The sequence below is a fragment of the Molothrus aeneus genome, chromosome 1 (genome assembly GCF_037042795.1).
Source record: "Molothrus aeneus isolate 106 chromosome 1, BPBGC_Maene_1.0, whole genome shotgun sequence".
Classification (NCBI taxonomy): Eukaryota; Metazoa; Chordata; class Aves; order Passeriformes; family Icteridae; genus Molothrus; species Molothrus aeneus.
In genome coordinates this window covers 120,048,196-120,336,553 of record NC_089646.1, presented here as the reverse complement: position 1 = coordinate 120,336,553, position 288,358 = coordinate 120,048,196, and the positions used below count along the sequence as shown (strand labels likewise).

Sequence of the window (288,358 nt, the reverse complement as noted above, 5' to 3'; positions counted from 1 at the left end):
GTAAACATGCCCGGACATCAGGATATAAAGAGGTAGAAATCTGCTCTAGCTGCAATAAACTCTTGTAAATAGCTTATCCCTCTGAGTCTTCTTTCCCAGATGCTCTCCTATGAAAACACTGCAGTTTGGCAAACCTGCATTCTTCAGCAAGCCCTTAATTAACAGAGAGTTAGGCATGTCCTTTCCCAAAGCCTGGAATGCAGTATTATTGGCCTGCCACACAAAGTCATCACATAACTTAATGAGCCATTGGCACTTTAATTTTATAACACACTTCCCCAATTAAGCTCTCTAGACCCCAGACTTAAACAGCTGTCCACAGCTGTTGGAAAGTGATTTATCATTGTCAGTCTTTGCAGCCAAAACATTCAAAGGTGCAAGTTTTCAATATCATTCAGCAGATAAACATTTGTCTGCTTTCATTCATTTTAATGCTGTTCCAATAAACCTTTGGCCATCAATTTGTACAATTTTTGTATTTTTTCTATAATATGCAGATCCAGGTTAATTCTGTATTCTCTTCGTGTGTACCCAAGTGTATCAGGGAATACAAAAAGATATAACTTCTAACAGTGTTTTTCTTCTGTTCCTAAATGTGGACTGAAAAGCTCCAAACTTTCAGTATGGTTGGTCATACAAAGGCCCCCACTCTTGAACACGTGTTATGAGCAAACATTTAGACTCTAAACATATGCAAATGAAGTTGTGCCTTTAAGTGCTGACCTTTCCTTTTTGAGCAATCTTCCAGTCATGTGATAGTGTATTATAAAATAGTCTGTAGAGCTTCCTGAAGAAAAAACCTAACAAATGGACTTAAGAATTCTAATCAGCAGGATTCCCAACAGAAACATTCAAAGGGGTGGGAATTCTGGATATTTTATTAGATAAACATTCAGCTCTTCTCATCCATTTCAGTACTGTTGAAATGACATTGTGAACATTAACCTCACTTTTCATATGTATCTTACCTTTTCAACTTTAAACACAGTATATCACTTTCTGCATTCTTGTATACTATACTTTCATATAGTTGGTCACATTGATTTGGTATGCTACACCCTACATGAGGGTGAAGTAGAAGGTATTTTGGTTGGAATAGGAGACAAGTGAAAGAGGCTACTTTATCTGGCTACCAGAGTTTAACACAAATAGGAAAAGGTCCAGTGTTGATTTTAGCAGTTATTGGAGCCATTGATTTTTCCATAATGTGACTTAATCCTCTCAATACAGGTACTGATATATTGATAGTATGGTGAAGAGTTACACCATTGCTGCATTCTAGTTATGTGACTTTCCTTAAATTAATTCTTTATTGCCTTCAAATTCAGAAACAACAGGATAAATATAACTCTGGAAGTGGGCAATACTCACCCTCAGCACTGCCACGACAGTTGAAAGCATTTGTCAATAACGCTTGGGCAGTTTGTGGGGTTAGAGTTAATGGAAAACTTTCTCCGGTTTTGAATGTTGTGTGGCAATAAAAAGCATAGAGGACAGACAACTGGGTAGATTTTAAGATCTGCAGAGAGAAATAAGACTTGTTCCTTGCACGTCTCTAGTATTTGTCAGTCATTCAGTCATTGTGTTGAGCTAGTGGGTGGTCTGGTCTCAGTTACTAGCTAGGCATTTACCAGTGCTGTATTACAGAGGATACCCATAAATGAAAGGTTTTATTCCAACACATTTACAGTAGAAGAGTCTCTCAAATAGTAACTGAAGACATTACTTATACACTTACATTCCTTATACATGGTGTCAACAAATCAGTGTTTGGATGAGAACCAATAGAGTTTTTCCAAAGAAAGACACAATTCATACAGAGTTGGTGACATCAAAAAGAGAGACTTGACACAGTGATGCCTACTAAGAAAATATCATAAACAAAGAAAAATCTGTTTCAGCAATAACTTTCTTTCTTTTTTTTTTTTTTAACCACATAGATTGGCCCAAGCAGAACCAAAATATTCTGATCACACCAGCCTGAAATGTGACAAAGGCATTGCTTGCCTTTGGAGGTGGGACAACCTTGAAAGGTGGGGAGAAATTGTCATATTCCCCATCCACTTTTCAACCAAGAAGACTGGGGAGAGGTGTAGATTTCTTTCTCTCTGATGTCTTTAGGAGAATACTCTGCATTTCAGATTATAAAATTAGTTTCTACAAGGGATTTAAATAATGGATGATGATCTTGCAAGTTTAAGGATGGATCATTTGATCCATCTGTGATTGAAAAGGATCTCTGTTGCTACTCTTTAAATTGAGGGCTAGGGAACATGAACTTTCCCTCCATTTGCATTTGCTTGTACATCCCCTAATTTACAGATGCGTGTCAGGTCTATGGGAATAATGCACAAGTTAAAACTAAATGTGGAGCTCAAATGAACTCAAAAAACATTGGCTGGTAGAAGAACACAGGGCTTATTTTCTTCTCTCCAGAGTGCCTTTCTGATGCCAAAAATTGAGCACACAAAGAAAAACGACCAGTCAGAAGTTTTAAAATAAGCAATCTCAGAAGAAATTTTTTTTGTGTTCAATTACTGCAAGACATAATAAATATAAAAAATAGGAATATTTTAATATTTAGATGGAAAAAATGTGCATAAAAGTCTGTCAACAATTCCTAAGTACAACAATGCAGATTCAACTTTCAGCTCAGGAAATCCCCATCCAGTAAATTTCCAGAAGCTGTAAGAGAGGGAGCAGTATCATGTGAAGCTACTTTCTATACTGATGCCATTCCTAAGTATTCAGCTCTGGACAAATTCCAGAAAGCTAGAGGACCCAGTAGCCACAGCCATTAGTAAATTTAGCATATCTTTGATGTGATCCACACAGACATCATGTTCCCACAGACTATCCAGGAAAACAAAGATACTTATTATTTCAAATGCTCAGCACATATCCATAAGCTTTTTAGTAAGCTTGTTTCCTCATATCTCAAGCACTGCTTTGCACAAGATAATTGCCAAGAAAATCATATCTCAAAACTGCATAACTTTCTACAGAGGGGTAAAACTCATCTGCAGGAAGAAAAAAATTCCTTTCGAGACTGCAAAATATGGCTCTGTACTGTTCTACTTACCTCCAGTGCAGGTTCCTTCAATCTCACCACAATTAATGTCAGAGACACACAGTCTTGTGCACAAAGAAGCAAATAAAACTATACCCAAAAAACACTCTGTGCCTAAACTTTTCTTCCTGGGAGAAAGCTGAAAAGGCAAAGCAAACACAGCATCAGCCAGTCAAGGTACACAGCACCGTTCTGGGAACCACTTTACTGAAATGGCCTCAACAGTGAACTTCATTATGTTCACAGTTGTGTTGCAAATGGAGAAAATGTCCTGGTTTGAGCAAGGTTCATGGTCACACTTCCAGGAAAGGGACTATGCAAGGCAAGACAGGCTGCAGAAGCTGGAGTGAGAAAACCTTATTTCTAAAAGGAAGGAGATTTTTTTGTGGAAGAAGGTTTCAATAGGCAACACTGACAACATTGAATGGCATAAGAATTTTGATCTCATGTGGTAGGAGTATGGTGTTCTACTAAAATAAGCATTGCTTTAAATATATCTCAGGCTAGCCCAAAAACCATCTGAGTGGGAGTCAGACTCTATTGAATTTGGTGCCTTTTTATTATGCTTTACTGCAAAGTTACCATGAAATGCATGGATCTTGGTAGACAAAACTAAAATAAATCTGCTCTATTTTTTCAGTTTTAAAAACAGTCTTTCCAACAAAATTTTCCTCAGCTGGAGAATTAAGATGAATCATAGCAACATTTTATCATACATGCTTCCTTGCATGTAAAATTTAACATAATCCACTGAGAGTAGCAGACTAATATCAAAATTTAATTTTCAGTTCTACTCTGTGTTTTATGAGATGTTATCCTTTTTCTTCTTTAGTTAGCTGGCACCTCTGAATGACATTTTCCCACTGCACTATTTTTAGCTGAAGTAAAATCAATATTAGTTTGAAAAACTGAGAAAGGAAAAAAAGACTTCAGCATTTTTAGTTAGCAGATGTGGGAGAGATAGAGTGAAAGTTTTTTGCCAACATAGTGTTTCTCAAGGATAAACAATGATTCAATAACACATCGATCTAAAGCATATTTTGCTGAGGAATTTACAGTATCTTTATCACACCTATTTAAGTTACATGTGGCTGAGGTGAGACACTGCAACCCAGAAGTATGGGTGACTGCCCTGTACAGGAGGAAGCTTGCTCCTCACTCAGTTTTCTACAGCTTTAATCTGGTCCTGCCAGGACAGAGGGACTGAAAACTCTCAAAAGTGACTGAGTGGACAAATGAGTAATGTAGGAACACAGCTACCACCTTTGTCTTGAGCTAGAGGTCATCTCACAGGTAAATACTCTTGTAGCACAGCCTCATAGTGTATGGGCTCTTACATCCTCTTAAATCTGACACATCATTTGCATCTTGTGTGGCTACCTCAGATTTAATTTCTTGCATTTTCTTTTTCACTTGAGAAGAAGGATATCATATGATTCTATGATTCTGTACTAGAATCCGTTAATTTTTGTTCACTTCCAAATAGTGTGCAAAGTCCCTTATCCTTGCAGACAATGGCCAAAGAGCAAAGCAAAGATTTTTTTTTTTCAGAGAACTCTGTACCTCTTTGAGCTAGGACCTAACTAAAAAACTCCTTCTTCAAACGTTTCCTTTGTCAGCCACTTAGAGGACTTGTTCCCTCTTTTTCCTGGCCTTGTAAGTTTTTCTTCTCTTTGTCACACACAAAATGTCACCCAACTGATATATAGTCATTCTCACTATATCCTTGGGTTTTGACTCAAAATTCAGTAAAACATTAGTTTGCACCCTTGGCTGCACTTTTATGTGGCTGCCTTTTATGTGTAATTTTAGTTGCTATTTTTTAATTGGTTCCTCATTAATTAAAGGATTTTGACTGTTTCTCAAATGACAAATGCAGTGTTTACCTGCTTGAGGAGAAGAGAAAGAATTTCTTGCAGCCTCTGCTCTTTACCCTCATATGATAGAAAAGACTTCTATGCCTACTTCTCTCAGAGAAAGAAAGAAAAAGACAAGAAATTATGTTATTTTTCTTACACTGGCCTGGAAATTACTTTTGTACCTGTAGCCAGGTCTCCTGGGCCCGGGCCCCAACTTTTGCACTGCTCACCTTGCACCATGTCACAGTTACTTCTGTATGATTAATTTTTCAAAAAAAACTTTCTCATCATGATGTAGGAATTCTCTGCATTTTTGCAAAAAAGTATGGAAAGGGTGGCTTCAGCAGTCAGCCACTGCTAGGTAATGCTGTATTCATTTTAATTAAGAATTCATTAACCATCAGTTCTGTTTACCGAATTCTAGTTTGGGATGGCTCAAAATTTCTTACAGACTGATGCAAACAGGGAAAAAAAATAAAAAGACATTTGGAATTCATGTGAATTGGCTAAAATTTAGGAATGATATATCAAATCCATTAGAGATTTAATAAAAGTCTTCTCTGTTGGCCATCAAATCAATTAATAATTAATTATGTTCAATCAAATGAATTATTTAAGCATGTAAAAAATGCAACATGTGAGACTTAGCTTTTCTTGATTTGTGGTGTGTAGAAGCCTCTGAGAAACTTCATGACTGTGAGTATAAAAGTACTGTATTCCTCTGCACAAATACTTGCTTGCGTGAACATTTGTGGCATCTGAGCTTTTCCTTGTAGATTTTGGCTCTTTTTGAACATCCATAAACTGGGATTCCAATAATGCAAACACTTGCATATCTGAGTTAACACTGTGCATATGAATAATCTAATTGAACTCGCATGCACAAAATTATTCACATATGTTTGTAGGATTGTGGCCAAAAGAATATTGATTCCTATGACATATATTTATTCACTTCAAGATGAGCCTGAGCCACAAATTGCTGGCTTAATACTGCATCTTCTCAAAGTATGGGAGTGTTCTGAACAAAATCTTGGTCCCAAAACACTTCTTGTACAATTAACATTTTATATATTTCATTTTATCATTTTATTGTCTATTCTTTTTTTTAATTCATCAGAACATAATGTCTGACTCTAATTAGTAAACAATGCCCAAATTATTTATCTCAACTCCCTATGGTTAAAGAAAACATAAATGTGTATACCCCAGTATAATAAGAAGCTCAATTTAGTAACTTACTACCTTAGTGTAATGACCCTTTTCCTTTGAGAACTGGCTTTTACTCCAACCTAAACTAAGGCAGAGGAAACTCATTTTGACTGTAATGGCTACATGTATAATGAGATTAGGCTGACAAAATCCTGTTCTCTCTTTGCAGCCCAAAGGTATTCAATTCAAAACCTCCCTCTTTGCTTGGAAGGGGAAGGTGCTAACGTTGGACCTGCTGGTCTCTTACCAGTCTCGCAAAACACATTTTCTTTTTTATTCCATCAAACTGACTTCTGTAATGAAAAATACTTTACAAAAAATGTTACCTAATGCTAAATCTCTAGATAAAGTTGTCTCCTTAACCAATAAACTCTGTTAAGCCTTCTAAGAAACCACAAAGAACGTACTGCTTTATGGTATATGAAATTAGGGCCATAATCTTTCATTTCTCGGCATTCATATATACTTAATTGACGTATTAATTTGGTAACTTCTACCCACCCACCCCTAGCATGAATGTAAGAGAAAGAGAAGAGATTTTCAGTTTAAAGTTGGAGAGTGTATATAAAATTTTAAGCTTCTGCAAAGCATTTTAGCAAAGAGAGTTGCAGAGGTGCAGGTATGTAGCACAGCAGCCAGATATTGTGCTGAGACACAGGGTAAAACACTTTTACTCTGTCCCAGTGTAACCTTTCCTCCAACTCAAAGGAGCAATAACTTTCAAGACAAGAAGTGCCCATTTTGGTAATTAATTCTACCTCTTTCACCTAATTATTTTTGGACAGAACCATCCTCATTTCAGTTGCAGCCTCACTTTGTGAGATACATCTTACCCTCAATTAAAACTTCAGTATTGATGAATCAGCCATACTTGAGAGGGATTGTTTCAATTCTTCCACTTCAAAAAATACTAGTCTTTTTGACTCTAGCAGTAGAAATCTCTGTGGGATTAGATAGCTCTCTGTAGGAGAAATCTTTTTCACATCAATATTTCTAAATTGTTGTCAACAATTGCCTGTAAAGGCTTGTGATCCAGAGCAGCATCACATTTCCTCGGGACAACATCATACTCTCACATAGTATCACTGGAAAGGAGTTTTCAATTTTGGGACCAGCTATTTTAGCAGATTTCCATCACACCTCTCTTACTATTTAACCAGGACTTTTTTTTCCAGTGGTTTTACATTTTTTAACGAATGCTCATCAGAAAAACATGTACTCTTTCTGCATGAAAATTACTTTTTTATTTTGGTGGAAAGCAGAGCACCGCTATTATCTTAAAACAATAACTACATATTTTCCAAAGAAATAAAGTACAAAAAATCAAAATACTACTACAAAAGCTTCCCTAATTTCCTTCAGGAAGAAACATGCACAATGGTTGCTGAATCTGTCAGTCTCCATGTGAAACAAATAGGAGTATTTTTCAGCATAGAAATTCTCCAAGCACTAAATCCATCAGATAGAACTTATTATTCACAGGTTCAGATTTAACATGTCGTGAATCTCTTATACATCCTAACATTCTTGATTCTGATCTCCTGTGATCAGTGCTGCTTCTTAACATGGCCTGTGGTGCACCACAGACACCATTACAAACCTGCTGTTAAATCAATCACTGGGTGGCACCCAAGAGCCAGCTAAGAGATGTATTGAATTGCAGACACTCTCTAATACACATATTTTAACAATTTCCTCCGTCTTCAGCGAAATTATGCTAATATTTTAGTTGAGTTTCCTTAAGTCTGGAACTCAAATTAAGTCTGTCTGTTTCGTTTTTATGATAGTGCTTGAAATCACTTGCAGACAAGGGGTTGTTGGACCATGAGATTTATAGTGGCAATGCCACAAAGGTGAAACACATCCTGAGGAAGAGGAAAGCAATCTGTATAGCCAGTGTTTTCACTGCAGTAAACTTTATAGCAGTATTAAGGGAATAGTTACAAATCAGTTTGATGGTGTTGATTTCATTGAGAATAAGTATATTTACACTTGCAAGCTTTCTCTTAATAATTTTTGGTATGTTTTACACAATGGGGTTAGTGAAGGTTGAATCTGAGCATATTTCGGGAGTGACAAAATCTGTTTTTCTTTTTCCCACCCATCCTTCTACTTTACTTCACAAAAATGGTTTTATAACAATTCCTAAGGGGCTGAGTCAAGGTTCAGCTATTTTACTGAGGCTCACTGATGTCTCTGAAGATGCTGCAGAATCTTTTATGTTCAGATGATTTTGGTCATGATGTAGATGTGTGGGAAGTAAAATAAAGTGTATGAGTACCAAAAGCCATCCACTTCCTCTATTGGCTCCTTACCACCAATTAATTACCTGGAAGGCTGGGGTTAGATTATATGATTTCCAAACATAAAGTTTTCTAAACGATGCAGGTTATAATAATTTTTCTTCCCTGCTGGCAATTGAACTGTTCACACCTCATTGTGCCTCTGTAGCATGCAAACTTGTCACCTGCAGAATATCTCTAAATTCAGTCACTTTGGGGCAAGGGGGAACCCTTAACACATAAATATGTAACAGATGTGCAAGTGTACTTGGGGATGATTATATTAGGTAGGGACAATAAAACAGATGACTTCTTCAGATAATATTCCAGTTAAGAGATAATATTTCTTGAAGGACACTTGGGTCTGAAAATCCTTTCCAGAGTAAATGAAGAGCTAGCAGCAGCAAAACCAGAACCAGGGAGTAAAAAAAAGGAAAAGGTAGACTTGTGGTGGGGTTTAATTACTATTTCCAGCAATGGCAAGAGAAGGGTACATAAAGGGGAATTACGCAAGAGCAGCTGCACCCAGTGAGAAGGGGCAGATGGGGAGTACCCATTACCTGAGCAGGGATGCTGGTCAGCAGGCAGAAAAGGGCAGTGGAAAACATCTGTGAAATACCCATTTTGAAGGTATATTGTCTAAAAATGTGTCAGATGGTAAGGGCTGTGTGCCCTGGACTGCAATGAATCTAAGACCATTTTCTCTCTCTTTCTCTCTTTGAATCCATCGAGAGCTGTCCTGCAGCCAAGAATTTTACACTGTAAGTCCCTCAAAAAATTGGCTGTTGTTGTGGTGTCCTTGCACACCATGTTCAAAGTCTGCCCTCAGCACAGTCCCACAGTCCTGAGCAGCACAGATATTACACTCAGCATTTCCCAGTCAGCACCTACCCCCCCTGACTTTCCCCTTGGCTTCTCCTCTGCTTCCTTCACATAAACCCAATTTTTGTCTCTTTCCTTTCCTAACTAAAACAGGCTTCCAATTAATGTTTGCCTTTAGGATGGTGTACCCTCCACAGTGTGGAGCAAGGCAAGGTCACGGACCTCACTTCCTTCCTTAAACTAAGTAAGCACAATTGTATGGGCCACACAAAGATGAATGTCCTTGTTCCTCCTTGCCTTTGTTCATCCATGCAAAAGATGCCTACAATCCAACACTGAAATAGGAAGGCAAAAATGCATCTGAAAGTATGACAAAATCATCTTTGACACTTTATGAGAGCTCTGATTTAAGATATAGCCACCACATGCTTAACTTCTGTCCCCAAATAATGTGTAAGAAAAAGTTAACATGCTTGCTCATGCACGCTGTTTGGAGTATATTAAATAGAACATCAATAGCCTGAGAAATGAGAATTCTCTAGAGACAAAGAGGTTAAGTCTTTTCATATAACAAATTAAGCTCCTATATAATTCTTAAGCTTTTTTATTTCAAGGGGTAGGGAAATGGTCTAGTTTCAGAAATTAAAATACTTTAAGTTAAATCCTTTCAGTGATTTTCTCTATAATGAAAAAATATTGTACTTTTGTGGAGAGCAGTGAATAGTTATGGTAGTTGCCTTTTTCCTCTCATTTTAAAGAACAATAGGTCTATTCAAGAAATGTGGTTTTGTTCTTTTTATTGAGCAATTTAAATATTCTAGTTTCCAGTTTCCTTATTTTAATGTTTGCTCCTTCCTTGGAGTAGAAAAGCAATACAAAACACTTATTCCAGTATCAAAACTTGGGACATTATTTTTCTTCAGATAATCTTTTAAGAGTAGGGCAATCATAATATAATGTCTTTATATTGAAGAGATTTCTTTCTGTTCCATTTCTTACAAAAATATAATTCATAATAATGAGAAGTATAATGTCAGCCTCTGTAAAGTTTCTGTGCCTTTGTGCAATGAGCGCTCAAGGTTGGTTTTAATCAGCAAAACTGGACTGAATCAAGAAAAAATTGTAATCATTAATTCCTAGAAAAAAAAATTAAACCACAGGGATGTGGATGTCAATGTGCATGCTCATCTGAGGAAAAGTAACTTTGCTCTTACCACTGTAGAACTGTGCATCACTGTGTTTGGGTTTATTTCTGACTCATACCCTCCTGGGTGACACCAGAGCTGGTGCAGGTTACGGACTTCAGAAGTGAATTAGAATAGAGAGGGCAAAGCCTGAGTATATGCTTAACTTTGGTGTATAAGTGCCACTTACCAAGGTATGGTAATACCTGATTCACTCATATATTGACTTTCCAGGTATGAGTTAAATACAAATACGTTTTTCTACATCATTAACTTGAAACCTGACTCTAGTCTGAGTTCAAGAGTGCACTGCCAGATCACAGTAGGACTGTATCCCTAACACGAGTATCTCAAAGTACCAGTTTTCTGCAGCTGAAAAACTGGCCTATTTCCCCCAAATTCACACTTGCAATGCAGCAGTGAGTGGTGAATAATCTGTATATGACACAAAGAGATATCCTTTATGTTGTGTTGTTTTAATCAAATTTTAATTAGCCATTGGCCAAAAGTTATAGTAGTTTCTAAGTTCTTTATTTGACATGATAGTTTTGGTAGGATGAAAGAGTCAAATTAACAAAATGCAAGGACTCTTTTCTTGAAAACTTACAAGCACATTTGAACCTGGTTTTAATGTGCTATAGAAATTACTGAAGGCAGTAGGTTTGGTTATTTCTTGGACTAGAGGACTTCACTTTCTTCCTTTGCTTACTGTAAAGGAGCCACATGACTCACAAGCCCTGTGTGGAGTCAGAGCACACTGTGCCTTGAGGAACAGCAGAACAGGAAATCTGTCTGGAGAGGGCTCTTTCCCTTAACACAACAGCTGCTTCTGTTCAATGTGTTTGTTCAACCTTAGGCAGATCTGGTCATTTAAGAGGTTGCATCTTACTATGATAACAGGTCCAATGGCATATTGTCGTGGTTTAACCCCAGCCAGCAGCCAAGCCCCTCAAGCAGCCACTCACCAACTCCCCCGCCAGGAGGACTGGAGAGAGAATGAGAGGAGTAAAAGCTAGAAAGCTTGTGGATTGAGATAGACAGTTTAATAGAGAAGCAAAAGTCATGTATACAAAGGAAAGAAAAACAAGGAAATAATTCACTGCTTCCCAGGGGGCACCCAGGTGTTCAGCCATCTCCAGGAGAGGAGGGCTCCCTCATGTGCAGTTGTTACTTGGGAAGAAAAACCCCATCACTCCAAAAGTACCCCCTTTCTCTTTCTTCCCCCAACTTCATGTACTGAGAATATTGTCTGGAATATCTGGTTGGTTGGTTGGTTGGTTGGTTGGTTGGTTGGTTGGTTGGTTGGTTGGTTGGGGTAACCTCTCCTAGCTGTGTCTCCTCCCAGTTTCCCGTTCATCTGTTACCTTTAACTTTTTTTTCAGCAATAAATGACTAATTTCTTCAATGAAATTACCCATTTCTAACTAATTCATTTCTCATATTTGTCTCACAGATATCCTTCAGTGATGCCAGATTTGCCAGTGACCAAAACAAACTGTATCAGCCTCTGTAGTTCCAGTTATCTTTTCACCACATTTAATTGAATACTCAGACCTTCTTTCCTCTCCACTTCTGTGTTCATTCTGCACTAGATAGAATAATAGTATTGATCTTTTCCTATTTTATGTAGCCAGATGTTTTTCTCTCCCATTTCTGTCTATTAGAAGAGTCTGGCAGGGGCATAAGATTATTTTCTCCCTTAGGAAGCGTAATCCATAAACTCACCCTCCAACTCCATGTCAAGAAGTAATATATGTATATAATGTATATGCAGTCATTCTGCCATCTGCTAGCCTGTACATATCCAGCACTAGGCCACTTATATGGAGAAGTTCCAAGGCTACCACCATATTTTCAGTATCAGACTGGAAATATTTTATATCTTACTAAGCCAAAATAACATACCAAGAGTACCCAGTTAGAAGCCACCAAAGAAAATGTTAGCTCTTTTCTAACTGAGCTGAGTAGGCCACCTGTTTTGCTCTGAATGTCCACTTCCCACCTTAGAGCTGCTCTTACCTCAATGCTCTTGTTTAGGCTGGAAGACTTTTAAACCTCTGCTCTCAGGCATCAAAATTCATTTTTGTTAATTTACATCACCTGCTTGTACCTAGCAAGCTAGGTTTTTACTGGGACTTTAAAAGGAACCACATGCTTCATTTTGTCTGCCATAGGTTAAATAAAATTAAGGGCAATAGTTCAATTCTCTGTGATTTCTGTGGAGATTATCAGATGCTCCTTAAGTTGCAGTTTCTGCTGGACACTTCCTCTCAAGATTATGTCTAACCTTAATGGTTTATTTCTATGGCTGTTCTAATAGGCTTTCAAAATTAGCCAGATAGCCAAAAAGTCACTCACGCTGTCTTTTTGGTTGTTATAATTTTCTTTCCTCTACCCTAGACAATGCATAGTACCATCACAGCTTTTCAGGATACCTTGTGTGATAACCTGATTAATTCATTCCTTTTGAGTGCATAAACTCTTCAATGGGGTTACTCACTTCTATTTAAAATACATGAAAAAGAATATTTACCTTCACTTTCAAAGCCATCATACCCTACTTCCAGCCTACTTATCCATCTCTTTCACCACTAAACTGAGTCCTTCGGCAGTATGCAATTGTAATCTCATCAGTCAGGGACATTTTCAAGCAAATTCTATGCTTTCTTCCAGAAACAGCAAAATTTTGCCTCCATTTCCCTATAAAGATATCTCAAAGTCTTTCCTCAAAGCTCTTCTTTTCTGGGGTGTCTCCCAGAAGTGAGCCATGTAGCCAAACCTCATTTATTGATTTACTGTTGTCTTGCAGTTAGACTGTGAGTACTTTAGGGCACAGAGAAAGATGGGGATTCCTCACATAAAATGCAGTCATAGTCATTGTTCCTAACTGCTTTGATAGTCCAAATAATTATTCAAAATAGCAGCTGCAATAGCAGCAGAGAGTTGCAGCTGTCTAATTTATCTAAAACACTAAAGGATTTTTCAACAAGGCTTTTCTAGTTGTGAAATTCATCATGAGTGACCACATCATGAGTCTCTTACTGTTCTTGTCACATAAGGAAACCAATCAATCAGCTGGATTTTAGAAAGAATGTGCTGATAGTATAGCTTTATTGTCAGGTGATTTGACAGATTATGAACAGTTTCATTTGCATATTTGTATCTTAAATGTTTGATATGTTTATAAATGACTCAACCTTAACTAGATCAGACGTTTTTCATTTTAAACAAAAACATAAATGATTGAAATGGAAATAAGAACTTTTTTCCATGAAGATAAAATTAATACCATATATGATGCCTCAAATATTTCAGGAAAACTCAGAAGAAAAATGTACACTGAAGAATAATATGCTACATATAAAGGCATACTTGTTTTGGATGTTGGCATTCAATTTTTAGTTTTCCATTGCTGGTATAGACATTTACATAATAAGTTTTGCACAAAATCATGAAAAGCTTCTACACTAAAATATCAGATTATTAATTGATACAGAAATTTAAAATTCACTTTGCATCCTTCCTTATGTTATAGATACTCTAATGTTCTTTCCCCATTACTGGAGATTTTAATTTTACATTTAAAGAACAATCTAAGTGGTTTTTCCCCCCAATATTCCTGAAATGTGATATTTCTGATGTTACCATAGTGTTCATATAATCTACTGAGGAAAAAATAAAGTAATGGAAGTAGTTCAAAGTCAGTGTGAACTTCCTGAGAGCTAGCAGTGCTGTCCTTCTCTGACTGCCCACTCATCTGTTTTCTTCTCATTGAAGAGCTCAGGCCTATCCCTGTAAGATCTGACCCCATGGTGGATGCTGCAAGTGAAGGTGGTGCTCAAGTCCCCCACAACTCTTCCAAGCCATGACCCCCTTCACTCATCCCTCCCACAGGACCCACATTGACTCTGCATGTGAGAATGAGTGGAAGCAGTGATTCTCCAATATTCATCTGAGGAAGAAATGAACAAAAATTCCCAGCTGTTTATTTTTTAATAACGATGGAGTAAAAGCCACAAGCTGGTAAGTCTATAAGGTATCACCATGCCTGCAACCTACAACACCTCCAAACCTACTTATTTTTCCAACTTTGAGGAGAAAGAGTTGCTTCCTAAAAATGAATTTGTCTTTGCTTAAAGATAATATGTTACCTGCTGCCTACATCCTCCAGGAACTTATGCAACAAACTTAGGAAATTAACTGTGACTGGTGCTCACACAGACTGAGCAGACAGATCCAGCCTCCTCCTCACAGCTGCATCTGTTGCTGTGGACAAGAGTATTCACAGTCCATTTGGATCTCTCAAATTCACAGGACAACTTATTGTGTGAACTGAATTACTGAATACATACATTATGAATGAAGAGTTTCTTATTATTTAGGCAAAAGACTGCTGCCTGACAGAACTTTGAGCCAGTATATTTTTAAAGTTATATTTTACACCGCTTTTCTTCTCATTTTGGAAACTAAGCAGAGGTTTGAATAGTTACAATGGAAGCAACAATGTGATGAAAAGTATTATCCACTTTAGATCTACTTAAACTTGTCACATTCAGTAAACACAGTGCAGAAAGAACAGATAGGAAATTTAAATGTCTTTGCAGTAAATTTATATTAGTCCAAACTGCTTTTTCAAATGAGGTCGGTAGAGTGCATTTTCTATTTAAGAGAGCCATCCAGACTTAACAGAAGACGTTATGCACATGTTGGATTTTTCAAAGAAGAAAAAACACAGTTGGCAGGCAATTTAAACAAATACTAGGTTGTCAGTTAATCCTTATAACTTCATGGCAGATATTTATTGTAAAGTAGGGTTCACATTGTTTGGACCTGATTTGATATTAATGTTTTTAATATCAAAGTAGTACTGGAACACAGACTGAAGTGTATATGTAGTACTTATCTACCTAAGTATCTGCAGATTTTGGGGTAGGAAATATGCCACTGCTTCCATTCTGCTGTGAACTGTGGGTGGTCAAAAAAAAGGCTTGGTAATTTTAATGCATTTAAAATTAAACTGCGGCTAACAATCAGTAATAAACATGTACAGTCAAGATACTCACCCTCACACTGGAGGAAATTTAGAATAGCTCTACAGGCTTAAGTACGTGGTTCAAACTCACAGCACTAGGGAAAGGGAAGCTAAATGCAGTCCTGGTCTTATCATAAGTAAATGAAGACTCTCTTGCTTACCTTCTCCTTACCACAAAGCATTCCCAAATAATACCTCCTGAGATCTTAAAAATAAAAATTTAAGCTGTCTACTCCTCTGTCATAGCTGACCATACACTGTGGCTGCCCTCTCCTCCATGGCTTCAGAGGGTTGCAGGCAGTGACAGCAATTTCATTAAGCAATGCAAAGTGGAATACTAAAATGGAGAAGCACACAGAGATGATCTGATGTGGTAGAGTACAAGGAGAGTAGCCAAAGTGTTACAGGGAGAAGAAATGCAGGCAATCTGTGTTCTTCCGTTCTGTGAATTTCTAGGCATGCCCTGTGTGAGTGGTGAGAAGTGAGGATGAAGGTACTGCTGGGGCAGAGGGCCGCAGGAGAGAATGGGGAAAAGCAGGGTTATGTCCTGGGGCTGCCTGCAGGAGTTTCCAGCCCCTGAACACCCAAATATCTTACAGTGCAGGAGTTTAAAGGTAAGGAATTTTAGCATGTACAGCTCAGTAGCTCAGCGAGTTCTCCTCAGTTCTCAAGCCTTCCTCTGTGGCTCTCCAGGTCCTCCTTTTGTAGGGGCAGCTGCTAATTGCTGCCACTTCTTTGTCTTCCTACCCTTATATATGAAGAGTTTCTAACCATGTTTAATCCCATCTTGCCTTAGACAGAGGAGTGAAAAGTTATGTGAATTGTGCTTCCACAGGAATTCCCACAGTGAGGGAGTGATCAGTGCTGCATAGCTGTCTTTTCATGCTTTATTAATAGATATTTATATTCCATAAATACCATCTCATGCTCTGCCCCTTTCCTTCAATGCCACCACTTTACTGGGAAACCTAAAGCCCCATTGGTCCTTTAACTCCCTTTTTACTCTGAATCCAAAGTAAATAGCATTGCATTGAGAAAGATTGTTTGAAAGATTAGGTTACTCAATTAGAGGGATTTATTCTACCTTACCAACTTCCTTATAAACATTTTCATTTGAATTTTCAAGGGCAGGAGTCTATTCTCATAATAGGCATGGGCCAGGCTCCACATACCATCTGACATTTCTTCATGTGGTTTTTCTTAATCAAAATTGAAAGCTTCTTTTATCGAGTCACATGTTCACCTTAGCATGGATGTTGGCCACCATGGAAAGCTCAGAAAATCAAGGTCTCTGTCAATACATTTAGACATCAGCTGATTCTCTGCATAAATGGGAAGAGTGGGTGCTGCTATTATCCAGGGAGGCGATAGGTAAGTGTTGCTACTCAGTGACTAAGATACAAGAACAGAGATATGAGCATCACAGAGCCCCTTACTAAATTTCTTCCTGGGAGACAGCCATCATGTCCTGGAAACAGCAGTGTTCAAAGCTCAACAGCTCTGACCCACACAGAACTGTGCAGCCAGAGTTCCCTACACTGGTTAAGACTCCTAATGATGTTAGGAAGAGTTTCTTTATAGATTTCACAGATTCATAGATTTCAAGGACAAGAGGAATCCAACTTCCTATGCAGTGTGGGCTACCAGCCTCCCCTGAAATACTTAACTGGAGCAAGTGGAAGTAACAACCTCTGCTTTCACAGATAGGACTCAGTAAACAATAAAACACAATACCTACAGTAGATGATGCAGGAAACCAGGAGAGCTGAGCTCTATCCCACTCCTCCTGCTGTGACCCTCCTAAATGCCCACCATATCCAGTCCTTTGGCTCTCCCTGCCACAGGACACTGCAGTGCTCCCCCTATTACAGGACCCTTACACACTTGCATATTTTGCTTCAGAAAGAAGATACCAGGGAGACATAGAGCAGTCATTTTCAAATGGTGTGCTTTTCAGCCACATTCAACAGGCTTCCAGTGAAAAACTGGGACCCAAGGAAGAAACAATGTACTCTGATTTAAATTATGGCACTTTCCAGTCACTTGCAATGTAGAGTAGACGGTCATAGTAATGGATATTTTCCCCATTCAAATAAAGATTGTGTATATTCGGATTGCCTTTTATCTTTTTATTTTCCTTATTCCTTTACCAATAACATATTCACTGACATTGATTTTTGCAATGTACATCATGTCAAGCAATGTACATCCTGTCAAGCCACAGATCAATGGAAAGGACTGAGTAGTATTTTACAGAGCAGTGCCAAAATATTCATGAAGGTATCAGTGTGAGTTTCCAGTGTGAAATGTGCTATCTTCTGCCCAGCAGTTTCCACCCTCATAACAGTTAGCTACAGAAGAGGCTTTATGAAAAGTCCAAATATTCTATTACTGTGTAACAAAGGGACTGCATAGTTCCAAGCAAGGAAATAACCACATTTTTCTGTGGTTCTCTAGAAAAAAAATTGCAAGAATCAGCAGGAGGCCTGTGTATTCCAGGGGCCTGCCTAATTCAGAGGTCTGAACATTCATGGATTTGTTACAGTGCATCTGGAAAAGACAGAGAAAGACAGACAGAAAAGACACACAGGAAAAAATGGAAGATAAAATAAAATCCTTTTTCATTGCTAACCAGCCCAATAGTTAAACAAAGCTTGCCTTTGCACCCCCAAAATCCTTTTTGTTTTACAAATCAAGTAAATAACATCATTTGAGTTCACACTTGGTTGGCGGTGTGAACAGTCTTGCTGCTCCAGCATTAACTATTCTGGAGCTGCTACTAAGAGATTTTGATTAGAAAGATTTGTAGTAGATTTCTTAGCCACTGAGAGACCATAATGGCCAACTCTCCATATGTGAGGTTGATGCCTATTTTGGGCTTACTTAGAAACAGAGACCAGACAAAGTTAAAAGGATAAAACGAGATATCTTAAAGAAGGGCCTTCAGGTACATTAAGGGTTTTGTCAGCCCAAAATGGACAATGGTCACGTTTAGACAGACATAACTTTGGTCTATTTGCATACCAGGAGTTAATTCTTCAATTACAGCTTCAGGTAATGAAGTCATATATCCCCAGTTTGCTCCTCCCCCTTTTGATTATATGTTTTGGAGCCTGAGGCAGAGGGTGTCCTTGGTTCTCCGGCCTAGAAGGATTGTTTTGTCTGATCAAAATATGAAGAGAGCTTACTAGCACTCTATATGGAGCTTAGAATTATGCACTAATGCAGTACTGGATCTGAAAAATATTAAAGATAAATTCTTAAGGCATCAAGATGGTTCCACTACTCAGAGTTTCAAGGGAAAGCAGTGAATAACATATCAACACAGCACAGGAAAATAAAGATATATGGTTCTCAAGGGAGCATCCATATGATTAAAGGTAAGCATGTGTATAACATTTGCATAATCAGAAGCTTACAGAGGGAAAACAATTATTTTAAAGTTAAGATAGGCCACCCACTCAAGGTTAAGCCTACCTGTCACAAGGGGAAAAAAATTACTATTTTTGGGATGGCATTTTTCTCCGTGACAGCATGTCTATTTTTGCTTCTCCATCAAAAATACCTTTTAAAAATTGCAGTTGGTTTAGCATTTTATGTTCATGACTTATTTCAAAGAGATTCATTCTTGTACCCCACATCCCTCTCAGAAAGAGAAGACTTTTTCTCTGTTTTTTTACTGAAAGTCCACTTGAGCCCAGCAGTGAGTCTTTAATGGCATTGGTTACAATAGGGCAGAGTGTGTAACACAAGTTTCAGGAAACAATCTATCCCCTAGTACCTTTTCATAATTTACTGGAAATAACAGTTTAGGAGTTTTCTGAGTCTGCATTTAAACATGAACAATAATATCTGGACCTATCCTCTAGGACCTTGTCTAGTCCCTTTGTGAGCCAGTTCAGGGCTTTGGCCTTCCCAATATTCTGTTCCAATGAGTTTCATAATTTAATTATGGTTTAGTTCAAAATATTCCTCCTTTGATTTTTTTGAAATGCAGCGCCTAATAATTGCATTGAGTGCATTGTTATTATAGAAAATAATCATCCTCGGTTTGTTTCTCAATACTATTTGTTAATCTTACAGACCTCTATCAGAGGTCTCCTATCCTCTCCTCTCATAATTTATGGGAATTCAGAAATGACACTTTTCCTGGAGGAAGCTCCTACCCTACTTTTCTTCTCACTTCATGGAAGCTGGTGTGTGTTTCTAACCACCCTTGTTTAGCGCAACAGGGTATACAAAGGGTATTTAAAAAATGGAAAGGTCAAGCTTTGGCATAACTGTGTTTCCTGTTTCTAATTCTTTCTCCACAGTCGTTAATATTATATGGCTTTAAGACCAGTCCTGGACACTAAGCTGGCCAATTCATCTAGCAAATGATGACTCCCAAACTTCTCCCTTGACTGGTCAGATCTAATCTGAACCTTTTGTATGGGAACATTCAGGTTGTCTTGTTGGGTACAGTCTCTGAAATGTTTTTTTTTTTATCAGCCTTGCTATCAAGAATAAGACCAGGATGAAGGATTGAGGCGTTATTACTCTAGGAACCGGGACAGCAATTCAGAATGGGAAGACAGGAAAAAGCTTTTTTCTCAGCTAAAGAGGACATAAGATAGTTACCTAGCTGATCTGCTCTTTTTGAGACCTAAGATGAAACATCCTTTTGAAAACACTGCAAGATATCAGAATGGGCCTCAATGACACATCTGTCCCACTCACTCTGACATGCCGTACTGTTGCCAAGTGCGTGTGCCCAGACACACCATACCCCTCTCCTGCAATGATTACATTCTTGGACTAGCATAGTCAAAGCTGTTGATCTTTGGGACACATTATAAGCCTATTTTATTCCTCAGTCATTAGTGGTTTTCTAGGGAGCTGAGAGCAGTTAAAATAGTAAGAATGAGGAGTATTAGTGGGTTGCCTGCTGTATTTTTTAATGTGGATTTTGGTTACTTCAAATTGTATTTTTGTTATTTTTTTCTGTTCATATGGGTGATATTTAAAAATTTCTAAATCACCTGAAACCTCACTGAGGCAATTCTTTCAGGCTAGAATAGTAAAAATAAACAAATAAACATAATCTAGCCTGCTGCTTCCTCCTTTGTTTGACATCTATGGCTGGAGTCAGCAGGCACCACACCAGGGCCCAGTGGTGCTGACCATCCTGATGCCACCAGAGCCAGCAAGTTGTTTCAGAGCCTGAGCCAGTAGAATTGGCATCAGGTACCATTTGCAATCTCTGCTCTGCCACATCCCTGAGGGGTTCCTAACAGACTCCAAAACTACAGTACTTTAGTAATGCATCATCATGGTGATGAATGTAAAGTCTTTCTTCACTTGAACAATCCCCTATTATCTAAAAGCTCCATGTTAAAAAGAAATATTTGTCTTTAAGGAAAAACATTTTACTGTTCCTCATCTGTTTTTACAAATCCACACTTAGTCTGGCAAAGATATCCACTGTCATTTTAAATGAAAACTGACTGAATGTTACATCAGTTTAAAATTAACTCATACTGCAGTTAGAATTTATTGTAAGGCAGCTGGTTTTTATTCCTATTTTTTGAAGAGAACATATGGATTATGACAGAACCTATTAAATATCTCTGGAGTGTATGTGGGAAGCTGTGTCATTTTACTCTGAGCTCCATCATTGAATTTCTGTCTGAACATCTTAGTCTCCTGTAGGCTCCCATCAAGTTACAAGAAGATAGAAACCAGAAGAGAGTTTTGTAAGCACGCCTGAAAATAAAACTGGGTGAATGGCAGTTTTCTTTCTAAGGCTTTGTCTTACTTGCACAGCTGACATTTGAAATGAGTCCAGGCTGTTCCTCTCCTTGCCACAGTTAAAAAAGATGAAATGTGCTCGCTCACTTGAATGTGTGAACGGGGGATCATCAACTTTTCGCCTCAAATCTGCATTATCTGGTATGATGGATAACCTGTTACACAGCAGTATCTTCTGTGGAGATTAATGGCCTGGTTTACCAACGTTTTTATTAGCTTACTTGCTATTCCTACTTTATGGCAAATATATTCCTGCCACTTTGTTCATTTTATCGTGTTATAGTAGCAATGTTTTCATATTCAGCAAAGCAAGAGAGCATTAAGAGAGAGCACAGCTGTCAGCCCACGCCTGCAACGCCCTCCAGCAGCTTCAGTAAGAGGGTGAGTGAAAAGAGCTTACTCAGTGGAAGCTGGATGGGAGATTTCTAGGCAGGCAATTACCTGGCTGGGAATTTGTGGAGGAAACTGTGGTTAATGCCCCTCCTCTCCTGAAAAGTGCATGGGATCTTTAGCAACCACAATGGTCAAGATTTCGGGGTTTAGTTTAATTATGGGGAGACCCTCCATACCATTAACACAGAGGGGAAAGGAGGGGTAGAGTTCGGTATGTAGAGAGTGTGTGTGTTTTAAATGCCATTTGATAGCCTTTAAAAGCTCTATGCTGGAGCAGCTCAGAGGCTTTCTTGTTTAGAAAACTTATGAAGCAGAAATTCTGTTGAAAGAAACTGCGCTAGAATACATTAAGATCTTTCATTTGTTGGCAGCTGACATGACTCTTACTGGTGTTTACAAAGAAGAAAATGTAATGTTTCATTTTATTGAATTGGCAAATTAGTCTTACTTGTTGCACTGTTGCAAACTTCTCCAGTGTTTCACTCTGCTTTGTTTTAAAGTATGCCTCGTGTTACCACCTGGTAATTAAGGCACTGATTCTATAAACAATGTCCCTGTGAGTTGCCATTGCCTTCCTTGTCTGTACATTTTAAACACAACTTCTGCTGACACTAAAGGCAAATATGCATTATTATGAACTGTATGGATTTTGACTTATAAGAATTTATAGAATCCTTTGTGTATGAGAAAAAAATGCAGAGCTTGATCATTATGTTCAAAACTATTTTCAAAATTGGGATAACAATGTTCAGACATAACAACAGGAGCCCTTTTATGTTTCCAACAATAAATACAATACTTCTGAAGAAAAAAGCATTTCTCCAGCACTGATTTTCAGCAGAAAAAATCACCAATTCATTTTAAGAAAAGAGATTATTAAAGAAATGCAAAGCAGTTAGAAGGAAATTAGATTATTTGAATACACTAAGATTCTCTTAAGGTGAAACATTAGTGAAAAATTTCATCATTCTGACCTATCCACCACCACTTTCAGCACTGATCACACATTTGTGGCTTAAGCTGGAGACATAAATCAGACTACTGCTGACAAACCAAATTAATTTTGTGATCACAGAAAAGCTGCATATCTTTCTGGCACGATTTGAACTTATATACAAAAAGTCAGAGAACCAGCATGTCTGGAAACTTTTGCAAATACAGCAAGCAACATGCTGTTGCAGATCCACAAAGTAGGAATAATTCTTAAATTTGCATGAAGAATAGCTGTAGAAAAAGCTGTAGAAAAAGGATAAAAAAGAGTGGTTGTAGGAATGATAGTCTGGGAAACTGGTGTGCTCAAAAGGCATAAGGCTCCAGTGTATTAAGCAATCCATAGCCAGTGAAATTTATGTGGTGGGATGAAGTCTGTAAATTGTACTATTCACTTTTAAGGTTATGTAGTTCAGAGTACTGTTCATATTGTTTCAATATTTAACTGTGGTAAAAATAACTTTTCTTTGTTTTATCTGCATAGGAAGCTTATTTTCCACAGGGATTCCAAAAGTCAGTTTTATCCTTTAAATATTTCCTACTGTGCATCATTTTTTCTCCAATATAAGTGATTCAGTGGTTTGAATAAAGGCCCAACAGACTGAGTTTCACCATGGATACAGCAGTAGGTGACCCCCTCCATACATGACCAGGAGATGGAAAAGGATCAAACCTTTTATAATTATAAATCATACAGCCTCTCTGCAGAGGCAAGGGAACCACTGCATGAGATAGAAAAGGGTAAAGGAAGTGCTCCAATTTGCATTTTGCAGGACTATAAACACATTTTGTTGTCCACAGTAGAACATCTGCTCTCTCACCACCTTCAGTAACAGACCGATTCCCTCTCAAATCTGTCCTGCTGTAGTGGAAAGACAAGGACTCTTTGTAGTCAAAATAAAAATACATTTTTATTTCACGAGTTATGTTTTTAATAAATCCAAAAGAGCTAAAATACTTTAGTAGAGCACCATCAAGTAATCCAACCACTAAATGCATCTCCACTCCAAGATCACTTGGGCTTATTGCCGTCAGTACACCTTGTTCCTTCTTTCATGATTAGAGCATTCTCCAGTAAGTGAGGGTGAAGGAAACTTCAGAAAAACAAGAGGAAAACCATACCACAGCTCTTTTGAACTGCCTTTGGACCAATGAGAAATAAAGTTTTGAAAATTTCCTTTGTTTCATCCAAGAATATAGTGCAGTCATAGTCTTGTCCATTCTTTACCACTTGTCTTCCATAAGTCTTTTAACTTATGGGAATGTAAAGAGAGAAATAGAAAAAGATCAGATGGGTATCCATTAGAATATTAATGAAGGAGCATTTTATTTCACCAGTAAAAGTAAATTCATTCTCATAAAATCATGGAATGTTTTGGGTTGTCAGGGACCTTAAGAATCATCCAGGTCCAACTCCTTACCATGGGCAGGGACATCCTTCACTAGACCAGTTTGCTCAGAACTTCATTCACCCTAGTCTTGAGCACTACAAAGGGTGGGGCATCCACAGTTTATATCTAATTTATACCTACTGTCTTCCATTTTGAAACCATCCTCCCCTTCTCCTGTCACTATGGCCTTGTAAAAATTCCCTCTCCATCTTTCTTGTAGGCTCCCTTTCAGGCACTAGAAGGCCCCATTTAGGCAACCCCAAAGCCATCTCTTCTCCAGGCTAAACAAATCCAATTCCCACAGATTTTCCTCATATGGGAGGTGCTTCATCCCTCCAAGCATCTTGGTGTCCCTCCTGTGGACTTGCTGAGCAGGTCCATGCCCTTCCTGTGCCAGGGACCCCAGAGCTGGACACAGCACTCCAGGTGGGTCTCATGGGGGCAGAGTAGAGGGGCAGAATCCCTGCCTTGAGCTGCTGGCCACGCTGCATTTGATGAAGCCCAGGACATGGAAATCACATGAGGTTTAATAAGACCAGTTGCAAGCTTCTCAAGCTTGTCCTGCTCCGTTTGGATGGCATCCCATCCTTTAGGTATGTTCTCATTAAATTACTCTCTAAATTGCTTTAACTGACCACCTTAGAGTGCAGTTTTGGAGAAACTGGTGTTAGTGTAGAGACACATTTTAATTTTTTTTATTTGGCAGCTGTGAATGAGAGGAGATGACTTCAAGGTGGACAGATGTGTGACTATCAGTATCTGAGGCTGTTTTTAATTTTCTCCTTAATAAAATGTTTTCTTAGAAAGACCCTGAATGATATTCAGCCTTAGTGTGGCAACAGGAATTGCACAAGTGCCAAAATGAACAACCTGAGCTGCAGATGATAATTTTTCTCTTTGTGGGTCACAAAGCATCTACTATATTTGGGTTTCCCCTCCCCACTGAAGCTTTAGAGCTATAGTTGGATATTCTCTTAATGGTGGTGTGCTTATTAGATGCAGTCTGTCACCCACACCATCTTCCCTACTTGTAGATTATTGTGGATCTCATGAATTTCTCTGAATAGTGGCCGTAAATAGGAAAAACAGATATTTTGCTTGTAGACTGTATTACACAAATTATTCTCTCTTTTAGGCACGATGGAGGTTTAAAAAGGGTATCAATAGGCCTCTTAGGAGTTTTCATCTCAATCCAATGCTAAGCTTAGCTGTTGTACTTGCTAATTCTCAGGGCAAAATCTCATTTGTTCCACAAGACTCTTTTTCTTGTTTGACATGTGTTCTCCAGTGGGAATTCCATCACCCTTTGATTTAATTCTTCCAGATGTTTCATGCATCCTATTAAGAGCCTCTTCAAAGAAAGAATAGTCATTGGTCTAGAAAGCAGTTTCATTTTCATTGTTCCAGGGAAGGCAATAATTTTATGCTAGGAAACAGGAGCAAAAAAGAGTATGGGTAGTTGAACATATATGTGTCTATATGTATATATATAAATCAGTAATGAAGAACTGCCTAAAATCTTGTCAGTTAAACCCAATGGAAATATACTACATTTAAGCAGTAAATACATACATTAAAAAAATACATTCTATCTGAAGGTAACAGTATCCTTGGGAATGGAAGATTTAGGGCTTTTAACTTCTCCCCTTTCCACATAATGATTTGCTTTGTGTTTATAAAGGGGTGTTGTTACAAAGAGGGGTAGTTTATTGCACCTGAAAGCCATAATGCCCTCATGAAAGACTGTAACTAAATAGACATTTGTAGAACAGATTTTACATTTTGGTACTTAAAGCATTGTTACACTTCAAATAAGAAAAGTCAAAAGCATGGCTGAATCTTTGTGCTCACTCAGAACTTAAAGGTTGCTTGTATAGTAATTATTTTGTGAATGTTTCCATACTGGCTATTTGTATTACTTCCTGTTAGCAAATTCACTGCACACATCATTCCACTGCTATCTTAATGCTTTTTCATCATTGCCATAAAACTATTTTTCAGGGATAATTACCTTTATTTTTAAATTCATTAATGACTTTTAAGTTTGAGAGCGAGGGTTAATTAGCTTTGTTTTTCAGCACTTTTGACATAATGTTGTGCCTTTCCTGTTGCTCCAAAAAAAAAAAAAAAAAACCACATCCAAATTCCTCATCCTAAATGTTAAAGAGTACATCTAGCTAACACCCTTTTATAATACACTGGATTATACAAGTTCAAATCACTGGGTTATTAATTAATTCTTTTTCAAGAGCCTCTGCAGTTCCAGCTGCTCTTCTTTTCAGGTATCCTGGAAAGGTACAAATGTCAGCAAATGCCTGGTTTTCCATTATATACATTTCTGGTAGAAATGTATATAATGGAAAACAGTTGGAAAAGTACTTTTTTTGTCTCAAAAAATGGAAAAAAATACTAAACAGGGAAAATATTTGATATCATAGGCTGTGTCACCAAGTCCTGTAGCTTTCCAGTTTCAGCTCTTTATCACCAATAATTTGTCTCCAGATCATATATAGCATAATAATATGCCCTGTATAATAGGACAGATTTTGCTGTCCTGGAGTTTCACCAATAAATCAGGTGAAATTGCACTGATTGCATGAGATTACAATTAGTTTTTGGTTCAGCATTCCTTGTGACCTGACTATTGCAAGAGCAGAAAATGTTTCCCTCACTTACACAGGGTACTGTGAGAGGGACCTGGCCTGTAATGACTGCAGGGAAGATGTGCTGGCCCAGCTGGGCTCAGCCTAAGAATGCTCAGTATCCTATATCAGAAGAATCACCCTCAAACCCAAAATATCTGTGGAAGAACATCAGAGTCACACTTTTTCTTTTCTTTTAAACTTTAGTGCCATAAATGTGTTGAAAATTGAACTTGGTAATTTTTGCTCAAAGTGGGCTAAGATACATTTATCAACATTTCTGTGAGCTTCATGTTATGAATATTAATCTTTCTGAAATTGAATATATGTGCCAGTTACACATTTGTCCCTGTAGCTATACAGCAGAAAGCAACATTTGGATTTAACTAATTTGAGAGTCTTCCCAAAACAGCAGCTTGACACAGCACCTTCAGACAATCACATCTAAGACAATGTTCCCAGGTCCCACAGAAACTGCAGTAGTAACTGACCCTACAAGCATCAGCACTTTTTCACCTTAGTTGCTGAAAGAAGGATCTCCAGTTTCTTTGCCCTTACAATTTCTTTTTGACAAAAGTGGAAATATTTTAGAAAGTCTGTGTGAGTCCACCCTGTGTCAGCAGTAAATCAAGGTTTTGGCTTGACAATTATTGACTTAGGTACAGAAGGAGACGTCTGAAACCTTCCATGTGTGACTGGCAGTTAGGTTGTTATGGATTATTAGGCTCACAAAAACAACTAGATCACAATCTGTAATTACTTGCACGTGGCAATAGGAACTTTTTTGGTTCCTAATACTAGAACATAATGCAATCTAATGGCTACAGGTGGGACTAAAATTACTTTTTAAGTGTGTAATTGTTCCCTGAAGCAAAATAATTCCTTATGGCCTTTGTCACTTGAAGCCTTCCAGCTGAACATCTTTCCTCTTAATTCACAACTTACTGAGTTTGATAATGTTCACTAATTTGGGTGCTGATCTAATCACTACCAATAAGGGTGACACAGGGAAATCAATTCTTTAACAGGAAAGAATGAAAGCCTGTGATCTGGACAGCTCTTGCAAATAGGCTGGGTTAACACTATAGTCCCTCCTGAACGTGAAATTTATGGATGCCACCCATATTCCCATTGCCTCATCTGAAGTCAAGTTTATCCTTAAGTCTTTTAAAATGCATCCTATGTTCCCTGAATATGTGTGTTTGTATGGGTTGTTTATCTCTTCAGGTTAAAAAAGGTGTAAGATACTGCATTAGGGTAAATAATGTCAGTGTCTAGTTCTGATGTTTCTATCTCTTTTCAAAAAGAAGAAGGTTGATAGTGATTAGTGGTGGTGTAGATGTGAGGATCCAAGTATTTTATTGGGGCATAGTCTGTAATTAGTTCTTTTTAGTAACTTAGCTTCACATTCACCCTTCAAGTCTTACCCCTAATGATGCTGTCATTATTTAGCTCCTAGGAAAATAATGTGATACACTTTGGAACGCAACCACCTCTGAATTATTTGAAATACTATTACTCAGAACTTTTCCATGTCCTGAGGGCCAAACCATATTTGGGTTCCATTTTAACAGAATAGAACTTTTCTTAAAGAGGGGTGTGTTAGGCTAAATATTGAGTGAGTGTAACACACACTGGTAGGGTAAGAGGGAATGGTGGAGCACCTAGGAGGAGAATGTTCCTAAGTAGAAACTAAGGAAGTTGTAGCTGTTACATGAATGGCAGGTTTCTTTCTTGAGAAGGAAGATCGGTGGCAGTAGAGCACAGTCATCAACTGCACCATGTGTACTCAAGGCAGTGACACCTGATTGCTCCTTTTTTGTTAGCAGAGGTTTTACTCCATCTTGGAAAGAAGAGGGATGACCCAGTGTGAACTGAGTAGGGGGTAAAATGAGTGAAAGAAGGATTCAGCAGTAATTCTGCATTTCCTTGATTTTGTCAGTTTAAAGTTGACCTCTTAACATTAATGTAGATTTTGTCATTTATTTTTTATGCCTGGAGTATCTACCTTAATACAGGGACAACAGTTCATGCTGAGTGTTTTATGCATAATTTATATCCAATACTAAAACCCTTTGTACTGCTTTAAGGGGTTATAAATTCAGTGCAGCTGAGTGGATATGTTAATGCAAAACTCCTGGCCTACACATTTTACTTGATGTGAATTGCCTATGATTTTCCACCCTAGACATTTTGCCAGCAATACACATAAAAAAAAGATCTACAGTATGTATCAATGAACAATAAAAAAAGCTACCTTCTTGGGAATATTAACATTTCTAATAATAATTATCCAACAAGGTTTGGATCAGATATTCATTGTTCACATTATTTTATTATCCACAAAGAAGTGCTATTTCCAAGACTTGTACACCATCCAAAGTTGTGGTTGTAGAGAAGTGTAACAACATTATATCCAATTTTATTGTGCTCCATTCTTATCAAGTTAATGAAATAGTGAGAGTTCTATTTTTTCTTGTTTGTTTACACTTTGGCTAGCATGAGATAAACCCACTCTCGTGATACTTAAAAGTCCTTCTAAGTGTATTACATTGTGTTCTGTGAAATTAATACTATAAAATACATCCACTTCATCCTTAATGCTCTATTTATTATTGGCCCTTCTATCTCTGCACAGTGACATTAGTGGTTAAGATGCTTCCTAGATGCAGCAAGCATAGCCCATTCCCACCAGAAGTTGAACATGTTGGGAGCTATTCTATTATACTTCTTGGGTTTCGCAGCTTGCAGGACTAAATATTAAATTATGATGTGACATAACAAAATGAGGAGAGAAAAGTAGGGGGAAAAAGCATGTGCAGAGCCAAGACAGAGCAGTGTGTGCTATTTAAAGGAGCTGTATTTGCAAGTTTGGAGTTCTGCTCTGGGTGTTGGCAGACATCAGTGTGCACGGATAGAAAATACCGCGTCTGTCATGGGATCAATGTTAAAAGGAAAACACAATAGGACTGCATGTTTGTTTGGAACTCTCTGGTACTGCAATCCTTTATATGTGTGCAAACATTGTCCCTCCACCACCTAGAGGATTGTTTCTTCTCATGCAATCTCCATTCTTTGCATGTCTACAGTGGAGCCCCTTCATGAAGAACTTTCCAGATGGAGACACAGCCACGCTGTAGAGCTGGTGTGGAAGTAGACAGGCAGATACCAAAGGTAGGCTGTGGTAGGAGCAATAAAAATGAAGGAAATGAAGCTGGGCCACATGCAGCCATTTTAAACTCTCCTTTTGCAGCAGGAGCTGGAGGAGACCTCTTGCTGCTCCTAGCCCTGCTGTGGCTAAACAGAAGAGGGTCAGAATGCTGCTATTAAATGTCTGGGTCCACCAGTTTCCCCTTCTTTCAATAGCTGCTCAATGATGCATAGGATCGTGGCCTCCCTGAGTCCAAGCAAGGATGGCTTTCTCCCTGCCAAAACCCCCGGGGCATCCATTCTGTACCTCAGAGCCAGCTTTCATCTCCTGGAGAGGGAAAAGTAATGAATCCAAGAAAACTGGAAGGGAAATTCAGGAAGCCAGAGCATCATTATTGATGTTATAGCTTCTCATGAAAGGCTGTAAGGGATCTTTAAGGTTTAAAATTAGCTTTCAAAGCTTCGGTTTTACATTCAAATAAAATAAAACAAAACAAAAATCAAATGAAAAAGGGATTTCCTTATGGACACAACTTCTCTCAAAACCACATGGGAACTTTGATCAAATACAGAACCTTGAGAAAGTGTGTTGCATTATGCACAACATTTCCAACAGCCCCCAAACTTCTCTTTGCAGCCTCTCATCCAGGTGTTTAACCAACCCAAACATGTCTTTAATTCATCCAGTCCTGCAGCCTCTCAGACACCCTGTTAAGAGTACAAGCCTTTAAGAAATATATAAATTTACTCTGTAAGGGCTATGGAAACATGTCCAATGTGCCTTGTAGTGATATGTACACAAAAAACTGGCATCCTACGTAGAGTTAAAGCAATACTCCCTTTCCTGTTTGCCAGGGAAATTGTTTGTTTTCCTGAAGGGGAGCACAATTGTTCAGACTATTGTAAACTGAGTCAAAAAAGATTTCAGCAGAGAGTTACATTTCATTGAATTATTTGTGACAGCTTTGATTAATTGCAGATGTGCTAATCAGATTTTTTCAATCTGTTATTAACTACAGTACCTTTTTTTTTCAGGATTTTCCTTCTTTGCTGGCGATAATGTAAACCTGACCTGAAGGCTGGCTTTAGTCCAGCCTTGGCAGCTTTCAGTCACTGCACAGAGGAACAGGTAGCCTCTGGCTCTTTGTTTGTTTTAAAATTTCTGTGATGATTGTGAGCTGGCAAAAAGAAGACAGATCCAGATTTTGTTTTAAACAACTGTTGTAACGGGGAAGTTTTGTAAGATCCCTTAAAGCCAGTGATGAAAACAGGACAGTGCTCCTCTGTCATTACACTCCACCAAACATCAAAGATCAGAACCTGTCCTGTGTATTTAGGAAAAACTCCCCCTGAAAATTAATTAAGACCTAGGGTTTTAAAATGTCACCAATATATATATATTTAAGAGATAAAAGGAAAAAATTACTTTGAGGTTACAATCAACACTTGAGTTAATATAAGTCAATTCTGTTTATTTTACTTACAGGCAGCAAGAAATATCAGATTTCAACACATCACACACCTGCATCTTCAGGGTTTGTTTGTTTTCCATCCCATCTTTGTACTGCTTTTAGCTGCATTCAGTAGTAACAGTCAGTAAAGGCACAATATTTTCTAGGCTAAAATGAATGAAAATCCACACCTGAGTTTCTAGAGTTTAAGTCAACATTAGAGACAGTAGGAGGAATTTGGGATATTGCAAACAGTCCATAGTTGTGCCCTCAGATTGCACAGAAACCACATGAGTTAACACCAAGGCATGATCAGTAAGTGCTGGTGTTTGCCATTGGGCTGCTGCTGCTGCTGCTGCAAGTCACCACCTTTAGGAGTTTTTGTACTCCTACTTCAACATGGAATTAATGAAAAATTCAATTTTTTTTTTCAGGGCACAAAATTGTCAGCAAGAACTAATAGGTTTTTTGTTTCCCTTTCCTCAAATTGCTTATATACAAGTCTTGACCTCCTGAAGTCAGTAAAAGGACTTTGTATTTATGAAGCTTTGGATCTGCTCATTAAGTGCACAAGGCCTTTTGAACGGGAGGGCAGAGCACAAAGGTCCACACATGTGGACATCTCTACAGCAGTGTGTCTGCATGTACAAGCAGGGGGCTCAGAGGAAGAATGAAGAATTGCTCTTGGATTTTGGGGGTTTTTTGATTTTTTTTCCCTCAAGGAGAGGGAACTTTTCATCCTGAAAGTAATTCATCAGTTCAGCCTTTAGAGAAGATTTACATAAAGGAAAGTTGTGATAAAAAATGTTAGGTTTTCAATGCATCTTCTGACTATTTGTAAGTAATTGAGGTCTATTGGGAGGAGACTTTCCTCTATTTATCTTCCCTTTTTAACTTGAGGTTAAGAACCTAATAAATCTCTTCAAGTAGTGCCCCTTCACCCCACAGATATCTTGAGCAGTACCACTGAGTTTCTGTGGCATGCAACTAGAAACTACCACCCATTATGGCTACTTCATAAAATTACCTGCATGCTGTCTTTCTGTTGTTGCTGTTTTCCCTTAAATTGCTTGAAAAATGTAAAAAATAGCTCAAGATAGAAAGAGAAGATGCGGTAAAAATGTGAACTATTCGACTGTAAGGAGCTCCCAAAGTATTGGAAAAAGTTCCCAGAAAAATACAGGAAGCACCCCCCTCCTGAGGCTTTTTTAAATTTCTTTAAGCTGGGGACTTTAGGATGAGTGTCTTCTTAAAAGGGAAAGATTTGTTTTCTTGGCAAGAAGGGCAGGAGAGCAAGTCCTCTAACACCCATGAAGTTCAGGGATCAGCAGGGCAAAGCAGCTCAAAACCTCCCCTGGCTTCTACATGGAAAGCTGCTTGACCTCAGACTCCCCTGACTGTCACTATCAAGGTGTTCTCCAGACATGTTGCCACCAGGTTGTCAATTTTCTGTAATATGCCATTGGAGCTTCCTGGCACTCCTGCTCTAGAATATTCCTTCTTCTCCCTATGTCAGGCTCTTTGCTTTGTGGGGTTGCTAGCAAGCATCTTGGAAGAGGATGCGTGTTCAAGAGCAATCCCTTGCACATCTCCTCCTGTGATGGGTGTTCAGAGATTTCCTTTTCCTCCAACTGTCATGCCTTCTTCAGTCCATGAATGTAAAGGTCAAGAAGAGAATACAATTATACAGAAGTGAACTTCAAAAGCAGAATTATTAGACTGTTTCTTTTTCCATACAAACTTGCCATGGTTTGTATGGAAGATATTTTCATTTCCCAAAATAAAGAACAAAGGAGACAAGAGGAACAGTTGCAGTGAAAACAAACAGATCATTTTCTTACTGACAACCTATTCTGCCTTTCTGTAAAACTGAAACATTTGAGAGACTCGTGTTTTCTGTCTCTCTTTTTCTCCCTCTCTTTGATTCTCCTTGTCTAAGCCTCTTTTTATATTATATCTTCTTTTGCAATTTCATTGCTGGAATTTAGCATTTCTTTTCCAGACAATCTTTCCTGTATCCAATAGCAGGAACATTTTCTGCACTACCACCCGCAACTTTGTCATGATGAAACATCTTCTGTGAGATCAGACCTGCCTCCTGATTGCTAATAGTGGCTGTTTCTACCAAGAAACCTGGGGACTTTCCAGGTGAGATGTGGCAGATTTCAGCATTGTACTTTAGATATTGACTAGTTTAGACCCTGCTGATGCTCAAAATGCAGAGTTGGAGAGGACTATTTATCTAAACAATAAATAATTAAAAGGATTTTAATTGCAGGATTTTATTTTAGTCATTCCCACTTGAAAGTTTTGACCTGCTAGTAGGAAGAATCTGGTCCTTCTTTAATCCTTCTTCTTTTATATTTTACCTATGGCAGAAGAGAAAAATTGACATTTTGAACTTTTCTCACCTACTACACATTTAAATTTCTCATGTTGAAAACTTGGCTTACAGGTCATGTGGAAAGACATGTAAAAAAAAAATAACCTGAGTAATGGAGGATGCTAAAACTACTCATATCTGTACAGAAAGACAGTTGTTCTAGTTGCCTGTAAAATGCTTGATTATCACTTGACTATTAGTCTTCTATTTTTATTCCTAGATCACCTGAATGTTTTAGTACCATCAATGATGGATGATATTTTTCTGCATCTCTTCTGCCGCTGCTATGTGGTGAAGTTCAGCCACTCTGTACAAAGGTTAGACCCAGTTAAAACAGCCTGTTAATTATTTATGTGACAGCAAGAAGACCAATGGGACTTCCACTTGTCCTTCTGGAGCAATAATGAGACCATTACAGTCTATTTAACACCATGAAAAACAATATCCACAGGTGACCTTTCAGAATCATTGCCAAGTTGGATTTATGGCCATCATGTACTCTCTTCAAGGAAGAATATCAAAGAGGGACCTAAAGTTAAATTGGCACTTCAGTTGGTAACAGTGCTCTGAGGTTTGATAATAGTAAATACTCTTCATTTTCCTTAATTTTGTTTAAGGGGGGGAATGGACCTCACAGACAGAATCTGATAGCTGGTGTTGTTTCTTATAAGTTCTGGGAGCCTACTGAATACTTTATGCATGTGCTGTGATATGACATAGCAACAGTGCTGAGATATTTCTGTGTCTGTTTAAATAGTCAAAACATCTGTATGCAGAGAAAAACCTCAGCACTCCATTCCTTCAGCCATACAGTTCCTGAAAACAATGCCAGATATTGAAAGACTGAAACCTTTTTCAGTAGTCCTCAGGACTCTGATGTACAAAATCTGGACATCACCATCACCTCCCAGAGATGAGAATTAACTTAAAAATAAAAAGTACATAAAACTTTGTTTTCAATTAGCAACTAAATCAAATGAAAAATATGGTTTGCCTGTCCTTTATGTTAGCAAATTATACTGAGGTAGATAAAATTTCAATCCTGATCCCTAGGTGGGCTTGAAGAGACACGTACATCTATCAGAATGGTGACTATAGAAAGAAATAAAGACTTAATCTAAATGCTGCCACTGAACAAAACAGCAGTGTGTAGGACACATGCAGCTGTGAAACTGCAGATGGAATAACAAGGAAACAGAAGCTAGCTGCATGTCTTGAAACAGATGTGAAGCAGAAGGGACATGTTCCAAGCAGCTGATTAAAAAAAAAAAAAAAAAAGCTGCATTGAGTGAATTATTGTATTTGATTGCTTATCTAAAAAAAAAAGAAAAAATTGGAGATATACATTTTTGAGAGATAGGCTCAGTCCTTGTCTAAATGCCTGCACAACAGCATGGCTGCATCTTCTTCATGTGACACAAGAGTGTGACCCACAAGTCCCAGTGCCATGGGAACTGACAGGGAAGCCAAGCCTGGCACTCAAGGAAACCTGAATTCAAGCAGAAGACAAAAAGTAACAAGATGTTTATTCATCTTCTGTCATGAGCATCACACTCAGGGTCAAAGAGGTAACACATTCCACCTTCTGTCTCATCTGTCTCTTTTTCACCAAAGGACCAATAGCAATCCTTTCCTCCCCTACTGAAGGGGAACAGGAAGACATTAGTTTTCTTCACTATAAGGATCTGCTTAACTCCTCTGGTCATAAGCCATTTCTTCATGTTGTCTCAAACTTCAGATATGAGCAACACTGACTTTTTTGCAGAGCTGTACCCAAGAAGTCTCCTCCTATGTCAAATAATCCATCTGCCTATGCAGCTGCACAGCCCCAGCTGTCCTTGCTGCTGCTGGCCATTGTGGTCCCAACTGCTGTCCCTAATTCCCTTCTGCATCACCATCTACCTTTGCCTCCAACAGTCCCTTTCAGCCCATCAGAAAGGGCTGCAAAACTCAAGCATGTGTCACTAGTGCCAGAGCCTTAACCAGTTCCATAAATTCCTATTTGTGCTGCCTAATGCTCTAATGTTAATTTACATATTATCTATAAATAATGATGCAAAACTTCCAAAGCTGAAGTGACTGCAGATTCAGCAGAAATATTTGTGACTCTTTTGATATTGAATAGTTCCAAGACCCTCACACCTTCTGGAAAGGAGGTGTTTATTGAACTCCTAGTCAGAAGGTGATTCACAAGGAGCATTCTGAGGGTAGAATTACCAGATTTTGCTTTAGGGCAACAGAATCTGTATTCCTATTTGCCTTTCACATGTCAGAAGCTAGAACAACTGCATATCCTCCTACAACTCATTAGCAGTAAGGAAATTGTAGGATTAAGTGTAGTATAACCTTCTCCTTCCTCCACTTACTTTTAAAATCCTTGAACTTTGTAATCTGGATTTCTTTTCTTTTGTTTTCTTTTCTTTTCCTTTTTTCTTCCTTTCTTTTTTTTTTAATCCCACAGTAAATTAACTGGAGATTATTCACAAGTTAAATATTAAATGCTCTTATATCCAAGTTCACCCAAATCAAGGAACAATGTTGGCTGCTTTCCAATTCAAAGGCCCATAATCTGTATATTTTTTTCCAGTTCACTTTCAGAGCTCTATTTAATTCAGTGTAGTATGGTGCTCGTCTGCAATTCAGTATTTTTAAAACTCAACAGACATTTTGGGAAAAAAAAGCAACTAAAAAATATGAGGTAAAAAAAAAATGCCTATTCTTTTGAAGGTTTTGCATGAGCATTGTATTTGTGGTCTGCTCTTAAAGCCCTCTGAGATCCATCCTCTTTTCCACCCCCTTGCAGAACCTGATACACCATGTCAAAAGCAGAGCCAATATTTGAGGAATAGAGTATCTGTCCAAAGGGTTTCATCTGAGTTTTCACTTTGGGTCTGTAGAGTACCTGCTGACAGGGAGCAGATTCCTCATTTCCTGCTGTTCTATGTACAACTGCATCATAAATGGAGCTCATGGCATTGTTTCTGTTACTAAAATTGGGCCACATCCTCCCATCAAGTGATCGCCTCCTCAGGTGCTCATTTAGCACTTTCATGTTCCACTATGAAAGAACCCAAAGTTCCAGGGAGCAAAGTACCAGACAAGAACAATTGGGAGAGGATGTTTGGGGAGCAAATTATCCACACAGACCATCAGGTTTTGTCTATTCATTTTTACACGTTCAAGAGAAATCATGATCAAAGGCTGCTTGCTCCCTACGCTCAACCCCTAAATTACAGCAGAAAATTTTTTAAGGAGAAATTGATTTTTGAAAGATTCTCCTTGTTTCTTTTAAAGGGACCACCAGAATGTGTAAGTTCTTCAGAGGCCACTCTTCTTCAAGGCAAGTTGCTTCCTTGCTTTTCCAAACTAGTGTTCTCACCAAAATAAAATACTGTATATTTTTGATCTGCCAGAGTTTGCCTCCAGAGCACAGGGAACAGTTCTGTCTGAGCAGCAGCAGTCACCCTTTCTTCCTGACTAGCAGACATATGCTTTTGGTAATTGAATGCAGCTGTTCTCCTCTCTGCCCCTTCTTAAGCTTTTGAAGGAAATCCTATTTAGAGAAATGGCTGTGCCTCCAGCGGGGATCCAGAACACGAGGGAACACCGACTGGAAAGGCAACATTTGCAAAGGGCAGGTACCAGCTGACCTTCTTAAATCTCTGCAGAGTATTCGGGATGAGTGATGTCACAGTATAATTTCAACTACCTGTATTTTAGATTCTAAACAGACAGCTGGCATTTCCTCTAAAGAATTCCACAAGTGAGATAGCCTCCTGGTGTCATGAATGGAGGTGGCAAATTATTTTTGCAGTGAGATAAGAACACAAAACACGACTTCTGTAGGCATCTATAGACACCTCATCTATTACATATTTGCACAGTTGCAGTCATAGAGAGGTCTGGGGAGTAGAAGAGTCCTCAGTGATGAAGCCTTGGGTTTACATGGCCTCTCCCATAGTATCATGAAATTATTGATGCAGATGAGCTACCAAATACAGCCATAAAAAGAAAGGACTGAAATGAACTTTAAAACTTTTGTTTGTTATTTGTAACATCACCAGCAAACACAATTTTATGTTTGTACCTTCACATGTAGGTGAGACACTAATGAGGACTTTAGACTTCCATAAGTAAACACATATTTCAGCATTGCAAATTTTAGAAACAGGCTTTTAGAGCAAAAGATGAATTGTCTATAAATACAAATGGATATACTGTGACAGCTAATAGAAGGCGCAAAGTTAATATCAGAAATTAAGTCTCAGGAGAGGTAATAATAACAATAGCAAGACCTCAATAAAATAATAGCTTTATTTAAATTATGCAATTCCTGAGAGATATGCCAATGGAAGCATGACTGACAAGGGCAGTGGAAGTGCTGTAACTTTTAAAATGGATTTTAAATTAGGCAGATAGTTTTATTGTCTCAGACTACAGACACAGGATCCAGTAGATAACGCTCAAGGCATAAGCCCAGATCAAATCTTGCTGCAGCAGCAGTATAAAAAGGAGAACAGAACAAGCAGTCAAAAGCCTGCTGACCATCCATTGAAGTGAGGGCAGTTGAAAGCCCCTATTTGCTTTTGTTTCAGCCAGGAGTACAGTTCTCAGCATATGGGTGATGCAAAAATAACCCTTGAGGGTTGTGTCAAGCATCCATCCACAGCAATTTAAATAAAGATGGGCTGATGTTCTTCAGATTAACTGCATTATAAGCATGTCTGCAGTACTCTGTGGAGTGAGTGCAGTGTTTCATGAGGCAGGGTTAAAATGTTCTTACTCCTGCAAAATGACATATCAGCCAAACTAGTGGACAACAACACCCAAAGTGCCAACAAAATTCTACTCTGGACATGAGGAAAGCAGGCTTCAGGCTGCTCAGGGAATGAGTAAGTAAAGTCCTCTGTGAAAATGTTTTTGCAGATGCCAGGGTCCATCAATGCTGGTTGCTATTTAAACATCACCTCCTAGGGGCACAGGAGCAGGCAATTGCCAAACTGAGAAGTCAAGCAGGTGAGGCAGAAGGCCAGCTTGGCTGAAGAGGAAGGAATCTTCTCTTGGAAATGAAGTGAAAAAGGAAGGTATATGCCCAGTGGAAGCAAGGTCAGGTGACATAGGAAGAATGCAGAGATGCTGCTCACTGCTGCTGGGAGAAAATTCATGTGGCCAAAGGTCAATTGGAGTTGAAGCCAGCCAGAAATGTGGAGGACAATAAAAAGAGTTTTTTTCAAATATACTGGTGAAAGGCAATGTAGAAATAGCATCTGCCCATGACAAGATGGGGACAGTCTTCTCACAAACAGGGACAGATACAAGGCAGAGGTATTTAATGCATTCCTTTCTATCTGTCTTCAACAAGAATGACTGACCACCAACTGAGGTGGTCTCAGTCCCCTGAGCCTGAGGACCATGACTCTGAGAATGATCAACTCCCAGCCAACCCTGAAATTGTGTGAGATCTGCTGCTTCAGCTGCAAATCTATGGGGCCTGATGAGGTTTATTCAAGAATCCCTCAAGAACTAGCTGATATCATTCTAAAGCCTCTCAATGATATTTGAGCTGTCTTGGGACTCTGGAGAGGTCCCAGCTGACTGGAAGCTGGTTAACATTGTCCCAGTTTTCAAGAAGGGCAAGAAGGAGGAAGAAGGAGCAAGAAGGCAAGGGCACTGGTACAAGTTCCCCAGGGAAGTGGTCCCAGCACCAGCCTGACAGAGCTCAAGCAGAGCTTGGAAAATGCCCTGAGGCAGATGGTGTGACCCTTGGGGTGTCCTGTGTAGGGCCAGGAGTTGGGCTCAGTGATCCTGATGGGATCAATATTCTATGATCCTATGAGTTTTATTATACTGAGATGGGACTGGCTTAGGCACACCTACATTCTCAAAAGGCATTCTCAATAGGCAACATGTGTCCATTGTCATAAAGAAAAATTCTTCCACAGGTAGCTACTGATAGTTTTACTACATTAAAAAATCTGTGACAGTGCTTCAAGTGACTGGCTGAATTTTGCCCTCTGACTCTGGTAGCAAACTCTTCTGAAATTAGCAATCCAGGAAGAATTAGGGCAGCCTCTGAAGTATGAGCAGCTCTTACAGGAACTGTTCTCATGATTTGATGAATATCAGTGAGACAGCACAGCTCTAGGTGAGGATAGATCACAGCTCTTGAACATTTATTTATGAGAAGAGAGGGAGAATCTGTTAATATAACAGCACTTCTTGGCCTCCACTAAAACAAATGTTCTCAAAAGCTGAGAAAAATGCCAAATTGCAGAAGCCAGAATTTCTTGAGGGGAAATAAACATTTTTCCTTTGTCTTTTTTCTTTTACTCCTTAATTTTATTTTTGACAACATTTGAGAATCTTTTGGCTGCAGCAGCAAAACTGTTTGCAGGAAAGAAAAATAAATTACTGATTCCTTCAGTTTACACTCTGGCATAAACTTTTTAAACCTTGACTGTCTTTATTGCATTCTGAATTAAAGCACTTCTGCTGAATGTGGTGATTTATTTATATTTTTGTTGGTTCTGTTGGCATGTTATGTTCATATATTTTTTTAACTACTTAATATAAAATAAACTCACATGCTGATAACTTTGGATCAGTGCAGTATTTTTAAAACCACATGTTTACAATAAAACAGTGAGAGCTTTGAAATCGAAGTTAAACTCAGATGAAACTAGGAAAAATGTTAGAAAAGTTTCTATGCTTGTGATTCTGATTCTGCCTGAGTTGGGCCAAAATTCTTTTCTCACCAAAAATTACTCTACTCTGGACTTTCCCCAGTAAGCCAATGAAGATATTCACATATGCTTCTTTCAAGAAAAGCAGAATTCAGGCTTCTGTCTCCCCTTTTGGTTTAGGTAATGAAAATCCCAAAAGCTGAAGCAATTGAGGCATGTGGATAAAAGACTGACTTATGAGACCCAAGGTTTTCATTCTTTCAGTCAAAACGTGAGTTTTGCTCCCTGTATTCTTGAATTTTTTATGCTCTTTGTATCCTTTTACAAGGGAATTTTGGGGGAAAGTTTAAATAAAAGTCTCTTACTAGCTGCAATAAAAGTATGAAATACATTATATCACATCAACTCTGACCTGGTATGGAACAGCATTTTTCATCCTTACATTTTTGGCAGATTTGTATTGTGTTTTGATGGTGGGGAAAAGACCAATAAATGGCAAAGACAAAAACATCACCCACCAGTAGCCAGACCTTTTCTGGGAAAATATAAATTAAATTAATGTTCTCTGAAGATTTCATCTTGCTTTAATTATAACTTGATAATGTTCTGGCAACTTAGTTTGAGAAAGGTAAGAAAAGTTAGGCATATATCAGCTTCAAAGATGCCCCACACTTTTAAAACTCTGATTTTATAACCAGGAAAAGGCATTTTTGGTGTGCAATTTGTCTCAGTTTTAGTTACTGGTGTCTGGTTCACTGAATTTCAAGCTCTGTGACTGCAAGCTTGGCCTGTGTTTTCTGTTCTGACCACTTGAGGGAATCATTCTGTAGCTGTGGTCTGTAATTTATTTTTTTTTTTTTACACTAAGGAAGTAAGAAAAATTATATTTGTTGCAGAAAGTTTTCCAACTTTACTTCAACATGAAAGACATCACAAGGCACCGGCTCAGAAATAAATTACTCCCTACATACTAAATATCCAGGAAGGGAAAAAAATGTTGATAAATGAGAGTCTTGGGAGTTGCTAAGTGAGGTCCCTGCACACAATTTATGATCATGCACTCTTGGACTTCAGAATGATTAATACAGCTAATTCTCAGCAGAGTAAGAGCTGTTTTAGCCCAGGAGAGAACTGTATGCTATTGTTTATAGAAGCAGATAACATCAAAGTGGCCCACTGCTTGTGTTAAGCAAATAGAGAATTCTGGGTCAGTGCAAATTAATCCTAAAGGAGTAAGAAAAAGTTCTTAATGACTGTTAGATCGGTGTGTTATCACTTTTCATACAACCAAAAATGGTAGAATCGTTAATGAGAATTACAAATGGCCTCGCTGGCCGCAGCGTGCTGGCAGCTGTCTGTGAGCATGGTGACCATCAAGTCCTCTGGCAATCTGTAAATATGACATTTGTTAACAGAGGGAAGAAGATTTAGGCAATTCTCTGAGATATTTATGTGATTTCAAAACGGTCCTTGGCAGCAAATACTCAAAGTGCTTTAGTCTGTAATTAGCAGAGTGGACCAAAAGCCTTAAAACCCTTAACTTCTATTCATACAGTAAGATCCTGTTTGCAGAAATCAATTAATTGAATTTACACATGTAGTAACTGTGGGGAGAAAAGAAAGTCTTGTTGGCTGTGTCTCTTAAGATGTGTTTTCACACAAAGGTAAGTAAAGTACACACTTCATGTTTGTTTAGAAGGAATTGGGACTGACAATATTGCAAAGTCAGCTACAAGCTGCCTTAGAAGCATTGTTTTAAAGCTTAAAATTTAAAGTACAATTTAACAGCTTGACCACAAAAAGGTCTAAAAAATAAACACCTTTTATTTGGTTTTGTGAGATGGTTTGGGTTGGTAATGATTTCTGCACCTCTGAACATATCCCAACACATTATAATTCTGTTCCAGTCCTTCTGACATGATCTATACACCACATTATGGGATGTAGCATGGCTGCTGACAGGTAAGGAGCGGGAATGGGTTGTAAGGGTACACTGGCCTTGTAAGCTGTGGGCTCCTGAGCTCTGCTGGCAGAGCAGAAGGGCAAAAGTCTCCTCAATTCCAGTTGGCATGTTCATGCCTCTTTACAAGTCATCATAAGACAGTATGGATTTTGTAATTCAGAACTCTGTAAGTACAATTACTACAATTTAACCCTCCTGGTATTGTCACCAGAAAAATTGTCTGTTAAATTTGCTTTGAAATAAATTGCCTTGTTTCACACAGGATCATTACATCAAGAAACTATTCACATAGTTATTAGGTCCTCTGATATATTGCCCTCTGGTAGGGTGGTTTTCACTCAGCAAAGTTCACACACACATTTCAGTGCTTTGCAGAATATTTGACCCATAAAGCAGAATGCAGGAACAGCAAAAATAGGCTCCCCCCCTTGACTTAGAGCTTTCCTTTCTACTGCTTCACATCTGGGGTGTATTTTTGCATATGGAGGTATTTTCCAGTGTAAGCCAAGGATGTGAAATACCCCAGTGTGGATACACAGAGGGAAAATGTCCTGCATAGGACACCAGATCTTTTTTTCCCTTACACTGATACCCCTACACGGGAGAGTTCTTTGTTCAGGGGATGCAACAGAGCAGAGCTGTAGCAGTCTGGTTTTATTCTAGTATCAAACTTCCCTGAAGGCCTCTAAGCTCTTTTGTACATATCTGGATGGGGAGGTAACAGAGATCCCTATGTATGCTGTGTGGAATAAATGAACCAACTTTTTAGCAACACACAGAGGAACTCAGATATTTGCCAAAAAACTTTGGTGGGAAAAGTTGCTGACTTGCAAAATGAATAGCCTCCCATAGGAGACTTTATTTAGAAGTGACAAAAATCTACACAAAATGAAAATTCATCTTCTCTTCCTCTTTTTAGCCCTTCTCACTTAGTTTGAGGAAGGTAAACAGCTTTCCCTCTTATCCAGGGTAAATCAGTCATCTAACCGGGAGGTAAAATTGCACAGCCTGTCATCTTTGTCCTAGGGAAAATGACTGTAGGTGTCTCTCATGCTCACTGTCCCATCAATGCTTAATCAAACCATTTGAATTTCATTTTTCTTATCCTCTCACAGGAGTTTGTACATTTTGCCATCAATCCAATTTGATGTTTCTCTCTGAACTCACTCCAATATGTCTATATCTTTTGCTGGTATGTATCTAGAACTAAACATAGTGTAATGAGTGCAGAACAGAGCTACAGTGTAATGGGCACACAGAAAAAACAACCTATTTTGGACTGGGGTAACCACTGTCTAGCAGTCAATTTACAAAGTTTATGTCTGAAAAGGCAAAATGAGCTATTTTTCATTTGCAGATAAACTTCTGAAATCTTCCACCTCCACTCTAATTCCTAGAAAAGAGAGGAACAAAAGGAAAGCAACTGCTTGTGATTCATCTCTGCCTGCCTCTCAGAACACTGTGCACAGACCCCTTAAAATACTCTGCAGACTTTCTTGGTGCCTGGCTTATCCTGTTCACCCTTCCTAGCATCATCTGAGAAATACACTGTGCAACTGGCCAGTCCGACAGCTTTCATGATGCCAAAGTTTATGGCAACTGTAAATCTATTAAGCCACAATTTGCACTTAATAAAATGAAACAGCAAGTAGTTAAATGAAAGCTCAATCTTTAACTGGACAACATTTTTCAGGAAAAGTCATTGAGCCTGCTGTTGCTACTGCTGCCTTCCTCTGAGAAATTCAATCGTGCTGATTGAGGAAAGCTGGAGAGAGCTGGCTATTCCTTCCTTTGGTTTGTAATTGCTCCGTAGAACATTTAATCATCTGGAGATGAAACAAAGCCTGTGCTGTGGAGTCCCGGAAGGGCAGGCATGCTCTTATCAACTCCTTCCTACCCACCAAGCTGAGCTGGGAGCTCATCCTGATGCTCTGAGCAGCCCTGCTGTCGAGGCAAGGAGCTGAGAGCAGATGGGCTCTTCCTGCTGTCACTACGCCAGCCTTCCTGCCTGCCTTGATTTCATTACAGCAAGGTCTGTACAAGCCAATTTTTCAGGAGCGGGGTTTGGAGCACAGAATGAAGGTCTTTCTGCCTGAGGAGGCAGGCAGATACTGAGACACCAGCCAGGACAGGAGCTGCTTAATGCTGTCTGGATGAGAAAAGAGATAAGCCCTGAAAGTTAAATAAGATGAGCAAGGATTTATTGGCTCCTGTAAAATACATTCCTCTGTCAACCTTAAAATGTCTTTCTTCATACTACTGACTCTGAATGTGGTCCATATTGCATTGTTGCTGAGTGACCAAGTGGATGGCCTTGTTTCACAGATGAATAGTCTGGTCAGAAACCATATCCCCAGTTTCATTAACTTGAAGAAAAAAAAAAAGCCTGGCCAGGGAAGGCACTGAGAGTGAGCTCAAAAACCAAAACCCTCATCCATCATCCTAACTGGTTTGGAATATTAGCCTTTATTTGAGATTTGAAATCCATTTCCTCCTGAATATAGGTAATTTGCCTAACAGCTCAGGCACTATACATAACCAGGTAAAGCTTGACACTGCCCTCTGCTCCTAGCTCATATTTTCTGTACTTACACCAAGAGGATGCAGCACTTAAAATAGAGTTACAAGAACTGACTGCTCCTGGGAGGGCATTTCTGGGCACATATCTTCCCCCTTTCCAAAACTTTTGTCAGTAAGGATTCTTATGAGGATTTTTAATTCACAAAAAACACTCAGTGCTGACTAATGCTTGCCAATTAAGTCAGCCCATTGAATCAACAGTTTCCTGTTACCTGTTCCTTCAGTTAGAACAGAGGCTGATACCCCTGCCCTTTCCCAGGCTTCTGTGCAGGGACCTTTCCTGCCTGAAAACAGTGGGGACACCTGTTTTCTGAGCTCGGAAGGCCAGCACCTGAAATCCTAGGAATGGGCCTGCTATTGAGTAAAGGGTGCTTGATAAGGCAGCCACTGTGATAGGCAGCGGAAATTTGATGATGAAAGGAGATGCCTAATAGATTAATCTGGTGTGATTTGCCAAAACACAGGGTTTTCTGGAAGATTATCCACACTCGCAATAGGAAGCCCTTTGTTTGGTAAAAGTCCCCACTTATCATGGTATTCTTTATCTCAACAAGAAACATAATGGTTTACTTGTTTACATGCATGGCAGATATATTCAGAGCTGGGCTTAGGAACTGTGAACTCCTTTTCATTTGAAATGCTTCCAGCAGGCAGGTTATTAGCTGAGGGGGAACAAGCAGTTGGACACACATAAAATTTAAATCTGCCTTGCTTAGATTGGCAAAAATGAATGTTATTTCATCCACTGGGAAAATGTTTTACTTCCTGCTCAGATACTTTTGGAAGAAAATCACAAGCTCATTTGTAGCCATCATATATGTATGTATATATTTTTTTAGAGTTAAGTGGTATGTCTACAGAAACGTATTTGTTACTTTATACCAGTTATTTTCCACTAATATTAATTATTTTATTAGCTTGTCTTTACTTCTTCAATTTTGCTTTGCTTACTATAAAATGTGACTGATGGTTTTACATTATTTATACTGAATGTGTGGCTGGAATCTAGCCCTTGATGTACCTTGGATAGAACTGCTTTGGTTTCTGGAACTGATTTTTAAATACCTTACACATCCGGAACTGCAGAACTACCAAAGCTCTGTGTTCTTGAACTCTGAAAATAAACAAAAACTGCCGTGTTAGAAAACTGCTTTATTAAAGCCTTTTTTAGCACTCTTCTGTCCCCAAAGTCTTTCATAGTGTGCAGTATTAAGCTTGCTGGATACACAATGCTCATGCTGCACAAAGAATGCACATTTTATTAAAGGAGCTGAAGCATGGGAGTCTGAGGGTGTTATTTTCCTGTGCTCCTCTGCAGTAGTGTACTGTGTGTACCACGTAGGATTTAAATTCACTGCAGAGCCAGCCAGTTTCCAAATCATATTAAGTACAAGGTGAGGGGGGGGGTCACTTCAAGGAAGACTAAAAGAAAGAGAAGGCAAGTGCAAGTGCTCACCCTGATGCCACAGGATTAGTTATGTGGACCTACCTCAGCAATCCACTGCAGCCAGCACAAGTGTGAGGAAGGAACAGAAATTGCAAAGATGGGCAAAATGGGTCTGGAAATCTGATAAATCCACCAAAAGAATAGATGTGGAAAGATTTGTCTGTCTAGACCAGTGGACAGCTACAAATGGGAGCTAGAGGCTCATGCAAATGGATACAATGCAATGAAACATTACAATGGAGTAATGTCTGGCATAGACAGAGGATTTTATTTTACTTATAGCACATATTTTATGGTTTATGAAGATGTTGGAAGTCTACTTTCTGTTTTCTTCTTCCATGTTCATAGTTTACATTACTTATTTTACAATGTGTTCAGGCACACATTGTACTTTTTTCCTGTCTGCTCCAAACTTTCCTATAGCTGAAACTGTGCTTAAAGCCGAGTCCGGCAATTCAGCCTCGTCAGTGCACAGCTAAAACTGAGGAGTGTAGGGAAGGCCTTCAGAATTTGTTCGAAGAAAGTGCAAAATCATCACAGTCGTTGCAAAATTTCCTCTTTAGGCTCATGGTGTCAATATGTTGTGCATAAAAAATCCTCAAAAAAACACCCAATTTTCTAATGTCATTTCCCACTGTTAACTTTTGCACTATGTTCATGAAAGTGTCTGAATAAAGTCACATGCTAGAATATAACAGCATCTTCTGTCCTCAATCAATGGGATGCTTTCAGAGGAAAGCTCTCAGCCAAGTGAGTGCAAGACATACTGAACTGTGGCAGTGCAGACAAAAAATAACTTTTAATGTGTTTCTTGGCACTTAGTTCTTTCTTCACATTTATTAAAACAATTGCTTCCAGTACTTTCTATATTTTTTTATTTAATGATTAAAACATTCTAAATCATTCTGGTGATTAAAACATTCTAGTAAAGCTGGAATGATTAAACATTTTGGCCTATTAAAGTAAATACTAAAAAATAAAACACCCCTCGTTACGGTAAATATGGTCAGCCTTATTTTTCACATCCCTCCCTCATCTTAAACTTTTCAGTGGAGGCTTCTAAAAGGTTCCTTGATTTATTTTTTTTTTCAGGGGATGGAGGTATTGTTTTGTTGGTTTTTTTTAATTGGTTGGTTTGTTTGTTTGGTTTGGTTTGTTTAATTGGCTGGTTTGTTTGGGGTTTTTGTTTTGTTTTGTTTTGTTTTAGTAAATGCACCACACTCATTTGTTTTTTATTAAAAGTTTATGGTTACATCACCTGACACTAAAAAGAGAATATTTCCCTTTGTATAGATAGTAAAAATATTTCATCTGACTAGGAGTTCTGCTAAAAAGTACCTTCTGGGTTAGTCAAGTTTCTACACGCACAGTCATAGATAGTCTATGGCTTTGTAACCCAGCCCCAGGGATAAAATTTGCCTGATGATGTTAGAATGTATTCAATTAGAAGATAACTTCTACAAATAACTTCTGTCTTGTTATAGTCATGCTGGCAGGAAAAGTGTCTGTCTACGTCCCAAGTCACCTGCGGGAACATGTGGTTCCTTCAGAAAAGGGAATACAATGCTAAACTGAGGAAGTGCTGCTGCACCATGCTAGAGCACAGTGCACTCCTGAGGAATCTGCAGCAGTGTTACAGGTCAGAGCGGAAGGGAATTTTTGAACAAAACTCCTGGTTGTTCCTACTCACTGTGCTCTGGTTCACAGCACAGAGTGGTCTAGGAGCACATTCCATAGACATGTCTTGGAGGAAACTAAGCCAGATGGGCTCCAGAACTGTACCTAACTCACTGCAATAGCTCACAGTAGCACAGGTCCCAGACCCAGTCACAAGCTAGACCAAAGTAAACCCCCTCTGACATGCCTGGTCCTTGAGATGAACAGATTTGCTCCACTGATCTGCTGATACCAGTCTGTACTACCCACTACTGTACACACAACACGTGTGACCAGCACTAATTTTGCCATGTGGAAGGATGTCTATGTGAATGAAAACCCAGCAATAGATTTCAGAGCAGGTTAAGATCTCCTGGCACAAAGAGAAGCCCTGAGTCCTGAACGGGGTGGTTTGCTGAGAGTCAAGGCTTCAGCTGAAGCAAATGTCTTAGTAGAGGCACAGAAGAAGTCCTGACACTTCCACACAGGGTCGTTTGCTGCACACAGCTACTTCCCTTCAAACCTGTCACTTACCACTATAACAGACTGCACAAATAAAAAAACTCTGATCCAAATCACTGCCCTGTGTTGTGCATGTCCATTACAGGAAAATATCCTAAGGATGCCTGGAAGAAAATTATACATATCACGATAAGGTGGCAGGAGATGGCCCATCCCTGGAGAGTAACACAGGTCCTTCAGTATTTCTGTTTGCCATTAGAGAGGGACAAGACAGACCTTTGCTGCTGAAGCTCAAGGATTACTCTTTTGCTTTGTTGCCCCAGTTAGGTCTAGTAAAAGATACCAGCTCTGCTTGCAAGCCTTGACTCGGTTGTAAACTTAGATCCTCCAAGCTACAACAACAAGAGGACAAACTCCACATAGTGCAAATGTAATTTGCAGGGTCAGCATGAAACTGATCCTGCCTCTTGGATGAAGAGAGAGCTATATATGTTGTGTCACATCCACAGAGCTGCCAGCACCTGCTAAGAATCTTCAACACAAACTGAAGCCAAAGTGAGCTGAGGTCACGCTTCAGGCATGCCAGGATGAATGAAGTCATTGTGTTCAGCCACTCTGGCTAAATGCAGTGGCAATGTATACATATCACACACCCACAGTCCTCTGCCCATCCTGTTCCAGTTGTCCTTGGTGCTGCATGATGGAGGATATGAAGGAAAGGTAGCCTCTTGGCTGTGTGGAGCAGCTACAAAATGATTTCCACAATGTTAGATTAGGTACATTATATACATGGCCAGAATTTAGGCCATCATATTTTCAAGGTTTTCCAGAGGATATTAAATATGGCTTAAATTAATCTTTGAAACAAGTGGGTGAGGAACATAGTATAATATTAATTTAGTTCTACTGACGTCCCTGATGGAAAGACAAATGTTGCAGAAATCTTTACTAAACAGAAGAAAGACTTTGGCATGTCAGCTCTCCATCACTGGATCTGAGGAAACAAAACGTTTATTGTTTCCAAGTCTCTGAGATCTTAAAAAAAAAAAAACAACTTGGATTTTTGGCAGCTGAAAATAAGAGCTTTCAATTCAGACAAAAGAATTATTGTTTCTGGTGCTCATCCAAAAAATTAAATACAAAATAAAAAGTCATATACTTCTGTCTGTACCTTAATGCCAAAGAAGTGTGTGCTCCAGTTTTCTACTCCTCATCTTTATTCATGGATAGATTTGTCTTCTTTTGCTTTGCTCATGTTCACTGAATCACAAGAACACATGATGTCTGACATCTCTTCACTCTGTCTTTTGGCTGCACACATCCAGGAATTGACAGCATAGCTAAAGGTCATTAGATCTACAAAATTAGTATGGTCTTCACTCAGAAATTCACACTCTTTCATGTTAGAGGGACAGCTTCTATTATGCTGTTTGGTGTCTAGCATACGATAGAAGTAGATGCAGCAGTTTCATTTTGGAGCCAGTAGACAGTTCCCATGAGCAGCAGCAAAATGACAACTGTTAGACTCGTGCTACCTGCTTGTCCCTTCCATGTGTTTACTTTCCTATCCCTGGCCTCTGCACCCTGCCCATGGCTCATCACAGTCTGCAAAACTGGATGGAAATATGCTCAGTTCTTCTCTGGAGAGGAGTCACCTTCCCAGTGTCAGCCTTGCAAGGCTCTTCACTTAAATCCAAACCACCTCTGGAGAGAGATCCCTCCATCTCTTCTCCATCCTGCACATCACACAAGGCAGAAGGATCTTGGTTGTCCTCTGCCAGTTCAAACAAAGGCTCGTCAGGAGGAATGAGCATTCCCATTGCCATCCTTTCCTACCACACAAAGGATGATCATTTATAGTAATTTACAATAATACAGCTTTGGAAAATATATTTTGGAGGGAAAAGTGTTGTTTTAAGAACTACACAGAATTTTCAACATTCAACTAAGAAAAGTGCAGTCAAATTTTAGTGGTACAAGATTTAAATCCCTGCATATTTGACAGATTATTTCATATGGATGATAATGATTTGTTGTAAATGTCACCATAGCAGCTACACATAAATATATACAGTTTAGTCTGACTTCAGAATAAAATAAGCTTTATCTTTATTACCTGGTACACCACCAAGAATAGAAGTATCCCCTTAGTGTTGTGGAGATACAAGACCCAAAGTTTGCCCTATTTTTTCTTTCACTTAAATAGTGAGAAAATTGCAATGTAAGCTAGCCAGAAAATGTTGGCAATTGCAGGGTGAAATATGAGAATTACAGAGACAAAAATGAAGGATGTTGTCAATTTCAACAGAAATTTAGACTTGGTAGCCACCCTCCTAGAGATGGTAAAAAAAAGTCATGGAAATGAATTAAGTTTCCAAGGAGTGAGTTAGAAAAGGAGAAAGGAAGAAATGAAAGAAGAAAGCCTTGAGACACCGTGAGAGGAAGAGGAGAGGTGGTAAGTGAAAAGAGTGGAGGAAAGAGGAAGTAGAGTGGCTCCAGAAGCATTAGGAAATCAGAGTTGGGAGCAACTCAGTTGTCTGAAGGAGTGACCACAGAAGATCAGGGATGGAGAAGCAGCAAGAGAAATCCCCTTGAGGAACATGAAAACACTCCAGGAAAGCTGGTGTGGAAAAAGGCATGAGAAAGGGAGACAGGGAATGAAGGGGAGATAGAAAATGAAAGAGTCCATGACGGAACCTCTCAGTCCTCTCTGCCTCTCTGTGTGTGGCCATGCCACCTCTGTCCCTCTGGCCCGGTCTGGGAGATGTGATGGCAAGTTGCATGGCTGCTAAGATAGTGGAGGATTTTAATTTCCTTCTCTCACAAAGAAATTTTGTTGCTTTAGATCCATCTTGAGGGGGAAAGAAACCTTTTCTCATATTGTTGTGGCTGTTTATCTTGTGCTCAGAGCAGGGTCAGAACGAGCTCCTTTTCTACATAGGCTCTCTACACCACGCACCTGAAGGCATTTAAGAGTAGTAGTGTCCAGGCTGGGGGTCAGGTCTCTCCAACTCCCACACAGCCAGCAGAACAAGACAGATTGCTGCAGGCAGCAAGTCAGGACTCCCAGCATAAAATTCTCTTGACTTCCCTCTGGCCTGAATAGAGGACCTGAGGATTCCAGCTTAGAGATCCACTGCCAACTCTCCCAAGTCAGCTCCAGATTTCTTAGACTGAAATCAAAATCTATAGGCAAAAAGTAGTTAAAAGCTTAACCTTGTATGTCTACTAGGACTCCTCTTTTCCCTTTTTACTTTTTTTGAGCCTGTCTAGTCTTAAACTCTCTTCACTTGGATAAAAAATGGTGATACATCTTCTAAATTTGAAAATACTTAAAATACATATGCAAAATAATAGGAAGATAATTTTAGTAACTTAAGTAAAGCTTATGTCAGTACTTTGTGGTGTAAAGTTTAGCATGTTGTCCTTTAAAAAAAACCCTAACATTGTGCACATTGGTGTAAAAATACCATAGATCCTGTTTCAATTAAATGACTTCATTGAAAAAGCCGTAGCATGAAGATTGAATGCTAGTATTTATTGAAAGTGATAAATTATCCAAGGATTATACTTTATAAACATGGGACTCAATGTCTAGGAAACAATGTAATGACTACCTTAGGTACATTCAAGAAACAAGCTGTTCCAGTGAGCAGTTAACAGAGCCTGAGCCCCTGTATGTTTGTGTCTTATATCTTCTGCATGTTCCTCCTGTATTAACCCTGTTCATCTCTCACATCTCCACCTGAGAATCTCTTTTGGCAAGAGAGGGAACAGCCTGAAGCTGTCCCAGAGCCCTGGTGCATGGCCACGAGCGTTTTTGTGCACACAGGCATTGCCAGGCAGAAGCAAAGCTGACTTTGCTGAATGGGGGCCAAGTTACCTGGAAGAACAAATATCCTTTTTCTCTGCTATCCAACCACAAATTTTCAGGGCAGTTATTGGAACTTAATGATGTTTGGGATTTCTCCTCCTTTCTCAAATGTGGTTGAAATTGGCCTGAATTTTTCTGGGGAGATGAAGGGGTAGTAGGAGGGAGAAAGTGAGAGAAAACTGGGCTAAAAATAACAATGTTTGGATTTTTCCAGACCATTTATTCTGAAATATTAGAAAATGAAATATGTAAAGTAATATCTTTCCTTCCCCCCTCCCCCACTAAAAACACACAGTTACAGATACAAATGGATTATTTTTGTTTTGACTAGGAATACACTTTCATATACAATGACATCTGCATTTTCTTCAATTCAAGTACACATACTTTGAGATCTGTATTTTTCAACTTTTGAAAGGATGGACAACACTTTAGGAAGCCATTTGGACAGTAGGGGAAGACCACTGTCCAGTGTGTGGATTATTATGGATATGAGCCCATAGCTGTGTGAGGAGGACATTGATAGAATCACAACTGTTTACATCAGCTGAGGATCCATAATTTATCTGAAACAGTATGTTTCCCAAGACTGCCTAAATGATTTAGATTTAATACTTGGTTACATGGTTATTTTAAGAACTCTGCAATGGCCCATAAGAAAAAGCCTGCTGTCTTCAGCAGTCTTGTCTAATTCATACTCTAGGTTCCCCAACTCTTACTGATATTATGTCTTTACAAACTAAAGGGACTCTTTATAATAGCCTGTGCTATTGTGCTCACACTACTCATCAGTGAAGCTAGTTACAATTTTGGGGAGTTAAAAGCCTTTATTTAAAGTAACCAGGCTCAAAGACTGGTGCATGGGCATAACTGACAGTAGTAGGGCTTGGAATGAAATTCAAGTCCTATATACTATTGCCAAAACCAAGATAGAGTAGGCTCAGGACAGCCCTGGCTGCTTTTGACATTCTGATGCCATAAATAAACATCAATTACTGTTTGTGAGAATATTACCTTCCCTCAAGTTCATAGTTTCACACTAGTTTCAATTTGGCCACTGCCTCTTCATTATAAATCTGTGCTCTCTTTCCCATGCCTGCCTCCATGGCTCTGGTTGAATGTTACAGAGGTTCAACACACCAGATCAGCATGCCATGGATGAGATGCAGATGCATCCAGCAAAGGTTTTGATGTTCTGTATGTTTTAATTTATAGTTTTCATAAGTGTCATTTTAAAGGAAGAGATTTACCCCCATACACTTTTATCTCTGCATTTCCTCTTACCACACCACCTCCTGTATTTCTTTACTTTCTTCTTCTGATTTAGTATCTCTCTATTGCTTTGCTGTCCTCGTGTCCTTACAGAATGCCACCATTTTATGCATTCAGATGTCTATGGTTAAAAAAAAGCAAAAGAAAATGGATCAGTATAAACATTGGCTTTGCAGAGACCTGTAATGGGCAAATGGCTAAGGAAACTCTGCTGCAAAGAGAAAGAAAGCGAAGAAGCCAAAACTTTTAACTTTCACTGCCTTTAATACACATCAGTCTAATGTTCATTTCGTCAGGAAAAATATGGATGACTTAGAAATCTAATTACATCGACCTTCAGGGGTGTTCTTTACTTGCTGTCACTCCAAAGTCAGGAATACAAACTCTCAGAATATGATCTCAGCGCCCATAGTCCCTTGCTCTCACTTCTAAAAGCTAATGACAGTGCATCTGTCCAAGGTCCAGCTCTCAAGATGCCAAACTTTGATTCTCTTTTTCGTTCCCACAGGAATGTTGCTGGATGCATGGATGGGGCTGAGAGTTTTCTTCAGATCAGCTTTTTGTGTATGCACGGCTGCACATTGAAAAAAGTTAAGAATCATATGTATGGAGAATGAACAACTTTATAGGGAAATAATGGTTTTGTCTGTTCTTGATTTCTTACATATTCGATTACTTTCTGAATATATCATATGGATTATTGTATTCCAAATGCACTTTGGTGCAGACATCTACCAACACAATAATCAGTAGTGTTTACATTACAATCAGACTTGACTCATGCCTGTAAATTCATCCCCTGTTTTTGTATTTACACACAGATTTTCTCTCCACTTTTCCCCCCCAACAAACCATATAAAATGCAAGGAATGGTTCATAAAATCTAAACTCAAATCTGCAAAAGTTGCAAAATATCAGGATAAGGCTGCTGCTTAAGGTAGAAAAATAACTGGGATTAGGAGGTGATCACCTGTGGACTGACCCCAGAGGAAGATCTGGAATACTCTTAATGTATTTTTAGCACTAGAAACAGAAAGAAATTTGAATGGTGACCCTCAAGCATCCCTCAGTCTAGATTGTGAATCAGCCAAGATAAAATGGGCTTTTAAGAAATGGCAAAAGAGAGCAAGCATCCACTGACACGACATTTTACATTGTGGGTTAAAATCACTTCAGGCAAAAGTAAGGCTTGAAGGTGCAGCTTTGGGAGCTGCAGCTACCTGTACTACAAATCTCATTCAGCTGTATTTCAACATGTGGAAATGACAACTGCAACTCTTGTTCTCTGTGGACAAGTTTGCTCTTGAAATTCTTTAAAAGACAGGAGATTTCGAACAGCAATTTTTCATTGAATTTGGATGATGAAAAAAAGAAGGATCAGAGACAAGCAACAAGACCAAAATAATTTCAGGCAGAGACACCATTTGAAGCACTGAAATTGCCTTTCCCTAGTCCTGCCACAGTACCTGTGTGGCTGGTGTGGAGAATTGAATTACAAATGGATTGAAAGCTGTGGAAAACACATTGCACTTCCCAGTCTATCTGGAAGGCCAAGTGACTTGACCCACAGTAGAGGAGTGTATGAAAGAGCCTGCACCATTGGAAGCACAGTCTCCTGATTCGATGGAAAGCACTGGGAAGCAAAATCATCAGGCAAAGATCACAGGTGTTCACAGGAACATAAATTCAATGAAAATTACCCAGAGGTTGAATTTAATTGGCAATCACAGCACTGTTTTGTCAGGTCTAATAGTGACTCACCACACTAAAAATCTAAATGCAATGGTACAGCAAAATAATAATAATTAAGAAAAATGTGGTCAGGAAAAGCATCACCAAAACCTCACAAGGAAATATGTCTGGCATAAAGTCCCAAAATAAACACTTTGCCAAATACTTGTTGGCAAGGACAAGTTTCCATTTATGTTTGTAAAATGACCAAAAAAAAATCTAGAAACTGTTATTTTCTGCGTAAACTTTGCCTGTATGAAAGGTACCATGCTTTTTCTTTATTATCCTTTTAAATTGGTGAAGTTTAGATTTTGTTCCACTCTGAAATTATCCTGAAACATACCCTGCACCAGAAGAACTGTGGATTAAGAGTAAGCATAAAGAGTTTAATATCACAAACATCACAAAATGATAATTAATTTATGTAAAATGCCATGATAAATGCACATTGTAAGATCGCAGTGTTGTGGTAAATACATTTCTTTAAAAATTAACACTCATGCAGGAGATTATCTTTTTTCTGTATTCCTTATATGTTCTGACTTCAAATTTCAAAATGCTTTTCGATGTCAATGACAATCTTAATAAACTACAATTAGTTCCACAAGGCACTTTCTGATGCACAAGCCCCTGGCTTGATTGCGGTGAATGGTGGGTATTTCCTGTGTTTAAGTCCACATATGGATTGAGTAAGGCAGTGGCAGAGAGACTACTGTTTTCCTTCACTACATCTTCATTTCTTTTTCAGAGGCTAAGCCTTTTTTGTTTTTCCTGGCTCTGTTGTCAAAACATTGACCAGAGTTTTGGCTCGTGGTATTGGAATACGAGGCCAAAACAATCCTCTGAAAACCAGTGTGGCAAAATGTATTTTAAATCTATACATTCACCATTCAACCATGGGAGTAACCACACCCACTGCCCCACTCTGTGGTTTAAAAACAACAGGGGTTTGCCCCCAGAACGGTTTGATTTATTTGACAAGCTTTTTCAAGCTGGGTATATCAACATTTAAACTGTTCTGAGGCTTGGCTTCCTACATCACATGTACAGCAAGTATTAAAACACACTCTAATCATTTTCTGCCTCTATTAAACTAGACAAGGTGAATGCATTGTGCATTCTGCAAGATTTCTTTGAAAACCTGTCAGTCTCTCCAAAGACAGATAAGCTAAAGTGATTTTCTTTTTTCTCTGAAACTTACAACCGGGACCTTTCAAATATTACCTTATTACGTCCTTTTTGGAAAATACATTGTTATGATTAATATGCAGACCTAATTCCTGTTTCTGACATGCTAAAGTCCAATGCAAAACAGTAAAAGATGACACATTATAGAGAGTTCTTCATAAAATGTAACAGAATGCACAAATATGCTGTGAGAGTACAAAATCTTTTCCAGCATTATTAGAGCAATTCTCTTTCCTCGGGGGTAACAAGGAATACAAACAAAAACTTGGATGTAAAAATGAAATCAGGACAAGACCAATTTTGCACACATGATTGGGAAAATTGAAGTACAGAGATGGTGGGTGGTAGATTTAATCATCTATCCAAACAGAATCTAATATTCTGAGTACTGTGGTGCAATTCCCCTGAACCAGAATTCCGGTATAATTTACTCCCAGCTTTTTTTGTTCTGTTTTTTATGGTGGGTACCACATCACTGAACCGGGCCTCTGTTGGTGTTGCTCACGTGGACGTGATCTACGTAACAGTCACACAGAGAAATATATTCACAGACATGCAACAATAAGCCTAAATTTAGGCTGAAGTGGTGGCTCCACCTTGAACCACCCATAAATGATCCGTGTGACACTTGAACCAAATTTAAATATCCTGCCGGAATTTACTCCCAAGCGACACGGCGGGAAGGAAAGACCGGGCCAGGAAGCGCTTCTCGCCGTTAAATCAAACATAAACTTCACAACCAAACCTGCTCCGTCCGTGCGTGCTGCGGAAAGCTTTACAGGGGCTGGCGGGGGGAATATTTGTGTCTGTGAATGCAGCGACACGTGTTACAGCTCCTCTGCCCGGGAAGCGCCGGCCCTAATTGAAAGAAAAGCAAAAGCAATTAGCCCGGGGGGAGGGCACTGCGCTGGACTGGCCGCTGCTGATGGATGTCCCTCCGCCCCCGAGCCCACCGCGGCCCCAGCACACCCCGGTGCCGGTGCCGGTGCCGGTGCCGGTGCCGGTGCCGGTGCCGGTGCCGGTGCCGGTGCCGGTGCCGGTGCCGGTGCCGGTGCCGGTGCCGCCTGGGGATGCTCGCTCATCCCTGCGCGCACACTCCCGCCCCCAGCGCGCCCGCCCGCTCCTCCTGCAGCGGATTCCCGACGGCCTTCCTCACGAAAACCGTAAAAACCCAGCGCTGGATTTTAGTGGCTTAAAACAGAGACCTAAAGGGAAAAAAAAAAAAAATTAGCAGCGTTTCAACAAACTCCAAAAACCCGAGATGCCGGAGCAAGAGAGAAGAGAAAGGGGGAAGGACGAAAAGCTGAAAGTATCAGCGCGAATAGCAAATAGCTTGGTTTTCACTCCAGACACCGTAACTTGTTTTACGATTAGTGATCTGTTTAAAGATTTGTCCTGGAAGTACTTGATATTGGGTTACAAAAGGTTACGTTAATTGCATTAAGCCATAATGACCCATGAAGCACTGCAAAGGCTTAGAGAAATCACGCTTCTTCTCTAAGGAAATAAAAATAAAATTAAAATAAAATAAAAATAAAATAAAATAAAATCACAGCGGGGCAGTGGGGCGGAAGGCAGTGTCCCAGTGGCGGTGGGCTCCAGCCCCGGCCCCCGGAGCCTCCGGGGTGCCCTCGCCCCCCGCCCGGCCCTGCCCTGGTGTGTCGGTCCTGGGCGCAGCCGCCCGCGTTATGGTCCGGAATTAAATGTGTCTACTAATAATCTATAGTCTCGCTCGCCGGGGCAGAGCAGACAAACAAAATCGTCATTCCAAATGAAAAGAAAACACTATTTCTTAGAAGTGTTTAGGAGGGTGCACAGCAGGGCATATTTTCTTTCTTACTGGCAAGAGTTTGTAACTGGATCCCTTAACATTACTGAGAACATGAAAACATGAAACAAAAGTATTGATCCAAGAATTCGCCGAAGAAAAGTATCCAAATACACACTGGTTTATTTGAAATTTTTTTTGAGGTTACATCAGATGTTTACGGGGGAAGTCCAAGCTTGAGATACAGCCCCTCCGTGCCCCATTCAAACATACGGGGAGGAAAGTGTCATTTGTGTTGTTAAATTTACATTACGTTCACTTTAATTGCATCAGCTGCTAGATAGATCTAGGAATAATGGCATTTAAGAGGAAAATAGCAATCATCTTCAGAAGACTGCAGCATAATGGAGGAACCTAATTAATTTAACTTTGCAGTCTTCCATAATGGCTGCACTTTATCACTTCCACAGATGGAGCTTGAAGGAATTAACAATGCTGTTTATCCCAGCAGACATCTCTGACTGTGGTTAGCCAATGGCAGATTTCCCACTTAAAGATGCATTTCTTCACTTGAGGGAAACCAACCCGAGCCCTGGCAATAGCTGTTGAAACTTGCTATTACTATATGTGTGTGGGATATTGAAAATCTGAGAAAATGCACAATATGTGTCTCTTTATGGTCTCATCAAGTGACGCTGGAAGAAGACAGAGTGTTTCCTTGCTTATCAGAGCCAAGGTTTTTCCAGTACCATTTCGGTTTCTCTTCCCTTACTTTCCCCTTTACTGATTTTTTTTTCTTTGCAACGTACCCTGCATTTTTTTTCCTTTAAAAAACTCAGTACGTGTCTTTTTCTAGACACATAGAATTCAACCCCTCTCCTAGATGATTTGCAATGTTTACAGGCTTTTCATGCCTGGGAAACCTGAGTAGACTTGAGGTAAGCACTCCTCCACACACAAAACACGGTAAAAACCGGATTATTTGAACAAGTTGATTGTTTATTATTTCAGGAAACGATGCATTTTCCACGCTGCCATATTCTAGGGTACACACACTCTCACACCCTCCAGTCACCCCTGGGTGTCCGAGGAGAATCGGAAGGGAGAGATACGCTGTGATCCCAACCTAGGGATGACCCACAGCATTTAAATGCTCTACACCCTTACCCGCATAGCTGGGCTAATAAAAGCTTGGCACCTTTGAGAGGGGTATTGGTTACCCCAGCAGCAGGGACCTGGGGAGTCAGCCACAGCAGTGAACCAGAAGAGCGCATCGTCCACACCACTGTCTCTATCCGCTCCTGTAAAAAGAGAAACGTTTTGAGGGGTCTCAGAGCCAAGGATGGTTCTGCGTTCTATGTGCTCATGTATTCGAGCGAGGCGGATCTTAAACTGTAACTGCATTGCTTTTTTTTTTTTTTTTTTTTTTAAGGTTTATTGGCATCCAGTGTTTATTGTTGCTGTTGATTTGTGGGAGGGAGTGAGGCGGGGCGGAAAAGGGCGGGTTTGCGCACACTTCCAAGCGCCTGGCAAGCAAAACTCCCATCCTTGAACTTAGACCTTACCACTGCCCCAAATGACAATCTCGTACCATTCTTACACCCTGGCAGAGAAAGCGTCTTTTCCATCCCTCGTTTGTAGGCGGCAGCGTCCACTAGAAACCAGCTCACGCACGGAAAAATGCAGGGCTGCTGGTAAAATTCATACAGCTCTCAGTTTTTGTAAAGTAAAGGTGAATGGCAGCCCAGGAGCCACCTGGGCTGCTTGCGCCAAGTTATTTAGGAAGGCAGGCTTGGATCCAAACCTGAATTTGTTAACCTGGCAGGTATCTCCACCAGCAGCCAGTGGAGTGACAATGAGTATCTGAGTCATACTGTCATTTCTCTCCTTGTCAGAATAAGTCCCCTGCTGCTGAGAGCATGGAGGGGAGAAGCGCCTGCCCTCCACCCCAGGCAGGGGTGCTCCCATCCCCGGGCTCCGTCAGGCAGGTACGGCAGGGAGAGCGCCGGGTCTTGAGCCGCTGACGGGCGCCCGGCTAATGAGGAGATGGTGATGCCGCTTCGCGAACCGGTCTGAAATCCTGGGCACTGGCCATCTGAAAATAACCTAGCACATCTATGTGTCTCTACTTACACGGGGAAGAGGGGGAAAAAATTAAAAGGAATATAAAGATGAATGGGCACAGGAAGCAGCGCAGGGGATCTCAGGCTCCGGCTGGTACCTAGCTTAAGTCCGAACGAGGGGCAAAACGTGAGGTGCAACTGCGTGGAAATCAGTTACACCAGAAAAAGGAAAAGAGGACAAACAAACAGCGGCCAAATCTCGGGGGCTGGGGGGAAGATACCAGGCACGGCCACGCGGTGAATCCCGCAGAGGCACGAAGGCACGGCAGCGCCGGCTGCACCTGCTCTGCCCGCGGACCCCGCCGCAGACCCGCCGGGCCCCGAGGGTGCCCGCAGGCTGTCGGGGCTCCTGGGGCGCTGCTGAGCCGAGAGGGAGCGCTCCGAGCGGTCTCCCGGGGCCGGGGCGGGGATGCTGCCGGGTGTCAGTGGTGCGGTGGCTGCGGGTGGTAAAGTTTGGCTTGTGATGGAGGATAACGCCGCTGTGGGACCGTGACGCTCTGCAAATCCCGTCCGTGTTCCAGCCCCTTCTTACTCGGTAGTCACATACTCGCAGTGATACCGATTTCACTGAAAAGAAAGTTGTTGTTTTTTTTTTTAAACCGGCAACGTGTAGCTGTTAAAAAGAACACAGATCCCAGCGGGAAGCTTTCCCGCATGCTGCGGGATCCCGCTGTCCCCTCGGAGGTGCGGGAGGGCCGCGCCGGCCCCTGTCGGCCGCGTGTCCCGCTCAGAGCGGTGGGCGGGAGAGGAGCGGCCGAGGCGGGAGCAGAGCAGGGAGCGGGAGGTGGCCGCTCCTCCCCTCGGCTCGGGGAGAATCGCCGGGGAATCCAGTGGGACTTTCCTGTTTACCCGGCCCCAGTGGCCCCCGCTGGTGCTGCCTCTGGTCCCGGCGGCCCGGGGATGGAAACAGAGGAGCGGGAGCACGGGGAGATTGTGGCGGCTATGGTCAGCCCGGAGATGGGGAGGCTGCAAGGCTGGCTGCTCTGTAGCTGGGACCTGTTCTTGTTCTGCTCAGCCAGGGAGCAGAGCTGCTGTGCGGAGGCAGCAACATCCTCCCCCTTCCTTGCCTGAGCAGTCGGAGGCCAAACCTCCCTGGTGTTCCCGCAGAGCTGATCTGCAGCTGGGTCAGCAGGGCCGGAGCAGAAGTTCTGACGCGCGCCCCGGTATCACATCCCCCCGTTTTCCTCACTCAGGCTCCATCCACAGCGCCAGCCGCTCCTGCCGGGCGGCCGGGCCGGGCCGGGGCAGGGCTGGGCCGGCCCCAGGTGGGGCGCGGAGCGGGGCGGCTGCGAACGCCTCCCCCGGCCCTTCCCGCCGCCGAGAGCGCTCCGGCCGGGGTTTGAAACGGGGGGAGCACGTAAATCTTAAAATCTCCTATGAAAATTAATAAAAACACACGAAATCCTAGACAGTCCATAGCAACTGATTTTTATCTACCGTTTTACGCCCTTCATTATCCACCTAAATATAATCACCCCGTGATTTAATGTAGTTCACGAAGACCACAGGCATTTTTGGCTTCTCTTAGCCTTTTTATTCTAGCGTTGGCAGTGGCCTGACTTCAGTCTTCTCTCAACATTTGACTGTATCTGGCAGTTGGGATAAGACCAAGGAGGAAGAAACAGACTGCATTCGATGTGTTTGTCTCGGTATCACTTCCAACCAACTTGGGGAACCCCTAGCGCTTCAAACCCGGGTTTTCTGTAATTGTCCCCGTGCCTTCGTTTTCTGCCACCGCTATGTCCCGACGGGCAGTTTCTCTGGAAGCTGGAGACCCCGGTCGGGCTTGCTGGAGGCGAGGGTTGGCTTTAATCAGCGTAGTCAGAGAACCAGAATCAGGTGTGGATTTCTTTCAGGGCATGTTTGCATCAATCAGTATTTTCGTTACAATCTTGTCAACAGTTTTAATTCAAAGCGTATGCTAAAGCCGAAGAAACTGAGCCATACAAGGGGAAGAGTTATTTTTAGAAAAATATCGTTAAACAAATTGGCATGGATGAAATATTCTGATGGTGCTAGAGGGTGCTAGAGGTGCTAACATTTTTTTCTTAGCTTTATCAACAACGAGATGGCTCGAGGCTGTGTGGCAGGGCGGTCTGTAACTTTGGCGAGCTTCGACCGTGGCCTGCCAATCCATAGGAGCGCATCCTCTCCTCCTGAACTTTTCCCTGTCTGTCTGTGCCAGGCGCAGACAAAGCCCTGCGCTTGGCCCAGCCCCAGCAGCGGCGGTGCGAGCACCGAGGGGCTGCGAGCGCGGTCACAGCGGCGCCCCGGGGCGTTCCGCACCCCCGCACCCCCTCCCGCGCAGCGCCCCGCACGCAGCTCCGCGGGGCCCGCGGTGTCACCGCAGTGCTGCGGGCACAGAGGGCCGGGAGCTCTCATCGGCCGTCCCGGCTTTGCGCGGGGTTGTACGCGGGTTGTACGCGGGTTGTACGCGGGTTTGCGGGGGCAGCCTATGCCAGGCGCGGCTCTCCAGGGCCGAGTCAGCCACCCCACCGCCCCACTCGGGAGGATAAACTCACCGGATTAAAGGCTAACCCGACGGAGAAGCGCTCCTACCTGCGCTGCATTTTTGGTTTAGCTATTTGCGCGGGGCTGGGGGGGGGCGGCTGCGCGGACGCCCTGCGTGCGTCTGGCCGGCTCTTTTCGCTCCCGCTCTCCGGCATCCCCAGCTCACTTTTCACATCAAATAGGCCATTAACTTTTGATCCTGCCTGTTACATTCCAGGTTTCCCAGTGATGTTTCCTGCACACTGAGCCCCCCCCCCCCCGCCCCCCTTCTCTCCCATTTCGCATTTAAACACGACCCGGTAGATCTGAATTTCTGTCGAAAATGTAATTTTGAACATATGCACTCATTCGTCTCTTCGCGCTTGGCCTCGCACCGAAGTCCCTCTCGGAGGAGGGACCTTACGTTTTAGATGCCCCAGAAGAGCGATGAAGTTTTGGCTTGCTATATTTTTCAGCGACCGAGCCAGAACGAGACCTATTAAAGCACCGACTGATGCCTGCGAAGACAATATCCATAACTGCAAAGTCCTTACGCGACTATTGGCAATGGCTGCGCTCAAGGGCAGCAAACAGCCAAAGGGATCAGTGGGACATTCTCTACTCCCGTTTAGAACCTTATTAAGCGGGAGCACTGACTCAGGCTTCAGCCGAATGGGAATAGGTTTTGCGGTTTTTTCTCCCCCATATGATCTCCTAGTTTCCTCTCGTGGCCGTAAGAAATCACTGGAGTGACCGAGCAGTGTTGGAGGAGCATCCCTTGGGTGCCACAGGAGGTCACCTCAGCGAAACAGGGCTCGGTCCATGGTGGTTGGAAGGGGATGATTTCACGCATGGTTGCAGCCCAGTCCCGGCCCACCATCCGGCTTCCCCCAAACCTCGCTGCGGGGCACCGAGGCGGCAGAGCCGCCGGGTGCCTTCCTGCCGTGTCCTTCGGAGCATCACTCAAGGGCTCCTCGTCCCTCGAGCCTGGGAAGTCCCACCAAGCAGCCAGGGAGGGGAGTGTTCAAAGCACGGGGCTCGGCATCCCCTGCCGGCTCCGCGCGTCCCTGGGCCCGCGGAGGCGGAGCGGGGCGGGCGGCGAGCGCGGCTCGGCTGGGGCAGCTGCGGCCAGGAGGCGCCGCTTCGCCCCGCTCCCGGGCTTGTTCCGAGCACGTTTGCACTGTCGAATTTCATCGTGGGAAAATATTTACTTAAAATTCGCCGTTTCGTTACATTTTTGACAAAAATTTCTCTTTCTAGATTATTTCCAGACGTGTGTTCAGAAGGATTTGAGCGAACTCAGAGATGGTAATTTTAAATTCAAACATTTCTCCCCAGATACCTAAGGATGATACTTTTCCCTAGTAAGCTGTCAGAAATGTGTTGCAACGCCTTCATATAGTTTTACTCATTAAAAGAATACAATTTTTTTATTTTGTCATCATTACAATAAATATTTGCCTTGTTAGTTAATATTTTCTTCAAAGACACCTGAACCTCCTGTTACAAACACCATTTCCCCCAAATATACTACGAATTTTTTTGTTGTGAACCTAGTGAAGATACAGGTAATGACAGATTAGCAGGACTTAACATTGTCAGCAAAAATGATTAAATTACACCCACCAGCCTCTTGGACTGCTGGGAGTTAAATTGAGTCATAATGTTCTAAAGAAAAACAAAGAATGTGAAATACGTACAAGTCTCCCAAGACTCCTTTGATTAAACTTCTGTACCTGATAAACTGCACTTCAAAATTTTCAATAGTGACTGCACTTAACTACTTTATGAACGGTCTTATGTTAAACAATGCACAAGTCCATGTTAGCAGAATATGACATTAAACAAGTGGCTTGTCGCTCTGAATGGTTCAGCCTCCCGTTAATACCGACGTTAGGTACATAGGCTTCTGATTTCAGGCCTTTACTGCTGAAAAACCTCATCTAGAGTTGTGGAGAGAGCAAGGTTAAGGGTGTTCTTTCCCTGCACATGGAGTATTCAGTTTTAAGATTTAATGAGCTAAGGCACAATTAAAATTACCAGACAGTTTAAAATACAGGATTGATAATTTACTCTATAATCTGGTTTTAGCCAGTTATTTCAGGGCGTAAAATTCTGTAAATTCATGTATTCTTAAATAGTTCGGGGAGTGGTTTCACTAAAACATAAGTGTCCACGTTGTTAGATCTTAGCATCCGAGATTAATTTTCAGATACTGAAAAAACAGTGCTCAAAAGTCATTGGAAGTCAGAGGGACTTTTCCCACTGACCCGGAGACTGTGGGAAGTTTCTATCTGCAGCGACACAATTAGCAGATTATGAAACTGGAAGACGATCTTATTTGCCCCTCCACACAATGCTAAATGGCTGCTTTTCCCACCTACCTCCATCTTCATTAACTCTAGACAACCACCCATCAGAAAGATAGCGGCAAAATAATGTATTACTGGGGGGATGGGGTGGGGGATGAGCAGCATAACAGAGGGAAAAGTATTTTAAATTACATTTAAATCATCCAATCACATGGAAGATAAACACTGGTGGCATTGAAAACATAAGCATCACATATGAAAATGGTTTCTTTTGGGGAGTTTTATAAATTATAATCAAGAGTTAGAAGATGAGACAGATTAACATTTGCAAGGACTGTTTGTTATTTGTCTTCTCGTGGGACCTTTAAAAGGAGTAGGTGGAGATCTGTTGCCACATGTGGCTCACCAACACGGCATTATGGGTGCCAGTTTGCACTGGATCCCAACAGCATCTGTCTCAGAAATGTTTCCAGGTTCCATCAGAAGCCATTAGGCACCATTTGAATATTGTCTTTTTTCGTAGTGATAAAAATCTTGCTTTTAATTACATCTACATATAGCTAAGGGCAGCATCTGGCCCTGGAACTGAAAAGCTGAGTTTTATTTGTCCTTCTTTGCATGGATAAGTCAGGTTCATACTCATGGCAGTGCTTTTGTTCGTAACAAAACGCCCGTTGGTGACTGAAGGAATCAAAGTCCGAAAAGACTTTGAGAGAGACAAAAGAACATTTACTAACTAAGGAAGTCCCGTTTTATACTTCCTTTCTAGTATGAAACTTATGTGAAACATATTGCAGAAACTGAATTTAAGCTTGAGATGCTTCTAGAAAGTTAAACCCCGGTGCTGGGTTTTTTTTAAACTCATCAGGGCAAGGTAGCAGCAAACCACAGTAGACCTGATTTATAAAGAAAATGTCATACAGATAGGACACAAAAATGTCCCTGGAAATGAACTCGAATCCTCCAGTCTCTTAAACCACACTGTATTCTTGAATGATGAATTTTGTATTTGGATCCCTTGCTTAGTTTAAAGAAGTGTAAAGACAGCTCCCTACTGGCAAAGTATCTGAGGAGGTTACAGAATGCTGTTTATTCCAGCTAGTGTCTGGAATAAATTATGTTCAAGAAATTGGCTCCTGATACTCCTATTTCAGATGAGAATTTGTACAGAGTGCTAAGTCCTAACACTTCTGGCCAAACCATGGGATTCATTAGGATTTGCCATTCATCATACCTGCCAGAAGCTCTCAGATTTGGAGAGGTGCTTGTTTTGAGGAGTGAAAGAATAACAGAAAAGAAACTGTTTACCTTGGCATTACTGTCAGTTCTCAAAGGCAGCGGGCTTTCAAATTTCAGAGCTATGAGTTGTCAGACCTAATATGCTTTCTTACTATTCCTATTGAAATTCATTAGCTACATAAGGAAGACCCACACCAGTTTTAGCTGACATTATAGGTCGAATAAACCACTTAACATTTCAGAGGTTTCTATTGCAGATAAGGGGATAAATGGCAGCAGGTGACCTGACAGCTCTTGGGGTGGGAGGGAGTTTTCACAATTGGTTTTTAATCCAGTAGCAACAGCAGATGCTTGACAACTCATTAGACTGGGCTCTAGGAAGCAGGATGGCAATCTCACTGCTATTCTAAACATTTTGATCTATAAACCATGTTTACCAATTTCCTATTGTGAAGGGTAATTATGCTGATTTTTTTACTCAGTGCCTAACTATCATATAGGCTTCACTTGAAGCCTTCACTTGTGTTCTTTTCACAATATTAACAGCTCATAACCCTGCAGAAAAGGAAAGCTAACAGAAATACCTCTAAGCCAAACCTAAGACAGTCCACATCACTTACCACCACAATGTCCAGGGCTTCCCGTAGGAAGGAGGTCCACTCTTTTATGAGCAAGTTGAGGGCTCTCATGGTCCTCCTTGGAGCTGTATTGCCAGCATTCTCACATGCCTGTGCAACAATTCTGCTCTTGCTGCAGCGGACATTGACATTTTATTCTGAGGTATCAAACACAAAAATTAGAGCACCTCTGGGGAATTAGATGTGCTTTGGCAGAGACCTTCTTAAATATTTTTGGTACGTGTATAGTTTTTGAATACTCTCCTACTTGCTCAAAATTGCAAAATACTTACGAAATATGATTTTTTTTTTTTACCAGTAAGATTTCTAGGTGAAAAAAAAGTTAGGACATACACTTAGCCCCACACCTGATTTTGAAAAAAACGCTTCATGCCAGAGTGTATAGTAAAACAAAGATCATGAATTTCTGAAGAAACTGCTCTGTGCAAGGTAGAATATGGCTGCACATGTCTATTCCTTAAGTCCAGGACAAAGTATGTTGAAGAGATGAGGTTTTCCATTTTGCTTCTAGAGATTTTTATAGAATCACCTATGCTGTTCTCCATTACATATTGCACTGCAAGAGAGCAAGTGGATCTGCGACTTTACCTTTCTTGAGTCTTTCTCATAATCTGTGAACCGAAATTTTTACAGCCTAGAGATCAAATTCACAGCTCAGGTATGCTACAGCAATTTAATCTGCTTCCCTGAAGTGTAAAAATCCATTATCCCATTGTTGTGTGTCAAGGTGAGTTTTGGCTACTGGATTTAGTGGGAATTAATCTTGGTTTTGTACCTTAAAATTATATCGAACGAGAAATACAATATTGAAGTAATACAGGTACAATGAGAATTAAAAAAAAAAAAAAACATATAAACATCCTGTATTTGTCAATTCAAAATACAGCCTAATGGATTCATTTGACTTCTGAAGAATGTGGACTCCATCTCTGTGAGTATTTTGTATATGGCCCCATGTGTGACATTTTAATTAACTCTCACCCTTTAATTTACAGGACTGGAGAAGAAACATGTGGAGGAGAAAACCCTTAAAATTGTTAAAAAGTTAAAATAGATTCCATATGATTTGTGTCCTTCAGGACAAACATTAGATATTCTAGTGATTTAAATGGCATTACTTGTATACCTACATAAATGCTTGTGGGGACATAATTTCAATTTCTTTAAAGGTAGAGGTACGTTTTTTACTTTCTGAAATTGGCATAAAAGCACACCAAGAGAGCTGGGAAAAGAAAATAGTGGAAGAGTATGTACTGAAGGCAAAGAAGGGGAATGGAAGAACTTGAAGCAATGGCAACGTTTTTGTTTTTTTTCCTTTCTGGTTTAAGGGAGAAGAAAGGGAGGACGAGAAGGCCTGGACTGCAGTGTTCATATTTACAACTATAGGTAAAAAAAGCCCCAGAGCTCTGCTTGCTTCAGTGTCTGGACAGGGAGTCAGACTGAGCAGGGCCTTCACCTGTGTTATACTCGGATGCCCGTGCTATACACCTTCTGCAGGGTCTGAGTTCATGTCCCTGTGATGAGGAAGTGAAGAGGATGTTCTACCCCCGTTCTGCAGTAACTTTATAACTGAAGCATAAGACAGATGGAATCTGACCCATCTTTCTCTCTTCATGGGTAATGAGGAGAGGTGGGTGCGTACAAGCTCGGATTTTAGGGATGATCAGAAGTCCGCGAGATCAGGTGTGCCTAGCACAGCTTCTCCCAGTGCAGCTTCTCCCAGTGCAGCATTCCCAAGCAGACCTTGACGCCTTGACTCATTATGCGCCTTGAAGCGATGGCTTTACCCACGATGGTGAGGAGCGGTGTCAGACAAGCCCCTGGGGCCGGGGGATGCTGCCGGTACCTTTCCGACTGCCGCCGTGCGGGCCCGGCGCTGCCAAGACAGCGGCGGAGCTGCCAGCTGGGCTCGGCTGTGCAACCTGCAGCCGCTCCTTACCTCCCGCAGCGCTGCAGGAAGCCGGCATTCCTCAGGGCCCATCCTTCCCTCGCTAATAACATCTAAATCCTCAGAAATTAAAAAAAAAAAAAAGAAAAAAAAAGAAAAAAAAGGAAAGAAAATAATAATTGTAAAAGCGTGTGTTGGTGGGGCGGGAATGGGGGGCGGCCGGCGGCGCTCTCCCGTGTGACGGCGGGCCGAGAGCGGCGGCAGCGGGCGGCGCGGCCGGGCAGGCGCGGTGCTGCCGCCGGGCGAGGCGGCGGCGGCGGCGGCAGCGGGAGGAGGCGGAGGAGGCGGTCGAGCCGCTCCAGGGAAGTTTTCTCGCCGCCGCCTCTCCGAAACCCCACCCCGCCAAGCGCGGCTCCGCGCTCCTCGAAACTTACCGCCGGGCGCCGCTCCTGGGGAGCCGCCGGGCCCGCGCCGCCGCCCCGGAGGCCCCGCGGAGTAAGTGCGCGCCGGGCCGGGCCGAGCCGAGCCGAGCCGAGCCGTGCCCGCCGCCGGGGGTGCCGGACACGTGGGGCGGGCGGGAGGCGCCGGCTCAGCCCCGGGGGTTGCGCGGGCGCGCAGCGGAGCGGGGCCGGTGGCCGGAGGGAGGGAGGGAAGGAGGGAGGGAGGGGCGAGGCCGCGGAGCCCCGGCGTGGGAGGGGAAGGGGCGGCGGAACGCGGCTCGCCCGGCGCCGCGGGAGCCCCGGTGCCAGCCGGGGCCGCCGGGCGGTGCGGCAGCGCTGGACGCGGGCTGTGTGTCGGAGGGTGACACGACGCGGGTTGGGTGTCGGAGGGTGACACAACGCGGGTTGGGTGTCGGAGGGTGACACGACGCGGGTTGGGTGTCGGAGGGTAACAGGCTGCGGACGCTTCGCCGTGTGTGAGCGTGTCCGCCTTCGCCCCGCTCCCCGGGGCTGCCGGCTGTGGACACGGCAAGTGTCAGGGGAGCGGGGAGCGCGCAGCTCCTCCGACGGACGGACGGGGAAACGAGACCGATGCCCGGGCACCGACGGCGACCCCGCCGAGCGCGACCGCAGCGGGTCCCGGGCACGGCCCCGCCGGGGCGGCCGCCTGCCCGCCGGGAGCCCGCCGGCTGCCTGCCTCCCGCGGGTCGGGGAACGCCGGCATGGTGCCTGGTGATCCCCCCTCTCCGCTCCGCGCATCCCGGCACCTGGGGGGACAGCGCTGAGCAAGGGCAGCAGGGAGGGGGTGCACCCACAGGTGTATCCTGCCTCAGCTCGCTTTCTGGGGTTCTTATTTCTCCCGCCGTCACCTAAGACCTTAAAAGAGATGGATGGATGTGGCTACTTATGAAATGGCTTTGGTCTCTGTTGTTCATCCTGGAGATAAAGCTTATTTCTTTGCAGGAAATACTCTGTTATTTAAGATTATACTCAAATTGGCAGTTTTTCTGTCACAGAATTTTCTTCAATTATGAAAATATAACAGTAGGCTTCCCCCCTCGCTTCTCCCTCCCCTTTTTTCCCCTATTAGATTGGTAGCAGCACAGTGTTTAAATTGCAAAGAGTAGCTCCCATTGACTTTTAGTAGCAAAACACTTAATTGTTACATACGCTCCAGCAAAATGCAGTATGAGCAGCAGCACCAGACAGTTGCTACGTTTGAAGACTCACACTTTCCATAATACTTTAAAATAAAAATATGGTTATAAGAAGAGAAAATGGTCATTCAGTGCTGTCAGAAGTTCTTTAAAAAGAGTGATGTGTGGAAAGTCCCTATGAAACAATTTCCAGATTAGAGCTGTTCATTCTCTGCCAAAAGCTGTGTAAGCATGAACCATAATGAGGGTAGTTGTAGGATCATGGAGTAGGCACGGAGCAGGTAGTCCAGCTGCAGCAGAAAGTAAGAGACAGACGGGCAATATGTATGGAAATGTCCCTAATTGAGGACTGCAGCTCGTGGAGGTAGCTGGCACATCTTCTGAAGGCTAGTCTAGATACGTTCCTCCCAAACCTTTGTTCTAGCTTGTACACAACTTGTTCCACTGTAGATTTAAGTGTGATGTAAAACACAAGAATGCATGTTCTTCAACAACCTTTTAAAATGTATGGATTACTCTTTCTGAATGGTTTACCACTCCCTAAAGTTTTAGAAATTATAACAGCATCAATAAAAGTATTTATAACCCATCTAAATAGAAATGAAGTCACTGGTTCCTTTGGTGACCATAACCAATGGTTACCAATAGCACCAATAACTGGTGTTATTCATTCCAAGCTTGATGTATCATTACTGATTTTCTTCATTAACTACATCTTCCCATGTGAAGTGAATTGCAAATATGGTAGGATGAGAAAGGACAAAGCAAGTCAGTCTTTTCTTTTTTGTTTGTTTGTGGCTCTGTCCTCCTTGTGCTGCAAAACTTGTCACTATGGGCAAGGTGAGGGATGGACTCTGGCAGGAGAATTGTAAAATCTTCAGAGGTCATTTGAACAATTTCTCCTAGTCAGCCAGAAACTGGGGCCCTCTTGCATCCTGTGCATTTTGAGAGTTTTACGTTATTTTCTTTGTTTCTCTCATTCAATTGCTTAATTATAGAATCCAAAAATGTTATTGCTCAAAATAACCTTTTCTTCTAGATTTAGAGAGAGGGAGAGTGATACAAAATTAAGAGTTTAAATTGAGTTAGGAAGCTTGAGATTTTTTTTTCCTTTCTATCATTTTTACTCTATTTGACTGTTTAATCTGATATACCAAACATCATAAGATAATGATTTCTCAAATGTCTGGACACTTTTAGTGTTTTTTTGGGTTTTTTTTTTCCTCCCTTTGTGACACAGAATATCTTCTCCCTCAGTCTGATAGTGCTAATCCTACTGCATGGAGCTAGGAAGTAAAAATATGAATTTACCATTGAATTCTGTGATATGGGTGAAGCTACCATGAAAAGGCTCTAATGGTTGGACCAAGCAAAGTTTGCCTGGATTTGATGGTGTGACAGTGAGCTGTGGCTGCCTGGCAGTGACCCCCAGAGGGGCAGCCCTTGGCGGGGCTGGGGGCAGCTGCTGTCCCTAATCAAAGCCCGGGCAGGCAGGCAGTGCCCCAGTCTGCCCAGGGCCCCCTCCTCTGTGCTGGGCTGCCTGGAAAAATCCCCGCGATGAACTCCCACCCTGTGAGGTGGGTCTGCGTTTTTGCAGCTCCCCTTATAATGAAGTGAGCTAGGAGAAAGCTCTTTTTATTTATAAGAACGGAAATTGTGTGTAAAGTCCTTAAAATCAAGGAGGCCACAGCTGGGTACTTCATATGCTTTTAAGAGCTTTTCCAACTCCAAGTTGTTTCTCTGTCCTTCCCATGCTGTTTCCATAGCGAGTCACACCTACTGCTACTTTAGGCAGTTGGCCTAATTCCTGAAAATTTTGAATTTTAATTACTCAGCTCAATAGCTTGAGCTCTTTATCATCTGAATATTGAAGGGGATTGCATAGTGTTGTGTGAATAAAATTTTCTTTTTTTATGTTTTAGGTTATATTGTTCTCAAAAGAAAGTAAAATATTATGTTCAGAATGATAGTGTAGTTCATTCTTCACTTTTTCCTTTATTATGAAATATTATTTATTAAATAATATTTATTAAAACTTAGCTATAGCATTATTTGATAAGTTAAACTATTTTTGTAATAGTTGTAAAAATCGTGTTCTATAGTTAATAACCAGTGTCTGTTCTGTTCTTCCCACTTAATATATTGCTATAGTCAGTAATATATAACAATAATTAAAGTTTCATCTTGAGCTGTGATGGTGAAAAAGATTGCAAGACTATTAGGATAAACAAACACTTAAGAAGCGTGCCTGTTGCTAGAGGACAGACTGATTTATTTAACTACCTAATTTCTACTGAGTTTTGCTCTTGAGTGTTTTCTTTTTTTTTAATGACTGTATATAGAGTTCATTCTCATTGGTAGATACAGTTTGGAGACATGGAGAACTGAAACTAAATATTGTTGTTTGACTAGGTGCATTTTTTGCTGACAAAAACCACAAAATGCATCTTTGTGTAGTTGTGTAAGCAAAACCTATTTATCAAGATTCCAAATCCTTAAGTTTTCAGTTTTTATTATGTTAAAAATGAGGAGTTACTGAATTCATTTTCATAAAAACATAGTCTGAAAGAAATCAGAGGAGAAGGATGTCATCTGTCAAAAAGATATGATAAAGTTGAACAGAACAGCACGAAAAACCAAAAGTGTTTTAGCATTGTTTTGCAAGGAATTTGGAGTCCTATAAATACTCCTACAATAATTTTCTTCTTCTCCCCTCTTAGATTCCAATGCTAATTGTCCAAATTTGTCAACAATGTATTGGTGGGGTTTAATTTCATAAGGAGTGACTGCTGGCTAGAAAAGAGAGAGAGGTCCCAGCCAGTGCCTCCTTGCTTGACTCACTGACAGCAGGGATGGCCCCACAGGGAGCTGGGCAGTGCCTTCCCTGGGATTGCTCCTGAGGGGCAAGAGCTTGAGGATGTAGAACAGAAACGTGAAGGGAAGTTGGCATCATTGTTAGGTAAAAAGAGTGTCACTTCTGCCTTAAAACTAGTTTTCAGATAGTGAATTGTGGGTATTTCTGGTGACCATGGGCCAGGCTTCCAAGAGTATTTAGATGGCTAAAGGTGCAGCTGGGTCTTCACTGTAATTCACAAGAGTGCTTGCAGACAAACAGACAAACAAGGAAGTGTAAATGGCTGTAGATGCTTAGGCTGATGTGGTGCCTTTAAATGTCCCATTGGATCTCACACTGACAGATCTGACAGTTAGTGGTACAGCCTACTGGTTTTCTCAGTTTAGGACCATTCATCCTCTTTCATTTGGATTTAACAGAGGTTGAAAGAGATCCCATTCTCAGAAATTAGTCCAAATGAAGAAAATAGACCACTTGCACCTACTAGTGAAACTCATCCCAATTTCAAGTTGGTACCTCTACTGCATGAAGAGAAGCAGAAGTATTTGTAGAAATTGATCTGTTGTAAAGATTGAAAATAACCTGCTCATTGCACTGATTGTTGTGACTTACCAGTGAAAATTTTGGTGGACCTCAAGAGACAGGGAAGTTTTCTTGTTGTAAAGAAGACAGCAGCATCCTTAGCCTTGCTGCTGGTGGTGTGAGGAAGGTCCCTGCTGTGCACATTGGCTTGGTGGTTGATCCATTGTGAGATCTGCAGGTGGCACTCCCATGGAGACACCAGAGACGTGGCTCTGTGCCACACAAGGACAACTACACTGCTCCCAAGGGCAGGGGGAGTCCAGAGGCAGCTGGGTTCTCACAGAACCACTGGGACCTCAGCTGGCCCTGACCCAGTGCTTGGGTCCCCCTCCCCAGGAGATGCCAAGGCTTTGGCCTCTGCATTTCCTGGTTGAACGTTGGCTTTCTGTAGCCAGGGTGACTCCCTTGCATCCATGCTTTCTGTAACCCATCTCTCTGGGTGGATTTTGCTGCTCTCTGGGATGCTGTGGCATCCACTACTGAAAATATTGCTGGTAGTGTTTCTTACTTGAATGCTTTTACCAGCTTGGGGGAAGCCTAGGTTTTAATGAAGGTTGTTACAACTTCAGACTCAAATTTGTCTGATTTATTTTAAAAAAAACCTTTAAAAATTATAAAACTTAGACATTTCACCTAGAGGAAAATTACTTTAATTGCTCTGTGTAAACCTTAATACCTCTACATGTGACCTGTATTAATTATAACTAACAAACTTTTACCTGTTTGCACTGAATTATGCAGAAGCAGGACAAGTTGCTTGTTGTTAGACCACAAACTTTTATAGACTTCATATATTTTACAAACTACTTTAAAAGCACATGTAAAATAATAAGTAATGCCCTACCTTTAATCTAAATTTATAATAGGTGTAGAAAGGCTTCTTAAAGCACATATATAATTACTACATTGTACAGAACCACACGAGTTGAAAGAAAGCTTTGTTTGTGAAGTATCTTACACTTCTCTCCTGAGCTAGGTAAGTATTCCAGTTGCAAGTTATGATTTGTAGCTCAACATTTTTCTTGTATGTATTTCATATTTTTTAGTAACCATGACACTTCACCTAATAGTGTTAATCTGTTCATCCCCCCCACCTTTTGTAGCCTGTTTGACACATAGAAAGCAAAAAACAAATCCATTGCTCAAAGACATGATGACAAAGGAATTGGCTGTTGCATTCTGGTTTTATTCTTTATTAATGATATATAAATAAAACCAGGGAAATTCTAACTTTTTGATGATAAAGATCCTATGGAATGCTAAGGGGAAAGCTGTTTAATCCTTATTTGAGGCAAAGTTCACTTGTAAAATGTAATTTTATTAATTTTTAAAAACAGAATTTTTATGTTTTCACCTTAAGAATATTCTTTATTTCCTGTCCTAAACTGTTAGTGTGTTTTAATGCTGAACAGTTTCAGCCTACATTTCAGATACAAATAAGTTGATCCCACTGGATAGTTTAAATGTAGTATTAATTTTGTAAGCAATTTAGAAAAGAAATTCTGGCAAGCAAGTAACCAGTATAATTTTAACATTGTTCTACAGCTTGGCTTTTGTGTGCATTTAGTATTCAATGAAAAATATGATCTTTTGCTATGTTTGGAGAGCTCTGCTTTTAGAATAACATTATTGCTTTAAATTTTTGTATGGATATGTCTCCCACTTTAGCCTTTTGTGGAGCTTCCTGTCTGAGGCACCCTGTTGGATGTTTGTGTGAGGGAGATTGAACTTAGAAATTTGCCCTTTGCAGGCACCAGGTCTCATACCTGAAACACATATCAGGTCCTAATTCCTGTTCAAAACCATTCCTGACCATTGGCTGAGGGAAGCAACTCAGACTTCATGAAGACAGTTTTTGAAACAGTTATATTTCAGGTTTAGATCTTGTGAAAGCAATGGCAAATTATTTACTTCATTTTTTTCCCGTTCTCCAGTCTCATTACCCTTCTAACTTTTGAATACCACATTTTCAGGCTTCTGTCTCCACCCCAGGAGAGTTTTCTTTGTATTTGACAATCTTTTCCAGTGCTGGGAGACCAGAGAGCTTTTCTGAGCTTGCTGAAATTGGCAACCAGGAGATTCCCATAAAAACATGCCAATATCTTTTGCCTTTGTTTGTTTCTTCAGGTAGGACTTTTCTGTTATCCCCACTCCACTCTCCAAAGGTCTCAATAAGTGTGCAAATCAAGCAGAATCATTTTTGTAGGTTTCTTCCACTTGAGGTGAATAGCAAGGAGAGTGGTGAAGAACTGCTCAAGGACCTTAGGAGACAAGTCAGTAGACAATCAAATGACAAGTGAAATTCTGTAGATATAAATGGGAAGTGCTAAACCTCAGTTAAAATAGTTGTAGCTGTACATGGAAGGTGATCGGCTCTGGGCTGACCCTTTCAGAAGTGGGCTCCTGGCATCTAAGATAATTCCAAGAAAATTTTTCAGTTCTCAATAATTCCCCCTAAAATGAATGTTCAGAACTGCTAGGAACTAAAAAAAAAAAAAAAATTGCATAGGCTTCAGGAAGAGAATAGACAAGTACTTGAGAGAGTTGTACTGAGGATTGCTACACAGATGAACTCCATCTGTCTCAGGAAACCCTCTGAGCTGAAATAGCAGGAAACTGGGAAAATGCTGTGAAAATGGCATATGCTTGTTCTGTTCTTGCCCTCCTTCTCCTGTTGCTGCAGACAGCACCAGGAGGATTGTTGGTCTCAACCAGTATCGTGGCCCTTGTGTTCTCAACACCTTTTTCATGATTTAATGGTATATGGGAGAAATAGGGCACAAACTCTATTGTTGAGTTGTTCCTTCAAGACATATTTAGGCTTACAGTGTGATAGAAATTTTATAAATGTAATCAGGATTCAGAAAGTAGCACAGATGTATTTCCCAGACTGTCACTGATATCATTTGCCTGTGAGGTATTTTTTGTGTTCATAGTGCTTTATTTCTACCTTATTTCTTGCCTGCTTTTGCTCTTGAGTCTCCTTGGTTATTCTGGTCCAACACCCAGTGAGATTGCTGTGTAGGCAGATGAGACCTCATGTTTCCTTACCAGAACTTTAACTTCTCAGTGAAGTTAAAAATGTTAGGGAAATACCATAGTTTTAATCTTCAAAGTAAAGTTAAAAGTGATTACCTAGAGAGCAAAACAAAATTCTTGATACTAAATTTATGTTATTTACTTATAAAGAACAAGATTTATTTGCTGCTGGACCTAAACTTGACAGTGAGTATAAGAGCTATGAGTTTTAAACATGCCTGTCCAGGACACCAGAGTGCTTGTTCTATTTTATATAAAGGAAACCTTATCAATAAAACTGAAAACTTTCAGCCTCCTCTCCCACAGGTTTACTTCAGCCACAAGTCTCCTGACACTTGGTGTATTTCTGTTTGATGGTAGTGGAAAAAAAGGTCTGTTGAGATGACCATGGGTGTTTATTGGGGTGCAGAAATGGTGTCCTACACCCCCTGGAGTTTCTCAGTGTGTTACCTACATGCTGCATGGCCACAGAGCAGACTGGGGGTTTGCACACCCCCAGAGTCTGTGTCTGCTCGGTGTCAGCTCTGCAGTTGGTGTGGGATGCCTTCATGCAGATGTGCATGGTAGGTCCCACACATCTGGGCACCTATCTGTTTTGCTGGAGTCCCTGAGGCTCACCGGAGGGCAAGATGCTGTATTGCATCTGCAGGCATTCCAGGCTGAATCAGAGGTGGTCTTCAGTCATAGCCCTGGAGTTAATTGTTTATAAAGCTGCTGAAAGGTCCCTACTAAATTTCATTTTTTAAAAATACCTTTCCTCTTCCATTTTATTTCCTTCCTCTTTTTTTTTTCTTTATTTTCGGTTTTCAGCTGTTACACTTGGCAAGTTTCTTTCCCAGCATTTGGAAATAATTGTTTTCTAAATGCTACCCAGGTTATCTGCCAAATGTAACACCTTAAAAGGAAGTGGGGGTGGGGGACGAGAGACCTACCTGGGAATGGAGTGAATGTTGTGAGTCTTTAGAAAGTGCCTAAAGGAAATTTACCAAATATAGCACCTAAAATCAAAACCATTGAGTTTCCTCACGTTAACTGTAAAATACCACATGCTATCATCTACAGGGTAAAAAAAGGCCATTTCACCCAGTCTCAGAACTTCTTTTGTTATATTCTTTACTAAAAGATAAAGCACGTGTGGCTTTTGGGGTTCTTTTTCTTCTAACAAATGTGTATAGTTTGGGGAGATACAATTTTTTCAAAGTGTTAGTGGAAAAATCCCATCAGTTCCTGAGAAAGCATAAGAAAATAAGTAAGAGCAAAGCAGAAACCACTGATGGCACTAAAAATGACCTTCTCTTGGAGACTTTGCAATGGCATAATCAGCCCGGAGGTTGTAAGACAGGATTGATTTTGCTGGTGGCACGGGAACAGGATGAAAAGTTTAATTCCTTCTCCTTGGTGATGGGCAGGCTAAGGCAGCCCAAGGTAATGTGTTGGTGCTGTTTCTGATCACTGTAAGTTTTGTCAGGGGCTCAGTGCAGCTCAAGGTGTGTTACAGCAGCCCTGGGACAGCTCCAAGAGGTGGATTAGTGGTGGTGGAGGTCTTGCATGGGAAATGCACAGCTTTTATGAAGAACAGCTTGGCAAGCATACAGAATCAGGTTCCTTGTCCTTAGATGTAGGTGTCTAAGTGCCAGGGGTCAGCCATGGCCAGTTACTTTTCGGTCACCCTTGTGTTGGGTACTCTCTCTGCAAGTGGTCAGCCTCCACCGGCACCTCCCAGCCCTGAGAACATTTATCAGTGACTGTCTTTAACATCTGCTTCCCGGGTGATCCACCACTGGCTTTGGCCAGGTTTTCAGGTGGGCGCTGGGATGGGGACAGGGGGACAGCACTTCCATGAGAAGGAGCTTGTTAAAGCGTGGCTGGGAGGGGCTGGCAGCCGCCCTGTGCCTGGCGGCAAAGGCGCGTGTTGGGATCCGTGTGTGTGGGGAAAATTGCACAGCGCTGGCTAACGTTTCAGAAATCCCCCATAAACCACTTTCTGTGCTTCTCTGTGGGTTCTTTTAATGCCCTTTTAAATGGTAATAGCTGCTTGGAAACAGGACTGCTGGTCATTGTGCCTGGTACAACAGTACTTCTTTAGCTGGTGGGACTCTTAATACTGTTGTGTATTTAATGGTAATAATATTTTACAAAGCAAATGACTTCCAAAGAAGTAGAGAAAAATAAAACAGGATATGTGCTTTCATGACTTCTCTTCAATTTAGATCTTGTCTTTTTCAATAAATTGAATTTTTGTCCTACTCATATTTGATGGCACATTTTGCATATAGCAGCTTCTATGTAATAGATATATTTGGATATATTTTTTGATACATTAACATGTCAAGGGAATTTAATTAGTTTTTGTAAAGCTTCACTAAGGGTTAAAAATAACCTAACATGGCAATTAGAATCAGGATAACTAAGTTGCTCTTGTTTAAAAGTTGAATTTTTCAAAATTAAAATGACTTAATTATTATTACTTCATTGTGGATCAGCTGTTCTGTGTTAACATCTAGGCCCTCATGTTGCTGTGACTTGATTCTGCTGCCAGCGGTCTCTGGTGTCTTCTGAGCAAGACAAGTCTTTGCCCCTAGCAGTGTGGGTGGGTGCCCACATATACAGGAGCTTTTTGTAAACCTCTTTTGCAGAGACATGAAGTGCAGCATATGTCAGAGCAGATATTACAAGAGTAGGCTCTTTTAACACTGGTGTGTTATAGGAATCTTTCCCAGAGAGAGAAAATATTTGCCACAGCAGTTCCTGCAAGTTAGGTCGCCTAATTACGGCTGAACTATAATATACACTAAAACATATATGATTTTTCCTTCTGGGCTTCAAGAGAAAATTACCAGTCTTTGTAAAGTTTTCTTTCCATTAGTAAAGAGAGCACTGCTGATCTGAAAATCCATCAGGTCATCCATACCAGCATTACATCAATTGACTTTTGAATATTTTTCCATTAGAAAAGGCTCCATTTTATTCCCTCGCCGAAGTGGCAGCCTTTCAGTTTGTGCGGTTTTTCCATTTATTGAGTTTTGCAATAAAAGAGTTTTTGAAACAGATGTCAGTCATTGCTTAGGAGTGGGGCATTGTTAGAGGGCTGTTTTCTTCTGTCTTTTTTTTAAGTTAGAAAAAAATCTTTTCCTTTCCCTCCCTAACTTTAATTGACACTTTTAAAAGCCATAAATAGTTTTCTAACCTATAATCTGGTGTCAGAACAAATATAAGCACCAAACCCTGATTTCACAGAAATATTGCAGATTGGCCATTGTTCTCAGCAGGAGCAGGACTGGATTTGATCTCTCAATTGTAAACCAGAAAGAAGGGAGTGGATGCATTGCAGAAGCATGGTTCATATTAGCATCTTCCTTAGGGTGTGGAGTGGACCTGTTAACACTTTCTTAATGCTTAGATTTTATAGAAGTAGCCAAATATGTGCAGTGAGTAGTGTCCAAAAAACTGGGTTTGAAAGGATTTTTTTTACTTTCTTGCTAGAGTCTTATCCAGGTAGAAAGATAGAGACTTTGGTTCCTGATCCTAAAATATATGTATTTCCTATGCAGAGTGGTTTTAGGACAAACAGAATGTCTTCAGATCATATCTTCAACTGTCACAGAAGAGCAAAGTGTTATTCACATTTCTGTGTATATATAACGTGTATGTGTGTGTGTATAAATCACATTTTCATTTTTATTCTTTATGGACAGCTTTTTCCCCATGTATTTTTAAAAAAGCGCCAGTTTTTCTAATGAGGATTTAGCTGGGTTTGTTTAAATTAAACCAATGAATAATTCTGAATTTTAAGATGTTTACAGCATTTTATTCTAAAGGAGGGAGGAAGGAAACCATATTTTGGGTTGATATCTGTTTGGGAGGGTAAGCTTTTGGTGTTTCATCTGCGTACTTCACTGTTACTTTAAACATCAAAGAGCACCCTTTCTGAAGGTGAGAGAACACAAAGCATCCCATATTTATAATTTATGAGGCCTAAGACTGTGACCTAATGTAAACTTGAAGAGATTTAGTATAAAAATATCCTTAGCTTGAGGGCAACGTTTGAAAACTTTGTGGATTTTCTTTTTTATCCTGGCTCAGTCTACAATCATATTGCTTTGTTATTATTTCCTCTTAGCATTAAAGTACGATTGACATTGACAGATATCAGGGGAAGGCTGAGCTTCCTAAAGGGAAAAAAAAAAAGGAAAAAAAAGAAGAAGAGATGTGTTGTTGGCACAGAAATAGTGGCGGTAGGAGCGTTCCTGGCTGCCTTTTATTCTTCTGCAGAGAGTGAGCACAACGGGGCTCTCGCTGCCTGCTTTTGGCTTGCATGGATTCGCAATAAACAGCTCAGCTATGTGTTTATTTTCAAGACTGATTCAGTTCTTCAAAGGCAACTGCTCCCAACTTGTGAATACTTGTTAGTTGCTGGAAAGTTGCAGAAGTGAAGATCAGCTCCTAGTTTCATACCAACAAATTAATCCAACGATGTGGTGCTGTCTTTTCCACAGGTGTGTGTGTGCTAGCACTGTCTGAAGCTCCCTGTAACTAATAGCCTGAATATAATTTGGAAAGAGAAATCTTCAATGGAAGACCCCGAGGGAATAAATGGGAAGTCTGTAAGTAAACAACTTGTCAGTCCTGAGAAAAAAAGTTGTGGCTTTTAAAGAGGCAATTATTTCTGTGGCAACCAGGCAAAAGGAAGTCTTAAGAGAGCTACATGCACTTTTAGTGATTGGAAGAAGCAGGGAATGATGAAATTAATTGAGAGATGGAGGCTTGTGCTAAAGCTACAGAAAATTAAGTATGGATTTAAAATATTTGTCTTCAGTGATTCATATTACAAAATGATGGTTGTTGCTTTCTCTAAGAAATATTTGGCCTGCTGTGTTTATGTGTTAACATTTTTATCTGTTGGAGAGTTTTCATCCCATTATTTGAAGTTATTTCTCTTTGCCTTTGTGAATATATGCAAATACTGCTTCTGGGAAAAGTAAGTGCAACTCCTAGCTGCAAAGTCTTAAGAACAGTGGCAAAAAATGTAGTAGCGTTGTTGTTTGTTGTAAATGCCCGTTTGTAGAGTCACAATAATATGAAATTTTGCAAACTATCAAGCACAATTAAGAATGTTTAATGCACGGTCAAATGATTAGTTGTGTGTTTTGGATTTGTTAGTTTAATTTGTGACATCATTCTTGGCACTCATTGAAATTCAAAATGCTACATATATGTTTTTATTCTGAATTGTTTAACAGAAAGTGTGCGCATTGAGATTACCTTATTTTTATCAGTTGTAAAATAAGTCCAAAAGCTATTTAGTAAATTTAATTAGATTTATTTCCTACATTTTTTCCTGATGTGTTTATTTTCTACATTTGACAGTAGTCTATTCTCTCTTTGTATTTTATGTTTCTATATCCAGTTTTCCTGATGCTTCCATTTCATGTAGCAACAGAATAGAAAAAAACAAGCCCCTTGATAAAACAAGCCTGTTATGTTGTGTGTTTTTTGTTACACTTCATGTGTAGTGCAATTTTTGCTGTCTGAAGCAATATGGCTTTGATTATTTTCCAATGTTCATTTGTTCCAGTCTTGTCTCTATGTGTATGTTTGGGTATTTATCCATCACTGCTACTACCATGTTAACTTTCAGGGAAAGGGTGGCCATGGTTACCAACAGGCACTAAACAGGGATGGTCCTGTTTGCAGTTGCCGTGCCAGAGCTTTCAGCACCACCCAAGCTCCTCGTTCTGTTTGGAATCCGGCTTTCCTCCATGCATGAAAAGCCATTCCCTGATGCTGTCAGGATTTTCTGTGGCTTCCACTGCAAAACTTCCCCTCTGTGTGCCCAGCATAGCCTGGGCTTTGTGTGCTGTGGAGGGTTTGGGCTGGGTGATTGTGTGCTGGGGCTGTGTGTAATGACAAATGTAACTGTCACTTAACATAACAGGAGTTTTGAGGGAAATATTTGTTCACGGTTTGGCACCACCAGCACTCCTGTTGGGGTTATTCATTCCATTCCTTCTTTTCACCACTTGGTCCAGAGAGCCTGTAAAATGCTTAATTTGCTCAGAGTTTCCCTTCACATTACCCAAGTGGGTGGTAGTTGTTGATGCTATCAGGATTATCAAAATCTAAGCCAGTAACTGCTGAATAGACCTACTGCACTGACCAGCACTCAGGCTTCTGTAAGTGAGGACTGAGGTGCCCAAAGGTACATGACACAGGGCAGGGTATGACTCTTCTGAATAAAGTGTCATTGGAGAGGTTTAAAATTGGGGTATTAAACCCTGGAATCAGATCCTTCAATTAGGTCTCACTTGAAGTCATTCATAACTGGACAGTCTGCTGCATTTGCATCAGCCACTTGACCAGCAGGGAGATTTCCTAAAAGCAGTCATCAGAAGGCAAAATAGTCTCTGTGAAAATAAAGATGATGGCATGAACATTGGTTTTTGTTTAGTTTGCTCTGTGTGTGTGCATAGAAAGTAAGAGAGGGTGAGGGATAGATTAGCACTCTGTAATTAGAAACCAGAAACCAAGCCTGTTTGGGATTTACGATCCCAAACACATTGTAGTGACTTTGAAAACCTGGTGCTAGTCCAGAGGAAAAGAATAAAACTTCCCTACACATACCAATTGAAAGGTAATTTAATTTTGCAACTGGCCAATGCAAACTATGTGGTGGAAGCAATTCCAGGTACGTGTGGATAAGGGAGGAGCTTTATTGAGCAACTGAGAAATGAAGCTGGATAGTGTAAAAAAAGTTATCAGACAGCAGTATGAGAGAGTATATGAGGAAGTGCTTTGCCATTGTCTTTGGCCAAGATTTCTCTTTTGAGGAAGAGGATGGTGTTGCACTTGGGAATACACTCTGTCAGTGTTGATGTGTACAGAGGATTCCATAATAAGCCCAGTAAATTCACTTCTGCACTTCCGTTACACTCACACAGCTGAGAGAGTATTTTAGCCATTTCCTAATCAAGAAATGGTTCTAATTGTACTAATAATCATGTGCTTGATTTGCATTCTGTAGGAAATGAATTCAAACTTGGGCTTGCAGACTTGAACATTATGTCTGCCCTGCCTTTCCTTTACTAGGTGCTTGAGAAAGAAGCAAAACACAAACCTGAGGCTGGCTGGACAGAGGATGTCAGTATTTCATCCTGTCTGAAAATTTCACTGAAATTCTGTTGCTTTCTTTCCAAGTCCAAAAAAGACTTTGAAGGTTTTTTGCTTATGATATATGCACCTATCAAAGATGGTTCACTCATGTTTCATCAAGCTGAAACAAATGGTTGGGTTTTTTTAATTAGTATTTTCTTCACCATCCTGAAGGGGCTTTTCTGTCTGTCAGTCATTTGCGACAAGTCCCACTGCTCAAATATACTTGAGAAATTAAAAAAAACAACCTCTTGTTTTAATTATTTTTGAGATGAAAATGTCATTTTGGGTGTTAGAGAAATTCTGATTGTAAGGAGCCTGGGGCTGTGTAATAGTACATCTTATACCAAAATGATTTTAAAAAAATTATGCAAAATTATCATTGCTTGTATTTGTGGTAGGCTAAGTCTACCAGTTCCAAACTTGGCATTGGCATGAACTATTGCCCTAGAAACCCTCCAGAAGCCCTAAAAACATGACAAACACTGATAAGATTCAGCATGATAACCCAGGTGGTTAGAGGTACCCTGATGATGACTTCTAAAAAAACTCGAAAAAGGCAGTGTAGAGGTCAGCAGGTATTTTATTTAATTTGATTTGCCTGTCTTTTTTTTTTTTTTAATGTGTGGGGTTTATTTATTTGCAAAACTGAGCACAAGAAAATTTTCACAAGTAAATACGGGCATGTTTTTAGCAATTACTATACCCTCTGGAGATGTTTTGGAGGGCTTTTCTTCCATAACTCTCTCTCTGGTAGCAATATTAAGTTATTATATAACATTAAAATAATTTTCATTCCTTCCCTGTCCAGGCTCATAATTGAAAATTCTCATTGCAAAATTGCACACCAAGAAGTATTTTCAGCAAGGAGTGTTTTTGATGATGGAGTTTGCCCATCTGGAAAACAGAGCGAAGACTCTGAGGCCCTCAGCAGTCAAGGTAGATCCAAAATACTGTGCACCCAATGAGCCAAAAGAGGAGGTGCTCTTGGTCCACTCCTGCAGTCAGTCTTCTCTGATTCCCCCCACAGCCCCCAAACCTCAGCTTTCAGTCAGCACTTTGGGCAGCCTGGCTGTGTATTTCCAACTTCTTTCTCCTCCCTGCCTCTCCCTGGACACTTCTCCCATGCCACGTACCGGAGAGCGGCACTTTGTACCGAAAACTCACCTCCTACCTCTGTTAGTGGAAAGACACAGAGCAAGTAGCTGGTTTCAGCAAGAAAGGGGGAGGGAGAAAATAAAAACCCAAACCAAAAAACATCCAGCACCTGGCTGCAGCAAAATAATGAATTTTGCAGCAAACATGCGAGATTCTGTGGAATCTTGGAAAAATGCCAGACTCCACGACCACAGAAATGCTGAGTCCATGGGGCCCAGAGAGAGATGGCTGGGGCAGTTCACATCTCTCTGTCTTTGTTTCAAGCTCCTTGCAGTCTTACTGAGGCATCAGATTACACTCTCTTCACATTTTCAAGGTTATCTTCACTACCAGAAGGGCTAGAAAGTTCATTTTGTTTCAAGGCGAGCCAGGATCCGGCAGCACAACTCTCGAGCGGTTTCAGAGGCCACGGCCACGGTGATGGCATGGCTGTGCCTGAGGGCATGGCTGGTGACCTGCACATTTGAACAGCATCATCAATGACATGTTTGTCATGCTTACTCACATTACCTGTTTGTCACATTAGGGAACAAAGTCTATGAGGAGGAAGAGTGAAAATAGAAGTATTTTAACTTTGGTTGAAAACTTAGAGCGTTGTCACTGTGAAAGTCATGCATGTGCTGCCTAGTTTTTGTCAAAGACTGGCAAAGTTCTCCCCTCTGTGTTCCCCTCCTGTTCTGAAGAAATGCGTGACACGCTTCCTTTTTGGAAAGCTCTGCAAGGCAATAACCAACAAGCACCACGCAATTGCAATCTGTAACTGAGCCTATAAAATGTAATCGCCTGCACCCTTCCCACTCCCCTTCCCCTCTCTATCTGCAATTGGTAGAATATTGGAAACATAAGCCACAAAACCCACTTATTACACTCAGTAAGTGTCAAAAAGAATGAACAGCCGGAACTAGCTGATGTATTTAAGTTCCCCAAATTGAAGTGAGCTGCTGCTAGGCTGTCTATGGCAACTGCTCAATCAGTAACTATTAATAGAATTTTTTCTTTCAAAAGGTTCTAGTGAAAATACTCCTGAAAATTGTAAGCTGTTTGCGGACAGTTTGAAAACATTATTCACTACAGGCTCTTCATTCATCTGTGTTTGCAGAAACTCCATGGAGAAATTCTTGTCATTTAAAATGTACCTTTCCTCGTTGGTGGCAGAAATCCTAAAGTGCTGTAGGCAGCAGTGCTTGCAGCACTGACAGAAGTACTGCTACCCACAGCTTGTAGTGTTGGGCATATTCCTGAAGGTCACAAAGACCTTTCAGGGGTTTTGTTGGGGTCCATCAACAGATACCACCACTTATCTTGGTCACAAATCCTTGTTTCCTCAGAGGGGTAGAACTTTTGCTTTGTTACAGCCTGAGGCATTTTTAAATGACTTGTAAAAGTGGGCATATGAGAAATACACAATCCATCTGACTTTTTCCAGCCACTGTGTGCAACTATTCAGCATGGAGTCTCTTCTTGAAAGTCTTGATGAAGTTGTAGCTTAGCCCTTAACAGTAAAAAGCAAACTGCCAGTGAAGTTTATTTTCTTTTTTACTAGGTTTTCTGGACCATTGTTCCGCTTGAGGAGCCATGTTTGTTAGTTTTGGCTCTCTGACTTCTCTTCCTTAAGGATAAACTCTCCTTAGGCAGTTGTACAACTATGCACTGAAAGACTGCATAGCAGTTTATTCACAGCCCAAGCTCCAGCCGAATTCAACTGTGTGACTTCCTGGCTTAAGCAGGGGTGCATCCGTAATGTAAATACCTACTTGATTCTGTGGAAAACCAGGAGGTTTTTTGTTTGCTCTTGTAAAAGATTCCTGCAGGAAGCTTAACTTTAAAGTTGGCATCCAGCCTTCTCTGCTGTGACTCGGATACTGATCTGATTTTGTGCTTTCATGGGCATTTTTATATTTGAAAATTTTTAATTCAACATTAGCTTTGCTTACAAGCTGCAGAGCAGAATAAAATCACATTACAAACATTGTAGTATTAGATTTTATCACCATTTATTTCTTCTCGTCTGCCCAGGGATTTCTACATGTTCGGTAGAACTAATTTGCAGTCAGACACTGAGGTCTTCTAGAAGGCCAGCAGGCTCCACAAACTAATTTATCCAAATAACCAATCCCTCATAGGCCAACCATAGAAGGACACCAAAATGGCCTAAGCAGGCAAAGCCCCCTTTTGAAGTCTGGAATGTTTTGACTGACTTGAAACAGGCGGCAGGAATGAAGGGATAATTTTCAGTGACCCATGGGACTTTTTTGCCATTTTCAAATATTAGGTAAAACAAAGAGAAATTGCTTGTTCTAATTTAGAAAGACTTAACAATCCGGAAGGTAACCAGACTCAGAATTGAGTACTAAGGTATAGAGCTGAAGTTTACTTAATGCATTGAAGGTTTGCATCTGGGTATATGGTATTTACACACCCACACATACACAGGCTGCTTTACTTGTACATGCACATACCTAAACTGTTTTTTGAATTTGACTTCTATAAAAAAACTTTAGTACAAAGTATATTTTTGCAATATTAATTGGACCACCTGGAATGCTTACAGTTTTTCTTGAAATAATAATTTCTAGTTAAAAGGATGTGTTTCTGTTGCTGCTTCAAAAGCTGGAGTAGTCACTCAGATGCCAAGACTTCCATGCCATTCCTGTTTTCTTCCACCCCCTGTCCTGGTGCCATTTGAGAAAATGTAGAAATTAATACAATTTTGTACTCTTGCAGATACAAAAGAGAAGTATTTTGATATATACATAAACCCAAAATTTTCTATGAATACTTCTAGGGAGAAAGAGAGAATGTGAATATTTAGAAATAAAATGAAAACTTTACAGATCAGGTATTTCATGTTCTGGAACTTGAATGTGCATTTTAAAGACAGTGTGGAGCAATCACATGGATTTCAGCAACTTTTTTAGAGACATTCTCTTGTAAATTTGGTCTCAAGTTTACCATGCATATTTATGGGATAGGTAGAGCCCTGTATTTTGCAACACTAATGACACAGACCGACTCCAGCACTCAGCTTCATCCCCATGGCACTGACTTGCAGGTAAGCTGGAGCTTCCTAGCAGAAGGAATGTTGTCTGTAAGAAGGGTCACTAAGCCAGTAGTGAAGCTGCTCTACCTGTGCTTAATAGAATTATGTTTCTTAAAACAGTATTTTGACAAGGATTTTGGTCACCAACTCACCCTTTTCTCTCTGCCATCTTTGGTGGTTCTTGGCATGGAGCAATGCTGTGCAGCTCATGTGTGTGTCCTGATAACTGTATGGATAGCAATATCTGCAGATGGGAGGTTCAAGCTGGCACTTAAATATTTATGGTACTGGGTTGGGCTGTGGCTGTCACTGGTACTGCTCCTACTTACAGAACAAACTCCTACTTTTAGTTTATTATTTTACATGGGATATTGAAATATAAAAGTTCCTCCCAATTTCATATTTCTCTGAAATATTAATTCTTACTGTTATCCTGTGGTAATAGAAAATACAATACAATAGAATGACTAAGAAATCCTGTTTAAGTGCAGTTTTCAATCATGTATATACTGACCTCAGATTAGTGGATTTCAGAAACATGATGTTTAAATTAATGTTATTTTGGTGTGAGTTTATATATGTGTGTCTGTGTGTGTCTGTGTGCATGGACTGTATTAGATTAAATTAAGTTACGTTCCAGCTTTTACTTGAGGAATATAATTTTGTTAGTAGTTAATAATGTTAATGCCATGATTTTCTCATATTATGTTTACATATATGGCTACAGTAAAATCAAATTATATTTGCTGGGGGTAAGATTAGTCAGTCAAGGAGCTGTTTACAACAGGAGAAATTTAAATTCAGACTTGGTAGGAAAGAGATTCTTCTCTATTTCTGTCTGCCTTGCTGAGCTGTACTGTCTAGACTGTCCTGGAAGTCGTAGACTCAGTGGTCTCGTGGTCTGTGCACAGCACAGCAGCAGAGTCTGGCAAGGAATAGAAAGCTTCATAGGGATTTCTCATCAATCACATAGAATTTGTCATTTCGGCATTTTTGGCATTCAAAGCCTTATATTCTGCCACCACCATTCACACGGGGTGGACTTTCCATTGTACTGACAATGCACCTCTACAACTGTGCAGTGCAGCACATGGGAGAAAATTTCTTCCAGCTCCTGTGGAGGTCAGCTCCTACCCCAAAGCACAGGATTTGATTATCCTGATTGTAATTTACAGAGCTGTAAATGCTGTTAGTGGTCATGAGTCAAGGAATGAAATTGCTTGAAGATAAAAAAAATGGTTTTATCTATTTTTTTAATTCTCTTTTAAAAGAAGAAACTAGGAGAGCAAGTCATTTCAGACACATTTTCATACTTTCCTTATGCTGTGGAGTAATTTTAAAATATAATCTAAGTGTAGCATTTGGGCAAAATGAATGGGGATTCAAAGAGTGAGCTTTTAGAGCAAGCACTGCTTTGGTGCTCATAGATTCAGGAATTCACTCTTGCTGAATATGTGTTTAGTACTGTAGATATTTTTAGAAAGTAAGCATGATCTATTTTTTATTTTATTTTTATTCTTAATAATTGGACATATTTTTCATGTTTGACCACCCTTTTAGGCCTGTAAATAATTTAAAAGATCTAAAAGTATCTCAGTATTCAGAATCAACTAGTTAAATGTTTATATGCCTGGCTTTCACCTTCAGTTATATGTACATGAAGAAAGAATCTAAATTTAGGGTTGCCCTGTTCCACTTCTATTTTTCTTCTCAAGTTTGAAGCATTAGTTTTTTGGGGGACAAGCAAGGTATATTTAGTGGTGGGCTGATGAGTACCTCAGACCTTTGTCCTTTGCAACAATACTTTGAAGAGGGAGAAGGTGCAAGATCTGTGTTATGTTTTTCTCTGGTTTTTGCAAGGCTCTGTAAAAGCTAAGTGGCACATCAAGCAGGTTTCCATAGTGCAGACACTGCACAAATCCTCTGCTCAGTCCCTGTAAGGGCTGTATGCTGCCATTATGCTTTCTATAAACAGAAGACAAGCACGCTGCCAAATCCTGGCAGCACTGGACATCAGCTCTTTCTGTTCTTAGCTTGTTTTGTTTATTGATGCTCAAAGACTGTCTTATTTGCCACTATTGCATCCGCTTTTGATCAGCAGGAGCAAAGAGTATCATGCACTTCTTGGTAGCTTGGAATCTCCATCTTTGCAATTTCTTCTCCATCTGCAAGTTTTTAAAATAAAATAATTACCTCTGAGGAGTGTAATTAATTTGATTTTGTATTTTGGTCTGACTAGTGAGACTTAAAGACAAAAACTCCTCAGAAGCAAACACTTTCAGGGCTGGACAGAAAAGCAAGAGCCTCATATGACAGCTTGAAGAACCTCAGACTGGGACTAGCACAGGAGAGAACAAGAGGTAAGTGCCACCAGATTGGAATAGACAACTTATCCTGGTGTTCTGGGACTGGTGGCAGACGGTTAATGAGAGCAGGAGGAAGAGAGCAAATCCTGCTTTTGAGAGGATGGAAGATACATCCAAAGCACTGTGTTTAATGCTGTCCTTCATGAATTTGCTTTTGGATATGTGTGTGCTTTGATTCTCTGCAGTGGTAAGTTCCGCAACATAATTATGCCTTTTCAAAGAAAGTGGTTCTGCTGTTTTATGCTTGCTGCATAATAACTGCATCAAAAACATGGGGTTGTTAAGTTTTCCTGACAAGTGAAATAATGACTTGCCAATCTGTTCACTTCCTGCAGTCTCTTTCCTGATTTGATAGAATTCTCTTGTTTTCATGACACAAAGGTGTCTCTTCCAATCTGAAGGGCCTTGTTTTTTCCTCAGCCTGCTGCTGAGCTTTGTGTGAGAGATTCAAGATGTGAGCACTCCGACTTTGTAATGTTTTCAGTTTTAATCTGTGTTTCCTTCCTAAAATTTTAAACACTACATCCACCCTTTTGACTGCCATTGGCCACTAGGGCCTTGTTTCCAGAAAATTATTGGCAACAACTACAAGATGTCTTCCTTGGGAACAGTAGGTAATTTAGCACTTATCCTTGTCAATTCTTAGTTTGAGTTGTCTTTTACTTCACATTTATCAACACAGAATTTCACCAGCACTTGTCATGTGTAGTCACCATAAAAGCAGTTTTCTGTAGGCAGATTTACTTTGAGCTGACCTGAGTTATGTAGCAAATTTGTAACCTTTCTATTTGTAATCTTTTCCAGGGTATTTATGTTTAATAGACCAGGTCGTTTTGCAATTCCACACGTAATATTGTGAAAACTGCCCACTTACTCAGTTCCATCCTTTAAATAGTAAATCATGACAGATCTTTTATTTTACCTTATGACAAAATTGTTTAAGAGCTTTTTGGCTTATGAGAGCTATTCAGAAATCTAAATATACTACATTAACCAAATCATCCTTATCCAAATAATCGTTAACTCCTTACAGAAATGCTAGTAATCTTGAAGTTATGGCTTCTCTTCCCCATTACATCATACTCCCATGTGCCTACCAATTATCTTGTTTATTATAGCAGCTGATTTGATCATGCTTCCATTGTTTTAGAGCTCTTGGGTGAACTCTTGAATCTGGCTGGATTGTGTCTCTTCATTTTGTTAATCTTTCCCAAAGCTTCTGCTGATACTTCGTTTTAGAGCTGTCAAGGTCTTTTCTTCTTGGATAGTGAGCATCATGCAAATAGTTAATTTAACTGTTTCTGTAATAGTCTTGTCTTGACTGAATTTTTGTTTGTTACTACAGTTAAATGTTGGCTTTTTGCATGTTTTTAATGAAGTTTTTATATTAATCTGAGACAATAACATATGATTCTTCAGGGCTGGGTTATTTTTTGGCCTATGTTTTCCTGTGTTTGCATTTGAATCTACTGAACATGAACCCTTTTCCAGTTTCAGGTATTTAACTGTAGTGTGTGGTACTCAGCTTGTGTAATGTCTCTGACAGACATTCAGAACCTTTCTCACTGAAGCTGATCAGTCAAAAAAGTCTTGGAAGCTAAAACTCTGTATGAACTTGTGATGAATTAGGTTAAATAGTTTTCACAGAAAAACCCCAGAAACTGGGGGCACTGGCATCAGCTGCAAATCAGGAAGATGTGATTCCACCCCCTCCTCACTCTGTTCTCTGGTGATGGTACTTTGGGGTGTCCGCCCATGACAGAGAGTTTGGGCTGGTGAAGGGAGGGGAATGAGCACCTCACCCTCATGATCAAATGTTCTGCCCACTTGGCTACAGGTAAGCAACCTCTTCCAGACAAACAAGAGGAATGGTCCTTTCCTAGAGGAGTAGTTTGAATTCTAGCTCTAATCAGGCAGAAATGTTAAGCTCTCTTTTGCATTCTTTGGCTTGTGAGATAGGGTTGTAGGAAACACCTGCCTCAGCCACCTATCTCCTTTTTCTGTTGTCATGCAATCTTTTTGTTAAAAGCTCTGTCTCCAAAACTTTCTTCTCCCCTTGCTAGTAAAGTTTCTGGGTAGTTCTGATTTATGGTCTGACTCAAAAGGAATAGACATATAGGTTTTGGGAGAGTGGGAACATAACTTTCCAGAAGGACTTGCATATGGGAGTGTATTTTGCTTTCCTTTTGGAACCTGCATCTGACTTTTGGACCAAGAAAAGATATTGCTGGGAAACAATTATTTATGTAATATTATTTTAAAGTTAATTAGTAGCTTTGTGAATTTCAAAAAATATATATGTCCTTTATACCTAGGGGAAGATCAAAGACCCATTCTGGCAGGTGGCACAGAGAGAGGAAAGAGAAAAGCAAGCTGTCACTTAAAGAAATTGCATGTTTAGTTTAGAGCAACATATGATGGAAAACTAAATTTTAGAGTTTTAAGCCCATCTGTTCTAAAAGCAAATTCTGAGAGTTGAATGACTTAATTTCTTTTTAAAAAATATTATATTTTTAAAATGAAAAATGAATTTATTCAATACTGTTAATAAGTAATTCGGTGACTACTTTTTCTTATATTTTGGTTGAACTGATGCACTTTTTGAAGATTGACTCTTATACAGGGCTTTGTCCCTATTGTTAAGGATCAGTACCCAGTCAGGTCTATTGAGACTCAAGCCCCAGGCAGTTTAGCACTCCTGGCTTCAGTGGGCACTTGCAGCCAGTGCCTGCTGCAATGTTGCTGGGTAAATCTTAGAGCTTGGTACTGAAAAGACAGTCTGCATCATCACTCCTGTGCACTGTGGCTAAATCCCAAGCAAGTCAGTTGGAGTGCAAAATGTGTGGTTCTGCTCTTATCTTTTGCTCTTCTTTCTCCACTTTATTCTTCCTTTTTCCCATCTCTGTTGCCTTCTGTTAAGAAAAGTGTGTCCTAATTAATATGCATGATTCCTCTGGCACATGAGTTGTGAATCCTCAGTTGGCAAAGGTGCTAAAACCATACCTAGCACTGTCTAGTACCAGCATAATTTGTAGATCTGAGAACAGCTGATAAGATCATGAGCCCAACTTGGTCAACATATTACAATTAAAAGCGTGCAGGTGACAGAAGCTGTTTCTATTTTAATTATATCTCCTTCTACTCTTGTTTTTATTGGGCACCAGCAATATGGAAGCTCCAAATCCCTTTTCTGTCTCTTCCCAGGCTTCTTCCAGAGAAGAGTTAATCCAATGACCATTGGACTATAATGACATAACAAAGATTTTATCCATTTGTTGACCTCCCCATGAAATGTTTTGGCATATAAGTGGGAAGAGAGCAAGAAGTGTTAGCAGAAAGAGAGCAGTTACAATACCTTAAAATTCTGAAAGCACTAATTGCTTTTCTTTATTAAAGATTTAGACAGTCTGTGTGTGGGTCATTATGATGGTGGGGTGTGATGACTTCTCTGTACTTGAAATGCCAAGATGTATTGACTGCTTGTCATCGTGTAGTGAGAAGGGTCATGCCAGCACCTTTGAATCCCTGGGCCTTTTAGAGCATTTCCTGTGTGTTAGAGCTGTTACCTGCAGGTTGTGGCATTCAGTGTATTGTGCAGGAGGAGGTTGTGCTGAGCAAAGGTAGGGAGGAGGACGGAGCTGAGCTGTGCAGTGTAATCCAGGACTGGGTAATATGCTGTGGGAGATTACTCTGAATGGGAGGTGAGGCAAGTTTGGGAAAAAAAGAAGGGTGTCATTTGCTCCTTCCTTTTACCTTCAGCTGAAAGTACTCCTCCACTTACTTGCCTTTCCCAGCCTTTGATTTCTCATCTTTGTTCTCATGTTTTACTGGCACAGAAAAGTCCTTTATTTCAGTAGACCGAGGATCATAGCAGCACATACCTGAAAAATTATTTGTGCCTGTGAGCTCTTCAGTCTTTTATAGCCTGCCATGAAAATAAAAATGGATGTTAAATATTTTTCCAGTACGACTTTGAGAGTTATCAGTTATGCACTTCTGCTGATGAGCGTTTTGACAATTTGCTTACTTCACACTAATGCCAGATTTACACTGATGCAGTTTAGGTCATCCTGACTCCTTTCCTTAAGCACTGGTACACCTTTGGCTTCACTCCCATTGACTGTCAGCTGGTGCTAATAATAAACTGCAGATCTCAGCTGTCTCTGCTGAAAAACCAGTGCTCTTTTGGGGACTTTTTTTTTTCTCTGCACTCATCTTATTCAAGCACTGATGTTTTGTGCTGCCCTAGTTTCTCATTGTCAGTAGCTAAGTAGGAAAACATTATTTGCTGCGAAGTGTTCACAGGGCGTTCAGCATTAGAGACAGCTGCTACAAATAGAAGTCCTGTCCTTCTTGGTTTTGCTGAGCAGTTGAGGATAGTTTGTGTCAAACGAACTCAGTGGGAGATTTTATGTTGTTGTTACTGCTGTTACTTAGAGAGGATTGTGAACTCTTGCCACATTTTTTATTGCAAATGGCATTTACTGTCACGGAGTTCTTGTCTTAGTATTTTTTTCTTTTTACAGGGTTGCTTGGCAAATGTTTCATGCTTAAGTATCTTTCATACCAACTTCTTGTGAGATACAAGTTTAGAGGACATTATTATTCTTCCTGTAATCCTTGCACCCTGCTGGGAAATTGAGAGTTACATTTATAACTCAAAGAGGGTTGTCAGAAACAAGTGGTGCTGACAAACCCAATGTGTTTTGTGCTTTAACATTTGTTTTCTGTGAGTAATTTGTAGGTATAAAAGTAACATTTGAGTAAATTAAGTGATAGGAGCTGTTACACAGGACCTGTGTAGGTCTGCCAAGAAAAATAAACATGACTGTGATGAAGTGTGTGATGGTGGTGTTAGCAGAGCTGTAGAGGCTCTTGGAGAGACGCTAAACAAGCATCATTGGGATCATAAACAAGCTGACCATGTGGAGTCCAGGAGCTGGGCTTCTGAAACAGACATTCTCTAAATCCACCACAACCCTTCATTTTACCGTTCATAAAGGAGTTCTAAAACTTTGTTATTTTTATCAGTTCTGAATGTGTCAAAATTGCAGGACTGGATTAAGTGCAACATCTGATGTGTTTAATCCAAAATCTTTGTGTTAGCCTAAACTGCCACTAAAGGTTTCATGATTGCTCTGCTGACACTTTTTAAACATCTAAGACTTCAGTAAGGAGGAAATGAAATTTCTCTGCTTTGAGATCTCCTTGTGTAATTGGATGTAATGTTCTGGTAGTAAGGAGGGTTTTGTTGTTAAGACATCAGTCTGACTTTGGGAAATTAATCCTCTCCATGGCTGTCCTGCAAACTGCTTCTATTACTGTGATGCCCTGTACTTTGTCTCTGCCTATTCTTTGTCTGCAAAATGGGACAGTAATGTTTTCCTTCTCATCAGATTAGTCTAAATAATTTGAGCTAGTTGCGGTAAGCTTCTGTTATGTATACAGGTTGCACTAAGCACTGTCTTACAGTCCTGAGCATTGAATTTATCATTTTGAAAGTAAAATGAGAGTGCCAGGCATGAAAAATGAACTATGAAGATCTATGAAGATCTCTGTGTAAGTGCTTACAGCAACTGTATTCCAGTGAACAAATACAAAACGCACAGAGACTGACCCATATGTTTTTGAAGTAATAAAGATCTGAAGTCTAGATTTGAACACTCTATTATCTGTCCCCATGGAGGGAATGAGAATTGTGTGTGCAGAGCTAAAGCTGTGAATTTGATCCAGAACTTTCTTCTATATTCTGTAAATGCAGTAATTTCTCTAATTTCTTTCTATGACTTCTTCCACTTTGTGAGTGTACACACTTTTATCATGGCTGTTATATAATTTTTGAAAAAAGGTATGTTTTAGTGCTATTTAAATTCTAGAGCAATTATTTTCTATAGCAGACATTGACATTTTAAAATGCTAAGCACATCTTTAAGTGACACTATTCAATACTTTCACATTGCTTTGTTCTCATCTGGTCAGAATATAGTGTGGGAATATTCTGCGATAATCCAAATTATAGAATATATTTAGTAGTTTTTTAGTATATTGAGTAACTTAATGCAAAGTGGTACTGGGAGAAAAATGAAAAAAATGCCAGGATAAATTAAAGCAAAGTTTTAATTTTTTCTTTAGCTGTTTTTAAGATAGGACAAAGTTAGCAGTCTTACTTTTAGTCATCTGCTGTTGCTACTGTGCACAAATGATACTGTGCACATGAACAGAGGGCTACGTGATACAATTTTAATAGCAGCAAGAATCTGTTCTCTTATAACTTGATGGTTTTTTAAACAATGCAAATTTTAGAATCATTATTTTTAAATTATAAATATACCCTAAAAGTAGTTGCTGCATGTATTTCTCCCATTTAATTTATATTTAACTGTGGTTGGTCTATTAATCTTTGTTTCGAACATTAAATGCCTTCCTCATGGCAGCTGTCCATTCACTAGTACCATGACTACTGGCACGTTAAGTTCAAAGTGGAATGTCTTGGAGAATTCAGATAATATATTTAGTTCCTGTCACCAGACAGCACAAGGCACCAGTGCGTCTCGTTCTCAGAAGAGAAAGCCAGATACTTTCTCTGCAATGTTCCCCTTCAGTTAATATAATTTGGGGTGGTTTATTTAGCATAAGTGGTAATCAAGTCTATCAGCATGATTTTTGTTTCTGTAATCTTTGGTGTTATGAATACCTGGAAGAAAGTTTTAAACAAAATAATTTTAAAACCAGTGCCAGAGAGAATATGAAGGAGATTATATGGGTTTTTTTTTTCCCCCAATGCTTGAATATATTTGTGGCAAAAAATAAGCTGGAGCTGGAGTGGATGCAGAACTCTGGGTCTGAATGATCAGCCATTTTAAAACAAATTAGAGAAGCTTATAGAAGAGAAAACTTTCCCCAGAGCATATTGAAAGGCTTAATCCATATTTCTAGAAATTGCAGCTGTCAAGCTTTCTTTTATTACCCTAGCAAAATGCTGTGTCAGGTGTTACAAAGAAGTTTGGCCATGCATTTAGAAAATTAATAGCTTCCTTACATCAGATGTGTTAAATAGAAACATGTCTGGTTTCACAGCCAATTGTCATATTTTGATGTTCCTACTGAAAGTTATTTCTTTCACTGTATAATTTACATTCAATAATTAAGCAATGAGGAAAGACTCATCTTCATGCACGTAAAAAACATTTCTAGGATGAGACCTATTGCTATGCCAGTCTTGCTGCATAAAGTGTCAGGTGCCCCTGAGAGTGTGCCATTCAATCACAGGGAATTCCAGTGTGGAACAATAAAGAATTGCAAATTTACCACAAGGAAAAAATTGGTATTGACATATTCTTATATATCCCCAATAAACTGTGTTCAGTTTATCCAAAGAACAAATTGACAGCCAGTAGAAATATCTTACACTGATGCTCTGGGAATTAGTGATTAGCATATTGAAAACTGCACTACTCTAATGGTAAATTTTTTTCTTCTTGTGTGTAATTTCCCATTTTGAACTTGATGTTTATTGTCTCTTACCTTGTCATTGTGCACCTCCAAGAAGAATCAGGCTTCATCTTATCTTCCCACTAGGAAAAAAAGGAGCAGTAAGATCAAAACCAGTTCTCTTAGCCTATTCTCATACAGAATGTTCCCACTAATCTTGATAGACTCCTGTCAAGCCCTTTCCAGGGTCTTTTACTGGGAAGGCCACAACTAGACACAGTAATTCAGATGCAGTCTCTTAAGTGCCAAATAGACAGGGGGGAAATGTTCTGTGATTTGCTGCTTGCACTCTTGCTAATACAGCCCCATATTCTCTGGCTTTCTTCACTTCTCATAGCTTGTGTTCAAATGCTCTCTCATCCTTTTCTGTAAATCTGCACCCAGGCAGCTCCCAGCCTGCTCTGTTGCATGGGGGTACTCTGTCCTGGCATGGGACTGGGCATTTCCCTTTGTGGAACTCCATGGGTTCCTACAGACCCATATCTCCAGTTTATCAATGTCCCTCTGATGAACTGCAACTCTCCCCTACTCTGCCCCTACCAGGGCAGAGCTGCAAACTTGTAAACTTTGGAGTCTACAAACTTGTTCAGAGTATACACGACCCCTCACCCTGCTTCTTTTTAAAACATTGATTTTTAAAACCTCAATGCCTGATAAGATGACACTGGCACCTACCTGTCAGATGGCCTTTACATGGCTAAGCACAAACCTTCAAGCCCAAATGTTTAGCCAATTCTCCACCTGCCTTATCTTCTACATATTTGTCTGAAAGGATACTGTGAGAGGCTTGCAGACTCTTGTCCACAGAGCCAGTTGTTTCATTGCACAAGCAATCAAGTTAAGCACGAATCGCCCTTGTTAAATCCATGCTGGCTATTCCTTTCTATCTTCTTGTCTGACCTGTGCCTAAAAATGGCCTCTGAAAGGTTTTGTTCCATAATCTTCCTGGAGACTGAGCTTAGGTTGACTGGCCTGTATTTTCCCAGTCTTCTTGTTCTTCTTGATGATGATATTGCATTACTTTTTTGAAGTCTTGAGGAGTCTCCTCTAATCATTGTGACCTCTCAGAGATGCTCAGTGATGCTGCTTTCCTACCTTTATTGTTATACACTCATGCCAAGTCTCTATACTCCTCATGAGTAGCCTGTCCCTGCCTCCACCCTCTATGTTCTTCATTTTTGTGTTTAAGTTGAATCAAGAGTGTCTTTTTCATCCATGCTGCCCTTTTGCCTTTCCTGCTCAGATTCCTACGTGTTGGAAAGGACGGAGCATTGGGGAGGTTGTCGTTGAGGGTGAACCACCTTTCCTGGGCCCCTCTACTCCCATGGGGTCCTGCCAGAGGTCCAACCTGCTCTTCTGAATGATCAGATGGGGGAGTGGGGCTGTGCTGTGCTCCTGATCTCACCCAGCACTGTGCAGTACCCACTGCTGAGTCTGCCAAACCTGCACTGCATTCAAACTCCCTGCCCTGATAATGGATTTGAGACACACTCCTTTCTCCCAAGATGAGAACAATTTTTCAAGGCCACTCCTATCCCTAAGCTTCAAAGGAAATAGCTTTAAATAAGCAGGCATTTGTCTAGAAATTGGCAATAATTAACAGTGGCTGCCCATTTAAGCAAAAAAGAAATCAAACTGTAAAACATGAGTGCAGGTTGTGGATGTAAACCATGGCTGCTTGGGTTAGGAAATTGATCTAAGTGTTCTCTTTTCTGCTTTTCTTCCCCTTTGAAGAAGAATGCAAAGTAATTATTGTATTTTGAATGACTATTGTTCCTGTGTAATGCTTATGGCATGAACACACCCCTTGACTTTTGAGAGCATGATAGAATTTTATCAATTCCTGAGGGAAGCTCTTGCTTTTGAATGACCAGCAATTTTCTGTCAGTTTATCTAATTGATAATGTTTATGCCTGTACAGTGTACATAACAGAAAACTGCTTTTGTGGCAACTTCTAAAAGCTGAAACTAGGCTACAAAATTTGATAACCACAAAAACTATTTAATGTAGCTAAATGCCAGGGCCCAAATATTTTCCCATTATGTAATGCACCAAACAAGTTCAATACCCACAACATTAAAACAATGCTTTTCCCTACTTCCTGGGATGCCTTCAGTTCCCTGCTTTTTATATTGAGGGTTTTTTTAAGTACTCCATTTGTTGCCCTTGTCTGTAGGGAAGAACAGTAATCAGTAAATTAGTGAATTTACTAATACAGTGACAAAAAGCCATAACTCTTTGGTACATATCAGTGGACTTAGCTTTGCTCACATTGTGAGATAAGTTACAATGAGGAGTACAATACTGAGTTGATAATTGAGACATGAAGCTGAATGTTGCAAAGACTGAGTTATGTAGATACAGGTGATGTTTTCAGTTCTCTGCCTTGTCCACCTTATCCAGTTTAGGCTACTGAGTGCTAAATGTAACATGATTAATTCTGAAATTGTTAAGGAGGTACTTCAGAGCAATTACTGAAAACTAGTTTAAATTCTATTGTCCCTTCTGACTTGCAGTCAGGTTTCCATCAAGTAACTGCTGCCCTGTTGGCCTTAAGCCTCGGGATATCCTTAACACAAAATGCTATTTGTGTTAAATTGTAAAATCTTGGTTTTATAAAGTAGCTTGCATTATGTAGGGCTTAAACTGGGTCCATCACAGATACTTCCTTTAAGGTCTCAAATTTGCTGAACCCATATGTAAGGTTTCAAAATAACTTTATTTTCTAAAATATGCAAAAGTAATAATGCTGAAAATAGCAATAGGCCTGAAGTTTCATCTCCTTGATCCTTTAGGGGTAAGAATTAGACTTACTCATTGGTTTCTGGAATAGTTGTGGTAGTTGAAACTCCATAAAGCAACTCAAAGACCTTAATAAATGAGCAGGTTTAAAAAGACTGCATAAGTTACAAAAGGGTGTTACTGATGGATTTTTGAAATAACATTCTACCAATTTTTTTTTTTGTATCCCTTACACTTGAGATTCTCATTAATAAGATTTATACAAGAATTCACAAAGGGAAAAATTAGGCATGTAGTTGAATATTAATGCAGTTGTTTTCAGCTGTGGTGAAGCTGCAGTTCAGCAATGTCCTTGATGAAGTGGTTGATTTTAAATGTTTTGTTCCAGTGACTTGCCTTTTTCTGTAAAACACACCTGAATAAAACATATGTTTTGGTACATGCATATATAATTATGTTATATAAATACATATGTATGTTACATATTTTGGGTAAACTAGGAAGATGTTTAGAAAACTTCTCAGTAGTACTGTAACTATCATCAGTAGAGAATGGATCTCAAGTTTACATAAAAGAAAAATGATCTATTAAAGCAAATTTTGTTTTAAAAACTAATTGAATTTTTCAAGTATTTATCCCTAATCCCTCGCTTTAATTCTCTCTGCATTATCTTTTCATCTCAGCAGAAGCAAAGTGTTAAAATCACAAAACCTTTCAAAGTGAGCACATTGCATGTGCCAGAAGGAGATTTGTAAAAGGGACTTTTACACTTAACTTTTTTAGGAATCTGAGTGGAAAAAAATTATCAAGGAAACTCTGCTAGTGCCAAGACTCATTTTTAAGGTGACATTTCTGAACGTCAGCCAAGGTGAAGATTAGGCAGATTGTTTGTCATGCTGTTTGATTTTGCTTGATTTTTGATTGTGAGCTTTCAGGTTATACAGGGAAGATCTTCAGTATGAATCAAGTGTAAGTGAAGAATTTCAGTGTTACTATAGATAGTCCTATGAAAAAACAGTGTTTTTGCAGACCGGTTCTTCTGTTTATGACCTATTATTAGTTTGTCATGATACAAACAACATACATGCCGTTCAGTGTGGTGTCTAGGGCTCTAATCACATGTGTATTCCTAGGTAAATTAAGATATATGTAATTATTTTTAATGATTGGAACCTAATGCAGATATCATGAGAGAAACTATGATCTTGTTGAAATAAGCAAGAAATCATTGATTTCAGAGGGATGAGCCTCCCAATTTTTTTGCAAGTGTAATTTTTACTTACTTGAGATAACTCCATGGCCCAAATTCCTCCCTTTATATATATGGCAGTTCCTACCAGTTGATAATTGGTTTGTAGTGGATTAGTCTATTAGTCTGTTGTGCATTTCAAAGACTATTATTTTGAATTCTATCTGATTAAAAGTAGACCTTTGGTGCAATTTATGAAGCTCAGTTTTCAGTAGCTGTCTCCTCCTTGGATTTCCTATTATCTAAAATCTGACTGAGGTTATGAGGCAGACTTTCCATTTATGGGGAAGGATCTCTCTTTCACTTAGTCATCTCTGTCCCCTAGCACTGTAGAAGCTGCCCTCTGTCTATCAGATCCAAATGCTACCAAGCAAAGGATGACAAACACATGGCCTGCATGACAGTAAATTACTTGGTGGTTTTTCATTTTATGTGAAGTTGGATTTTTGTTTGCTGTGGAATTCAAAAAAGAGTAAAAATGAAAAAAACATATTAAGTTTTAACATATACCCTTTAACATAATAACCTTTCTCTCATGTAAATATAAAATATAAGTAAGAAAGATGTCAAAGTAAACCTTTAAGCATCATCCTGTGTTGAAAATACACCTCTGAGTAAAAGAAATTAGATGTCAAGTAGATTACATGGGATCTTTTTAAAATTCAGATCACATGGATGTTAAAAGGAAGCTTTGGATCTTTTGCACAGTCAGATTATGAAATCAATAACTTGGATAACACATCTTGGGGAAACAATTGTAAGTTATTTAAGATCCCAGAAGAAGTAAGATGGAGAGTGTGAAGGAAGGTGTAATCTCCACTGTGTTTCCGTGTCCTGCATGTTTTGGTGGGAACTCATGTAGTACTTCTGTGTGTACCACAGCAGCCCCTGGAAGTGAATTACTGATGTAACAGCCAGCATTTATAGTAAGAAAGAAATTTATTGATGTATACTCACTGAAAAGTGACTAATAGCAGGACTATTCATAATGAAAAAAAAAGAAAAAAGAACAGGTCCTGGCCAACACAAAAGTGATGCAGAACCATAAAAATTTTGGTATGTTTTAATGTTTATTTCCCCTTTTGTTATACTAAACAGTGCTAATAGACCATCAGACTTTTAAGATTGTAAGTCTTAGTTAAAGACTGTAAGTCTTAATTAAAACTGATTACACCTTATCCAGATATTTGTGGGTCATATTCTCACTTGCAAGGTGCCCCATTTCATTATGCACATTCCTGAAAATTAATGTTGATTTTATTTGATAGGATTTGCTCTTGCTTTATAAACACTCTATGTGTTATGTAGATAACAATGTCTAGCAGAGTTAGATGAATGTGCCTGGAAGACAGTTTTAACCATCCTCTTTCAGATGAAGCAGAGGGGACAGGCTGACTGTCTTGAGGAACAGAAAATGTTTCTATGTCTAGTCAAGACATAGAAATTTAGAGGGATCAGTGATCTAATTAAAGAACATGAATTCTTCTAGTGTTGACGCCTAAAGTTCAAATGTCCTTTTTATACAGGAAACTCGCCTGCCTGGCTGCTACACAAATATTAAAACAACTCTGTGTGAGACCAGGTTTTTTGAGCATCTGGTCTGCAGCACCATGAGACAGTAGCTAAATCTTTGCTATGCAAGACCTCCTTGTCAATCTTGAGCCTAAACATAGTAACCAGTGTAATAGGATGTTTATTAGGGGAAACAAATAATTAATGTCTTGAGATAAGCTCCTAACAGAGACTACATTCCTCCTGCAAGTTGCTCTAAAATGACTACTGTATTTTCTTTCTGACTGTATTTCTTTCAGGAAGAGACTCGACATGCCTGCTAAAGTCATTTGTAGCCTTGTCTTCCATATAAATGAATGTCAAGGTTGAATAAGATAATTAATGAGTTGGACGACTTCATACTTGAACACCAGAAGAGATGCAGCTCCAAGTTTCCTTCCTCTAATCCTTGGTGGCTTGCTCATATTCTCATAACTTTTTCTCCCAACCAACTTCTCAATGTGTGTTTCTGGAAAAAAATACCTTATCTAGGGCTTATCCAAATCAAATCTATATCATTACCACATTCACCTTGGGACAAAAGCCCTTGCAAGACAGGAATAAAATATGGAAACAGTGGTTTCCAACTGTTCTAAATCTTTACATTTTTATAACTAAATATTTAAGTGTCTGAAATCCAACTAATAAATTGAAAGCTTTCGAAATCACAACCAGGAGGTATGCTGTACCTTATAACACATGTTTTAAAAAGGAAATGACTGAATAAATTAAAACATAGGAAGACAATCTGAGTTACATAATAGCTATATGTATTAAATCATTCAGGAGAAGTTGCAGCTGAACTAACACTCTGTAAAAATGAACTCTCTGTGGTAGACTCTTCACTCACTGAACTTATTTAAAATGTAACAGAGATGAGAGAATGGTTGTACAAAATGGAAAAATGCTGCCATGGAAGAGATATGTTCAGATTTATTCCTTCCAGAGGAGAAGATGATGATTTAGTTACATACAAGGGAGAAGCAATTAACTGTATCTTTCAGTTTGAATCTGATGCTTATTTGAAATTACATTTAACCCCTAACCAATTCTTTCCCTCTTATCTAAAAGCTGATCTATAAAAGGAAGAAAGCATGATCTATTCATAGAGAAGACATTGTGGATGTAATTAGAAATTGTTTACGGTCTGCATAAATGCCAGGTCTAAATGCTTTCCCCATAAATGCTCATTTAAGCATCCCATTGATCATTTTTTTTCTCAAAATGTTTAATCATGTTTTCACTTCAAGTACATGACATAACTACAACCCAGCTAAAATTAAAGTCTTAATAGCCTAATATGCAGTCCCTTACTGGGGCCCCCTTACAGACCAACCAGCCTTATGAATTCAGATCTTACTGTTTTATCTAAATTAGAAGCCAATGAGCTGGAACACATAATTTAATTTTATGATGCACTGAAAGTATTTCAGTAAGTAGTCATACCAGACTGCTATAACACTCAATCTTGGAAGGGCATTTTACAGGTTGTCTGTATAATAGATTTTAAAGAACAAAAATTATCTTTTATCAGAAAATGTAGAAATATTTTTCGTCTGGCAGAAGGATATCTTTATTGGTTTTTAAACAACTTAGTTTGAAAAATACTTTATAGAGCAAAACACTCCAGTTAGTGCATGGAGAATTAGCTCTCTTCCTTTCTTCTCTTCCTTTTTTTCAAAAGAGATCCTTGTCAGAGCTGCTTTCTAGTAATCTTTCATTTGTAGCTGCTATAAAAATATTAGCTTTTGTCAGAGAAAGAAACATAAACATATATTCATTTCCCTATATTCATATGCTAAAAGCATTAGTATTTCATTTTTTGCACTAGAACTTACAAATTCAAGGGATTGTCCACCCATGCATCCTGGAAAAATGAATTCCTGTACCAAGGTGGATGCAATTGGTAATTCTATAATGTATAAAATTTTTACTACAAAAATTACTTTAACTGAATGAACTTATTTAGTAGAAATTCACAGAAAACAGTAGTATTAATTGGAAGGAACCCAATGAATTTCCTGTCTTGCTTTCTAATCAGTAATTTAAATAAAATTAGAGATATTTTGCTGACTTTTCAGGGAAGAGCTTTACTGTGTGAGATGGCTTGAATGGTTGCTGCATCTCTTCCTGGCTTTATGCTGCATTTGGGGCAATGTCAGTGAAGGAGGAGAGCACAAATGCAGTGTGTCCTGTATTTCCCAATATCTTTGCGGAAGCAGCCAAGTTGAATCTGTTGCAGTTAGGCTCGTGAGAATGTGGAATTGGCTGAACTGTGAACACTTCAGTTCATTTCATTCAACTGGGCTCCGAATTTTAAACCAGAGGTGGACAGACTTCACTGTGGGAGCCCCATCTTAAAATCCCTGGGGTTAAAAAGCTGCCTGGGGTTCGCTGCCTACTCAGGAGAGTCAAAGAGAGAAGGAGTGTGATCTCCCAGTAAGAAGTGAAAGAAGAGTCTCTGAGCTCCACAGAGTTGACCTGCTTTTCTTCTGAGTCCCAAAGCAGCTGAGGGATGTCACCTTCAGCAAACTGGACTTTCCTGGCAATATGGATTGCTTGGCAGCCCAACTAAAACCCTTCTGCTTGCCTTTCTATTTAGCAGGGAAATCCTTTGAACATCCACTTCTGTCTGGCACCACATCTTGGCCAGCCTTATCTGATTGCTTTAAGAATCTGAGTCAGCTTAAGCATTAACCTCAGGAGTAAATGGTCTCATTATAATCAGTGCAGCTACCAAAAGGCTAAACTTATGGTTTGTGATTTAGGACCCTCCATTAAGGGTTGAATAGAGTAGATTCTAGTGGTTCCATATGGCCATTCATTTTTTATTTATTGAAGGGTACTGCATCAGCCACTGTTCAAACCAAGTGGCTTAACAACACATTATTATAATCTATTTGAGCAAGGAACATACAGTATGTTGTGAGGTTAGACACAAGCCTTGTTCATTTGAAAAAATACAGTTCATGTGAGAGTGAACTGAAAACATATTTATTGAATTTAGAACTCCTCTATGTTCCATTCAAGGATTGAAGAGTATTTATCTTGCTGCATTTTTGTGAGTTTGTTCTACTAAAATCAGTGCTTGAAACTGGGACTTACTATTTTTAGAGTTATAGAAGAGTTTTCTTTAGAGACACTTATCAGGAATGGGACTACTGTTATATAGAAACAGGGAGGATAAAGTCCATTCTTGCCTGATGCAGTAGTTTAAGTGGTAATGCTAAAAATGATACAGGACAATTCTCAATCTTGTTATCAATACTTGCTTTACCATTTATGTACAAAGAACATTTGTTATACATATGTATATGTAGGTGTATATGTATATGTATATGCATATGTATATGTATATGTATGTAAGGCCCACATGAGACTAATTATCATTGATCTATGAATAAAATAACCCCTTTTAAACTTTTTCTTTACTACATTACATACCACCATAACATTTTAAATGTGCTGTAAAATGAACAATCTTGATAGAAGCATGGATGAGAAATCCAACAGATTGTTTCATCTATCACTGTCTCAGAAGCAGAATCAAACATTTAATTACCATTGTACCACTGGGACATTTATGTGGTGCATGATGGTGGAGGTTGCTCCATTTCCATTTCACAGAGAGTAATTCACTGCCTTTTTGGGAGACTTTTAGGAATCAGTAATGATATAAATCACATTCTTCTTCTCAATTTCAATTTTCTTTCTAGATCCACCAATCCTAGACCCACCGAACTCAGTTCTTTGAGCGATTCCTGATAGCTCATGTTTCCTCAACTTGATTGTCTGTGTTGCTCTTTGCAAGGTTCACCTTCTGGGGAGGATTACTTTGCATGTCACAACAGGATAAACACTTTTTTTACACATATTGCTTAGGTTTGTTTTGTGATCTGCTCCAAAACCATTTCTCCATAGCTGCAACTTATGCACTAGTGGCTTTCTCATATCTGTGCAGCTTCTTGTTTAGACTTGACATTTAGGGAATTCTAAAAATTTTCAGTGAGAATCTTGATTTTCAACTTTTGTTATTTCACTTGATTTTTTGTATTTTATCGCTGTTGTTGAAATAAATGTTTAATACAGTAGAGCTTTAACACAGCTACTGTGAAATCACTCATTCTGCATTTGAAATGGTTAAAACGTATGTATTTTTTTTATGTAGCTATATTGCCAGTCCTGTTTTACTGATTTTTTTAGTGGAAGAATTGGAAGGACATCTATTTTTTTTCTGGTAATTTCTATACACCATTTATTTATTTATTTATTTTGTCATCAGCTCAGGCATAAACTTTTGGTTTTGATTATGTTCCATGTCATGGCTTTCTTAGTCCATGTTCTTGCAGATATGCATTTTCATGTAAATAATGTGGTTGGCATTGAGGTGATACAGTTAAACACATGTTTGCATCTTTGGAGAACTGAGTCTTTACTTTGAGGTCTCCATGGAAGCAAACCAGTCTGCTTTCCTCCCTGGAGAGTTTCATGCATTATAGCAATAACAAATAATATAGGAAATGCATATCTTTTCTTATTCCAGCATATTATTTAAGTGCCTGCAGATTTCTTTGACAAATACTTTTGTTGTCTGATGACCTTTCCATCATTAGTATGAATTTCCCTTCAAGGCAGGCATTTTTCAATCAACAGTAATTTGCATATAATTTATCAAGAGAAAAGAAAAGCAAAATAATTTTATTTAAAGATTTCCCTTTGTTTTAAGTGTCATTAGCAGTTCTGACTAATCAGATTTTTACAATCTCATCAGGCGCTTTTAGAAAATCTCTATGAACTCATCTAGAGGATGCATTTATTCCTAAGTGTCCTGTATTGCATTACAGCACAGTAACAAGTCACCGACTGCTACAGATGTTTATGTGAAATGCAATTAACACTCTGCCAATTTAGTTTTTATAGGGACACAATCAATTTTTATTCATTTTAAAGCTGGAATGATTTCTTTTATTGTGTGCTGCCTCTCTGCTGATTATATAGCTAAACAAATTATTCTGTTTGTAGTAAATGGGAGTGTTTAGGCAGACAGTACTGTGCCATGGATCATGTATAAGATAGGAATGGAATATTTGGATTATGTAGAATGTGTAGGAACTAAATGTATTTAAATGCATTTAAGTTATCTTTATTATTTTAAAAAGTCACATAGAAATGTGATTGCTGGTATTTAGAGACAGTTTTTTAATCCCAGTCTCAGTTCTCTGATGTGCTTAGTGTCCACAACTATTGTGGCTTTCATTATTAGGGGAATAGAAGCTCAGTTTGTTCAGGGGCTCCCTTAGCAATGACATTTTCTTGGGTGCTTGACTTAGTTAAATATTTGCAGTGAACAATGCTAAATTATTATACAATAATCTTTGCTGCATAAAGAGACCCAGAGTAAGTGGTACGCTCAGGAAACATGGGAATGTTGTTGTAGGTAAGGGTTTTCAAAGAGTTGTGAAGAGTGAAGTTTTCTGGATGGTCTCTGTTGGGTAATTTTTTTTGGCTATTAAGGGTGATGTCAAGTCAAGTAAACAGAAGTCAAAAAAGAAGACTGGAGGTGGCATGAATGTAAGGAAACATTTTTCTTAGAATAAGTTATCTTCTACACTTAGCAAAATTATTAATAAAATTGGCTTGTTCTCATGCAGAAGACATTTTTTTCTAGGTTATGGTTCCACCCTAAATAAACAGCTTTTATCCTGGCTTTAGTGATCACAGGCAGAATCTGTAAAAAACTTCTTCCTTACTTTAGCTGCATGCCCGTATTACTTCCTATCCCTTCCTTATGCATTCATTTGCTTTCCTTCCCTGACTGCTGGGATATGTTGGTCTGCTTTTAAGGAAGCTTTTCGAAGAGTTACCCTCTGCCTGTTCTCAGGGTGTGGAGCTGCATCACCAGGCTGGCCAGGGAGATGCTTGAGCCAGGCTGCGCACAGGTCACCTGCAGGTGGCATCTGCTGGAGAGGGCAGCGATGAGTCCCCTGGGCATCCCCCTTGTGTCTTACCCCAGCAAGCAGTCTCAGCCCTGTCCTTCTGCCAATTCTGATGTCTCTTCGTGAGAGAATCCTCCTGATCACCCTTCTATCTCATGGTCACTTTGAGTGCTCATTCCCATGGTGTTCCCACCTCTTGTTCTTTCATTTTCCAACCCCATTCCTGCATTGCCCCTTAGAGCTCTGCATCCCCATCTCCTGTCCTTACTAATCCTTAGCTTTCTTCCTTCCTCTGCTCACTGGTCTGCCTATTCTTCATGCTTTTGTCAGCCACAGAGCTCATTTTCTCTCTCAGCTACTCTTCTTTCCCTGCATTTGAATCAACTTCTTTCTCTGTCCTTTGTAAACACTAGACAGAAAATGAGGGGAAGGAAAAGATCATTAAAAAGAAGATAAATCCCATTGCTGACCTAATTTTATGAGACAGCTCTCAGAATTCCTCAAAGCATGCCAAGTGTGAACAGATTGGTCCATAGGACTGACTTGCTAAAATGTGTTATGTTGTCAAGTCTCTCCCATAAGCTGCGGTTTTCCAGGGTTAACTATTTTTTATGACATTCATAGTAAAGTTAATAATTGCTGCCCTGAAATGAATTTCACATTCATAATGTATTGCTCAACTTAAAAAATTATACTTATTTTGAATATGGGTGGAATTGCTTTCTTTCTTATGATTCTAGAAGCGGCTGAACACTTTTGCTTGACATTTTATGTCAATCAGCTTCATACTGGGAAGCTGCAAATTTGTTGTGGACCTAGTTCATCTAGTAGATAAAACATGTGTACACTTAAGCTTTCTAGGCTTCTGCCAGCCAGGCTGGGAAGTAAGTTGAAAAGCCATTTCTTCTGCAACTGCTTTGCCACCCTTTCCCTATCAGGCTTCAAGGCTTTTAAGTGGTTTTATGGCCCCCAACACTCAGAGAATGCTTTTATTGTGCCTGCTGGCAGAACCACCTCTGTGTAACCTGTGTAACTATTAAAATACTTTTAGTTTCAGAGAACACAGTAAGCATGTGCATCCTATGTGTGTTTAAAGCCCACATTTATGTCCTGTGAATTTTTGCTGCATGTTTCAGAGAGGTTTCAGTCTAATTCCAAATGTAAGGGTTCTTGGAGGCAGTCTTGTCTTTTTATTTGCCTGTCAAGTGTTATGAATCCTTGTGGTTTTGTTAACCATACCAATGTTAATTTACTCAGGTTGCAGTACCAGTATGTTGCTGAATTTTCTTGACTTCAAGCACTGAGACACAATTGTAGCTTAAAGCACAGACGTAGTTTTCTTAAATTTAAACTGTGACTATAAATAATGCACATTCTTTTGTGTAATTTAATAATTGATATTTCCCCCCAAATTAGGTATAAACTACTGAAGTTAAATTTTTAAAGCTAAGATTTCTATAAAATGCACCTAAAAACTTTATAGAGGACCACAATACAAATCTAAAGAAAGTATTTACAGTTTATAATAAACCTTTTTACTTTAGATTAATAATTTAGAGGATGTTAATGTGTTCAGAGAAGATGTACAAAGGGTTTGTTTTCTTTTTCCTATGTTTTTCACCTGATCTGACTTTCTGTGACAAGTAACAAAGAATTAGCACCTTTGGTGCTGATACTAATAACTCTCAATGCAGAGTTTTCTGAGGCCTCCCTGCAGACAGCATGAAGGCTTCTTGTTTCACTTCTTAAAATTTATTAGTATTCAAGTTCAGTGAAGCCTAGATGAATAATTGCAGAAAATAAACACCCCTAGGAAGTATGAACAAGGTGAGCGGTGGAAGCTGCTCTTACACTGAAATCAGATGAGATCTGCATTTGGTTCTTTCATGTTTCTCCTGCAATTTTTCAAAGGGAAATGGTACAATGACAATGACCATTTTTAGCAGCATGCTGTAATTACCAAAGAGTTGGGACACAAACTATTGTGAAGCAAGAAAAAAAAAAAAAAAAGAGAGAAAGAAAAAGGCTGAAAATGACCAACAAGGACACTTTAATGAACACTTCATTGCACCTCAAATGAAAACCAGATGTTCTTTGTTAACTTCAGCAGCAAGCCTTCTGTTCCAATGGAGGAAATTGTACCTTCATATTTTTTTGTAAGTTTAATAGATAATATGGCAGAGGTATGTTTCTCTACCTTTCTGAACCTTTATGGCATATTTAACATTGCTGACATAAATAACAACCCTTGGTGCCGGAATTTTATCATTTGAACTGTACAGTGCTTTATTTAAGAAAGCCCTGTAACACAATTTGCCTAGAAAATATTTCTGCAAAATCACTATTGAAAAACAACAAAAAAGACTATTTCCTTACCATTTCACTGCACCAGAAGGGATACTGCAAATAAAATTATATTGTAAATAGATTTTCAGCATAATCTTGATTTAATAGGTCATAAATACCATTTTTCTGAGCATTCTCCAAGTTCTAGGGGGATTGCCCAGGTCTGGCAAATCAACTGCTGACAGGAAACTAAAAATTCCTGGGAGAATTAATCACAACTATTTATGTGTATGTGTGTATCTATATCAATACATACCTAGACATTCAGAAATATATAGCATTGCATATAATCCCTGGACTTGAAAAGCATATTGGCTTTTAGAGCACCTACAGCTCCTAAGTCAGATATTAGGTGCTTCAGTTACCTGTGTAAGCCTGCAGTTCTACTGCAAACACAAATTCAAGGACACTGCTGGAGCCTGAAAATGTTAAATCTTTCCTAATAAGGAAAGGGTTTAATCAGAGATGTCCAGAAGTGATTCTGAAAATGTTTTAAAAGTTCACATCTTATTTCTCCCAGCCATCAGGTTGTTCTGCAGGACAAGGTACGTGGCCACCTAAATCCTTAGAAGGTAGTGAGGATCCTGTCCCTGCCCAGAAATGATACAGATAATTTTCCTGTACCATCTGTTTCCTTTCTCATCAGGAAAAGTGAACCTAGAAGGACAGAGAGGTCATGGTGAAACTATCTGCTGTATTTCATTACTTTTTGGACTGTGTTAGTAAAGTACAGAGTGGGCTGCTGTTTGTTTTAGCTGGAGGTGAGGGATGGAGAAGAATAGTCAGCTTCTTGGAGCTGCCCCTCTCCACTATGTCTGAACATAGTTTTAGGATTATGTATTTTGTACTATTTCATGAATTACTAATGTAATATGAATCATTACAATCTGCCAATCAAGGCCTACTGGATGGAAATGCACTGTAACATGCCAAGATCTACTGGGAGACAATTTAATTTATGGCTTATTGACTAAGATTTGTTACCATTTTCTTTTGGGCTTTTAATACATGCTAAGTAAGACTTTGTCAAGACACTTGTTGTATAATAAGTGGTGTAGGAGCTCTGAAAGCCTAGCATGCAGTGACTAATGCTATGCAATATACTAGAGCTACATGTTCTTGCTTGGTGCCTTAATTCTTCTGTAATTCATATTTAATTATTTAGCCATTTATCTGTTTTAACAGTTAATAACTTGGGATGTTAGGATTATAGGAAATTTTGGTTTGGAAGGCAATCCAGGAGGTGCCTCATTCTTCCTCCTGCTCAAAGCAAGATCGTCCATAAAACCAGACCAAGTGGCTCAGGGCTTCATCTAGTCCAATCTTGAAAAACCTCCAAGTTTTTAATCTCAGGGTAAAAAAGATTTTCCTATTATACACTCTAAAACTCTTGAGTTTCAGCTTGTGCCTGCTGAAACTCCCACCAGGCATCAATGAATGTTAAGAGCCTGGCTCTTTTCCTCTTGATGACCTTCTTGCAGGTACTGGAAGCCTGCAACTAGGTTCCCCTTACCTGCTAAACTCAGTATTTTGTGTGATTTATTCCACTGGCTAAGCCACATATTATTTTGAGAAATAAAGACCACATTTTAGCTTTTAAACAACTCTCAACAGCTCTCTGTTGGCATGCTTAGGTCATCTAGATTTTTTTGCCCCCTCTCTTGTTTGTTAGGACTGTGCCCTTCCCTGCTGTACCAGTGTTAGTCTGACATCAGGGAGTAGTTGTAAGTGTTGTGCTCAGAGGTTCAGTTTAGAAAGAACTAAAATGTTGGGAGGGATATTTATGTTGTGTATACTCAGAGTTCTGTGTTTCATGCATAAGTTTTGAGTGGCTTTTCACAGGATAGGAGTAATCTGGTGTTTATATTAATCACACAAGGTTCCTCCAAAGGTCAGGTCTCCTCTCTTCTACTGTTCCCACTTAATCTATTCAGGAGGACATACTCTCTTGGCATCCTTTTTGCTTTCTGCCCTTTTGATGGGATTTTAAACTTTAAAATGAAAGTCAGATGTACAAAGCTACTGGAAACACAAGTTTATCTTCAGAGAGCTTCTGTTTTGCTGATCTTCACCAGATTATACCATTTAACTACTACTTAGTATTTCATAAAGCTCATAGGACATCTGCTTCTTGATTGCTGTCTGGTTTGCTGTGTGTTTTTTTTAGCACAGTTAATTTTCAACACAAGGTGTCTCAAAAATATTCATACTATGAAAAGTGGTTCATCCGCTTTTATGAACATATAAATTTTTTTTTGCACATAAATGAATCTCAGCCTTCTGGGGATGTATTTCAAAGTTGTCATCAGCTGTCTTTGTTACTTTGCATTCAAGAATGTTTTGTTCTTGTGTCTGGATTAAGACTGGACTTAAGGGAGTAGGTGGGGACATTCCCATACATGCTCAAAGGGAATTAAAGGGAGTGTCTTATATTTGTTTCAAAGAAAAATGCTAAAATAGACAAAACACAAGTATTTTATGCATCAATCCCATTTTTTACATTTCCCATTTGAAAAAAAAGATCCTGTGTATGTCTAGAGAAAGAAGTGAAAATCTGTTACTGTCCAGCCAGTAGTTTAAGAATACAGAACTCACCTGTACAGCTGTATTAACAAGTTTGCATTTAGCAGTTACAGCACACCAGAAATTACTTTGTGTAAGGTGTTGGAAAGACCAGATTCATAGATTTTTTTGGAGCCTTGCTCACCTCTCACAACTTTGTGCTTGGCTCCAATGTTTCTGTCCTTATAAGGCTGCTGAAAACTTGTAGCTGGGTTGTGTGAAGCTGAGGCTTTCATAAAGTCTGAATGAAATCTATCTAACAGATAATTTCCAGCACAAACAGTTGGCAGGAAGCATAAAGAATTCCTTGAGATTCTCTGATAGTTTTATGTTTGGATCTAGATTTTTGTATTGTTTCTACTGTAGAGATAGAAAATTTTCTTTTTGATTTCTGTCTTTATGGAAATGGACAGATGTTTAGCATTTTGTTCTTATCCTTGGAAGGCTTGTAGGAGGTTTAGTGCCACCTGAGACTGTGGAGAGATGTACTAGATGGAGGGACAGAAAAGCATGAGGAAGGAAGGGAGCAGATCTCCAGGTCCACAACAGTATCAGAAGTTGTGGTCATTTGGCTTTGGCAACAGCTACTGAATGAACAGCATCAACATATGGATAGATGGACAGTTTGCTTTTTGATTAGTTGACTTTTATTTGATTGCATCATCCCTGCACTGCCTTGGAAAGGGTTCATTTAGCAACCAGTCCAAGTTCTAGGGATTTTCACCAGTTTTACCAGAGAATCCCTCCCATGCTGCAAGCAGGAAAAATATTAGTGTTTTGGTTTCTTTCTATTTTAAGTAGATTTTTTTCTCCAGCATAACTGAAGTTTTCTTGTTCATTATGCCAGCCAGTATGTCTCATGGAGAACTGAGGTCATGGAAATCAACTGGGGAAGGACTTCACAGCAGAAGGAAGGAGTCCAGAAATGGCAGTAAAACTGTGGTTTTTCATTTGGTTATTGAGGCCTATTAAATTTATGTTTAACTGAACAAACTTACAAGATATGGATTGATACACTGAGGAAAAACCTCTGGGGTCATTCCTGTATTTCAAGTTGTAAAAATTGAAAGTGTAAATTCATGTGCTAGTGCTTAGGTTTTTTAAATAAAAGCTAGGCTGAAATACTGATTCATGGGACTTGTGGAAATAATAAAATATATACTTATTTGGGAAGTCATTCTCAGGTTTAATTTATATATTTTAAATAGGTCCTGCACAGTTTATCTCAATGTCATCATAAAAGAGATTCACTTCTTCTTGAAGTGATAATACTACAGCAAAGTTATGTTCACAGAAGTAGATTTCAAAAGAAATATTAGCTATATCAAAAAAGCCCCAAATACACAGTAACTTAGGTACAGATGCAGTTTTAGAAATGGGTTTCGGTTTGGCTTTAAAAGGGCCATATCACATGTATTTCTTCCATTGCCTCCTCGTTCCTGTGCTTTGAGGTTCAGCAATGCAGGATGCAATGAGCAGAGCTCCACAAAGGCATTAACTGGAGGCAAGTACTGACTCCTCACTAGGAGATGCTGGTGTGTAGAATCAGGTTAGAAAACAAGCTGCTGATGCAGCTCAGTTACAGTATTTCCATAATGTACTGTGGTGATTTGACTGTTTCAGAGTACATGGAGCCACTGTTCTGCCACATGTGAATGTTAAATTTTTCAAGTACTGGAGTATGGTGTGAAAACTCTGACTGCCAAAGTTTGGACTTTTAGGTGGCTGACAGGAATTTTTTTAAAGAAAAAAAGCCATGGAAACAGAATTTTTTCTTCTTAGGTAGATTCCCATCAAAATATCTCCATGTCACTTTCTTATTTGAGTCTTTTTTTCCTTTTATGATTTATTGGAATTTTATCATTCAGGCTGGGAAAGCAGGAGCAGATTTCTATGAGTAGAAATTACAGATTGTAATTCAAATCTATGGTATGATCACTATTGCAACATCATATGTAGAAGTCTGCTGAGGTTTTGGGGTAAGAAAACTAGTTCCTGGAGGCAGGGGAATGAACTTTGTAACTTAATAAGAAAAATAGAAGGTCCCTCTCTTAAAAAAACAAAATTCCTCTGCCCTGAATGCCTTAAACTTTGGATACCAGTCAGAATATTTCAGCATTGAAGTTATGCTCCAATAAGACATTGTGGAAATGCAATCTGAAAAAGGGAAAAAAAAATACTACTGTACTTGTCCTGTATTTTATATAAGACAGGGGAACTCTCAATTTTATAATGCCTTGTGTGTTTTAGCTCGGCTTACTGGAGGTCTCTTTTACTGGAGATCTCCTTAGAGAAGATGGGAAGTGGATGGAGAACTTTATTAGTTCTTGAAGGACTATAATGATCAGAGATCTTACTTCCCAGCCATTTGAATTGAATAATCTGTAATAAAATGTACACAAATATTTAAGTAGATAACTGTGCCTGAAGAAGTTTATTTATAAAAAAGAACATCTTAATTTCTGTACATTGTCTCTGAAACTTCTTTTATAGACACCAATATCTAACTCTCATGGAAATCAGGCTATTGAATTCTGGGCACCCTAGACAGAAAACATTTCATTTTCTCAAGTCATGTATATTTTTGTTTGTTTGTTTGTAAATATGTTTGTTTGATGGAAGATGCTATCTTATAAATAAGAAAAATATTTTGTGATAATTTTTCTTAGGATCCTTTTGCAAATCCCCATTAGAATAAAAACCATCCAGTTATTCCTTTTGTAAAAGCCAAAACATTAATCAGTCAGGCTATTAAATTGTAACAATCTAAAAATAACAGTTGAGAAGGAAAGAGGCACTACATCTCTGTAATGACTCGTGAATGATTCATTTGTGTTAGTGTAAAATTAAACACCTACTTTTTATACAAAGTGAGGAATTGTTTGTGTTTTCAATGCTGAAGGAGGTGCTAAACCAAATAACAGAGCAGCAAGAAAGCCAAATGGCATTGTATTTGTTCAGCTTAAGAAGGGGGTGGTCAAAAAACATGAGTAACAATACTGAAAGCACTGAGACATATTTTTGTATGAGGTAACCACTGAGTGTGGAAGTGTAAATCCCTCAGAGAACATGTGTGAGACACAATGAGGTTTCTGCATTCTTTGTGTGAGTCACTGAGAAGGTGAACAAAAACCAGACAGATACAGTGTATTTGTATTTTTAAGAAAGAAATTTTCTCACAAGAAATAATTCAAGAAACATGTTACTGCTAAACTTCCATGTGGATTGAAAAGTGTCTGGGAGAATAAAAAACAAATAGGAGAAATAGGAGATTGATATTCATAGTGCAAAACCTTCAGCATCTATAATAAAAGTACTTTGATTAATGTACTTATTAATCAACTAAAAATAGGATGACTGGAGAGATGGCAAATTTAAGACAAGATAATTTAGGTGAAGATTAGGAAAGGCTGAAGAACTCCTGTGGGACCTCATATAACTGGCAAATATGATGCAACTATTCAGTAGACAATGTGGGCTGCTGTAGTCATAGCTCCTACAGACATTTAAACATCATTTTGTGTAGCTCATTGCTACTTCTGCTCATAGCACAGCACCAAACAAAAATTAAAATTGTTTCCTTGATAGTAGAAAAAAAATATTTTCTTTGTGCAAGTAATAGGCCTGTATTACTGATAGAAGAAAAATCACTTTTAAGGCTCAGAAAGATTTAGAAGGGTACTTACAAAGGTGAAACAGATAATAAGTGCAGTAATAAAAATATTTTTTTATGTATGTTACATAATCCTTAGGCTTCAGAAGGCAAAATCATGGGCAACTGTATCCCTCTGTTTTTCTGAAAGAGTGATCATTATCTTTCTGATAAAAATGTCTGGTACCATCAGACAAACTGCAAGCCTGCAGTGCTACAGTGGTCATTGTATTCAGGGTCTACCAGTAAAGATAAAAGTTTCTAAATGGGAATGCTTGTGAGTGTACAGGTCATGGAAAAGCGAAAGTTCAGACTGCAAACTCATCCATTTAGCTTTTTGGGTCTTTCACATTTATTGTGTGCAAGGTGACACTTCTGTCTTATCTGTAAAGATATAACCTTCAGTATTCATATTAATTCATAACTGATCACCTGCAAATGAGCTAACTACTTAGACTTGTATGGTTTTAGTATCCTACCCTAGCTAAGTGCTTCTGGAGACTTAAAGCTCAAAACTCAGCCCACTCAGAAAGCTTGTTAATGGGTCCCACGTGACACAGCTATCAATTTTTTAGTATCAGATATACATGCTGTAGCCATTATAACTTTCACTTAGGGGCAGGCTTGCCCTAACAGTACAGAAGCTTGTAAGGCTTTGCTTTTATTTTTGGTCTGAAAAAAGGAAAAAAATTAACAATGCTAGATGAGAGTGAAACTGCATATTGCAAAAGGCAATGTTCACTGTGTGTCTGGCAGAGAGAGGGCCTGATGCACTGCAAAGGCTTGCAAGATTCTCTCTCTGTTTTTAACATTTCCCAGGTTGTTTAAATGTGCATTGTAAGCAATGATAAAATGACAAGTTATCATTGATCTGTCCTTTCCTCCATCTCAGAGGGATTCATTAAATAATGCATGTACCCATGTGAATTACCCTTCTTCACTATACTATCCCCAGACCATTAGCCAAATATAGCATCAGCAGCATCTTTCAACCCCTAAGAACCCTTTGGCTTTCATTTAATTAAATTATCCCATTATGAAAACTCTTATAATGAGATTAAATTTAATTATTTATTAGACACTTATTTGCACTAGGGAACCTATCAATTATGCATGGTTGTGCTAAACATTTTTCAATCCATCACCTTTTCTTTTCATGGAAGGTGCAATTTATTAAGTGCATCTGAAGTACTGTAACAGAAGAGCTCCAGCAGAAATGTGCATGCCATATTAGTGCAATTAATTGCAAATGTAATAGGAAAACAGAAATATGAAAATTTAATTTATCCTCTCTCCTTTTGAAATAAAGAATTTTGACAGTATAGAATATTGTGCAATTATTTGGTGCATCTCATTTTTAGATCCTACCTAATAAAGTTCATGGACAGTCATTTTAAATCATTTTTTTGATTATATTTTGTCTGTTAATAGTTCCTAATTGCACAGAAAATTCAGACATAAAGCATAATTAGAATAGTTCAAAGGAAAGTTTTTCAGCACACCGTGACTTGTTGTTAAGTACACACAATAATTTCTTAATTGTTTATAGAAGACTCTAATGTTCTCTTAATATAAATTACACAATCATAAAGATTAGATTTTAGGCAACTTATTAAGTCCTATAACCATAAAGCATCCTCAATCACATATCTTCTTGATAAGCATTTGGATATGAAGGCAAAAACTGTAAGCTACCAATAATTGTTTCAATCAGAATGACATTTTCTAATGAATTTAAGCAAAAGATATAAATGTCAATACAGCTCTGAGCTTTTCTTTTATAAGACCTTGTCAATATGTAATTAATTATTCAGCTAGAGTTCTGTGTGGCTCAGGGCAGCATTTCAAAGAGCTTTCTTTTTTAAATTGCAAAGTCATCATAAGATTGCTTTTAGTTGATTCTTCTTTTTTCCCATTTAGAAATTGTGTGTGTATAAAAGCTCACGGACACCTGTGAGGTGGCATATGCAGTGCAGTGATAAAGTGAGGAGCAAGAGGCTTTTTAATAGCAGTAGGCTTTAGCATATGCTTTTAATACATTGCAAAATTCTTCCTTGTTTTAAAAGTGCTCGTGTTTCATGTTCAGATTTGAATGGGGGTCAAACAGAAAGATTTATTTCCTTTTTTTCCTCACTTATGCATGTAAGAGGATGTTTGCTTCATTAACGTTGTAATTCACTGGCCAAATAGACTGCATATTTTAGAGGATTTAAGTAAATGTGCCCCAAAGTTCACACAAATTATTATAGAGCATTTCAGTCCTCATCTTGAAGGAATGAGACATGATGCATCTGTTAATAAAAACAAAAGAGTATTGCTTGTATTTGGCAAAACAGTTGTATTTTGTACTTAAGACTTTATCAATGTCACCTCTTGTTATTATTTGGTACTTTCTTCCTGAAAGTCAGGACAGTTAATTAAATCTCAGTGTACCCTGGTGGGTTTCATAGAATGGCTTTATTCCTGTGAGGGAGATTACATTCATTAGGACAACTTTCCAGATGATATTCAGAACTTAAGTTTGCTTTTTGGTATGCTGCTTTTGCCAGCTGAGAATTTAGCTCTTACTTTCCAGAATAACCACTCATGTCCCACTTGGATAGATATGGTCGTGTGTAAGATTGGGATGTAGTTACACAGAAGTTTTTTCTTCTGTTAAAGTACCAAGATCTTATATGAAGCAAGTGATGGTACCACAACTGGTAATTTTTGGTTTCTGACACTTCTTCTGCAGAACCAAACCTCTGAATGAAGCTTAAAAATAGTGTCTAGAGGAAAACCTTTGCAACATTACATTGCAATGAGATTACCATCTGCAAATCTTTGAATAGTGAAAGGGTGAGTTACATCTACATCTTCTCAGCCTAAAAGCAGCATTTTAATATATTTTTCAGCAAGTTCCAGCAAAAACTTCATTTTAACTTTGGCAAAGATTTCTGTATTTTTCATTCTGAAACCTTGTTGCTGCAGTTAGCTGTGGAACAGCCCATCTTTGTCTGTGGTGGGGGCTGGTAAATTGGCTGTGGTTATTCTCATTTTTCCCACTGTATAATCAATTGGCAGCTTTGAACTCTACTTTGAAATCTCCTTCAAGGATCATGTACACTACACACTACAATATGTTAGCAAATAATTTTAAATGCATACTTGAGACATGAAAATGAGATTAAATAAAAATGAACATGAAAAGGCATGCTTGAGATATGACATCTGTCAGCCACCTGCTTAAATTATAGCTATCCAGTCAGGCCAGATGTACTGGTAGGTGTATGCAATTTTTACACCTATATTGCATGAAAGTTTCAGTGTTTGCAAATTGACTGTGGTTGCAACTCTCCAGATACTCCTCTCTTCTTTTTACATGTGATGATACCATTTTTTTCAAGTGAATAAAGTGAGATTTCTAAGAGCTTCAAGAACTGAAGCATTATACAAACCCTAAAAGCATCTTATCTCGTGGAACAGGGTTTTTTTGATACATCTTTGTAATACTTTGAATGCAAGTTTTGACAGTTTTACTCGAGCAAAGACATGATTTGTGAGGAAAATTAGAATTTCAGTGATGAATTCACCATTGGTATGAAAACCTTGTAGGCAGGCTTTTCATTTACAGCTTGTTAAAGACTTAACTTTCTTCAAAATTCTTTATTTTTTCATTTAATAAGGACCAAAATTAATAGAATAATGCATAGGTATCAATATCTTTAAAATCTATTGATTTCAGCTGTATTCAACTTTTGAGCTTTAACACTGATGGTGAAAACACGTGACATGGCTGAGTCTAGTTGGTTATATAATCTTTGGTCCCTTGTCTTCATTAATAAAGGACAGAATCAATTTAGTATGGTTCTGAATTAATATAATTTTTAAATGTTTAAAAAAAAGATATTGAGTTTATTACTAATATTACTTAGAGGTGTGAAATTTTCAACTTTGTTGCTTGTTTAGTGCTTTCCCCTTCCACTACTGTTTTACTAGAAACAGGTTTCTGAAGAGGAGTTAAGATAGTCGTAAAAATAATGTTGCATGAGGGAAATTATATTAAAAAGGAAAAACTTGTTAAAACCAGAGGGAAACATGGGTTTTCAGAAAATTGCACCATACAGTAAATGTTTTAGGACATACTAAATGCAAAGACTTTCAGCTTTTTTATTTTTACACCTTTTAAAATACTTTTTGATAGTTTAGGTGAAAAGATTCCTGAATTGAGACTTGTTTGTTTCAGGAAAAAAATCCTTTTCTACAGACCATTGAATTTTTTTCCCAAACCAGATAACTCTAGCTGGAAATCATCAAGGCATCACGTCATTAAGTGAGGATGAAAGACTCTTGCTTCACCTCTCCCTGATACAAAGCTTTTTTCCCACCATTTTAGGCCCTGAGGTTGCCAACAGTCTTCCCTCTTGCTCTGAAACAAGCTGACAGCCTCAGGCATTCCAGCAGGCTGTGTAACAAAGCCTTTTCAAGACCTACTTGGTGGAAAATCAGATTATTTATGAGCTCATACATGGTGTCCATTGTTGTTGGCTTGTAGTTCTTTTTTGGTGGTCTCATCCTTCTGTGCATTGCTATGGTGCCTTTGATTTTATTTTTTGGTATCCATCAAAGTAGGCTGAAAGAATGGGTGAAGAAAGATGCTCTCCATTGACATCACTCTTGCTTATCACCTGCTGCTACGTGGTGAAGAGGAGAAAGTCAGTCTGACCCACATGTGAGAGAGGACAGTCCAGCTCTTAACAGCACCAGGTCTGAGACTGAAAAAAATTCAAGTAATTTAGAATATAAATAAGAAGTGACTTCTTGATTGCAGCCATAGCTGGTTCCTGAAAGGAAGCAAGGCACAATTTTTGTCTGTAGTGTTGTTTTCCTTGCTTCAGCAGCTCAATAGGATGAACCTGATTTTTTGAGGTACAGTTTTACTTTTGTAGGTAGGGACTGAAAGGCTTTCTTGTGACAACTGACAGATCTTAGCCTCTGGGGAGCTGTCTTCTGTGTAAAGTGAAGTTGCCCTGTCAGCAAAATCAAAAACTTCATTAAAATAGCTGAACAGAACTGTAAATGGAGATCAGGCAGTTTCTTGTTATAACCTGGTTTCCTAAAGCAAAAAGGCTTTTGCAACCAGATTCTTTGTATGTGTCTATCTAGCTGCATGTCTCCTAATAATAACTTTTCAATTTCTTGGGAAATCTCAATCCAGTGTGATGGAAAGCTAGCCAGCCTCACATGTGTCACACTCCTTTAAGCTTTAGGAAAACACAAAGATGGATTGTGAAGAATGTGTGGAGGTGTCCTTGGCTGATGAGAGGCTAAAGACAAATGTATCTTTGGGTGGACATCTGTGGAACTCTAGGATAGGGCTGTTGTGTACTGCTGATGGTATGGTTGGAGGCATGCAGGTCTCCAGTGCAGGCAAGCTGCCTTTTGGTCCTAAAGGTGCTGTTGATGACACAACCCCTTGTGTGTCCCTCTCCCCAGACTGGGGAGTTGGTAAGAGGTACCTGGCTGGTCTCTGTCAACCCCAAGCCATTGCACCCTCAGGACTTCCAAGCCCAGACAATTTGCTTTTAAACAACTTGCATCCCAAAAGCCAGACCCTTTCCTCTCCAGAACTACACCAATGTCATCAGCACACCTCTCCTTCTTCCCTACCACTTGAATCTCTTCTCTTAAGGCACTCCATGATCTTCTCTTCTAGAAGATCTCTTTGAGAAGATTCTCTTCTCTTCCCAACACAGAAGCTCCAAACCCATTGCAGCTGCTCCACCACCAGATTTCAGCCTGGTTCCAAGGGCTGCTTTGAGCCAGCTGCCCTCCCCTGGCTGCCCATGTTCATTGCCTCCGCCTCCATGGGCACTGGATCTCTTGGAGTTATCTTTGTGGGGAAAAATGTCCTCCTACCCCCACTCCTGGTTTTCAGGAGATGTAAAAAAACTGGTTAGAAGCAGCAACTGTGAAAATTGAAGCCTGTGAGCTATAAAACAGAGGGAATCTCTGGCAAGGCCCTGTAAGTAACTCTAAGCCTGTAATTTTCTCTACTCACAGCCTTGCTCTAAAATACCCTGGCTGACCTTCCTGGCACGTTGTGGGGAAAGTTCAAATATAGTCAAATGCAAAAATCTTTCATTTATACTTGCTGTCATTAGCTTCTGGAATGTCAAAGCACAATTTCTCGGACTGCTTGATGGGTTACAGGTTGATTATCTCTTACTCTAGTTTTAGTGGTTCTTTTAATCCTATTTTTTTTTTTTTTGTAATTGCACTTCTAATTATTTTAGAAGTTCCCAGGATACTGATAGTCTATGCATCTAAAAGGCATTTCAGCAAAAATATTAATGGAAATATCCTTGCAGATGAGGATGAGGAGGAGCACAAGGAATGGAGTAACTCTCATTAGGCTGGAGACTTTTTCTTCTGAGTCTAAAATGCTAATGGAGCATCCTGTAGTGTCTGTATGAAAAGACTCTATGTTCCTTCTGTATTTATAGATTGCAGAGTGGGAGATGCAGACAGTGCATACCCGGAATTAGATGGTTATTTTAGATGGTGGAAAGCAGGAGGGAAATTTTCAAATTAGAGTGTGAGAACATAACCATGTGACTTACTCAAATTAATAGGAACTACATAGTGTAGTCTCTATGCACCACATTGAAAATTTCCCTGGGTGTTTTTATGCAACCAGAATAATATGCAGGCAATGAAGTAAAAGCCAGTGTAAACACAAAGTGATCACATAATTTTACATGTTTTTAATTATTGACATAAACTCCACTTTTCTCCAGAAATAAAAAATACTTATGAATGAAGTAGGTAAACACAAAAGAAAACTGTTTCAGCAATTATTTAGAATGGAAATATTTTTTTAATTTACTTTCTAATGAAGTCACTAAACTTGCTTGCACATTTAGAAAATATATTTAAAATCTTCACTCCCATGTATGTATAAAAACCCCCAAAATGCAGATTATTGCGTCACTCTAAAGGAGATGTTTATGTCAATCAGGTCACCAGGTATCAAACCACCTTCTAGTAATGTATCCAGAGTCTTAATGTGATCTCAATATTGGATTAATTGAATTCTTTGTACTCTGAAGACTGTAGCTGCACTGCAGGATGACATGAGAAAGGTGTAGAAGGTAAAAGGAAAGGCTTCTGCATTTGCTTCAGAACCCATCTATCCACTCTGTCCTGTGTCCAGTTACTGCTGGCTTAGTAAAAGACACATGGTGCTTATCATTAATTAAGTCATGAATGGTGTTAACTTTATTATCCACTGGGCTTTCATTCAACATCATAAATCCAAAGCAAAGCTCATGGTTTCTGATTGTCAGTCCAGCTCAGGGAAAGAATGAAAGAAGAAGTGGTTATGTCTGAAAACAAATATCATATGGTGTCTGCATCCCTCCAAAACTCAAGAGCTGCAGAACTAATTTCAGCTGTCAGTATATTGTTGTACCACCTTGGCTTTCCCAGGACAAATGTAGCAGGTCAAAAAATGACAATGCCTGCAAAATGAGTATAATTCTGAATCAATATAGCCCTTAAAAAACCTGGCATGAGAAGTAGGTATTCTGCAGCTTCCCCTGTCTACCAAGTGGTTTTCACATTTTGAAGTCTTGTCAAAAAGCAGCAATCTTCTGCAAAATAATTCCATCACAAATTAGTCTGTCATGGGCTTTGTGAGTTCATCTTAAATTCTCTGCCCTATGGACTGCATGCTGGATGCAAAAGATTAGAGACAAGAAATATTTTTCTTTCTCTCTGTATAACACAGCTTTAACCAAAAGATCCTCAACTGCTGACATTGTGAAGCAACAAAATTCCTTCCCAAGGCTCCAAACTCAAAAAAGAAACAATCAATCACATCTCCAGCGGGACCAAGAGTCTCACACCCTTCCTAGCAAGATGTGGTGTAGGAATGGTCAGAGGGGTAAGGAGGAATATATAACAAATTGATCAGAGAGATCAATTGATTAGAGAATATGTAACAATTGATCTCTCAGTATCAGAGAGAGTGATCCCCTACAAACAAAACACAAACACCTTCTTAATCCTATAGAATATCTAAGAGAATAAATTCCCCTGGCAAATACATGTGGATATTCCCCCAGAGAAGCAAATTTTAACAGGCTTGTGTAAAGAAAGGCAAACTGTGTAAATTGACTATTGAAACAGTAAATTGTGGGAGCTGGAAAATCCTACAAGGTGAATGTGGGCATCATCAGCTGTTACTGGCAGCTCATGAACAAATGGAGAGCAAAACCTTGAGCCACCCAGCTTGTGGTGCCACAGGAGTGTTATCACTGCCAGTGTAATTCAGAATATCAGTGATTCCTACTTCAGGGGTTCGGATCAGGAGAGATGAGAGAGTGAAATCTAGATGATTTCACAGAAATCATCTAATATATACATCCACTCCATTCTCTTACCTGCAGAGTCAAGAGGAGGGAAGTGAACATCTGACCCACCATAGGGCGGTCGCCCCTGTGTGGGAGAACAAGCTCCAAGGAAGGAATTTGTAACGAGCTTAGCGGCGACACACTGGCGTGTTGGACAATGCATTGACTTCTGTGATAAATGTTCTCTGGAAAGTAATTTCCAGAGCTAGCAAGGAATTATGTAAATGGAGAAATAATCAGATAAGGTGATCAAGAGTGAAGAAATGAAACAGTCTTTCAGGGCTCAGTTATGAAAAGATGATTGGAATGCATTTAGCAGTATTCAGCTAATGAAGTTAGAGTTGTAATTGCAGGCAGGTGAGGAGACCAAACAAATTTTAAATGATAAATCTGTATTTATGGTTTTTAGGCGTGGAGGAAGTCAGGCTTGGACTTAATTTTTTTTTCTTTTTTTTGATTTCTAGTTTGTGAATACATTTGCACATTTCAGAAGTACATTTTTGGGGATTTTCAAATCTTGGAGCTAATCCAAGACCAATACAAGTGATGAAAATTTACTGGATTTGCTTCTTTCAGTAGAACCAACCCTACAGAGATGTTAATTTGGATAGCATGGCATTTGATGTTAGGCAGGGAAGGATGCTGTGGCTTATTAGCTCTTCTGGGATAGAAGGAGAGAAACACATTGTCATATGCTAAAGGAGATATTAACTGTCACTCCCCTGAGCACATGACACCTATGTGGAAATCTTATGAAGTCTGGGTATCACTATTTTCATTAAATATGAGGTTTCCACATTTCCACTGATGTCTGCCTGTGTACTTTCATGTTTATTGACTGTTAGATGACATCACTGCTTTCTGATTGCAAATACTTTGCATTACTACTAGCTCTCAGCTATTTGAGGGAAGATTTATTGGTATTATCCATGGATCTTTCTAGCAAGAGAAAAGCTACACATGCTTAAACAGTGCTGAAGTTGGAAATTCAGCAGGTATCCCTAAGCTGTGCAGCGCAGTTTTATTAAACCAGAGAACTTATGCCTTGCAAAGTTAAAAGCAAGCTCAGGTGAGTGTAAAGGTTTAGCAAATCAGTGTCTCAAAGCAGTCTTTTAGATCTCTGTGATTTATTGGGTTTTTATTCATAGTCATGAGTTTCTAAACCAAATGTAAACAGAAGTCTTCTCTTATTAAGGCTCTCTAAAGTCCACTTCTCTTACTAAATTAATAGGAAACATTTTTATTGCATATTAACTTACAGCTATTTTCTCACTGCCATTCATTTCAAGTCATTTTATTTTACCCATTCAAATTTTGAGGAACTGGTGTCTTGGTGAACTTCATTGCATCCAAACATGATGAGGTAACTAGACCTGTTTCCAGCAACCTGTACTGTGAGGATGGACTCCAGTCAGCAGTACACAACCCCCTTGAGGTCAGGAGGACAACTGATGGGTACCACAGTCCACCTTTGGACTGGACTGCAGGGCAGTGGCCTGGGCTGAAGCAAACCCCAACAATGGTTGACAGTAACCTTGTAATGTAGGACCTGCTCAAATTAATTTCATCCTGCACATTCATCAGATGGTAACAAAAAAAAAAATTAGGCAATTCCATATTACATTGATGTAAAAATAGTTGACCAAAAAGTTGCTGCTTTAGTGCATGTGCTGCATAACTATATACTATTATTTTATTTACTTACTTACCAGGAAGACAAGAAGCAAATCCTGTAATTCATCAGCTAGTAGAGTAAGATTTGTATAAGCCTCCTGCTGTGCTTGGTATACCACATTTGCCTGAGGCCAATTACTGTGATGCTGATTCTGTTTTAATTCAATCTTTAGAGATGCATACACAATATTTTATACTATTTTGAAGGTGAAGATATTAAGAGTGTTTTCTTGTTTAAAGAACAAACAGACCAACAAAAAAGAAATTATGAGTATTTTACGAGAAAGGAGATTGGAGAAGAGAAATGCACTCTAGGGCTATCATTGCTGCTTTGTGGCAGCTCTTTTTGGGTCTCACAGAAGAACAAGAGCAGCTGAGGGTCAGCCACTCTCCATCCCTAGGATTTCCCATTTTCAGCTGTTCCTGAGACCACCACGCAGTTCCTGAGACTATTTTTGAATTCAAAACCATTCTAGATGCAGATTAAGCTTCAGGAGGGGAAGCCTTCATTCTGGAGACTTGAGAGGTGGGTAAAATTCATCAGTGGCTGCAGGGGCTGGGGATGCTTTAGTGAATGGCCAAAGCCCACTGGGGCTTGGTGGAGCAGGAGGTGTCCTCAGGCAGGGCAATGCAGCCCTTGTGTCCCAGGCACCATAAGGCATCACCTGCAGCATTCAGTCTCCACAAGTTTAATTTTGCGTTTTTTTCAGAAACTGGTCATCTGCAGTGGAGTACATTGATGGAATATATTTCAAACTAATGCATTTTCAGGCTACTAAAGCTAATAAATTTTCCAAGGTGTCTCTAATTTAGGCTTTTGTGCTTTCCAAAAGAGCTATTAAAAATCAGCCTGGATACAAAAACCACGCTGCTTGTAATTACAGTGGCACTGGATTCACCAAAGACAAATAAGCATTTCTGAGTTGCACTCAACACATTCCTTATACTGATAGCAGACAGATTGCAATTTTTAAAAAATCAAATTATAAGAGTTAAAACCAGGTTACTCAACTTTGTTTGACGTTCTTCATGCAGTTGTCTGCTGTTGTGTGTAGCTCTGTGTCCTGTTATCCTTATGATTTTGCATTCTTCTGGTACCAATGCAAGAAAAGCATTCTGCCTCTGCCCAGTGTGCAGCACCCATGCTGTGTCTCTCAGCTCATGAACTGCCATCCAGTGCAAGATGCATTTTTGTTTGTCTGGACCTAATTTAGCAACACTGTTTAATGGAGGTGGTTGTGTATGGAGATTCCTGCATTGTGCAAGGCAAAGCATCCCTAAAGATGCATTTTCAGAACTTCCTCAGGTGAATAGCTTGGGTGGATATGAATACTTCACTCTTTTGGGCATGCAGATGTGGTACAAGACAGAGGAGCAAGGTATAGGATTTGTTTTTTAGATACTGGAATCACAATTTTGCTTGTTCTTAATTCTTGTGAAACTCACTTGAAATTTTTGATTTAACCTATTTCCCTCTAAATTAGTGACATGTTTGCAAGGACAAAATGTCTGACTGTTGTCTGTGACTTTTTTTTCCCCCTTGAGCTCAGGTTTGAAAGGGATCTGTCATCTTGTGTTTGTGAGCTCAAAGTGTAATTATGAATAATGGGTTTAAGAATTAAATATTTCTTCAAAAAGGTCTATTTTAAAGCAGGATTTATATGTAGAAAATCTATATAATGCCATTAATTAAAAAAAAATTGTATTGGTAGCCTGGAAGTATCCAAGCAGTAAAAAGAGTTTAAGCTTTGTTTACATTTTGGCTGCAAGAGGTGCCTCTCTTTAAGTATTTAGATAAACAAACCAAAGCTGCTGTTTTCATTAGCACATAACACAGAGCCCAGTTTCCTTACCTGAGAGAACGTCAAACTAAAATTCAGTGGCAGAAAGCAATTTGATCTCTTGCAAATATCCATCTTGATAAACCTTACTCTATGGAAAAGAAGCCCCAACAAACCAACCTTCAAATTTCGTACCTATTGACATTGCTTAATAAAAACATCTCCAGTGCTGGTGCTTCTGGGTGTGTTTCCAATAGCAATGTGATTGCAAGACTCCGTGGATAAAGTTACCAATCCTTTGAATTCTGACCTTCAGTCTAAAACAGCTTTAGAGGTTACTCTTTTTCCTTTTTGTGAGATTGCAGAGAAAAAGTTAATGCTGCTGGAAGGAAGCGGGGGAGGGAGCTGGGCTTGGAGATGGGAACTGGGTCTTTGAAGCCATCTGAGAAGTTTTCCTTTGGCCTTGATTTGTAACAACAAATATTGGCAGTCTGAATCAGTAATTATATGAAGTTTCAAAATAGAGCCGAATGCTCTATTTTGAAACTTCTGTGAATACAATTACTATTGAGACCCAATTGATTCTGAGGGAAATTATACTGTTGGGTTTGACAAAGTCTGGATTCTTGGGGCAGCTGTAGCCACCAAAACTTGAGAGTAGCTTAAATCCATCATCTGTGTCTACAGGGAGGGGAAACCTCAAAATTGGGTCCCCTGCATTGACTGGAAGTGTCTCTCTCCCCCCTGAGAATGAGGGTTTGGATGATCTTTGACTAAATCCTTAATTTTAGATGATTACACATAGGTGAGAATCTAGCTTCTGCTGAACAAATGGTGCTCATGATATAATTACTGTAAGGTTTAGAAGAATATATTGTGTTAAATTACCGAAAAACAGTTTCTGGGAAAAACATCATTGCAAGTGTAAAATAAATCACAGGACTATTTTAACTTCAACTTCCACTTTGTCCTTTCCATTACAAGGCCCACAGTGGGGAATATTTATGCATGTCACTTTTAGAAGATATTCAGATCACCAAAAGAAAAATTTGTGTAACTGAATGTTTCAAAGTTAACAATGCACATATTTACTAATATGTATGTAATAATTTCAGCTAATGCAAAGTTTGTAATTTGAATGTGTATTGATGACTCACATATATTAGTCATAAATGCTGGTTTGTCTTAATAATTTGTCAAAGTGAGCCTGGGTTGTTGTTTTTCAATATTCTTTCTAATTCAAAATGCTTTAATCAATACTTATTTTCCCTATATAATATTTTTTGGATTTTTTTGTGCAACCTTATATGTCAGTAGCTGAAAAATTATGTAATAATTGGCACAAATAACTAAAATACAGTAATGATCCACTGCTCCATCTACTGTTGAACACTGACATGAATAACACTCCAGAAAAAAATACAAAATGCATTTAGGAAATAATAACAAAATGGAAATTACAACGAAAAAACCTATTGTTTCTCTGGTTAGTGAGCAAACATCTTTTTCTAGCCAAGTAAAGTATTCTGAGTATGACTTTAATTCAGAGTTAAAAAACAAAGAGGAAGTTTCCATCTTCTTTTTCACCTTATAGGAGTTGCTGAGAAAACTGGTTTTGTTCACGTAAGTGGGAAAATTTGGAAAAAAGACACTCTAGTATTACTGAGCTGACTGATGTCATACAGGGCGCTGCATTTATATCACTGGCAAAAATGTAAGTTTTTGCTGTGAAAAAAAATTTGCAATGGTTTGTAAGTTCTACCTTTATTCTAGTAGCACTAAATGAAAGGTGAGGAAGGCCTAAGCAGTCGTGGGAGGATGAACTATGGAAAAATGGCATGTGTGTGAAATGATGTGTTTTATAGTCTTTGCAGAACAACAGGACTTGATTATTTTGTCAGCTCACTGGTAATCTCTCATTTATAGTGTGCTCTTCCTGCAACCCAGTCTTCCGAGGAACTACTGATTATAGCTTTTATCACCCCTTAGACTGCTAGCAAGCTGCTTCTCATCATCAGCGGTGCATTTGATTTGACTTGTTCATTTTTATAAGCAAATTATTATTCACATATCACAGTGAAGGATGATTATTTTCAAAGTTTAGGCAGTTGTGTTTCCATGCTGAGCTGGAGTAAAAGCCTGAATGTCAATTAGAAAAATTAGCTGTTTCTTAAGGAAGCTCACAGCTTGCAACTTACTCCCTTCATTTCACCTCCTATCTTGTAAACTGATAATTCTTCAAATAACTTTCTTCAGACACATCTTTGTTGTCTTCAGCAGGACTTCTTTTAAAAATAGTTACATGTTTATGTTTCTTTTGAGCAGAGGTTTTTTGTGCAAAAAATTAAAGTAGCACTCCACTGGTTTTTAGGTACTGCAGACAGTATTAAAAGTCCTCCTGTAAAACTCTTGAACTTAATTGGAAAATGGCAGGTAATTTTCTATAGCTCAATTTAATAGCTAAAACACTGCTAAGATGAAGACTTTTTTAGTTGGAAAAGCTACATTACTTTTAAACTTGGAGTAGATCTCCGAGCTCTGCCCTCAGGATGCCACAGACCTGGTGTCTCAGTCTTTGGGGAAAAGCCATCATTTTTGGGTAGAACATCTACTTCTGATGATGTGGAGACCAAAGCTTTTCAGTATTTTTGTGTGCCAGACATTTTCTTCATGAGATTTCTAGAAGAGACAAGTAAGGTAAGGTGTTAAAAAAAAACAGAAGGGAAATTATAGTATTAGATACATTTAAAATTTAAGTTCATCTAGGAAACCTTTCCTTCACCCTGCCAAACAACTTTTTTATTTTGCATTTAGAGTACTGAGTATATATATAATTTGCACTACTGGTGCTTGTAAATGTATATACACCCACACAAACTATTTTTTCCTCTCTTTAACATAATGCTTTTAAGATGCAAGAAGTCTACTGGAAAAAAAACCAAGCATACTTTCACTTTGGAGAGTGAAAAATTGAGACACACTAAGGGATTGGCTTCAAACTAGACTTCTAACACTTCTTCTGTGGGCAGTCTCTGCATTTGTTTGTGTCATAGCTGTCAACTATTTCAGAATCATATGTAAGTCATGCATTCATTCAAAAAGCTAAAGCAGCATCTAGTTAGCATTAATAAAGATTACTATTTCCTATTTTTAATTATACTAAATATTCTGTAATTTGTACTGAAATGATGGCTTGAAAACAACTACAACTGCCTGCAAACTAGCAAAACTAGCAAACTGGGGCTGGCAGTTCATACGTGTTCTGGCTAAGGACGATGGCTAACAGCACATACCTTTTCTTATAACACATTACACACAGACCTTAGTTCAATATGAATTTTATCCAATATATCTTGAAAGAATATAATTAAGTTGTTCTTCTTAAGCACACTGATAGTTTTTGGACAGAACACTTTAAACGGTTGATTTCTGTCACTTTTACTGTTTGTATTTACCAAGGTCTTTCTGCTTTTGCTCACATGAGTAGCATGAGACAATACGGGCTCCTGTCAAATGCTGCAAACTTCTGTTCCAGCCAGGGATGTCTCTAGGCAACAGCTGCTCTGTGTAAGATAAAACTTGTATGGAGGCATAGGAGGGATATTGCTGCTTCAGAGGGTTCTGACGTCGCACTGCAGTTGTTATGGGAAGAGCCAGGTGGTGGCTCTCAGGAGCAATGGGATACATCTTTTGCTTTAGTGAAGTGTGGTCTTCCTAGGCCTATTTCTGATATTAAATATTTTAGTAGTATTTCCTGCTTGGAGACAAACATATGAACATCCCACTGTTCCATATCCATCTTTCATCTAATTTTTCTTAATTACCAGAACATCTGTAATCGTGGCACCTAAGCGCCCAGTAAATGTTGTGCTCCAGATGGACCCATTTTACTTGTGCTAAAACAAGTGTGTGACACTGCATATGAAGTTAAAACCATATTGCATGAGTAATGGTTGTAATAATATACCCAGTGGCTTGTTGTGCATTTGATGTTATGTAATAGGCCTGGTCTTTCACTTCTTAGGACTCTTGAGATGCCAGCTGCATTAATGGGAATGCAGAATCGGGACAAATTTAGGCATGATGTAAACATATGCAAATCCCACTGAAATCTCTGTTCCAAACCCAGTGTTAGTGCAATTGTGGTTTGAAAATGATGTTGGGTGCCAGTGACCAACAACCAACCCTGCACTGATTTGGTATGCAGTTACTGGGAAGAACAAACCCCAAAAGATAAGTAAACAAACCTCTTTTAAGTAGGTTTCAAATTGGTGCAGTACTCAGCTGTCATAATTAGATTACCTATTGAAATAAAAAGAACTGCACTCACTTAAACCAAATGAGGATCTGGTCCATGGTATCAGCTGTAGGATAAGTTCATAGGTTAGACCCTATCACGGGGTAATGATATACACTGATCTGAGGTCCAATCTTCAGACATCAGATAAAGAACTTTAAGGCACTCTTTAATGGCTGTATAAACACAGAGGACCCTACTTTATCTCATATCCCCTATCTAGATCATTTATATAGCTTCAGTTCCCATACTGCTTACATGCCATACTACAGAAGAGATTAAAAATTCAAAGCTGATTCTTTTCTTGCAATGCATCGCCAACACCCTTTTTCTGATCATCTTAGCCTCTGTGTAATTTATCCCATGTTTATCCTCACATCATCAAGCTCTGTACGTGTGTGTGGGGATCTGTCTTACTTTAATTAAATACAGAGACTGGGCACACTCCTGAAGTTATTACTTAGATATAACTCCCAGTAGGGACTACAAACTAAACAACAATAAGCCTGTTTCAGTCACCTTTACATTTAAAATACTAAAATTTATTCATGTATTTGTGCTATTTGGTTTTGGTTTTTCTTTTTTCAATAATGGAGTGAAATAGATTTATGCTAAAATTTGCGTGCATCATTGAAGTCACAGTCTTCTTTTTAAATAATTTTTTATTTCCATATCGTCATTTAAGTATCACTGTTTTTGAAAAAGGGTTTTGAGTTACATTTTCCAGTGTTAGATTGTACCTCACAACAACAATAATATATTTTTTGAGTTTTTCTAGAAAAAAAAATGAACTGCTTTGTTAAAGTGTGTGCCTGATATTATTCTTTTAATAGATGTAGCTCCTACAGTCAGTGAAGCAAGATGTGTCTTTGTATCAGATTGCGTACGGCTTTTAAAAAATGATCTTATTAACGCTGGTAAAGAATTCAGTGGTAAGCATTTTCCAGAAGATCGTGGCTGTTCCAAAAAAACATTTAGTTAAGAAAGATTGCATAGCCTTGTGCTTCAGGGTTTCAGTGACTTTTACCTGACAAAACTGTGTGACTCCATAATAAGTAATTTGCATTTCGTTCCCAGTTTAATATAGAACACGGTAAATAGTTTTCTTGGCATGAGCTGTGGTTTGTGACTCTGAAGAAGTGATGGGATTGTGTTTGTGCTGGCTATGCAGACGGGCCCAATCGAAAGCTGCTTATTTTGACCTGGCTTCCCATATATGGTGTGTGACTGTCCCGAGATCCCTTTTCTCCGCTAAACAAAATGAAATCCTAGGTGCGTTCTCAGCTCGAGGTTGACTTGTAGCTTTGCAAACCGATCTGAAGTATTCCCAATGTACTTGCTGCAAAATAATGTCTCACTTACTGGGATGTAGTAGCCAGAAGATATTTCTCCTCTAGAAGTATTGCTTTCACATTCACAGATTAGTTAATTGAAGGTAAGGATATATTAGCAGTCAATAACCACAGGTTTTTTGTAAAGAGGAAAAAAAGTTCTGTTTCAATCTGTTTATACAGTATACAGTTTGGGGGGGTTGTTGATTTTTAGTTTTGTTTTGGTTTTTTAAAATTTAGTACTTTAGACTTAGCATGGTATTAAAACTTCTTTTTTGGTACTACAAATTGTTACGCTGTTTTCCTCATCATATTTGGATTATGAGCACTGAAAAACAGTGTAGAAATATTAGCGTTACATGAAGGGAAAGGTACTGTCTGCGTAGTGGAAATGCTCTGGAGAATGCTGGTCAAATTTAGTTACTCTGTGTGTTATAATGTTTTTTAACATAATGTATGTATTTTTGAAAGAGTTCGGTTTTTTTTTTTTTTAAATTATGAGCAACTAAAGGTTCTGTAATAGAAAAGCATCATAAACCCATTTCAGTTTAATGGCTTACTAATTAAATTACTTAATTACCTATTGATTGGTAAAAGCTAAGGTTACTTAATGCACAAATTTAACTCTGTGCAACCATCTCTCCCTTCTCTGGAAACATTTATATGGTCTGTGGAAGCAGCCTTTATACAGTTTCAAATTTTAAAACTTTAGTAAGTGATTCATAATAATTAAAAGACGAATTTAACTATATTTGCAATTGTTTTTAGGTGTACAGATATTTAATGGTTTAAGTGGTTTAAACCATTTTAAAAGTTCCAGATATTTTATTTAATAAATACCCTTAAATTGGACAAGGGTAGCTTAAATAGTTTTAGCAGACCCTTTCTTTACAAGGTTGCAAGAATCTCAGACATTTGAGAACAAATCTGTTACATATCCAATCAAAACGGGCATGTCCGGACGTGCACGCTGGTTGTACGCTTAAGAGCCTCTATGAGTATCCCTGCTTAGCTTCTCTCATTGATATAATGTTGGTGTAATTCCGGTTATTCTATTAGGACGGCTTTAGTTTAAACCCAGTTTACAAGAGGGGACGCATCTACGGACAATTCAACTTTCTAAATGAGAAGGGACCCGAGGGATTTTCAGGAGTTTTTCTGGGGTGAGACTGAGGAAGGTGCAAGGAAGGGGGGCCCTGTCGGCCGGGCAGGGGGCGGAGGGGGCGCCGGGGGCGCGCAGTTTCCGCGGCGGAGCGCGGCAGCCCCGGCTGCGTTTCGCCCGTGCAGGAGGGCTGACTTCAGACCGCGCAAGCTTCATTGCAGTTGTTGCTTTTAAACCAATAAGGCTGGGACAAGAGAATAGCTGCGGTTTGCATTACAAAAACAAAAACAAAACCCAAAGGGGAAAAGAAGAAAAAAAAAGAAAAGAAAAGAAAAAAAAAAGGCGAAGGGGAGTGAGAAGGCAAGCGGGCGCGGGAGCGGCGGCGTGCCCGCAGGCAGTCCTGGGCAGACACACACGGCTGAGCAAACAGACGGCGGGGCTGCAGGCAGCCTCCCCTGGCCGCGCTTTGTCTGCCCAGCCCGGCCCGGCGCGGCCCGGCCCGGGGCGCTCCTGCCCCGCCGCGCCATGGGAGGCGCGCCCGCCGCGCCCTGACCGCGGAGCGGCACCGTGAGTACCGGGGCACGGACAGCGGCCGGGACAGAGCGGGACGGGCGGAGCGCCGGGAGCGAGGGAGGACAGCAGCGGGAAAGGGGCCCTGCCGCAGCCCGGCCGCCGAGGAGAGCGGGGTCCCGGGCGGCGCCGAGGGCAGCGGCGCGTTCCGCGCGTTCTGCCGCGCCGGAGGAGAGCGGCGCTCAATTATAAATCACTGGGTGCAGCAGTTAATTTTGGCCGTAGTTCAGGCTGGGGTTTGTAGGCTTCCCGCAAAACAGATGTTAGGAGGTTCTGTTTATTGTGATCAGCCAGGTTTGGGGATTCTCCTGTTTGATTTCCTCGAACGCTAATGGTTCGGCAGATAGGAGTAACGTGATGGGGAGATGTTAAATGGGGGGTGGAAATAGGCACGTACGGTACGAAACCAGCATATCTTGTTGAAAGAGACATGAGAGCGTGAGAAAAATAATAAAGAAAATTGGGAGGAAGAATGCCTGTCAGAGATTTTGACAGTGCTTTCTGAAGCAGGAAATCCTTTCTCTTAATATGTTTAAAGTTTCCAAACACCAAGGAAAACATGCAGATCCCCCCCGAGAACTTTTCAAGATGACAGAATAAACATCTACACAACTGAAATATCTGACGTTTATTGACATTTTAGGTGGCTTATTCAGAACGGTGATCTTAGAACAAGGAAGTTAAAGACATTCTGAAGTCTTGTTAAATTCACATCTTCCTTTTGAGCAAGCAAGACCCACCAAACATTCTCTTGATGTTTCAAACACCAAGAGGAAGGACTGCCCTTTACAGTGCAAGATTGATTCTGGCAAAATAAAGTGTTAGTGCACTTAAAAATGCTTCTTTGAAGGTGGTTGGGGTTTGGTGTGGTTTTCTTTCTTCTGTAAGCAAACATTCAAAACTGAGGTAAGCGGAAGGGATAAAAGCTTTCCGGGAAAAATAATGATAGTGTATTTTGTATAGTTTGTTTAAATTTAAAAATGAGCACCGGGGGAAATTTGGAATAAGAAGTGGAAATGTGGTGTAGTGTATCATTGGAAGTTTTTAACATTAGATACCATGTATAAAGATTATTTTATTTTCCAACCCATACTGAGATGGTTCGCAAAGCATCTGCCGGAACGCAGACTACTGCTTTGGGGTGTCAAATAAATGAATGGTATTGATATGGATATGCACTGGTAAAAGTACATTGCTATACGTGTGTGTGTGTGTGTAAACACATTAAGAATTTCAGGTGTATAAACACGTACGCACACAACATTTTCATGTTGCTCACAAACCTATGACATGCAGTTTTTAGCCAAGCACCTCGCTGCTGTCAGAGTTTTCCCAAGGCCTGAAAGGGGTCTGGAAATGAGCAGCCATCCCCTCTCAGCAGTTCTGTGCAGTGACAGACGGCTTGAGTCATGCTTCACCTTAGGAGAAAAAAAGAATGAGTAATCATTTTGTTTGAATTGCAATAAGTATGAAATATTTCTTAGGAGCCAAAAAAAATCTTGGAAAAGCAGAAAGATATTCTTACATGGCTGGTCATAATAGAAGCATTGTCACATTGTAGTATTTCTTTCTTAAGGGGAAGAAAGTGTTGGGATTTCAAAATGTTTCATTCATGAGTGTATGAAATGAGCACATAGGATAGCACTTCAGAAGCATTTAAACTGGCAATTAAAAATTTAATAACTACAATTACTTGCTTTTGCTTTAATAAGTACAATTTGTCTTTGATGTGAATATCTAATGAAAAAGCCCAACCTCTTGGAGCCCAGCATTATATGATTATTGGAAGAGTGAAAGCATTACCAAGTTTCCTGGGTTGCCAGCAAGGTGCCTTTCTGCAGCCAATTTGCATTTTAGTTTTGTAACATTTTGGCTGTTGAAGCCATTATGTCGGTAGATACTGACTGCATTGCTCTTTTAGGGAGGTAAAGAGTGCTGTTGGGAAAAAAGTCCCTTTCCCTCCCTCCCTCCACCCCTTCCTAAAAATGATAGATTTTTTTTTCCCTAAGAAGGAACACCCTCATTTGAAAACTGACATTGTCTTTGAAATTTGCTTCTTTAAAGTAGAACTGTATTTTAAGAGAAAACTTGTGTGCTGGCTATAGTTTTCTGGGTTAAATTCTTATTTTCACTTTGAAAATTTCTTTTCAGCTGGAAAAATGTTTTAAATTATAGCCATTAAAAAAATTGCTCCTAGCAAGCAAAAATACTGTGGAAAACCTGTAATTTAGACAAGTACCTACATTTTATTTGCTCTGTGCTGCTGAAATTTAGAATCTCTTCCCATTTACAGTTTACTTTTCACAGAACATTATTAACTTTTTGGCTTCATACATGATCTTCTGTCAGATGCTTTTGATTTGTAATTTAGCAAAGTATAATAAACAGTGCAAAAGTCATGAATTTTCCTCTGCATCCTGAGCTCTGTGGTAGGGAAAATGTGATAAAATGTGTACCTTAAGTCTTGTTTGATGATCTCTCAAAGCAAGTTTGCCTTCTGGAAATAATTTCTGGGGTTGAAGAGCATGGTATTAACAGATTTAATGTGGCTATTCAGTGGATTGGTGGAGTACTATGTGAGGTTTAACAAAATGAGAGAGACAAATTGAACATCAACAAAACCTACATCTGTGAAGAATTATAAATTTAATTAGAAAAAAGGGCAAACTTAAAAGACCTCATTAACTAATCAGAATTTGATGTTACTGATTTAAGATTCTTAAATGGATGAATTTTAAGTAGCTTTGCTATCACTGTCCTTTTTTTCTCGCCATGTACTACATAGTGCCCAATCTGCAGTCTGTATTAAGGAGAAAGATGTGAATGTTACTGACAAAAATCAAATTATACAGAGTAATGTTTTTGAAGTATTAAGAAGAACGTGTATGCCATTTAGTCTATAAGGCATTTTTAGTTCGAGCAGAGCATTGAGTATGAAGGGGGTGTGACAGCTCCTTTTTTTTTTTGTTTTTTTTTTTGTTTTTTTTTTTTAATGTGACCCATTTCTGTCCAGATAAGGCCAAGCATTTGGGCTTTTTCCCCCCACTTTTTATTTGATATGTGAGTTATGTTGCCAAACTTCAATTACCCAGAAACCTGTTGACAAAATGGGAATATATGAGAGAAAGCACAAGCACACACCACCCAGAAATGTTTTTATTCTATGAATTAACTGGTCGTCATAAGTGTGGTTCCTTACTACATTGTAATTTTGTACTGCACATAAAAAACTGAAAGCATGTGAAGTGTAGCATTTTGTAAACTGTAACTAATTTCAGTCACATCTGTGTCTAATTGTTGTCTGCATTCGCATTCTTGAGAGTAGATTTATTTTTCCTGGACCACTCTGTGGATTCAGCTGACCAGCCTAAGTGAGGATTAGTTGTTTTAAAGTTATTTTGATTAAAGAGTCATTTTTAAATTTGGTAACGTGCAACACATGGTTTAAATAATCCTTGAGACACAAAGGAATATATCTAAAGTATGTCTAATGAAAATGAAAATTGTGGATATGAACTTTCACAAATCATGGAGTGTTGGAGGACATTTAAGGTATATATTTAATTCACTGTGAATGAGCTGGTTATTTTTTTTGCCCTGTCCCACAAATACATTAATGAGATCTTTCTTGCTATGCACATACATGGACATCTATATATGTATATGATGTATATATTTTCAAATGTGCAGAAGTTTCTATTTTTGTAAAAATTTGGTACTTAAAATAGTGAGGATTACATTTTTTAAAATTTGAATCAAGTATTAATAATTGTGTAGTGCATGTTGGAAAATACCGGTTTGTTAAAGCATCCACTTGAAAAAGGAAGTCTTTTCTATTATAAAAGATGGGTTTTATAAGATCCTGTGCAAGAGGGAGTGAAGATAGCTCTGTAGGCAAACCTAGTTCTCACCTATAATTTTTTCCAGGTGTTTAGAAGTAACAGCAGAAGCATATCCTAAGGCACTCTGCAGCAGTTTCTGGGGTAAAGAACTAAGGAGAAAAAAAATTCCTTAAACCAAAATGCAGAGTTTTGACTCTATCTGCAAGTCTAGTTTGATTTGGCATGCAGTGATGTATTGAAAAGCGTGTTATGCAGTACTTTAAGTACCCAGTTATAAAAAGATTGATGTTCTTCAGCATGCATTATTGCATGCTTCTTGACATCATTTGTAGTGTTCTTCCTTGCCTGACTGCCCCAAGCAGTTGTTTACTCTTGCTAGTAGTAATTCTGTCTGTGATTAAAAATAACAAAAAACCCACCCTACAGACACATAAGTAGGATTTGCTCAGATGATTTTTATGGCACTTCAAATGCCTCATCTCCCTTGTCTTTGCTCTGTGATCATTTAAGGGATGTCAGTTCAGGTTGAATGGAAACGTACAAGAAAGATCCTCACTGCAGACATTGGGAGGATATATACCTTGCCCAGAGAGGCTTTCGTGTGCTTTTAAGCTAACAGAGTATATTTCCACCTGAATTTTATCACCTGCTGACAATTGTTACTGCCTAAAGGTTGTTGGTAAAGCAACAGTGTTTTTCTGATGGAATATGAAAACTATTACTCACCTGAGTTATAAAAGGAATGATTTGATTAAACTAAAAAATTATTGGTGGGCTTTCCAGTGGAAAAAGATTCCTTTTCTTCATGAGCGACCTCAGAGGTAAATTCTACAGCTTCCTCCCATTTATTTAGCCAGAAGTATCCTTTAAAGTAATTTTACCAGAAATCTCATTAGCAACTGCAATTTTTAGGAATAAGACTATGCAATAACATGTGGAGTTTTTATTTTAATTTGACCTGGCTGGAGATGGGCTTCTTTTAGAGGTGATTCTTTCAGGCTGTGTGCTTTATAGTGAAGGTCTTTACCATAGGTAGACTTGCCCGATGTTATTCTCTACCCCTCCTCCCCAAAAAATACCATCAGCATCTCCTGCTCGCCTTTGGGGTGAGCTTGAATTGCGTGTTCCCTGTGGCACAGAGGAAGGATGGCGAGGAGCAAAGGAAGAAGAAAACCAGCGTGATGAGGAATCTGTCAGGCCCGAAGGAGGAAGGAGGGATGAGAGGAGCGGAGGATGCTGCGGGGCTCGGGGCAGGAGCAGCTGGTGCTGCCCTTGGCGGGGTTACCTTTGCGGGGTGCAGGCAGAGCCGAGCCGAGCCGAGCCGAGCCGAGCCGAGCCGAGCCGAGCCGAGCCGAGCCGGGGGAGGAGGAGTGCGGAGCCCCTGTGCAGCTGTCACGGGCCCCTGATGAATCACTATCCCGTCACTTGGCTGCCGTCCCCTGGCGCGGGGAGGAGGGAGAGAGACCTGCCGGGGAAACAACAGTTGAGCCTTCAATTTAAAGACAATATGCCTTTCAGGGGCGCCGCACCCTCCTCCTCTCCCTTTGGATTTAAAGGACAGAATTGTCATCCGTAGTGATATCCTTTCTTTAAATTAAGGCCTCATAGTAAAGTGGAGTAATAGAAGCTTCTGTTTGTTTCCCTGGTTTACAGGTGCAGAAGTCCCAAACCAGTTCAGATGTTGCTGTTTCCTCAAGCTGCAGGTAAGGATTTGACCAAAAATTGATAATTTTTTGCAAGCCTTTTATTGTTGGGGATTTTTTTAAACTTCAAGTGATGAGTAAAATATTTATGCTTGTTTCTCACATTAGGCAGATGAGTAAGTGCTGGAGCGTAGCCTTTACGTGTGTGCAACCAAGTCTGTAAACCATGAGCACATATCTTTTACACAAAATTGTTTGAGTTTATATTTGATGCAGCCGTTTTGAATTCATTGCAGTATCATCTTCTTCTTTTTGTGTAGAATGTTTTAGGTAAAGAAATATTAAATGAAGGATCTATGTTTAGAATCTGTGATAAAACTTCAATTAAAATACAAAAGCTTTGTACCTGAAATGACACTTAGAATATTTATACCATTACTGCAGGAGTAATTTTATATAAAATTTTAATAGTCTTTAAAAGAGCCTAAGCATTACTTTTAAACTGAAAAATTACTAGTTCAAGTGCCTTGGAGGCACAGTAACCTATGAAGTTTCTACTGGGAGCAATTACTTTGAATGAGTACATCAAATAACTATATCAAAAGTTTTAGGTATAAAGGCGCAGAAGGGTAGGGAACTTCAGTGATAAGCTCCAACACCAACCAAGGGATATGTCATGGTGGTGATGACTGTTATCCTGTTAATATAGGGCCATTGAAAGCACAAATATTAAATATTTAGCTGCTTTAATGCTGTTTAAATGTTTAATTTTTGCTTTAGCTGGGAATTGCTCTTTCCTCATTTTGAGTGAGCGACAGCTGCTGAGGTACAGCAGAGTGCTCAGGCACACCAGCGCCTGCATGGTCTCACTGTATGTCGGGCAGATCCCTTCCCAGTTGGGCACGCTTTATGTAATCCACAAAGCAAACAAGTGAGCAGACATAATAATGTTTTAATGCTGCATTTGTTTCAAAGGAAACAGAGGAACAATTAAGTAGTTTGCCAGAGTAAACACATACATCAGGAATATCTCATTCCCTGTCAGTAGATGATAGGTTTCCACAATTGCTTCAAGTGTTTTATTTGTTTTGGAGGCCCATTATATTGCCACTGAGTGGTAAATCTTGAAAAAGCAGAGTGTTAATTTGTTTTTAAGAGAATATATGTCTTCATATGTTGGTGATTCCGTCTTTGTACGTATTTTAAAAATATGAGATTGCATCAATTTTTAAAGTGCAGTGCTTGGAATCTAGGTTTTATTTAGTTACAAGCTGCAAAAATGAAGTAGCTGGCCACTCATGTTTGGGGCTACGACATGAGTTAAGCACTGGAAAAGATCAAGTTGGGAAAAGTAGTTAATTTTTTACTAAGTGTTTCTGGGATGTTGATAAATAGCAGGCTGCATCTCATAAAGGCAGCTCCTCTGTAATTCATGTTGACTTATGTCACTAAAACAAGTTGCATCTTGTTTTCAGGTCTATGGAAATGCAGGATCTAGCCAGCCCACACAGACGACTAAGTGGTAGTAGTGAATCCCCCAGTGGTCCAAAACTTGATAACTCCCATATAAATAATAATTCCATGACACCCAATGGCACAGAAGGTGAGCCAGACATTTTTTTTTCAGTGTTTCATAATTTGGTTTTTTTTCTCCTTTTTAGCTTTGGTGTTCTCACAGTCAGCACGCTATATAATGTTTTACTAATTTAGGTGTTCTGTGTTTATTCATATGTTACATAAAGGCAATGTTCAATGTTTATCAGTAGTTACTATTATCAAGTTTCACCAATAGCTTTCATTACAGGTTTATGTTTCTTTCATGGAGTTTGAGGGGACTGAGCAGGTAGTATGTGCAGAGCTTAAATTAAAAAAAAAAGTCAAAAAACTGAAAAGGAAGTTTAATGATGAGAGAAAAGAAGTAGGTGTTTACAATTGCCATAGTACAAAATGTATTTTTTCAGTCTTTCTTGCTATTTTGATATTTCTTTATGTCTCATTTTTTCTAAGCTCCTAAGGCTATGAGAATTTTGTCAAGTAGGCTAATAAAACTGAGTGTTGAAAGTTCCTCAGGCCAGCTTGCTGCTCTGATGGAGTGACCAAAATTCAAACAGGTGTACTAATTCAATGGGGTAAACTGATATCTATTTCTCAAGAAGCAGTCAGGCAGTTGATAAGTTATGTTTGTTCTCAGTAGAATACTAACAACAGAACAACCTAACAGCTTTGCCAGTAATATAATACATCTATAATACATATAATAATACATATAATGAAACACAGGAGGGTTTATGCAATGAGCAGCAAAAAATGCTCTTTCCTGAAGCATTTCTATGGCAATAGTGGAAAGATCATATGGGACATTTAACTGGCTGTGTGAACAGAGACTTAATGCATTACTGGAAGACAGAGTCATGCAGGTTCAGTATTGCTCTTCAGCATACATGTATAAGTAAACTGCTACAACTGTTGTAGCAAAGATATGATTTTTTTTTTCCCCCTAAGAACTGGGTTGTAGTAGTGCTGTCAAACTCTTTAGGATTATGGACATGCATTTTTCCAGGAAAGGCACATGTCAATCAAACAGATGTTGTTCCCCCCCTCAATTCCCCACATATCTTTGTTATTCATTGTAATTGGAGTCCTTGGTAGTGGGGACAGTTTATGGGTTATCAGATTAACAGGGACTTGTGCCAGACTTGTGTGTAATTTGCTTTTTGCTATTGCTGTAAAAGTATTGCTTCAATCAAATATTAAGCCATAAAAAAACCCAAACCCTTTTTAAAGGATAAATAAAGTACTTACTGTGCTCATGGAGTTTAAGCAGGAAAATATTTTATGTCCATAAATTAATCTTCTTCCTTTAAAATATACAAGTATGTTATTATATTTTTATATCATATTACCAGGTATACACCACTTTTGGTACAGGATAAAATTGCCCTTTCAAATTAAAATTCCTTTAGCTCACAGAAGCCTTTGTTGTAAACTTCATGAGTTTTTCTACCTTCTATATAACTTGAAGGTTCTTTTGTAGCAAAAAAAAAAAAAAAAATAGGGGGTGTTCCTTGAAACATTGAAAGATGCTCATCATCTGACTTGACTTTTTGTTCGACATGTAGTGCCGTGTGCATCCACTCTGAGAAATGCTTAATATTACTTTGTCAGGAAATTAGGTATATGTTGTATCTGTTAATGCACTGACCTCAGGGAGAAAATAATTTTGGAAATAATATCTCAACTTCTAGGTAGGTATCAGAGTTTATTGAAGGAAGTCAATTAAACCATGGTAACTTATTTGTCTGACACTAGAACTTTCCAGTTTAAAAGAATTTGGAGTGAATTCTACCCAGAAAGCTCTAACTTGCAATAGATGTTTACCTCCTGAGATGAAGCCAAATGGTTTTCTTTTGTTTGCCCTTTTCCCTCAGGTGACATGACCCTCCTCAGCACTGCAGACTGGCTGCTCAGCCCTAGCACACAGAGCCCTGCAGGTTTGGGTGCTGCAGGCGTGGGCACTCAGCATGCGATTTTGGATGTTGTTCCAAAAGTGTCCTGAGAGACAGCTTGTGCTTGGCGGTTCTGCTCTGAGCTCTCTAATTTGAAAATTCCTGTCTCTGATTGCTCTTAAGTGACAAAGAAGGAAAAGTTTTTCAAAGAAACTAGTAGAATAATTTATTTCTGAATGAAATGTGTGCCAAGAGACAAAATTTGTAAGTGAAGCAGATCCCTAAGAATCTGAAGGTGGAATTTTTACTGCTTATCTGTTTTATCTTGAGAAAATGTTTTGTTAGGCTCCTTGAGCTGCTTAAAAGACTTAAGAAGGAGTGGAGTGAATGAAGCAAAAGTTTCCTATTTTTTTTATGAGGGTTGAAATAAAATTATTTTTTCTGGGATTCTTGAAGCAGAATCCTGCTGAGCCAGAAGTGGCTGATTGTAAGCATGTGGTTGCAAAGGCTCACCAAACAATTCTTTCTAGATGCTGCAGTGTGGTTTGCTTGATTGTTGCACATGGAGTGGAGATGTGGGTTGCTGAATCTTCACATGTCAAATATAATGTGTGAAATCAGCTTCTACCATGCACAGATTCTCACTTATGTGAAAGAGCCCTCCTTCCCTAGCATTTGAGATCTTCATGTGACTGAGAAGAAGGGCCTCTAGGTATTTGCATGTTATAAATATCTTGTAAAGATATGTTAAATTTGATTTGACTATGGGTGTGATTTTGACAGGTTTCCATACCCTGAAGCACAGGATATGTTCACTAGATGAGGGGAGGGGAAGAAGAAAGAAGAAGGAAAAAAAAAACCTGTCCCAAAGTGAAATGGCTGCATTTCAAACAAATGTTCATTAATTCCTCTAAGGCACATTTTCAGACTTGTCTTCTATTGATGTTTTTCTGGAAGAGGATGTGGTTGGAAGATAGCTCACTTTGTTAGCTAATATTTTTAGCTTCACACTTAGCTGTAAGTTTTCAAAGCACTGAATGGGGATTTAGTTGTGTGATTGAGTCTGAATTTAATCTCTACATGCAGCTTATATATAATAACTCTTTGTGTGCTTAAATTCACTTTGAGAGACCAAAATTCTTCTCTTGGCCAGGCAGCATGGTCTTCACTGATGGGGAAGTAACAAGGAAATTATAGACCTTGACCAGACAGAAGTTTCCCAGGATCAAATGCAGAGGACTAAAATGTCTGGCTAAAGGCACTCAGAAAAATCAGGCCTAGTATACCAAGGTGATGCTGACTATATAAATACTACAGTATTTGAGGTTTTCCTGTTCTCTTTAAGTATATTTCCACAACATACCCTCTTATTGTAGAAAAGAGCAGGCACTGGACACCATAAAAATTATGGCCTTGTATAACTTGCCTAAGAAAATCTCTTAAAACAAATTATTGGAGTAAGGATCAAAATCGTCGTAGTTTTGCCTTATCTCTAATCTTCCTTTGCCGGTGAATTGCCATGGTGGGTTGATACTGAAGGAGTTAAAGGAACAATAACAACAGAAGCTCATAAAATTGCCATTCATTAAGTTTTATCAGACAGCTGGTGGCTATTCCAACACAGTGCCCACTTTGGTGGATACCCTTTAGAGGGGAAAGGCCGTGAGTAATCAGTAAACTTGAAAGGAGTAGGAAATCTGTTTTCCATGGCAGACAACTGCATCCAGTTTCTGCCTACGGTGATCTTTACTTTTATCTTAAGAATGTAAATCAAATCTGATGGATGGCATAGTGTGAGAAACAGAAGCCTGTGGCCCATCACGATGATGTTTTATGCAACTGAAATGGGAAAGAATAGATGAGGACTGGGAGAAGGAGCTGTTATTTTCTGAGCAACTTCTCTTCATTCATTTAAGCAGTACACACCTGCTACTGCCCTTTTATTTGAGTGTTCAAGAAGGAAGGAAGGAAGGCATTGTCATATCAAGTGGGAAAGGAAAATGGATAACAAATTGAAGATCAGATTTTCAAAGATACATAGGAAGGGAGGCTTCAAAGGGAGTTGGACATCAAAAATCCTTTGGAAAAAAATGATTCTCACTCTTTAAGTACCTGCTGCAACTTGAGAATGAGATCTGACACAAAGGCAGTCAAAGCTCTCCACTACGAGACTATCTGATTTGTGGCCATTAAAAAGGTTGTTTTAAGTCTGGTGAACATAAATCCATCTTCAGGGTTTCAAAAGGCAGCACTGTGTGGTATGTTTGCTGTCAAGTTGCAGTATTACAGAATGGAGAAAAAATTGTTTTCAGTATTTCCTAAAGTAATGGGGGAGTAAGATGTCAAAATCTATAGAGAGGATAGAGCTGGTTGCTGTTGTGGCATCTGATGTAGATTTCTCTAAGTAAATTATATTTCTATAAATTATATTTCTTGAAATTCTAGCAATACTTTGTAACACTCAAAATAGTCTTTCAGTATTACAATTAAGCAATTCACATTGGCAGTGAATAATTTTTAATTTATTCTTATTTTTATACAATTTTTATTTTTTTGTGTGCTTTGGGATGCAAAGTTGTGGTAGGCGATGGTAATCAGGCAAAATAATGCTTCATTTGGTGATTCTGGTTGTACCTTTTAATTACTCATTTCTGGAGGTCCTGCTAATTATGTATGCTGAAATTTCTATACTTGTGTTTGCACTAAGGAGCTTGATGGTATGAAACTTGTAATTGATACCTCCCTATTTAGACATCCTGAAATAATAGCATACTAAGGACTAAAGGTAGATGTAATAGTTGCCTTTTAGTAGGGTGTTAGCATCAAGAGCTCTGGATGCTGACTTCTTTACTCATCCCAGAAGAGTGCAAGAGGACCCTTGTTTGGCCAGAGGCAAAAACTGCAGGGGACCTGGGCTCCCAATAGAAAGCTGGGGGGTCTGTAGAGGCTAGTAGGAGCCTTCCACCTGATGTCACTTCTGGAGGATAAAAATCAGATACAGCTGATTTATGTGAAGGCAAGGGGCTGACTTGAACTAGCCTTTCCTCCCTGCTCTTCACCTTTTTTTCCTTGCTGTATTACACTGGCTTCCTTCCAGACTCTGTCTTACCTTTTATTCTCCTGCTTCACCAAGAGTCTTTCTGTCCTGAGCACATGTAGCATAATGCTCTATTATTCCTCTTTCATAGGTACTTGGCCAGTGAAATGACTTGTTCACTTCTCTGCTTACTCAGTCAAGCAACTCCTGTTGCAAGGTCTTGGGGAGGAGACTGGCTAACAAGTGTTAATTTACTTACTGTCTTTTCTATATGTATGTCCATCCATTTTTGAAAGAGTCTCTATTTCAGTTTCCTCCATTAGCTTTCCTGAAAGAAAGGACCTCCTTAAAGTGATAAATTAATAGCAATACTGGTTCCAACAGGTATTTGAAGTAAACAAAATACTGCAAATGACAAATTACTTTAAAAAAAAAATAAAATCTTAGAAGCACTATTAATTTAATGTCATTTATTTTTGAAAGCTTCTCAGATAGATGTTCACAACACATGCTGTTTCAGACAGTGAATGAAGTGTGGGTGTGAGAGCATCCTCTGAGTGTGCCCAAGGGCCCCAGAACTCCATGTGCCCAGTGGTTGTTTGCAGGCTGTGGGGTTTCAAGGGCCTGTGAGGATATCCTCTTCTTTTCTCAAAACCAGCCACAGCACATCATTCTAGGGGTGGTGTCTTTCCAGTGGGACCAGCCTGTTATGCACATGTGTGTACAGTTGTGTGATTCCATACAAAAATGTCAAATGAAATGTCATTTGTCATATGCCTGGCCAGTAATACAGATGAGAAGGAAATCCAGCCCCAGCTGTCACTGTGCACCTGCAGAAAGAACAGAAGTAGAACATCTTAGTCAAAGATCACACCTTAATAGGGTAGTATTTGAAGAGCCTTAGCAACTTCAGACTTGTGGCTTAATGATGTAGCATTTGCATTTGCACCTTATAATCTTCTGATGGATTTTGCTTGTCCCAGGTAGATAAAAAAGGATGAAACTTGGTTACACTTTGGGGTTAGCCATGTCATTTCACCCCTGGTCAGTGAGTGAAGTACCTGTGTCACCAGGTTTGATGAAACAAGCTAGGGAATTTGCTGCTGCTAGTGCTAGCTGGAGGGGAACAGAAGCTAGAACTCTCTCTCTTTGTCCAGGGGAATTTGGCTTTAAGTCTGTCAGTCCTGGAGTTCAGACACTGGCCAAATGTAGACCATATTATTTCCCATTTATGAAAAGTCCCACCTGCTTTGTCATTGTGCTTCTATCTTCATGAGATAGTCTTGTGTCTTGTACACCTAAATGGCAGAGCAGGCTTGACTTCTCCATGCTGCTCTCTTGTTCACATGAAAACCTCCATGTTCCCAGAAGGTAGTGAAGACAACCTTCTTTGCCCTTAACGACTGGGCCTGTGATGTTTTGTGGTCATTTTGTCTGGCTTTGGTTAAAGAATATGAATACTGTTTGGGAGCACTGCAAAATGTTAAACATGTGCATTGTCAGATTCCCAACTGAAAAGAGGAAAATTAAAAAAAAAGAAAAGAGAATAGTCCATGACACTTCTGGAAGGATTGGTTTTGGATATATGCTGCCTTCATTTGCAGGGGAGAGATACAAACATTTGGTATAACTGGACATGTGAGTGTGAAGGGATAAGAACCTTAGTTTGACTCAGATACTCTCATCTCCCAGCTGCAGTGAATTTCAACCCATGACTGTACTTTCAGATAAAAATCCAAACTGAATCTTGCTTAGCAGCTACAAATACTGTCCACCTTTGTCTCTATCCAGATGTTTTTGAATTTTCTTTCTGATTTTGTTTCTGATTTTGCACTGTAGCAGTGACACCATTTCTTTGTAAATTTAAGGTTTTTACTGCTAGATGAAGAGGTACAAGGATGTTAAAGCTCTTTCACCTTAAATGCATAAGAGGAAGATGAGAGTCTTGGGGGTGTATGTGGTAAAACCACAGCCCAAATATTGGGGAAGTTTTGAAGCCTCTCACATCAGAGGAGGGGAAAGCAGGGAACAGTCTGGGCTTGAACTAGAATGTGCTGCTTTGAGCAGGGACTTTTTTGAAAACCATACAAAAATTTAGGCTGGAAATTACCTCCTGGTAGTTTCCAGCAATAAGATTCAGGAAGAGTTCTCTTCTTTGAGAAGCAGTAACAAGTAAGTTTATCAGGCTTCATGGTCAGAAGCTGATGATTTGATAATCTGTGATAGAAAGAGACAATAATATCCTGGATAGGAATTAGTATAATTGAGTAACCTGTAACCTTTTTATAATTGCAAGATTCTTCACTACAAACAAAGGGCTGTTTGAATAAAATAATGGAAAATATAATCAGCTTAGAGGTTCAAGGTAGAATTCTTGTCCTGTTGTCAGTAAAAATCATCTTTATGCTTCTAGGTGAAATTTGGGCTTCTATAGTGAGTATAGAAACAGGATGATGTCAAACAAAACAGTGTGTGAATAGCAATTGATTATACATGAAGTACTTAATCAAGATTTACATGGTGTTTAGTTACTAATATTATTTGAAGATGCCAGCCAAAATAGGGCAAGAGATTGTGGTTTTATGTATGTCTATAAACAAACTAACTACCACACTTTGTTGAGTCTCTTGTAGCCCATGAACACTGAGAGCTGTCAGCCACAAATAATTTAATTTTGCCCACTTTTTTGTAAAATACAAAGAATATAACATCGTAGTGTTAATTCAATCTTGAAACTGCAAAATCAAAACCTATTTAATGTCAGGCATGTTTGCAATATTTCTATTCTGATTTAATGTATATGGCATTGCTGTTAACAAAAATGAGTTCAGAGGAGCAAGACTTATATGTATTTAATGTAATAAAAGCAATTTTTAAAAGATATTTTAAAACCTTACTTTTTGCATGCTTGAAGGTGCAAATCTTTATGAGGTATTCCTACAACTTCTGTGAGTAGCCAAATATTAGGTCTCAGAATCCATATTTAAAATAGCCAGCATCTCATTCTCATAACAGTCTTTACTGATATATATACCAGGAACTGCATGACAAGCTGTGAACTCAGAAAGTTGTTACTTGGCCAATGAACCACATGAACTTGTGGGTTCTGGTCTGGAGTTCTCTCTCTCAATAGAGTTCAGAAACTGCCATGTAAGTCATTTTTTAACCACCTTTTGCTATACAGCTGACAAAACAGGGCACATTGCACTTTCAGTCCCTGAGTTCTTTTAGAAGAAAAATCTTAACAATCTATATAACATTAGATCAGCAGTTGTGATATCTCTGATTTTTTTTTTCTTCAAGCTAGCATTTATGCTATTATCTGCTACTCCTATTTTTTTCTAGTGTTCCATGTGTTTTCTTACACAGTTTCTTTTTAAGTATTTTTAGAATCTCACAAATTACTAGAAGCAAAAAATAAGGGGGAAAAATCTCTTTGTTGACATAATTTCTTTAGCTCCTCCATATATAAAGCAAATCTAAATCACTGGTTGTAAATAAACACTGACTTTTTGCAGCAGGTTAAGAAGACATTAGTCTGCTTCTTGGACTTCTTATTGATAATCTCATACATGAGTGATTTGGGTGGCACTAAAACTTAGTAGTACATTGCTAAATCAGGGTCTGTCTCTAGAATTCAAGTCTGATGATTCTGCATCTCTGTAAAGGTCAGTTTTGATAAAGGAGCAGCAGGAAGGGGAACTTTTCCTGTGTCACTTTCCACAGTTTCTACCACAACTGAGCATGGTGTTGGCTGGTCCTGGCAAGCTTGCAATGTGTGTTGTCTAGATGTGGCAATATTCCCACTCATGTCCCAGTGTCATCTTGTGAAAGCTTAGGACATGTTGCAGAAATGTTAATTGTCATGGAAAATGTGAAGAGCTGAACTCCAGAGCACCCATAAGCAGCATGTGGCAGGGCCAGATCTGTGCCCAGCCAAAGCCTGGCTTCCTTGGACAGCTCCATATGTCTCTCATCATAGACATGGATGACTCATGTGCTGCTGGGATAGACTGTGAGGCCTGTATTCTTAGGCAATCCCTTTGCAGTTCTCTTTCCCTGTGATTCTGGGGTGAAAGATTCTCCATGGCAGTTGGGTTTTGCCTTGGACAAACAAGAGTTTGCAGTAAGAGTACATGTAAATATTTCCAACAGGTAAACCCATGGCTATTCTTCTCAGTTTATTTCTTTGTATAGGAAGATTTCATCCTCTTAAATGTGCTTAGGCTGATAGAAGGAATTATGCAGCAATTTTCAGGCATTTTAAAGTACTTGGAGAATGGAGAGTTTTTCAGTACCTATTCATCTTTATTAAATTCCCAACTATCTTTGCCATAAAGGTTCATTAAGGTTGTGGTTGTTTCTAAAGACAGCATTCTAGGGCATGTTTTTCATCACCCAAGTAATGGGTATCCAGATCCAGGGATCCAGGAGTAATGGGAACATCTTTTCTTCTATCCTGTTTTTTTTTTTTTTTTTTTTTTTAATATTCAGGAGATGGAACAGCCAAGAGAGGAAACATAAACTTTTTAGGAAAAATTGGTGAGCACCTCAGTCAGCAACTAGAATTCCTTCCCATGAAGATGGCACTGCATTGTATTTCATATTTTTCCTGTATCTTTAAAAGTAGTATGTGTAGTAAACAGCATTGAGTTTTAAACTGTGTTGAACAGAAGTATTGCTCATTAGTCATAGAAACAGAAATTACATCTTGACAATGTTTTTCTGAAAATGGTATCTTAAACAAGGATCCAGATAGGTGCTCAGAGGCTCATCCAACCTGTCCTTGAACATTTCAAGTAATGGGGCAGCCACAGCTCCTTTGAGCAACCTGTTCCTGTGCTTCACCACCCTCGAATAAAGAATTTCTTTCTGGTATCTAGTGTAAACCTATCTTTCCCTTTGGATCTATTCTCCCTTTTTCTGACACTATGTGTTCTTGTAAAAGGTCCTTCTCCATTCTTCTTGTGGGCTCCCTTCATGTACTGGAAGGCCACAATTAGATCACCCCAAAACCTTTTCTAGGCTCAACAGTCCCAAATGTCCTAGCCTTTGCTTGCAGGGGAGGTGCTCCACACCTCCGATCATCTTGGTGTCCTTCCTCTGGACTTGCTCCAACAGGTCAATGTCCTTCCTGGATGCAGCATTCCCAGTAGTGTCTCAGAGAGCAGAGCAGGGGGCAGAATCCCCTCCCTTGCCCTGATGGCCACGCTGTTTTGATGCAGCCTAGGATGCAGTTGGGCTTTCTGGGCTGGAAATGGACATTTCCAGCTCTCACCTAACTTCTCACCCTCCAGAAATCCCAAGTCCTTTTCAGAAGGAAGGAGGTAACTGCTTTTTATCTAGAACTGACAGTATACGTTTCTATACTGTGTGAGGCAGTTCAGCATAGTCCTCGGACTACTAATTTGGAGTGATCCAAAAAATGAAGAATATGGAATGTTGTTTCTGCAATGGAGAAGAGTTTGGAGAAAGCACATATTGAAAATTTCCACCCTTTACTCCAGGTTAGGTGGATCTGTCTTATCTTCCTCTGTTTTCCTCCACCACAGATACCAGCTATAGAGGAAAGCATCTTTCATTGTTATTCCCAAAGTACAATTGCATTATGGAAATTAGGCTCAGAAGACTTGTAGATTCTGGGGAAACTTGGAGTAGTCTATGAGAGAAGTGTGAATCTGACTTTAAAATGTAGCTGTGATAAACTTTTAAGAAAAGGCAGAAGATGATGTAGATCCTATAATTTTTCATATCTAGGTTGACAAACTGTAGAACATGCTGTAAAAGTGTTTCTGAAAAATTACTTGTGATAGACACTCGCAATAAATATTTCATTGTATCTGTGTGTTAGACTTTCAGTATTTAATCATTAAATGGATAGTGAATAACTTACATGCTGTGTTTTTAGGAAATACCTTTGTAATAGAGTTATGGTTCAAATCATGAGCGCACTTTTGGAGTGAACCTTGTGGCCACCTTTTCTTACCACAGTAATTCCCCTTAGGGAGTCTCTTGGACTTTACTTGTTTCAAAAAAGCTGCTTTGCAGAAGTGCAGCTAATGTTCTCAAGCTGAATAAATGCTCTCAAAAATGCCCAGCCTCTGGACACTGGGCCCTCTGCCCCAACCATTTCACTTCATGAAACTTTCCTAAATGGACTGCATTGCTTGTTAATGCAGACACAACAGAGTTTTGTGTGCAGCTAAGCATTGAACTCCCAAGTTAGCAGGCAGAAATCCTGCATGAGAGTCAAAAGAAAATACTGGACGATTATTAAAATCTTGAGAGATTTCTTACAAATCCCATGGAGTAGGCTTGGTGAAGGAAATAAAACATGCAAAAATAAGAACATGGACTGGCAATGAAAGGAAAGGTCTTCTGTGAGAAGAGGAACATCCCTCTGCCTCACCCTTTTCAAACTTGGTACCCAAGGTTTCTGCTAGGGATGGTTGTAATTCCTGAACACACATGTATAGACAAACTGTATTGGTGCCTATTTTGCATCCATGCCAAGTCAGCCCCATCCTTGCTCTTTGGATCAGGATACTGTCCTGATCTTAGCATTACAGACTTTGCACTGGACTGACAGAAAGGGAAATTGCTAATTTACTTGAGGTTTTATTAAAAGTCATTAAAATTGATTATTGATTATGAATCAGCATGAGCCAGGCAATAGTCACTTGGTCTATTTCTTTTTAACTCTCAGACAGTCGTGTTATGTTGTGGGTGCAGAGGGATAAAATGTAAAAGCATTCTTTGAAGTATTTGGTGAGGACTGTGTCCTCTTTTTGTATTCAGGGTTGTTGAGTATAAAGTTGGTTTTCATTTTGAGAGGAGAAATCCACCACAAGAAAAGTGTTTTACTTCATCACAAATCCTTAATTTTTCTCTGAAAAATTATTTAATTGGAAGCAAGATTTGAACAGCCCTCAGCGAAAATAATTTTAAAATTATTTCCTCTTTTGTCTTATTCAATTTGCTGTCTTTCAAGCCTGCTGTGTGACCTGATCTAAATGTGGATCTTATTGTTGGGTCTGTAGGATTAAGAGGAATCAGGACAGGTGCAGAGATTGCATGGGGACTTCTGGTTTGTTACAGTGGCTTTTATTCCTTGGGGACAGGAATAACCCTCTTGACCATCCTATATTTATGTGTAAATGAATCATAGCTGCCAGTATTTTGCACTGTTTGTATACACAAATACATAAAATGCAAAATATTGATAGCCATGATTTAGAACTTTTTTGGCAGATTTCTGCTTTATTGAGTTTGTGTTTGTGGTGAGTGTGTGTGCATGCACCTGCAAGAATATTAGGAGCATATAGAATATCTTCTGTTTATATTTCTGTAGTTAAAACAGAACCAATGAACAGCAGTGAGATCACTACTACTACTACCACAGACGGGTCTTTAGACAATTTCTCAGGATCAGGTAAGGAATAAACCAAAGTTTTAAGCTCAGCATTTTTTTCATTTATTATTTTCTTATCCCATGTGATCTAAATCTGTGCACCTCTCTTAAAAAGCCTTTTGTACTTTACATCTTTTACCAATTTCTGTACATTTTAGTCTAAGTCAACAGGAGTTTTCCCCAAGTAAGGAGCATTACAGTTATCAGGCTGATTGATACCAGGCTTATTGTCTTTGGTGGGAGTCTCACTAGGGAGTTTTCTGGCCCAGAGGAGTTATTTTTTGTTTTCTGTGAGTAAACATACATACCTCTGTGATTATTATTCTAATTGAGGGGTAGGTCTTCCTCATTTATTGTAATTTATTATTACCAAAGTATTTATTCTTTTGTCAGGCTTCTTTTCTTAGAGGAAGGCAAATGCATCTTAGCTTCTGGCATACAAGATACACTGTGGGAACAATCTAAGATGTTTGCTCAGTTTTGCACACCTGTGGACTAACTGTGGTATTTCTAGCACATTGGTTTTATGGTGCAAATCAAACCAGAAAAGGATCTAATATTATATTGTGGGATTACATTTCAGTAGTGGCAAAATTTGACATCTCACAATCAGTCAGACTCCTGGTAGCCAGCCCTTTCCTGGTCTTGTCACAGCCTCAATTTTCTGTAAAGGCTGATGAATTTGAAAGCATCAAGCCTTAAAGCCCAAAGAAAGGCTTCTAAGGTACTTTAATTCTCTGAAAGAAGAAAATACAGTATGTACCTAATTGTAGCTACATACATCTGTGGTGATCTGAGTAAAGGTTGGAGTGTAACACTTGGCATGCCTGCAGCCTCACAGGCCACAGAAAAGAAAAATTATCGGATGTAGAAGGCAAAGAAAGAGACTCCCTGCTTCCCCCCCAGAGTGTAAAGATGATGGATTTTCCCTGTAGCTGGCCAGGAAGGGGGTAGCTGGTGAGGGGTAATTCTGTGTGCCTTGTTTATTTCCAAGCACTTAGCAATAAGGCCTGTTGTTTCTCGGGCTGTCTGATCTTACAGTAGTCTCATAAACTGCTGCTGACCCTTTCCTGGCAAAGGCTCCCAGGCCCACCTTGGGACCTAGAGGAGAAGTGACACCCAGACAGTAACCAGAGAAGGAAAGGCCCCCAAAAATATCATCCTGAGCAGAGGAGGCCAGCAGAGCTGCCACACTCTGAGCAGCACCCAGAGATGCTGACAGAAGCGAGCAGTGCTGGGGGAAGGCTCCGCGTCCGCTGGGGCTGCGCAGGGAGCGGCTCACGGTGCGGCCTTCTCCACTTACCTGTTTCACTAACTGCATCTGCACCCTGGACATCCTTCTGCAATACTGATTTAAAGGGCTGAAAGCATTTTAGACAGCAGATAAGGTGGAAGAAAATAGAAGTGTAATAAGGTAATACATAGTCTGCATTAGGGATTTTTTTTTTTTTAAAAAAAGAGGCGCGTACTCTGAAGCAGGCCATGTGTTTTCAATCGAGGCACGCATAAAGCTCCTTCATAAAATGTAGGTCTTAAAAATTCTAAAAGTTAATAAAATGTTGCACTTGAGATATCAACAATCCTTTGAAAATATGAAGGGAAATGTTTCCATTAGGAAATAGGTTGTTTGCATTGAAAATGTTGCCTGTGTGCAACCAAAGAATAAACTATGGCTCAGGAATTGTACAAAAGGGGCAATTTAGTATTTGAGATTTGCAATCAAGATTTTAATGTTAAGCATTCCTGTATAGTTCCTCATAAAATATTATTTTCTATCTAAGGTATCAATGATATTTGAATTTAATTAAAATCTTGTTAATACTCTGAAATTCTATTAGGAAAAATAATATTTATCTTTGGTGTGTGTATTTACACTTCTGTATGCTTTCTTTTCTCCTTGGTGCAGCAATTGGAAGCAGTGGTTTCAGCCCAAGACAAACACACCAGTTCTCCCCACCACAGATTTACCCTTCCAAGTATGATATCTTTTTAAAATAATAATAGTAGTAGTAATAATAATAACTGGAATAGTGAGATTTTAACCTCATTTAAAATAATAATTGAGTCCATCTGTTAAGCCATAATTTAAACTGCAGCAGCTTCTAGGGATTTTTTTTAAATGCTAAGAATGTATTTGAAAAATATTTGTAAAGTTCGTATTTCACTTATTCTTTTATTATTGATTTCTTATTGTTTCTTTATTATTATATTATTCTTATTATTTCTTTCTTATTTTGTCTCTTAAAGTTTCCATTGTCTAGCACAGCCTATGATTATGTGTTAATGAAGCAGCAGGATTATAATAAGGCTAAAAATAAGCACGTGCATGTCTGTCTAATGCAGTGTCTGTCCTATTTTCTGTCCCTTGTAATCAATAGCAGACCCTACCCACACATTCTCCCCACCCCGTCCTCACAAACGATGGCTGCCTATGGGCAGACACAGTTCCCAGCGGGAATGCAGCAAGCTACAGCCTATGCCACCTACCCCCAGCCCGGCCAGCCCTATGGAATCCCTTCCTATGGTAAGAAATCCCGGCCGTGCTCTTTTATTCCTCAGGTAAATGTTCTTTAGATCAAGCCTGTGTGACCCTTAGGTTAGTGCTTAGTGGGACAGCACTAGAGCATTTCTTGTGGAAGACTGTTAGTTTTCTCACCTTGGAATGAGTGATGTTTAATTTATGTATTAAAGAGCTAAAAAGGTACTCAAGAAAATAAACCCCATTTTGGGGTCAGGAGAGGTCCATGATTAGCTTTCTGTTGGTGACATCAAAAATACAGCAGTGAAATGGGAAAAGAGATCTCAGGGTTTCCATGACACAGACCCAGCCCCTGGTGACTTGCTCAGGGCTCTGCTCCCCAGTAGTGCATGAGGATGTAAAAGTCTGAATTTCATCTGGTACAGATTACTAGAATCCAGATGAATCTACGAGGCTGTGCTGATTTTCAGCAGGCAAAAAAAAAAACGATTCAAAAATGCCTCCATCAAAAAAAATCTCATTTTCCAATGTTTTAAAACTCCCTGGAGGTGAAAATTGAAGTAAATTGCCACTAAAGCTCTGTCTGCCTGATGAAGGAGATAGTACTAAGTAGCAAATATTTCCCAAAAAATTTAATTTAAAAACAAGCTGCCATGGGTGAGACCATTTTCCTGCCAGACTGTCTGCTGGCAGACAACATAGCAGTGCAGCAGCAAGGATGCATTATTAGAAAATAGGTCTTATACTCCTCTGGGGGAATATATTAAAAATATACAATCCACATGCTTTGAGCAGTATATTTTGTAAAAATATGTTCAGATAATATAAGTTTTATACCAAAAGGACAGAACTCTCCATATAAGCTGTTCACTTTAAAAGTATTAAAAGTTTTAAGTGCAAAACTGGTGAATCTTTCATCTTGAGGTCTGCAAATTGAAAATCCACTGGATCTCAAGTGTATCCTATGGCAGATTATGGTGAACACTAGGCAAAAGAAATACATTATTTTCCCCCTTACTTTAAAATAGGTTCAGTATAAATTGGATGTTTCAGCTTCAGTTTGAATGAACATATTTTAAACTTACACTGTGAGATGGGGAGTCTTGGACACACAGACACACACAGACACACACACACAAAAGAGCTCCTGTTGCTGATGAGAGCTTGTCTGCTAATTCCATCTGGATCAGGGGGGATGATAACAAACAACCCTTTCCCCCACCCTTCCTTTGTTGACCTGTTTCTCCTGTGGACACCTCGTGTTCATACTTGGCTGACTGCTAGGTTTGGGCAGCCCAAACAGTGACTTTTTTGTTTTTTGCTTGGTTCCTCTGGATTAAATCCTGACTTCACTGAAGTCAACTCTAAAATTCCCACTGACTTCAGCCAGGCCTTGATTTCACTACTTGAGTTTAGCTGTCTCACTGTCGTCGGAGCTGTAATTGAGAGTTGCTTTACTTGGCAACTGCTTGTGGGGGTTAACATGCTTGCCTGCTCTTTTGTTTTGGTTTGGTTTTTTGCCTAGTCCATCCCCCATGCCTAGGACTTCAGATAAATTTGCAATGTTTTACATTGCAGAGCTTACTTTTGACCACTGAAATCCTCAGCTCCTGAGCCAATAGAATTTTTATGTGCTTTGTTCTTTTCAGACTTGTGACTTGTGGCTGGTGCTAAGGTGCTCCTTTATAGGAGTAATATTTAAAAGCAAATAACTATTAAAAAGTTTTAGGACTTAACATATATTTTTGCTTATTTAAGGCATGCCATATAATCTGTGCTCCCAAATGAAATTGGGGAGCATTAGGACACTCATTTGCAATAAGCAAGAGCTGAAGCCTTGCTTAGAACCAAAATTCTACCCTTTGATTCTACCAGTTTAGACCCCATGTACCCTCTGTCTTGCCTTTCTTTCATCCAGGCAGAAATCTTACAGCAGTATAAAGGGAGAAGACTTATGCCTATGTGAAAGAAAAAACTGAGTTGAAGCCTCTTTCTTTTTGTTTCTTTACTCTGGGTCTACTGGAAGAAAGAGTATTTGTGATTTTCTGTATCAGCCTGCCTCAGGTTTTCTCTCTAGAGTAGAGTTTGGGAAGGTGCTCAACTGTACCTCTAGCCTCTTCATTTTTCCAGTTCCCCACCTCCACAGCCATGCAGCCATGCAGGCAGGAAGGGGGGTGGAGGGGAATGCCATTGACAGCTGCTGCCCTGGGGCTCCTGGCTCTGCTTCATCTGCAAAGCCCCTGAGGAGGCTGGAGAATTTCCTGAAGCTCTTTCCTCCTGCCTGCTCCAGCACCAGCATCTAGCAAAGGCTTTGCTTACCAACTTCTTTACCTTCCAGATCCTGGCAGTCCTCTTGTGTCACTGTCCCTTCCCACTTCCTTGAGTACATTAGACTTGGGAGAAGGGAGCATCAAGGTTTGATGAGTGAAGGCTTTGGGGATGAGAGCAAGTATAAGTCCCAGGAGATGAAAGGCTCTTCATAGCATGGAGGTGCAAAAGCGCATGTCAGTGCCAAGTTGTCTTCACTCAAGTGGCATCCTCCTACTGCTGCTTTTGATCATCTCCTGCTCTGTCTGAGATGGAGAGTTGGATCAGGCTGCTAGAAATTTAATGCTTGATTTAGTTAAACTTTCTCTAAGCCATATTTAATCAGCATTTCAGAAGTCCTTAAACAGACAACAAATAGGGATTGTTGATACCAAACCATCCACAGCAGGAGTTTCCCCTTGGAACTGAGGCGTCGAGATTCGTCATTCGAACTGCTTAATTGTAACATGAAACAGAAGAATCAAGTAAGCATCAGGGAAAAACAAGCAAACAGGTTTAGCTCAGCAGTTAGAAGGTCTGGCAGAAGGAATTGAGGTGAATTAATCACAACAGTTGAAAAATAATTACTTAGATGGTAGAAAATATGCTGCCATTTGTATACAGGGAGGTATTGAAGTTTTGCCAACACATTAATTTCTGAGCCCACTCCTACCTTGAAACATTGTTGAATATTGTCTATAGAAAAATCCAACCAGGAAATGAACTTAGATTAACAGTAATTTTCAAATGAATGTTACTAATTCACACTTAGTAAATCCAGTTCAAATATTGTTGGTTTCTGAACAAGGAGTTATCACTGAATGCCACAGTGAAACCTAAGAATATTGTATCATTTTTCCATTACTTTGGCTATAATTATTTTTAAATGTTAGTTCATGTTGGGACAACCTTATAATTAAAACTAAGACAGAGGCTGAATTGTGTGCATTTCCTCAGTATTTTGCCTGCTGATATTTGCTTGCTCATTGCCTTACAAATTGAGGGAAGAATCACTGAAACTAGGCAGCAAGTCGTTCACTGATCAGACTTTGGATTATTTTATAACTAAATTTAGAAGAAGTGAGAGAGTAATGTGGTGTGTAATGGATTTCTACACCAGTGCAGATTAATGGCTTTGCTATGTTTTTCCCAGTTCAGGAGATTGCTTCAGGAATAGTTCCTGTCTCTTAGGTGCTTATTTGTTAAAGAACTGAATTAATGTTTAATTACCTTTGAAAAATCATCATTGCACTTAATACTGCTAGTTTTCTTTATCCACTTCTAATTCTTAAAAAAAACATTCTTGGAGCTGTGTGATTTTCATGTAGGAATAATATACAATGTAATTTTCATTTATGTCATTAATGGGTAAATGGCAGGAGAGCTTGGCTATGCTATGCTTCATTAAATTCATATAAAGTTGCTAATCTACCTCTGTGTAATGTCATGAATATATGGAAAAGTTTGCCTCTGGCAGGAAAGGAAAAAAGGAATAATGCAACTTCCTGTTCATGTATAAATTTCTTTTGCAGTTATTGGAAACACAGTTTTGAATTTAACCTTTCCCTGGTGAACTTCAGTTTTCAGTGTGCTCTTAGACTGCCATTACCTTATTAATTTGTGCATGCTCTCAATATTTGTTCTCTCAGGCAATAGTAGGTATATGTTAAAATGGCTGTTAATTAAGTGATTTTATTTTCCATCCCTGTTTGAATATGAACAAATAGATTTGCTGTCACTAACTGATTTAGGTGCATTGTGGGCAGGCATCAAGACAGAAGGTGGATTGGCACAGTCACAGTCACCTGGACAAACAGGATTTCTCAGCTACGGTGCCAGCTTTAGCACACCTCAACCTGGACAGGCTCCCTATAGCTACCAGATGCAAGGTCTGTATAAACAGATGTTACCATTAATTAGATATAGCTAATGCTATGGTGGGGTTTTCTCCTCCTTATTTTGTTATATTCCTAGAATAAAAATGGATGTTTGCTTGAGCTCTTAGCTCTGATTTTATTGCAGTTGTTGATGAAATGATGATTGCCTTTGCTGAGAGAGCAACAGGCCAGCTCTCAGCAGCTTAGAAGACCCCTTGCTTCATTAAATTTTAAACAGTGAAATATTCTAGTGTTGTTACAGTAAAAAAAGGTATCTCTGAATAGCAATAGTTTAGCAAATAGTGAATGAGACATAGCTAGTCCTGTAAAACGTGACAGGATTATGAATTTAGGAAGTGCCAAATATAATTTGACACCTGAGCGTGTTCAAGGAGGGAGAAGAAGATAAAAATACCTACTGCAGCTGTGGAGGTAGCTAAGTAATGATTGAAGTCTGTTTCTTTGAAGTCTATTTAAAAGCTGTAAGTCTTTGTATGTGCAGGCTATTATTATCAATTATATTTTGTAGCTGTACTTGCCTGTTTAGTTTACTTAATGTCTTTCCACCTTGTTCTCCCAATTCCTTTTCCCTCTTCTGTATTGAGAAGTCACTGGTTGTGCCTGGCTCTGGATTGTTCAGGCTTAACAGATATTTTAAAAAATCTTTGTTTACCAGAAGTAGTTATTTTGGGATGTCTGCTGCAGGCCTTTTCACCCCTGAATTTGGCAGTAGATATCAGGTGTGTTGTAATTTTGGAATTGTTGAAATAAGTCATCAATCACAAAAATGGACCACTTTTTTTATAATTTTAGCACCTTTGTATATTATTAAGCTCAGTCTAAACTGTGTGCCACCAAGTAAACACTCCATGAAATGTCTTGAGGCAGAAGTGCTTTCAGACACTAAGTGAATACAATTTTGTTTTGTTCCACAGCTTTAAGGATATATTGGTCCTGTACTTTGCTCAGACACAAGAGAGATGGGTTTTGTTGCATTTTTTTAAATCTTCTTTTGAACTGCGTGTTGAGTAGTTCCATAGGGCAGAAGTGACCCTCTGACATCTCAAATATTGCTGATTTATAGTGTGCTCTGACAAGCAAGAGGGACAGGACCAGAGTAGCACATGGATTTTCATCTACATGTTGAATAGTGATGATCTTCTCCTCATCAGAGTAAATATAACCAAACCAGGTTACTGGTTTTGCTTTCTGCAGGCAGCTGCACAAAAGAACTCAAACAAACACACTTCCACACCTACCTCCACACCCACCTTCCCCCCTCCAAAAATCCTACCTCTCTGTAGGAGAAAGCTCAAAATACTTGCCAGCAGCAGCTAAAATGAACTTCTGAAACAACATTTCAGCTTTTAAGGAACTGATAATTCACAGTTGCTAGGAAATAGTGTGATTGAAAAATCATGTCTGGGCTGACTATAATTTCTATTGCAGTAGTGCAGTCATATACTGGGATCCTGTTGTGTTAACTTCTACAGGCAAATAAAAATATAGTCCATAGAAGTTGGAGGCTAAAATTAAACACACAGACTAGAAGAGCCTAATGAAACAATAAAGCTGACACTGTTTATGTATAATAAACAGTTGGCACCCCATACTGGTTACCTAACAGCTCTAAAGGTGTTTTTTGAAAGATCTCAAGCAGAGGGATGTCAATAAAAAGGGATTTTAGGGAGGATAGGGAAATAGTTTTGCAGATGTCTATGGGAAACTCATTCAACAGAGGGAGGAAGAGGGAGTAGCAAAGGATAATGTAGAGAGTGCTTAGAAAATTTAAGTGAAAGCTGTAAGTAATGTGAATGCTGGCATTAGTAGTTCAAAGCTTGGACTTTTTGTCAATAGACTGCATAGAGTCTGCCATAAAGGGTATTGTTTTTTTTTTCTTTGCTATATGCAAAGTTTGTATAAGAGCAGAATTTTCAAGTTCAGCAAAGGATGACAGTTGTCAAGAGATGGAACAGTAACATCTTGGAAAGCATTTTGTCTGTATACTTTGAGAGGCAAGGATTTTTAAATATTCAGCAAAAATAAATATGTTAAAGATGACCCAATTGGGAAGCTCTAATAGGAAAAGGATCAGAACCATTGATTTAATGATGGGATTGTCTGCAGGGCTTAGGGGGAGGGGGTCTTACTCTGGGTTGTGCTCTAGCTGTGCTGTGCTTGGGCTGAGAGCCGCCCACCTGTGGAAGTCAATGGATCACTGACAGTCTGGCTTGGGCAGAAGAGCCACAGGTCAGACTTGGAGCATCCCTGTGGTGTGTATGTCCTTTCTGTTGTGCTCATAAACAGCACAATGAGTGGGTGAGGGAAGGACTGGTCTTCTACAGAAACCTTAGAGACCATAAGATTGGAAATAAGGGGAATATTTCAAATGAAAGGACTGGAGGAGTTGTAAGTTGCTAAGCAGAAAAGAATCACATTTCTGAACAGGTCTTTCTTGCAGTTAAATGTTTGACAATATATGTCTGTACTACTCGTGAGAATATATGTCTTTGTAATATTTTCATTAAGTAAACTTGTGTATTTGAAACAACTCTAAATTGACTTGATTCTTCCTTTTGATTGAACAGCTGTTGAAAGTAAACAGGAACATTTGTTTCTCTTTCCTGATTTAATTTCAGAAGGAGAACCTATTCATAATTTCAACTATTATTTAAGGACAAAATTGATTCTCATGACAGAAGACGGGGTTACTGCTGCTGCTGTTCAGTTGTTTGTGCAGAAACCTCCAGAGAGGAAAATGAGTTTATTCTCCCTTTTCCCTCTAGCAGTATATGGGCAGGCTGCAGCCCCAGCCTTGTCATAGCCTGCGATAGCTGTTCTTCATCTCCTGCGTGCAGCTGCTGAGCTGCTAAATGGAGATAATGGATCCCACAACCTACTCCGCAGCCGAGCATGACATGACAGCGGCTCGGGGCCCTGCTGGCATTCCTGCCTGCGGCAAAGGGGATTTCCTAGCGGCCTTGCAGTTGTCCTGCTCGTGTTCCCTGACTGGGGCTACCTCGTGCTCCAAAGCTTTGGAGTTAATTCTGGTTCCTCTCCCTGGGATGGATGTCTGCCTGCAATGCAGAGACGCTGCCTCTTGGTGCGAGTGCAGCCAATTAAACCCAGTGCTTTTCCTGACCCCGCTAAAATTACAGCGTCATTAGTCACCGAACAATAGTGGGGGGAGAGGCTGCCAACTTATGAAAATTGTAAGGAGAATTGTTGCCTGTGACTGCTTGCTAAGTTTATTCTGGTAATTGGATTTTTGTTTGTCACAAATTTATAATCTCAATAAGGGAGTGCATAGGGGAGAGGGTGAAAGAGGACTCGGGCAGTTCTGTGACCCATCTCCCCACTCCCCTCTCCCCCCCCCTCCCCCTTACTTTATTTAACGAGTGTGTTCCTTAAGCTGTTTTTCATATAAGTTGCTTCATAGATGTTGAAAGACCACTTACATGACTAATGGCTGTGGGAATGGGCCCTTGTTCCTATATTGGCAGATTTATAAGGATTGCACAGTGAGGATAAATGGAGTGGAGAAGGGCTGGGGGAAACAGCAAGGAAAGAACTCCATTTGCAAATGTCTTATTTGGGTCTCCTTTGATTGTGATAAGAAGCATGGCTTGTACCCTCCACCGAGTACCCTACCACTGGAAGGGTGCTAGACCTGCGATGAGCACTAGCATTGTTTTAGTTACCGAGGCTGTGATGATAGAGCATAACTATCCCATTGGTTTGGGAATTCAACCGTAAAAAAGTAAACGTTAAGGTATTTGGTTATTATTATACAGTATAAAAATATTGTGCTGGATGGCTAAGCAGTTACTAGGACAACAAGAGGGAGTTTGCCAAGGATTTTTAAACACTGTAAGCAAACGGAAGAAACCTTGAGCTTAAATAGCCCATCTGGCCGTGTAAAGCTTTCCCAAGAGGCCAGATGGGACTAAACTTCTGCCACATACATTGTACCCTGATGATAGACATAGCCCATGGCAAGGAGACTGAGCTAGGAAGGCAAATGGGCTTCTGTCCCAATACACGGGGGAGGACCTTATCCCGTGCCTGCGGCAGCACAGGGCGCGCCCCGCACCTGGAGCGCGCCCTACTCCCAGCAGGGTCCGGCCGCCTTCCGATGCTGACTGGGATTCCCAGCTTTAATGTGGGTCAGAGCTCTTTGCAAAATAGACCTTTGACCTGCAATTTACAGCTTTTATCACATTTAAAGCTATGTAGCCAGCCAACTTAGGGCAGTAAATATTGCATGTTTTGTAGTGATTCTTATTTTTGTGTTTGTTCGGCTAAGGCAGGATAGCGGCTCTATGCCATGTTATGGCTGAATATTTAAAAAACAATTTGCAAAATCCTGAGTATTTTAAAAACAACTTCAGGCCTGTATTTCTGGGTGGCCCACAGAGCTGCTTCTGAGAAACCTGCTTCATGTTTGTTACGGTCTAGGAGACCCTTACCCCTCCTCCATAGAAGCCAGTGCTGACCATGAGATGAAAGAGAGATCTGCATGTTAGTGTGTGTGTGTGTCTTTGTCTGAGAGGGAGAGATGCTGGCTGGCATGTAATTACTTTTCTCATTTGCTCTTGCAAATTATTTTCTAAACTTTCTGAGGAAAGACAATATATTCCTCAAATGAAGGCTGGGTTTTTTCTACTTATGACTATGAGAGGCCTTTTATATCTTTTTAGAGTGACTCAAACTGGGCGCCTTTAAAACCTGGCCTTGAATGTATTACTGCATCTGCAAAAAACCCTATAGAAATAAGAAGAGGCACAGTGATTTATATTTTTCCAGCCAGAGCACTATTAGAAATAAAATATTATTTCAAATTGCAATTTAAAATATTTTTCAGATGTATTTTGGCTTTTGTGTTTGTCACAATAAAAAAAATAACATCTGTTTTCCAATTTTAAATTAAATTTAAAACAACATGTTTTTCTCATTAGTACTGTTTATCTGTACTATCTGCTAAACTTGGATGTCAACTCTTCTGCTGAAGTAATCTGATTTTAGTTCACAGGATTAGTAGCATCTATCAACAATCAGAGATTTTGCACTAGTGGAAGATAGAAAATAAATGTTTATAGTTATTTCATACATTAAGTTTAAGCTTCATCCTTTACTCCCACTGCTGTTGAACTTCTCATCTATGTCTTTGAAACTTAACTTGTATGTGGTTTTAGTAACTTTTGCAGTCAAAACATTTAAATATTTTTCCTTCTGACTTCTCATAGCTACAATACCTATTGGTCTGGTGTTTTTTGTTTAAGAAAAGTAAATAGCATTTTGACGGACAAATGTCCTTCAGGGTTTGTAATAACTATGGACCCCTGCCTGCATTCTGTCCTCTGGATTTGTAAGAAATGTTGCTTCTCCCAATGAGTAACCTCTTTTTGGGTTTGTTTATTAATTGAGTTGTGTCGGGTACATCAGAGGATTGGTGCATCTGTGTGCCTGACTCCCTGTTGATTTTCATCCCTCCTTGTCTCCTTTGCTCACCTGCAAGTTTAACTCCCAAGGTCTCTGTATATCTTTGCACTGAGGCAGATTTTGGTGGTGAGGGAGGCTGTAAACAACCTGTGCACTTTAATAACCTATACTGACTGGTGCTCTCCTGCTGCATGAGTTCAATAGGTTGCCTCATTACAGACTTTGTGGTGGCTTATGTAGCTTCACCCTGTGCATCCATATGTCTCAGCTGGTGGCTGTGTCACTCCTGGGTTACAGCCAGCGAGGGCAAGACAGCTGAAAGGGAGTTGCTGCCCTTTTAGTGGAACAGCTTCTCAGGTTGGGTATTAGAGCCCCATCTGTCTATTTTTGGTGGCTCATGAAAGCTGGAGGAGGGTGATGAAGGCAGTAATTCAGTCTCTGGGCTAAATTCCATCTTGGGGCTCCCTTTTCAGAGAGGTACTTTTTTTTCTCTTGTGTCATACTCAGTACACTCTGTCAAAAGAGGGAAGGTTTGCAGCCCAAGGCTGTCTCTGATCGATTAGTGAGTCCTAATGGCTTTGCAGTGGGATTGAGCTGTTTGGAGCAGGGAGTTATGGCTTTTGCTGCTCTTGTGAGGGGCTGAGGCTCAGGAAGGGGAGAGGACACAGTTCCCAAAGGTGGCAGGAGAAACAGAGCCATCAGGTTTTCATGAGCATGAGAGGAGATGGTGTCTCTCGGGACAAGGCTTGCCCTTATTGTTCAACAACAACAAAAAAAGAAAAATAAAAAAAGAAGTAAAGAAACCCTCATTACTTCCACAGTGCTGGGTGTTATTCAGAGGGGTGCAATAGCTGAATTTTCAATCAGACCTGAGGTGGGTCCAAAATTCCAGTCTAAATTTCAAGGGGATTTTTTTATTGTAATAATGAAACACAGAGTGTAAGAACGATGAATTATCACTTTCTAAGTATTAACATGTTATGGAGCTGAATCGGTCAACATATGGGAAATATTACAAATATGCCATAATGTTATGATATAATTGTGTGATAGAAGTTATTTTCCAATACTTTGTTTTAGTAATTCACATAATTTTTCCTTTCATTTCAGGCAGCAGTTTTACAACATCGTCAGGAATATATGCAGGAAATAATTCACTCACAAATTCTACTGGATTTAATAGTTCACAGCAGGTAAATTTGTAAATAGGAGTTCAGCAAACTTTGGCAAACTTAGAATTCTCATCTGCTGAAAAAATGTAGCTCTTAAATAGTTTGTTGAAAGATATTGTCATCTTTCAAGTTAAACTAAAATGTTTATAAATGTTTTTCTTTAATCTGTCATCTTAGAGCTAATTGTCAGAGGTTGATGTTCTTATTCACACATCTTAAGCAGTGTGTCTAATAAACTGCTTGTATGAGAAGACATACTAAATTATGTGTAATTTAGATTTTGTTTTACTGCCTCACAGTTTGAGGTCCTACAGCACCAAGTCCAGGAAGCATACGTGCTCAAAGTCTGACATGTGTTTGTAGTTATATTTTGGAATTTATACTGAAAAGTAGCAAAACTTTGATGGGCTGCTCAGTTGCTTTTTTGTCTTGCAGGAATATCCCTCCTATCCCAGTTTTGGCCAGGGCCAATATGCACAGTATTATAATAGCTCACCATACCCTTCACATTACATGACGAACAGCAACACCAGCCCTACGACACCCTCCACAAATGCAACATACCAGCTTCAAGAACCACCATCTGGCATCACCAGTCAAGCAGTTACAGATCCTGCAGCAGGTAATTACATGGATTTTATGGTCCCTATGAGGCACGTTTTTGTAAGTTGAAAGGGGATTGAATTGGATTTTTTTTGTGTAGTTGTTGATTTTTTTTTATTATTATTTCTTAATCCTGAGCCTGTGGCATATCTTGGACAGATTTTAACAGAAAATAGAGTAAAGAAAAAAGAGGACCAGTAAGAGTTTTAATGCTTATATGGAATGCAAGTAGTTTATATTTATTTGTAAAGTGTGTTAAAAATTGCAGGGTATGGATAAGTCTTTATTAACAAGAATCTGGTGCTTTTAAGCTCTGTATTCATTAAGATAAACCCCTTTGATTTTTCTTAAATAAAACTGAAATCAAGAGACCTTCAAACCATAACCCAACTGTCTACTTGAAAGAGAGCTTTTGAGTTCTTTATTTCAGAGGACATAATAATGCTTGCAATGGAGAGTTGAAATTGCACAAGTGTTTCCATTTTAAGAAAAGATTTTCAGTGGCTTATTCTTTTTTCCCAGTCATTTTACCTTTCTTGGTGGAATTTGGCAGTCCTTTACTAGTTGAGATACTTTTTGGACATTTATGCCAAGCTACTCCAGCTGTTTTTGGAAAGGAGGGGTGAAAAATACTTTTCTCATTATTAAAAAAAAGTTAAAATCCATCTTTTTAAAAGATCAGGTGTGTCAGTCATTAGTAGATGGCAGAGGTATGAAGTCTGTCAGACAGAAATTCCAAGGTTGCAGATGTGTTTCTTAGTAAAGCAGGAAGAAGCAGTTATGATTTGGCAGTGGTATTAGGTGGTTTTGTTTCTGGCTTTTTTGGGATGAGGTTGGATTTAGTTCTCTTGAAGCACTTGATGGGACTGATCTTCCATGTGCAGTGCTAAATTTTACTATAATTTGCTAGGCCTCTGTTGCTTTTCTGCATGAGTGTGCACTGGAAGAAAATGTTATGCAGTGTTGTCTTTTTTTGAGACATTTGCTGCAAGTAGGGAAGAAAATACAGCTGGTGTGTGCATTTATATATACACGAGGTATATATATACGAGGTCATGTTTGTGCGCTGCATTTGAGAAAGGAATCTTTCTAAATATATGAGTGCTTATTGGGGTCTTTGGCATTTAGATGTGGATGCATATTGATGTCTGCATAATTATCCTGCTTTTCACTTGTTAAAAAATTTTTGCTTTTGTTTTCTTGTGATTTTGTTTGCTTTTCTTTTTAAGTTGGAAGCAGTTAAGTTCCTCTTTAGCCCAAAACCCTACGGTGGTCAAGTTTTAGCTGTTATCAAGATACTAAAATTGAATCATTGTATCATCTGTGTCTTGATCTTTTGCAAAATCTTTGCATGGATTTTTCTAATTGATCTTTACTATAGCATTTACTTCCTAAAAGCTACAGTAAATGTGCATATGAAGAGAGGAGGTATAATATTCCCAAGCTCAAACTTAGTGACTTAAAGACTGTCCTCCTACTTAAAAAGTTTTCTGTGTTCTATAAACCTGAACAGAACTTTTCTCAGTTCCTTTTTAAGAAGTCTTTCTTTTCTCTCTCACATCTTCCATATTCTTGTTATGACAGTTTTGTCTAAAAATTTGAAAGAATTTGGTGAACTTTCTCATGGATGAGTTCTGCACCTAATCTTTCTTCTAATTTTTTATTTCATGTATTGAAAGCTGTACATCCATGGATGCCCTACCACTGCTTGCTTAGCCCTTTCTCAGATGTGTGCACACCTCCTCTGGCATTACTGGGACTTCTATTTCTTTTCTCAAGACATTAACATTACTGATTTAACAGTTCTGAAAATGTTCCTTCCAGCCGTTTGCAAATAACAACCCTTAATGTAGCTATGGGGTTATCATGGGCTGACTGCCTCTACCAGAGGCAGAAGCACATTTAGGAAAGTACCTGCTGTGGACCACTCTATTAGAAGGAGCTGATGAAAAGCATCTCTGTCAATGTGGTTGCAATCAGCAGAAGGTCTAGGGCCAAATTTCTCCATTTTTCTTTTTGCAGCTTTTTTCTTTATGCAGTTAGGTTAGGATCAAGCCCATTTAGGCTCCCTCTGTATTTCCTGGAGAGAGATGAACACTTCTAATTAGAGTTCAGTTTAACAACTGTCTTGATCCTGTGATGCCAAAGCCTCTCCAGTGGCACGGAAACAGTTTAAAGTGGCTGACATACCTGTGCTGGCTTCCTAAGGAGAAATTAGCCAAGAATCTTCTGCACCTTCAACGCTGGTAGAAAGGAAAGAAGGAACCATCACAGTAAATGGTTGTGCTTTTTTCTTGTTGAGGTTTATTGCCAACCCTCAGTTGAGCTCATACATAGCCTGCTTGGAGAACAAAGCAAGGCTGGGCTCAAAGAAAAGAGGGATCAACATGTAGGAAGGGAATGCTGGTGGAGTGGGGCAAGTGGAAGGCACATTCAACAGAAGGAAATTAATAGTTGGGTCGAAAACACAGAACAAAAGAGCAAATTAAACAAATTTTTATTACAATTAGTAGAATTTCTGTAGGCTGTTTTGCCACATCTGCTCAAGTTAGGCTGCTGATTCTTTACCACAACTGGAATGTTTCATATGAGGGATGGCGGGGAGCAGTGCAGAGCTATCACATTTAGTAGGATGGGCTCCAGCTGCTGAATTGCAGCTGTCTATCCTTAGACATCTTCTACATTTAAAAAAAAAAACTTGTAATCCATGTGGTTATGAACTATGCCAGGACAAGCACAGAACAGCCTTCAGACTTTACAGAGGCACCGGAATAATTTGACAGACATAGGTGGTTTCTATGAATTTGGGCCAAAAAGTGAAACAGAAGAATCTGGTAAGAAAATATGAAAGGGAGAAAGTAATTATGTGCTCTTGTGACATTTTTAGTAGAGTTTTGCCGACTCAGAAATCTCAGATAATTTTACTTCAAATATGTTTAATTCCTTGTCCAAATATAAAATAATCCTTTTATGATTTTCCTCAGTTACTAGTTAAATTTGAAATTTTTTGCCATGCAATCCAGAACATGCAGGAATTCCTGCAGAAAAACCTGGGATTTTCCATGCTTAGTGTTTTTTCTTTCTCTTCACTTTCAGGATTTGAAACTTTCTTGTACCACAGTCAGGATAAAATCATTCATTGCCCAAATGTTTATAGTCTTTGTATCCATAAATCAGATATAGAAATGAATGTTACTTTCTTGTGAACAAAAGCCTGTATTTTTCTTAGTGATGTAATCAGAAAGTTGCTGATTTTTTTGTCTGAGCTATAGTATCTAAGAGAAGTAATGAGAATTAAAATTATGAAATGGAAGTAGATAAATGAGCAAATATTTGTTCTCCCTTCCAATATTTAAATTCATTGAAGTAGGTTGAGAGTGAACAAAAGCAGTATTTCTTTATGTTTCATGTAGGTAAGCTGTGTAGCTCTTTGCTGCAGGATGTTGTGGATGCAAAAAGTTTATGCCAGTTGAAGCATGACTTTGACAAGCTCAAATATTAAATTTACAGAGACAACAAGAAATTCTTGATGCACCACATCACTGGAGACTGGGGATGAATTAGTGCTGTGTGGATGTCTGTCCTTTTTATGCTTTCTTACTTAGTTTCCAGCTGTTTGCCAGTGTTGAAATTTACCCTGGAGAGATGGAGTTATGCCCCCATTCACTATGCCTACCCTAATGCTCAAAAATTCTTAGTGTAACATTCATAACATTATTTCTAGGAGTTAATATGGAAAAAAAAAACTACCTTTTATAAAGCCATAATAATTTTCTCTTGCAATATTTCAACTCCATCATCACAAATGGTAATAAAAAGTTCTTGATTTGTGCAATATTTTTTTTCATTCAGTCAGGAAGGTTGAATTTATCCTTCTATTTCATATGATGATGTATTTATAATTTATTAAACAGTGTTTCTCACAAGAGAAACTTGCATTGTTCTTGAGATTCAATCTCCTTCATTTTTCTTGGTTTCTGTAATAAGTGTGTTTAATATATTACTGGAAGGCTTGGGGTTTCTTTCATATTACTCACATACTTCACAATGCAGATTAAAAACCTCACAGGGGTTGTGCCAGCCAGCAAAACTTGGTCTCAGACATGGGCCACTATTTTGCTCTTAAAGGCTAAACTTCTTTTTCCTTGAGTACTATATCATCTTTAGTATTACAAAAAGGAAAGCAACTTTTACAGTTTCTTCTTATGGTGTTTCATAACAATAAATTAGAGACAGAAAAGTGAAAGAGGGTAAATAGTTTATATAGACAACTTTTCTTTCCTATATGGAAAGAAATGCAGCTATATTTGCAGTACATTTCTGGTATTCTAATGTTTGTTCTTTTTCATAAATATAAATGAAGAGTAAATCTACAGGATATATTATACAAAGAAGGAAAATCACAGCTAATTCTATCAAAACAGAAATTAAATTTGATACAATGATGAATGGCAAAGTGCAGTACTGGTTTTGCTTTTCTCATGATGATTGTTTTCCTGGGATGTTTATCTTTGGTTTTGGTGGGATTAAAAGTAACAATGATTTCAAATTGTTTGAAAACTGAACTAATGAGTCAGGAAGAAATAACTAACAAGGATACAGGTACTACTGGCCTGTTATGGATTGCTTCATGTTTTTTCTTCAATAAGGAATGCTGGAGGACAAAAATCTGGACCACTGTCAGTTGTGGTCATATATAGTTTATAAATACTGTTATATATGATATTTTGTCATTATTTTAAATATGCAATCCTAAATCAAAACCTCAACCAGGCTTTGAAATAAATAGTCATTTTTGCCACTATTTTTAACAGACTGTTGAGAGTTTCTGTCAAGTTTGTAATAGCATGCTCTTAATTCTCAATATACAAACATTAAATTTGTTTTTCAAGTGAAGATTTTGACATTTTGTCAAAACAGCACTAGAGATATACTTCTGTGATCCTGACAGCAGGCATTATTGTATTTCTTGCAATATTTACTTAGTGCTTTCACTTACTACTAATACAGTATTACTTTTTTAGTAGACAAGTAAAAAAAGAACATCCACAAATACACTTGATTCTGCTGCATTGTTTAATCCTGGTCCAGTTGTATGCAAGTAGAAGTTTGTATAGGTGCTCATGGAATTTGTGTTTAGTTTTATTTATGCAAAAGGAAACTTTAATTATGCAAAAGTAAGAAAATCATAGTGTGAGACTGACATATTCAAATTACTTGAATCTTGTATTTTTATTCTTGTGCATAGGAGTTGAAATAACACTGGCAAAATGAAGTATAAGATTTAAGGGAAAGCCATTAATCTGGGCACAATCTAAATGGAAAATTTTTTGTACATAGCTACTTCTAGAGACATTTGACTGTACTAAGTACCCTGGACCCACCTCATCCATGTAATTTACATTGTGACATGAGATATGATTACTTTGATAATGTATGTTTACTCCTTTTTACATAACCTTTCAGTGTAGTAGGGAAAAAGTCTAATAAAATTTGCAATGCCTTTGTCAGCAGCAAAAGCTCTACCCACACACACACCAGGTGGATTTACCTAGAGACACACTTGATTTTGGGCTTTCTGGCATAGCCAGTTTGCCCCAGATTTGTCACTGAACACTATTGCTGTACATTGAAATCAACAGTAAGAAAATGCAGCAATTACTATGGGGGATTTTCATAACAAACAGAAATGAATTACAGATTATGGTGCTGCAAATACTGTCTCTGCAGCTGTACTGTCAGTTCATAAATAATCAAGGTGGTTTTGAGGTGATGGAAAATTGTCCTGTGTGACAAAACCATCAACACTGCCCAGAGTGATGTATAAAGAGAAGTATAAGCTGATGAACTCTCATGTCAAGTTGCAGTGTTATGGTGCCTTGAAGCAGAGAGGAAAGTCTGATACAGTCTGGTTCATGTATTCTAGTTAGGCCAGAATGTAAACATATTTCATTCCTCACAGTTATGTTTTTGTCAGGCTCTATGTCACTGTATGCTACAAGGTCACAAGCAGGGGAGTACCAGTCACACCTGCAAAACAAGATATTTACAGAATCTGGGCTTAAAATGGTTTTTTTTTCTGACTGACTGTAGAAGTCAAGAGTGAGTCTTTTATACTTATCCAAGGTTCAGAAGAAGGTGAAGCAGAAGTAAGCTATAACATTTAGTGTCTGCCTGGAGCAAAGTACAGAGAGTTGCTATAGCAGGGAGATAATAATATAAAATAATGTGTATGCCCATGGATGCAGAAGTATAACTGTTTCTACAGTTGCTATTAATACAAATTTGTATTAACTGTTGCTATTAATACAAATTTATGGAGGCATTGCAACACAGAGCCACTCTACTGGCAGTCTAGACTGATGGATCCAGCAGGTTGTACCCTGCCTGCTGCAGGGGCCATCTGCAGGCACCTCAGGAGCATCAAGGACAGGCTAGGCTTGTGTAAGATTTGCCCTAAGCACTTTTCCAGATCCCAGATATTTTTGTCTCAGGGGATTTCCAGAACCTGCTATTGTTTGTGTGTTTAGGGCGTGCCTGCATTAGCATTTTAATTTTGAGTAGGGTCTTTTTTAGTGTGAAGCTTTGACTCAGCAGAGCAGTCCTAGGGCACCCAAGTGGAGTCCTTCCAGTCAAAGCTAACCTGGAAAATGTCCTCCAGAACAGCTCCTAATTGCTCCAGCCCCTTCTGAGGTGCCCAGGAGATCAGATCAGAAAGCACTTGCACTGGAACCACCTCTCAGAACAGCCAGCAGAACCTGATGTCGTTACCACCACTTGCCTGATTCAACAGATCCAACTTGCTAATGTGGTGCAGCTGTAGCACCCCTGAATGCTTCACTTCCAGGGATGTCTTCAGGCCCTCTTGAACACATTAGATAGGGTTTTTTTGGGAAAATGTGTACAAATCTTGTAGCTTTTATCTGAATTCCTTGTGTTTAACAAGGCTGCTACCAGCTCCCTTTGGTAATCTTGCTTTTGTGTTGGACAGGCAATGGATCTGATCCTCACCCTCTTCTTTGCTCATGATTATGTGGAGGGCAGGGTTTTCTCCTCTACTTACTTGGGTTTGTGATGCTCAAGGACAGGATAAAATTGAATTCAGTGTTTTAGAAAAATCATCATTTCACTTGGCTAGTAATAAAGTGTCTGGTACAATGAAGTCAGCTGAAGTTGAACAAATTAACCTTCTCTTAGCAATGATTATAGAGTAATGAGTATAGTGATAACATGATTTGTAGCTATGTAAATTGATTTCAGCAAGTATTTTGATGCCCCTGGCAGTTAAATCTTTTCACTTAACATAATTAACAATTCACTTAACAATTTTAAAAGTAAGCTAGGCTAAGGCAGTTTGGCAGGAATTGCAGCAGAAGGATAAAAAGCTGTTTAGGAAATCATGTCCAAAGAGAAGTCAGTGAGAGCTCACTGTTAAATCAGAGGGATGGCTGCAGCACATTCCTCAGTGTCTGCCTTGGGCCTAGCACCAGACCACATTTTCATTAATCACTATGTGACGGAACAGAATGTGTTTGCCTATTAAATATGTAGATGACACCATGCTGAGAGGGGCTGTGAGGCCTTTGGAGACAGGATGAGAACTCAAAAAATGGAGATGTGATCTGAATAGGAGCAGGTGTGAGGTATACATTTAGGCAGGAATGAAGAACTGCACAAATGTGGGACAGGGAATGTTGGCAGCTTCTTCCAGGCTCTACCTTTCCCTGCAGACTGCTCTCAGCACTGCAGATATTAGTGGCACACAGAGTACCCTCAGCCACTGTTGTTTTTCTTTCTCCAGAATTTGTCAGGGCTGGGCATGTCGAGGCTCAGGGCTCAGGTGGACACTGAATTCTTTAACTGGGTTTCCTTATGAGGCTCTGAGAGTGACCATTGGACACTGAGCTGCTGAACATCCATGCACACAGAGGCTTCCCTTCATGGACATGGAAAAAGTTTCTTGCACACAATGTCGTGTTTTCCCCCACTGGTGACTGCTGTCTGTCACACTGTTTGTAACACACTGATCTCCTCAGCAGGCTCAGAAGCTGCAGGAATTAGCAATGTTGCTTGTTCAGTCATGTGCAAGGTTTGGCCAAGTCTTCAAGAAACAACCAATTCAATGTCACTTCTTCCTCAGAGGACAATCTAGGAATGCCCAAGCTAATATTTATGGAAATATTGTAGAAAATGCAAATTTTTTCCAGCCAAGTGATGTCCAGGGGAGGATAGCCTGCAGAACATTCAGGAAGTCAAGCTTTGCTTGATTTTGCTTTGCATTGTTTTGTCCAGTTTGGTGAGACTGTAGAGAATGAGAATCAGCGCCTAGCAAAGAAGATTGACAGGGAAGGGTTAATCTAACAACAAAGGGGATCTGTGAACAGTCTTCAAATGCATGCAGATACAATGAAGGGAATAATTTTCCCCCCACTTTCACAGATTAAACTTCTACTTCTGTAATGAATGCTGAAGTTGTATGTTCTGATGGTGCAGCTGTCTAAGCAGCAGAGACTTCCTGGAGAGATCCATAAGAGCAGGACAGACAAATGTTTTTGGGAATGATGGAAGTACAGTGGTCCCAAGAAGGGGTCCTGAGGCAGGGTTGGGAGTCCTTCTGTCAGGTGAGAGTCTGGTGCATCCAGACAGATTACCTGGGAAGGGGAAATGGAAATGAGCTTCCACCCAAACTTGCAGCCCTGTGTTTAAAGTTTTGAATGAAGTACTCATAAGCGAAAGTGTTGCAAAGATGGAGAGCTGCACGCCTCTTACACACAGATTTTCTTCCCTGCCCCCACCATGCTTTGCTCGGTGTCCTCACTCGTTTAGGTTTCCTTGTTTGTTTATTTGTCATGGAGTTTTGTTTATACTCTTTCCATGTCACCTGTTCCCTGCTTGTTTTAGTATTACTCCAGCAAGTTTAATTCTTGAAACTTTCAGGCATAACATGTCTGTAAGAAAAAATTCTAAAACAGGGCACTAATTCCAAACTCCTAAAAACAGTGTCAGAGACCAAAAACAGCTGAAATTTAAATTAGTCAATAGAAAATGCAATTTTTCATTACATCAAAGTTTTGAAGTACATATTTAGAACATCATATCACCAGTATACCTGTTGAAGAAATTCTGGTCTGTTTATTTTATGGGGGTTTAGTATAGGTCAAATGTTTTCAGAAGATTTTCTGCCTAACTTTGAGTTACATCTTAACTTGTTCTGCTTTGTTTGATGTAGTCTGAAATATTTAGGTAAATATATAAGGTGAAATATGTAAGCTGTGCTAATTCTCAATAAGCGTAGATTTGAAGGCTGAGCATGAGAATTTCAAGACCTTTTCCTTTCATTCAGCACAAGTAACTGTTATTATTTGGAGTAATTGTGCATATGTGGTGTTACACAGATGTCCAGAGTCCCCTCCTTAATTTAACCTTTGACCTCAACAGGATGTTTTCCTAGGAGAGAGAATCCCTTGTGTGAGAAGTATACCTGTCTGTTCAAGCTGGAATGTTGTGGTCTAGGCAGATTCAAACTAAAAATGTTGCATCTACTGAACTCTAAAGAGTAGTTAATATTAACTGAGCAGTAAAATTGAGAAACATAAAAGTTGCAGCTTCACTGAAGTAGTGGTTTTAGGAAAAACAAAAGACATCATGGTGACAATCCAAATCAAAGTATTTGTGAAATTCAGACTATGAAAGGAAGTTTTCAAAAGAGATTTAAAAATGTGTTGTTTCATTTCTAAGGACTGTGGTACTGCTAATAAAATTAATGGGAAGGATAACTGATGCTCAGTGTATGCTTTGTTAATGTACAAGCATTCACTATAATAGAGCCTATGGATGTTAAAAGTAGCAAAATATCTTCAAACTTGCATGTTTTCAGAAAAACTCTGCTGTTCTTAACTACATAAATCATCATTCTTTTTGCACCTGTTCAAAACCAGTAAATATTCTTACAAATGAATGTTGCTGGACCATAATAATTACCATGCAATACTGTTTGTAAAGATTTGTATCCTGTCTTGAAGGTACTCATTGGAAATGTTCAGTGTTGATTAGGCCTTTAAAAATACTAGAAATATCATCTTCATAGTTGATGCATATTTAACACTTATTAATTTAAATTACCATAAATATTCTGGTTTATGCTATATCTCGGAATAATTCTATTCTTCTGACTCAAATGTAGCAATCTAAAAGAATCTCCAACCAGGCAATTTGGAAAAGTTTTCAGTTTATATATGTCTAGGTTTATTTCACACCTGGTTGGATTTTTCTTACCCATCACCATGACAGTTATTTTAAAGCATTTAAGGTATTTAAGTTTGAAAAGATAGAGTTAAATTAATGTTGTCTTATGAAAAACTGGCATCCCTTAAAATTGTTTGCTTAATCTTGTAATAAATGAAGGAATGAAGCAATGAAGTTTTTATCTCCTAGGTCTTCTATAGGCGTTTACTGAAATCGTTTGTCACTCTTTTTACATATATTTTGAGCTAGATTGAACTAATTTATGACTCAATATGACCACTTACTCTTTAATATTTAATTATTTTAGTTAGGACTGGGTTTGATGCGAGCAAGTAAGTTGAACATTCTGAACATGGAACTGCAGGGTAAAAGTGTTCTTTCTTTACTGTGGCAGAATACAGCACAATCCACAGTCCATCCACCCCCATTAAAGATTCAGACTCAGATAGATTGCGTCGGAGCTCAGATGGGAAATCACGTGGACGTGGCAGAAGAAACAACAATCCTTCACCACCACCTGACTCTGATCTGGAGGTACTATATATTAAATGTCTTTGGCCTGTTACAGAACTTTATTTTTATCATTATTTTGCACAAACAAGTGTTATTTATGTATCAAAAATAAAGTGGCATTGAAACTCCCCTTTTCCTAACAGTATTTTCATTGAAAATAGGATTTTTCTTCTAAAGAAACTTCTTCAAGAAGAGCTTCTACTTCCTTGGAAAAATACTGGATGTTTCTTTCTCCTTTTGATTAAACAAAGCAAACAAACAAACAAACCAAAACAAACCAAATGGGAAAAAAAAAACGAAAGAAAAAAAAGGAGCAATCTTTTCCCAAGGCAAAGAAAGGTTTTCAATTGGACAAGAGACACTTCTAGCACAATAGTGGGGTTTGTTCTCCCATGCCCTGTTCACATTCCTCCCAGTGGCCCATGGTTTATGTTGAGAACACATCTCCAATGACACACCACAGCTATGAGTGTCCACACTGCATTACTTTTCCTTTCCAGAAGCTTACCCATTTGTCATCATGGGAAATACAATCTCACCAGGATTTAAAATGTTTGTATTTGAACACTTTATTTTTCATTAAGTTATCATTTTGTGTGTGGTCAGAGAACAAATTTAAAACACGTATTTTCCATTGTCTCTAAGCAAAAGAATTATTTACTGATGCCATAAGTTTTATGCATACATCATCCAAGCTCATAGTTTTTGTTCTTCAGATGCCTAAAATGCATGGAATTAACATAAGTTAGTTTTATAAAGAAATAAAGTGCTTAGCAGCAATCTGCTTTGCTTTAGTTTTAGAGGTAATTTTCAAGGGCACTTACATGAATTTTTGTAAGACTTTTGTTTTCTAAGACTGCAGAAATACAGAATTCTAACCCCAAAGATTTAATTTTCAGATGCTTCTTTTGTTTATTTCAGTTTCTATCTCACATTAAGCTTCAAAAATTACATTTTACAGTTTCATTTTCTTTTTATATTTGACTAGACTATAATTCTATTCTAATAGAAGGATTTGATTTAATAGCAATTGTAGTAAAAAGCTAACAGATTGTATTACCCTACCCTGGAAAAAAAAATACAAACAACTTGTTAGTTTTGAAAATAAATGGCAGGGAAGCTATGGTTTTAATATGCAACCATATCAGTACAATTTTCCCATTTTTGTGCTTACTGATTCAAATTTTAACTTTCCATTTCAAGTATTAGCTTCACAAAGGAACACATTGATTTGATTCTCTTTTTACAGAGAGTATTCATTTGGGATTTGGATGAGACAATCATCATTTTCCATTCCTTGCTTACAGGGTCCTATGCTAACAGATATGGAAGGGTAAGTGCCAAGAAACTGATGGAAATGTTCAGTAATATTTGCTGGTTTATGGTTGATACACAAGGAATGCCAGAACATTAGTTGATTTATAGAGGTAAACTGGTACTGGCCTTACAAGACAAAAAAATACCAAGCTGTTTCACATGGCCGTGCTTTGCAGTTGCTCAGCTCTTGTATTCAGTACATATTTAAATAATGTTGGGATACTTGATACTTGGGATACTCAAAGTTAATACTTTGACCACTTGAGGTTTGGTTTGTAGATACAGGTTGTCTGAAACCTGTTGATATCATCAAAATCTGCAAAGATCTGCATCTCCTCAGAGAGTTCCAGAAATTATTGCTATGATGGATTGGCTGTGCCCTGTGTTGAGAGGAAAAGAGGAAGAATGCTTTTGGACATGGCCAGATTAATCTAAAATTTTTTACCTTTGATTTTTTTTTTTTAAATCTAAATATTGACTGATGTTTTCAAAAGTCTGCTTATGAGTCAAATCTTTATATTATGCACAGTCTATAAATCATAACTGAACTGATGAATATGTCTACAGACAGCAGATTTCCTTGTAATTCTCAGAAGAGAAACATGATTTTAGGTGAATAAGAACAGTTTATGGAAGGAATGTCCTTATGAGATCAGACTTCTTTTTGTCAGGATTGTATTTGAAAGTTAACAGCTTGTGCTAAAATCTGCTATAGCCTTTCATGTTCACCTCCTGTGAGTTTTAACTGCAATGCGATTTTTTGTTTACCTCAAAAATTTCTATGTGTAAAGAACAACTACATGGTTTTGTCAGGCTTCATGTAATGCCTCTGTCTTCTTGTAAAGCTTCTATTTAGCACTAAAAGATTTTACCCTACACCCAGATGAGTGAAGGGCAAAGCTAACCTCCAGTTCAGTCTGTGCCTGGGTCAGGTTCTGAGTTTCTCTCAATGGCTTTTTGCACTATACAAACCTAAAGCAATACTACTTTGCAACCTTTCTTGCTTGTTCAGGTAAGGTTTGTTTGCAGAAGTGTTTACTGTAATAACAGTGTACCTGTTTGAGGAATATAATTAGGTTTTTTCATTATATGTCAGAAAAGCAAGTTGATTCAGCAGCCTTGGTTTCCTAGGTGTTGTTAGTTTATATTTAGTTAATTCAGCAGCCTTGGTTTCCTAGGTGTTGTTAGTTTATATTTAGATAGTAAAAAGAAACTAGAACTTAAATGTTTCAACAATTCTTGTATGGATATGCAATTTAGCACTTACAAAAGAGTATTAAATATTTACCAGAAGTTGTTTCCCATTTTTCAAACTAAAACCAGCTTTTGTGTGGTATCCCAAAATCTATGACAATTTAGTTCAGAATGAGGAGAACAAGTCCCAGTGGTTACAAAAAAGCTCAGTGACAACAGAATCCCAGTGCTCTCAAAAATGCTCAGTGACAACAAAATCTCACCACTGGCTTTTGGCCAGCAGAGTAGCACTGGAAAAGCCGAATTAATCAGTCACTGCCATAGAAGTACTAATGTGAGCATATTTTTTCCATTTGTTACTAGTTCCCTGAAGTGGATTCATTAATTAGGACCTGAACATAAACACTTTATTGCTGGATGGTTGAAGTTGAGGAAAGTGGCTGGGATTCAGTTGCAAAGAGATATAAATATGTGTGCTGCAGGGAGGGGGCTGACTCCTGGTTGCAGCTCCATCACTGTTGGCACTGTTTACATAAAATGCAGCTTTTGCCCAGCTGACTCTGGTTTCATGGCATCTGGCACAATATTCCTGCACTGCTAAATGACAGCCAACTGTTGATGGTGAGAGGAATGATGGCATTGCTGCCTAATCTTTGGATAAATACGAAATCTTTTTGGTGAGGGGGAGCAACATGCCTGTCCACGGCCCTCAGATGATGTCATGAAACTGTGCCATTCTGATTTTGTTTTCTTAAGGTTTCATTCAAATCAGAGTTTCTCTTGGGCTATTGACAGCTTCAGACAACAGTTAGTAATTTCCAAGGATGTTAGAGAGACAGTGTCAAATGTTCAAGGCAAACATGCTAAAAGATGAGAATTTTAGGGTTTATTTGTGGCAGCAGAAGGTGCATGTTATTAAAAGTATTTTCCTGTGATTAATGGCCTTTAAAATCAGAAATCCAGACCATTAGTTAATCTGAAAAAAAAGGAAAGTTGAGGGGAATTATTGTTCTTTTCACCTCTATTGTTGTTTATGAGCAATCCAACATCATGTTCTTTTATAAATCTGCACTGTAGTGAGGGCTAGAAATGCTCTTTTAAAAAATTAAATCTAGGGTGATCACATAATCATTAAAATACAAAAGCTGGATCTTCAAACAAACAAAAATGTCCTAATTAAATAATAGGGGATTTGGCAACTTGGCATTCAGCTCTTTTCATAATGCCTGAGCGAGTTTCATGGTGAATGACTATGAATGATGTTTGGCCTTGCTGCTGAAGGGATTGATTTTCTTTGCCTAATTCTCTCCCTCACTCTTCCTAACTTCTGCCTTGTGCCAGCTTTTTCTGTATCTTCTTACTTTTTCATCTGTTTTTATCACCTGCTCTCCTTTAGCTGCTATTGTGCTCTTTTTTCCGCCTGCTTTTTTCCTTCAGTTTTGTTGTAATATAGTAACACCATTTTTTTTCAGTTTACGCAGTCATGGCAAAAAATACTCCATAAAGCACTGCATTTTTATTTAAGGATTATTTGAATTTAGTGAATTTACTGGAAATGCATGAAACTCTAAGAATATGCCCTTCCAGAAGATTAGACAAAAAAACCCAAAACATTTTTATTTGCTTTTGGATTTTTTTAACTATGTACAGAGAGAGATGTATTGATCAAATATAAAGTTACCAGTTAGTTTAATTCACATTAGGGCTGATTAAGTTTTGGCATTTGGAAAAAGTTGGAGCCCTTTAAGATCTTGGGGCAGGTGAAAATACATCTCAGCATTGGCACGGAATACTGTGGTCTTTACATACATTTCCATCCCCAGTGAAAGCAGTTATATGCAGAGGTTTTAAAGGAATTTTCCTTTAAATTATAAGCTATTTTATTGTGGTTTAATATACTTTAGAGATAGAGAAAAACAAAGCCTGGTTTCACTTAACCCTTCATTGTGACCTGTAGGCTTAAGTGGAAAATAAGCCTGGTACCCAAAGTGAACTTTCCTGTTTTTCAGCTTCTTGTTTCTCCACAAAACAAAGAAATCAAGTAGGTAGAATTTAGAAATGACATACAGGCAATGTTTTGGCTCCAATGCCAGTATTCAAAACAAAAGGCCTACTTAAGCAGTTTGACATTGGTATTTCTTTTCTTTAGTCAAACTGTACCTCCCTCAGAGATTTGTACCTGATTTTGACCATACCTGAAAAGACACTGACTGAACCTGCAAATCCCAGGCAACAAGAGGAGATTGTTAGCTTTCCTACTCATTGTGTGACACCTCACAATAATTAGTTAGCAATTAGTGGTTTAAAATTGCAAAAGAAGGTTTGGTATGGGATTATTTTTAAAAAACTTTGTTCTAGCCTTGTCTTTTTTTAAAGTTTACAGCCCCCTCTGTAATGTCTGATGGCAGAGTTTGATATCCTATGATGCTTTAAACCAAGGTTCTTGTGCTTTTCATTAGAGTAGTTGCAAGTTTGTGACTACACAGATATTTAAAATGTTAATGCAGATAAGGTTTTTGCTTCTGTTAAACATGCAGCTACCAAGAGCCACAGTTTAACATAGGTTTTGTGTTAAGTAGAACTTCCTATATAAAAATATTGTATTTAAACTAGGAGTTAAGCTTTCTTTGAAAAGCAATCCATTTAGTTTGGATTTATTTAATCTGACACTTTCAGTAGGTGCCAATGAGTTTCCTATATTTTTTCTGCCTAATTAAATTAACCTAATAAATGACATTATTTTAGTATTACTTTGGAGAAAACCATTCTGTTTTATTTCTGCCATGTAAAAATACCTTGGAGTAAAATGGGTAGGAAGCTTTTTATAGACAAAACCTCCTTTTTACAGACTCAGAAATGTGATAAAAATGTTCAATAATAATACAAGCAAGTCGTGTACACTGAAATGTAAAATATATATTTGCAGCCATTAGTCTGGCTGCAAAATGAGTCAAATGAGTTCATAACCAGTATCATGCTCTGTTCCCCATTTCTTCTGCTTTTCAAAATGACATTCCTATTTAGGGATGGAAGTCAGAAGGGAATTATTTCTACCTTGTTGCATTAGTAGTTGATACTCAAGATGTAGCTACTGATCTTCATTTGCATCTTGGACCTTTAGCCCATCTAATTCCTTTAATAGTAGAGCAGAGGCTCCTGAGAGGTGTCTTCTGTTACTGCTCAGGCACAACAAAAATCTTTGTCCATTTAATAAAAAAGAAGCCCGATGAGCTGTGTAGGATGATGAGGTGCTAACTGGGCACAAAGATAAGCAGAAATGTCAATGGGAAAAGAAGCCTCGGGCCCAGCTAGAGAGAAAATACCACCTGCCTTCCACCTCACATGCCTACAAAAGTAAAGCAGAGGAAGGCATCGGTCTACAAATAGAGCAACATTAAAACAGAGAGACGGAATACTTTTGTTCATATTTCAGAGTGTTTCCATTTGAACTAAGAAGCCAAATATTCCTTTTTTTTTTTTTTTTTTTTTTTTTTTTTTGCTGTGCCAGATTAAATAAAAGATGTATTTTTAAGGGCAAACAGGCTGCCAAATCACCATTCTTTTCCAGCTCTTCACTAGTGACACATTTTGCCTTTTTAACCAGTAGTTACAGAAAAATGTTTGAAAGTTCAGAGATCATGTTGAAGCATCTATTAATTTGATTTAGAGGTGGAAAAAGAAACTAAGGACTGCATCTCTTGCTTTTTAACTGTGACTTGTCATCAAGTTTAGAATATTAGCTTATTTTAAGTAAAATATGGGTTGCCACTTCTTCAGTTCTATTTAAAATATAATTCCCAACAAACTAACATTATTAATAGAGGCTGTTATGGGATAATATAACATGTTCTTTCAAACTCATGCTCCTCTGCTCTTGGATAGACTTGGCATTATAAATGAGAAACTCTATATCAAATGTATGTATTAGGCTCTCTTTTCAATTTTTCAGATTGAAAATATATAAAACAGCAAAAAAATCAAAACAAGACAAACATCTGTAATGCATTTGGTAACCACAATGCTGAACATGCTTTTTGAGTTTATTAGCTCAGTGAGGAGTAAGTTGTTATGGTAATTTCTGTAGAGAAGTTAAAGTGTGTTATGTATTAATAACAAACAATAGTTTTGTTCACTCTGCATGGGTGGGCCAAACTGTAAACATAATTAAACCTTTTTTGACAATCAAGGAGTGGTTTTAAATAGAATTACCATTTGCAAATAAAACATCAATAGTTCTTTCCTTTAAAGTCACTAGGTATTCCCAGGGCTGAAACCTCTCATTTGTGACCAGTTTATTTTGGGTAACAATAGTATTATCATACCCCTGCTTGATCATAAAACTTGTGAACAGTTGTAGAATCTGGAGAAGTTTTATCTGAAATGGATTTGCCCTTTCTGCACAGAGAGCAAAGACCCAGTGCCAGGGATGCATGAGGGGGACCACAGAAGTCCCACTGCAAAATCAAGGAGTCAGTTGAGTTTAAGGCACATTTTTGAGTGTTACTGGGAAGTGTTGTAGTACAGGGTAAGAGAGTTACCAAAATGAAACTGACAAAGCAGATGTTGCATTTGATACAAGTATTATGTTATGAAAAGCTGTTCCTCCAGTTTGTATTTGGGTATATGTGTTAGGCACAGTATTGATGGTGTACTTGCTTAATTTCTTCTTTAAGGATCCTCCCACTTCTGTGTCCCTTGGACTCCGAATGGAAGAGATGATTTTCAATTTGGCGGACACACATCTGTTCTTTAACGATTTAGAAGTAAGTGTTCATTCTTTTAAAACACACAGAGATGATCTAATATTTAATATTTGTCTGGTTTTATGTGTTGTTAGATGCTTTGACAATTATTTGCAGGGTTTCAATACAGAAATGCTTAGAAAATAGCTATATAATTTAGTCATTAGGATATATAATAATATCTGCACTAAATGTCTGCACTGGCCTTCAAAGGTTACTGCAGTTTAAATGGTAGAGTTTTGTCCTCACAGGTTTTAGCACTTATGATGACAGTAGACAAGTTTCAGAAGTGGATACACCGAAGGAGCTTATAAACATACAGAATTCAATAGTCTGCACAGGCCATTAAATATTAAACTCCAGCTTCTCTAAACAGTTGATGGTTGGGTACAGATCTCTTGCTTACATCTCACGGTGGGCAAGTGTTACCTTAGCCCCAAGGGACATGATAAATGTTGTATGGGCTGTCTGTGGGCTGTTCCTGGGGCTGCTGTGCCTGCAGCAGGCACGGGGCGTTCTGTGCCAGGGTCTCTCTGCCTGCAGCGAGGAGCTGTGGGTGCCTTGCCAAGGGATTTTTTAGCCTACACAGCCTATGGTTTGGCAATGCTTGGGAGATCCTTCCAGAGCTGTCCAAACTGCTGAAAGAGACTGTCACTCTAATGCCTGGCTGTTTCATCTTAAAAGGGAAAAAAGTAATTTCTGATCACATTTTCATAACGCAAAAACATGAAAACAGTCAGATTTCTTTCCCATCATAGTGAAGACAGCTGTTTATTTAAAATCCAGCTGTTAAGCAAGCTTGTGGTGGGGCTGCCAACACACATTAATCATCAAGTTGTTGTTTTGCTAGATTTTAGAATAGTGTGTTATTCCAGACAGCAAAAGAATCTAAAAGATTCAAATGCAACTTTTGCTGATCAAAGTTAATTGGCAGCAATTGGCCTTTAAATATTTCCTGATGTTTCCCTTTTCAAAATCAAGCAAAATACACCTTATTCAATAGATGAGCCAAAATAATTTGAAAAATGCCAGTGTGTGATAGACCTCAAATGTGGTTTGTCCAACATCTGTCCTATATTTTGATTTCTTTTCATCTAAAAAGAAACCACTCACAGATGATTTGGCATCTTAGAATGTAATGAAATTATTGAACATGCTTTTTTTCTTCCATTCCTTAGAGTATTTATTTTTTATACTTACAGTAAAATAACTGGTTTCTTTAAATTTTAAAGTAGCAGTTTCTTCCATTAAGGTGGTACTTAAAGATATGATAGTTTTGGATATAAGAAGCACCAATGAGTTGCCTGTATAAGACTTATTTTTCAGATTTTTCTAAAAATATAACAATGCTAGTTATTTTTCAACTCTGTTTCTGATTATATTTCATTTTAACCAGAGCAGGATGAAAAAGTACTACTCTTTCTGTATTTAAATATATTTAATAAAGTTCAGTGTGTTTTCATTTGCTATGCAGAGCCAGATATGTAGCTACTTCATACAGGATTATCAACCTCACTGACTTTAATGGAAGCTAATCAACCACATCTTAGGGGTGGTAGATTATCTTCTGCTAATAGACATGTTGCAGCCTTAACAATAGAGCACAGTAGTTCATTCACTCAAGAACTTTGAAGCTGTGTATGAGAAAACAGCTGCTGGTTCATGGAGGCAGAGGAGCTCATGCTAAGCCTGATTCTTTGCATTTCCCCCATAACAAGTCAGTTTATGTTGTATGTCCAAACTGAAGTGCAATAATTAGTGTCTATACCCTGGCCTGCCTTCCTCACACATAGAAGGACGCAGGAGTGAGCAGCTGTGTGCTTGTCCTTGTACACCAGCCCTAATCCTTATGGCTGGGGAACAGGAGCTCCAGTCTGAGGGATCACGCCTTGTCCTAGGGGTGAAGAGCACGTTCAGTGTGCATGGACAAGCCTTCAGAGCACACAGTGAAAGGCTGTAAGGGAGCCTGTACTTTGTGGAAAGCTGCATGTGAGGACTAGACTTCATCACAGACTGGGGCTTTCAGTTCACCAGCAGTGACACAGTTTTTTGAACGTGTCACAGAAATGTGGTGTTCTTGAAGGAGCATGTCCTCCTGGAGCCACAGTTTGTCATTCTTGTGAGCATCATCACTGAACTGGCAGGGCCGGCCAGTTTCCCAAAGGCTCTGACCTCAGGGCAGACTCCTCACATCCATCTCAGAAACTCAAAAGTCCTTGCTTGGTGGTTTGGAGTTCAGGCTGCTCACAGCCTGACAGGCTTCCAGCAAAACTGTGGACAATTTGGTTTGGATATGCCTCAGGCCTAAAGCATCTCTTCTCACTGATGAAGAACTGAGTCTGAAAGATCTAGCTCAGGTCTAAGCTTTCCAGTTCATCAGCACAAGTATCTGAGCTCTTGGGATTGAAAACATTTGTAGGCACATTGCCTGTGAGCTGCAGAGCTTGGGTATCCATGCCCAGCAGTAGTATGAAGAACAGCAAAGCAGGATTTGGAACATATCTAACCCACAGAGTAGATGTGTCTTTGAGCCTAGGCTTAATGCAAAGTGGGAAAGTGAAAGCTGATGCCCTCTGTCTCACCCAGGCTCAGAGGGAACCCTTCTTGGCACATAGAGAGGCAGCTTTTAAAGGCAGGCAATCATCTGTCATAGCTTTGGCCTATGATGCACATTTTTCCAGATACCACAAGTTAATATTTTTAAATAAAAAAATCTTTCATCCAACATTCCAGAAAACTCTATGATCAGAATAACTCTCTTGTTATCCAAGTGAAAATACTTTTTCATCTTATAAAATGCTGAAGTCTGATTGAACATTTTGAATGCAAAGGACAGAGTTGCAGAAGTGATCTCTGAAACACAGTTTGATTTATGTATGACCTAACTGGCTTTTCAAAGTCCAGCCTAGAGATTTAGTAATGTTATTAGGTTAAATTCTACAGTAGTCAATTTTTAGTCTGTGTAAAGTGCCAATGTGTATCAGTTGAATTTAGTAGGGGATACAGCTGGGTAAATGAATCATTTATTTTTATGTATGTTGTTCTTTATGTAATAATAATAATAGTAATATTTGTAATTGAAAATTTCAAACTCATTGAAAAAGTTCAGTCAGATCTCACTATCTACCTTTGAAGTCAGTATTCTGTTTCTGGATGGGTAAACTACAGTTAGATTTGCACCCTTGCACTAGTTCTAATTTTATTTCTTTGAAAAAAATAAAATAAATTGCTTATTTCTTTCACTTTTCCCAGATTTATTTGGAGTAATTAATTCCAAAGTGATGTAATAGCAAACAATTTCTGATCTTCAGGAATATTCCTTAAACAGCATATTAAAGGGATATGAAAAGATTTTTAACATACTGAAATGAAAAATATTAATGTTTACTTATGTATAATTTGATCTAAGTACCATAATAAACAGTATTTTCATGGATTAGCAGTAATTTCATAATGAAATTAGATAAGTGTACTAGGCTAAACAGTAGAAGATAGTGCAGTGTTCTAAAAATTTTGATCCCAAAATCTGCATTTGGGTTTCTGAACAAGAGCTTTTGGTTTTCAGTATTGAAGTTTTTTATGTAAATGTCTCATATTCTCTGTTTTATAGTTGAATTTTAATTGTGTGCAAGAGGGAATAACTACATTAATGTAGTGCCCTCAAGAGAACCACAGTAATCTCATCTGAAAAAAAAAGTTTGATTTTGCATGCTGATTATGTTGTGATAGAGATATTAAGGTATAATATTTTAAAGGTCTATATGGAACAATTATACATATTATGTATTTGAAGGGGTATGCTCCGGTGTTTTAGGGAAATGAACAACTTGATGATAGGACTGAAATGTGACATCCACAGAGGTGATCAGCTCTGGTGCAGGTGTGTTCTGCAGCAGAGCAGGGGAGAGTGGCTCACAGGGAATGTGAGCTCCTTCCTCAGCCAGGGAAAGCCCAGGGGGGCACAGAGACCCACCAGGAGCCGGCTGCTCTTATGAGAGTGGCTTACTCTCCTGGCATGTGCGAGGCCAGGAGGAATGGTGGCCAAGCCCTCTTCCCAAAGTAGGCAGCCCTAGTGAGCACTGTGGCCAGGAGCACGTGGCCAGGGCAGGCAGACAGGTCATGATGCAGCAGTTTGCTTGGCAGGGTGTGCAGGGAAGGTGACAAGGCAGAGGAGGGACATCCACTGGCCAAGTGCAGACACGTGAAGTCCGCCAGCAGCCAAGCACCATTCTGTAGCCATCTGCACAGGTCAGGGGCTCTCATCCCACCTGACTCCCAGGGCAGAATGGTGGGCACTCATCTGAGAGCAAGGCTGCAGCTCAGATGGGGGATCTGCACCATCTGTCCTGACAGTGGCCAATGCCTCCACGCAGGCAGGGCTGCTGAAGGACAAGACTGCAGTGGAAAACTCAGACTGCAGAAAGTGAATAGAGGCTTCTCCTGAGGCAGGGACAGGACAGCAGACCTGCCTGCCAAAGGTGTGGCAGGTGGCTGAGCTGCAGGAGGCAGCAGGAAGACTGCATAGCATCAGGGTGGCTGAGGAGGAGTTGTATAGCTGGTTCAGTGGAATTGCATAGCTGCTTCCAAGTGCAGTCTGCAGCAGACCCACAGCCCATGACCAAACAGCCAAAACCTCCCCCACTGGCACAAACAGAAGGGAGGGGGAGCAGAATGTAAGCAAGGACCTGCAGGAGGAAGACGCCTCCCCAAAACCTGAGGTGCCCCTGCAGAACTGCTTCAATGCTGTGCAGATTGAAAATCAGAGCACACATCACACAGGAGAGATGCTGGAGCTGAGTAAGGAGCCTGACCCCATAACCCCCCCATGTAACAATGACAGCAACTAAGAGAAGGAGAGAGGTGATAGTAGTAGGCAACTCACTTCTGAGAGTCTTATTTGCCAGCATCAGGTGCTCCCTAGAGAGGTGTGATGTTTGCCAGAGCCTTGTATTAGGGGTATGTCCCTTGGGGTGTGCCCCCAAGACAGGGTGTCACCAATAGACTACCAAGCCTCATGCAGTCCTCTGTCTTCTGTCTGCTGCTGTTATTTCACATGGGCACCAGCAATACAGTCTGAGGAAACAAAAACAGTCAAGATGGATTACAGAGCCCTGAGAGCAGCAGTAAGGGATTCTAGAGTGTGGGTAGTTTTCTCATCAATCCTCCCAGCCATAAAAAAGTAGTTTGAAAAGACCAGTCAAATCTGGGAAATTGACAAATGGTTGCAGAACTCGTACCCCAGAGGTTCAGGTATTTTAGAGCACGGGACTTGATTGAGAAACCTGGTCTGGTAGGGCTGATTGGCTCCATCTGTCAGAGAAGAAGAGCATCTTCAGTCATAGGCTTGAGGATGAGCTTAAACTGGAGGACTCCTGGAGGAGAGGAACCTCAATCCATCCCGCACTTACCCATCTGATACCTGTGGCAGCCATAGGTGTCCAGAGTCTGGGGTGGGATCACAGGTCAGCAGAAGAGCACCTGAAGAACAGCACAAAGGAATTCCAGCCACTCCAGTCAGTAAGTTGGCTTCATCAGAGGCCCGTCTTGAATGCTTCTATTTAAACACACATAACGTGGGGAGTAAACAGGAGGAGTTAGAGGCATGTGCATGCCTGCAGGTCTATGATCTTATTGGCATCACAGAGACTGGTGGGATGACTATTGTGACTGGAGTGTTGGAATGAAAATATGCAAGATGTTTAGGAAGGACAGGCAGGGGTGACAAGGAGAGCCTGTAACCCTCGGTGTCAGTGGATGTCAATGCTGAAGTGCATGGAGCACTGCTTGGAGACAGATAAGGAGCTGACTGGGAGCTTATGAGTCAGGATTACAGGGAGAGCAGGGAACAGGTGACACTATGTGGGAGTCTGCTACAGACCACCTAACCAGGCAGATTGAGTGGATGAGGCTCTCTATAGACAGGAGCAGCCTCACATTAGCAATTTGTGGTCCTCATGGTGAGCTTCAGCCACCCAAATATCTCTTGGAGGTGCAACACATTAGGCCATAAGCAATCCAGGAGGTTCTGTGATGTGTTGGTGATGACTTCCTTCTGCAAGTGGTGGAGGAGACAACAAGGAGAGGTGCTATGCTGGACCTTGTTCTCACCAACAAGGAAGGACTGGTGAGGAATATGAAGCTCAAAGGTTGACTGCAGTGACCATGAAATGGTGGGTTTTAAGAGACTTGGGGCAGCAAGGAGGGTGCACAGAAAGCTCACAACCCTGCACTTTGAAAGAAAGACTTTGGCCTCTTCAGCAATCTGCATCTGGGTAAATCCAGGTAAATCTGGGTATATTCTATATTGTGCAAATCCAGAGGAGACAGGACTGAGACCAGTCCTGGGTGGAAGGACTTGGAGGTGTTCAATGACAAGAAGCTAAACATGACCTGGCAATGTGTGTTTGCAGACCAGAAAGCCAATTGTATCCTGGGCTGCATCAAAAGCATGACCAGCAGGTTGAGGAGGAGATTGTTCCTCTCTGCTGTGCTCTCCTGAGATCCCACCTGGAGTACTGTGTCCAGCTCTGGGGCCCCGACTAAAGAAGGGTGTAGAGTGAGTCCAGAAGAGGCCACAAAAGTGATGAGAGGATTGGAGCACCTCTCCTGTGAGGAAAGGCTGAGACAGTTGGAGTTATTCAGCCTGGAGAAGAGAAGGCTCCAGGAAAACCTTATTGTGGCCTTCCAGTACAGAGAGGGGAGAGCCAGAGAGGGATTTTTACAAGGTGTCATGTAGTGACAGGACAAGAGTTGATGGCTTTAAACTGAAAGAGGGTAGGTTTGGATTAGGTATTGGGTAGAAATTCTTTAGTGTGAGGTTGGTGAGACACTGGAACAGATTGCCCAGGGAAGCTGTGGATGCCCATCCCTGGAAGGGTTCAAGGCCAGGCTGGATGCAGCTTTGAGTAACCTGGTCTAGCGGAAGGTGTCTTTGCCCATGCCAGTGGGTTTGGAACTGGATGATCTTTAAGGTCCCTTCCAACCAAAACCATTTTGTGATTCTATCTGCATCTTTAAAGATTGTATATGTTTGTACTGGTACTTTTAAAAGTTTATTCATTTTTTTGGCATATCGGGTGCATATTATAGCAAGGTATATTAAAGGTATAACTAGGTATTGGAGTGAGTAAATTATTAGGAACATCTTATTGGAAAAAGTTAGTTCAGTGCTTTGCAAACTTTGTTCTAAAATCACACCATCTCATTAGATCTGTTCCTTTAGAGGTATATACTGAAGCTGAATATGTCACTTATTAAATCTTGTCTAATCTTGCCTAACACTTTTTTTTTTTGGTTTGTGTTGAATTCTATTGAAGTAATTAAAAGCAAATTAATTTGTAGTTTTATTTCATGGTGGTTTTTTTTCTTTTAGGACTTTTATTTCTGTTTGTTCATTTCACGGGTTTTGGTGTAGGCATTTGTGGGAAGGTTCAAAATAAGATTCTAATGATACTATAAAAAAAATTTTCCCACCTTTGACACACATGGTCATGATTAGCATTAATTTTTTGCCATTTGTGAAGGATATATAGTGCACACCTACGGGTTCACAATTCACTTCTGTTTGTAGAGTCTATGCAAAATGATGATATGTGTATGGGAGTAGTTTATAATGAATGGCAGTGTGGTATGAGTTTTCAGGCTACATTAGTTGATATATTTCTCTTAGTGATAAAAGATCAGGGAATAACATAAGGTACAACTGTCAAGCAGTAACTTTGGTTCTTTGGGAAAAAAAATTAGAATATTATTTAGAATAGTCAATTATATTCTAAAAATTAAGGATGAAGACCTTGATTAATTTCTTCTGAGATTGTTACTTAAAATCCACTTGGTGTTCCACATCTAATATGCTTGTGATAAATATTCAGAGCACAATCTCTTCTGTATGTCAAAAAGAGCTGCATAACTGTTATGAAATCAAGAATGGGGTGTTACTTCACTTTCATGAACCTTTAAGGCACCACATTAGCATATTCTGTGCATGGACCCCTCTGGAAAGCTGCCTGTGTTGGAGTTGTGGATGATTTCCATAAGAAGCAGCTCTGTCATTAACCACAGCTGGCTGGACCATCAGCCCAGGGCAGGCAGTGCCCGAGGTGCTCCCACCCCAGTCTGGCTACCAGGCAGCACCTTCACTCCTCTGTCCTGCCCACCACCACCACCAAGGTCAGCCACTCCTCAGGCAGCAAGGAGCAGGACAAGAGCAGCCCATTTCTCTGCCTCTTCACTCCATTAAATAAGGTTAGATTAATATGGAGACATTTTACAAATCCTGCATTTTACACATATGGGAACATTTCCAACTTTAATGAAGCATTGAGATGCTGTCTTCCACAGATGCATATTCTCACAATCTAAAGCAGAGAATAAACAGCATTTATGTCCCTGCACTCTCCTGCTCTCTGTTTGCTTTGTAAACTTCCTCCCTCCACCCACAGGGCAATAAATCCTTCCTGCAAGTCTGTAACTGCTAGCTTGAATTTACTCAGATCTAGAAGTTGGTAGGGAGAAATTAGCCATAAGATTTTTAAAATGAAAACTGTTTTTTGTAGATTGTTTCTTGTATAATTTGCTATGCAGAAGTTTTGCTCTTGTTTGTAGCCCCCAGTCATTAGACTGTGAGTATTTATCAATTTCACGTCTCCCTCCTATTCTTTTTCAAGCGCAAGACTGTGTGTAGGACAGCTTTTTTACTTGAAATGTGATGGAGATGTCTGACACCCAGCAGTATGCTGAGCCCTTCTGTTCCCTAAAGGAACATAAAGGACCTCTAAGACCCACATTGCAAGGCAGACTGCTGTGTCACTAAAGCAGATGGGGATACACTCTGCACTAACACCTGGCACTACAGGGATTTCCAAGATGGGAGATCATTGTTAGAGCTCAGGGATAAGAAAGGGAACAACTGATACCCAGGACAGCATCTATAAAGCCTGATCATGGAGCAGAGCTCCTTGAACATTAGTTCCTTTCTGGCCTTTGCCTTCAATCTTACAGGTGAAACCTGGCTGCCTCCCTGCTGCTGGAAGCAAATGTACCCTATAAATCACTTCTGGCACTCAAGGAGACCTTTTTTCATGACAGGGACATATATCCTCTTTTCATCAGCCTGAAAATTTCTCCTTTGTAGGTATCAGTAACACCACAGGAGACTAAGTGACTTTCCTCACAGGTCCTTCAGTGACCGTGCACACAGCTATGTCCCCAGTGTACCACGCAGTGCCCTGTAGGAATGCCTTTGAAGCAATACAGCCATATGTTCTAGTTCTTTAATCTGAAGGAGAAAGGGAAATCATTTCCCCTCAGACCTGGGTCTGAGGCACTTTAATACGCCACAGACTCTGACTGGTAACTTTTAGCACAGTAGCACTCCAAAGGATGATTTGGGATTCTAGGCATTATGATAATTCTTGTTATTGAATTCATTACTGCATTCAGCAGGCTTTCCATATGCAGGTTATTGCACATCTCAAAGAACCATGACCACTGTAGGGTAAAATGCTCTTCTTTCTGAAAGCATTTTAGCACATCTGGTCCTAGATTCAAATAATCTAACAAATGAAGTGCTTGGATGCAAGCCAGCTCTTAAGTGCAGACTTTGAGCAAGCTCCAAAGCAAGCTGGGAGAGCAGCTTGGCCACTATTAGCAGTGTAGAAGTCCATCATTTATTCTTCCACACCTTGTAGAAATGTCATGGAGCCAGCTTTGGACAGCCATGACAAGTATGACATTGCCTAGGTTTATAGAGATCCACAATCAGTGATAGGAGCTGGGGGAGCTGCAGTCAGACCAAGGAAGTGCAGAAGGAAGATTGTGAAACACCATTACCAGAGAGAAAAGCTTTCTCAACTTCTCCACAAAATAAAACTCAGATCAAGGTCATTTTGTGTCTAAAGCTGTACTCCAAGCCCTAAACATTGACAGGATGAGCCTTTGCTGGCATTAGGTACTAATCACTTGTCTAGACCATATTTTACAAACATTTATGTAGGTGAGAGGACATGAGGTCTGTCTTTGTGGTTGCCAATACTTTGTAATTCCTGATCACTGCACCTTAGTCTTCTCATCATGGTGATGATAAGGATGACATCTACAGATACGGATAAGGATCATAATTCTGTCATAAAGTACTCAAGAGAGAAAATCAGCAGTTGAGTCTGGTGATTATGGCAGTTGTTATTGTGTACAGTTGTAGCTGGCTTTCAAACAAAGTTTCAGCTTGATCTCTTTAACATATTAGTCCTCAGGAACATACTGGCACAACCTCTCTCTCTATTGACACAATTAGGAAATATGGTTATTCAAATAAGGGAAAAGAAAAAACGTACAAAAAAATTGCAAATAGCCAAGAAAGCTTTCCAGTTTTCTGATGTATTTATTTTCGATTGTTGGGGGACTTTTTTTGTTTTGTTTTTGTTTTGTTTTTTAATGATTTTTGTAAGTTGTGCTTGTTCCAATTTGAGTTATTCCTACATTTCAGGTAAGGTCTGATTTTAAAGGCACAGGTTAAAAAATACCCCATCGTTTAGAGCAGAAGGGCATCAGTCATCACTAGTCATGGCAGTGTTTCAGGTGTGTGTACTTGGGAGCTAGTAGCTAGTAAGAACTCCATGTAGTCAGCTGCTATCAAGGCTTCTGTTTGGGATACCTAGATTTTGCTGTAGTATAAATCAGCTAAAGACTAGGCAGGCATACTTGGTGAAGAAATGCATGGACATACAAATTGCTCAGTATAGTATAGAACATTTCATGGAATCCCAGAATGGTTTGGTTTGGAAGGAGACTTTAACAATCATCTAGTCCAACCCCACTGCCATGGTCAGGGACACCTTCTACTAGACCAGGTAGCTCAAACCCCTGTCCAACTTCCAGCAATCACATCCACAGTTTCTCTGGGCAACTTGTTCAAGTTCCTCACCATTCTCACAGTAAGGAATTTCTTCCACGTACCTATCTGAATCTGTCCCCTTTCCTACCCCTTATTCTGTGTCCAGTGGTAAAAAGTCTGTCCCCATCTTTCTTCTAAATCCACTTTATATATTGGAAAGCCACAATTAGGTCATCCCAGAGCCTTCTCTTCTCCATGCTAAACAATCTCAGCTCTCTCAGCCTGACTCACAGCCTGCCTCTCTTTCCTGTGCTGAGGCCCCCTGAGCTGGAAGCAGTTCTTCCTGTGGGATCCTACCAGGGCAGAGAAGGGGAAAGGGGAAAATCACCTCCCTCAACTGGACTTCAGGCTTCTTTTGGTGTAACCCTGTATACGGTTGGCTTTCTGGGGTGCAGGTTATATCCAGGGGATTTTATCCACTGGAATCCCTAAGTCATAACAGGGCTACTCTCTCTCAGTTCACCACCCAGCCTGTACTCATTGTCCCAGTCCAGCTGCAACGCCTTGCACTTTAGTGCCTTTCATGAAGCTCATATTGGCCCACTACTCAGGCCTGTCAATGTCCCTTTGGATGGCATCCCACTTGTCAGTGGAATACATGCTAGTGCAAAAAGGTGTGTGGTAGGCAGCATGGTAACTTTTAATGGTATGAGACCCATCTCCAAGATGGTACACTAAAAGTAATTTCTATCAAAATGTCAAAACATGTTTTGTCTATGTATTTTCCCAAATTAGATATTCAAAGGTGCTCCTTCCAGTTACAGAACTAACATTCTTGTCCCTTTCCCAGGAAAAAAAATACCAAATGCTGGCATGCTTTCCAGGTAGCAATTGTACCTCCCCATTACAGCTAGGTTCTGCAGAGTCTGAAATATCAGATTTAGGATGAGCTAGGTCAGGAGACAGTGTGTTGAAGGACAGTGGTAAGGCACCTGGAAGCCATTGCAATATTTGTATCAAAGCTGTGTATAGGCAGGGTCTGACACTGGAATCCCAGATCCACCCCACATATGCCAGCTTGAATTGCAGCAGAAAGCTCAGTGCTGGGCTGCAGAGGCAGGCTCTGAAAGGCAACGTGCAGATTGCTACGTAATGAAGGACACAAGGCAGCACTTTGAAAATTCTCTTACAGCTAGTAGTGAAACAATAAAGTTGTTTGAAAAAGCCTAAGACCTGATGGAAAAGAAGAGATGCAAAACTGACCACAAGAAATGTAACAGATTGAGAACTTTGCAACCATTAGCAGGTTTCAAAACACTGTCTTATGTTATATTGCTGACACATAAAAATGCCCTTAATGAATTTTTATTTATGAGAGGTTGCAAAGTTGCTGATATGTGCCACAGAGCTTTTCTACAATGCAAATCGTTCCCTAAGCACAGATACAATACACTGCTTGATGGTTCATCATATTAGATCCAAACTAGGCAACAATGTGATTCATCCTGAAGGCCCCTTAGTGCCAGAATTGTCACTTCAGATTTGAATAAGTTCATTTTATTAATTGAATTGTCTGAAACAATAGAGCAGTAATGTCAAATAAATTAATAAATCATTGATGCTAACAGTAAAAGCAGTTAATGTGCTAATTATGGTATTGCTTTCCTTTTATTCTTGTGTAGAGAGGCTTCACTTCGGCTTTTAATATTTCATGGAACTGATGTGAACAACTTTTTTTTACCGTTTTATTTAAATATTATGAATTTGATAACACTGAACAAAATCCTATCTACTATTATAGGTGTCAAGACTTGTTCATAACACTAAGCATTCCACTATTAGTTTGCAATCATAAAAGTTTTATAAATTAAAATATAATATTGTTCATTCCTGAACAGTAGATTTGGTGTTTTGGTCTCTGATTAAGCTGACAGATGTGTAAAATCTCATATAGCCAGTGAAGTCCCTGGTGCAGCTGCAAGTGCTAAAGAGTGCAAGTTATTCCAGCTAAGATCAACATTAATTTACACTCAAATATCTCTCCCAGCCTGCCCTTTCTATTCACGTAATGCAGCTATTTTGTGCTGATTCCACTACTTTGTGGAAAACTAATTTTTTTATTGGACTCTTCCAATACAAAAACCCAGAAGGCAAACTGAAGAGAGCATAATAGTGAACCTTTAGAAAAAAATATTTCCTGTTTGATGTAGGAACCATTTTTAAATCTCATATTTGAATTATTCAGGTTGATTTTTTGAGTGGATTAATCTCTGAAAATTACATAATGTAATTATTTTAGGATAGCTAGGTGAAACTAAGTCTCTTCCTTACATGCTATTTTGCAGGGTGAGAGTACATTAGCCAATCCTCACATAAGTACAAAGATTTGAAAGCACAGCATAAGCATCTTAGCAATATGCATGGTAGGTTGTTTCTATCAGTCTTGTCAGCCTGGGTTTAAATTTGGCATGGATTTATAAAGTTGTTTACAAGTTGTTTGATATCATGAAAGCCATTTGTACTGGTGTGGTTATGTGTGAGTGCTATGACTGAAGTTTAAATGTTAAGAAAATATGCATACATGTGAATTTTAAACATATCTGTGCTGGGATTTTAGGTTGTTTTGTTTGTTTGTTTGTTTGTTTTGGGTTTTTGGTAGCAATTATATTAAAATGTTTCCACAGGGAAAAAATTAAGTTTCTTTCATTCATTTTCTTTTAAAAGCATGAAAAGAGTGCTTGACGTTGGTTCCCAAAATGTTTGAGTTTCACAGTCTCAGGAGATTTCTACTGTTTCAGTGTGGTTACAATAAGGCCTCTATCTGAATTTCATCCAGTTCAATGGTCTAATGAAACTGTAAAGAAAGGGGCAGAGCATTATTTCCTTTACTCATTGCAGTATCACTTCTATTTTTCTGTGGTCTAAGGTCAGATTTGACTGTTGTTAATTGCATTTATAAAATTTTACTTTAGATATATTCAAGAGGATGTTTGATCCTATAGTAGACTAAAACTACCCTAAAGTGTGCTGTTAAAGCATAAAGCTTTAACGAGGACTTAAAAAAAATGTAGACAAAAAGTTTAACAAAAGAAACAATGAAGTATTGAAGGAATGGAGCATTGATTTTATTTTTTTGGGTTTTCCAAGATCCTTGTCCAGTCAGAAGAAGGCAGTCCAGGCATTATGTGAAGGTTACCTGTGGCACTGTTCAGGCAGGAGACGAGAGTTCATCCGTGTTCACTGACAGCAGGAGCAGACTGCTGAGCACTGGCTCAGCTGAAATGCTGTCACCAGAAAGATCAGCTTTATCTGAGCAAATGATGCTTTCTGAACTGTAGAAAATCCCTTCAATCAGTTGAAAGATCTCATCTTTTTCTTCTGCATATTTGTATAATTCACATTGGGAATGTAAAGTATGGATACACAGGGGAATCACTGTTTCCATAGCACTGCTGGGCTAGAGGGAGACACAGTTGTAGCAGCAGCTAGAACACGAGAGAGACAGTTTCTAGGAATTTTCTTTGACTTTGAAAAGTTTAAAAATACAAATGTTTAAATTCATTTATTGGAACAAAATGCATATATTTTTCTCAAAGGTGTGTTCACAAGTCCAAAACTCCTATTATTGCCTTGGTCAAATGAATAAAGCATAAATCAAGCCGTGGTTACCTACAAACAAGGATTTACAAGCAGAACAAGATAGACAGTGAAAACATACACCACCTTTTTTTTTGTTCTGTCAGTTTAATAAATTCAGACAGAAATTTGAATGCAATACAACCTCTGACTCCCAAACTGTCAAGAGGATTAGCTAACAGAACTAAAATCTCTTTCCTGAATCTAATCTCCACTAGTTTGGTATTTAACACAGCCAATATAATGACTAGCAGAAGTATCTTCCACAAAAAACAAAAAAAATAAATAAATAAAGCAAAAGGTTTTATTTCTAATTTTTTAATTATATTGCAAATTCATAAATCTTTCTTTACCATAGGAGGGTAGAAAAAACAAAGAAGTTTTGTTTGGATATTTTTTTACTTTGTAATCAAAACCACACTCAAATGGTATGTAATATTTCATGTATTGGGAAAAAGTATCTAATTTTTAATACAACAATGTATACTGAGAAAAAACCCTGAATACTGCTTGAATAATTCAAATTCAGCCTTTTAAAAAATTATTATTTAAATTTTACTTAAATGAAGTACTGTGAAAAAAATAATTTTAAAACCTTGCTAACACCAGAAAAGCTTTTACAATGAAATTAAATAGCAGTGTGGTAATATAGCTTTTATGTATGAACTACATGTGGTCATGCAAAGGGTTAAGCTGTGTGATTTCAGGATAAAAGGTTTCCTGAGTTGACTATTATTCCTATGGTCTGCCAACAACTTTGCAATAAATGGAATGATTTTTATGGGAATGTGGTTATTCACAGCAAGACTACAGTTGGTGTCAGTATGAAAAATTCTTCTTTAGTAGATTCTCTCAGCAGGAATAACAGATCTGAAAGAAAGGCAAAAAGTAGCTACAGAGAACTCTGGCTGGTGTTGGTGACAAATTATGTTTACAAAATGATGTGGTAACCCATAGAAAAAGAAGAAATCAGATCAACAGTAAATCAGAGTAGTACTTCTCTAAGTGCTGCTGTTCCAAAACAAGTTACCTGTGATTGTGAGTATTGTTTAATAGCTCATTTTTCTTGGCCATAAAGCAAGTGAGACTTCTAGGCTTTCAGTTGCAGGGGTGTGAAAAAATGCCACAGAAATCAGTAAAATTACCTCAAAGTTATACCAAAGTCCATGACAGAACATAAAATATTGGTAAATATGAATTAAAATAATTCAGGAGAAAGGAAAAAAATAGCTGTGCTAGAATTTAATATAATTTTATAATGATTTACTTCATTTATAATTTTTGTAAATTATATGATTTCCTGTATCACTTGTCTATTTTTTACCTATTTATGGTTTTTGAAATGATACTATTAGAAGAAAATTGTGATGGAGAATGCATTAAAATATTGATGAATTTAGTATTAACAGTTATCCCATTTACATTTGGTTTGTGATAAGCTTTCAGAATGCTGAAAAGATTAACCCACTGATTAAGTCTGCAGCACCACCAGTAGAGCTGGTATTGTCTTCCATTCAAAATGAGGATTAAAGTTACATAGAATTTAATGATTCTCTTACAGTCATAGAGCAACTTTGTGGGTTTTAGTTGTTCCACCATTCCTAAGTTAAATTTTTGGAATATGAAAGGGGTTGTTATTATTTGTATTGTTTGGTTGCTTGCTTTTTTTTTTTTTTAATGAAATAGGTAGCAGCTCTTTTAAGAAGTAAACACGACTGCTTTGCTTTGAGTGTTTCCTGCTCTTTGTTTTCCTCATGGACAATTACCCCAGTTCTATTTAAAGTATTTCATTTGCAAACTTGTCTAGGAGCATTGCAAAACCTCGTTTTTTTTCATTATGGCATGAATTTGGTTTGTTGTGCTGGGATCACCAATGATGTGCCAGCAAGGAAGAAAATCAGCCTAGATGTGTCAATGTCAGTAAAAAAGAAAACAAATCCAGTATAAAGCAACTGTGTTGTTGATAGGTGGAGGTCAACCACTGTTGAGATAAAGGGATAGGTTTACCAACCTAAAAGTAAATGTTGACCAAGATGATGCCAAAGAAAATAAATTTCTTAGGAAGTTACATATCACGTTCTCTCAGAATAGAAAAATAGTGTGTGCATTCTTTAAAATTCTAATAAATGTTTCTTCAATATAAATATTTTAAAAACAAAAGGAAAAACTTTTTGCTTGAGAAGAGTTTTCAAAAGAGTAAAATAGTTAAAGATGAGCTGAAAGTGGTAACAGCTCTTGTTGACTGTTGAATGTGATCATTCATTATTGGTTTTGCCAGATGACCTTCATTTTGCAATAAACAATGGACAGAAGCTCATATTCAGACCTCTAGGTCTAGTTCTACTGCTGTGAGAAATATCTGTTTTGCTTGAGGCAAAAATCACAAATGTGATTTTGGCAGAGTAGGTCTGATTTGGCTGTGATTGGAGGATGGATCCTGGAAAGTCTTAGCAAACCTTTGGCTCTTCATTTCCTAATTGGTTGGCTAGATGTTGAATAAGAAACATCTGAGGTCACTTCTTAAAAAAAACCCCACCAGACATAGAAAGGACTGTAGGACTGTAGGATATACTGAAAATAGATTTCTGGACCATCAGACTCAAAAAAATAAGCAATTACAGGAAAGATTGTTGAATAAACCTTATTCCTGGTGAGATACAAGGAATGGTTTCAGGGAAAAGAAAGCTTCAAACAGAGCTGACTGAATTATTTTCCTCCCACCCCTAAATACCAAAAGGATGGCAGCTGAACAAATCTTTGGTTACCCAGAGTGGAGTCATCAGAGGAATATCTATTCAGAAATTACTTTTCTCTTTTGGTTGAAATAAGGGTTTACCTCCTCCCAATGTTTGTGATGTCTGTAATGGGAACCTCCTGACCAGACAGTGGCCAGGGATGCTTTATGAGAAGCATGTGATTCAACTTCTGATAGTTCATCAACAGAGAGTACTGGGAAAGCAAAATGTAATTATTCCAAAACCTTTTAACAACATTTCATTTCTTTTTAGAGACATAAGCCTAATTTTTAAAGTACTGTAAGTTCTATGAAGAGTTGGCAAAGACAAGTTCACTTTCTAAGGAACTCATCAACAATTGTGAACTCCCTTCCAGCAGGTATCAGAGCAGTTCCCTTTGCACATTCAGACTGAGACACAAAGCCCATCTATTTGCATTTAATTTTCCACAGCAGCAATTCAAGAACAGCTCAGTTGCAGTGCGGAAAGGAAGGGTAGAGAGAAGAAAGGAAATACAAATCACGGTACAGGGTTTTCCCTAATATGTGTGTGAGGGAATGACTGGAAATTGTTTCTCATCTGTGATGCTACTACCATGGGTGACTTGCAGAAAGTTCATGAAGTTCCACTTCATAAACGTGGGACTAAATTACATCACACATGTAGCTGTAGGTAAATGAACAAAAATGCAAAACAAAGTCTTCATTCAGGCAGAACTGTGGCTTTGCTGGTGTGTGCAAAACACAGCTAAAAGCCTCAACCCATCTGAAATGCAAGATGCCTGGCTGTTGTGGAATGTGCTGCTGCAGTTCCTGAGTGTTAGAGCTACAAAGAATAACAAATACCTCCTTTGCTCACTTGAGAAGGCCATTCCTATAGGCTTATGCAACTTATTAACCACTTAATTTCTTTCACATGGCAAATGACAAGTACCTTCATGCTAGGTGCCACTAAAAATAGAGCCTATATGATTACCTTTCTCAAGAGGATCACATGGGTTTTTCTCTGCAGATGTACAGCTGAGCTGAGCCTACCATGCTCATAGCAGGAGCCTACCATGCTGATAGCATCACTTTGTTACTTTATTCTCCTTTCTGTTGCTTCTCCCTGAGTTGCCAGCTGGAGTTAAACTACCACAGGCTGTAAGTTGGCACAAAAATTCTTGTCTCTCTAGCTGGCACTCTTAGAGCTCTGACAAAGGATCGTTGTCCTGTTCTCTAGCTGGACAAGGCAGTGGTGGGTCAGCTCCCTCCCTACTTCTGTCACTGAGCAGCAGCACAAGGGCCAACATCTGCCCCACAACACTGAATTTTCTCCTTCCTTTTCTTTCCCACTCTCAAAGTGTTGTGAATAGGTGCCCATAGAAGAAAATGCTTTTGCTGTCCATACCGGCAAGGTCAGCAGAGAGAATTTTAAACCCTGCCTTTGTCTCATTAGGAGACAATTATAAAGATGGGAGACTCACTCCCTCAAAGTATTGCAGCTTTCATTTTAAACATATGCATTTAGATTATTATGAACAGCATAAAGGCCCTGCAAGTTTGAATTAATTGGTTGTGTGAAACTGAAAGACACAGCTTAGGTCATCTTGTGAAAATTTCCACATGAACCTGTCATTTCCAGAGAAATGAGATATTTTAAGGCTTTTTTGGAAAATTCATTCTTTTCATAAGTATAATTTTAGGTCTCTTAAAATTTAAATATATTTTAACAATCTTTAGTGTATTGTTTCAACAAAAAGTGTATGTTCCTAAAAGTATACTTTCAAGTTAATGAGTTTGAGAATAATTCATTACATTCTGATGAGATTCATGGCTTTTTTTCTTCTTGAAATATCTTCATATTTTATTTTCACTGTCTCCTATTAATCATAGAATTTTTTTCTCTTTACCAAAGTATATATTAGCAGATAATAGGAATCATATAATAAAAAAGTGTGTGAAAGCACATGCAAAGTGCTGGCCTTTTAAAATACAGTTAATTTGACACTTTAAACTTAACACCATTCTCTCCAGGAAAAAAACCACACCCTTCAAACAGGTTCATTTGAGTTTTATTTAGCTGTTTCTACCTATTGGTAAAATTCTTTCTTTGACTTCCCTCCTCTTCCCTTCCTGCAAAATATACAGAAATAGGATAACATAACAGAAAAGAAGAACAAATTACTTTGTCAGAGTTGGAGCAAGAACTGATTTTTAGAGAGACACTCTATTCTATCCCCTGCAGTTGCCCTATAGATACTTCTTTAGGTCATGTTTTATTTTAAATTAGATTCTTCCAGTTACAAGGTGTAGTTGAAATGAAAATGTAAACCTTGGTTTTTGCATAGCTACTTCAATAAACACAAGTTGCAGAATAAGATCTGCATTTTGGAATATACACTGTTTACTTTAGGAGTATCATATTTGATCCAAACACATTTGTTGATGCAAGCAAGCAAAATAGGATTTTAATCATCTTTTCTATTAGAAAAAATGGCATCCATTTTGTGCTATAAAAGGGTTATATGTTCAGTGCAGGGGAGTACTTTAAAGTCATTGGCTGTGAAAAAGAATTTGTAAATAATTTTAGTTCTTAGTCCTTAGTGTTTATAACAGCTTATATAGATAATATATAACAGTTTATATAGCTAATAAATTAATTTTTTGTTCTGATGTTCTATTTAACAATAAAAGATAGGCTTTGGTGGGTTTTGGTAGGGTTTTTGTGGGCTTTTTTTACATTATAAGCTTCTCTTTATAGTCTTAAGTTTAAAATGGGAGCATTTTGAAAGCCTTCAGAGCCCAATTTAATTCCTTGACTGTTCATCCACAAATTGTCAGACAGAATGAAGTGGATTTCAAGAACTCTCTTTGTTCCTCATATCCTGTGCCTGACCCACAGGTAATCTGCACCTTTTTTCTTCAGCACCGAATAATTGTGGTGGGAAAGAAGAGAAAATGTTAGGGTCACAAAGTGCAGGCTAGACAGAGATGACAGGTCCTGCCAATGGAGTGCCAGCGCTGAGAAGCTGCGAACCGCGGTCGCTGCTCTTTCACATGGGTTGTGCTGTGCCTTAGCAGTGCTGCTCTTTCACAGGGGTTTGTGCTCTGCCTTAGCTGTGCTGCTCTTTCACAGGGGTTTGTGCTCTGCCTTAGCAGTGCTGCTCTTTCACATGGGTTTGTGCTGTGCCTTAGCAGTGCTGCTCTTTCACAGGGGTTTGTGCTCTGCCTTAGCAGTGCTGCTCTTTCACATGGGTTTGGCTCTGCCTTAGCAGTGCTGCTCTTTCACATGGGTTGTGCTGTGCCTTAGCAGTGCTACTCTTTCACAGGGGTTTGTGCTCTGCCTTAGCAGGCGCTCCACAATGACGGCTTAGGGAGCTCAGCACTTGAGTCCTTGTTGCCTTAGCTTGAAAGGAAGTGCAGAGGGTTTTTTGTATTTAGCAAGCACAGAAGTACAGTGGAGAAGCATTAGGTACAGTTCATACTATATATATATAGAAATACACACACACACACACACACACACAGAGGATGTAGATGTGCCGCTGTTCAATTTTCCAACCTGGACATACCAGGGATTTTACCATTCTAAAAAAGTGAAAACCAGAAGCTGACTCCTAAAGCTTAAGGAATGCTGGCAAATAGTGTTGGTGCATGTGGTCACAACTATGAGTAAAAAAATGGGAGCACGGGGCATTCACAACCTATCTTTGAAATACGTAACTGTTGCCTGGAAAATCAAAATTGACAATCTGTAATTTTTGATTCCAAAAGAAGCACATTGTGATGGCCAATAGGAGTGATGAGTATTTGTGGAGTAGATAATAGTCTTAAAGGGTATATACAACTGAAAGGGTATATATATCTTATTCCTGGAAAAGACATAAACAGAGGTACTGCTGTCATAAAAAGCTGCATTAAAATCACAGCAGTGTACACTTGGGGATTTTTTCTTTTTTTTTTTTTTTTTACAGATACTTCACATTTATAAAGGATTGCATCTTTAACTTGTTTTGCTAGATCTGTTCTCACATGTACATGACCAAATTTCTCTACTGTTCAGTAGGGAAAATGAAGCAGTGGATATAATTGTGTAATGACAGATATGAGAGGAACAGAGAATCCCAGAAATCGTTTCCTGTGACTTGGCCAGCTTCCAGGATGTCTCAATGGGCCTGCTGATGTAAAGGCAAAATGAAAATAGCTCATTCTGAAGGGTACTTGTTGGTTGGGGGTTTTTTTCCCTCTCTCATTTGACTTTGCAGACTAAGGTATTGGAATAATTAGTTGGCAGTGTGGTGTTAGTTTTCTCATGGTAAATTAAGCAGATTAACCAAATGTGGAAATGTATTTTAGCTACAATCAGCAGATTTGAAACTGTAATACTTCAGCATCCTGTGAGGTTATGTTAATATTATTCACATTATTCCTCTCTATAATGTGCAGACTTTTCCACAGTTACCTTATGTCAGTGTTTATTCAAAGGCAGCAGAATTATTAGATTTATTTTTGTTAGTTTTGTAACACAGAAATGTAGAGGATCAGCATGCTAGCTGTTGCGTCACTCCACTTGGCATGTAGTATTGGCACGGATAAGAGAACTATTATAACAGCCTTAATCTCTTTTTTTATTATTATTGTTATTAATTTTCCTACAGTAAGTTGAGTAGTGAAGCATATTTTACATAATTATGGCAGAAGTACATAACTTGACGGGTGGTAGTGAAGGAGCAAAGTAACATAAATATTTGCAGAACGTTTCTGCCATAAGTTAATGCTTTGCATATGAATCTTTATAAAGATCCTAAGTTAGTTTAAAGGAATGATTCCAGAGGACTACATAGGTCCAGCCATTTTAAGAGCTGTGAATGATGACTGTGGAGCATCTCTGGGAGTTTTTGGCTTGTCATACAAAAACAGAAAAGAGAAGGAGGAAAACGCAGCAGGAAGAAGTTAACAAATGTTTTGGGAATGGAGGAGGGAGAAGACATAAGCTTTCCATGTACAAATCTTAGGCTAGCCTCACCTAGTCATTAATTTTTGGTTGCTGCTTGTCTTTGGCTTGCTGCATTTCACTGGAGACACTCACTTAGCAAATGGTTGCAGCAGCTTTCAGTTGCTCCTGCAAGCACATATCTGCTGCTGCTTCGAGCCCCAAAGCAGAGCTGATAGAAGGGAATGGAGAAACAAATCTCAGCTATTCCATGCAACATCTGTTGGTTTAATTGAGCTGCTGCAGGAGACTCAATCTAAGCTACCAGCTGTGGCACAGAAAGGTTTGAGGGACACACATACATGGATCCATGCAAGCCAGCTGTGTGAAAGAGCAAAAAAGGACAGCATGGGCAGGAACTTCTTAAGCTACTATTGGTAGATTTGCCAGGTTACACATGCTGACAATCCTATTTTCCCTCAAAATATTATTTCTAAACAATACCAAGTGCATTTTGCTTTCCAGGGATTGATCCGAAAGTACAGAGCTGCATCTCAGCCTGTCTGGCTGAAATACAAATGTTCAGTACAAACATGTTAGCACTTGTAGTTCTTCCTGAAGATTTCAAACTGGATACACTGAAGTTGCAAGGTCAACACGTTTAGGAGAAAAACACAGCTAGCTGCATAGGCTTTATATATAAGCCACAGGATATTTTGTTCCTTATTTGCCAATTCAGCCTATTTTAAGAGAATCCCACAATTTTAATTTTCTGCTTTGGACTTGACTGCTAAACTGATCATGTCATAATAAAATACATCTGCATAAATAACAGTGTTTCTACAGGGACTCTCAGTATTGGTTTCAGATATCACTTTGCCAGAGAACTAGGGGGAGAATTCTAATACTGTATTTCCTATGAAAATTTTACAAAAATGTCAAATACATTTCTGAAAGTTTGAAATTATGAGCCTGCAAACAACCTTTTTTTTTTCTGGATGGCCATTTAGCTATAAGTCTACTCCCTTCACAGAAGCTTTTCTGAGAAGTACTTGAGGATTTTAAAGTCTATGTGTATATATACACCTTTGTGAAAATATTCTGGTTTGGAGGGCATGCTTTATTTTTTGAGCAGTTTTACCATATCCCTGATTATGGTGCATATTGAGCTAACTGCTATTTTAAGTTGTTGACTTTTCGTGTGCTTGCTTATTTCTAATCAGAGGACTGAGCAGTGTCTCGGGTAGCTCACAAATAGAATGTTCCACACAAGCCTAGCAAGTGGAAACAAATACAAGGGGTTCTGATATAAGAATGGACCACATCAATTAATGATAGGCAGGTAATTGGCTCCTTTGTAGAATTACTTCTAAATAACTTCCCTGCTAAAAGAGCAATTGCTAAATGAATGTCTTTCCTTACCATGTTCAGGGGTGGAAAAATGCAGCCATCACTCATTAGCCCAAAGTCTGAGTCAGCTAGACAGCGTGAAAAAATACCTGGCACTCAAAGCTCACATTTAGCCTCAAAGCCATGCCCTGCCACTCAAAAGGAACAAAACAGTCGTGCACTGTTTGTGACCTCCCTTTAGCTGTAACATAGTGTCAATCACACTGGGCTTTAATCCTTTCCAAATTATAACATGTATCTCTTGTGCTTTGTTCCCTTCCTGCCTTTTTTACTTTTATTCCTGACAAAAGAGGACAATATCTCGCTCTTATAATAGTCAGTATTTTGTCAGAAATTTGCAGTGCTTGTGACATTTTCTTCCTTCTTCTTGCTTTCTTGACGCTTTCTGTACCTTTGCCCTACCAGTTTTTCGTCTCAGATTTATTTTCTGGGCTTTTCTCTCCAAAACAATTCTTTCTTTTGATGCCACAATTTCTATTTCTAATGTATCACTGCGGTTCTCACTTTCTACCTACCAAGCAGGTGGTTAGACAGAAGGGGAGAATATAATGATCCAAGGCTTGTGATGGTCCCAAGATCTTGCACTGTGAATTAAAGCTCCAAGTCCCCAGGTTCTCTCTAACTGTGGTATCTAAGATGTAGTGGCCTCATTCTTCCTGCCTTTATCTTTTCCCTGAGAGAGTTGAGTTTGGAAGTTTTTTGAGTTATTCCTTCTTCCATCTGCTCCTTTGAGAAGATGAGCTTCTACTCTTCCTTTACTTTTGTGGTTACAAAAATATAGTTTCTTTTTCACAGATTTCTATTTTGAGTCCTGTTCTCCAGCAGCTTGTTGCAGTTGTCATTCATAGTTTCTAAGCTGGAGAAGGAGGAATCACTGAGCAGTAGAAGAGTAACTAAAGTGGGAAACTAATGAATTCTGGGGGATGTTGCTTCTTTAACTTACACTCAGCTCATATTTAATTGTTAATGTGGTATGCATTTGGATGGGCATTTGCTCTAGGTTTTAAACAGAAAAACAATAAAAAATTGTGTGAATTTGATAACTTGCTGAAGAAGCTTCTTGGCTCTTTTTTCAGCCAAGTTGATTTTCAAAGCCTGGCAGCATATGCTCACACTTGCAGTTTCAGCTGTGTCTGTACATCTAATGCATTTTGTCTGCCTAAGGAGGAAATTCACTGTATGCTGGTTAAATATGAGCAAATGTAGTATTGTCTCTCCTGTGCTGGTTGTCACTCCTACCTCTCTCTATAGCACAAGCTACCTATGCATAAGATACAGAAGAGTAAGCATTACGGTAAGAATATGTTGTGCAAGTGCAAAAGACTACACCTTGTTCTTCAAAACATTTCAAGTTTCTGAGGCATTTTTTGTAAACCAATGTTTTTAAAAATCTAGAATCCACAGCCACCATGTGAGGCCACATAGGCTTCTTCAGCTTTTTTCTTATCTGAGGTTGTTGACCTCAGGAGAGGAGGAGAAGGTTACAGGGTCAAAGTCTTTTCCTCCTTGGAGCTTGCTGCTTGCTGGGAGAGGGTTGGCTGGAAAATAGATGTTTTAGAAAAAGGGTTGAGGGTCATGATTTTAATTCTGTTAGAGAACAGCTGGTTTGAGTTTCTTTCCACTTCTATCTTCCCTCCCTTCCTCACAAATCCATGGAGAGAGAAAAATTTGTTCAGAGGAAAGCAACACAAAAATAAAGAATTGCAGCATTTTCATGTTTAAAATAGATCATACTTGTTATAGGACTTCACATTAGGAGAGAGAGGAGGAAATTATTAAAATAATTGAAATCCCTTATTGTTACAAGCATTGAATTTATATTGATCTAAAGTGTCAGAGGTTTATATGTTTTCCTGCCAACAGTTAAAATGTTAATATAATGTTTTAATGGATTTTTTGTGGATAAACAATATACATTGCAATTTTTAATTTAGTGATGGAGAAAGCTAATTTTTAATATATTATGTTAGTTTGCAGAAAAGCAGCTGAAGAAAGATGGTTTGATTTGGGTATTTCTGTTCAGATTTTCTTCATCTTTGCACGCTGCTTTCATGCACTAAGACCAAAGAGAGAGAAGGAACTCACAACTCTCAAATGAATGGCAAACTAGGAACAGATTTTTCATCTGCACTCCTCTGAAACACTGGCCTCAGGCTGTGTTGGTGTGTGGCTCAACAGCAATCAGAGGTCATAATTTCATTGGCGGTTAGCATCAGGTTTAATTTTTCTAATATGTTACATTTACCAAAATGTCTGGTTTCAGTTACACTTATGCACTGACTGAATCAGCTTTGAGCAGCATGATGTTTTAAGGTACCTGAAAGGCTACAAGAACGTTTATGGAACACATATGCTAATTGTTTTTAACCACTTTCATTTCTAAACACAAAAATGTGTTTTTGGAAAGCCATTTAACAGTAGTAGCTAATGACGGTGTGCATTTATTCCAAGAAATGAGCACAAGGAATAGGTAAAATAGTTGTTTTAACAAGACTGCCATCTACTGATTTCCACAATTAAAAATATCCCTGATGACTAGATTGGTCATAGATTTTTTTTAATAGCTTTGTTTTCAAAATATGCAAAATCAAGAAAATTATAAAATCTTTCTGTCACCTTAGGAATGCGACCAGGTTCACATTGACGACGTGTCTTCGGATGACAACGGTCAAGATTTAAGGTACAAGAGAACTCATTAAGATAAAAAGTTACTTTGCAAATTCCTTCCTGGGCAAGGGATGGGCTGCTGGAATGCTCCCAGTAGCCTGCTCTCTTTTAGCTGTCTTCTTTGCCGCCCAGCCAAGTGGGTAGCTGGTGGTTCAATGCAGCCTGTTGCCTTTTATTAATCCGTGGGGTTTTTTATCCCTGCCTAGCACGTATAACTTTGGAACTGACGGCTTTCCCGCGGCTGCCACCAGCGCCAACCTGTGCCTGGCCACCGGCGTGCGCGGAGGAGTGGACTGGATGCGGAAACTGGCCTTCCGCTACAGACGAGTAAAAGAAATATACAACACCTACAAAAACAACGTTGGAGGCAAGTGACTCTGGAGTGTCTAACTAACACGGATTATTAGAGGTCTTAAATGGGAAGAACTGGTTTCTACTCCTTCCTAGGAGTGTTTAGTGAGCTGCTTAGTTTGCCACGTGCAGAACATTGTCTGAGCTGGTGAAAGCAAAGGAAAATGACAGAGCACTACTTAGTACCAGTGCAGACATGCCCTTGTCTACTCCACAGGTCTTCTTGGTCCAGCAAAAAGAGAGGCTTGGTTACAACTGAGAGCAGAAATTGAAGCTTTGACAGATTCTTGGTTAACACTTGCACTGAAAGCACTCACCCTCATACATTCGAGGTGAGTATTGAGAGTAGGAAGGAAGCTCTAGCATGTCTGAGGATAATCTGGAAGAGGCTGTCTGGTGTGGTGGGCAAAATGCTGAAGCTGGAGGACATTATCCTCATTTCTTATTCTGATCTGACCATACCGCACCTTGTTCCTCGATACAGTGGTAAAAAAAAAAATGTTCTGTTTAAGTGGTGATAATAATAATGTTGAAGGGGTTCTGATGGGAGGGGTAAGATTTTCCTTCTATTGTTTTGTTTTTGTTTTTTTCCGTTTTGTTAAAAAAGGATATTTGCATTTTTCTCTTCCGTAGGACAAACTGTGTGAACATTCTCGTAACAACTACTCAGCTAATTCCAGCTCTGGCAAAAGTCTTGTTGTACGGACTAGGGGTTGTATTTCCCATAGAGAATATTTACAGTGCAACTAAAATAGGTGAGCTATTTTCATCATGTTGTGATACATTTAAAGCTGTATTTCTAAAAAGAAAAGGTATTGTAGTCTATATTTAATTCTAACATGCTTTCACTGTAGTAAATACAGAGATTAGTAACACCTGATCCTCATGAAACATTACTAAAGCATCCTAAAAGTGCTTTTGAATGTGTGATGATCCAGCACAGAAAGTTTTTTTATAGCTCTATTAACAGTGGTACAGTCTCTCTTAGGAAGAAATATAAAAAAATTGCTTTTTTTCATAATTTCTCAAAACTGTGTGGGGCTGTGTAGCAGTTGAGAAGGGTTTTTAATAGGCAGTAAGTACAGAACACTAAAGTCTCCCTGGAGCAGCAGTAGGAGAAATTCTGTAAAGGTAAACCCTGGCTTATTTGTTTTCATGGGCTCTGGAGAAAATTTTGGTAAACAATTTACCAGAAGCAAGAATGTTTTGCTGCAAAATGTAATTATTTAAGTTTCTTCATACTGACTGTAATAAGCTTTGGCCTGGCAAATGTTTATTTCTGTTTTCTGGTTCAGTATGAAAGATGTTATTCTGAGTATGTAGAAGTACCCCAGACCAGATGGCAATGTTGTTTGTAGTTTTTAATGTGATTATGACATATCTGTTCTGTCTCAGATTCCCTCATAATTGTGGGACACAAGAACACATTTTTCATCTGTTCTTAAGTATTTAAAGTATAATACAGCAAGCTCAAATAGTGGGATATTTTTGATTTTTTTTTTAACAAGACAAAACAAAATTGGTTCATAGTTTTACAGAGAAATTTGAAAGCATTCCCATAAAATATTTAAAATTTTTCCTGAATATAAAAGTTATAGTGCCCTCTATCAAAACTTTATAGTAAATTATAGCTTTGAAATATAATGCTTTAAATACACATTTTAATTAAAACGTATTTTAATAAATCTTCACTTGTGACTTCACAGATATGGGGTAGAAGGGTGGTTTTGGAAAAATGTGCTCTGTCACTGACTGTCACAAGAAACCATGAGATTTTTGTGACATGGCATGATTCATAATATTCAAACACTGTTCCAGCTTAGTGTTGGAGGTTTCTTATGCCTGGTGCTACTGTCAAATGGTATAATTAAGTAGTTTGGCTTCTGTAATGTCTAGAAAACTTTATTTAATTTCCAGCCTACTTTTTCTTACGCTTTTATTGTTCTTTAGCTGAAATAACTATTTTATAAACCACAATTCTTCCCATCCATTGCTGTAGACACTCAGCATATCCCATGGCCAGACTAAAGTGACCTTTCATAATGGGGACATTTGGGAAAACTCAACTTTAGGCTTTTGCTTTTGCTTTCTTTTGTCTTCTCAGTACTGTACCTGAAACTTCCCAGTAGGGGTACAGATTGAAAGAGAAGAAATTTAGGTTAGCTATTAGGAAGAAATTCTTTACTGTAAGGATGGTGAGACATTGAAACAGGTTGCCCAGGGAAGTTGTGGTTGCCACAACCCTGGCAGTGTTCAGGACCAGGCTGGGTAAGGCCTTGGATGACCTGGATAACCTTGGATAACCTTGGATAACCTTAAATAACCTATTATAGTGGGTGTGTCCCTGCACATGCCAGGGTGGGTTGGCACTAGATGAGTTTAAGGTCCCTTCCAACCCTTAGCATTTCTGTGATTCTGTGGTACTTGTGCGTAGGGCTGGAGCACTGAGATAATTTCCCTAGGTGTGTGCAGGGAGGGAATGACCTATATGAATGGATCCCAGTGCAGGATCAAGGACATGGCCCATGTATTGGATTACAGGCATTTAAATCTTAATGTTTTGAGTGACCTTCTAAGTCAAGGTACTACTGTTTTAGGAGCTGTGATTAATCATGTCACAAATTTTGGAGAAAAGGCTAGAATTTCAACTCAGCTTCAATCAATTTACTCAAATCATGCTACTGGTCATAAACAAATGGTAGATAATTCTCCTAGTGGTGAATTTCCCCACGAAACCTGTGTCATATTAGGGAATGAGACAAGAAAGGTCATATTGTGGAGCTCTAGTATGCTGTCTATGCTGCAATCAGCCTTGATACACCATCCTGAGGGACAGACTCTTCTCATTATTGTAGCTCTGCTTAAGAATTCCAAGGGTTGGGGAGATCCAGGCTAAAAAGTTATTTATTTGATGACATCCCATCACCACCTACCCTGAATAGTCTGATCTATTTCTTTCAGGAAAGGAAAGTTGTTTTGAGCGAATAATTCAAAGATTTGGAAGAAAAGTAGTGTATGTTGTTATAGGAGATGGTGTCGAAGAAGAACAAGGTGCAAAAAAGGTAATGACCTTCTTTTGGTGAGGGTTGGTTTCAAGAGTCTGGAAAATTGTCTTTTCTTCAGCATGGGACAGAATGCACTGACATTTAAGAAGAATGTCTTTGCCTTATAAAATTTTTGTTGACTATATCTAGTAGAAAGCCAGGTAAGCCTATAGATAATGATTTGCCCTGCTGTTCTCCAAAAGACACGTTAAACTATGTATGTTTGATGCATTTCAAAAAGGGGCCAGAAAATGGGCCCTGGCTTTTGTGCCAAGAACTAACAGTTCTGTTTTCCTTGGCAACCGAAAATACCACATAGGATGTTATGAATGTAAGCAAAATATGGTGATTCTTAGTGATCAAAGGCAGTGTGCTGTTTAACTGTATGAAATACGTATATGTCACACCTTAAAAAGACATGTAGGACTGGAGTAGGTAGACAGGAATTTCCGTTTTCTTGTGTGTCCATAATTTGGATTCTTCGTTCAGACAACAACCTGTGGCTTGGCATGCATTCATAAACTCAGATAACTGAGCAGAGAATACTATTTGACTGTCTATTATTTTTGCTTCCCACTGAGAAGGGAAAAAATGGGGTTTTTTTTCAATGTGAATTAAGCTGTATAAAAAGCAACACTTTCCATTCACAGATAATAGGCTTTATTTGTAGTCTTGCTAAAAAAACTACCCTAGGTAGTCTGCAGATACACACTCTTTGCTTGGAGGAATGAGGCATAACCTTGGCTATTTGAATAATAGGAGAAAGAGCAGGAAAATGGGCATTTTTGTTCTTGCTGCCTTTCGCAGATAAATTGCTTTTACACAGCTGCTTTTTCATCACAAAACTCTCTGTGATACTTCTATCTCTTTCCACTGTGACTTTCTAAATTGGAAAAGTGAAACTAATTAGTCCACATGGCGTTTTAACAACCATTGACTGGTTTTGCTTCATGAAATCTGGGTTTTGTGCCCCTGAAGCCTTGCGGGTAGGTTCCTGGCTCATCCCAGCACTTTGCAGAGTCTCAGTTTCATATATCCCTTTGGCGGAACAGTTTGCTCCTTTCTCCTTCAGAAATGCCTTTCATCTTTGCAGAGAAATGTTTTCCCGCTGCAAATGATTACATTTTAAAAGCTGTATTTAAGATCAGGAGGAAAAAAAATTCCTTCTCTTTGTTCCTTTTCTGTTGCTCGGTGAAATAGTGTTGCATATGATAATGGCAGGAGTAGTCCTTTTGGTAACATTATCTATTCCAATGCCTTTTTCAACAGGAAACATGATTCAGAAAAGCATAAGAGAAAGCCTTTCCAGTCGCTAAGAGGAGTAGCAGTATAGAAAGTTCCTTTGTGCAATTACTTGTGTGTATTCTTTCCTGGTGGAAGGAATTTTCAGGTTGAAAGCATGTTAGATGCTCTGGATTAAATTATCTGTTGCAGCAATGCCAGAGAAGTCAATAAGTAGACCAGCAGCCCTGCCTTTCTGCATAAACTATCAATCTGATTTGGGAAAATGCTTCTGTGATTCTTGTCCTGCTTCTTACTCCACCAAATAAGAAATCACCATTTCACACTGTGAATGCAGGCTTTGCCCTTTTAGTTTTTTCCTTCACATCCTTCAAGAGTAGAAACCTTCTCTGGAGAGCACACAAACAAAACAGAAGCTTTGCCTCCCCAAAACTACCCAAAGCATCTCAATCCAGAGTGGCATAACTGTGCTGTGATGTACCCCATTGTCATGCTTACCCCTAAATTTTGGTAGCTGGTTCCTTCTTGCCTTGCTTCCCATCAGCATGTCAGGTTTTGTGGCCTTCTCCAGAGAAGGGACAGGTCTTCTGTTACCCTTTGCAGAGTAGTTTTCTGAAGGGCTTTGGCCTGAGGTGAAGCCATTAGCATATGTGTGTTTTTTTACACTATTTAGAGCATAAACAGCACAACTTTCTTTAGATAGCACTTCATTGTTTACATGTAAACTGTAATGAGTCTTTTCAAGTGAACATATAAATTCAAGCCAATATAATTAGAGATTTTTTTTATTCTACGTTCATTCAGTGGATTAAAAAAAGTTGAACTTCCAGCTTAGGAGGTAAGAAAGTTAATGTTAAATTATTAAAAATAATTTACCAATCATTTATAAATTCCTTCATCATAAAACAAGATTTTCATGTGTGTCCTTCATTGATGGAAAATATTGAGTCAATTCAGCAGTAGGAAAATAAAATAAACTTTTAAAATCTTTTTATTATTGTCATTAGTATAAAAATTCAATAATAGAAATTTCTTAATGCCACTTAATAGATCATTGCTTTATTGAGAAACATTTTTAGGATAAACAGTTTGTTAATAAAATGCCTCTTTTGGTTGATGTAAGTAAACATAATACACTGAGAAAACTGCACAATGTTACATTTCTGGTAGCATTAGTTGAACTATGATATTGACACCTTTGTTTAGCTGTCACTTCCAGCAAAATGTTTGATGAGACAATTAAACTCTCAGGATGTTTGCCCTGTGGATTGAGGAGTGATTGTACCCTTCTGGGTCAGTGCAGCAGCCCATGAGCTTGGCTCTAACACCAGGGCTCACACAAAGGTTGCTACCTTCATATCAGCTTCCCCCGGAAAAGAGGGAGAGGAGGGCAGAGAGAAGCCAGTGTGAAAGTCCAAAGGGTGCCCTGGAGCTGCTGGCACCAGTGTGGGTCAGAATCACCCCCTCAGAGTGCCACTGCAGTGACACAGCTGTTGTCAGTACAAGGGTCTGGAGGCTTCTGCCAGAAACCCCATTGTCTCAGCATTTTGGTTTGCTTTGCTTTGTTTTGTGTTTTGGGTTTGGAGGTTATTTTGTTTTGTTGTGTTGTGTTTTGTACTCATCTTTTGCCTTTGCCTTTGGAGACACATTCAGGAAATACTAATAAGACAGAAAACCCCCAGCTCCTGAGTTTTTCTGCTTAGGAGAATTCTCCAAAGGATTTCTAATTTGTGAGATGGACAAAGGCTCCTCTGCACTGAGGAGCTGGATTTTACATCAGGTGATTCGGGAGAGCCTAGTCAAATGGGCTTCTCCTTTGTCTCCAAAATGGTCATGCTGCCTGGGAGGAAAAATCATAAATCTTTGTGGAGCAATAAATAGAATATAAATGGGTATCCAATATGCCACTGCTTTTAAGCTCAGAGTCACACTGTGCTGGTCAGGTCTGGGGTAGGAAGTAAAGAGGGGTGCTTAGCAAATCTGGCAGGAATACAATAAAAATACCATGAAAGATGACAAAAACTGATGAGTTTTCTATTCAAATCCATCTCAAATCTCAGGAGTAAGTTTTTTTGTATAAATATGTATTCATTTAAGGGATAGAGGATAGAGGATAATCTGCACTTTTTGGTGTTGCTATCAAAATATGGATTTGTTCTGCATGTGTAAAAATAGCAACACTATTTTGTGCAGTAAAATAGCTGAAATTTTGTACATTTAGTAGGTACATGCTGAAAATAAAATTACTTCAATTTCAGAAATAAAATAGCTTAATATCTTGGATTATTTAATAATACTCTAATTATTAGGCTTACTAAATTTGTAGTTTCATTTTTTATGCTTTTTACATTAAAATCCAAATTTTGCCACCATATTTAATTTCAAAATATCATCAAAATCAAATAATTTAAAAGGTCATAGATGTTTTATTACTCAGTATCATCTACCAAACAATTCATGATTTTTAAAGACAAATGCTTCATATTTACTTGGAATGTGTTGAAATAGTAGACTTAGGGTTCCATTAGATACTAATGCATCCAGTTTCACCGCCTATTTATTGGTGGTTAGCATTTGTCATCCATTCTGCCGCAGCAGCAAATGTGAGATTAGCATTTCTTGCTTGGCTCAGAATAGAAGTGTTCTGCATGACAGGGGTGTGCTAAGTATTGGTAGGGATGGCTTTTTAAAGGCAATATTTAGTACAGATATATACAAAGGGTCTCTTGCTCTCTCAAATGATCTCAAGTCATTTGGCAAGAGAAAATGTACTTCCATCTCATGGGAGTGTTGCCACTTTTGACATGGCTGAATAGTTGTGAATCAACAATGCATGTTAATACATAAATAATAGGTAAGGTTGTGTATGATAATTTTGTTACTTTAAAGGTTCTAGTTTCATACAGTCATTATCTTAGATGGGGTGAAAATTAGCGTACATGCCTCATGAAAACACAGGCATATATATGAACACATATGTGTGAGGCTCTATATATACACACAAACATACAGATATATATAGAGCTGTATCAGGTTTGTTTCCCCTCCTCACAGCTCTGAAGGCTGTAGTGCAGGGTCAGACTGAATTGGCCATGTTCAGCCATGCCCAGGGCATCAGAGCAGATTCCAGCCCCATGCAGCCACCGTGTTCCTGGCACGTTTTATTTCTCAGGAGTGTGCAGCTGGCCTTTAGACCTACATGAAGGAGAACTGAAAATAATTATAATCCTGAGATTTACACAACCTCCTTTTTTTCATGAGACTCTCTATTGTCATTCCACACGTCGCTGCTATAACTGCATGGAGTAAATATAGGTATATTCCTTTCACAGACAGACAGACATAAATAAAGCAGAGGACAATTAACTGAATTTGAGATAGAAATATATAGTCAAAATAATGAGTGCTAACAGTTTTGGTTTAAAATCTGACCATCAACAGCTGACCCATAAACAGGGTAATCCAAAACTCGATATTGCACATGGGCATCTAGCACGAGGTGCTGTAATTTGATTTAGCAGAAGCTAAACCTTCTGTTAAATCAATCAGAGTCTTTAACTGCTCTATCTGCCTGGTGTGTGTATGCTCTGTGATGCTGAGGTTGTTACTAGGGAAGCAGTATAAAGCTGGAACTGCATGGAGTGGGAGCTGGAAGCCAAGAATTTATTCCTATAGTTTTCCCTATTCATTGGTTTGCTGCCTGGCCTTGGAAGGCATCCATGTCATTGACTCTTGGCTTCTGCAGAGACTCTTTGCATAGACAGGTGTCCACCAAAGTCTTTGCCAGCCACATCATAGGTGTGCTGTTTACACCTCCCTGACCCAGTGGCTAAAGCAGACCTGCTGCCAAGCTGACTAAGAGGAGGAGCAGGGAGCTATGGCTGGCTATCAGGGACACCAGCTGTGTCCCACCTGACAGGGGTGTGAGAGAGAAAAGGGAAGCTGCAACCTCCCACGAAAAGGAGGCAGCACTGCTGACCGTCGCTGACCTGTGCAGTCACCTGGCAAACACAGCATGGACCTGTTGCAGGCACAAACCTGTGACTCTTTGTGCTTGATGTAGTATCCCTATCAGATATTTCAAATTCTGCCAGAAAGATCTTGCAGCCTAAGTTAGAGAGGTGCACAGAAGCTTTTGCAAAATCCAGAGAATGGCATGGCTAGTAATTTTTATTTTGTATTGCTCTTGCTGGTTCATTTCCTGAACATGGTGCAAGAAGTTCATCTTTAGGAAATCTGTGAGTTGGAAAACAGCAATGTCTGGCCTGACAGAGCACAGAGAGTAGGCTGCTTGTATAATGTAACAGGGAACAAAGATCCTGGGGCATGGAGTTGTAACTGAGTGAGCTAACTACATCTGCTTTCTGTAGCTGGTGGAGCATAGAAACAGTACAGTGGAAGTCCAGATTGAAGATGTATGGAAAAAAAGCGTTGTAGTGTTTAACATTTCCTTCTTAAGGAAAAGATCCATCTATAAAAGTGTTTTGGAAATATCACAAGCATTTAAAAAAATACCTCTATTGTCTCTCTGAATTTTGTTTGGTTTGTTGTCTCCATTGTCAGCCATCACTCATGAATTTATCTTTAAGCTGAGATTCAGTCAGCTGTTTCTCAAGGCTTTCTAATACTCTAAAGCAAAGCAAACCAGAACAGAAACTGCAACAATGGTATTTTCTTGGGGGTCATTATGTTTTCTTCCTGAAGAAATTCCTTTGTTCTAGAATCTGGGCATACTCCGAATGTGGGCACGTGTTGATGCATCCATATTGCATCTTCATTCGAATCAGGTGTCATATCAAAGAGGATGTGATAGGCTGAGTGTTAAGGTGTTTGCCTTCTGAGACAGGTACAGAAATTACAGTAAATGTGCAGCTGAATTCAGTGAGTTTAACATTGTTTTCAAAATTTTTCTCTAACTTAAAATTTGACAAGACCAGAATGAAAAAAGGAAAGCAGAATAAAAGTGACAGAGGAGATAGAGTTTTGTCACTGATTTCAGTGGAATTAGGAATTTACTCAGGAGCTGCTGAAGTAAGATGATGAAAGCCTCTTTGGGAAATCATAGATAAAAATGGTTGGGGAACTTAGAAGCTAATGTGATAATTAATTGCTTGTGGTTTGCCTCCTAAAGATGCCAGGACACAAAATGATCCGATGAAAAGGTGAACACAATCATATTAGCCTTCAGAATACTGTTGAATTGAAACTATTTTCCCATTGGATAATTTCCTGACAAAAGCTCTTTTTTCTTATTTTTTAATTTAGGCAAAAGTTCTTGTTGACATTATAACCCCCAGTTTCAAATATAAAGGTAGCTCTTAAGCAGATTTTTACCCATCATGAATGAGATGATCTGTCCTTTTTCCTGGGACTTGTGTTTTTGGTTTATTCAGGTTCTTTGCAAAAGTATTTGTGCTACAGACAGATTTTATTACAACTAATAGGAAAAAAAGATGTATTTATTTTAATGTCCCACATGGAAAAGATGCTTTAAGATCAGTGTTAGCAATGACCAATGTTATACAAGCCACTGGGATCAAAATCTTTTCAAAGTGATGTGAGCAACACATGAGTTATTCTGAATCACCATTTCTCTGTTCTTAACTCTTCTGCCAAGAGTAGTTTTTTACAAGGAGCAAATACATTTTGAGAGTAAACAACACTTTCACTTTCTTTATTTTCTTTCTGTTTCCTTCCTGAAACTACCCACATGCTTCATGTGTATGTTATTTGATTTCTTTTTTTCCAGAGTAATATTTTCTTCTGCAGTGCTCTGAAATCTGTTTTTCATATAAAGAGATTAGAAGCCCCTCCCCTCCTTGTGATCTCCTGATGTGTTTGCTGTAGTTCCTATTGTAAATAGATGTGCTGTTATTGAGAATTTATGCTTAGGGTGTGGGTTAGAGAAACCAGACATAAACATGGAGGACTCAAGGTGTTAAGAGCTCTTTTTCTCTCCCCCAAGTGTTCTCTTATCCCTGTGAAAGACAAAGGGTGCATCTAAATACCAGAATGCTTGGGGTTGGTTTCACATATTGTCTGTGCTGTTCACAGCATGCTATGCCATTTTGGAGGATCTCAAGCCACTCTGACCTTATGGCCCTTCACCATGCCTTGGAACTGGAGTACTTGTAGCAGCTTAGCAGCACTTTCAAACCTCAGAGCCTCCTTCTGCCCGTGGATGAGATGCCTGTGTCTTGTGTCAGCATTGGACTACAGAACTCTGTGATTTCAGCATGTTGACGTACAGCTGCAGTCGGGGTTAACCCTTGCCCTTTCAGTGAACAGAGGAGCAAGTCCTTTTCTTCAGAACAGCTGTTGGCTCCGGCACTGCCAGCCCAACCAAAATAAGCCATGCGAGTGTTTGAACAACTCATCTTTACCATATTTGCTACCAAAAAGAAATAGAGAAGGAAAAAATAAAATGGGAAAAAATTAAAAAAAAGAAGAAGAAAAGGAAATAAGAGGTTCATACCTGTGAAGAAAAGAAAAAGGACCTGCAAATGCTTTGTAGTTTTTAGCCTTTTCAATGTGACACACACGATTTCTTCAACACAGCAAACTTGATTGCACAATGAAGACTGAGATTTTACAAAATACCAGTGGAGTAATTTTCTTATAAAGAAGGTTTACGTTTTGGTTTCTCATACCCAGGGTACTCTGTACATCTTTACTTATTTATGAACAGACTGTATTTTGACATCATATAACTGAGGATATGTATAATAGGATTAAAGGCTATTATAAGCCTTTGCCTTATGGTACAGCAACTACTTTTGATTTTAGCACATTACAGAGTAGTTTAAAATATGTCTAATTTAAACTAATAGGTACATCACTGAGACAATCATGTACAGGAAGAATTTTTTGTGTAAATTTGTAATAATGAATGATTCTTTTACATATTGTTAAGGTAAATGCTATTGAAAGATAGTAATGCCTTGTTGGTGAAGAATGAGGCCACATGTGCACAAACTTGTGCAGTGCCTTATCAATGTGTTGGATATAAATATGTAGATAATGGATTTTTTTTTAGATAAATTTGTCAAGACCAAAAGCATGGATGTCAAGTGTCAATAGGAACTGGGTTTTGTTCTCAGCTGTTTCTCTGCCATTTTCTTCTCTCACCCCCTCTGATTATGAAAAGATTGATTTTGTGTGTCCCCCCTGGTTGAAGCAAATACAGATAAAACCCAAGTGAAGAGGAAGCCTTTATTGTCTTTTTGTTTCCTCTTTTAAAGTTAACATATTAACTCTTTCTTAGAGTATTGAAAAATTAATTAGGAGCTCATTCCATAAGGTAGTAGAGAAAGAACACAAATATATTTTAAGATGTAACTTAAACTGGAACCTTGGTACTGAATAGCTTTTGTCTAATCCAAAAATGAAGGAAATTATCATCACTAATATTTTTAGAAATTAGAAATGGGAATATTTTGGAAAAATTAAACAAGAATGCTCATATACATTTAAGTTTTTTAATCCTCTTCCACCAGGAGTCAGATTTTCCTAAGATATAACATCCATTGCCGGCAATGGAAATGCTGAAATGGTTATCAACAAGGAGTTAAAATTTGCTTTTGTCTGTACTAACTTAAAGGACAAACCTAGACCGTGTCTGTCTGTGACTTGTGACTTTTCTGATCTTGAAGGCTTTGAGCTACTTGGTTAAATAAACTGTTAGTCTGACTTTTTTTGGCTTGAATTGTACCAATTCCCTTGGCCCAGTTAAATATCTTATTAAAAAGAAGCCTCACCTTTGTTGTTAATTTTCTGGGTTTTTTCTTTCATTTTTTTTAAAAAAACCACCAGCCTCAAAACAGCTACCTGCAAAACAGCTACCTGCAAAGCACCAATGTAGCTACAAATCAACACCCTTCTCTATTGGAGGAATCACATTGCTGCTAGAATAAAATATTTGTGGATTGCCTTAGTACCAACAGAGAGGTTTTTATCTTACCAAGACTTGCACATGTGCTTTACTTTACCCAGTATGAGTTCTGCAACTCATGCTGGACTCACATACGTGCATAAAGCACATTGTGGATGGTTTTTAGAATTGAGACTATCATTAGCCTTTTCTTTCCTCAAGCAAAGTAGACAGTGATGGGGGAGATTGGTTGTCTTTTTTTTTCTTTGGCTCTTTTCAATTTTTAGTCATTTGCGGACTGAAAAAATAACAGTTTATCTGGGCCTTATTGTACAAAAAGTGTGTTGTGTCCACAATTGTGTACAGAATTTTTCTTCATTAATTTTGTTTTAAATTAATAAAATTGATTTGTGAACATATTAAAAAATTGTCTTGTATGCAAGTCTGTGATATTTCTTCCCTCTGGGTTGGGAATGAGGAGACATCTCTCATCTCTTTGCTGTCTCAAGACACAGAAGTTATTCACCTTCTGGTGCCCAGCTGAGATGTTAAGCAGGTTAAAGAATACTTGCAACTAGTTTACAGAAGGCTCGGTTAGATGAGCAGCAGTTGTTTTGTTTATCAGCAGCAGCTAGAGAAGTTCAGTGCAGAATAAGGCTTTGGTGTCCTGGAAATGTCTCTGAGTTACTTACAGCAAATGCCTGAACTTCATGGTGCCTCTGTCATCCAGAGCAATCCATATGAATGGATGAGTCTGCCATTCAGATATCTCACTCAGGGCTACAAGTCCCATCCTCTGAGGTTTAACACGCCTGTACATCTGGGAATTCAGGACTGGCACTTAACTTTACCAAGCATAGAGCAGGGCTGCCCTTTAAATTGGGAAGAATGCCAGTGACCACCATTTTATAGCAGTTTTATCGTTTTGTTGTACATACATGGTCTGGTGAAGATCCCTCAATGCTTCTCTGCCCATCAGTGAGAGCCTTGGCTGCCAGCAGGTTATTCCTTACTCTCACTTGCTGGCCTAGTGAGATCTAACAAATGGAAGCAAATCCAAGGACCTGCTTCTACATCCTTGGCACCACCATGGAAGTTGCATGCTCAGAGCTGAATTAAATGTTTTCAGCACAGCACCAATGATGCTGGAAATTAGTGTAATGAAGTAAGCACTTAAATGCCCCCTGTAGTCAGTGTCTTTCTTTCTGAGCAACTAAATACTCAGAAATTTTTTTTTAATAAGGAGCATCATTTGAAAACCCTTTTTAAATCAAAATATTGTAAGAAAGCAAGGAGTCCTATAGAGTGAAGGAGATAATGCAGGCAGCTCATAAACTTGGGGTCCACTTTTTGAAACATGTCAGAACTGCTTGAAGTTTCCATTTCTTAGATGCTCACTGATAAAAATGTTCAGCTGCAATGGTTTCTATTCTAAGAATAACACATATGTAACTTTGAGGTAGTGCCAAGAAAGTGAAATTAAAAATAGTAATTATTATTATTTATGTCTCTCATGACTGGAATGCATGCTCAGTGAGTGGTACCTTTGTCTCAAGAATGCTTGCAATGCAAGCCAATAAAATATTGTTAGAAATTCTTTTTTTGCCTTTCTCTTCAGTTTTCCGCTTCTCTCAGTGTTGAATTCTGCCCTGCATAATTCAAGGACGGATATCAAGAAACATGTTTCTTTGTGTCATGTGCCAAGGGAGAGGCACAGGCCTGTCCCAGTCCTCCTGTTCTTTGTCAATGGCAAGGCTGCACAGCTGCCAATTTTGCCATTCTCTGTTTGGCCAGGCACTGGCTCTACCAAAACTGTCCAGCTCTCTTGTGCAGGCAAAGGGCTAGAAGGAAATGGGAAAATCCAGGGGAAGACAGGCATCTCCCAGGTTGGAAAAAACATAGAGAAGAGGTGTGAGCATTACAAGGCTGCAGCTGCAGAGAGGGTCTGCAGGTAACCAGGAAGGGTCACTGAGTGGAACACCCAGTGCTCTTAGATGGGCCCCCAGCATCTTCCCAGGATTATGCTCAGGAATCTGATGGGACAAGAGACCAGTGAGAGGTCCCACAGTCTCTTGGCTACCCTATCCCACCAACTTCATGGTGTGGATGGCAGGTTGGCCACAGCATGGTGGACAGCAGCACATAACTCCGTGTGGGCCTCAGGGGAGGGTGGTGTAAATCAAAGGGGGGGCTGGTTGCCATCCCTCTTCTGGCTCCTCCTGAAACTCTTGCCCTGTCCCCATTACCTCTGCACAGCTGGCACGCACCTGCATGTGCCGGAAAAGACGCAGCAAAGATGGAAATCTCAGGAGCACATGCCCTGAATTCTCTCTACAGCCTATCAGCTGTGTGAACTTCTCTGCACTGTAGATGTGCATATATATACACACACATACGCATACATATAGATAGATAGCTAGATACACAAATATAGATAGACATATTTGTTGCCAAGCTTTGTTATGACAGCAAAATTAAAATGGTGTATCATTGAACCTGTTGCCTGAGTGACTTTATGCAAATGGTTTGCAATATAAAGTGGCCCTTACTCTTGTTCCCCAGCACAGCTATGAAAGATAAATAAAGATAAATAAACATTTGACTACTCAAATCATCCATCTTTGTAAGTGTCAGCATTTCAGTCTGTGTGAGTATAAATAAACTTCCACCAGTTCTGATACACCAGGGACATTTTTTGGTTGTTTTTTATTAATATTCTATACTGCCATTTCTGGTTTTTAAGTGGCTGTTTTTTCCTGCTAATAGTAATAGAATAACAGCAGAAGAAAAATAAAATATTTAGATTTATCTAGAGCTAAATACAGATATGCCAGCTCTCGTGGAAGCCACATGATGTTGCCAGGTGATGTGGAAGTCAGACCTAGGTACAAGTATGCAATCTGTCCTTCCCATCACTTCACCAGCACTAGCAGTGTCTCAGCTGGGAAGAGGTATTTGTGGCTTGGGTTTTGTTTCTTATCCTCACTTAGAAATGTTTTGCATGGACTGCTCTCTGCTACTTCCTGAAGGCCTGGCCTTTGACACTGTGCTGTTTCCATTCTTATACACAGGTGCATTGTTTTCTAAAGTGGGAGTTGAATAATTTGCAAAGGAAGCTCCAGTCCTCTTTATTTTATTAATTGGCAAGTCATGTCAAATTTGACATGGAAGTGAAGTGAGAGCTAGATATCACATTAAGTTTAATAGCTGAGACTGCAGTGATAGATGATATAGTGCAGAGGAGGTGAAAAGTAGTTAGAAATAAAAAGACAAAACATAAATTGATTTGAAACGTGTAGGATAATAAATCCTGGAGAAAATAATGCAAAGCAAGGAGTGAGGAAGAATGCTGAGTTGTTCAGAATGGAGAAAATTATGTTTAGGAAGACAAATTCATTTCTTGGCTCTGCCGTAGAACACCCCAGGAGTTGTTAGGACTCAGGCTCAGCAAAGCTAAGTGTCACTGTGGCTGGCCACCTGCAGGACATCCAGGGCTGGTCCTGCATGCTCTCCATGGAGAGGACTGAGAGCCTCAGTGAGGAGCTGTTGGAGCCAGCTACTGGCACCAGAACTGTGCACAAAATCCTGCCCTTACCAGGAGCTTGGGCACCACATCTTGCCCCCTCAGTGATGGCTGGAATCCTTTCCTGTGCAGGACAGGAGGCTGCCCATGCTGAGGAATGTGGCAGGAGCTGTCTGTGTCCTGTGCAGCACCCACTGCTCACCATCCCTGCAGAAGTTTAGTGATTAGTGACCACTTGCACAGGATACAGGTGACTTTAGGCCAGGTCTGTTTTCAACCCCATCCAGAACTATGTGGGAGCTGCATGCTGTTAATCCTCTCAGAGAGCTGGAGGAGTTCCATGGGAAAGGAAGAAAAGAGAAGTGCAAATGTGCAGGCTCTCAGTGAAGCTCAGTGAGGATGATGTTTGCAGAGCAAAAACACTTTGCCTCTCTGTAGCTGCTTAATGCAAAGTACAGAAAGTCCTGGGAGCTGGCACATAAATCAGGGCTTCTGTCTCTGAGGCATGTGCTCACACCACCAAATCCAGTGCTGCCCTTAGCTCTCCTCAGAAAAATCCAGGGGATGGACTGAATACCTGTTTTCCTTCCTCCTGTGGTTTCAGTCCAGCAGGCCACTAAGCCCCATGCAGCCACTCACTCACTCCCCTCACATTTGAAGGGGGGAGAGAATTGGAAGAGTGAAAGTGAGGAAAGTCATTGGTTGAGATGAAGACAGTTTGATAGCTAAAGCCAAGGCTGTGCACACAAACAAAGCAGAACAATCTTACTTCACAATTTCATGGGCAGGCAGGTGTTCAGCCATCCCAGCTGAAAGCAGAGCTCCATCACATATAATGGTGACTTGAGAAAACACCATAGCTCCAAATATCCCCCCTCTTCCTTCTTCATTCCCCGTCTTTATATGCTGAGCATGATGCCATATGGTGGGAAATACCCCTTTGGTCAGTTGTGGTCAGCTGTCCCAGCAGTGTCCCCTCCCAGCTCCTTGCATACCCCCAGCTGCTCACTGCTGGAGTGGGGTGGAGTGAGGCACAGAAAAGGCCTTGACTCTGTGCAAACCCTGCTTAGCTGTAACTAAAACATCCCTGAATTACTAACACTGTTTTCAGCCTAAAGCCAAAACACAGTCTCATACAAGCTACTGTGAAGAAAATTAACTCTATCCCAGCCAAAACTAGCAAAACACCTCTCCAGAGTAAACAAGTGCAGTTCTCAGTACCAAGACAAGCAACTGAATAGAAACAAAACCATTACATTCCCCTTTACCTCAAGAAATGCTATAACTCCAGAAGGGATTATTAACTTTGCATTAAATTCATGTTCCAGCTCCTAAATCTATCTGTGCAGTCATTATTTATATGTGACTCACTTAAAATTCAGTAGAGCATCTGTATCATGGATATCAGAGGTCTACTTACATGCCATTTGGTATTTGTCACTAATCTGGGGTCACAGGGGGTCTGCTCAGTAATATTTCCACTACACAGCAGGTAAATCCTCTCAGACTGCTCCTGATACCTTCTTATAAAACGAGAGTTTGAAATTCAATTTAAACCATACAGATTTATCCCTGGTAAGAGCCTTCCTGGAGCCCTTTTGTTTTAAGACAGAAAGTTTTTAAAGGGGACTTGGAACAAAAAAACAACCCTAAACCATATCCTTAGTTCTCTAGAAGACAAGGAAAACTCAGCAAAGTAAAATTAGGAAGGTTGCAATATCCCTTTCAAACAACAGTTACATGGAGGGGAAAGTCAGCTCTTGTGAATATTAGCATTCTTTTTGATATTTCAATAGTCCAGCTGTAATCCACTGTTCTGTAAGCTTTTTGTATGGAATTTCTCAAATACTTGCTCTTATGCCACCTGATTCCTCTTTCCATTGCTCCAGTAGCTGTGTGAACCAGCAGATCTGAAGATTCTGCTGATTGTCCTTGGGCATTTCCCTGCAGAAGAACCAAAACAGGCGATGGGTGTGCAAGAAGGTAACAGAGCCAATGTTAGTACCTCTTGGGAGTGAAGGTGCCCTTGTTATTTTGGCTGTTCTTCCTTAACACAGGCAACAGGTGTTTGTTAAATGACAATTGAGAAATTCAATTTGTGAACAATTTTTTTTTTGTGATTTTCTTTCTTACAGATAAGCAGAATTGGGATTCCTTGAAGTCAAAGACTACATTTCCATCAAAACCTGAAGATAAACTGTCTATTAAGAATTCCAGGCATTGGATTGCCCATTGGTTTCAATTAAAATTAGGGGCAACTGTGCAGATCTCTAACTGTAGCAGACCCCTAAATCTTACTGGCCTTTTTGCTTAATATTTGCTCTTTTTTTTCCACTAGGAATAGGAGCAAGAAAAATGTGATGAGTGCTATGGCAGCCTGAAGCCAGAGCTTTGAGTGGAGACTTTTATTAAGTTCTTGAATCATGTTTTGCTTGGAAATGTGGTTTGGTGTTTATCCTCCTTCCTGCTGAGCAGTCCAAGTCCTGAGCTGGGACACTGGGTGATGAGAGAAGATACTGATCTCATCCTTCTCCTTTTTTCCTTTCTTTTCTTGTTTTTTTTTAACATATTTTCTCCCACATTTGTCTGTGAAAAACTGATCTTTTATGACCTTTTTCTTGTCATTTTAACTTTGTTCTAATCATGCAATGACCTCCCCCATATTCCATGATACACCAAAGTTGTAAACATTGACATCTGAGAGAGAAGCTATTTGACACTTCCATAATAGTACATAATGCATTTCCTTCTCTTCTGAGATGGAGAGTACTGCACCTGAAATGTGGAGAAAAAGTTACAGTTTGGGTACTAATATTTTCCACAGCCTTCTAATTACTCTTTCATCTGTACCAAATATAGACTGGTGTTCAAACCTTTTGTAGGTCTCTGGCAGGATTTTGAATGGTTATGTTGTCTCTGGTCAGGTTTCTAAAACCATTCTAGTAATTTTGAAAACATGCTGGCAAAAGGAGTCTGTTCCACAAGGCACTTGGTTTAGTTCTTAGACAGTGGCTTTCTGGTGAATATTTGTGGTATCATTCTAAAGTGTGGAAGTACAGGGGATTTCTAAACCCTCAGTTTCCTGGTGGGAATAATTCTGGACAGATGGTTTTACTATCCAGATGACAAACTAATTGCCAGCAATTTTGTAGAAATAAAAATCTCATTTGAAATTATGACCTAATTGTTATGTAAAAGAAGAATAGACCATTGTAAATGCATCATTGTGTAACACGAATCTGAATATGACCTAAGAATGCTGCCTGCAAATCAGTCTGTTAATTACACTTCCTTAGACTTGAAAGTTGACATTCTGTTCATTCAGAAGTCTAAAGTATAGGGAGATTTTGGCTCTCATAAAAGGAAAAAAATAATTTAATCCACTCCTTTCTAAATGGAAATGGAAAGTAGACCCCCTTCAAACATCCTTTGAGTCAAAATGAAGGACAGATGCAGTCTGAGGTTAAATCCCATTATTTCCACAATTTGGTAGAGAGATTGAGATTTGGATTTTGGCCTTTAGGTTTACTAATCCACCTAAATAACCAAATGATATCACTTTTAATCTGCAAGAGGGTAACTAAGAGAAAAAAGCTAAGAAAGATACAGTATTCTTGTGGCAGAACTGACGCCTTAAGTTTTAGCTTTCATATTTTTCAGATTCTGTACTGCTTTAGAGTCTGACTCTCAACTTCATGTAAATTGTTAGGAATTCTCTTCCCAGTCTACTTAGACAAAACCATCCTTCTCCAGCCTGAGAACCAAGGACACCATTGCAGCTTTGGGCCCAAAAGGTGAAGTGAATTGAGGAGAGCAATCTGAGAGGATGAGACTTCATAACCTGAGGCAGTAATTGGACAATTAACCCCAATATGTGAATAGACCAAAACTTATAGAAGTATGAAAACTCGTGTCCAGTTGTCCGTCTTGGGTCCATCTTGGGTCCATGTTGGGCAGAGCCATGGCCAGGCTCTTGTGCTGCCCAAGGTGTTTCCTTTGGAGGCTTTTTAATAAATACCTGCTTTATTCCTCTAACTCTGTCTAGCCTCTGTTCCAGGTAGCCTTTCTAGGCATCAGAACTGGCACATGAACACGCTGAAACATGTAACAAGCGTTTCCCAGACCTCTAACCTGTGTGCTTCATTCCCTGTCACTTGGATTTCAATTCTAGCGTCAATTGTGGTCAGTATCAGTATGGATATGAGGAGTTTCCAAACGCACCAAGGGCCACCATGTGTCCTGCCCACCCATCATCAGATACTCTGTTTTGATTCCATGTTTATGCAGAAATTAGTATTTTAGCCGCCCATCACCTGCTTTTCTGTTGTATCAGTCAGGTGACACCATGAATGGAGCACCAGAGCAGCAGCAGATGGTTCTGTGCCCCATCTTGCTCATTACCAGCCTCAGCCAGGCATGCAGGGCCTGGTCTGCCACAGCTGGGCTCAAGCTATTCCATAGGCAGCCCTACTTCATATGCCTGCAGTCTCAGCCCCATTGACCATGGTCTTTTGATATTATGTAATAGTAATTCCCTGTGTTCACAGTTGTTGTAGTAATGCTTCAAGAACATGAAGTAGCAGAGTTGTGTCTTGTTGTCATGGCATATTATCTCTTTTACACATGTTGGATTCCTATTAATTAAATTTGAATCAAGTCACTGAGTCACATATCAGGTCCTTATGTCTCATTCATTTTATATCTTCACTTGAAGGAGAATTTTCTGTTTTGTCTTCTTGTTCAGTGATTCCCAAAGGCAGCCTAGGTAAAATAAACATAATATCATGTGTTTATGTCTATGGATAGAAGGCCGTGTTTCAAACTCATTACAGTACTTCTTAACAACAGCATGCAAAATTTAAGCCTGTTAGATACAGATACAATGCCAGGAAGAAACAACTGCACCGAATTTATAAATAAAATTAATCATCAATTCTCCAAAATATAGATTAACTGTGATGTTAGTGATATAGCCTATTAAAAAAATAAACTATGGGTCCATAGCTGTCAGGCTCCAACCAACTCTGATATCCTTATATATTCTTATAAATCTACAGCAGTTTGTAGTTTTCTTTGCTTCAAAGAGGAAAGCAAACAAGTACAAGTGAAAGACACTTCTATGATTTGTAGCTACCTAGCCAAAAGTTGAATCTGTGCAATTGAGTCATTTTATTTTTCCACCAGCACTGATGTTCAGTTCTGCCAGAACTCCCCAAATCTTCAGGTCTGTAGCACAGACAGTAAATCTAAAAGAACCATGCTTCAGGACAGCTGCAAAACACCAAAGACCCAAAAACCAAATAGGATAATGGTAAAAACCTCTGCCCACAAATCTAACATGTGGTGTCTGCTACTTTGCCACAGCATTTAACTTGCCAGATGCTGTCTGCATCAGTCTGCAAACATTCTAGTGTTCCTTCATTTAAGAGTAGTTTAGGATGCATGGTGTATAACAGCCATTCTGGGTCTTTAAAAAATAAAAGGCTAGGCCAGGCTAGGCTAGGTTAAAAAACAGGTTGAATAACACAACTAATGGAAAAACATCAATTAATACTTGTCTCTCAGAAACTAAAAGAAAGGCAACAGTCTGGGAGAAAGGATCAGCCAGGTTAGGAGATGTGCTTTGGCTTAGAGAGCACGTTGCATGCCATTCCAGCATTTGTGGTTCATTTCAGAGTGCATGTTAGCTGAAATATCTTGCCATAATTTGGCTGGGGCTTAGCCAATGCCCTGGAAAGAAGAGCAAGCAGTGCTCCATGGCAGGAGCAGCCAAGCTTGTCCAACAGCAGCACAGCCATGTATGACCCTCCTCTGAACTGGGGATCTTCACTTATACATCTGCTGCTCTTGCAGGGACAGCTGAGCCCATGCAGCACCAGAGCTAAAATACTGAACCCTGTGCAGAGTTGTACAGCACGTGTATCCCCTGGGTGCTGCCTAGGAAAGTAAAGTGTGAATATAGCCAGCAGGAAAAGGTCCTTGTCCTCCAATGCACCTCATGGAAATACATGTTCCAGTTTGAGCTGGTATCTTGTGGGTGAACAGCAATGTATTGGAAGGATTGCAAGTACAGCTCCAGTGTCTAGGACAGCCAGATTGCATCCTCTGATTTCCCCATGTCATGCAAGGTAAGTGAGTTGTTGACTGTATCTGAAGTCTCTTACCTCTTAGTAAGGAAAACATCATACATAGACCAGTGCTGGGACAATGGAAGATTACAGATACAGTGAGGTATTGTGTATTTCTCCAACACACAAAAAGGTCAAATATCTTCAGTGCTGTCCATGTTTTATTGTATGTATATTTTCATTTTAGTTTGTAGTATTATTTCTATTTCAATTGCTTTATTTTCTTTACTCCCCACACGTCCCAGTGGGTCAAACAGACTTCATGTTTTACAGGCAGTCCTACTTCTCCTTCTCCTGATGAATTTCTGTGTCCCTTTAGAGGGTACCACTGTGGCCTAAGTCTGGCTTTCCAAATGATGCATAGGGTGCAATAAGAGGTAAGGAAAATGGTCATCCTTGGTGAACACACAACAAAAATATATGGAGATGACATTTCTCGTTCTCCCACCCCTCTAAATTCAAGGCTGGTGGCTCTGCAGGGAAGGAGGAACCTCATCTCTTGTTGAATTTGGTAACATGTCTGGAGGAGAAAGCTTCTTACAAGCAAAGCTCCTAACTCTGCTTCTGCTCCTGACCATGGCTCCCATGTTGGCTACTGTCAAGGTGTGCAACAGACAATTACAGTCCAGCACTGGAATTGAACTGGAATTGAATCCTAGAGCTACTCTGCCAGCTGAATGGTAAAGGTGTTGTGAAAGGTTTGCTTTTGTTTGAAGGGAATGATCTGAGTGTGGGGGAGGGAGGAAGAAATAGTTTTACAGAAAAAGCTGCTTCAAATCCAGTATTATTAGACCAGTTCTAATGCCACATTTCTCCCTCCCTTATTAAATGGAATTCTCAGCTCTTCATAAACATCTTTTTCTTCCTCCTTTTTTTAATCCTGATAGGCTACCCAGTAACTGAGATGTCTGGACAAGGATCGGGGGAGTTTATTTTGTTTTCCTGAGTGTCTGTTTTTTTTGAAAACTGTGAGGATAAATGAAAGGAAGTCTTGACAATGTGAGCATTTGATTAAACATCTGTTAAAAAAAGTATTTGGACACTTTTCTGTGACATTTGTTCTTAAATATGGTATCTAGCTATTTCTAAAGTTGTAAATGAGTCTTAGTGATGCATCTCAGCAAGAACTAGTGCTTGGCAGATTCTCCTGAAAAACTTAAATGTTTTTATAGGAATTCATCCATTAAAAAAATGGGAACCTTAAAGACCTGTCGGGCACTGACATGAACTGCATGAACAAAAAGCTTATCTATCCCTTGTACCAGCTGATCTTCATGTGTCCGAGGAGATTTTACCTGTGACAGGTTGACCCCAGCTGGATGCCAGGTGCCCATCAAGCATGGTCTATCACTCCCCTCCACAACAGGAGAGGGAAAATATTATAAAAGGTTCATGAGTTAAGGACAAGGAAAGATCACTCACTAATTACCATCATGGGCAAAACAGACACAATTTGTGGATATTTATTGAATTTATTACCAATCAGAATTCTTCGGGGCTTTACCTTCTCAAGGTGGGGAACGGGAGTCACGGTTGGTTCATCACTCATTGTTTCTGCTGCTGCTGCTACTCAGGGAGAAGAGTCCTTCCCCTGCTCCAGAGTGGGGTCCCTCCCAGAGGAGACAGTTCTTCATGAACTTCTCCAGCATGAGTGCATCCCACAGGGAACAGGTGTCCATGAACTGTTCCAGTGTGGGTCCTTCCTCAGAGGATGCAGTCCATAAAGAAAAGGTTGCTACAGTGTGGGTCCTCCACAGGGTCACAAGTCCTGCCAGGAAATTTTCTCCAGGATATGTTCCTCTCTCCAAAGGTTTGCAAGTCACTGCCAGGACCCTGCTCTAGTGTGGGTCTCCCACAGTCACAGCCTTCTTTTGAGCATCTAGATGCTCTGGTGTGGGCTGCAGGTGAATATCTGATCCCCCATGGATCTCCAAGGGCTGCAGGGTCAGAGCTGCTTCACCACAGTCTTTGCCATGGGCTGCAGAGGAATCTCAGCTCTGCTGCCTGGAGCACCTCCTGCCTCTCCTTCTGCACTGACCTCAGTGTCTGCAGAGCTGTTTCTCTCACATATTCTCACTCCTTTCCTCCCCTAGCACAATTACATCTACACAATAACTTTTCTTTCTTCTTAAATATGTTACCACAGAGGCATTACCACCATCTCTTATTGACTTAGCTCAGGCCAGCAGCACATCCATCCTGGAACCACCTGGCATTGGCTCTACTAGATTCTTGGGAACCTTCAGGCAGCTTCTTATGGAAGGCACTCTTATAGCTCCCCCCTCTACCTGCCATGTAAACCCAATGCACCAGCAGAATCTAAGGAAAAGATCTAGAAATCTTCTCTCTCTTGATTTTATTGTCAGTATATTTGTGGGGGCACTACAGCTTGGGTCTTTTAAGGAGTTATTTAAGACAGTACCTGTCTCACTCAGGATGATGTCATTCCTGTCCTAATTTAGGATAATACAAAGAAGCTCACAGGTTATAAATTGCCAAGTGTATGCTCAGGCTGCAAGCCAAAAAATCTTTTTTTGGGGTTTTCTTTGCCTGTTGAAAGATAAATTGGGAGCAGAACTGGAATGTGGAAGAACCATTCTAGCTCTTCTGGAATATCTGGGTTTATCCAAATGCCTGATGTCTATTCTGACTGTGTAATTTCTAATATTTTTGCTTTAAATCCTACTTTACATTCAATTTTTTTAAATGTGATATTCCATCAGTATTGCTGTGTATTTTTTGTTGCTCACAGTAGAACTTAATTCTACTGCTATCCATAGTCATCAGTTAGGGAAAACAAAACATCTCTTATGCCAGGTGATATTTTGCATTCCCATCTCCCCACCTGCTCCACATGCCTACAGTCACACCTGTACCAATGACACTCTTCTCCAGGCAAGTTCTCATCCATCCCAGGTGCTGCTTTTATACCTCCTTCCTTTTTTCAAAGCATTTCCAAGCAGAAAGGGAGACCCTCCCAGTGTGTGGCTTATAGCATACTAGGAGTTCATTTTCTGTTCTGGAAAGCATCTACTCAAGAAAAATAATTTCAGCTATTTAGGCTCAAAATGAGAAATTGCTGACTTTTAGGAGAGAAGCACATGAATCAAGTGGAAGTTGCTAAAAATGTTTTATTCTTATCAGCATGGAGTAAGAAAATTTGTGTTCTGATATTGACAGAACGTGGCTTGCCTGGGTTAAAATACACATTTACCTCTGCTACTGGTTTAGAAATGTTTTAGGAATACACAAAGGATTTTTAAAAATAAAAGCATGGTGCCTCAGGGAGTACCGCTAGTTTAAATAACACATGAAAGTATTTATGGGCCTTTTTTTATGAGGTGGTCAAAGCAAAGACCATCCAGCATGTAACATAAGACTGGCTAAAGAAGAAAGATTTTTCAAAACCACATTGGAGAATTAAGCATGAACGGAATTTTATTTCAGTCTCTATTGCTTATTTACATTAATGAGGTTTTCAGGTGCAGTCTAAATGATAATACAGTTCAAGGTGAGTTTTGCCAGGGAGATGGACTCTAGTTTATTATTCAAAGAATGCTACTGACTAATGTTGATGTAATCCTAAATAGACAATAGGTTTAGTGAAAGTAAATTTTTAAGAGTTTCAAACACTTTAGGGACGCTGGAATTGCATTGACTCATTCATTAGAAATGGAGATTAATATTTCTGAATTGCCCCAGGTACCTCCACAGCAGATCTGCCAGTGTTTCCAACCACAGAAAAGTGCAGAATAAAGATCATTGTCTCTCATTTGGTTGGGCAGTACCACTCAGTAGTTCCTGCTGCATTTTTGTAGAGTTACTGATGTTTTTCCTACTGCAGGAAGAAACTTCAGTCCATCCCCATGTCAAGAGATCACTTCTAGGTCTAATTCCTAAGATTGCCAAATCTTTGCCCATTTCCTAGAGCTCCTAGGGGGATTTTATGTACTACAACTCAAAACTGGTCTCACACTCTTTCCTTCCAATCCGTACACATTCATTCACACTCTGGTTCCAAGCCTTCTCTTTCTGCTCCTAACTTTCCTACCTCCACATAGGCCTCAGAGCTAGAAGATTGCTTTCAGACACTTGTAATCCCAGGTATTTTCCGTTTACTGGACCAAGGTCCCTACTGACAAAATGCACCAATCTCAGTAAGATGAGCCTTATTCTTCTTCGATTGTACCTCACAAACCAGAGAGAGTCCACTGAATTCATTTATTCACTAATTCTGTGTTAGGCTTCATGGCAACTGTGCAAATAGTTAAAGGATTTGCAGAAGTACAGGAAGATGAGGGAAATTTTTGAATTGATATTCTCATGTTTCTGCCTTAACTATGCACGTACATATTTAGTTAATTAAGACAGTTATTTGAAATCACTTTTACAATTACTGTGCTAGTTAGTAGGGCAGAACTGAACAAAATTGATTACAATGGAACTATCCTTAACTGCTGACAGAAAAACATGGACATAAAACCTCCATTTTTCCAGAACAAACTTTATCAGAAAGAAAAGGAAGGCTTCTAGCATGCTATTTGTGTAACTCCATTGTGAATAATTTTGGTGAACGGATCTGTTTGCAAAATCAGTTAAAAAAACTTTGGGCCATATTTTGCTTTGGGTCTTTTGGGGATTTTTGTTGTTCCTTTTGTAACTGGGGAAATTTCTCTTAAGCTGGTATCACTGTTGTCCATTTTGTAACATCAAACCACAGCCTCCTACAGGAAATGTAAATAAATCCCAGTGGCATGGAACTTCAATAACCTTAAACCATTTTACACCTAAATGAGAGCATCTGTGGAAGGGATTAGCATGCTGTAATTTATGTGCAGCACTTCCCACCTTGAGCTGGTTTGCCTTAACTTTCCCCTATGTCCCTAGGCAGACCAGCAAAGATGGAAAGAGCCTGGGCTGTACTGCTTCAGTCACTTCATGGAACAGTTCCATAGATCTGAGTGTTTGAAAGCGATGCTGCACAGAGACCCCTAGATTTTGGTGTAGGAGCTCCAACCAGTGGACTCAGATCATTCACAGCAATGCTGCAGCTGAGTAGGTCTTTCAGTGATTTATCATTAGAGATGAGGATAGCACGTCTGTCCTGGTAACTGTAGTCACTGAAAAGCATGTTGTTGGCTATGGTAATGGAGATTAAAAGCATCTTAAAATGAAACAGCTGCAGTCTCTCAGTTGTTATTCATTAGCATTTAATTGTTCAATCTGTTTTATTGATTTTCATTGTGCATAAAATACACAAAATGTGCAGAAAATTTGATACCGAATGGAAGAGCAATAGAGAGAGAAAATCATGCGGTGTGAGGAATGGTTACAGTGAAACAGGCAGGCTGAACTGAGGTGGGCATGAATTCACTAAAGTGGACTGAGCTGCCACCCTTCCTTGGGTGGAAGCTGGAAAAAGAACTATGAAGTTCCTCTGTGGAAGTGTGTAAAAGAAATTATAGCAGCCTCTCAAAACAGAACACAAACCTGTGCCTCTCCTCAAAGGGGTGTAAGATCGTGCTCAAAAGCTCAAATGTGTTTGGCCAAAACCAAAGTTGTTTCCCACTGCTTAATATTACCTGGGTTTAGGAACACAGGGCTTGCAGCCAGAGAGAACTGCAGGCAGGTTATCTGACTCCATCATCAATTTTTCCTCTTAAAGAGAATAACCTTCAAGCCTCCAATTTTTTGGCATAGCTAATCAAGCTGAAAAGGGTAACAACATAATCTGCATGAACAGTACACACTGTGCCTGGTGATCAGGGAGCCAAACTGTCATTATCCAAATCCCAGGGAGGCCAATGGGATGACTCTGATTTCACCCAAAGTGTGCCTTGGGCCAAGTCCAGCAGTAGCCCATGTATCATCTAAGCCTCTATTGCTTCCCTCGCAGGGTACACATTGTCTTCACTTTAAGTGCCTACAAAACACTTTCCAGCACTCTGATAACAAAGATGTTACCCTGTCACTCTGCTGCTAGTTAAGGACAGAGAAGATGCTTTATGACAGTGAAGCAGGATTCTTCCTGTCAAGGACCACTCCTGCTTCATAAAGCAGGTGCTGTCTCCAGCGCTGCCTTTGTTCCTGACAGCAGTCAGAGCCCTGAACATGTGCAGTCAACATGTGCCCTGACAGGGATGGGAGCATCTGAGGCAAATCTCGTGAAGTTCCATAATGTGATTCCCAGGCCATTTTGTCTTCCCTTGGACTGCATGCACAACAAAGCCATAATGGGATTCTCAGTATGCCTGGGCTCACTGCCATATGAACAGCAGTTGTATCCTGGCAGAGGAATAGTCTAGCCCTGGGCATTCCTTTCCTGTAGTCTGGGAGTATTTCAGGTCTGGCACCTGCCTATGATTGGTCCGGGAACAGAGTTTGCCTGGGTGACCTAGGCTGGACACTTGAGGTTCTTATGAAAGTGCTGCCTTCTCCTGCAGCCATGCAGTGAGTCTGCAACAGAGACTATCAGCTTTGCTCCATGGGAGCCAAACACTGACCTTCTTCCATTTCATTCTCCTAAAGCCTCTTTTCCTGTGATACTCATTTGCATTGCTGAGTAGTCCAAGCATATTTAGACTACTATCTGTAGTCTATTATTAAAATTATAATAACAGAGCTGTCTCTGAATGTTCATTTGAGCACACCTCGTAAACCCAAGGGAAAGGCTGAATGCAGTGACATATTTCATTAAAAGACAACTGATGTTTTATTTAACTCAATAATTAAAAGTTTTACAAAAAATCACCTCAGGGTGGTTTCTTAATAGCTTGGTTTCAACTTAATGCCCAAGTCTACATTGCCCAAGTCAATATGATAATTGTCCAAGAGAATAATTTTAATATAAGTAATAAAAGTTCTTACAGATTCAGATATGTTTCCCTCAAGACAATGAGAAATGTTTCTATAGAGATTATGATGACTGTATCAATTAGTCCATCATTCTTCTGTGCACAAACGATAGAAGACTCCCAAATTATTTGAGTAGACAGTTTACTGCAGCAGGTCAGTGATGGTATGGAGCTTTTAAACAATGGTATTCAGCTGATTTAGCTCCCATTCAGAGAATATTCTTGCCTGTTGGAAGGACCGTGTACTGCTTAAAGTAGAACATGTAAAGAGAAGAGATTCTGGCTGCTCAGTTGCCAGACTTGTCTTTTCTTTGGTTTTTTAATTGCTTATTTTGTATGAACTGAAGGCTTTTGGAGGAACACAAGAAAAGAAGTGAGCAGGGCAATGTCTTGGGAGCAGTTAATTAATGAGAACATGATATGAAAGGGGGATTAAACTTCCCCTTTGTCTTGGTGAAATGGATTCTAGCTCCTGCATGGTCTATTCCCAGTCTAAGAGCTATAAACTATATTCTCATGCTGCTGCTCTAAGTTCTGGTATCAGCTCTGCCCTTTTTATGTCCTCCCAGTCTTAACTTTTTTCCCTTCCATGCTGCTGTCTTCTAGATGAAATAGTTTCCTAAGCCTTTTGTGACAAATCACTTCTCTTTTCTGTCTTTCTAATAGTTTTTATGTTTGGGCTCATTTCTCTTATTCATGACATATTTACCTTGCAAACCTTGTGGTAGGTACCAGAAGATGTTACTCACCCTGATAGATTTTTGCTATGCCAACACAGCCTCAGCAGTAAGCACGGGGAGTTTTTCCTAATCTACTTCAGCACAGGATTAGTGGATTGACTCAAACCACATTGATGAGTTTTGAAGGTTATCGGGGCTCATTTACCCTGGGTGGCCTTTATAGTGTGGAGCTGAAGGCTCAGAGGAGGTCCAGTGGGCTGGCAATGGAGAAATGAGGACAGTTATGTCTTCAAGTACTCTAGTTTGATCTGGCAGAATGCGTCATTCCATGTCCCAGGCTTTCTTTACAAGTAAAATGTGATCCCTTAGTAGTTTGTGCCTTGCCTTGTACACACTTGAATATGGCTGAAAAAATATTTGAAAGGCAAGGATTTCATGCAAGTGTCTGGGCTTTACCTGGCAGCCGTAGTTTACACCATTATTGACCAGGTAAGAACTTGGGCCTCTGTAATTCAGGCATGTGTTTAATGCTGTACATATGTGAGTGACTACGTGTGAGCATTGCTGTGCAAAGTAGAACAATCATGATCTTAGTGAAGCATGAATGAGAATTGTTATAGAATTACCATAATAGTGTTTATAGTAGGAAGTATAAATGGTACCATGAGGCTGATTAAAGCTAAAGAGCTACTTCTGCTTGCTGATTACAATTAGCTCTTCACTGAATTGCTTGCCAAAGAATGCCATTAAAATACAGTCAATTGATCTTACAGGCTGTATTTTTTGTGTGTTTTAAATGCACAGCTCAAGATTTTCACATGGAGAACTAGACATATTCTGACCACAGGTACAGCGAGTTGAGTGGAATAACCTACCTTCAGCAGCAGGAATAGCTGGGACTTTGTACACATTGTTACCTTACACATTTGCAAGCTTTCATAAGCTTTTAAAAGTCCAAATCTATCACCTATTTCTTTACTTGTGGGTAAGTCTCCATCAGTCTGCTTTAACATTTAGGTATGTCATAGGATTACATTTCAGGAATTCGAGGGGATGGAATCATTTTGGTTTCCCTAAGGGCCACCAATTGAATGATTGTGATTGTGATCTGGGTGTTCAGTTTCCCAAAGTCCATATACTACTCGTGGTAAGTTTTAAGACGCTGTGCTTGTATTTGTTCAGTCATTACTTTCAGTGAAAGAACAGAATCTTTCACCTCACAAATCTCACTTTCTCCATTTCTTTCCTCCAAACAAAACCTTCTCCCACCGTTCTGGTTACAGTTCCTGATACTGTAGTTGAAACATAGCCAGCTCTGTATTTTGCTGGTATCTGCTTTTGCTTTCATAACTCAGCAGGGTCTATTGCTTCCTCCAAGTCCCACCAAAATTTGACATAAATTTTCACACCCTTCCCTTTGTTTTAATACTTGATACCCCCAATCATCTTCCCTGCTGATTCTCTTAAAGCACCATGAAAACTGATTTTGATCTCACTGTGAATCTGACCAAATAAGATTAGCATTTAACAAAAAACTCTTTTAGAAACAAAGCCCTGAAGACTAAATGTAATCATGCTCATTCTGAGAGCTGCAGTCATTTGTCCTTGGCTTGTTTTTCCCAGAAATGACTAGCACAGGCATATTTTTTCATCGGGGTAGTTGGCTCTGCTTTCACTTGGCCGGTCTTAGGAGATGATTTCAGTTACAGTTTCATCTGCCAAGTCCCATATTCCCTTGTGACCTAGTTTGGATTTTAGTTTTCCAGCTAGACCACCTGCCTGGTGTTAATTAGTTATGGTTTCCTTTTCATATGCAAAACTGTTTTAACTTCATGAGCTGGCACAGATTTACCTGGGCTTTCCTCCTGGTCCTACTGTACAAGCAGCACTGCCTGCCTAGACCTGTCATCTGCATTATGAAATCAGCCAGCCTCAATCAGATATGACAAATTGTTCAACGGGAAGGACTAGGAGAAGAAAAGCAGCAATTAAATTTCTTGCTTCCCACTTTGAGGCTCCTGTTGTCTCTAGACTCAAAAATCCTTGCCTGACTGAGTTGCTGGTGGTTTTTTCCCTAAAGCTTGATGGTTTTAATCCAAAGAGGGAGAGGTAAAATATCTTAAATAAGTACCAGAAATCCATATGCCCACCTATTTATAGTCAAGATATACAACTCTGGCAGGGCTTCTTTTTCACACCCAAACTAATTACTGTGTGCTTGTTACTATATCAGGCTGGACTGGTATCCTGTTACAATGATAGGTACTCCAAGTAACCTCTGTTACTCTGTGCAACCTACCCATCTGTTCCCATTGCAACTGGTGTTATGGAAATTATTGCAAGCACACTTGACAGAAGTTGCATGGCACTGAGGATGTCCACCAGCCTGGTCCTCATAGCAATGTCACACTGGGCTACCTCTGGTCTGAATAAATAGGCAGACTCTGTTGTTTTGGGTTTTTTTTGACAGAGGTATTCTATCTGCAATCCCTTCATAGCAAACTTGTGCCTTTGGTCCTGACCAACGGACTTCCCTGTAGGCAATACAGATTTTTTTTTCCCCTGGATTTTATTTCTCCATTTCTGGGGACTCAAGATTTACAGTTCACTTTTTGGAGGTTTGTCATTGTTGATAAATGATGATAAAAGTGGTAAATAATGTTTATCTTTTCAAATCTTCTGTCAGATTTCTCAGACACCCTTCTAATCCATCCTAGCACAAGATGCCCACTCCTTAGTCTGAGCTGTATTGCTTAGTTATTGCAATGAGGGCTTGGTTACCCTGATTCTGCTGGAGTTGTTGCCACATCCAGAGCTTGATGTGAATAAATAAACAACAAAGCTTTGTTATTTTCTTGGGAATCTCTTTGTGTCATGGCAAAGTTTCTGTTAACACTTCATAGTGTTATGAAGCAACAATGAAGACAACCAAGCCCTGCATTGAAAGCAACATTGTCATTGGGGCAGTTTGGCACAAAGGCTGTCCAACACCAAGTGATGCCATATCAAATGCTGATGCTGAATATGTCATCCATATGTTTGTGGTGGGCAAAACCATGCAAAGCCATCTCTGTGTATAGTCTGCCTACTTAAGTCTTGCTCCTGTCATTCAGTGTGTATCATCTCTGCAATGATTTCATAGGCAAGTAGCTTTCAAACAGAGAGGTACTATTAAGTTCCTCCAATATGAACAGAGACAACAGAATTTCACTGAATGACTCCAGACACATTATATCTAACTGAAATAGCATCTATTTTCCAGAAAGATGTAAAAATCCTCATGTAAGGAGTTAAGGTAAGATTTTATTTTAGCTATGTAAAATCAGATACTTAATGCACAACAACCTCAAGTCCATTCAGAAGCCTTTCATTTCAAGACCAGTCTTTGAGGTGTCTTTAGTGTTGTTTGTCTCTCAAATGAAACCTAAGCTAGGTTATGTCAGAGATGTAGTTTTCAGATGGTAAAAATAAGGGATAAAAACTTTCTCTCTTTTCATCAATGACAAATGTACCAACTTTCCCATTTTATCTTTAAGATGCGAATGGCACATGCAAGTTTTTATTCAGACATTTCAGCTGTCATCTATATGTTTTTGTCCCTAAGCTGTGCTATTTTAAAGATGCTAAGCTGGATGGCAACACTGGTGCTGTCATCAGTCTCCTGAGACAAGTGACATGAGGGACCAGCTGGTGCCTATTCCTGTTCCTACACCATGTAGGTTAGATAAAGAGTAACTGTACAAGTGGGCAGAAACCAAATATTCAATTGTGGATAGAGAGCATGGCTAAAAAGAGGCCTAATGTTTGAAATTGGGCTGAAGTGGTCTGACTCTTCAGATACTTTTCACAATGTAACAAGAGATCATCCTGTGAAGATTCAACTTCAGTGAGGCCAGACAGCTCCAAACTTACATACTTTAGGCTTCATCCCAGAGATGTGATGAAGATGGAGCTGACCTCAAGCATATGAGTTACACTACTGACTGTCAGAGAATTGCTTACTTGGTTAAGTGTCTTTGTATATCAAAGTTTTTGTGGGCTCATTATCAGTTCCTTTGAAATGAGAGAGGTACCTTAAATGCCTTTCAAATACCAAAGAGGTAGATGACCCTTAATACCACTCAAATTGTATCTGAACTAATAAATTAAACATGCTTGGAACCACTTTCTGGCAATGAGCACAGCTGTTACTTGGGTTCACATTGTCATGCTCTTGCCCTTCAAAGTGGGGTCCCTGCATTCAGGTTGCCACTGGGAAGGGTTTCCATCCCTTTCTCACCCTCATATCACTTCCGGATATTTAGTGTGAGCCAAAACCATCCCTGGGACCTTTTTAAAAATTTAGAAGTAAATGTAATTGAAGCACAGTGCCTGGGAACATCCCTTGCCACTTTTTAATTTACTAGGATAGTCCTAGCCTCAGAGACTGAACACTCCTCTAAGGTTACTTACACAAGTAAGCATGGAGGCAGGAGAAAATTAGTTAGTTAGGAAAACAATCACTTTGTGCTGTCTACAAAAGCCACATATACTTAACTATGATAATCTATTCACAAGGAAATAGACTTTCACTAGGCTGTTGAAATGCCGAAAAATTTCAGACCATGAAGCTCCCTATGTGCCAAATCCAAATCTTTATCCAATAAATACTTAGAAGCTTTGGCTGTTTTGAAATTGAATGTAGTATCTGTTACAAAATATTATTTTTGCATTTAAAATAAATAAATAATTTTCATAAATGAATGGGAAAAGGACAAATAAATGACTGCAAGGCAAAACATTCCTTCAGAAGTCTAATCCATCTTGAAAGATTAAATGTAAAAGAAGAAAATTCCTATCAGCTGTGAGCTTCTGTTAAATCAGTAACATTACTGTCTTTATCACATAGCATTGACAAGCCATCCATTTCCACTGGGTTAAGACTGTACACTCATGAAAAAAGACCATTTGCACTGAAGAGTCCTTGTTCGCAACAGATCCAATACAACATCCTTATCCAAAGGTAGCAAACCACTGCAAACAACTTACTAATTGATATACAGTTAGCCAAATTCCATTCTGTGAAATGTGTACAACTTAATAACTTTGCAGAGTATCTTAGCAGAATATGGCCAGTTTCAGCATATGCTATAATTATCGAATTTTCACAGAAATTGTGTGTCCCTGCTCTAAAACTATGGCAGTCCCTTCCCTTCTACATCAATGCTCTCAGTGCACTTTCAGGCTGTGTAAATAATTTGCTGACGTGCAAGATACAAATGCAGCCCTGCTACTGCTGGAACTGAGGCCATTGCCTGAAACTTCCCTCTTCCCTCAATTATGTGTACTTTGGTGAAACCAGATACATTCATCTCTGCATGCTTTAAGAGTACCAGTTCTTTTGAAAACTTTTCAGAAAAGACATCAGAGCTGATGTACCTTACAGTATATGACTCTATTGAGAATAAATGAGGGGGGAGCAAACTGAAAGAAGGGGAAGAAGAATAGCTGAGAGCCCCAGCAAGAGCACAGAGCCGCAGGAAGTGGCTAATGAAACTGGATCCCACAGCAGCTGTGTGTCTAGCAGAGATTTCACTGGACTGTCAAGAGGATAACAGGAGGATGTACAGCCTGGCATGCACATAACAGTTTGCAATTAAAAAACAGTTAGAGGACTTTGTTTAAAGGACTACTTCACAGAAAAAAATTAAAATAAACAAGGTGTATTTGAAAAAAGTAAACATATCTATACTTGAAATTACCTCAGTCCTGTAGGGCATTTTAAAGAAAAATTTTGTTATATGGATTTTTCCTTTGCAGTATTCATGCTGACAGAGAAGGTGCTCAGTTGGTCCAGTTGAATTATTAGAAATGTATTTACATTGTTTTACCAGCCAAAATCAAAGTGATCTCTGACATTCCAGAAGTGGTACAAAATGAAACAACATAAGTGGTCCTGAGATACGCTTCAGAGTTGAACATGGGGAACTTTTAACTTCTTTCACAAGTTCTTGAGGAGTTACCAAACTATCACATGAACAGGACAGGCTTTGAAATGCTTTCCAGGTCTGTGGGTTGAAAGGAAGGAATTTTTCACAAAGAAGAGTAAAATGAAACCTGTAGTGCGAGGAGGAACCATCCCACTTTCTAATTCATCATACATAAAAGCCAAGCACCAGCCACAAATTGAGCTGGGGTTACTGTGGGTCTTTAATAAACGACAGCCTTTCTCGTCCAGAGCCTTTGTCAAAGACTAAGTCTCCTTTGAGAGGGACAGGGAGTAAGATCATGCACATTTCATTACTGCATAGGTAACTTGTGTGATACAGTCTAAGGTTTTGAGTAGCTCATTGATACTGCTGTGGATGTAGCCCTGCTTGAATGGAGTTCTGGTATGAGATTGATAAAATTTTTCATAAAGGCAGGTTTTTCAGCAAGAACTGAGATCCCTGCTGTTAGAGCTACTTGCTGTTGTTCTCTGAGCTATCCATTTTAAAGCCAGTGTTGCCATGTCTATACCACATTTAATTTCCCTGGATTTTAACTATTTGAGGTTTCCATAAGGAAGTCCATTCTACACACCTGCAATACGACAGCTTGACTCTGAGCACAGGATTAACAGCTGTAATGGGAATGGCAAACGTGTCAGGGAGAATGATGGGCAGAAATCTTCCTGTCCTGCTGCAGGTTTGAAATGAGTAAGAGTTGCTAAGACTCATATTAAGGAGGAAGACACATCCTAGATGAATCTCTTGCAGTATTCCTCTCAGGGCATCAGTTCATGCTACTGCAATCTAGACAAGTTAATATCTTGAAAGCTTTCTTCAATCTCTGGAAGTTCCAGACCAATCCATACAGCCTGGTTGCCCTAATCTGTAGCTTTTACCATCATCCAGGGAGACAGAGTCAGATGAGCTGCTCTGAAAGCATCTCTAAGACAGAAGAAATTCCCTCTGGAGGTGCTTGTCTCTTTTCTAGACACCAACAGGTACTTAGTTTTTGAGCTAGGACAAGCTTATCATTTTTATCTAGGTAGAAGTATGGGAAATGACTCTGGTGTGGTTAAATCCCTCCAGTTCATTGTTGCAACAAGCCAAGATAGTTATGGTAGACAAATTAAGTCAACTGCTACTAATGCCCAGTTGCTTGCTCCTACCCACCTCCCTGAGGCTACTGCCTCCTCAGTTCTGATTGTGTAAATAATTGTCAATTAACTCTGGGTTTGTGAATGAACCAGGGAGAAAAAATGGCAGAACGGAGCATTCTGGGGTGGAAACCAACAAATGTGAATCGGCAGCAGCTGGACAACATCATCTGTCCATGACTGAAGTTTTAATTATGTGGTCTTGAGCTTCAGCCCTGCGTGGCAGAGTATTCTGTATTATTATGAAAGTTGTCTTACCTAAGGAAAGGGGGAAGAGTGTTTCTCCCCTGTATGTGAGCACAGGAGAAGCAGAGACAGCCCATGGTAACTCCTCAGGCAGGCAGTGTGAAGCAGCAGCACTGTGAGGGTTCTTCAGTGGCAAATCTGAGAAATCAGCTGCTTTGCCAGTGGGACAACTCAGCACTACGCAGTAATAAAAGGGGAGTTTTTAAACAATTTTAGCTCAGAGTTCCTCTCAGATAGTTATACTGTGACAGATTTCCAGAAATACCTTCCTGTCATCTGCAGAGAGAATGCTCAGTGGTAGGTCATGAAAGAAAAGCAGAATGTGTGTATATTCAGTTCCAGCTGAACAGCTCTTATTTTTTCACTGGGTTTTTTTTATACACAAGATGCTACAAACAATATTCTGATGATATTATGTTGCTCCTGGTCCCTGAATCCCTAGTGGGTTAAAAGCTGCAAGCTCTGTGTGCACTCACATCCCCTGGAAGAACTACAGTAATATGCAAATGGAACATGTCATCACTAATTCCTGGGAAAGACAGAGAAAATATACAAAAAGTTTAATGAACGGAAGAAGAAAGAGAAGTGGTAACTGACGTCTCTAGCTAGGGAATATGACAATCAGCAGCAGGGCTACCAGCCAAATCCTCTTATAGGCCCAAAAATGCTAAAAGCTTTAGCTGAGTGTAAACAAATGCCATGTTCAGTGAAAAGCAGTCTTGAGGGACAGATCTGTTAACCATCAGTGGGCATGTTTCATCTCACCGCTCCTTCCAGGCAGTTAAAGAGAGCTTTGTGTACCTGCCTACAGACAGGAGCTGCAGCTCTGTCATGCAGGAAACCATTGCCTTCCCCTCAGGCCGAAAAGGGAAGACTATAGCTACTGCCTACATATATAAAATATAATACAGACCATTTATAAACACAGAATTCTTCAAACGCCTTCCCTTAGGCTACCACTTTTAAATTTAAACTCAAAGAGAACAAGGGAAATGTCAAATTCAGGTGAAAACTGAGGATAGATTTATTTTTTTAATTTATTGTATAAAGTGAACCCGTCTTGTTACATTAGCCTGCAATAGCATGAAGTATTGTTTGTTGCTTAAAAAAATTAAATCATGCCTTAAAAACAAGTGCAAGGTGAAGCAGAATCCCAGGAAAGCTTTTAACTTTGGTTTCACCCCCAGCTCAGCAGCAGTCCCACTGCAGGCAACAGCAGTGCTCGTGTGCATGATGTCCTGCCCATGGTTTGATGTACCTTTGTCTTGGCCCTCAACGACCTTCATCCATGAGAGAAGCCAGACATTCCCCCTTTTGAGTGACCATGTTCTTCATGCCTGCACACACCAAAAGCCAAGTCATTCAGATCACCTGGAGTTCCCAAAATGCTTGTTGAAATGGCATTTTTTTACAGCTCAGCTAGTGAATCAAAACATTTTGAAGCAGATATTTAACTGCTTTGATTGATTTTAACAGTTTTTGTAGATTTCTTCTGAGTTATTTAACTCAAAGCAAATATTTACAGAAAGGGGCAGCAAAGTCTAACTACACCATTTTGAGGGAAACATTGGGTTTTTGCTTTCTAGCACTACCTCAGAGGAAGCCTAGCAGGATCTCAGTCTCTTGTCCCAAGTGGCAAGAAATAGGATGAAAGGAAACAGCCTCAAACAGCACCAGTGGAGATTTAAATTTGATATTAGGAAAATTTTCTCACCTAAATGGTTGATAAGTATTGTAACAGGCTGCCCAGAGAAGTGGTTGAATCACTGTCTCTGGAAGTATTTAAAAGACATGTAGATGTGACTCTTGGGGACCTGGTTTAGTGGTGGGCTTTGCACTGCTGGGTTAACAGTTGGAATCTATGGTATTGAAGGTCTTTTTCAAAGTCCATTATTCTGTTAGTCTATTTTCTATGACTTGGTGATCTCTAGTGTGTCCCTTCCAACTTCATCTGTTCCGTGTACACTTGAAAGAAACTCTAAAAGATGATAAAACCAAGTTGAGGAACTCTCACAAGGACTTGCTCAGACTGTGCTTGCTGTACTTGGAGGTCTCCTTGCTGCAGCAGTACCTCCCTGGATTCAGCCCACCATCATGGAGCACGGTCCCATCAGTGAGGATCTGCATAGCCACAGCAGTGGGGGGTGCTGACCAGAGTCTGCTCAAGCATTCCTGCAAACCAGTTCCAGGGATAGCAGAATCCCTGGAAGCTGCTGCACTTGCTTTATTTTCCTATCACAGTCACAAACCTGTGGTTAACCTACTGATGTCCTGCAGTTCAATACATTAAAATAATTATAATTTGATGAACAAACTCCCAGAAAAAGTGTTACCAGCAAGAAAAAGATGTGTTTGAAGAGTAACACAAATTATACAGTCAGGTCAAATCAATTTAAGTTTCTGGGATTGTGTGGCAGTAATTTGAGTGCAGCTCTCTCATAGCTGTGCTTTTTTTTTATCCAACAGTGTTTTGAGGATATCTCACCTGCAGGCAAGGAGTGTTTACAGGGTACTTGCCAATTTATTTTTTTCTTGATGATTTCTGAGTGCTAAAACGTTAACCTTGCTAGTTCTTCTCTATGGTGGAAAATTTTCTTGTGTTACCGAAAGGGAGCACACTAATGACCACTGACACTGGCAAAATTTGAGTCCTGAAACACAATCTCTGCAGAGATTCACACAGGTTCAGGCTTTTATTTTCCAATCTGAAGAGATTATTTCATGTTTCTTAATCTCAGGTCCCCTGGACTATAGTGATCTATCTGTGAGTTACCCACAAAGCCTAAGGAGTCACCCATATGGGTGAATTTAAATTAAACCATCAGTGATGGTTGGCATCTCCAGATCTTTGACCTTGCTGCTGTGTAGTTGGCAGTGTAGTTAGCAGTGGCTGGGTGAGATTCCCAGGATGCATCCCCACCCTGACCACATGCTGCCACTTGCCTTCCCACAGTTTGACCTGAGTCTCCTACCCTTCCTGGGGCAGCAGATGTGGTGAGCCATCACTGCTTCTTGCCAGTAAAACAAAATACAGTGCCTGCCTGGCTCAGACTGCTTGGAATGAGCACAATTCTTTTTGCTGAGCATCCTTCAGGAGAATTATTCTTGGCCTCTGTTACAAAAGTGAAAACAAAACCCCAACCCTGCTCCCCTCACCTCCGCCCAAAACCTGAGAAGCACTACTAACAGGCATTTTGTTACTTGAAAGCCATGGGTTTGTCTTCCCTGACTGCCTGTCAGAATGCCACATCTCTGGCAAAATGTATTCACAGGCCAAAAATGTAATCTCAGGCCAAATGTATTTGCTTTGGGAGCCATGTCTATACTCAGAAAAAGTGACTCACTTTTAAGGTGTTATCACCTGTAAACATACAGTTGCATTTAAGAGTTGTAGATCTACCTCAGAAATAAAGCACATTTTGGATTGGTCACTTGTTTCGTTTTATCCACTAATCCATCTCTCCTAAAATTCCTTCTAACAACTGGAACCACTCTGAGAAATTTAGTGCAACTTTTTTCGTGTACAAAAATTATTAAGATCTTCTTCAGAGATAAACTTGCCCTGCAGAGCTGGACAGGGAAAAGTCCTCTTGCCCCACTGATTACCTGGCCTAACCCTGTGTGCATGAGATGTCACAAAATTGACTGGGAGAGTTTATGGAATGGCAGGGTGGGGAGCAGGATGTAAGCTTCTTCTAAAATCAGTAAAACTTTGACTTGTCCATAAAATCACACAAAAAGCCACCTACCTTCTGTTTCTTACCATAAACTGTTGTGAATGCACAGCCTTACTGACTGCAGACATTCCAGTGAGACTCAAGAAAAGTTCATTAAGTTAGTTAAGATACAGGTCAGGAAAAGACTTGTACTACAGTCTTATGTTGCACATTGATTTTTATTATTTTTTCCAGGCCATTTCAGTTTCCTTTAGGAATTTTACCCGTATCAAAGAGAAAACAGGCCAGGTAATAGCAAAATATCCTTCTAAATGAGCTATATAGATAATCACATGCCACGGACTTTTCCCCTCCCTCGGCCTGGAAATGGGGAACTTTTTCATTGTCTTCTTTTGATGTCATATTCCTGTCACCATTCTGAGGCATAGCAATAGTGTGATTAGTGTTACGTTTTTTCTTTCCTATATAAAAGCCTGAGAGTGGTAGAACCTAAATATAATTTGTATTACATTAGAATAATTGCTAGGGAACATAGGATGGTATTGACACAGAGTTCCTACCTACTCAAGGAATGGAAAATCAGCAAGAGACAAACAGCCATTGCAATCCAAGTGATAACATTCCAAATTATGAGATGATCCCAAAAAGAAGCTTTTTTTATTTTCTCACAAAAGCTCTGCTTTAAGCTGTAAAAGCAAGGAATAGGTGAAGGAAAGCAAAATGTATATTGGCAAATGGTCATGTAATGTGTACAAGTATGTACTGGCTTTGGTCTGCAAACCTTCCAAGTATCTGATGCTTTAAGTGATCACTCTTGGAACGTATTATTAAATTATAAATATGTATTTAACAAACAGAGTAAGTCTTTGAGAGTTTCAGTCAAAGTGTAAGGAAATATCTAAGAGAGCATAGCCAAAAGGAAAGTACTTTCCCATTTTACAGTAATAGATGTGTGTGGGATTCAAAATATAGGCACTGAGGTAACACAATACCATGCAGTGCATGACTTGCAAGACCATAGACATACACTGCTACTGACATGGCTGAGGATATATTTTGCAGAGCTCTAGAAGATCAAATAAATGAAATTTTGAATCTTAGGTCAATGGACCAATTCATTTTCCATTCTGAGAATGTACAAAATAGAAAAGTACAATCTCTCAAAACAATAATTAATTTTACTGAGGGTTTTTTTTTCTCTTGTGGAATATTGCAATTGGAAACAAATATTTTTTTACCATTTTATTTTCATGCTTGAAAATGGATATCTTTCTATGCAAAAGTCCTCTGCTCAAGTAATGGATTACAAAGGGGAAAGTTCAGATTAATGGTATAAAGAATGAGCACAATAAACAACTCTCCCTAAATGTAGATTAACTCTTGTCTTGGGTAAATTCTATAAAAAGTAATGAAAGAATTAGGAACAGAACAAAAGGTGCTGTCTTCAATTTAATCTAGTCTTCTGTTAAGTGCAGAACTACGTTTCTTAGGTTCCTGGAATTACAAAGTAACATTTCATTCCAATAAGAAAGAAAACACTAATAAGGATCTGGATCTGGATCGAGGATTGTGGCTTTTACTAAGGGAGGAGAATGACACTTGAAATTTTAATGAAATAAATATACAGTATTTAAGGCATGTTCCATGAACTTGGAAGAATTTAATAAAAGGCTGGTAAAAGCAAAGGATATTTTTCACATCATGAACTGAAAAGAAAATATGCTGGCATGAGACAAGCTTTGAGAAGAGGTACTGATAATTTGGCAGAAAAAAGTAATTTTTGAGAAACTTCACAAGACAATGTCAGGGTAATCCAGATGTAGGAATTTTTGTCACAGAAACCATGAAGTCACGAGAGCTTTATTATCATATAGTGAGGCATCCTTGCAATTTCTGGAAACAGTGATGGCTTTCTGATTTCTGAGAAACGTAACACTTCTGATTTTAGCTATTCCATCTCATTACCTCCAGCTCTTCTTTTTTTTCCCTAAAGATTTCTTCATGATTCTTCCAGCTGAAAGGTGGCATTAAGGAAAAGGCTTTTTTATGATAAGGAAGCCACTGTGGATGCACTCCAGCCACAATCCCCATCCAATGAATATGTGCCTTTCCTCACGACAGGAGAGGAAAGCCAATTTTTATGGCCCTGTTGAACACCATCCATCTGGCCAGGACCTCTCTTCAGTGGCAGAAGAGGAGGAAAATTCCAACAGAATCTCATGTCTGAAAGAGGTGGTGTCTGGTCCTCACAATTACCTTGTGGGAAAAGCCATACATAGGATGTCTTAATTTTGATGGGAAGTTAAAGGAAAGCAGCTCAGTTAAGCAACAGGCTGGCTCTGTCATGCATGCTTGCTCCCCCATCCTTTCTTTCCCAGTTACATGAAAACAACTGTTCTCCTGTATTGTATTCCTTATTCTGTATTCTTTCCCATCCCAGTGAAATGAGGGAACCACAAAGCTAAAATTATTTTGAATTCAGGAATTACAAAGGCAAAACTAAAGACATAAGTTTTATTAGCAACTAACACGTGCAATGTTTTCCCTCTGTGTTACAGTATTTAAATACCTTATAGGCCAGAGCAATAGTGGATCCCAAACCTCAGTACTTTTCTCTGGTGGTCCTGTGAACTGATGACTCCTGAGACACTGTCAAATAAGAGATTTTGATCAGATTATCTGAAAGGATGCCAGGAAGCATGATAAATGAAGGTAATTACTCACTGTCCCTACAGGTCTGCCTGGCCTGTAAAGATGAGACAGTCTGCTCTTCTTGCAGACAGGAAATCACAGGGCATCCCAGCCCCATGGAAAGAGGGCTCTGAATGCATCACCTCCAATATTAACATCTTCAAGACAACACTGAGAAAGAAAGAGGGAGCAATTAAGGGAACTTTTTTAGTGTCTTGATTTTTCCCTTATTTACAAAATCAGACACAAACACATTTTCAGCATAGTGAATTTAGATATTTCTTCTAAAAAATACATACCTATGACTGCTTTTTCTGTACTCTGTTCTCTACATGAACAGAGGCAGTCAAAGCTGGAACTAGACCCAGCCCATTGGCTGAGACTGAGAACTACATTCAGCCTCCTTCAGAGCTCAGGGCTGCTCAGATTGAGCCATAGCTATATTATTACAAAGGGACTTGCAAAGCCACTGCTGATCTAAGACACGTATCCCTGCAGTAATAAGCTTAAACATTTCCCATAGATCAGGTTACAAGTGAGAATTGTACATGCATTTCTATATATTTAGATTCCTACTAACTAGGAGGTGAGTGTAAGCAGTAACCACTCTGCAGGGCCAGCTGTCCCTTTATGGTTATCAAGCCATAAAGTTCTCACATGAGAAAAGGTGTCAGTATACCTAAAGACAGCAAATCACACAGAGGTGTTGAAGAAGGTGAAGATTTACTGCAGACATGTGCAGCTGGGCATTAACTTTGGCTGGAAGTCATTGATGCCGTTGAAGGAGGAAGGATTTGTTTGTCTCACAGGCTGTGGTATTTAATCCATTTTCTGTTGTGATGTTCTGATTTCATTTTTCCATAGTAGAAAACCATATGTAAATCTCCTTAAAAACATGGTAAAGATAATTGTTGTGTCTTGAAGGTGCAGGAGAGTTGCTGAGCGCTGGCTGCTGGAAAAGCCATGCCAATGGGATGGCATGAGGGGAAGAGGAGATGAACCAGGGACAGCCATGGCTACACAAAGAGCCTGCAGAGCAGAGCAGGGGCTGGTTTTTAGTCCCCCTGCAGATGAACCATGGTTGCAAAGCGGCAGCAATGCCCCCTCAGACCCCTGAAGGGTGGAGGTATAAGCACAACCTTTTGGACTTCTGCATCAGAAACCTCTCTGTATCCTAAGTGAGGAGCCTTAGACACCACTATGAGATTGGAGAAAGAAATTAACATGAGGAGGGGCTGTGAGAGATTTGAGATTTATAATTTATACATGTGGATATAGCAAAGAAGCAGGGCCAAATGTTGCTCTGTTGGTAATAGTGTAAATCCTTATGGACTTCCTGGAAGTCAGTGAATCTTGTTTCAGATTTGTGCAGGCTTGTCCCTCTATGTTTGCTAATATACTTAATTAAATCTTGTTCTAATTTGACTGGCATACAGTGCTGGAAAACTGTAACCAAAGCTAGCCACAAGTTATAGAAACACAGATACTAGGCACAGAATAAGCACAAATTGACATTTTTAACCATTCCATTTGCTCCACAGAATACAATATTTTGTTGAAAAGAAAAGCACTTGGTAGGAATTATTGTAACTAATTATGTTTAAATAGTATTTTTTCAGTGCAAATTGAAGACAAGATATTTGTTTTGAAATAAAGGTTTGAATTGCAACACTGTGATGTTATCTAAAACAAGACCTTGTTATAAATTCAAAATATGATAGTCGTACTTAGGAACATCGTAGTCTTCTGATAAAAATGTCCAACTTCTTGGTGGACCAAACAATCAAAATCACAAATTGTTCAGCACTTTTCACACCATTAAATACTTCATCTATTATTACTTTTGGTCCAAAAATAAGAAATAATGAAGTATCACTTAATGGACTTGTTACAACAAAACATCCAAACAACCAAATTATCTTTCTGATAACAACCAAATTATCTTTCTGATATGAACCACAGAACTATATTGCAATTCACACAGAGATAAAATTGTTAACAAAACTTAAAAAAAAACCCAAACAAACAAAAAAAACCCCAACAGGTATTTTTTCCAGGAGAGATTCCTGTGGGACATGTATTTTCTACTGCTGATAAAATTTGTGTTTTACAGAACCAAGATCATTGAAAACACTCATAAACTGGTCATGGTGTGCTCAAACTCAGAGTAGGCTGTATATGTGCTACAGGAAAAATAAAGTATTAGAGCAAAATTTATGTTACATATTTCTGAAAGTAGTAGAGCATTTATCCCTGTATGTCTGGATTTCCTCTAGCAAAAGATGGTCCAGAGTATCTTTAATTTTAAAAAAAGTAAAATTTACAGTGCCCATTGTATTTTTGTCTCAATATTTTTAGGTGAAAAATAACAATCCTGACACTTTTTTTTTTTTGCATTTCTCAAATGCCACCTCTTTTATTAAACCCTCCATGTAAAACCACATCAGTGCTCCTGAGGGAAAATTATACCGCCACCAATTTAGATATAGTCAAATCAAAACCATTTTCACAAATGACTGGCAGATTTTTTGCATTTGGTTTACATGGTTGGGCATGTTTGTTTTTATTACTCGGTTGTTTCTAATGAGTACATTTGTTTAGAATATGAGGAACTGAAAATAATTGTAAATATTCTCTGGTTATTGAGAGTTCAAATACTTATCAGAATACACTGATATATACATATATGTATATATATATATATATATATATACACACACACATATATTCAGTGTAAGAAAGTGGGGGGATTTTTTATGGAAGGTCTCCATCGTATAGGAATTTCACATGTTTTTGCTAAACCAGACCCTCCAGGGCTTTTCAGCAAACACCCAGTTGAAGGGGATTAGCTGGAAAAGGGAAATAGCTCAAAAATGTGGGAGCAGCTCTGATCCACCATTCCAGCTTCCAACTCAACGTGGACACAGGCATTCATAGGTTTTTCCTAGATTATTCATGGGGTACTATAGGTTATATTTACAAAATATACCTGAGACTACTGTTTCACAAGGAGTTGCAAAGGTATTGGCTTTGTCCCATTCTTTATTCTTGCAATGAATGTAGCTTCATGGGCCTGAAACTAATTTATTTGCCACAAGAAAATTATCACACACACAAAGTCTGTCAGACCCAAGTTTGGAAATCCTTACTCAGATCTAATTAGGCAAAAGCCTGGCTCTAATTAGAAAAAATATCATATATTCCCAATTCACCTACAGTACTTCACACAGAACACAATTATATTCTCCAGTGGAAACAAATTTTAGTCTTCCACCACAAATAAGAGAACCCACTGTGTGAAAGGTAATCTGCTGAAATGAAGCCCTCTTCAACTTATTTGAGTTCTAAACTAACACAAATATTCCTAATATTAGATTTTATGTAAGAAGTAAAACTTCTAAACTGTTTAACTAAGAGCATATGCCTGAGAATTCTTGTGGTTATACACCATATTTCTGACGCTTGTCCTTTACATCAGGCTTCCCATTAATTCCTTTGGAACAAGGATTTCCCTCATAGTGCTCTTTATGATACTAAACAGTTTCACTAAGTTCACTTCCCAGTTTTTTTTTTTTATCTATGTCACATTCATTCACAGTAAATGTAATAAAATACTCGTCTCAATTTTTTGCTAATATTTATGTGCTATGCCCACAAAAAGTAATTGAACTGCTCATGTGAATAAAAATTTGGCCTCCTGATTTGTATCAGATTTGCAGAAGACAGTCTCAACATTTCATCACTCTTGTAATGTAATAAAAATTTCTCTATGCTGAAGAGAAAAGACTGAATACAAGAGATTCCTCTGCCAGGCTGGTAAAAGCTTAGAGCAAGTGGATGGATTTAGACTGAAGAAACACACAGGCACTTGTGCCATGCTTCAGTTCATCTGGCATGTGCAAGGAGCCATAATTACAAATACAGGAATGTCTGACATGTACTTGCCCACTAGTGCTGTTGTACCTCTGCCAGAACAGGCAGTAAATATATCACTGGAAAGTTACAGTAGAGATAATATGAAAACAATTATCATGGGTAGTTTCAGGCCCTTCTGCAAGGCAGCCATGTTTGCTGGGCCATAAAAACTCATTTTCCCCAATTTCAAATCAATTTGGACATGATAGGTTTGAGAGTTTAGCTTAAACACCAATATTAAACCATTTTTCAGTTGTCAAGAAGTGATTAATAGAAGCGAGGGATGAAGAAGAACAAAGGGGATAGCAAGAATTGTTAATCACAAAAATGCTATGAATTAGGCTTCAGGTGACTGAAAACTGTTTTTAATGGAGCTCAGCTCATACCAGCAAAATAAAATAAGCTGGTGAGCCATTGACTTGCTAAATAGTCATTAGAGAAGTAGAGGCCACCAATTTGTGTGAGCTCAGCTGTGTTTTCCTGAAGACTGGAATAATGCTATTCTATTTTAAAACCATTGCATAGGCTTCCCCTTAGTTAGAAATCCATTTTCTCAAAAGGGCATGAGCATGAGTAATGAATAGCACAAGATGGCAAATCTGGAGGCAGTGGGAAGATGAAAAGTTTGTAAAACTTTCTAGCACTTTTGAAGCTAGGAAAAAACATATGACAGTTATTAAATATAAAACTCCAAGACAATTGTCTTAATATTCACCTTCACGTGCACATAAATTGGTATTAAGAATATTCACCAATGCAAATCTAAATGGAAATGGACCCACCAATGGAAAATCTAAATCTAATGGAGCCACTGTCTCTCAAAACAGATGAACATGTTCCTACACATAAAGAGACCTTTATATTATCATAATCAGAGAACCTATCTACAAAAGACACCCTTGCCCCAAAAAGGAGGAGAAGTCCCTCACTTTTATCTCTCTTATAATGAGATAATTAAGTACTAAATTAAAATTTACAGTGCATAATACAGATTTGGTTTCTGCAGTGTGTGAGATTTTAGGGAATGGTGTAAAAATATGCATGTCTGTGATTTGTCCAGGTTTTGTGGGTAATAAACAGTCTCCTATAAGAAGCCATATAAGACTATTTATGGCTGCAGGCAAACTCTTCTGTCAGGAGCCTGGCTCAGCTTTCAGCATGTGATTACAGGACCCAAGGAATTTTATGTAGAAGCCTGAACCTTTATGTGTATTTTACTCTGAGATGTGTGCACTCATAGAGCGATGAGCACAGCTCTGAAATCACCCTGTAGTCAATATTTTTCCAAATTTATTAAGCTGAGAACTAAGGTTTGTCACACTTGTCAGTTTGGTGGATGTTTCTCAGATCCTCTATATAGTTCCTGAGCAGAGTGAGCAAAATACATACAAATAATTTAAATACATGGGAGTTTGAGGCAGAGATAAGCAGGTCTGCAAATGTGGAAACCCAGGGCACTGGGAATATTCCTTTGTCTGCTCTGGGGTGCCCTGACCCCCAGGGGAGCACTGACTTTGACCTTCATTCATGGAGAAAGTTTCCTAGACTTCAAGGTATACTACAATCTACAAAAGTGTGAAGTAGTTTATAGAGAGTAGTGTAGGTGTATCACTTAGGTGAGAAATTTAGGTTTTGGGATTTTTAGTATGTTGTTGATGGAAGCAAGATGGAGGGCACAGGGTGTTATTCTGGGTTTCTTCTTCATGCTTCTCACATGCAAATCACCTCCCTGTTCTGCAAGTTTCTTAGCTTAGTTTCTAGAAGGATTAGTTCCAGGTTCTGGATGATCTCCCCAGGCACAGAGGTAAGACTGACCGGTCAGTAGTTCCTGGGGTCTTCCTTTCTACCATTTTTTAAGAAGGGTATGATTCCCTTTTTTCAGTCAGCTGGGACTTCACCTGACTGCCATGACAATTCAAATATCATGGAGAGTGGCTTGACAACTATATCAGCCAATTTCCTGAGGACTATGAAATACAGCTCATGATGTTTTATAGACTGAAGTACAATCATCTTCCCCAAGTGGTCATGATCTTCTCTTACAGTGGGAGGAACTTTGCTCCCCCAGTCCTCATCCTGCTGTCAAAGGAGTGTGGGAAGAGAGGCAAACATTGAAGACTGAGGCAAAAATATTGTTACCTCAGCCTTCTCCTCAGCTGCTGTTACCAGTATTCCAGCAGTTTTTCACCAGGGAACACTTTGACCTTTTCTGGTTAACATACTTGTATAACATACTTCTTAACATACTTGTTTTATTCTTTACATCCCTTGCCAGGTTCAGTTCCAGCTTCACCTTGGCCCTCCTCACCCCATCCCTGTGAGTACACCTGTGCTTCATCTCTATACTCTTCCCAGGTTACCTGTCCTTGTTTCCATGCCTCTGCATTTGCTTCTTTCCCTTTAGTTTGACTAGCAGTTCGCTACTCAGTTACACTGATCTCTTGTTTTCCTTGACCAGTTTCTTGCTCCTGGGATTGCTAGCTCTTGTGCTCCATGGAAGATTTCACTGAAGATCTGCCAGCTCTGTTTCACCCACTTGTCCCAGAGAGCAGTCTTCCAGGGGATCTATTGACTATCTCCTTGAAGATACAGAAGTTTATTTTCCTGAAGCCCTGCAATACCATGTTTGCAGTCAGGCTGTCACAGGAACTCAGTTTGCAGCAGAGATACAATCCTGATCACACAACATGCTGTCCTCATGAGGCTCCTGAATGGAAACAGCTTTATTGAAAACTGTCCCCCAGTGGACAGCAGGATGGGAGAGGAAGGAAATTATACTGCAATCAAGAACTGGCCATGAAAAAATATGGGTGCATGGGCTGGCAAGTGCTGGTTCCAGGAGCATAGCATTTTAAATAAGTATCAGACTCTGCACTTTCACCATACACACAGTATGTGCCCATGTGCAGTAGTTTAATGTGACACAGAAGTACTGGATTTACTGTGCATACTGTAACATTCAGTAGTGCCCATGGAATGAAAGTGTTTGGTATTTGGGAGGCAGAACTTGGAGAAGCAACTGAAACTGGAAAGGCAAGAAGTCTGAAAGAAAAGCAAGGGCAAAACTGGGGACACAAAACCCTCATCTGTCAAACCTTTCCACGACCCAAGTAGCACAAAATTCCCACTGAAAATCTGAACAGTAAGTACTCTGCTTGCTCCTAACTACTGACTGTGTCATTCTAGGAAATGAGATTGCTAGAAGCTTTTAGAAGGAAACACAACACCTTAATAGCACCTCCCATACTGAAGGATATATCACTACCTCAATGATTAAACACTCCCAGGGTTGACAGTGGCAGTTGACAACTCTGTTGAAACTAACCCCAATTGTCTTTATGGCATAGACATGTCTGTTCACACTGGAAATGTCTTTTCCGTTCCCTTCTCTATTTGGCAAAAACCATTTTTCTAGCATACTTTTCAAGTTTGGGATAATTAGAGCATTGATCCTGAAATCTGAGCCACTGTGGGATGGATACAGAGCTGTAGTTTGTGCAGTCTTGTGGGTTTCAGGCTTCATAGTCCTATATCTGATTGTAGATTGGAGATGTTTTATTCCATGTTCACACAGGAATATTTTCTTGGGGATAATCATAGCAAGTGCTAGGAAATACTCATATGTTTTATAAGGATGGGAAGAGTCTCATTTTTATCAGCTGCAGCCCAGATCATAACACTCTGCCTGATGTACAGCATGCCATAAAAAATGGAAATTTGGCTTCCAGGAGATTTATTTTACCCTCTGTAAAATAAGCTACCTTTTGAACTGAGAATTACTTGTAGTTCCCTCCAGTATACTGTGATTCAAGAAAAAAAGACAATCCAGAGCAGAAATCCTCTAGCTTAGAAGTAATTTTTTCTTCCCAAAGAATGTTTCTTTTCCTTTGCAAATTCATGTAACTGTGCTAAATGAATATGAAATCTGTCAAAAATAATGCACTACATGTTCAGTTATGATTTCATTTTTTCTAAGCATGATCTTTCTATTAGTTGTTTTTTTTTTATTTATAAGCAAATTATCCATCCAAGAGGAATTGTTTCAGCTCACAAATCATAAATACTGTGTGATTTTTGTCTTAGTTTGTTTTAAAACCTGACATCTTTGTGAAAATAGTTTGAAACAATCCAATACATCAAGGGTTAGCTGATGTCTACATTTTACATGGCTAATCTTGATCAAGAAAGAAGGAAAACAGATGCAAAAAGGCTGTGTAGGGTGCAAGGTGTGGGCTGAAAAGGACAAGCAAGTCTAGCACATCTATTTTGTGTTTGGTTCTGCAAAGAGATAAAGCAAGTTCAGAGGGGAAGGTCAAGGTCATGAAACATCCTGAGCACTTTGTCCTTTGGGTGAATTTGCCACAGATGTACAATCCTGATCACACAAATCTGATCTATAGCTAAGAATACAGAACAAAATGTGACTGTAAAAATTCAGTGAAATTATACTTTTTGTTTGAAAATTCTATTTCCTATAAGGCCGACTTCTTTTTTTTTAAAAGTTCATTTTTACATGGAAATTGTTGGTATTGGAACAGCTTCAATCAATTATCAAGGGCATAATAGAGTGATTCTGGGCTTGCAAAATCTCATCAATTGAATTGCTTCATTACCAGAAGCCAGAGCCAGCTTGTCACAAGATACCACATCTCTGCATCCTACTGCTCAGATTCCAAACAGCCTGTAAAATATTTCAGTTTTGGTGAGGCTCCAGCTAGCATTTCCAATATAAAGCCTGTTATCCATGCAGTTTTGATGCACCTGGATTTCCCTGAATTTTTTCACTGAGGAGTTGGGGATGTAGCACCCAGTCCTGAAACATGGAGCACTGCCTGGTATCTGGTGAGGAGCAAGACATCTGGCTACAATGGACAGGGTTTGCTGGCAGGGCTGGTGTCCTCTTGAGAAAAGCCAGAGCTGTTGTGACTGCCCAGCACCAGTCACCACTGCAAAGGCTTCCAAATCTCCCTGAGCTCTACTTAAAAAAATGGAGCTGCCCTGAGGCAAGCAGCTTGCTACACCAGGGATTGTCATTATCCCTGTGGTGCCAGAAGTCACAGCTGAAGTTTAAGGAACTTGCCCGAGGCCCAACCCCTTGCTCACCTCCTCCACCGTGCCGCACACCTGCAGAGTGTCCCTGCTCCAAATCCTGGTTCCCACAAGTGCAGCTGGCAGAGCACATCCAGTTTTTAGGATGAGGGCCTGAGTGAGGCTTGGGATATGGCTATGCAGCAAAACAGATTCCTGTAGCTGTTTTATTTCCCCCTTCCACACCTCTGTGACTGTCTTTGTACCTTTGTAAGTCCTCACTGAAAAATGTCTTCCCCATTGTTTAAGTGCTCTTCTTCCAGCAAGCACATCCTCTGCACCAAGGAGATCTGCCTGTTGCAAATTCAGTTCTTTCTCAGTTTGCTTCAAGATTTATGTGCTTTTTTCTGTGCCCTGGCCACAATTGTGATGCAAAGAAAATGTACTGAAGGTATTCACTACTTTTCCATTACCCTTGTCACCAAATTTCCTTCAAAACTCAGCTCATATTCTTTTAAAGCACAAACCCAGGTGAGAATAGCTGATCAAAAAAGGTGAAAAGTGAAGCAAACAACTGGCCTGCAAAAATCCAACGGCCTAAATGAACTTTCTACCTTTCCACAATAAAGCATTCATAAGCATGGTAGTTAGATACTCCCATTATTAATGATTCACTAGCAGTGTATTCATTAGTAATAAGCACTAGTGTCATGTCAATAGTGCATCTAAATTGAGCTAATTACATTACCTGATGCCTCATATTTTATGTGTATAATTTATTCCCCGTGGGATAAAACCCTTGGCTTTTCTCCAAAGACAGGCAAATAGGCCTGGTAGTTTTTCTCCACTGGAACAAGAACCAAGTAAAACCCTTTATTTATATCCCATCCCAGTCAACACCCTCAGATCTGTCTAGTGGTCCAAATTTTACAGGAACTGTGACATTTGCCACTTTTTCTCATGCAGAGAGCTGTGAATGATCTTTAATATTACCATAGCTATCTGCAAGTTGGCATGCTCTTTGAAAGGCTTCCAGACACTGAAAACCACACAAAACTTTCTGAGGTGTCGTTTTCTCTCCCAAGTAACTTGAAATAGGCACCCCTTCCAGAAGCAGTGCTCTTCTCTAGGTAGTATGAAGACAATGTTCACAGTAAGGAAAATCTTCAGAACATTTTCAAAAGATTTTTTTATTAAAAATAGGGACTTTGTAAACATTTTGACTTAATTTCTTCACTCTTTGACCAGATATGATTGCTTATGTCTTTGCATCCCCAGCTGCTGATTGCTTACCTTTAGAAGTCTAAAAGACTAAGACAGGAGCAATAGGCAATAAAGACAGTCATACTGTCTAAGTTCAAGAACCTAACTTTAGTGAATAATTCATCCCAGGCAATTACCCTGGACTTTTACTGCAATCAGTGGAAAAAGATACTTCCAAGCATATATTCAAATCACTTAAATTAGGTTCCAAAGGTGGCACACCAGATGCAACCTTCTTATTTGCATTTGAGCTGGAAATTTGCTTTCAAAGGAAAATTCAGAGTGCTTATGTATACAACCCTGTGCACAGTTTAACATCTCTGTTTTTGCAGTGCCTTGATAAATGTAAGTCTAAACACAGTACCTTTTGACTAATATATTAAAAAGTAGTTTTATTATTGAAAATAAAATTATGGAATTGTATTTCTTAAAGCATGTTACATCACATCCCTCAAACAGAAAGGAGTAATATGACATGACTGTGTGGATTTCAGGACTGGCTATGTAGCTGGGGCAATATCTCAAGTTTATACATCTTCTCTTCACTCAGATTTAAAAAAAAACTCCTGTGAAACTTATGTCACCTGGACAGAGGACTACAGCTGTTTGAAGGCTCCATTCTCCCCAGATATTTCTGCAGAACTACTCTTATCTACATGGCAAAGACATATATGGTGTTAGTTAACTGTTCTGATTTATCATACACATATAGAACTTTTGCTGGTGAAATTTTCCTGGGGCTGGGAGTGGGTCTTTACACTCTTCTGAATTGGCAGAAATGTTTTGAGAGACAAACTGCTCATTAGGGGACGAGTCTTAGACACTTGGAAACTCAGATGTGCCGAGGGAATGAACCCTGCAGACTTTGACGTATACTGTGTGCTCAATATCTAACAAGGGTTCAAGAAGCACCCTCCTTAGTAGCATGTTTTGTGTTTCAAACCTCAACTTCAGTAGTAGAAAGAACACCAAAGGGCAAATTTCTACAAAGGCTGTCAGCTGCCTGCTGCATGTTGCTGAGGGTCATGCTCTGAACCCCAAAACCCAAAGAGGGTCTGATGTTTTCTGCAGAGAGGCTGGGATTTTCTGTCAATGACCTCTCTTCTTGTTCTTCTCAAAGTGCTGGAAACAAAAGAATAAATGCTTAGAGTAAGTGACTCAAAACACAGGAAAGTTCATTCTGCAGGGACTGTATGGAAAAATCTGAAGGAAACCTTGACATAAAACAAATCCAATACCTATTCCTACCAGAGTCTCATATTACAGTTGTACTGACTGACATATTATAGCTGGCAAGGACTAATGCTACTGTAAAAAAAATCCATGATGTCATTTTGACTGTTCAACTACTCATGAAAATAATTTTTGAAAAACTTCCTATTCAACTTTTACTACAAATACAATATAACTGGCTAGAAGTGAAGAAATTGCTCTTTCACTTTGACACAATAGAAAAATACCATAAACTGGGGAATAAAAACATGTTGTTCTAGACAAATATTTTTCAATATAATTTTATTCTCTTTCGCTGTCAACATTTGAGACCTCATAATAAAAATATTTTATTTGATTTATCCATTCTACTGGAGACTATGAATCTTGAGTTCATGTAGCAAGGTCAGAGAAGTTTAGGAATTCAGTGGTCTCAAATGAATGTCAGTTAGCTAAGAGGTGCTCAAGGAGGGTCTATTAATAATGAAAGCTCCAGGCAAATGTATAATGCAAGCCCTTCAGATCACAACACAGAGCTCAGATTCTCTTGAGAGTCATCTGAGGACAAGATGCTTTGTTGTAATGAAGAGAATATAATGTACAGTGACAGGACCAAAAAATCTATACTGTGCATTCTATATGTGTGCTTTTATATCATAGTATTGCTACATAAATAATAGCAAGAGACCCATACAACTAGATAGTGAAGACTTCAAAGGACCATTTTCTAACATGCAGGTTTTAATATTTAAAAGTAGTAAAATATGTAAAAAGTCCAAATACACACTATTGTATATATGGTCATAATCTGCATACAGAAAACACAGTTTCACAAAAGCCTTATTCTACATCTGAGTTAGGAATAAAACTGACTTCCAAGAGAGGCATAAATGTTTAATTACCAGTATATAATATGTTTAAATCATTTTATTTAAAAAAATTAGAAAATTTTAAAATTAAAAAATAGTGATAAAAATGCTCTCTGTTCCAAGACCATGGATGAGTCCTCCAACTGCTTGACAAGAGTGAACCAGCTCTCAGTGCAGGTACAGAACCAATTCAACCAAAGCTGTGCAAAGGCAGTTCCCATGGTCCAGGCAAGTTGAGTGTACATTCCCAGCCTGCTTGGCCAGGAACTGCTTCTGTTTACGTGCAGGGTTAATGGCCCAGGTGGATAGTGTGGTCAGCACCCACAGGTTGTCTGCACTTCCAGGGCACCTGAACACGCAAACAATCAGCTGATGGGTCAGGCTCGGGCTGCCACTTGGGCTGGACTTACTGAGGGATTTACACAGTGTGGACTAACGGGGCTGAGACCTCAGCAGACATGTCAGTTCACAAATTTTACACATCCAGCTCACACATCTGGCTCCTATTTCTACCAATGGCATCTGGTGTGTGCACTTCAGTAGCCAAAGGCTGGTTGTGCTCAGCTGTAGCCCAGAACCATGCAAGTCTTTTTTGCTGAGCTGTCAGGGAACAGTGTGCCTGTGTGACCCAGCATGGCAGGGATAACTGCACCTTGTCCTGTGAGAAAACTGCAGCCATCCTGCTGTACTGAGCAGCAGTCCTACTTCTGCCTTCACCCATTACCTCTCCAAGCCCCTTCAGGCTCTGGGTGGTGTCAGGGCTACATCAGCTTTGCTCATGAAAAACTGAGCTAACACAAATCTTGGTCTAGAGTCCCACTGACCCCAGCCACAGTTGTGTGTGAACATTTACAACTCCATTTCCCAAAGGCAACAAAGAGTAAAAGCATTTCTTATTTAAAGTACTAAGTAATAAATATTTGTTATAATTGTTTTCTACTGCTCTTTTTAATAGTGATCCACAAGAAGAAAGAGTGCAAGTTACTAAGGAGGCTGTTCATTGTAAGTCATTCTGAACTGCTTAAGTCTCACTGCAAATCTTGTCCCGGGCTTCTGAACCCATATTTGCTCGGGCAACTTTTCAAATTTTTTTTTGTTTAGTTACACCAAGTGTTCTATTTTATCAGCTCACTATTGCTAAGACAAAGTCACAGGTATATCTTTTAAGATAGTTCAGAATCCTTAAAGCTTTTAGCCCTAGACAGGAAAGGATGCTGGGAGGTTGTAGTTGCCAAAGCACATGAGAGGTCACCTTCTCTGGTCCCTTGTGGTTTATCTGCTGCCTGGTGTTTAAAGAAAGGCTCCTGGTTTTGGGAAATTGAAAGAGTTTCCCTCCTGGGATCTAGTAAGAGGCTCATGATACATTTATGTCATAGAGATCAGAACAAATTCAAGAACAAATGTTTCTAGCTGGGATCAGATGCTTGGGGAATATCCAGACTGGTGTGATATCCAAGAACTACTGCCTAGAAAGTTCTGTTTTACCCTTTACCAGCTTGTGGAGGAAGGCCAAGCATTTTTCACCTAGTTTTGTATGATAATTTGAGATTTGCATGCTGTTATTAGAAGTGGTCCTAACATGAACTTACGAGATGGAACATCACCTATACATGCCAGTTGGGGAATGTACTTGTCAGCTTACATCTGCTGTTACAGCAACATGGTTTATAAAACCAAATATAGGATATAACCATAATCCTCCAGAGTCCATGTAAGTGCAAAAAATCTAATATAGACATGCAACATGTAAATAAGCAGAATGATGAGATTTTTCACAGCATGTCATAATATATTTACTTCAGTAAGGACATGGATGGAGCATATCAGTCAGACCTCTACACCTATTAACTCCTCACAACCAAGTCGGTTACAGATGTCAAAATACTGATAGCACCTATAAAACAACTCATTTGGTTAGTAACATTTCAAGTTCCAATGTTCTGAGGACACAAATTAAATTGGCACCTCACAGCATCTGGGAATTTTATTTACTCCTTCTCTACTTCATTTCAAAATTCTTCAGTGACCTACTAATCCTTTGTGTACACTTTGCGTCTGATGGCATGCACACAGGAGAAAAGTATTAAAGGTTTAATTGTTTGCCAGTTGGGCTCTGGAGAGACAATTGTTTGTTTCAAATGCAACATGTTTTTTGGAAGTGTTTAACATTCCTATTTGCATCTGTTAAAAGTTTAAATGTTATGCTTCCATTATGACTGCTGTAGGGGACCCCAGAAGCGGTTCCATGATGTGAATGTTTAGGTCTGTGTGTTGCAAATCCATTTCAGAAGTCCCAAGCAGATATAAGCCTTCTTCCTCTACCCTACTTTCCACAGGTGCTGAGCCCAGAAGGGACCTGCATCAATTCCCAAAGTGTGCTCTGCTTTGAATGCAGCCATCACTGGGGCACAGATTAAGGAACATGCCACAGAGTGCCTAATCCTTGTAGACTAGATCAGCATTTAAAGCATCCTAAAACACAGGATTATAAAGACAACTGTCTTTTTCCCCTTGAGGCAGAGATAAGACAATTCAGAACTCACTGAGGCACTTTGACAGGATGTTTACAAAGAAAAATGCATTGTGGGGAGACAATCTTTCACATACCACCATGGACATGTCATTTAAATTGTATAAGGAAGTTCTTCATCACTTTTAATGGGGGAAAAAAGCAATTTGCCTACCTTTTCCTCCACTCATCTCTTGACCTCTAGTTCAGAGAGAGATTGGATCTAGGAACCAAAAATTCATGTTTACAAATAGTGCTATAAAACCCACACAGCCACTAATACTAGATGCCTTTTTGCTGTCCATATTCCCCTAGCAGGTCTACAAAAATAAAGTCATTAATAACTAAGTAATTAGCATTAAGCTAAGGAAAATTCCAAATGTAAAAGCTTCTCTAAAGATGTTTACCGAAGCTCCCTTGATACGATTGCCTTTGGCTATATTACAGCCATAGCTTGTTTTGAGGAGTTGAATGTCTGCAATTTGAAAAAAGTGCTTACAGGAAAACTTAAATGTAACAAATGTTGCATAAAAAAGGGCTAAATCTGTAATGGTCATTGTTTTGCTTCCACTGTGACTTGAAATGAGAAATGAGAAGGAGGTTTAGGTTGGGGCTTAATGAGAGATTTTTCACTTAAAAACATAATTAGGATATTGAAAAGTCTAACAACAGATGAAGATTCAAACGGCATGAAGTTGAAGAGCAGTGAGTGGAGAGCATTTTGGGGTGTGGCTGATGAATAGAAGAAAAGAAAAAGGATGGATTAGAAAGACCAATGGTTCTATTCATACTAATTTCCCAAATCTCACTATAGTCTTTGGGATGGGGATTATTATTAATTAGGCTCTTGCAGCTCCTTTTGAACCCTTATTATCTTGGCTAAGAAATACCATAATTAAACATAATATGAAAAACATGGTGTTATGGAACCATGGAACAAAAAAGCTTTCACAGGACTGGAATGCGCCACTTTTAACTTTGCTACTATGAAGCACTTATTTCTAGACAAGATTACTAGTTCACTTACAGAATACTTTAAACACTAAAAGTTTTTAATTTTTGTAATTAGAAACATTTTATAAGTGAATGTCTAAATGCAACACTTTACACTTCCATTGGAGATATTCAAAACTATTGGGAACCACTTCTATTTAGATGCCAAAATACAGACGTAGGAGTCAAAACTCATCAATCAATCAGATTTTAGTATCTGTATATCAGACTACAATTCCTATCTCAGCTTTATTTAGAATAGGAAAAAAATTAGGAAAAAAACAAACAAACAAACAAAAAAACCCTTAAGACCTGAGCCAAATCTGATTCATTTGGAATTTCCTTGCACATAGTGTTATCACGCAAGTAAAGGATGATGACTAGAAAGGGAAGGCAAAGTGGAGATTGAGAAAAGGACTCAGAGAGAAGCATGAGAAATTAAGTATGAGGAAGGGAGTGAAACGGTGAAGACAAAAGAAACAAGATTAAATGGGATAAGGTCGGGGGAAAAATCCTTTCTGGCCAGACCTGTGGAAACTGATGGCCTAGTGATTATAATTTTGTTTGTAGATTTTCTCTGAACCACTGCCAACATCAGGTAATTCAGCCATGGCTGGAGTTTAGGAATGAGTTACCTTTTTCCTCTGTGGAAGGAAAATCACTTTGCAAGACATTTTGTAGGGCATTTAATTGATTCAAATTGTAGCTGAAGCTGGCACCTGATAATAGCAGAAATTAATTTTTGAGCTCTGGCCACAACACAGAAATCAAAAGAATTAACAAAAATATATACACTTTCAGAAAGTCTGATTTTCAACACTCACTCTTGCAAATATTAAGTTATTGCTCATGTTATCAGAATTCAGAAAAAAGGGGGACGTGCAAGAGTGTTAACATAATTTTTAATGCATACCATATAATGAGTGAAACAGGGAAATTAAAAGCTATGTTATGCAAAATGAATATGAATGCAGGATAATTTTGAAAGCCCCTTTGGAAAGAAATAGTGGACTTCTGTAAACTGAAGAGTAAAACATGAGTAGTCTAAGTAGGTGTTTAGTGTAGAGGGTTTTAGGTTTGTTGTGTTAGTAGTCATTGTCTTCCATCACAACTGGAAAATCTGACTCTGAGAGTGGGAAAAGCATCATGCCTCAGGATCTCAGGATGAGAGACAGTTGGGTAACTTCACTTCAGATTGTTTATGGGAACCTTCTGATTGTGTGCAGGTGAAAGGAATCACAAGCTCAGCCATAGTCATAGGGCTGGAAAATATCTCTTGAATCATGTGGAGTTTGGGATAGTGATCTTGAAGAACACAGATAGAAGCACACTCAGTGAGATGAGGACTAAAGCTATGCATACTTCAGCCTGTTTGTCTGAGGACATTCTTTTTCTGCAGCTGTAGGAGAGTTGCTGTCCCGTACTGAGCCACCTTTTTCTTTAGACATCAAGCCCCAGAGGCCTTTATCTCATTTTCATCTGTAAACTATTTCCTTTTAAAATTATAGTGGACTTTAAATGAAACCTTTTTTCAATGCTGATGTAATTTGTTCCATCCTGTGGTACTTGTCTCTGTGTCCTGTCCCTTATGTCCAAATTTCAGAACAGGGAAGCTGAGCTAGTCAGTACAAGCAAAGAAAATGTGAAACTATCATTCTTCTAAGCACATCACTAAAAACATCTTGGAAAACAGCCCAGGCTCTTCCAACTCTGCCTCTCCAGTAATTAGAAATGGAGGTCAACAATTTTATAGATGTATATGTATATATATATGTATATGTATATGTATAAATGTGTATATATAAATATGTAGAGTGTCTGCTCATGTGCTCTGCATGATCACCATCTCCACTAGAGCAGCCTGTACCCTCTTCACTCCCACTTAACTCCAGCTGGAGGTCTTTCTGAGACCATCACCTGCTTTGACCCTTGCTTCCATCTCCCTCTGAATGCAATAATACAGCAGCCTGGCACAAAGTGCTTTTTCTAGACACAGCAGTTTCACAGATGTATACACTACCTCAGTTTTCTAAAAATAACAAAGGACAGGAAATGCTGAGCTTGACTTCTTCCCCCCTGTATCACAGAGCATTCAGTGGCATAAGTGAAAATGAGGGTCATAAAGCAATATCTTTGATACAGACACACAGGGAAGTGGGTTAGTAATATATACCATATTTTTTTTATTTGGTAAGACATTCAGACTTCTTAATGTTCTGTTACATATCTGAAGCATTATGTGCACATGCCTGACCAATTAGGCTAAGTCTATACATCATGCTGTTTCATCACTTACTTAAATTCAGTGAATTATTTCCCAGCCAGATTTTATTTTCTGATGTACTCAACCATCCATGTGAGGAGCAGAGCAAAGGAAATGTCTCTTCTACTGTAGAAAAAAAAAGATTTCCATAATTATAAAACCAAAATATTTCTGTTCTTGGTGCTGTTGTCATTAAATATATTCCACGGAGCTTGTTTAACTAAAACAAAAGTTGAGATCTCAGGATGATTACTGTCTTCTAAATATATGATCTAGAAAACTGAGAAATGTGAAGATCTATTATAACTCACTGAAGAAATATATTCAGGCTTGCAAAAAGTATTCCGACAGGGATGCTAGACTATCTGTACAGAATGACTTTTTTGTAATTCTGTGGACATTTGTGGACAGTATCAGTGTACCTGGCATTCAGGAACAGCCAGCTGGGCTAACAAATGGACATACAGGAAAATCCTGGCATGCAATACAGATGCTTTGCTCTGCTTCAGCACCCACAAGGCCAGTGTTGCCAGCTGCCTCAGAGGTTTTAAGTATTATACATCCAGATAAGAACTTTTCCAGTGTTTCTGAATCTCTGTATAAGTGATAAAGCATGGCTGAAAAGCAGACATGGCACCTGGCATCTGTAATACTTTTTTCAACATTTTTGCCACTTGGCTATTGTTTCCAGAAAAACAAAACAAAACAAAACAAAACAAACAAACAAACAAAAAACACACAAAAAACCCCCAAAAAAATAAACAAAAAAAATTCAGTGCACTCTTTCCCAAACTTTCAGTAATAGAAGTAAGGAGGCAAAAGACCCCAAAGAAAGTCATGAAGTAGTGCAAAGGTTTGAGAACAGGTTTGAACACTATTCTGACAAAATAGATTGCAGATTTGGAGAGGATTAGAGATGCTGATAGGATTTTTTTTAATTGTATATACAAGCAAATACAAGAGCATAGAATATATGCAGAAGAGCAAATCTGAACCAAGAGGTAACTTGTTATATCTGTATTTTGATAACAGCTGCAAAAGTTACATCAGTAGAGGATACAAATAAAAAAAGTATTTAAAAAAAACAGGTTTTCTCCTCTATATTTATGACACTGATTGGCTTTTTATGCCTTCATTTTACAACTACTGTGTTTTCAGTTTACCTTCTTGGCAATCAAAACTGAAAAGGCACTTTACAACATCTGTATGCAATTTTTACAGACACTAGTGATTCATAAACTTTGATTTCAAAGACATTTCCTACAACTCTTCTTGCTCCACAGGACCACATGAGTTTCCCCACAAAAATGCTTGATTTGTTTCCAGAGTTTATCTCACAATTTCTGTTGTCTTGGGGATGAAGTGGTTTTCTTATAGCTCAATCATTGGAAGCTATTAAGTCAGCAAGTTCAAACAAATTCCTGAGCCAGGAAAGGGTCCCTTAACCTTTTTTGCTCTGTGCTTCTTTTGTTGCTTTTGCTAAATATTTCTGAATAAAAAAAAAAAAAAAAAAAAACACTAAAAAAAAGAGATAACAAACCTAATAATAATTATAATAATATAATTTGAACTTTATCCATATTGTTTCCATGACTGAAACAGACAAATAAAATATATATTAAGGTGGGAACAAGTGAGGAAAGTTGTAGCTGGTTGGAATAGATTGAAACAAATGTTTTCCTAACAAAAACTGGGATAGGTAAATATGCAAATAATGAAATATTGATCTTATTAATGCTATTACAAAACCATACATTAAAATTCAGTCAGGGTTGAAGCCACACAGTGGTAATTTAAAGCTTAAATGCATTATGAAACTCTCCTAAATATCTCACACATCATTTTGTAACATCCACTGAAAAAACCATAATGGGAAGCCCCAAAACACGTGGTCTGTTTGAAACAACTGCTTTGCTGAAGTGGAATAGCAGACAAGAGCATGTCTGATCCATGCTAAATGCAGTCTCCTTGCTACCACATCATATTGGTGTCTTGGAAGTGACAAATGAGGAGGGAATTTCTAGCAAGTGACATTCTTATGGGCTTTTAGTGGGATCTAGCTTGTGCTCAGTGATTAAATATTTCTTTAAAAAAGCAACACTTAAAGAATGAGTCCAAGATATGTAATTCCTGCAATTGTTTACTTCAGGAAAATGTTACAGGATAAGGAGAGATTGTGGATTCTGAGTTTTTATTGGAGTAGTTTCAGGCATTGGCTGTACATTTAAATGAAGTGCAATAAAAATATTTGGAAGTATAAGGAAAAGGAAATTATTCTCTAAAGTCAACATAGGGGTGGGTTTTATTTTGTGGGGTAAGGCAAGATCAGGTACAATCATATCGATATTTTGGGGATTACCATTTTGAAGATTGTATGGTATTAAAAAAGCATAACTATTCTTTCAACTAGTTGTGGGGTCTCACAGTTCCCAGTTATTCAAAGAAAAACACAAAAAACAAGGCCAGAACTGTTTAACCTTAAAGAATTCACTGTATCCTACTTAGGTGAGTTAGGCTGAGAGCTAACAAATACATCTACATCTTTTCAAACCTGATCATAAAGGTGTTTTTCAGCAGGTGGAAGTGGATCCAAAAGATGTGGACAGGGGTGTTTTCAAGTTGACAGTTCTGGGTTTGGCTGTGTCATTCTTCTAGGACCTTTCTGACATTACTGGTGAAGATATTTCCTGGCCTGCCTCCTGCTTGCTTATGAGGCTGGCTGATATTTGGTGCACACTGACAATTTCCAGCATGAACCAACGAACTCACAGCCAATGGTGATGAGTTGAAAACTGGACCAAAAGCGACGTGAGCTCTTTCAGAAAGAGGTCATTTACCTTCAGCTGCATGCTCCACAGAGGGAATTTCGAATGATAAGACAAAATATCACCAGCATAGATCTGGTTGAGTTCCCAGTCAGACTTAATGTCTTACAGGGCTACACCAGTAGTACGAAAGGTCTATTTTCATGTAACTAAAATTATTACATGGTTTGGGATGGAAGAGGAAAATTGACTTTATTCCTTACCTGTGCTGGGAACCTGTTGAAGTAAAAATGGCTCTAAAATGGTCTTTCAGTCGCTTGAGCTGCATTTTGAAACTCAGTTCGTAGTTGACACAGAATGAATGAATGCTCGAAATACAAACACCAAAGAGAGAGATGAGTCAGTCTCTGCCAGAAAAAAGTATTGAACTACCTGAACAATACTCCTTTTCAGCTACCTGTAAACTTTTTTACTTGCTTCTATCAGAAAAAAATTCTAGTAAAAATGAAACATATTTTTACAAGGGTTCTTCATAATAAAAAAGAAATCTTTCTTGTGGCACAGCTACACTTCATCAGGCAGACCTGTAGGCTTGGGGAGATGTGTGTTTTGTGCAAGTGGCCTCATAGGAACATTCACAAACATTGTCTTCTCATAGACAGGGAGCTGCTGGTCCAGAGGGATTTTGTCCCCAGGGCTTTTGCATGTTCACAGTTCCTATTTCTGCTGCTAGGACAATGGAGAAGGGTGTTGCTGGAATATAGCCCACAGCAAAGAGATTGCTCAAACAGAGGATCTTGATGTTAAAATTATGTGTTACTGGAATTTTGGTTGGTAGTTGCCAACATCTTGGAACAGTTTAGTCTCCTCTATACTATTGAAATTATTTTCAGTGGAACATCTGGAGCACAAAGATGTTACATAAAGAGAAATCCCATGGAATGATGGGAGAAGGTATCATCTTATTATATGGTGTGACAGGGTGATCTCCTGAAGGAATGTTGTAGTGGAGGTGGGGGTGAATGAATGGAATATGCATAATATGGAATCATATGGTTGCCTAGCTCTGTCTTATCCTTTTCTTTTTTATTGTACCTATTTATGGCTGTTGTCTTTCTGTTGCCCAAAAGCTACATAATCTATGTAAGAAAGAGCAAAATGCATTGTGTGGGTTAATCTAAAAAAGAAATTAACCAATTGCTTAAACCTCTTTGGAAGCTGACCTGAGGAATCTACAATTGTTGCCCAGTTTCTGTGTTTGTGAAGAGACCTACTGAGAAAAGGGACGAACAGAGAAAATTACGTGTTGATGGGCTGTCTTTTTCTTTCTTCTTCAGTACAAGGATATTTCTAAGTTGTGGTGGAATGTTTTTTCAAATAAGGCAGAACTGCTGCTTCTTTTAACCTAGTGCACCACATATAGTTGGGACTTATAAAGGATTAAGCTCCTCTTATTATTTTAAGCCCTGGACATCATATAACAGAGGTGTGACTTAGGGGAAAATTTCAAGTATACAGAAAGGGTACAGGAAATTGTCCCAGGGAGCTTGACTTTGGCTATTATTTACACTGAGGAAGAATAGTGGTCTAACTGTTCACTTAAACTGCATAATTAGTTCAATTAAACTGCAGGATGGCTGAAGCACCTTACACCCATGGCTATCCAAAGACATTTTATACAGTAACAGAAAGACATAAGCTCTATGTGGTTTGCAGCAAAAGGTTTCAGCTGGTGAAGTGGAATATTTACCTGGACAAGAGACAGATAGAGGGGGAGCAGAGAGTAAAAAGTTTTACTTGGAAGATCAGAGGAAAAGGGAATGTCTTCCTGAAAAAAAAAAAGAGACACTCTTATAGCTAGAGTTTCTGCAATTAGAATGATACAGTTTGTGAGTTGTGCCATTCATTTCAGCACAAAATGGATCTATGTCCATTTAGCAAATCAATACATGAACCTAGAAAGAGATTCACTTTCTCTGCTCTACAGCAAAGTGTTTGCTGCAAACGAGTGCTCTGTCCTCAACAACAGTGGTAAATAATATGAATGGCCAAATATAGGCTGGAAAACAAAATGGCCTTTTTCAGGCCTTTTCCCATAGCAGTCTCAGGAAAGAAATGCCTGATTATGTCAGGCCCAGATGGTTCATGTAAAGAGTATGTCAGTCATACTGTTCTTCCATTTCTGTGTGTGATTTTATAATCATCTCCTTGATGCAAGCTAGTTTTTAAGCTCCCAAGAAGAGCTCAGGGAAGAGTGTGATATTTAAGCCTAGACATCTTTTTTCATCTGGGTTTCCTGTCACAATGCCAATGTCTGTGTGTGCAAAGTTCTGGCAGCCTGAAATACTTTGATATATTTTTTTCCCAGGATTCAAAAGGAAAGGTAAACAATGGGCTTGTGACTCCAGGGCAAGCATCAGTAGCCAAGAGTTTACGAGATAGATCATCTTCTTTATGATTCTGGCATCACTTTAAGTATTTTGCCATGCAAAAGGGATGTATGAAAGAAAAAGAAACTCATTTAGTGGTTTTTGAGGCTGCAGGTTTGATGCCTTGAGGTTATTTCTGGTCCACACTGGTTTCATAGGTTTTTGATTCTCGCTAGAGTTAAAAGAGAGAGCAACTCTGCATCAAAGACTAAATAAAGTCTATTTAAAACCAAACTGAAAAGTTTAATTTTAGTAGCTCCTTGAAAGATATTTGGATTTCCTCAACAGTCCAAACAATATCTAAATTAAAAAAGAAAAAAGGGTTGTGGAAGCTTAATAGTGCTTTGATTATTTATTTTAAATATTTTATATACACTAACAGGGCAGTCATGAGTTCAATATGCATGTAGTGTGCTTCTTTTGTGTTAAAATGCTGCTATATAATCTAGTAAACATAATCTTGTAACTGGTAAGGTCTAAACATGAGAGCATACTTTAAAGGCTGATTTTGTATTGTTTTACCTGGACAGACATTTCTAAAATCCTTAAATGTTCAATCCCACTTCTAATGAGTAATCCAGTAATCTGGGGATGGGAGGGTGACATTTGACAATTGAGAACAAGAAGGGAATAAATATGAAGAGCAATGAGATGTTTTTAATGATCTTTTCCAACTTAAATGATTCAATGACTCTATAGAGTGAATTGCAATTTAGTGCAAAGTGAGAAAGAGAAGCCTCAGAAAAATGTAAAGCAACAAAACCAGGAGATAGTCTAACAAAATATCAGGGGAAACTTCTGACTGGACAGGGTATAGATGATAGATTAATAATTTGGAGTGTATAACTTGATTTATTGAACATTGGCAGGAGCAGGCTATTCTATTCAGATTGGTCCATCCAACTTGTCATAATAGTGGCAATTAGAAAGGCTACTAAGTGATTATAATTGCTGTAAGTAACAGTGATGCTATATATAACACAGGGACTTTCTCTTTTTAGTTTTTGTTATACTGAATGTGAAATCAAAGTTATTTAAATATAAATATAATACAAATCCAATGCAATCTGGAAAAGTAGGCTGGATGATCGTATAGCAGTTGGAGCTTTCTGCTTTACATCTGTCTCAGCTTAGGGAGTGGAAATCTGGTTTGTAATACAAGTGAAAAAGGTAGAGCTTGTACTACGAAGACTTTTGGACATACGACAAATGTCATAACAAATAATCAGTGCATTCACCAAAGCAAGAGATTGAGATAGTAGAAAAACCTCTGTTAATAGAAAATCTTTCCATCTTCCCTTTATCTTTTTTTTTTGTCTGCCCTTTTTAAGTGAGTAGTTTCCTCAAAAACATATCCCTGGAAAATGTTCTGCAGATTTGGAATTGCATTCAAAGAGAAATACTAGTAACTTTAGCATGTCATATCTGAATACCAGGAAAGTTTCCCTCTTCTTTTACCAGATGTTGTTATCATGTGCTGCAATGCTCAGTCTTCCCTTGGTTGTCCAAGCTACATTACAAATTTCACATACCCTTTTGTCTCATGTTCTTAGAAGGGGATATAAATGGTCTAAAAAGACAGACTTGATCTGGGTCCTTACAGTTATTGAACAGATTGAAATTGTGTTTATTTTCACAATGAACATTTTCACCTTCCATTTGCATAATTTCTTCAGGTGAAAGATACTGCCCAGAAAAGCATCTGTGGTATCAGAGGTCTAAAGCCTCTTTGGCTGGATTAAGCCCTTCTTTGCTCCAGGCTACTAACTTTCATTTACTTGACTTATATAACCAGGGAGCTCTTATATTTCACTAGAAATGGCTGTATAATACATTCCATTACAATTATATTTCCGTATTCATTTAATTTAGTGCCAAGCAAAGAAAAAAATCTGACCTTCAGCCTACTGGTGTTTTCATTTGTTTTCTTGAGTATTTATGTAGAACCTCCACCTCAGAACAGACATTCAGGCCAGGTGAACCTTGGCTAATGCCAACTTCCCTAGACCTGGCATCAACTCCTTATTTGCAGACATATTTACACATGTAAAAGTCTCAACTCTGTCAAAATGCATGAGACTTACTGCAACAGCTCTGAAAGACTATGAGAAATTTGACAGAGAGAAAATAATATTTTACAGTTCCCAGAAAGGTGCTGTTGCATTTAATTTATTACACAAAATTTGGGGATGCAGTAGTTAAGAGCCTTCCTAAATTAAATGATCTGCTAGTGGGGCCACTAGGATGTGGGCAGTGGATTTTCTTTGTATGAACCTCACTGAAGAAAATGGATCACTTTTGCTCAAAACCTCATGCTCACAAGATTTCACGTGTCAGTTTTAAGTGCAAAATGAGTCTCCTGAGATTCTAAGTTTTAAAATATTTGTGGAGATGCATAGGCACTTTCACACAGCTTTATCTCAGCACTGTAAAATTCCCATGATTTCTCCTGAGTACTCTGTGACTGTATAAAACCCTGAAACAGTTGAGAAGGATCAGATCAGCCTGCTGTTGTAATGGGGGAAGTTCAGACTACATCTGTTCTAAGAAAAAAAATATGTACAAATGTTGTGCATCTTTTATCAATTTTCCTTGACTAAATATAGCATAGTGAGCCTGTCAGTGAATAACTTGAAGTTTCCTCAGCCTTTTGGGGGGATTCCTCCCTTCAAAGGACTTTTTAGAACCTCTTAAGCAGCCATCTCTCAGGCTTTTATTTTACTGTCTGGTCCTACTGTTGCTGAAAAAAAGAGATTAATCAGCAGCTAAAGCCTCTTATGCTTGTCTCTCCATAAGATTTATGCATCAAAGAGCACTCTGCTCCAGGGGTAAAGGTCACTTTCACAGATACATTTCCCCATATATTGCCAACTGTTTCTACTTTTCAAAGAGCAGTGGGTTCCCTCATACCAGCTAGGTTTCATGACTACACTAAAAAAAAAAAGGCAGTTTAGAAAAGAAGCTTTCTCCATTTGTCTCTTTTGAAAGGTTTTACAGATTGGTGATAGTACTGCTTTTTCTTCAGTTTTTGCTACTTATTTGAAATGCATTCTGTGCCACTTTGAAATCTTCTGCCATGTTCTGAACCCCAGTGCTGTAGTCACCAAATGAACCTTGATGGTGTTCTTGCATTTGAGACTTCTCTGGAAACCAAGCAAAGCAGAAGGCAGAAGAGAGAGAGGTGGTCCAGGAGCATCAGGCTCATTTTCATCTTCTCAGTGTTAACAGGAGCACTGGGAGAGAAAATTAGAAAATTCTTAAAGAAACAGAGGTGGGAGCCAAAGAAAAGGAAAAAGCAGATCAAGGAGTTAGGAAAGCACCAGGTAAAGGTGAGTGAGGCTTGCAGAAGACACATTAAGAATCTGAGAAAAATCACTACTTCTGCTGCCAAACCTAACATTATCAAGCATTAAATTAGTTCAAGCTGAAACAGTAAATGTTTGTCTTTAAAACTATGTCCATTTTCATAGTCAAGGCTTATGGACACAAGGATTTAGATAAATCGAATTTGTCGATTCTTCAGGTCTATAGAGATCCCTCATACTTCACCTGGAATAATTCAAATTAGTGTGACAAGATCTGATCTCTGTCTTTTTACATACCCATACTACTGTTCTGTAAAAATTAGATTATAAAAGACACTCTTTTACTCTTTTACTTTTCAACCTGCCATTTACTTATATTTCTAAGAGTTGTGTTCTTGGAAGGGCCCATTACACCACAAAAGGTTTTTAACTTGCTGGAGTTCATGAACCATACCTTTCCATGTCTCTGGAAAGGTATGATTAGTAAACTCTAGCAAGTTAAAGGTTTAGAGTTTTCATACTTTCTTGTCTCCTAGAAGATCTTGACAAAAATTCCATAAATTTAATTATCAAATAAGAAAGGGCAAAATTTTCTTAGTAACTTTATTATTCTCCAAGTAGTCACAAAAAAGTCAGTCAACCAAACCAAAGAGCAATTTTCCAGACCTTCAATAACCAGCAAGAGCCTATTTTTGTCAAAAATGTTGTTCCTTGCAAAATTACAAGTTTGTCTTCAACCAAATATAAAATTTATTTATGAGATGTTGTTGTTGTTGTGGCTGTTGTTGTTGTGTTTTGCTTTGGGGTTTTTTTGCAAACAAAGTCTTTTGGACATCTTTTGTTCTTTGTTAAATGAGAAAAAAAACACAAGCCAGAACAATTCTGGTATGACTTTATGACTTTGTCCTTCCCACTTCAGTGACCCCTTCAGAGGACATTCTGGTTTCCATTATCCATGTGTGTGTTAGCTTGACAGCCTGCATATATACATATACAATTGTAGATATACATATACGATATATTTCCCCTCTATTTTAAAGACATGGTTTCATTTTCCCCTCCTTTTATTGACAGACTTGTCATTGATTTCAGTGTTTATAAAAGCAATGATGACAGATAGATGTCTGTAACTGAACAACTCACAGTGGACTTCACTTGTCTAGCAGGTATTTCTTTTTTGCTTTTTCCCACTGACTTTTTTTCGTTTTCTCTAGAGCAAGTGTATTTAGGGATTTATGGATTGTTTCCACTGAACAATGTAAAAAAATATAGAATTTTGCTGGGCAGCAAAGTTTCCTACTGTTTTTTTTCTTCCCTACTGCATAGATTCACATTTCTTTGACTTTGATGAAATTTTAAAAGTTTGATTCTAACTGATCTAACATTTTGTTTATTTAGTATTCTTCTGTTTTGCAAGAGAGAATAAGACTTCATGAAATCCTGTAAGAGCTCATAACTAGTTCTCTCATCAGCCATGTAATATACCAGTTGTTCCACAAAAAACAACTTTATTTTCTGTGGATCATTCCATGATACTCACAAAAATGTTTACTTTCAGCTCTTAAAATGAGTTCTATGAAAAACAAACTTGCAAAAGCTACCAGTGAAAGAAAGCTGATTGGAAGGAAGAGCAATCACAACACTGGAAGTCAGGAGATTCTTTATGGCAAAACTAGAGCTTTCTAAAAGAAAGTGCAACTTGGCAGCTTGTGAGGCAGTTAGCAGAGCTGAGGTTTTAAGCAGAACTTGGAGAGAACTTCAGGTGCTTTTCCAGGGATTTGAGTCAAATATGTCATCTGGAGTGGTCTCACCTGTCAGCGCAGACAGTTCAGGGAAATACCAAGACCTGTCTCTTTGTCCCTATTTTTCAAAGTAGAGCAAACTGAATTTAACGCATAAAACTTGCAGTTCTCTCCACCCCCCTGCCCCTTTCCTTTCCCCTGTTTTATTTGTCTAGCAGTTGCCAGCAGGGATCAGACGCTAGGAACAGTTCAGTCAGCACCTTTTTCTGGGGCACAAGCCCCAGACCAGAATTTATTGGCTTTATTCACTGCAGGGATGATCGCTACATCCAAGAAAGAGCCTCTCCTGCAGGGTGGTGATGCTTTGCCACCAGCCCAGTCAGCCAGCTCTGACTGCAGGTTTTAAGCTTTGTTTCATGCCCTTCGGGCTGAGAAAAGCCTGTGCCTTCTGGAATGCTAACCATCCTTGTGGGATTGGATGCCTCTGTTTCATCAGACAATAAATTAGAAAGCTTGTGTTGGACTGGAAGTGGCCATTTCACCTAGCTTGGGCTGGGGATAAAAGAGACGTAGTTGAGCTCTGCTTTAAAAGAACGGCCAAGAGTCGTATTTATCAAGTGGATCTCTATCCATCTTCTGGGTGGAAAACGGTAGCTGAAGCACTTCCCCTGCCCCAGCATACTTTATAAAGCCATGGGGGGGTTGGGAAGGGGCTTAGTGAGAACGGGAGGCGTGGGGCTGCTTGGTGGGGCAGCCTGCAGTGACACGGCAACCCAGACATATGGTGTCATTACTCAGCCGACACAAATGTGACACTTGGTGAATTTATTATATTTTGGTTTGCTCCTGGTGCCTGAAAGGCTTTGCAACTGTCTCTTCATAGGGCCTGTCACAGATGTTGATGTATTTTCCTCCTCCACAGCCAGGTTTTACTGTGGAAACTGATACAACTTCACGATAGAATTTCTGGATGAATTATTCACGCATTGCATGCTTTCTGCACATAGGGGGTTGGAAGAAATCCATCCTATTCAATAAATGGCCTCTTTAATCCCCTTTAACAGAGAATTTTCCCTGACTTTAAACCATTTCTATTATCACCTTTGTGATCCTAATGTTTTGGATAACATATTTATAGTTAATAGCTTTGTTAAATTTTTCACTATATTTCACCTTAACATGCAATTAAATTCTCCAGACACAGTGATGAAACTGATACATTGAAGAGACAATAAACCATATGGCCCAGATTCTCATCATCTTAACTTTTGGTAGCCCTTTTTTTCCTTTTTTTTTTTTTATCCTGCAGACCATTCTACATCCAGTGATTTATAGGCTAATTCCTGAAATATCTCAATATTTGTTGTTGTAGACAGAACGGGCTGCTGCTAATGTCGGTACCATCTGTGGAGATGATTTTTTAATTGAAAAGAATTTTCAGTCTTGAGAATAGAGAGTTGGATGAACTCATCACTGCCCCCTGAGAGAAGATTAATGAAATGAAAACATATCATACTGCTTTAATACCTGGAGAAGTAATAAGGATGCATCAAGTGACAATATAGAGCATGGTGCGTGGGGGTAAATTGCTTTAACACAACAGGCAAAGTCTATCCAAGAATTAAAAACTGTGTTTGCTGTTTTAAAAACTATTGAGGCATTGATGCTTTGTACCAAAACTCCTGATTACATTTTCTTCCTGGCTTCTAACTCCAGAAGCAGAGTTCATATTCACATTCTCT

At 39.1% G+C, this 288,358-nt stretch overlaps 1 protein-coding gene across 1 annotated transcript; it reads left to right on the top strand.

Annotated features, from left to right (window-relative positions):
* The first annotated feature begins 81,604 nt into the window (after positions 1-81,604).
* Positions 81,605-227,822, top strand: EYA1 (EYA transcriptional coactivator and phosphatase 1). Its single transcript, XM_066547130.1, has 18 exons — positions 81,605-81,641; positions 142,927-142,976; positions 144,392-144,519; positions 156,751-156,831; positions 158,717-158,786; positions 159,189-159,334; positions 163,348-163,485; positions 170,026-170,108; positions 170,523-170,709; positions 181,330-181,469; positions 182,698-182,781; positions 188,633-188,722; positions 214,849-214,907; positions 215,101-215,261; positions 215,463-215,577; positions 215,879-216,000; positions 218,207-218,307; positions 225,586-227,822. The coding sequence occupies exons 1-18, from the start codon at positions 81,609-81,611 to the stop codon at positions 225,664-225,666; spliced, it is 1,869 nt and encodes a 622-aa protein (XP_066403227.1). The 5' UTR covers positions 81,605-81,608; the 3' UTR covers positions 225,667-227,822.
* Positions 227,823-288,358: the final 60,536 nt, after the last annotated feature.

What these genes read in the sequence shown, in the direction of transcription:
- EYA1 (XM_066547130.1), top strand. Translation starts at nt 81,609, where the DNA reads ATGGAAGACCCCGAGGGAATAAATGGGAAGTCT. An exon ending in GACACCCAATGGCACAGAAG is followed by an intron (nt 144,520 to 156,750) that starts GTGAGCCAGACA and finishes ATATTTCTGTAG; the next exon opens with TTAAAACAGAACCAATGAAC. An exon ending in CTACAAAAACAACGTTGGAG is followed by an intron (nt 215,262 to 215,462) that starts GCAAGTGACTCT and finishes TCTACTCCACAG; the next exon opens with GTCTTCTTGGTCCAGCAAAA.